Source organism: Anoplopoma fimbria, chromosome 17 (assembly GCF_027596085.1).
Source record: "Anoplopoma fimbria isolate UVic2021 breed Golden Eagle Sablefish chromosome 17, Afim_UVic_2022, whole genome shotgun sequence".
In the NCBI taxonomy this organism is placed as follows: domain Eukaryota; kingdom Metazoa; phylum Chordata; class Actinopteri; order Perciformes; family Anoplopomatidae; genus Anoplopoma; species Anoplopoma fimbria.
This window is the reverse complement of record NC_072465.1, coordinates 4,722,536-4,950,501: the sequence shown is the minus strand read 5'-3', so window position 1 is coordinate 4,950,501 and position 227,966 is coordinate 4,722,536. Positions and strand designations below refer to the sequence as shown.

General features: G+C 42.4%; 3 protein-coding genes across 4 annotated transcripts in view; 2 read left to right on the top strand and 1 right to left on the bottom strand.

Moving 5' to 3' along the window:
• The window catches only part of slc25a26 (solute carrier family 25 member 26), a 57,743-nt gene extending 34,748 nt beyond the window's left edge, over positions 1 to 22,995 (bottom strand). For both annotated transcript variants that reach the window (XM_054616160.1, XM_054616161.1), the window contains exons 1-5: positions 22,827 to 22,995; positions 20,844 to 21,000; positions 19,383 to 19,501; positions 12,855 to 12,959; positions 12,490 to 12,537 (exon numbers count right to left, since the gene is read on the bottom strand). In XM_054616160.1, the coding sequence (XP_054472135.1) occupies positions 12,490 to 12,537; positions 12,855 to 12,959; positions 19,383 to 19,501; positions 20,844 to 21,000; positions 22,827 to 22,859 (462 nt within the window). In that variant the 5' untranslated portion in view covers positions 22,860 to 22,995. The remainder of the gene's footprint in view (positions 1 to 12,489; positions 12,538 to 12,854; positions 12,960 to 19,382; positions 19,502 to 20,843; positions 21,001 to 22,826) is intronic.
• Positions 22,996 to 56,373: 33,378 nt separating this feature from the next.
• Positions 56,374 to 187,488, top strand: LOC129105255 (membrane-associated guanylate kinase, WW and PDZ domain-containing protein 1-like). The gene is given in 27 exon segments (XM_054616164.1): positions 56,374 to 57,110; positions 119,335 to 119,451; positions 141,706 to 141,825; positions 145,145 to 145,387; positions 147,716 to 147,941; positions 148,808 to 148,890; positions 149,802 to 149,837; positions 153,102 to 153,159; positions 154,175 to 154,308; positions 155,291 to 155,410; positions 157,572 to 157,757; positions 157,848 to 158,507; positions 167,309 to 167,340; positions 167,828 to 167,872; positions 169,726 to 169,972; positions 173,633 to 173,724; positions 174,361 to 174,553; positions 175,652 to 175,741; positions 175,744 to 175,814; positions 175,817 to 175,873; positions 175,930 to 176,023; positions 177,926 to 178,129; positions 181,137 to 181,230; positions 181,408 to 181,495; positions 182,384 to 182,527; positions 184,802 to 184,940; positions 186,629 to 187,488. Coding segments are annotated over 27 exon segments (4,038 nt in total). The 5' UTR covers positions 56,374 to 56,812; the 3' UTR covers positions 186,796 to 187,488.
• Positions 187,489 to 187,653: 165 nt separating this feature from the next.
• LOC129105251 (serine/arginine repetitive matrix protein 5-like) lies at positions 187,654 to 188,773 on the top strand. Its single transcript, XM_054616159.1, has one exon. It carries the CDS (start codon positions 187,781 to 187,783, stop codon positions 188,675 to 188,677), a length of 897 nt encoding a protein of 298 aa, XP_054472134.1. The 5' UTR covers positions 187,654 to 187,780; the 3' UTR covers positions 188,678 to 188,773.
• The last annotated feature ends 39,193 nt before the right edge of the window (positions 188,774 to 227,966 follow it).

Sequence of the window (227,966 nt, the reverse complement as noted above, 5' to 3'; positions counted from 1 at the left end):
ATAGTGCTATTCTAATGAATTATGACAGATATGTAATAAGGATGCATGTTGCAATACCCTGAGCTCTGAGTCAATGGTTAGTGGGGGCAGCAATTATTTCCCAAAAACTCCAGATGGACTGTTTTTGAGTACCAGTTCGTTATTATTGTATAAATAAAATATATTATTATTAATATATATATATATATAAAATAATTTTAATATTGACATATATCAATGTAAGGCATATTAAAAAAAGACCTAACATATAATATAAACTCTAAAATACCACTAAAGCAAAGATTATACAAACAATTGTGTTATAATTGCATTGTAATTTTAAGTGGAGTCGTATTTGTTATCTCTCCTTTACTGTTTTTACTTAATTCAATTACTGTTTATATGTTTGTTTGTACCTTCCATTTATATGTTTGTCATGGAAAATGGAAATTTTATTTCGATCAATAAAGTTTTGTCCCCACCCGCCCAGAATTTGGACAAACAATATTTTGATATTAGCTTAACGTCGTTGAGTCAATAAATGATAATATTGGACTATCATCCAGCTGTATTACCAACAAACAACAGATATGTGAATTACCTGTGAATTAGGCTGCTTTAACCTTTGGAATTTTCCAACTTTAACCACATATGGGCTGTTAATTATTTCCCAATCATGGGCATCTCTATGTTATGTTTCTAAACACTGGACACAAGTCGTGCGTGCACATATGAGCTAATGTCACACCTAGTTACAGTGACGGAACACGTTACACCCGGCAGTGACGCTGCAAAAACCTTAGCTAAACATAGGAGTACAGGGGGGAATTTGTATGTGTACAGTCCAGTAAGAGGGACACAGAGAGAGAGAGAGAGAGTGTGTGTGTGTGTGTGTGTGTGTGTGTGTGTGTGTGTGTGTGTGTGTGTGTGTGTGTGTGTGTGTGTGTGTGTGTGTGTGTGTGTGTGTGTGTGTGTGTGTGTGTGTGTGGCACCTAAGTACACCTGGGACAGAGGGGTTCAGGGCCTTTTAAATAAATAAACAAACACATAAATAAAGTCAATCGATAGAGGGAGCCTGATCCGGCACTCCGGGCCTGTGTTTGGCCTCTCACTTCATAAGAGAGGCCTGAGGGAGAGAGAGGGTGAGAAGGGAGGGGGAAAAGGGGGTAAACTGAGAGTGCCAGAGAGAGAGAGAGAGAGAGAGAGAGAGAGTTAGATTACTTCTCTCTTGGTGGTTGTATAGTGCTGGTTAGTGGAAGTCAAGGCCTGCTCTCCCTATAACAGAAAGCAGGCCCACACACACACACACACACACACACACACACACACACACACACACACACACACACACACACACACACACACACACACACACACACACACACACACACACACACACACACACACACACACACACACACACACACACCTGTCTTTAAACTCCCCTGAGGCACACTTCACACAAATCAGATGGCTATCTAAACCTAAACCTACAACACACACAAAGCATAACTCCCCCTGTGCTCGGTGCAGTTCCTCAAAACCCAAATTTGTCACAGATTAGAGAGTGTTGGCCATGCTGTTGTGAGTATCCCACAGCACAAGCACACGTGTGTCCCTTTAAGGCCCTATACTGTGTAACTATGGAGGAGTGTTCTGCCTCAAGCGACTAGCAATCACTCATCCCAACCTTTGCAGCTCCCCGGCGCTGTAAAAACGAGAACGGCAGTGAGTGCACTTGCTGAAGAATTCCATCTGACAGTTTTGAATGCCAAGGGCAGCGCGGAGAGAGTGTGTGTGTGTGTGTGTGTGTATGTTTGAACAAGCCAAACTATGGAGAGGTCTGAGCAGCGGCACATCTCTCCCGTGAGCAAATCAAATTGCACCTGGCCCACCCCGGTTCCCATAAGCTGCCGTGGCAGCCCGGCGAATGTCGGCACAGGGCGCTAATATTCCCGACAAATCAAGACTTGTTCTGAGGAGGGGGTGGAGGAAAAAGAGGGAGGAGAGGTGGTGTTGGTGGGGAAACAGTGGGCTGGCAAAGATTCAAGAGAGCAATTCCATCGACATGACAGAAATGCTTCCCAGAAACTCTTTATGTTTATGTTGTGCGAGTGATTCTTTTTCTTCCTCCCACCTGTGTGCAGCTTGTTGCTGCAAAATGGATGCCTGACACAGCAGAACAGGCAAAGCCAAGACAGGGAAAGAAGCACAAGCGTCCTCATCAAACAGACACCTGATGCTTCTTTTTCTCCACAGCCTTTAATGAGAGGATGTGAAGTAAAGTATGCTAGTAATGCAACACTGATGTGAAGCAGGGACATTCTCATGGGATGTAAAATGTTAAATGCTAAACATGATTAGTGGGAATTAATACAAAAAACTTCCTTACGGTTTGTGGTTAACCATATTGGAAAGATTCTGTGTTTAATATATAATTTATCGGTCATTAAAAAAAAAATGCTATTTACCCAATGAAACACTTCATTGGGTTAAAAACGTGGCAGTTTGGATCCATCACAGCCACTGACCGATGACATCAGTGGCAGAGTGCACACTACCAATGAATGGTGGTGTGGTGTGACACAGGACGCCCTAAGGGTCGGCCAATTAGCTGCTGACAGGAAGAGATGGATGGCTGCCTGAGGATCTGGCTGAGGCTTAGGAGTGAGACGTGGGAGAAAGGACTGAGAGAAAATGTGCTGGTGCTGAGCATGGGAGAGGTTGAAGGGTGCAGCGTTAGCTTAGCTACACAGCTGGTTGAGAAGGGTAGAGGCTACTGAGCAGCATATGTTTTTAATCTTAAATTGAACAAGGCTAGAGTTTAAAGGGAAACACATTTTTGAAAATAATAATTAACAATATAGTTTAATAACATTTAACATATACCGTGATAAGATCATACTATTACAGCTCCAATATGTACCATAAGGTACATCTTGAAAAAAAAATATTTTGTTTAAGCTGCTCCCCAAAATGGGTGTGGCATCGTCTTTTCAATTGTGCGTACAAATCCATCCATTTAGACAGATTTTAGAGAACGCATTAAGGACAATACTAGCCAACAGCATTTAATGAGGTTCATTTTTCGAAAATGAATTATCAGATTGAGTTGTGAAAGCTGCTTCAGACCGACTTCTGATTGTGTACAAGGCTGACACGCCCTTTAAGACAAACTGAAAGGAACGACTGGAGAAACACGGTTATTTATATGAACGAAAAACCTTTCAAAATAATTGAAAATTTAAAGTGACAGATCCAGCAGCTACAGGCAGCTCTGATCAACATACCCAATCTATTCTGGTGTAGATAACTTTGCCACAGGCTTTTTACAAGATAAAGAACGTAAGAGAAGACCAGTATGAACCGAAACAAAAAGCACTTGACTTTTTAGTGAGTGATAGTGTAACCAATCATGTTTGTATACAGCCAACAATGTAAACAGAATATTATTCCTTGAGCGTGTATAGTAGCTGCTAACATGTGAGCATAGATGGGCTGCTAATGTCAGTTGGTCTAGCCCTACCCACTCACACAAAAATGTCAATATAGTACAGTTGTCCTGTATTTTCCCAGTACATGCAAAATTGTGCTTGTTTTGTCAGGCAAAACATTTGCATGCTTATAGTGGTTTACTGGAAATGGGCACTCTCGTGCCAGTGCAGCCTTTGCAATGAATACTGGGACTTTTATGAACGGTTAAAAGCAGCCATAACTCGGCCAAAAACAGAAAGCATTGTATATATTTTTCCAGCGGTATATTTGAAAGTATTTGTGTCCATAAATACAGTTAACATTAACACTGTTTAATAGTCCTTGGTAATGACGTGAGACTTTTCCTTTAAAGGAAAGAGCGTAAAATAGAGTGAAGCAGGCAGGAAGGTCCAGAATAACGCTGCTCGCTTTGATATCTCCAGCATGGCACACAAACATGCCCGTATGAAAACATATGGCAGAGATGAAGATCCACACACACACACTCACTATGCTTTCTGGGAGCAATGCCCACAGCAATAAAACACAGACCAGAGTCCTTCAAGGCCAACCAATCGCTGCCTGTAGCCAACTGAAATGTTTCTCACTGACAGAAACAGCTCTTATCAGCTGGGGATCAGATAAGAACAGCAGCAGCACAGCTGGAAATAACGGATTCTCCATACTGAGAGAAGTGCATACTGGCAGTGACGCAGTCACTTTGAAAACACACACACAGATAGAAGAGAAAGCCAAACAAAACCATGCTTGGACCTGATCAATCTGTCGCAGGCCTCGACAAAAGGCTGCACAACACAATACTGAGCTGCACTATTATTGATGAATATAAAAAAACTAGCCCTTTATGGGTAAGACATCTAAAATGCCCTATGTTATCCAGCTTGTCATCGAGTCAATGATGTTTTTCATTAGGAAGTAACACAGCCCTTGCACCAATATTCAATCTTTAGGCTCCTTAAATAAAAAATAAAAAATGAGGTGCTACGCTAGCGTGAAATTCAGATCGAATGGTTATGTCATTCATTTCCACTTCATTATTTCACACTGCCTTCTTGTTTGCGGTTTTATGGCTTGTCTCCTTGACATCATTTTTAGTTGACACAATAGATGCGTTAGCCAACATACAGTTATTATTGGTTGATATAACTACTCCTTTCTTTGTTTCTTAAGCCAATGTAGCTCTCGATTGAAGTAAAATTCATCCTCTGGGGACCTTTAATATCTGAAGCAAAGCGTTATTTACCTCAAAATCAAACCTGTCAACCTCATGGTGATGCTAGATGGAAAGTCAGAAGATAGCCAAAGCCAGTTGAGTTCATCCTATGGGGAACATGAATGTCTGTGCATATTTTATGCCGGTCGATAGTTGTTGAAATATTTCCATCTGGACCAAAGTGGTGGGCCGACTGATTGTTACCAGTCCTCGAGGCCAGCCACTAGATGTGCTTGAGAGAAGAAGTTAACTTAACTATGGTTTTTACAAGAAGAATTGGTTGCAGACCATCTTGTTGTCGGCACCACACAAAAAAATGTGAATTCTTTCATTAATCTGGCATGGTTTGAATTACTATTGTGGTATATCAAGCACGAACATTAAACCATGTAATCCTCTTGGCTCACATAAACAGCAGTTCCAGCCTGGACTGCCGTAAATGTAGATGAGTGTTGAATTATGAATTGGTTTGAACTCCTAACCTCTGTCGGGGTCTAGTGAGGCGAATGCTCGTGGTGCGAGGGACACTTTATATTTCCTTTTTTCCATTAGACGTTAAGCAGTGACATCACAGCACAACCCTTGACATTCGGGAGGTTTGTTCCAGATGCGTTTGGGTCGTAAGCGCTGCCGCTAGCACGATGATGGTTGTGACTGAGGGAATAGGGGGCAGGCGTGGCGGGGGGGTGGGGGTGTGGGGGTGTGGGGGGGGTGCTGCTTCTGGAGAGCCTCATGTGACTGTCTGGGGAAAAGGGGGCACTTTTGCAACAAAAAAACTTGCAAACGACAAAACAATCCTGCAAATCATATTGTGATTTAAAAAGGCAAATCATTGTCTGTAATGTATTAACATTTACATTCCAAAAGTCAATTGAATTCACAAGGGGTCACATTTTGGTCGTGCATCCTGCTACAGCCCTGCTGACACCGACTGCTACCACCATTATTATTACTAGTCACATTACTATTACTATTACCTGTACCATTAAGCATTTTAGCTTTACTTCCACCCTGAAGCCCTTTTTGCTTTCTCGCTCTGCAGGTTTCCATGAATCGTTGTGGTACCTGGACCGTAGTCGTGCCTCCTGCTGTGAGCCGACTGACACACTTCCATTATTATTATTAATCACATTACTATCCCTATTTTCATAATTATAATTCTACTGTAATAATTGCTGCTGTTATTATAAGTAGTCTTATTATATGAATCATTTATGTCATATACATTGAATGTGTTGTATCTCTGTTATGCTGTTCATTCTGTACACATGACATCTATTGCATTCTGTCCATCCTGGGAGAAGGATCCCTCCTCTGTCGTTCTCCCAGAGGTTTCTTCCTTTTTTCTCCCTGTTAAAGGGGTTTTTTTAGGGGAGTTTTTCCTGTGCCGATGTGAGGGAAGGACAGAGGATGTCGCATGTGCACAGATTGTAAAGCCCTCTGAGGCAAATTTGTAATTTGTGATTCTGGGCTATACAAAATAAACTGAATTGAATTGAATTGAATTGAATTTTTAAATTGAATTCAATGATGAGACTGCCTGTTTTTGGAAAAGGGGGGGAGAAAGGGAGAGGGAGAAGGATGTGCACTGTTGCTTCTCATGAAAGAGAAGTGGTGTTGTAATTACTGAGTGCTTCCCCATGTCTCGCTATTGCACTGCACTGATTTATCCTCCTTCCACTCCCTTAACTCTCACTATCTACTGTCACTACAGCATGAAGTGAAAATAAGACGTTACTGGTATTTAGAGTGGATCTGATTGAAAGTGTAACTCATTTGGAAGGCTTCTTACAGTCAGGCCGTCTGACTGAGATGGGATTACAGTGTTTAGGCAGTTAGGGTATTATGTCACTTTAATGCCTGTGAAACGAAAGTGGAACAGGTGTCCAATTCAAACAAAAATCTACATTGCAAGAATTGCCGTCAGGGGAATAATGCTTCACATTCAATCTTGTGTACTGGCACCAGATTCCAACGTACAGGAGCATTGACACATATTTCCTTCCATATGACATCCAAACCGCTGCAGTCCCTTTTCCCTCGCCGCTCCAGACCTATTACCGCGCCTCCCCTACATACTCTCCCACCCCTCACCCCCCCACACACTCAGTCCCTTGCCAGGCCGTCGGGGCTGTGTGTTATTAGAAACACATGTGCAGCACCAAAAGGTTTTCTGCTCGGATTGAGACAAACATGCGTTAAGTTGTGGGAAGCAAACATAGCCCCGAGACACCAGAGATAAAGACTAACATGGCCACCGTGGTCACAGCACTCACACAGTCATTAAAAAAAATATATAGCTGTCAAAAAACAAATGTCTTTTTTTCCTGAAATAAATGCCTGGAAGTAGGCATTAGGTGATAACTCTCCACACAGAAATGCACTAGGTTTCTCTGCATTACAAACTGCAGTCACAATGATGGATTTTTTAGTTGAATGAAGAGCTGAATTGGGACAAATGTACTTAAAGTAAGTGTGTGATCCGTGGCTCTCAGTGGCACAGACTTCCAATGCATCATCCTCAAGTAGAACCACAGAAAGCCCTGCACTGTCTCCCCAGCCAAATATGTGCTGAGTAGCAAGCCTGACAGCATTGCAGCTAACTCCTCGAATTCATGAATAAACCAGGTGTTGACCAGAGGAAGGTTCCTGAGGATTAGTTAGATTTGCAGCAAATAAGCCACCATGCCAATGTTCACCCCAGGGTGACTGGACTACACAGATGTATGATGACGCATGGAAGAAAGCGAAGATATACAATTGTATTCACACAACTATGCTAATGTAAATGACAGGTGCAGCCAGTGACTGTTAACAGAAGCCTATCCATCCGTCATCCAGCGTGGCGGTGGGAGTAAACCATCACTCCCTGGTGCGGCGTGCGTGGTAAAGTGATCATCAAGTGACGAAGAGGAATCGTTCTCTGCGGCTTGAGAGGGCCATCACTCTTCTAACAAGGGTCGGCTCGACCTGCAAACAACTGGAGCGGGGGCAGTGTTCAAGACTGATATTTCCATAGCTCAAGCAGGTAGACAGATAGTGATCCATCAGAGCAGTGAGTACTGCTAAAACTCACAATGTGAATAGACACATCAGGTGGAGGCCCCTCTATTATAGCAGTGCCTTTGAGTTCCTGTGAAGGAATTCTAAACAGTTCTACCAAAGTTTTTAAGTTGACGAGTATGTATGTATATGCAGTCTGCTAATTCAATGCCAGTATGGGTGTCCTTCACTAGAGAGAACACCAAGGTGGCCTACCCTCTTCAGTTGTTTCTCCTTATCACAGAAGCAGTCAAACAACCATCTATGGGTCAAGTCGTGTCAAGGGTCAGATCCATTGAGGTCAACAGGTTTTCTCAGGACTCTTGAGCTACTCATTGATCACAGTGTAAACAGATAAGGCAGCACCAGTAGCTGGCATTCCTTAAAACATTCACCTCTGTTTTTTTAAAACCAATAGAGCCAAACTCCATTTCATTGGCAGCTATTCTAATACAAATCTTATCCTATAACTGAGTAATTGCACACAGCAATAAATTGAAAATGGCCTTTCAAATCGTTCCAAAATGAAACAAGAAAGCACAGTCATCTTCCTGGTAGGCATTATATTTTATTTTCAACTGATTATTTAATATTTTCCTTGGTTTGGTTCCTCTTTTTTAACTGTGTGATCTTGTGACATTTTCCATTTCATTTAATCCAGCTCTGTTAAGCCTTTTAAAGTGTTGACACCATTTAGAAGAGTTGGTTTGCTGTCTGGCTCTAAGAGACTAATGGCAGCTGCTCTAACGAGGTCCAACACTAAACACAAAGCAGGAGGAAGCCTCCGCTCCTTCACACCTGTCCCACAAATCCTGCCTTTACATATGTAAAGGAAAATAAACATGTTTTGGTTCCTCTGCCCTGTCTCTCTTGCCTCTGTCTGCTCTGCCTCTCCCGTGCTTCGGTCTTTCTCATATGAGGGTTTATAAACACGAGCGTCTGTGGATCAGTGCGCACACAGACAGGATATGAGAGTGATTCCCCTCACCTCTCCCTTTTGAACCTGCGTCACAGACAGTGAAGAGTGGCTCCTTTCCAAAAGAAGGGCCATGCAGGGGTCAGCTCTATGCTGCATGACTGTGGATACGGTTTCAATCTCAGCATCCCAGCAGAGGAAGCAAACAATTTCCACTTTGCTGCTCTGTACGGACTCATCATAACTCAATCATAACTCAATGTACACAACGCAACAACTGAGTTCTCAACACGTGTTCTTAGGAAGGTTCCTGTGCTTTAGAGAGATTTGCAGCAGGAGCCATCTAGCAAATGTCCACTCCAGGGGGACTGGATGTGTGAGGGGGATGTAAAATAGGTGCGTGGGCCAACATGGATGTATGATGAGGCAAACAAGAAAGTGCAGAAACAATTGCATTTACACAACTACACAAATGTGAATGACAGGTGCAGCCAGTCATCCAGCATGGGAGTGGGAGTAAACCTTCACTCCCTGGTGTGACATGTGTGGTAAAGAGATAGAGAAGAGTGATGTCCTTAAGAAAGACATCACTCTCTTCTAACAAGGGTCGGCTCGGCCTGCAAACTGCTGCTCAACTGCTCAAACGGGATACTCGGTAGTGATATTTGCAGGTTCTCTTGGTGTTCCATGATATTACACAACTAGATCTTTGGATTTTGGACTCATGGTCTGGTAATAGAAGCAGTTTGCATCCGTCAACTTGGGCTATGAGAAGTTTTAATGGCCTTTTTCAACCAAGAAAAACAATCCATAGATCAATTAAGAGTTATAAATCTGACAAGAAGCACTTAAGCTGGTCTGGAGGATTGTAGCGGCCAAAGGCCTTACTTTGACACTTTATGTTGGTCTTTTTATTTCTCACCCCGCTGCAGCTCAAAGTCAGCCTCCGAAGTGCTTTGAGACTGATAGTTACAAACCTTAAAAACATTTGTAAAACAGGACATAACTGCCGAAATCCCAAAGTTGGAGTCATGTAATTTGGCCTGTTGGTAGCAGTTAAAATCCAATTCAGCAAGTCTTTCTTACAGCTAAACCCCCTGATGGAGGAAGCAGAGGAGGGATCAGCCGGGGATTGAAGAGGAGAAGGATAGAGAGGAAGCATAGATGTGGTGGGGAGGAACCTGGATGGAGAGGTGTTTCATAAGCCCTACCGCCAGATCTTATACCTCGGGTTGCCAGGTCCCAACTGTTGGGGTGGAGGAACGTTACGGCTGATTCAGAGGCTGGCTAAGGAAAAATATACATAACACCGGTAAAAGGAAGACCAGGGACACATTTTTCATTAACAAACTCTCATTTAGCAAGCTAAATGAGAGTTTATTACCTTCCTTGTCTGAGTGCCTAACCACTTAAATATGTGAAAATGGATTTAAATTAAGTGGCTTTCAGAGTGAGTAGGTGAAAGGACATAAGTATGAGAGATACATGTAGCGTAGCCGTATGCTGCGCTCAATCAGACCATGTTCCAGGCTCTTAAGTCGACTGTGTCAGACACTATCAGCTCCACTTACACCTATCCCACCACAACCCTAAATTACTATCTAATAACCCATCTCAGGCTCATTACTCAAACTCAAATCGGACCAGTTTAGATCAAATCCGAGATCACCTCACAGCGCTTTAGATCAGAAAAATACAGGGCTCGCCATTAAAAAAAAAAAAAAAAAAAGGCCATCATTTTCAGTGCAGTGACTGCTGCACATAAATGCCATAAAGCTGGATTGGTGTGATGGGGGAGCCGAACGACAGGGAGAAAAAAAGAAGGTGGGGGTACATGGGGAGATGGGGTTGGAGTGAAATGAGAGAAAGTCAGACGCAAACATCTAAGACAGTGATAATCTTAGCATGCCATCTAGTGGTGGAAGGTGGTACTATTCAACAGGAGAAGCTTGGGGTGTCTGTTGGAGAAATAGTGGATACTGTCAAAACAGGCAGGCATCTCCTGATGATTAAATATAAATAGTATCTGGTTTAATTATATTTTCATTAAATTAATACAATTTAACAATTGATGAATAGATGAACATCATAAATCTGGGACTTAAAAGAAGTGTACTCTACTTGAAATACTGAACAAAGTCTTGCTGATGTTCATTAATAAGCCAGCACTTTGTGAAAATTGAATAAAGTCATTTTTCACAGCACAATTGTATTCACCACAATCTGAATCGAACTGATTTCATGCTCTATTCAGCTGGAACCCAAAAGGTGCCGATTCAGCGGACAACTTGACAGTTTATTTTAAGGAGAGGGTAGAACACAGTAGAGATTAATGTGGTGCAAAAGTAAAAAAAAGAATTAAATGTCTATTAGTCAAAAGTTCAGATATGGTGTCTCAATAAAACTTTGGGCATTGTTGGGAGTGTGTTGTGTAAAATCCACCATAACAGTTTGAAAGTTGTTCTTGATGATCTGGGTTCGTGGGTTTGTTGCTACAATGTGAACCGGATCACCAAATCAGTCACACCTCCACCCAACCTTCCCAAACCCAGACCAGCTCCTCCCCCCAACCGCCCCCGGCCGTGTTCGATCCTCACACATCCTGCACTAATGTGATATCATGCCCATCAGAAATGCCTTCTGAACCCTAATGAATATATAGCACAGAGAGGACCCCAATTAGTGGGCCAGTGAGGGAGGGGCGGAGAAACAACGCCGTACCACATAAACAAACTTATCTTGACAGGGTCGCTTGTCCGACGGAGGGAGATAGGGCGGATAGTGAACGAGGCCGAGAGAAAATGAATTACCTTCCTGACACACGTCAAAGCCAATCACTGCGGAGCATCCCTTGCCGTTCCCGTGCCCGCAAAAATCCCTGCCGCCACCGGTGCGTTTCATCTGCCAGTGTTAGTATGCACACAGGCCGTGCGCCAGCCTCCAAATGTATTCATTTATTCAGAGCCCCTCGGAGAAATCACAGTGTCTTGTTGTCCTTTTTTCCCCCCCGGCTGTCCAGATGGAATTTGCGTGAATAACATCAGTTTAGTGAGGCAGAAAATAAGTACAGGCTAGCACAGCGGAGGGGACTAGATTACACCCTCACCCGCCTCCCCCAAAAAAAGGGGGATGGAAAGACAAGTGTCACCTTCATATACTTCTTTCTCCATCTCTGCCCACCTTTCTCATTTTCTTTTCCACTTCTATTGAAACTTATCAGGCGGGGCGAGGCGAGTGAGAGATCTAAACAGCTTTTTGCAACAATTATTTTGTGTTATCATGCACTGCAGGTGCAATTAAACAGAAGATCATGAATCAAAGAACTGGAGCGGCTTTTTCATTTACAAAAAGGGTGAGCGGCCATCAGGGGTGAAGCCCAATGCTCATTTATCCATGTTTTGTTTTGCATTGCAACTAATTGCATTAATTAATCAGATGTACTTCTAATAGGAGGCTGGGCCACTTGCATAAGTAATTGAATGGGATGGAAAAAAAAAAACCAGTTGAATCAATATTTCCAACCTCAATAAAGCTCGGGAGAAATTAAAACGTCTTCAGTCAGAGGAGTGGAAAGCCTCAATATTTGTTCAGCCTATCAAAAAGAATTCACTTCACGGCCTTCAAGGAGTCTGGTAATTGTCTTTAGAATAAACTCTTAAAATGGATGTAGAAGCTGTAGGATGTCCTTCGCAATTGACTAAAACTAAACTTTACCAAGACTACCATAACAAGTATGTGATCCTATTGGTTGAGAGCACTATCACTTGTGGTGGGAACTCAGACAAACTGAGATAAAAGGAATGAATAGGTAAGAGAGAAAAAAAACCATTTGAAGTAATCCTACCTCTCTGAGAACCGTACTCCCGTATCCTCTGTACAAGCCTCGGACACCCTGATCAGAGATAACAGAACAGAACACACTTTTATTACAATCACAGACAAACACTCTGACTCAATAAATAAATGTTTTCCTTAGAGAAATTATGAAGATTTACTTTATTTATTTTACATGGTGCCAAGAACAATATTTCACAAGAACGACCGTACGAAAAGATTTTCAAATAAATCAGTGAAATGACATTATGGTTAAAAAAAATCCACCAATCATTACTGATAGCAGTGATATCCAAAACTAGAAAAAAAAAAAAAGATTAAAGTTGTAATAAACCAGGTTTATCATCTAACAAAGTTCCTCTGAGTGCTGTGTACCTCTTCTTTGAGTGTAGTCAGCAGCATGCGGTAGGTGGTGGATGAGGGTGAAGCCTGGGTCCTCTGTTTGACCACCTCTGTGGGCACCCGGATCAGACACGCCACCTACAGGACGTAGAGAGGATGGGTAATCAGTGTAACCTTACGTACAGTCTCAATCTACATTACTGTATTTCCTTTCTAAAGGGCGTTTGATGTCCATATGTGCTTATTTGCAGGTAGGTGTGTCAGCTGAGTGTTCTCCTTACCCCCCCACTCACCACTGCCCCAGGTGCCCTGTTGCTGAACACGTTACCAGCCTGTGTATTTCTATACGTGGCAGGCGGCCATGGTGTGGTACGGCCTGAGGAGAGCAATTACATCGAGCTGGCAGGCTAACGAGTGCTTCATTGAGCGTCCAATCGGGATAATTAACAAACAGGTACACACGCAGACATGACACCTGAGCAACAGGTAAAAAAGGTCAGCAGGCCGACTGTGTATCTGCGTCCAAACAACATCAAACACACTGATAGATCCAGGCTGACACACATGCACACCTCGGTAACCACACTCCCAGCTACAAGTTCCAAACCCATCCGCCATATGTCAACAAAAATATGGACTGCCAACAGCTAGTGAAGATAGACATGAATATTTATGCTTCATAACTCCCAGTCGCCCTAAAGGCAGGCAGGCAGGCAGGCAGGAAGGCGGGCAGGCGGGCACAGCTGCCCACCTGGTGACTTGATTTCCCATTTATCCTGCATCGGAGCGGAAATACCGGCTAACGGCAAAGCAATCTACTAGAGCGATTGGTGAGCCGCCCCCTTGCTGTGACTCCCCTCGGTCATACAGATGCCAGTCTGCCGGTGCCACCCTCGCCACAGCGGCGTGATGTGTGGAGCGGAGCAAAGAGAAAGAGTGATGTAGGCACTGCAATAAAAGATAAAAATGCTCCCCTCTCCTGTTTTTGTCTCCTTCTCCATTCAGCTATCCATACTGATTTAGCGTTCAGAAGTTTTAGATGCGGTGGGGCCCTGGAGGTAAAGGCTCTATTGCTCGGAAGGCTACCCCCCCCGACAGCTGTTAGAGGGCTCACGTCTGTCAGCCACTCGTCTCCTCTGCCAGACGCCAAGGACACCTTATGAGCAAGAACGTGAAGATATGTGTAGCACAAAAAGGAGAAGGGATACGTTAGCAGCCCTGGAAGTCAAGTGAAATCACAGACTGAGCTCTAGAAGACTTTACAGACATACAGGCACACCTCTAGCTCTGTATCTCTAAAAATCCTGTTGACTATTGTTCATCATTTGCTCCATTCCCCAACTTTGTCTTGACCTTCAAAGTATCACTTCTGCTGCAGGCAAATGTCAGTTCTTCCTATTTTCAATGCACAATGAGCACATAAACCTCATTTTCTGTACATAAGAGCGAAAACAAAAGACTTGAATGAGTGCCCCTGAAGAATTCAAGCCAATTCTTATTGGTATTCCAGGTGAGCAGGAACGTAGTCTAGCTGCATCCTCACCGTGGTGCAACAGTACCACCAAGTGGCCAAACATCCACCCGCCTCACCCCACTGCGATAACTAAGCCAGCTGCATCCATCTCACAGATCTCATTTGCCCTCCCTTTGGTCAACTTACCATTTATAATACATTGTACATCATGTTTTCCCCAAACCAATTCTCCAAAGGACCAGAATAAGGCAGCTAAATGGAAAGAAAGTGGCTATGACAAGTAATTACTGACGTAATTGGATGGGGGGCCTGGAGATGAGATGGCGTTTCCTCTCCTGTCACTGCAGAGAGGAAAGGCGGAATGAGCCAAAGATTATACCAAATAAATTAGGGATATTGTTTATTTGGGAGTAATTTGCGCGCCTAGAGGTGGGGAGAATGATGTTGAGTGGATAGAAGATAAAGAGTGCCGCCTCTGAGGCCATTTTAGAGCTCTGGAAACGGCAGAGAATGGGGGAAATCGGAGCGGTGCATGATAAAATATGACTGGGGCTTCAAAAGGATAATAAATATATATCCTGTGTTGAGATGTAGAGGTAGTTTGTCATCACATTTTGAAAGAAAGAGTAAAAGAAGAAAGAAAGAAAGATTCAGGTACATTAGGTTTCCCTCAATACAAGTCAAGGATTGTTACCTCATCTTTAGGTGGAGGGCTGTAGGTGGAGGGCTGTCAGGATGACAGACGCCTGTTTCTTCACCTACTTGGCTTGCCCTTCATTGTCGATGCTTTCATCTGCTAGTAAACTTATTATAAACCCACCGGCAGTCTTTTAAATTCCTGCAACCATTCATCTTTATTTACAAGCTGTTGGATTCGTCAAGCAGCGTTAATTAGGGGGCTGACTGCCTGTGATTGGAGCCTTTCCGTTTCCCTTGGCCTGCTGTTGTTAATCCAAATGACGGAGCGTGTTTTCAATTTCCAACACTGGCCGCCAGACAACAAGGTAAGAAGCAGGTGTTCGATCGTGGGCAAACCACAGTAAGGAATGGGAAATTAGCAGAGATTCCAGTGAATCAATGGGCAGATTGAGTCATTACATCCCTCCGTCCTTTGCTACATCCCTATTTTACCACTCATGACAGTGGTCAGGCAATCAGGAAAATGATTACTATTAAGAGACAGCAGGTAAGAAAAGCAAAACAGGCAGCAACAACTGTTATGTGCCCTAAATATTTGGCATTCACCATCAAAACAGAGGAAATGCAGCAGTCACACATAGAAACAGCTTAGAAAATGTCCCTAAATTTAGCTTCACTTTAACAATGCTCATATTGATATTACGTTGCTTTAAAACACTGTTAAATCAGTTGTTACACTATTCTTTGGTGGAAAAAAAGAGTGCCTTCCCACCCAATGTCATATCAAATACAATAAAGTAAAGCCTGTGTAAAATCTTCATCTCTGCCCTTGAAAAGACAGCACTTTATAAACCATCACATGAACCCGTAATTCCCGTGACTTTTCTGGATTTTTGATCCCACGCCCAGTCCTAGAAACACATCATAGTACCAAGAAAGACTGAAATACAGGTTGACAAAGGAAGGAAGGACGAGATGTGAGGGAAAAAAAGGTCATGAGGAAAAAGGGAAGAGATGAGGACACTGAGTGTCTCCAACTCTGAAACAACAGCCAATAAATCACGGAGCGTGGCGCTGCTCGGAGGCGATGCATGGATTATTTCTCAGTGCCAAGTTAAGTGGCTGCCAGTTTCTACCCCCGAAACTCCTCCCTCCTGCTCCCTCCTTCTCGCTGTCCCCCCCCCCATCTTGTCATGTCACACTGTATTTTCCAGTACATCCTCCTACAGATGTGTGCTGGTGGTGGGGGTGGTGATGTTGGTGGTGGGGGGGTTTATAGATGCGAAAAAAACCTGCCGCCTGGCCTTGACAAATGAGCTTTCAGGGCAGACGTCGAGCGAATGGGAATGAAGATAAATCTGATCTAATGGCTGGATAACAGCCTGCTAGAGCCTGACAGACGCCATCAGCTTACACATTCTTTATGGGAGCGTCCCAACGCCGCACTCACACAAACACCGGGATGTTTCTGGCACGGGTGGGGGGGAAATTTCTCTCATTGTCTTGACCCTCTCATGTTCTTTCTCTCTGCGACTTATGAGTGTCCTCCTCTCTGTCCTCCCTGTCTCTGTCTGTCCTGTTAAGTACGCTCATAAAACATGGTAGGACATTTGAAGACCACCATCAAACAGCTGCAGTAAATTCCTGCTTAAAATCTGTATTGTTAAAAGTATATATTTCCACCACATGCGATCCTGACTCTAATGAAGGAACTTATTTAGGTCTCGAACTTTAAACTTTCTGAAAACATTATGATTCCTGTAAACTATAATTCTCACCTATGGAGCTTATCCGCATGAGGCTTGTTCTTACTGTATATGCTCAACCATTCCTCCTTCCCCTGGGTGGACATCTGTTAAACGGAATACTTTATTTTAATGACAAATATTACTTCGATTTAAGTGTGTATAAGTGTTTTCTTTTCTTTCTTTCGATGCCCCTCTCCTACTTATTGCAGTATAAATGCTGAGCTACAGCTCCCTCTGGAATGATCATAACAGACTTTAACTGAAGTCCACATCTAGTGAGTTGGTGCCAAGTTGAGCACATCATAGATGGATGGAGGCTTGGGGATAGGATTAGCAAAGAAATGTGCACCATAAAGCTCCTGTTGTGATTGTTGCTGAGTGGAAACACTTGGTTTAACACAACTAAATGGACCCATGTGGAAAAGGATCTTGGGCTGATGAAGAGGTGGAACGGGCAGACAAGGACCAAAGAACAAGTTGCATCTTCCTCTTTAAATTCCTGTGTGTCAAAGCCTGCCCCCACCTAGCTGCTCCCAGCAAGAGAGAGACACGCAGGTGGAAGAGCAACAGAGAAACACGATGAATACAAGAGACCCTGTCTCACACTCGCAGAACAGAACATTTAATGCAGAGCGGAAGATGAAATATGATGCCAATGAAAATCTGTTTTGAGTTTTGCATTCATGTTGACAATGCCGTTTGTGTTTAACAATTAAAGATAGGATTAAGGGAAGAGAAACCCTGTGTGTCTTTATGCCCGTGTGGTTTAAATAAAACCAACTAAGAGAACTTAAACTTCCAAATGAAGCTCTCATATAATTACATTCTGCACTTAAATATAACAAAACACAACCTTTACAGTCACAAAGTAGATGATAAAGAGGCAGTAGGTGAGATGGCAGTCTTCTCTCAGATTATTAGAAGGACTCAAAGGAATAATGGTGGCTTAAACCTAGAGGACACACAGGTACTTTACAGAGGGAGTCACATCTCCCCTCAACATCAACAGCGTGGAGTGGCCAGTTTTAAAATGCCCTTTACAGAACTGGAATCATGTAAATTATGTGAGATTCACGATCTACCATAAAGAAACCTACAGAACTAATAAACATAAAAAAAAAAGAAATGACGCCAAAATAACATTGTATGTAAAAAACAAACATACAATAGAGGAAAACAAAGGACTGAGACAAAATTGGAAACTATCAATTGTTATTTTTTCAAGAATCATTTGTCTCACAATGGCTCATAATAATGGCTCCCACAATGTTTTCAAGAATCCATGGGGAGCTTTCAAATTGTTTGTTCTGTCCGAAGTAAAAAAAAGGTTTTACATTCATAATCATATATTACAGAGAAATGCAGAACACCCTGTTATGATTACTTTTCTTTTAATCGACTAATTAATGTTCTTGTTTTCAGAACTAGACATAACAAGTATATCGTTGCCAACCCGGTCAAACCTCAGTCAGGCATATGATAGAACCTCAGTGCAATAACTGTTCATACAAAAAAATATCATTAGCAATGACTGAGGAGGCAATTGCATCATAGTGCGGGTGTTTAGGGCCTTGCGTACCACTCAGGGCAGCGCTGGGTTAGGCCTTTCATGGCTAAGCCTGAAGATTACTCTCTTTGAACAAGACGTATCCAGTTGCCAGAATGCAGATGGATACCGCCCCCCTGCTCTGCTCTGCCCCGCTCCGAGGATTTGGGCCTTTGATGTGCTCAAATCCAGAACAGCAGGGAAGGGGTTAAAGGAAGCCGCAACCTCAGCCTCACCTTTCGCACTCATCTGGACTGGGCCGTAGACAAAAAGTGTAAAAAGCTACACTCCTACAGTATCTGCATGAACTGCCACGTTGATTGGGACAACCAGAGGATGAAAACAACTCTTATTGAATTTGTGAAGATATAAGAGTTACACGTGTCCTCTTCTGAACACTGTGAAACACTAAGACACCGATAAACTCGAGCACAGTGAACACCCTCCCATGTGGAATAATCCCATTTCATAAACATGCAAAACTTGGGCTAAATCACATCCATCCAAAAGCCATGAATACTAAAAACCTAGTATTTTGAAGAAAGCCATGATGGTATAGCAGGGGGGCATTCCTCTTTCCATATCCCCCCCCCCACCCCCGCCAATGGGAGTACGCGTGGCCCCCATAGGGCTCGGATTCTGTGGTTCACTGCGAGTGATTGGGACGGGATGGACTGAGGAAATTGCGCTGCTCCTTGTTGGTTTTCAAGCCTGAATTCCCCAGACTAAATTGGCAGAGTCTGCGCTGGGAAAGTAGATGAGTAAATAGGCAGTAATGAGATCTTATTTACCCAGCTAGTGGGAGAAATACTGGGACAGTCCTGAGGCAGCCCCCTTAAGGCAGCCTGCTGGACCCAGGGCCTACAGCCAAAACCGCATACTCCCTCCCCCCCGCCCTCCTTCTGCCCCCTTTAACAGTGGCCTGTGAAATTTGAAAGGCAATAACGTTAACAGACATGCCTGTGGTGGGAAAGCTACAAAGAGGGACAGCAAGTGCGCAGAGCAGCTGGCCTTCTAAGACTTGGACAAATAAGAATGATTTAGGCCTACACAAATAAACATGACTTCAAAGTGTTCTGGGAGACTGAAAGAGGAGTAAAAACACAAATGAAAGTAGGCAAAAAGTTGGGAGAATGAGGGTCAGGAAGACTTACTATTTCTCCCAGGGAGGCGGCCAGCATGTGAGTGACAGGTGCCACGTGTGGTGCAGCTAGCGTTCCGCTGCCACCGAGCAGGGACTTTGTGCACTCGTAGGTGACAAAGAAAGCAGCGGCTGAAATCAAGCAGAACCACAGCCATTTAAGGCCCATTAGTCAACCAGCATACAGCAATTAATATCCCTCACTACCACTGACAGGGGAGAAACCGCGGTGTGAACGTGTGTGTGTGTGTGTGTGTGTGTGTGTGTGTGTGTGTGTGTGTGTGTGTGTGTGTGTGTGTGTGTGTGTGTGTGTGTGTGTGTGTGTGTGCGCATGTTCAATTCGGGTAAAAGCTAAGTAAGTTAAGTGTGTGTGATACGGATAGAGTTCAGTTCTTTCTTACTGTCATTAGTCTCATAAATTAATCCTGCAAAAGTGTTGAATTCATTTTCAAACTGCAGCAGACAGATTGGATTATATTAAAAAACAACATATGATTTGAACATCTCATCTTTATCCTTCTGTCTCTTATATGCACATGAAAAGAGCTTAGGTTTAGTCAATCTGATTTATTGAATAGTCAAAAGATGTGGAAGTGTTTGATTGAACGGTCTATTTATTAAATACCAGAGCTTCTATTTGCATCCTGTAGTAAATCCAATTCAAAGGTCTACTTGGAAATGTACTTGAAAAGATTGACTTAGTGTTTTTGCAATAGGATTGATTGATAAAGTTGGTTTATGGAAGCAATGCTGTTTAGAAACTGAGGCTTGAGTGTTGGATATGTTGAAGCTTCAGATGATCTGCTCCCCACCATAGTGCTGTTTAAGATTTTGGTTTTGAGCAGTCTAGTCACGAAGCAATCTTGGTTAGGCAGCTACATTAAACTATTTAAAGAAGAGCCTCAGTGCATCAATCATTTTAAGGTTCCACCATATTAATCTGACTCTAATAAATTATATCGTCAAAGAAGTCAGTCTTAAAATCCAGGTCCTCGTTATTCTTGTCATCGTATATATTACCATAAGTACATTTCCTCAAAAGCCAAAAGAGCCAGTGAGGATGATCTCATCAAAAAATGAATAAAGAACAGGACTTTGCCACCGCTTGAAATTGTTTCATGAGACTAAAAGCTGAATGGCTGCCTGAAACTATAATACAATACAAAGCAAATACATTCAACTACTTTGAAGGTGAATTAGTACAATTTTTCATGAAACAAACCAACAAACCCCTATAAAGTGGCGCTCTTGCTCATTTTCACTTTAAAGTCACTTTAAGCAACGACCCAAAAGATATGAACGTGTACCAGCTAAAAGAGGCTCTAAATACCAAACACAAACAGACACAGTGCAAAGTTAGGTCTCCACACACAGAAGACAATCGTGGGTGTTTGGTAAGAACATAACTTACAAACAATAATGAACGGTGGATCTACATATCATCTATATCCAGCTATCACAATGAGCGTCATACCGTTGGGGAAGGAGCCGACAGCAGCAGATGGGACTCCAGCGTAGATGCCCCTGAAGCCCCCTGCCTTGTAGAAGCCCTGCTGACTCTGCAGTCTTGTCTTAATGGTGTCCAGGGGGAAGAGGGTCAGATCCACACTCATCCCCGCACAGCCGCCTGCCTGGAGAGACAATTACTCTGTGAGACATAATGCAGCATTACGCACTCTATAACACCAGTGGTGGAACAAATATTCAGATCTTCTACTTAAACTTGCATGAAATTTAATTTTTCTGGGCCATTTGGGAATAACTCAACAGGCTGGAAACATACCACTGACATATTGTCATCTCATAAAATTGATATGGCAAACGTGTTAGTCGTCACCTTTTTACACATTTTTAAGACGCAAGGGCACAAGGTGGAGGAATAATTTGGAGCCACGTGTTTGGTCTCCTCACATATAAATGTGTTTTGGTCTACACCAACTTCTGAGGGACATATCTGCCACTTTAGCCTCTAAATGCTACACTACATTCACCAGCTATTTGCCAAGTTGGTCTGTCTGCTGTTTGGTGCTGGACAGGTGGTGTACAGCAGGTTCATCTGAGCTTTTTCCCTAAAAACAGCTCTCTGCTGCAGCTGTAAGCGATGCTGATGAGAGCAGTCAGGATGAACCACAACAGTATAAGTGCAGGCCTTGAAGCCAAAACAATAAAGTGCTTTAAGAACACTAACAGAAGCAGTACCACAATGAAGAAATACAAGTAATTTCAGTTAAATGCACTTAAGTATCAAAAGTTGGCTTTCATTGTGTTACAGCATGGAAATACAATCACTTATGTTTTTATGTATATCACCATTTCAATGTTGCAGCGAGTCAAGGTGCAGCTAATTTTACCCAATTCATATATTGATTGGTTGGTTTAATATAACAATTCATCATAGTGTATGGAATGATAATATGTTTTGTATTTCAAATCAATTTTAACAGTGGAGTAAACAGGTGGAGTAAAAACAATAATATTTCATTTTGAAATGTAGTAAAGTACAGGTATAAAGTAATGATGACAGAGGATGGCTTCATTAAATAATAAGAGGTCACTTCACAGAAAAATAGCCATAAAATAGCCTAATAAATGAGCGATAAATACAATAAAAGAAACATATATTTTCCAACACTCATGTCTGTCTTTTTGCCTTTACTAGCCTCCCACCTCATTTAATAACTTGTAACACACATGTAGCATTATGCGTAATTCAAATTTCATACTGAGGATATCCTTTGCCCTTCCTTATGTCACATTACAGTAAATATTCAATGAAGTCACAAATCTCCAGTTACTTTGACGTTTTGCTACACTGATAACATTTCGGTTATTCTCTCTTCATGAGCCAGAAAATCAAACACTGTTGAGAGAAACAAATGAAAGTCTTGATTTGTCCATTAAAAAGGGACAGGTGTGATTTGGTAAGGTTGCCCCGCCCCCTCGGACCCGGAAACAAACAGCGTTTACTCCACACAGAGGGGATGCTCATGCACTACTTTATACCATAAATAACCTTACACAGAGCAGGTTCAACCTACAATTTGTCTAGTTTATTTGTGATAGTGCTTACAAGGACTTAGTTATGTATGGTCCCGTAATGTCTGACTAATGTAACTTATTATTTGTATTTTTTAGAGCTTGTGAATTTGCTTAAGGAGACCCGGCGTCCGTTGGGATTAAATAATGACATAGTTTAAACCTGTGTGGCTGCAGTAGGTTACACAGGTCCCTTTGGTTAAGCCTTGTTTCTGGCTTGTCTGTTACTTATACATTGCAGAAAGATGAATTATTTAGTGTCTTAAATACAGAACACGAACATAACATATCCACGACTCAAGCTCGTGTGTTAAGTCGGTCTTGAACTGCCAGCAACCGACACAATATGTAATTAAATTCACTTTCAAGGTTGGTTTATAGAAATATTAACACGAACATTTGTACAAAATGGCCAACTTACCACCAGTGACGCGACAAACTCTCGTCTCTCCATGTTCCGCTCTCAAAATCTTCCCTTTTCAACTGTAAAGCACGTAGATTTGCAGCTGTTTAGCATGTTGGGACAGTTGACTGTTATCACAACATGCCTGTCAAGGACGCTGCCATCTTGGCTGAATTACTTCCGCATGACGTCATGACGCATACGAATCACATGACATCGAAACCTATCAAGCGCAACATTTCTGTCACTTCGTTAAATCAGGTTATATTCTATGCTTTACTGCCTTAAATGATACCGAGACTTCAGATATTAAAGTGCCGGCATCTTGAGGTTAGTTTTTAATTAATGTAATATATAAAAAAATATGCTCATTCTGCACTGGTCATATAGTGGTTGTGAGTTAAAGACATATCCAACCACAGTTTATTTGTTATTTAATGTATGCTACCCTAAAAATGGACCTTAAAACAAATAATTATACAAAAATAATTTGTCCAAAGGGGTTGATGAAGTAAACTGTAAACTATAGTTGGCCTATTATGCTTTGGCTGCAGCATGCTCAGAGATAAACATAGAGAAATATTTTATTTTATAATATTTAGGCTTACATTTTTATTTTTATTTTAACACAAATATGATATTACTGATTCATGTCATGACACAGTGCATTGTCAGTAATATGAAAAAAGAAGTATAAAACTCCAAAAATTTGCTTATGTGACCTACCTTAACACACACAGTTGCCATCCCATAACTGTGAGCCCTTATATTACTGCGTCTCACCTCTCCCTCGTGATCCCGTTGAGTGAGTGTGCTCAGGTGAGTGTGTTCTTTTCCAGTGACACGCCGACTGGGTTATTTATGGGCCGCTGTCAGCAAGGCAGCAGCCTCCTATTAGGGGAGAGCAGGCGAGGGGCCACCACCTCTTTATTCAGCCCGGACCCGATGATGTCTGGGCTGAGTGCGCCCAGTTTGAAGCTCGGTTCCCGTCATCCATCTTGTTGAAGCAAGTCTCTCAGGGATCCCATTGGATGCGAGCCCCAGCTGGATCTGGACCAGGCTGCTGCCTCTGCTGACTTGATCTGTATCAGGCCCGAGGATGTCAGTAGCATCACTTACACACTGCATCTCATGCTTTTATTGTCTTGATGCAGCACTTCATAAGATAGTCTGCAGAGTATATTCCACTGAATGTAAGGATATATTTGTTGCTGTGGTCTGGTTAGGGCATGTTATTTAGTCATGTGTTACTCCACAGAACATATGCAATTGTTATCGTGTCGCTGTCATTGTGCTGGTGCTTTTACATTACAGCCCAACCCTTAAGCAAGACTTTGTCCCTCAGTTTAGTCAATACAGCGCATTAATTCTATGCCATACCTGAAATTGATTTTTCTTCCTATTTCGGTTGTTGTCGAGAAGTTTGCAGCATCCAGAGTCCTGTCTGTTCCATCATGTAAAGCGATTTATCACCCTGTCACGGCACGTCCTTGGTTATTGGGATTTTTGTCATTCGTGCTCCAAATGCTCTATTCCTGTAAGTCTCAATGGACTTGTTCCCAAACCTTAAGGTGGCATTAAAAATGTACAAATCACAGAACTTTCTTAACAAGGCTGGACCGCCTAGCATCAGCTATTGAATGAGTGTGTTACCGATGAAAGATTTTTGTGGAATTATAAGAAAGTAGGTAGGTAAACACCTTGCTTCTGAACCATTTATTAATTTCTTCAGAAAATATTTTACCTTTAAACTCTTACAAGATGCTGAACCTAAAGTGTTCCTGAGCTACTTCAACAAGCTACATGTCCGGAATGAAGCATCCAGTTTGAGGCCAAGACTAAAATAAATGGTCTGCACCAACACAGTCTGGGACTTTTTGATGAAAGCCCTGCGAGCCGTGGGTGAAGTTATCCATAGAAGTTAATGCAAAAGCTGGCTGGGTGAGAGTCGCAGTGTTCAGTTACCCCTGTTTAAGGTCAATGAGAAGCACCCGGAGTCTGGGCAGATTTGCAGGGAGCACCATTGATCTTGACCCACTCAGAGTATGATCTCAGAGATAAAAGGGAGGAGACGAGAGGGGAACTTATTCACTGTCAGCCACAAGTCAGCAAAGGGCAATTCTAGCCCGCGGGCTGTCTTTGAAAAACTGAAGGGCAAAAGCGCGGCGGATTAAGCGACGATGTGGGGAGGGAGAGAAATGTAAGCAGCCATACGGGTTATTGTAATAACACAGAAGCCAGCATCTATTGGCTTCACTCTCCTTCAGAGCCGCGTGTGTTCGATGACAGCCAGAATGAACTCAGAGGCAAAAGGTTATGTGAATTGCACAGGTGAGAGAGTGTTCAGAGTTCCACCTGAAGTTTTTAGACACCTTTTCTGCTGGTGTGTGTACGTACACTATGTGTGTGTTGTATCAGACAGAGCAGATTGCATACATTTGAATTCTTTAAATGAATTTTCATTATCTTTATTTTAAAGGCGTAGTTGCTTCTTCGGACAGCATTATGGACCAACAGTTGTCTTAACATTTTTTTCTCTTGTGAGTAACTTGAGAAAGCACCATCTGTAATGGTCATTATTTGTGATCTGAAAGGGAACACACATATTGCGTCTGACACGGTGATGTTATTCATGAGACAGGGTGGTCGAGCAGCGCGGTAAACTTCAGCCGAAAACATAACTCCTGCTCATTAGGCCGGCCTAACATTTGCATCATTAGGACACCGCAACAGCAGGGGTAGGAGGAAATGCGACTAAGCACCTTTCATACAACTCTTTGGTGGGGTTTTTTTCCCTCTCAGGATGATAGGCTACATGAGTCTGTGACAGGGAAGCAAGGGAGGGTGGGAGTGATGCTCCAAATGCGGAGAAGAGGGAGGTGACAGGAGAGGAGGAAAGAGGAGGGTGCGATAAAGGGAGTAAAGGAGAAGAGAAAGGTTAGAGAGAAAGAGGAGAATAAAAGAACATTCATTATAAATTCACTGAATCGACAAGCTGTCAGGCTGCGCTGCCTTCCATGTAGCGTATAAAGCCTCTGCTGCACTATTGACTCCTACGTCACCACCAAACCTTCTCTCCCCTCTTCTCACCTTTGGTTGCATCCATATCGCCTGTTTCTGCTCCATGCTATCTGCTCTCTGGAACAAAGCCTTGTCATCATCCCCATCTCCCCCCTTCTCCTTTTCTCCCCCCTCTGCCCTCTCATCCCTGCTGGGCCACCGGTGAAATATGAGCTGCCTGTAGCATATTGATCCCATGCCTAGCTCCTGCCTAAAGATAGATAGATCACAGACAAGGCAAAGCACTCCTGATGCCTCCTCCTCTGCAGCAGCAGTGCCAATGGCTTCACTGGTTGATATCGATCGCAGTGATCAATTTCACCACGGTGCACGCTGATGGATTCTGTGCCCCCGTTGTCGTCGTCTCAATAAGAGCAGGCAAGCTGAGCGAAAGGGCTGTCACATAAGATGAACTGCGGTGGCATTCGATTGGTCAGGACGTGTGTAATCACCCCTGTGTTATAGCTGTCCAGAGGCCACAATATAGGCATCAACTGTCAGGACCTCTTTCCCATGCTGGAGGTTAACCTTTAAATGTTGATTTAATTTAGATACATTCTAACAGTTATTTTTGCATTTGCTTGCATTTGCTTATATTACCTAGGTTGAATTTAGCCTCATCAAACCATTTTATTTTACTGCTTTCTTGTCACAAAGTATTTGTCACAATTACATAGAAGTTTAACACATTGTTTAATTGACCATATTAGTTATGGTTTGAGATCTTTCTGCCTGCCTTAGTTTTTTGTTTGCTTAAAACTTCTAACCTTGTGTGTATTTCATTGAGAATTCAGTTTTTAGCCACGCTAGCAACATGGTTATGCATGGCTACATACATGCTAACATGCTTAAATTAGAGGGTGAACACCTGCTTAGCAGGCTTAAACCTGCTAACCTGCTGTTAGCATGCAAATGTTTAGCACAAAGTTGTGCCTAAATTACCCATAGCATGGCTAACAGAGCGCCCCTATTTCAGTTGACTTGTTCATGCCTGAATAAATGCAATTATAAAAATCTATATTGCAATTCATTTAAATGTAAGTGTATTAATTTGTAGCAGATTGTTGTAGAGGTCTTAATGCACAACATGTGTTTTTTATTGATGTGTATCAATATTATAGATACTCTTCATTTAAAATATGTCTCAAAGCAAGTGTGATCCGAGACAGAAACAATCGAACAGGTCAAATCCTCTCTGAAGAAATGCGCTGACTGGTGTAAAAGCAGGAAGAATGAACAACCAGTCTCCTCACAGAAAGAAACGTACAAAACATTATCTCAAAGGAGATATGGTATCCATTCATCACAACTAGTGTGGCTGACTTCCTCCCTCCACTGGTATCAACTGACTGGCCTTTTCGCTGCTTTGGTTCCTAGTCACAGATGGCACTTGCATTTGTCATGGCCTAAGTGCTGAGGAGGAGAAGGTGAGAGCACCCAAACAACAATACTTCACAAAGAGCTGCAAAATGAATCATGGGAGCTGTGTTTGCAGCATCCTGTACCCTTTGATAAATCACTTCTCACTTCTTTATAATTTACCACGCACCTTTTATTTTTTGCATTTTTTATTAAAAACAAACTTTTATACCTTATTAATTACACACATTCAAAAGGTGAGGGTCTGAAGGGGAAGAATAGGAGAGGTTCTCATACATGACTGATAAATCAACATAATTTAAAAGGACAAAAATCTAAATTTCCTTTGACTTTGTATAGCATGTACAACATTTTAGTGCGAAGCGAGTCACACGCCTCGTTCGTTGACTCCACTAAGGCCCTTCTCTCTTCGTGTCTTCAGTGACAGATATCCCTGCCAAGCCTGATTGCCGTCTTGTGGCTGATGCCTCAGCGCTGCTTTAACGCTCCACAAAGTCCTGTGAAACAGCATGCATGACTTTGTCTCTTTGAAGGCTCTCTGTCTCTCATACAAACAATTGGCACACACTGTCTTTCCTGTTTTTGTCTAGTATGACTGTGTTTTGCTCTTTAAATGAATGAAACTTTTAATAAAAATAAACTCAGTTCGGGTTACTACTCCACCATTCGGCCAGTTTTGGAGTGTGTCATCCACTGCTTGGAACAGTCCTTAATGCGTCCCACTGAAAGGTTTCAGAAAGAGACTATGCACAGTTTGTGCTCTTTGTGAGACGTGAGGAGGTTAAACATAAATGCAAATGCCAAACATGACTCATCACCCTTGGAGTCTTTTCTCTTGTAAAACAGGTGCATCAAGCTTTAACGGGTCTTTTACTGCCACTCAGGGCCGGAGGGCAGAAATCATCCTTTGCAGGTACAGTTGGTGAGAACCGAAGATACAGTGCTTTTTTTTTTTCCTCTCCCATTGGCCATATTGGAGTGAAATGGCCACGTACATTGCAAAACAACATAAACCTTTTTCCAAAAACTTCCCAAAAGCTTTTTTCCTACAAAAGCATAATTCAGTTTATATAACTATTTATCTACTGCTCTCCCTGTTCCATTACCATGTTAACACTCCTCAATAAGAGCTTGGTCAGCAGATGCAGATATAGGATTATAAAATAGAATTAGGTTATATCTTCTTTCTTGCCTCTCAACTAACTCACCTTGAATCAAAACTCTACAGTCTTGATGATCCTCCTATATTTTTTCTTTTAACCACACAGTGCTAAAGTTTCACCCCTGGTGCTGTAGTGTAAATTGTACTACCACACCTCAGACTGAACAGCTCACTCACCACCTGTCATGTGGGTCTGAGAGCTCACAGCTGTTGTGTGTTCTGCCAATAGCCCGCTCTGTGCTAAAGGGCTCTGCAGCACCGGGACCAGATGTGAACAAGTGGATTTCATCTTCACTGGCAGTCATTCCCCCCAGGCAGCTGCAGATGGATCAATAACACCAGTCGTCCCCCCCCCCCACACACACACACACACACACACACACACACTGTCACAGACAGAATGAGTCTTGGAGTGGCTTTCGTGGCAAACGCGTGTACAGATCCATTCGGTTTGTATGGATCGATTCAGGACATGCACATCAAATGGGACAGGAGGACGGGGCTAGTGTGTGTGTGTGTGTATGTATGTGTGTGTGTGTGTGTGTATATGTGTGTGTCCATGGGGGCATCTCTATCACCTCCGCTGTAGGTCAATGAAGACGGAGGAGCTGCATTACAGTGAAATATGCACAAACATGCTTGGCAATCCAGTCCTATCTGATCCGTCTGTGGAGCCTAATAGAAATATGGATCTGTTCCTGCATGCTCTCTGTCACACTGACATTTGATTCATCCCTTCATGAGCTGATACACTGGCCCCAATCTGGCATCCGTGTGACACACTGACACTCTGATGCTTTCAGTCACAGGAGAGCTCTGGACAAATTGTTACCGTGAATGTGAGAAAAAAAAATTCATGCTGTTGGAAAAACTAATAAAGGAGACCTATTACCTGAGCACAACAGGGGAGAGGACACTGTGGACATTAGTATGGCCATCATCTCTACACATTCACCTCCAGGTTGCATTGGAGAACATTGTGAGGGTCGGGAAATTAGAGTGTCATCCAAACTGTGATAGTGATCAACTCCACATCCACGATTATGATTCCGCAACATAAATGTTACATCAGATTGTCCTCTGCTTGCAAAATGCTGACCTTTCAAACGGCAAAGATTGAACACAGAGGAGAGAAGCTAACCTTTAGATTTGAATAACATCTGGACAGTTTGAGCTGCTTTACTGCGGTGTCAGAGTGCCACCTAGTGGCCAAATGATACACTGACACTGTAGTTTGTGTGGCACGTTAGCACTTATTTTATTCTCTCATGAACACATTGCAGCTCAAATGTTGGAAATGAAAATGTATAATGAAATCAAGGCGAACATGATTGCACACAAAAAATTCACACATGATAGGAAAATGTGTCTACTTTGATGGACACAATATTATGTGGCTTCATTAACCCTGCATTCATAATTCATATTTTTCAGTCTAATTTATCAGTTGTCAAGCATTGCATATTGTTCCTTTCCATCTTCAACACTCAGGAACGCTCCCAGGAAGAAGGTCTTCTGGGACCAATGTACTTGATTGTGTGAGAATAACCCATTAACATGCTAATTTGGCAATTCATCCTTGCCATAATTGCCTCCATCAATATAAACTGAGAGCGTGCAGCCTTCATTTGTAGGACGTAGTTTTTGACTTTTTAAATGGCTGGTATATTTTGATTTATAGTGGGTGGTAAAAGGTAGTGGCTTGCAAAATAGGACAATGTAAGTGACTGTCTTTGTTCTTTGGGAAGGAGTGGGAATCTAGAGTTGCCTTCATTGGTGATGGCTGGTTGTCAAATGACCTGGCTTCTTACATTAACTGCAAAGCAACGGGGCATTAAATCATCTTTGACCCCATCCTGGAGTTAACTGGCAACCCACTGGGGATGTCAGTGACCCACAGAGAGGTCTGGCTGTCCTCTGCCTCCTTGTTTTCCTGTTTACGTGACCTCCCCCCCCCGTGCTAGCTCATGAGAATCAGTGATCAGGGCGGCTTTCCTATAAACTTTGACCAGCTTCAATATACTGTATGTATCACTTCTTTTAAATTGGTCCATCAACATGCATGCAGTACCTGAACAGAATAGGCCTTATAAGATAACAACCTATTTTTGATTACTGCTTCCTGTCTCTGAGTTGAGTCAAATAAAACAGCCACTTTATTGAGATTTAACTTAGCCATTCATTTTATACAACTATTATTATCAAAGCTTCATGCTTTTGCTGAAGCATTTGGCGACTTTTCGTGTTCTTATGCAATCTTGGCCAACTTTACTTGAAGTTTTTCTAGCTAAATGAAGTCATTTTGCTAGATTTTTCTTTGAGGGTGGAAAGACACAGGATGATGGATAAAAGAAAGCAGGAAGCCTCCACCAGACATCCACAGTTTCTCAACCGTTTTGCGTGGCAATCTACTTATTTTCCTTCTTAAAAGCAACAGCAAGTAACTGATTCCATTTTGATTTTCTGAGATCACTTTTTCAAAACCTCTTGTCAAAACTCCTTGATATAATTTATTGTCAATAAACTTCGAAATACAACAACGTGCTACAGAAGAAACAAAAGATAACCACCACCCGAACAAAATGATCAAAATCACTCTCCCTGACGACAAGCTATAGAATCAATGAAACCTGTAGGATGTCAAGCATTGGTACCTTCAATAACATGGAGGCAGTGGCGGGTTGGAAATCCTCAGTATGCAGAGCAAAGGGAGGTTGAGGAAGGAGCTCCCTGGGGGCTCCAGAGCTGCTCAGGAGCTTATCAGAGCCGAAATCCTGGAATTGAACCCTGCTGTCCAAAGAGGCAGTCCACTCAATAAGAGCAAAATGAAGATGCATGTGTCTGAGCCTCCACCCAGCTGCATATGGCTATAAGATGTCAACACTTGAGGGGGAAAAAATTCAATTTATAATTTCAATTCATTATCTGGAGTTATTTATGGAAAATAAATATATTTTTTGCACTACAGCGAGTGATTTAGTAAGTGTGTGTGTGTGTGTGTGTGTGTGTGTGTGTGTGTGTGTGTGTGTGTGTGTGTGTGTGTGTGTGTGTGCGTGTGTGTCTGTGTGTGCGTGTGTGTGTACTACTCACACTCTTGTATGTATTACAAGTTCAGAGAACATGCTTCCATCATTTTAAGATCATTAGTTAACATGCAACATGTTAAATGATAGATCTGATGAGTAATTAAATACGATGATAAAGGGGAAGCCTCAAACGTGTTTTCTGTTCAAGCTCATTTAAGTATTTGATTGCTCCTATCAACTCCTTTCCTCAACCATTACCAGCAATACATTTCAGGAAGCCATATCCAATTTCTGCTGACAAACCAATCCACTGAAAATATACTGACCTGATCTTTGCATACTAATTGATCTCATAAATCAGTAACACTGACGAGTGGTGCGTAGGGGCTATTTTGCATGTAACCATCAACCAGAGAGAGATCATGCTGACTGTCTCATTGTGAGGAGACTCTTTCTTCTATTTGTCAGTATCATTGTACATTATGCATTCATGTAAGACACTCACATGTCTGTATAATACAGTGATTACAGTAAACGGGATACATCTGTGTGTTAGTGTCTTCTCCATTGCACTTTTTAAATTGTTTGCAGGTGGGTAATCCAAACAGTTGTCATAGATTTGAATATTTCAATATTCTGAAATCATGTGATGTCATGTCAGTGGACCGCACATAGCATTCTGCTATCTAATTTCACAATAAAAACAAGGAAAAGAGAGAAGTCCAAAAGGAAAATACAGATTTATGTATCAGAACTTTGTTCTTTCTTCTTTCTTCTCCCATTAATCATCACATGACCCCTCAGGTTTATCTTGTGACCCTTTGGAGAGGTCTGACCTGGTTGGGAAGCACTGGACTAAACAACCCAACTGTATATATAGTAGTTAAAACTATCTCCATCACTGGCATTTACAGTAGAATTCAGAGTACACATTGATGCATCAGTTCATAATTTGCTGATAACACTTACATGTTTACTTAACATGGATTTAAAATGCAGGACATTAACTTGTAATGGAGTATAATTAATCTTTTGTGTTGGTACTTTCTCTGAAGTAAATTATCTTCTCACTACTGTACCTTACCAACCTGACAAACGTACAGATGATGGATTGACCAGATGTGACTATTTTTGTTTATTATTGATTCCCACAGAGTGAAACCATGGCGTTAGGTCCAGACGCAGCTTGTTGAATCGTGCATGTAATTACATGACACTAGTATTATTAACTCTACTGAACAAGGCAAGGGCCCATTACCTCGTTCTCAAGCATCACAAATTAGCGTTAATAGCTTGGACAGTAAACATGGCTAATTACACTTCGCCAGTATCTCCAACGTTTTCTTTTCCCACTGAGGTAATGTGTCTTTCCATTGTAATTGGTCTCTACAACGTCTCTCATATTAAGGAAACTGCTGCCATCTAATTTTCCCAGTGGTAATGTTCCCAGCCGCCTGCAGGCCTGCTTGAAATGACTCCTGTGATGTGTTCAATGATTACTGAATGTGCTGGGTGCTCTGTGGTTGGATGTGAGCAATCAACACAAAGGGCTATAAATATATCAGAAATTGCTGGTGGCAGTGTAGTTATGCTTGATAGTAATAACCAATGCTTGCGGTCATGTCATTTGGTAAAACCCTAATGGATATTTCTCAATAGAAAAAAACCAAAACGTTTTTTGAATTTTCATGAGCCATTTTGCAATACTTTAAAATACCAGCAGATGGGGCACATGTCATTCTGTTCCAATGTGAAAACTTCTCCACTTTCAAGCTTGTTCTGAGTATAACTTGATCTTCTACCATGTAGTAAATCTCCATGTCGGTCACTGTGAGTGGGTAGAAGGAAGATCTAGTTTCTGGTTGAGAAGAGGAGCCAATCCCTGATCTGAACACACACATTCATTCATTATCCGCAAGAATTGCGATTCAAGCTGTCATTGGGCGAAGGCAGGGTACACCCTGGACAGGTCGCCAGACTATCGCAGGGCTGATATATATGTATAGACAGACAACCATTCGCGATCACATTCACACCTACGGACAATTTAGAGTCTTCAATTAACCTAAGCTAAGCTTTGGACTGTGGGAGGAAGCCGGAGAACCCGGAGAGAACCCATGCTGACACGGGGAGAACATGCAAACCCTGGCCTGTCTTGCTGTGAGGCAACAGTGCTAGCCATCACACCACCATGCAGCCTGAGTAACGAATCAGAGCTGAGGATTTACAGCACTTTGCCAGACTCAAATGTTGACATGAGGAGAATAGATGATGTTATAATAGTTGAACTATGGGGGCCTAAACAACTCAGCAAGGATGACATGAAAAGTTTCAGAAGAGAAAGGTATAAAAGAGTGGGAGAGCTGGCCAGCAGCAAAGCAATAAAAGGTGAGGTGAAATCACATTTCTTAACAGCTGCTCCAGGAGCAGAAATAGTGAGAAAGTTGGCCAACGATTGTGAAGGATGAGTAGCGTTTTTTTATGCCGTGCCTGTAGCTAATGGAGTCAGATAATGGCTGGTCTCTGCTTTTCATCCCAGCTCCACGTTTTTTAATTATATCAAACACTGATAAATGAGTCTTGACTTTTAAATGAGCTTCTCAAAGGGTTGGAGGTGGAGAGATCTTTATCCGCATTGATAATAAAGTTGGCCAGAGTCTGCATTTCATCAGGGAGTCTGTATAAGACTGGGATGGATTTGCTCACAAACATAACATGTGCTTTCTGACTCTTTTAAAAAGCATACATGACAAAAAACACATACAGTATCATTGCAGGGTCATTTTCCTGCAGTATTAGTGGGTTTCAAACAACAAATTTCATGTTGTAAATGTTTTCCATTCATCAAAATGTATCTATGAACCTACGCACGGCAGTTTCGTTGATGACACTTTTCCTCGGGGGCCCCTGAATATCACCTCATAACACCGCAGGCATTTAATCCGTCTCTCTTTCTCTGTTCACCTCCCATCTATGCCATGGGTCTAATCCTCTGTGACTAATAGGCTGGATATGAGGATTATTTTATTTTTTTACCTGCCCAGAGACACAGAAAAAGAGAGACAGTGAGGGAGAGATGAATAGATATGTGGAAAGCTTCGTCACCATACTGCTCCCGAGCTTTAGAGTCAGTTTGAGAGTTCACACGCTGAAATACAGTCTGAAAAGCCATGATGCTTCCATGTTGCACCCACATAAATGTTGGGACTGACTCACGGTATAGTCACACTTTGCTCTTGCATATAAACTAATGAATTCTGTGAGATTTTCAGCTTATGAAGAGATTAATAAGATCTCCGATCTCTGATCCACTTTCCTCAGAGGCTCTCTGCTCAGTGGAAAGTATCTCAACTTTTTAAGCTGTATTCCACGTCTCCATTCTTTTGATAATAAGAAAGTCATGCAGTTTGATGTGCTAAATGAAATATGTTCCAAATAACCCCTGGTTTGATGAAAATGACTGGACTAAGCATTGCAGCTCTTTGTAGCCTCCTATTAACTGTGGTCTAAATCGTAAAATAAACTACAGGCATTAACAAGAAGCAAACTGAGCTAACTGATTTATTCCAAAACATTTATTTGTTTTGCAACACTAGTCTGCAGCCAAGAAGCTCTGTTAGGCCTTAACATTACTCAGACAGGCTACAGCTGCTGAATGCTAATGTCAGAATAGTCAGAGTCTCAATGCTAACATGCTGATATTAAAACCCTTTGACATGTTCACCATCTCAGTTTAGCAGGTTAGCATTCATTTAAAACATTTAATAATCAGTTTAAACAGTATAGAAGTCTATGAGAAAATTACCCTAATTGTCATGTAAACATGGGTTTATGGTCTCAATCACTAGTTTTAATACTTCTTCAATACAGCATGATGTTCATTTAGTAAATTATGGAATAGATCATAAAGCATGGTATGTTTTAATGCGTTGCAAACTTGTCATTGACAGGCCTACCAGAGCGTTGTCTGGTCTGGTTAGTTGTCCATGTTTTCATCCTAAAGGTTTAACCCTTTCATAGTGTGTTTTCAGTTTATGAAAGTTAATTGCAACATTTTGGCCACCTTGATATGTTTTATTCAAAGTTTGATTGTACTATGTCCCACTCTCTTGGGTCACTTCTGGTTGCAAAAAAACTAGATGTAGATGGCCAAAATGCCAAATTTGTCACAGTTCTTCCTCCATACTGTCAGTAGTTCCATACTCCCTGTCACTCTGTCTCACTCACCTAATTGGCTCACTCTGTTCACCTGCCTGTCACTCTCTCTCAGTTCACTCCGGCCACTCCCAGTTCCACTTCCAGCTCTCAGCCCAGCCCCCTCTCTCTCACCACACTCTCCCTCACTCATCTAATCAGCCTCATGCAGTGCACCTGTCTGCCACACCCACCTCATCAGCACCATCCCTCTCACCTGCTCACTCTGCTGCACCTACACCCTGCAGTATAAATGCCCCACTCATTCACACACTTGCTGCATTTATGTCAGACCTTCCAGCAATTTCCTGTGGACTGATTTCCCGTTGCCGACCCTGCCTGTCTGGACTTCCCTGCCTTGCCTGTGCCCCGGTCAACGACTCAGCCTTCTGTCCCCAACCACCGGATTCCCCTACTTTGCCTTTGCCTCGGTTAGCCACCTTAGCCTTCTGTCCCCGACCACGAGTTTAGCCTCTGCTTCCTCTGGTTTCCGTCTGCCTGATCCCCTGCCTGTTTCCCAATGTGAGTCTGACCCTGCCTGCCTGTCTGTCTGCTGTGTGCTCAGCTTTAAATAAAGCTCCAGAACTTTATCTGTCTCCTGGTCGTACTGCTTTTGGGTCCACACCACATCCGTGACAAAATTCAAGGCTTTAAAACCGTAGTCAACATACCAATGGAGGATGTCATGGTGACTTTGTCCAATTCTTGAAAACAGTCTTTGATTAACACTAAGCTGGATTTGTTTTTTTCAAGTAAGTAAAGCAGGTAAAGGACAAATAGAAATTTCGACCAGATGATTGGGCTGATTCCTCACGGAGGAAAGCACCTCATTGCAGAGGTCATCCATTTTTGCATGCTCCAAGAACTAATTTGAATATTCAAAGGCAAAGTGCGTTGGCAAAAACTTTCTCATGCTCTCTTGCCGTATGGTTCACTCCTTTGATTTCAAGGGCTTTGGCTCGTTAAGATTGCATTTGCGGATAATAGGAGTGAAAAAAGAATGAGCCAGTAAAAGCTAATCTTATTAAACAACTTCTATAGTAAATGTATGCAATGATCCTCCCTCGTTCACATTGTAATCCTATCAAAAGGCTGCGAACAAAGAGGAGAAAGTCGTCCTCTTTCACCAATCTGTCAAGCTGCATTGTCCCATGCAGAACCACTAATGTATTTCCACTTGAGAGAGTGCTGTTGGGGTTTGGAATAACTTGTCTTCAAAATAAGGCAGCAAAATAGCTATTGGATTGGAAAGTTATTCAACTGGAGAGGTGATTTCTTCGGGATATTAACATATAATTACTCTCTCACACTGTGCTTTGTGTGGCAGGATCTCATTTTGCACTGACTTAACAACCTGGAATGCAATGCAGCGGCTATAAGCAAATCCATTCCTAAGTTTGTGTGTGAAAATTCTAGTAACTTAAAGGGGATATATATCATGAAAAGCTCTTTTTTTTCAGTGCTAAAAATATTAATTAAAAACTAATCTCTACGGAAGTCTGTGTGGTGCAAGACGTTTGAATTTAACGCTGTGTAAATCACCACTTAACATTCGTGTTGTAGTACTAACTAGGTTAAGTTTGAACCTGGAAAAAGCTGGGTCAACCAGCTGTATAGCTTCAAATGAAAACTCAGAACACTGGTGGCCATGACCTGTTTCTTTATGTTGACATACTGTATATTTTTTTTCTTTTATTCATTTTGATAAACCAGAACAACATCTACTAAATAACACAACATTCTCGGTAAGAAGAGAAATTTAACAAAGAAAACATTGAGAATAGTAGGATTAAGTACAAGGAGAATAATGTAATATGTATATACAATATTTACACATACTGTATACCCATATAGCAATATATATACATACACATAAATAATGCAAACCAAAATAATCCACCAAAAGTAATTAAACATAATTCATTATTTAAATGTAATTCAGTCATCGTCCCAATTCTCTCTTTCTATTAACCATGTTACTAGCTGTTGGACAAATAACACGTTTCCTAGGAGTGACAGTGGTAGCCCCAATCCTTGTCTGATCTCAGTCAGGTTGTTCATAAAATGTATGAAAGGTGTCTACATCTTGTAAAAATCCTCAATGTTTCCACTCACATTTTTTACCTGACCATATATACAGCTTGATACACTGGATCACCCTTTTGAATTCATTTTTTTTTTTCAACGTCACAGAGGAATTGCTTTCCACTGTGCACATCCACAGAGACGCCTCACGTTAAACTCAGTCCTCGGGGATCTCATTTACTCTGCTTCTCTTGAGTTTTCACTAAGTCTTGGGAATATAAATTGCACTTGCTTCTAATGTCTGCTATCCAGTATACGTGGAACAATTCATTTTAATCAACAGAGTGCACGGAACACATAACATTCTGTTTAATTCTTCAACCGGTCACAGCTGGATGCAAAGCCTTTCTTGGTTAGAGGTGGGCAGGTGTATTTTTAATGGGGGCCGCTACACATAAGAGCAGGTGCACGCATTTACAGAGGAACATAAAATGATTAATTGACTCGACAGAGCTCATACACGCCAGCCTTCCACACACATCCATTACACGTTGTTTGTCTTTCGTTGCCTCCTCCCTTCCTTGTTCACTCAAGGGTGGAGTTCCTGGGATTGCGTGTTGGTTTGTGTGTGTCTGCCGGAGGGATTAATATTAGTAATGGCGACAAAGAGCATTTATTCACTCAATATGTTTAGCAGCCACTTTATTACTGATGGGTGCGGGACGGGGCCCAAAGAGGAAGAAACAGAAGCAGTAAATCAGAGAAGAGGAACTATGGGGGGGGTGTGAGTACTGACCACTCATTTGTAGAAAGAGAGAGAGAGAGATGGGACAGAGGCTGCCAAGAGGTTATTAGATAAACCACCTAATCTCCTTCCCGAGCTCCAGTGGCACTGTGTAAGCCTCAGGGCCGAGAGGTGTTAAAGGTAGTTTATGGGCATGTTTATGGAGATCAATATGTGGAAGATGCAGTGGTGGGGGACTGAGTGCAAAGGCATCAGTAAGATTGTTGTTTTTTGAGGAGGTGGGTTGCGGCCTGGGATATGCTGGGGAGGTGGGGTTTTTTATATATCAATTTCATGATCGGTCCCAACCGTTCAACTCTATGTCAGCATTGGGCTCGCAAGTTCAGAGCTGATTTAGAGCAAATCTCAACCCGTAAATTGTAGATTTTTATAAATTTTGGTAAGAAATGTCAATGTCATTACCAGCATTGATGTGTTTCATCACAGTGCAGTCATATCATTCAGTTAATTGTGTGTTCCTCTTTTTTAAAACTTGTAATTATATGATCATTTCCTTTATCTAACACATGGATGTTATTAATAGTGATTAATAATACTTAAAGCTGCAATAGCTGTCTTTGTTCTTTTTTTTTGGCTACATAGAGGAACAAGCTGTAAACACAACGTTGCCTTATAATCACCTAATGAAGTTGTGATAGCAAATTTGTTCCAAACAATTACGTATTTGATCCACTGTTTATATAAAAATATAAATATAAAATAATATATATTATTGCATATTTTAAAGAAATGTTTACCAGCCACAACAGAGAGGCTGAAACTGTTTTCACCTTGTGATCTTCAACAGAGGCAGTTTTGAGTACTTTGCCAGATGTTTATATGACTGTGGACAGATTTTGTGACGCAACTGCAACCAGGCAAGTTGCAGTCATACAACTTTGTGTTCGAAGATGGACTTGGTCCGAATACCGGTGTGGTATCATTTGTGTCACTTTGTTCAAAGGAATGTGACTACACACACATATGACAACCTCATATCTCGCATACAATGCACAATAGTGGTGAGATATACATGCTATTTCATATAAAGCACTTTTCTTGCTCCCTATGATAACAGACCAAACATAGATGACCTCAGGTCATGTCAAAAATATTCTCAGCACAACTCCAAATTTACTTTAGCAGCATAAAATCTTCCCTCTGGGTCAAAGAGCTGTGGCTTTTGCTGGCCTCATTATTTTTGCGCTGACAAAATAGCAAGATTCACACAGGGAGAAAAACCACAGAAGAAGAGATGATGAGTTACCAGTTACTCTCTCAAAGATGCCCGTAGTGTGAACAAGACAGACACAATAGATGATGTGCTTTAATTGAGTTACTCACTTTCTCCTAACTGGACTTCTTCCCCCTTACCCCTACTGTGCCCCCACAATAACTGTCTCGCTCTAACACACATACATTAAAAAAATCAACACATAAATACAGCAAGTTCACTCCCCTTCCCTGAAAAGTGAGCATTGCCAAAATTTCTGAATCTATTGAAACTCAAAGGATTGATGCTATCAAAGTTTGGATTTCCCTTTAAAAACTATAATTGTCTACATCGTCTTCTGGGTTAGTGTGCCACTGGGGCTGACAAGGCTCCACTCTACATAGATTTCTTCCCAAAGGATCCAAAGACTGATAATGAGAGTGCCATTCCTCCAGGAAAAGACACAGTCATGACAACTTGCCTCACAGCAATTATACGGTCTCTCACATTGTAATGGTGATGAACCTTGACCTAAGCAACACACATAAACCCACACAGACACACACGTTCCAGTCTGTGCTGCATTTATTTTCAAGCAAGTACACTCCAAATTCTCCTTGCGCTCATGAAAAATGGCACACCAATTTTCTCCTTTTATATGAATCCAGCTACCACAATCACAAACACACACAAACACACACATACAAATACACACACACAAACACACTGTTTATGCCTGAGTCAGTGCAGCAGCACTGCCACATTGGATCAGAATGAAAAGCCAATGATGACCTGCAGCTTTGGAGCCCATGGCAGAGAGAGGGAGGCGGCTTCAAGCTGAGGGACAGTAAACACAGCGCAGCACCGTGACGGAGCAGAGGATCCCACTCAGCACAGAGAACAACCCAACCAACAGAGCTGCTCCCACGTAACTGACTGCTCACTGAGTTGGATCACTTTGTTTCCAGAGTTACACAAGAAGCATCGCGAGGAGGTTGTGTGTTTGGTTAGTGTGCAAGCGTTGCTTTTATGGATGCGCGTGTCCTCTGGCACACGAGTGTGCATGTACATGTCTCGGGTTAGAATTTCAGAGCCTTATCAACTTTAATGCTTTTGGAAATAGAAAAACATAAAATATTCAAACACAGCTGTGTCAAAGTGGACATGAATGGATTTGCAGCCCTTTTTTGGTGTTGTTTAACTGTGCCATGAAAGTAGAAGGAGATGAAGATAGACTAAATTTAGTTTTTTACACACACAGGCACACACATACATGGGCCTGAAATACAAACCCATAGACATGCATTATTGTTGTGGAGAGAAGTGGGATGGATAGGGAATCCAATCAATTGGGGTCTCGGTGCCAATTGATCAAGAGCTGATCCACCAACATGATAATGAGAGGATGTTCTATGCAACCACCTTGGATGAAATGATTTGTGAGATAAGACACCACTCCATTTACATAACAGGTGAACCTCTGTAAGGTCTATCGCAGCACAGCTTTTAAGATCTTGATATTTTATCAATTGTTCATGCCATGTAGGCTTGAAAGAGGCTTTAAAACATGATAAAAAGTATTAAAATGTCTGTAGAAACTTCTTCAACCACTCCAAAAGCATAATCCACCGCTCAGCTCCTTGCTCAAAGTATGGTTAAGTGCACTGTTTCCATCTCAAACGTCACACATGACCTTTCTCTATATATTTTTTGTGCCTATATACATTTTCCACAGGGATACCATGAATGCCTGGCTAGATGACATGGTTTAAAGTCAACACATATGAGGGCCCCCTTTTGTTGGAAGCTCTGTTTTGAATTATTGTTCACTTCCTGACTGCTCACTTCCCTACAATTGAATGTTCTCCCAAGGCTAGCCCCCTGCCTCTCCACATGAAACCTTATACAGCCTTGACATACATAACTGGAGCATAGTAACAACACGGCACTCCTGGGTCCCGCGGCACTCGCCCTATCGGCCCACAGCCGCTCTCTCAGAGGGACAATTCGCCCAATCTCCCCCTGCATCTACTGGACTTCTGCCAAGGCTTCATTCAACAAGGGAATGGAAGGAGAAGTAAACTGTTACTAGTGTTGAAGGCCCAGATTGAAAACATTACCTCTCTATAGATATGTTAGCAAAATGAAGGACATGTACTGATTGAAATCAGAACAGAGGAGCAAAGGTTGAAGACTGTTAAACAAAATAAAACAGAAAACTACTAATAGGAGGGTGAATATTGGACTTATTGACCTCCATGTTTCACGCATTAAGAGATATGACAGACACAAAATATATATTTTGCTAGTAGTGTTTAAGGCTAACTAAGCTAGCACAACATGTTCTAGAAAGGTGCATTCAGTAGAATGTAGGTCTCTGCCAGGTGTGTCTGCAACCACAACCAAACTTAAAGCATTTATCTAGGCTGCAAGTAAATGTTTTGGACAATACCCATGTCCCAGTAAAAAAGGTCAAAATAACTGTCTCTTGTCGTTGGGCAGCGGCGATGTAGTCCAGTTAGCTTACAGCCAAACACACCGTCCAAAACAATAAAAGAGGGCAATCTGCTTTCCCCATAGACATACATTCTACTAGAGTAGCGACTGGGAGTTAGCGATGCACTCAGCTGTGTCACCACTTGCGGCTCTTAGCTGTCAGTAGGAGGTCAATAACAGTGTAAAAAGCCAATAAGAGCCGTTCTGAGGGTTATGAGTCAACGCAACCTCGAAAAGTATTTTGAGCCTGCAGCCTCAACTGGTCACCAAAAATATTATGTAGTTTGCTGCAGCAGAATGCCAGATAAGCCATGGATAGACACAAAGGTGCACACTCACTCACAACCATTCCTGATTCTTCTGGCGGAGGTAACAACCTTCTAAAAGACAACATAACGGTTAAGGTTTTTTACTATTGAGCTTAATACGATTAAAAGTAAATACGATTTTAGAGTTGACTTATCATTAACTTAGTGTATGCAATGCTGACGTAGCCACAATTTATTTTTGAACTGCTTTAGGTGACAATAACCACCTTCACTAAATCACAAACTAGCCTCACAAGTAACAGTTTGTGTTGAATTAGCTCCTGTCTACTGCAGTCTCAAGAAAAGCTCCATGCTTCACAAAGTTACAGTATGATCTTACAATGCTCTTGATCTGACTGTATTACATTGTAAGATGTGCATGTTATTTAGTCCAGCTCGTCGTGTATGGATTTTTTTTTTTTACTGTTGGGTCATGTTCTAGGTCACTCAAATATGATACAAATTGCTAAAACTATCTAGCATTGTGTTGTGACTTAGATCAAAACATTGCCACACATGTCCCAGACACTTACTGTATTATATTAAGAGAAAGCAGTACATAGCTTCATAATCATCAACAGCAATAACAATAAACACACTGTGCTCTAGACAGTGAACACATGACAACAACTGTTTTCTTTTTTTCACCTTGACTCCACCGTCCTCTTATCAGGGTTGGGTTCAAGCACAAAGTGGCCCTCTGTTCTGTACTGCAGAGGATAGTTAGAGGGCCATACACTGCTGCAGGCAGGTCAGCTGGCTGTGAGTGTAGCCAAGGTCCAGTCGGTCTGTTGATGCATTTGTTCATCTGTCCAGCTCTGTATTAACAATGTGTATTTTTGTTTGCAAATCTGTTGGTATAGCATCTCGCCCGTTTCTGTGTTGCTCTTTTGTTGTCGGTCTCCCTCTTGGATATTAAAGGGACAGAATTTTTAAAGATAAGTGTGTGTGATTGTATGTCATTTTGTATGTGAGTGTGTGTTGGCGTGTGTGGCACAGTATCTGATTATACCGCTGGTGCATTTGTCTTTTCATTAACTATCCAATATAAGAGATACGTTTTATTTTATTGCCTTCCATAAATGACTGAAATAAACTAAGTTAGTGTTTGCTTAAAAGTGCATGAGTGCATACAAGCCAAATACTTGAAAGGTCCAGTGTGTTGAGTCACTTTGACACGTGCGCTGCAACCGTGAACTTATCTAGATATAACCCGGAGGAGCAGTATGTGAGAACGCAAATGTCCAAATCGGTTGGACGGACATTAAACTGACTTTACCCTGCCAGCTACAAGGACTGGTTGATCCCATGTGTGGAAAGAGCCGGTCATTGCTGCAGAATTCACATCGAGCAACTGGCATGAAACTGTTCTAAGCCAAAGAAAACACAATAATTCTTTACAGGCGATCCTACACTAATTTAAAAAAAAGTGATATTATTATAATCTGTTTCTGCCAATAAATCTCCCTAAATCCTACACATTGCTTCTTTAAATTTCATATTAACAAGTCTTGTGGGGACAATTCATCAGCAATTTATATGTGCAATCTATCCCACAGTATACACATAAAACTCCAAAAATGGATTTTGTTCAGAACTGACCCAGAATGTGTCAGTTTCACTTCTCAAATTGTGATCAACCCCTCCAACATGGAGCACACTTGATCCATCAGAAACCCTGTGACTTTTACAGTGCACCGAACAGATGTAGCTGGACTGTATCAGTTTCCACTGCTGCGGAACAAAGCTCTTTGTTGGGTGTTTGATGGAGCGGGTCCATTCTGCTTGAGTTAGTGTGAGGGGAACCACCTGCACTTAGACAGAAGGGCTTATATGCTTCATCCACTAGTGTTTAACACACACTCAGGCAAACCTGCTTTGTACCCTGGCTGAGATCATGCCAGTTTAGGAATCCTTATAACCCAGAACAAATTAGTTCTTTTGAGACCTTGTCCTTGCAGCCAATCAGTCTCCTTAGATTAAAAACTAAAGGGGCCTATCTGCTGACATAGTAGTCACCAAAATGTTTTCCCCACTAGAAATACAAGCAAAGATCACTATGAAAGTTCTGATTCCAGGTCTCCGGATCCAGCTGCAGGAAATTACAATAACAGCATTCTGTATGAAGAACTTATAGGGACCATTCTGTTAAGTGTGCTTTGGATCCCATCCAGATTCCACTGGTTTCCTTGTTAGGTCTGCAGGGACGCTGCAGCAAAAAGCTTTGTGTGTGTGTGTGTGCTCGTGTGTCTTTTTAAATATGGCCCACAGGAGATGGAAAGGATATAGGGCAGCCATAACGGGAGATTTACCTTTAATAAATCCTCATAAGGAGGATGTTGGGTACATCTTGCAAGAAAACTGATAGCAATGTAGCACAAATCAGCAGAGCAGTTACTGTACATGTTTATCAGTTCCCATGATTCCCACCGTCTTCAAACAGAGCAGTGGTGGGGAATGTAGTCACGCCCAGTCTGGTGAGGAATTCGCCAAGGCCACTACCTCCCGCCCCTCTCCCCCCATTGTGTACTCTGGTCTTCCGTCATGCCGAGCAACCCAGCCAGGTCAAGCAAACAAAGGCGCACCTGGACACAATGGCCGCCTTGTTTGCCGCTGTGTGACAGCAGAACAGGTATTTCAAGGCTGACACTGAGAACAGGCTGCTGGAGAGCTGCTTTGAAGTCATTGACACGGTGATTTTATTCCACAGTCTGTCAGTACTGTCAGCCCATGTGAGAACTGTAAACACATTTGCAAGTTCTACCAAACAAGCTATTGATTCTCGTTGGCATGTTCGACAAATGCACTGACATCTTTCAGGAAGCAAAATCAAGCAAAAAAAGCATTGTTTTTCTGACCTCTGACCTTTTGTTTCAGTCTGTTCCTGGCTGTTGACCACATCCACAGGTGCAGATGGTTGTAGTGGAAAATGTGCCTCTGCTGAACCTTTAAATACGCTTAACAGGAATTTTATAGATTACCAAAAACATTTTGATAACAATTTTTCTACAAAGTTAGTTGGCAAATATACTTAAGATAGCTATGATCTTAAAAAAAACTAAATGTGAATGCACAGCAAGACGCATTAAAGATAAATGCAACTGCTTAAACTAACTCCTCATATTGTTTGAGATGCATTCCAGCAGATGTTGAAAAGGTGTAAATGCATCCGTTTCTCGTGTAACTAATTGCCATTCACGGTCTGACTGTCTGTCCTTGTGACAACTGCAACTAATGTTACACTAAAATTGGACTGAAAATGTCATTTCAATTCTACACATGAGATCAACTGCAAGGTGCAACCAGCTGCTTTAGCGTTTCCTGATCCCTGATCAGTTCACCACACCAACACAGTCATGATGAAGCACATTAGCTGATGTTTTGGGTATCAGACACTAAATAATACATACAACTTTATCTTTGAATATTGCTTATTTAATCAAAAATCAAAAATGTTTCTAAGAAGAATTTACGCAGGTGGGACAAGATATAAAGTTAACTGTTTGTTTACCCAAACAGTGGATTTAAATCCAGATTAGAATAGCCAAAATGTCATGCAAAATTTGATTTTTAATGCACAAATAATTTGTTCAGCTAACCCATCTATATATCTGTCCACTTGATTTCTTGGTGTGAGAAAAAAGTACATTTTGGACACATAATCGTGCCGTTTTTGTGCAATTTTCTTTTTTTTTTTGTCACTTTGGTATAATCAGACTTTTCCTTATTTATCTGAAGGACTTCAACTGAACCTCAACCTTGTTGCCGAAGAAAACATCTATTAAAACCATTTTGATTCTAATAACAGTTTATTCAAAAACCCATGCATTTTATTGGATGATGTTACACAGGCCCTTTGAAAATATTGCCTCTTGCAATGCAATTATTTCCAACTGATTTCATGGATGCTCTGTGCGGTCTTCTTCAGCTGCAATACAAACATACTGCGATGTAGAGCAGATGGCAAAAGAGGCAGGGAAACGGTGCGAGGGTAAAGAGGTGGAGAGCAGAGGGAGTTCCATCTCATGCGTCCTTGACGAGCATCTTCAAGTTATCACAACTGAAATCAGGAGGAAACGCAAAGCAGTTTCTCAAGGCGAGAGTGTGAGTTGGGCGGCTCATATGGTCCTAACATGGACCATCCATCTGTGAACACAGCACACCGTCCCATTCACAATCCATTAATTTAGTCTTTTTTATTAATTAATGCCTCTTGTGGTGTTTTTATGGTGCTTAACAGACTCTAAGAAGAGACAGAAAACTTTATTTTAAATGACAGTAGTATATGGTTGTGGTTGCTCCTCACCAATTCCCCTTTAAAACACAGAAGAACGTGGAACATGTCATGTAGAGTACATCCTCAGCTTGTACAGCTGGGCTCTAACCCTAAAATGTCCACTTGACTTGCTTCTGTTTTATTCCAGGCAGTGTGGTTGCAGAGCTGACGTGGGAGTCTGTAGAAGAGCACTAAGAAAAAGCCCTGCTCTGTTCAGACATTGTGTTGTGTTGCTTTGAATTATTCAGTTTTGCTTTAGCGTGGCACACGTGACCTAAACCGGTCATACCCAGCTAATCATGATGAATCATCATCATCTCTGCTTCTATTTGCTCTTTCCTTTTTACTTCCTTTCTGGGGTCTTCTCGACTAAAATGTTCAAAACCAACGATTCAGAGATGAAAGCTTTATAACTGTAGTGTATAGCAGTAGGAGGTGAAGGGTTTGTATGATGTGTGTGAAAGCACAGTTTGGTCTTAATGCAGCAATTTAAGGTGCAACTGTGATCTGAAATGTTTTGATTTGTGTTATCAATGTTTAAACAAAGTTAAGAATCAATAATTTATTCTTGGTACTTGAAATTAGTTTTCAGGGTCAGAATGATATTTGTATTTTGCTTTGAACCTGTCATAACAATTTTTTTATAGTCACATGGTCACAGACGAAATAAGCCCTGAGCACTGACATAATATAACCTTTTAAGTCCAAAAGCAAACAGTTTACCCATCAGACAACAGACATGGAGCAGCATTAATTTAGGAATCTTGTTTCTGGCATCATAGCAAATATAAATCCAATATTCTCACTCATTTTAGCTCTGTTTTTGGTCTCCACCAACTCCTGAGAAAAATACATGTTTTTTAAGCTACTAAATGCTACACTACGTTTACTAGCTAGCTGCAAACTTTGTCTGACTGTCATTTTATGCAGAGCAGACAGCGTACAGTGTGTTTTTAGGGAGGGAAAAAGCAGGCAATCATGAGGAGCCACAGGTGGGTTTTATTAAACCAGAAATGTATAGAAAGCAATTCATTTAAAAGAAGCTCTAAAATGAACCATAAATACAACGAAATAATCGACCAGAACAAAAATCTAATCAAAATCTGCAGTCCTAATCTCCCCCATAATGTCACGGCATATTGTATAGTCCGATTGTCCACCCCTTATATTAACATGAGGCTTTGAATGAAGACTGGGACAAGGTCTAGGGCTATGTGGTATGGCACATGCACAGTGTAACTGGAGCTGCAATGTTGGCGCTAGAAATAATGTGATGGCGTCCGATCAGGTGCTCTTTGGTTGCGCCTGTCCTGAAATTACTTTTTGCTTATGCTTGTTAGCCAGCTAGTGAGCCTTTTTAGCAAATGCAGATCAGTTTTTAATGCGCATGTGTTGTATCTCAATGATATGACTCGTTACATTTTCTTTTTAAATTATCCTTGTATTTAACAGCTCTGCTTTTGGCGGAGCACAGCCAAGCAGCAGCTATTATTCCAGCAGCAGCAAACAGCATCATAAGATAACTTTAGCTCTGACAAAGTGTTGAATGTGCAAAAGTTAACTAAATGTGTGTGTTAAACAGAAACTAATGTACTGGCTTAAATACTTAATAAACTATCAGTATCATATATGAAATAAAAGCTTGTCAGAAGTTTCATCATTCATCGGTTTGATGTTGTGTTTCTGCAAAGTACATGAGGTCAAAAGGTCAACAAACTAAAATGTTGCGGGCCAGAAAACGAAAACAAAGGCGCTGAAAGTTGATAAAGAGATTAGAAGAGGAATGCTATTATTCAGTGGCTTTCTCATTACAAATGAGTAATTATTGTTTTCATAACAGCTTCTTTAAATATGTATATTTCTGGCTTCCATTTCCAGAAAGATCTCCATATTCTTAGAAGCTTCCCATTTAGAGAAGATAACTGCTGTGGCTATTGCATTTCAAAGTAACTCCATGCTGCTATGCTTATAAATGCAACTGCATGCAACATCAATGTTGAAAAAATGTAATGTCCATAATGACATTTTAGTGTAAGAAGAGTGTGAAATAAAGCAGTATGTGGCTTGCTAAGGAGTAGGTATGTGCATGCCTCTATGTGGATACAAGAAAAACCAGGGCAACCAGCAAAACTTCTCACTTGTTATGTAAACAAATGTCTACCCGTCTTCATCTAAAAACAGTCGATCCCCTCCCTAAGGCTCTGGAAATGCAGATAAAAACGATACTTAGCTGTGCTCTGCTGTGCCAGTCCAAAAAAGGAGATGATCCTCTCTGGGCTCCCGCTGACAGGAGGAGCTTTAGAGGGCAGTTCGGAGCGCTCCTGACACGGTGACCCATATGTCACACGTCTGAAGGCATCATCAAAATGTCGAGGGATGTGTCGAGTGCAGCGGGGTGACAGTGAGCGTGGATTCTTGTATTAAGAGCGTTGTAGATGATACTCATTTGTTGATATATTTCTCATGACCTGAGTGATGGGCAGAGGCGTGTTTGTCATAGAAACAGAGCAAACATACTTCCCTATTGTATTAGGATAAGATTCAGAATGGATCCCAAATGTGAGTTAGTGAATGTCTCTGTCTACAAGTAAATGTAAAGATGACATGTCCCTTTATATCTTTGTGAATCTATAAAGATTAAGAAAGCAGGCTGTTCTGTACTACTTCAACGTTATGGGGGAGCCAAACATTCACAGCCAAATATATACATCTGATGCTTTACTGCTTGGGACCAAAGCCAGCCTTAAGAATGTGCTGACCTGAATTTAGGCAGTTAAATATGCTGAATAATGTGTATAATTCACTCAATGTCCCACCCCTGTCCTGGTTCCAAAAAGCTCGAGCCACTGCTGCTCTATCCTGCTGCAGATTAAAAAATCTGAAAAAAACTGTATTTAAAAGGTTAAAAAGATGTTTTAGTACAGTAGAGTTTACAGTAGAATAGGGTCCTAACTTTACTAACATTAATCAGTTATGAGCTCCCCCCCTCATTGGCTGTGATGTGACAGTTCTCCGCAACCCAGTCACATAATCTGATGGCCTTTTTGTGCTGAGCCATTCATCCTTAATCTTCCAGGGCAACACTGAGCTTTGCAGTGCTGCTTTAGTTAAAAGAAGGATTTCACTCTTTTCCCTCTCTCTCTCTCTCTCTCTCTCTCTCTCTCTCTCTCTCTCTCTCTCTCTCTCTCTCTCTCTCTCTCTCTCCTACGCTTTGTAGATATTATGATGAATGAGGCATTATCAGGGCACAGAGGTAAAGTAGATTAAAGTGACATCTAAAGCAGAAAAATGACCCTCCTCAATTACAGAGGCTGCGCTAAGTGATGAGCACAGATAAATCAGGGGTCAGCGAACATGACTCGCGCAAAAATTATTTTGCTATACAATGCCGGGGCCACTCGGGGAGTTATGCTATGATGCACCTCGGATATAAAAAGTTCATATGGTTTTAATTACCTATGAATGATGCACGATTGCCTTTCAGATGTGCAAAACAGTGCATCAATACGCTGTCACGCCACAGCTGATATGAGGTCATGTGTGGCCTGCAGGTTGCATGTAGGATTACCCACATGCATATGCACAACACTGTTGGGTTTTTATCCAACACATTTTGTGGCTCTTGATGTAGAGGATGGTGCAACGACGGTTCACAGAAGTCTGATGTCATTCATCAAAGCATGAGCTGGGATAGACGTACCCTGAAAAAACTTTACAGACTGCTGGTTTGGCGGCTACTTTGCCCCTTTAGAGATCTAGGAATTAAAAAGAAATATAGAGTTTGGTGAATTATTTATACTGAGTTCCCTGCATGTCATTTGATAATAAAAAAATGCCTGCAAAGATAGAAAAAAAAACATAAAGATTGAGATGTGAAGTGTCAGAGGGAAAGCTGTGGAAGTTTCCAAACAGAAGGAAGCTTTGAGCCGTGGCTTGTGGGAGAAGGAGAGAGGTTCCTTCCAGAATGGATGTGTTCAAAGGTCAGGTGTCAGGCCACATCATATTATACAGTACTCTCTGTTTTTATGTCTATGAAGCCACAGATCATTTATAACATCATGTCCTCTCTTTCTTTCTCAGTCCATCCTTCTCACTTTCTTATTTTCTTTCTTAATTTCAACTGAAATCCAATCCCCAAATTATTTAGAAGCGATACCGCCGTTAATGCGCCTATAAGGTTTTTTGTCAACTAACATTCAACAAACAAAATAATTTCTGAACATTTCATATTCATGTTGGATTTATCAGAAATGCACTGTTTAGTATTAACAAGATTAAGAGTCTACCGTCATGCTGGCGGCTCTGTGAACCTGCATTCTGGCACAGGGACGATTTGATCTAAATGCTAACATCAACATGATAACATGCTCACAATGACAATGCTGATGTTTAGCAGGTATAATGTTTACCATGCTCACCATCTTCTTTTAGTGTGATAAAGACATTAGCTAGTTAGCACTACATCTGAGGCTCATGGGAATGTCATTAGTTTAGTAGGAATTTGGTCATAATCTAAAGTATTGGACAAATTAAAATCTGACCTGAATCTGGTGATTGCCGAAAAGTCAGGGTATCACCAAAGTTAGTACACATCCTGTGGGAACTAAGAATTTCTGTAGCACATGTTGTGCCAATCCATCCAGTGGTTGTTCTTCCAAATGTAAGTCTTCATATTTTATTCACACCAAAGCACTATGCAATTTTGGTTTTTTATAAAATTCAAAGTCTATCCTTTACCAGCTCATTCAGAATTTGTTGATATGAAAGAAATCCCACTTAGAAATAGTATAGTCCAACAGTGCCAAATATATATATATATATATATATATATATATATATATATATATTCGGATGAGCTTTCTTCTTTTTTTTTAAACTACTTGGCAAAAAACATTCCCATCATTGACACAGGAATTGACAAAAATATCATATAACAGTGTGTCAGTCTCCTATAATATTTATACAATAATAATTTTCCTTGATAATTACATTTAAATACTTTATACACTCATTTAGCTTCTTTAATGTGAGAATTTTCTGTTACATTTTTGGCTTATGCACTTTAACCTAATTCATGCAAAAATAAAATATAAAATCATCCGAGCTCATTTGTCTGAGTGATGAGATGACCTCATTAACCAAGTGTGTCCGGATGTGTTCTGAAAGTCTTCCACAAGTTTGCAATCATTACAGGCACTAACAATGAAAATACATCACTCAAGCAAGGCTCTTAACTACTTTTGGAAACACAGCAGATGTGAATATTGGGACAGACCCTAATGCTTACATCAAATTACAAAACTCAGTGTCAGAGGTGATGGATGGGTCATCCACTGTGTACATCATAAAAGCTACTAATGGTGGAGAACTGCCAGAGTGTAGCACCAAAGTCAACTGAGTGCAGCCGCCAGATTTGAGCGCTACGTTAATACTGTTGGCCATTAGGTTCACTGTGTCATTACTTGTCAGCGGTGCCACCGGGCGCATCAGGCAGAGTGAATGGAAATGGTGACCAATAATAGTTTATGATAAACAAACCATTCTCATCCAGGTCTTACTCATTACATTATAATGGTGTCGTAACACAGCGGCACAATGGCAATAAATAATAATGGAAAAACGCTGCTTTAATGAGAGAGCTCTCCCTGACAAGGTCCTGCTTTTCAATGCAACTCCTAAAGATCAACATTTTCATGCATAACAAACGCTTTGAGTTTAATGTGTAGAGCCTGTAGTGCAGTATAGTATAACATGTATGACACTGGTTGTGTAAAATATAATGCATGGTTGTAAAAACACAGCATATTGATTGTAATGTCAACATGAACTACATGTATTCATGGTTTTGTGTACCTGACCAGAGCGGACCGGATCCTGTACTGTGTGCAATGTGGTTTGATTCATGTGGATGAAACCCAACATGCAGCTGAGTCCGTGGATATATTTACTGTTTGGATGCACATGCAGAGATTTGCATTTATTAATGTGTGCATGAGAGTGAAAGACAGAACATGACAGTGAAATACAGCGAGGCAGCAATCGCTAGCAAGACAACCTTGACAGATTGATGGATGGGTGGAAAGGGAATAGGAAATGTTGGGCCCGTGGCTGTGTGTCTGCCTGTGTCGATCTGATTTGGGTGACACTGTGTGACAGGAAGCTGGCAGAGCTGGAACCCCCGCCACCCCCGTCACACTCACACGCATACACACACATACGGGAGGTCACGATAGAAGTGACTGGCACGGAATTCACTATTAAACACACACATAAACATCAAACCCAGTTTCCAAGTCTAAAACTTCTTCTACACTTTACTTTGAATTAGCCCTCAAACCCAAGAATAGAATTCAGACTGGCACAACGGTCCTATTAACTCTTACATGGAGAATAGAGCTTATATTGTGTACATTTAACCGGAGACAACAGCTGGAACCGGGCAATTAGCCTCTGACTGGTGAGGACCTCAAATATTCTTTATCAGTGATCACAGGCCAAAAGAAGAATCGACCCCCTAATAGTTTTCAGAAATTTGAAAATAAAGAGTCTCTCTGTGAGACTGTACCATAATTATGAATCACTGTCCTCTTCTTGGCAAACCCGCCCTGTGTATCTGGTTGAGTCAGAGACAGTTGGTTAAGGTTAGGTATTGATCTGGAGTAGATAAGGTCAGGATAGTCTATTGGTCAGGGCATAGGACCCGAACATATCAGGATATGGCATGGCATGGACGCGCGGCCAATCCTAGCGCTTGAATGCTGCACAGCGGGAGTCTTGCCAAGAAGGGCAGTGGGATTCTTAATAATGCGGTGCTTTGAGCTTAACTTCAGTATGCTAACATGCTCACAATGCTAACAAATTGATGTTTAACAGTGCAGGACTACTGTTTACCATGTTCACCATCTTAGTTTAGTGTGTTAGCATGCTAAAATTTTCTAATTAGCACAGCTGAAGCTGATGGGAATGTCTTTAGTTTTGCATGAATTTGGTCATAAAACATAAGGTATTGAATGATTCATTTTGGCCTTAGGATGGCGCTGAGGAAGAGTCAGAAGTTCACTTGACTATTTATAATTGATCCTTTGGGGACATGTCACCAGATTTCATGGCAATCCATCTAACAGTTTGACGAAACCACAAATGTCAACATGGTGGCACTAAAGGGATGTCAGAGAATCCCTAATGCAAGTATGTCATCTGGAAACCATGAATATGTTCAAAAAATAATGTTATTGAGTTGATGTTTAGATATTTCACTGAATATGTGAAAACTGTGACCTGCCAGTGGCGCTAGAGGAAAAGGATCACCGAAGTTGATGGATTCATTCTCTGGGGAACACATATATGTGTACACAAATGTAATAGCAGTCCATCCAACTGTTGGTAAGACATATTCTCTCCGGTCTAAAGCAACAAGCATGACACTAACCATCCATTAAGTTGTTCTTGCCTTTTATCAGAAGGTTCAAACAACTCAAGGATAACTCCCACAGGCACAGAAGCTCCTTTGTATCTTGTACTATCTAATAGCTTACCTCTGGTTAATGTATTTTTTATGGGATAGTTAGAAATGCAGTGTTAGCGCTGTTTAGTTTAATGGTGCTCCGTAGATGAATATGAAGATGTTCATAATTTATGACTCTTGAGAGTTATATTGTGTTTTAAGTACTTTTCTATATTAATGTTTATTGTCCATCAATTGGCTACAAAGAGAATTTCCCATTTAGGGAACTGCAATGAACTGAACACAATACTAAACATGCATTTCATGTATGAGCAGCTGATAAGGGATGAGGATTGTTGTACGTTTTCATCTTAAAAGTGCACTTACTATTTCCTGTCCCATCCAGGCCAATGGGTTTTACTCCCAAGAGACAAAGAGTACTTTCACTGTTATTTTTAGGTTGGCAAAAGCTCATCTGCTGTTCCCTAGGTGAGAGGACTGGCCCATCTGATCCCATCAAGCAATGTATTCATCCCTGTCTGACTTAGTCCACTGTCTATCTAGCTGATTGTCCATCAATTTCATTGTTTTACCGTCTTTCTTTCGTTGTTTCTTGGATTACAAACATGCTTTACAGGTATGGCCTTTTTTTATTTCTTATTATTCCTTCATCACTTGAAGAGTAGAGAAAGCAAGAATAGGTGGTATTTGCAATGATGATACTTTTTGATGAGACTGATAATGTTGCCATCAAGTCTTTCACAAATTAGATATGAAATTGTGTCGCTGGAGAAAAGAAACAAAGTCCAAATCCGCCTGCAGCTTGTTCGATTCACAATATGAGTATGACATAAGAGATGATTATGTAGACATTTCTGTTTCAGAAATACACACACAAAAGCACTTAGGAATGTCTTACCAGAGTGGAGGTGCAAGTGAAAACATGGCAAACCTCCAGTCTAGCCTGAATTGCAGGAATCCTGTCAGGCAGGATCGCAGGTATCAACCTTGGCAGACTAAACATTTAAAATTAGCATTTCAGTCAAAACCATCCCCTCAAGTCTGACAAACTCCTTTTTCTTTGATTACCAACTTAAATAATCACAATTCCTTGACAAAACTCTCCACATAGTTACATGTCTGACAAAGACATCCAATACAATATTTTTTTCATGAGTAGGTTTAAATTATATCTATATTTAAATTGAATAGTTTGAATTGATTGAAATAAACACAAAAATGGCATCAGTCTCTAATTGAGGGCAGCCAAAATACTCTTTCATGTAAAAGGTACAGCCAAGAGAGCCACTTCTGCCCTGAGCTTCACGCATGCGCTTGATATTGTTGCCTTCGTGGGCTCTTTGTAGACTCCGATTTCCGAGGTACAAACTGAAAAATGTCAGTGTCCCAACTCAATTATATGCTGATACCGTAAATGAAGCACTAAATATTGTATTGATATAAATGTTGCAGTAATTTAGTGGTTTCACTACAAAAAATAGACGCAGTGTAATGCTTTCTCATATGGGATACTGGGCGACAACGAATTAGGCTATTTAAAACATGCATTGACAGACCATCAATGAAGCTTTAACTTCAAATTACGTCTCATATAGTGATTGAAATATATGTTTCCAAGGGATTAATTAGTTACTTATTGTTTTCTGAACCGTTCTATTTGATAAAAGGATATGTTTTCATTTTAAAGTCACATATAGGCTGTAATTCCTTTTTAAATGTACAATGTAAATGTATCTGCTTTAAAACACGGTCAATAAGTAGACTGTATAGTTGGCTATATATATCATACACTATTCGAGTCTCAGACTGGATTTATAAATGGTAAATAAGTTTTGTAATATAATTTTAATAATTCTAAAAATAAAAACCTCATTAATTTAAAATGCATCGATTTAAAAGAAGAATAAACACGACTGATAAATGTAGGCTAAATATTTTCGAAATATATGGTATTATTGAAAATGTACACCTCTATTTTACTTCTATTATAATAATAATATTTCCATATATTCACATAAAGTCATTATCACAGTGTTTTGGGCTCGGTCGTGTGAATTTAACTGTAACTTCCCGACAGCACCTGAATGCAGCACGAACAGCAACACATTCCCAGCGCCACAGAAGAGCACAGACTGGGAATGAGAGTCAGCTAAGTGCACAAGAGCGTCGTCCCTGGTTGAACGAACCCGAAGACGCTGTCAACCACCGATAAAGTAGCTGTGAACTGGAGAAAAAGAAAGGAAACACCATTTAAAGTGAGTTCATAAGAACCGAGAGGATTTAATTAAAGTGGACACAAGACGCGAGTGGAGCCGTGGCACATGTGAAATTACACCGATAAAGCTGGATTAAACTGCAGGGATGTTCAGGGAATGATGGAAACAACATCTACACAGTCAGGAATGACCCCAGAGCCGACGGGAATGGCTTGATTTCCTCACCCCGGGAGAGCGGTGGGACAATACTGTCAAAGGCACCCATGTTTCTGTGGAAGAGAAAGAAAGTTTGCTGCGCTTCACCCGGATACAAGTCTACTTTGTGAGAGGTGTTCCTGCTGTGACTATTCCTCACCCCAGTGGCAGAGCCCGCCAGTTTTGGCTTTTTGGCTCTTCACAATGTCCAAACCCGTGCTAAAGAAAACCCACTGGACCTCCAGAGTGAACGAGTGCTCCGTCTCCAAAGACTCCCGCGGGGACTTGAACGTACCACTGCGCGGCGGAGCGGAGAACGGAGAGTTCGCCCACATCGGGCAGGTTAACGAGGGTGTCGTGCTTTACACTATTGGGAAAATAAATGAAGGAGAACTGCTGCTGGAGGTGGAGAACCTCTCGATTTCGGGATTACCCTTGTACGACGTACAGACAGTGATAAAGAACTGCAAAGGTCCCGTCAGGTTGAAAACTGTCAGACAAGGTAAGGACTCCGGCCAAATCTCTCCCCTTTAATGTTGCACAGTTTTCTGAAAATGACTGGGTTTGATTTTTTTTTTTTTTTTCAAGCCTTTTATTGAAACAAAAGGAAGCACTCATCAATTCGGCTCACCTGAGAGATTCAATTAAGCTTTAAACTTTATCAAAATAGAAAAAAAAAAAAGTTGACTTTGCTTCCTTGAGGGATTCTGTGGGTAATCTCTGAGTTAGACATATGTTTAAATACATTCTACCAGGCGAAATATTGGTTTATCCAACTCTCGAATGGGTGAGAAAACTTCTAAATATCGCGACATTGTACACCTGTCGATGGGCGAGTCCCTTTAAGTTGACAGATTTGTGAATGGGGTTTGGCGCGTACTTTTGTTCCATACTACTAGTACTAATAATAATAATAATACATTCTATTTATAGAGCGCTTTTCAGAGTACTCAAAGACGCTTTACAGACATTTAAAAACAGCATTTAAAAAAAAAATACTAGAACAATACAATACTAGAGAAACAGCCACTTGTCTGGTCCAGAGAGAGAGAGAGAGAGAGAGAGAGAGAGAGAGAGAGAGAGAGAGAGAGAGAGAGAGAGAGAGAGAGAGAGAGAGAGAGAGAGAGAGAGAGAGAGAAAGTTCTCAAATGCTGTTTATTCATCTTCCCTTTTGTTCGGTCTCTTTACCAACCCTTTGAAATGGCTCACGTGTGGAGAAACACAGCTTTTTAGCTTATTAGACATCTTTGAACAATATATTCAGCACCTGAAATAATCATAGCCATACAGGTGTCACTCATCTCTTTGAATATAATTAAATGGGCTAAACTTTGACCTTTTAAGGGGTCTGTATAATTACCAGGATATTATTTACAATGGCATAAGCGAGGAGGGTCAATTTACCATAAACTTTTTGTAAAATGCAATTTACTAAACAAGCAGATATTGAGCAAAGTCAGAGTTGGTCTTGTTTGGCCTGATCTGTTTAGGCTACGGTATCTGTGGAGTACTCAAACAGGCTAGACCGGCAACACTTCTCTAGCACCTTACAAGAATGGGAACATCAGTCACCTATAGTAAGAGAAAAATGCGAACATAAGGCCAGTGTGGCTGGTCTGACTAGTTCATGGTCAGCTTGACTCAGCAGGGCCGGGCAGTTTGACGCTGAGGCACTGTGACAGGCTCCCAGCGTGGTAAAGCAGACTGCTGAAGGGACGCTCCGGGGCCACACCAACTTCCTGTAGAGACAAAAGACAAAAGAGCAGCACCTCTTCAAGGACAATTTCACATGTTTAGAACCTGTGAATTCAGCTGGCAGCAATATTGTCTGGGCCTGCTCAGAGGTGGCACACTGATATATTTATTATTTTTTTTAAAGGCACTATATGAAAGTCAACATGAAAGGACTATCGTATTCATTTTAGGACTGTATTTCTGGACTAGAGAGCCAGGCAGCCTCTACCTGCATATTATATTTTGTGCCACCACGCTGTATTTGCCATCACTCCGGCACACAACATCTTAACAAGGTTCCTGCACACAGGTGTTTTCACTTATTGACTTAATTAAACCTCCACTGAAGATGAGCAGAGCGATGCAGGTTATTATGTGAGGTCAGAGAAAAAGCCCAGGTGTTGCTAATAACGTTAACGACGCCTCTGTTTTATTCAAGTGTCCCAGTGAGGCGTGACAGTGAGCCATCAGCGTTCACTTTATTGTTTAAAACTGTGCTTTCACTACTGTGACGGCTTTAAATGACTTGTGGAATAAGGTTTTTATACAAATGATAAAGGTGCATCCTGTCAATGCCATGACTAGTGTGACAAAAGTAACAGGACAGGTAGGGAGTTGTCAATCACTCTCTGACTGTAAACACACACACACACACACACACACACACACACACACACACACACACACACACAGTCTCGAGAAAAGGTCTATTCATGCAAAATAAAAACACCTGTGTGGTTGAATCAGAGGGGTGTAGGGACTTTAATCAGGTTTGAAAGTGCTTGAACAGTAATTGATTAAACAGATCTAAAGTGATATTTTAAACACTTAATGTTGGCTACTTTGAATTTTTACAGATGTTTAGTTTCTTGATTGTTCACATTGTGGTAGCTTTCCTTCTACCATCCAGTAACTGTAGAGGTAGGACGTTCTGATATAACTCTTGCTGCAGGAGAAAAACAGCAATAAACAAAACAAAGGGCCAAGTGGTAGACATCTTTTTCAAAAGTTTGCTTGTAGTTGAGTTTTTGAGTAATTTCTTAAAATTTTCTTGTTGTGGAGCATGTAGAGGAAAACTGTCAGGTCATTTTATTAAACACTTATGTAAAAACCTTAGAGGGAATCACCGGTGTGAACTCAGAGTGTTGATTATGGAATCCTCCCTGCGCTTAATGTTTTAAAATTCTTGTAACATCAGCCAGTGTTGATTATGGACCAATCAGAATCCCCCCTTTTTCCCCAGGACCCATCTGGGGGATGTCGTGTGTCACCGCCGTACAAAGTCACATGATCAGAATCCATTTCAAGTTTTTTAATAATTCACGCTGTCTGGGAATTTCCCTCCCTAATCAGCCCTAATTGGGAAAATATGCTCGGCAACAGGGGCCATCTGTAAAATCAAAGTGACCTAATTTTACCCGGAGCGTGTGCCATTTTCTCACTCTAATCAAGTGGGATGTGTGGAGAGGTGCTGCTGCAGTGTCTTGGCTCACTTCACAAAGTGGTTGCTGCCGTCGACTGCCAACTGGTTAAAGACTTGTTGAAAAGAGTTAGGTCGGGACCTTCAGTGCTCTTATTCAGACCTGTGAGAGCACACACACACACACACACACACACACACACACACACACACACACACACACACACACACACACACATACACACATACACACATACACACATACAAGGGCACTTCAGGTCTGAGCAGATAAGAAAGCTCCAACCGGTTGTGCTGCAGAGATTGTATTGTTTGCTTTGGGTATCAGTGGGGAAAAAAGTGCAGGACACACACACATACACACACATATTCACAGCAAAACACACACCCTGTGCACTGCCGCCGAGTCCGAGCCATGAGAAGCCCACCTCACTGTGTATCGATAGGGCAGAAGCTGTGGGAAAATAACCAGATTATGTAATTATGGACTATTACGTACAAACATAGACATTCACTCTCACTCCTTTTTAATCCAGCAGCTACTTGCGATGCCTCTAATGCAGTCCAACAATACTGGCAGTCTGTTGTGTTTGCAAACAGAAATTATCGCAATGATAAAACCTGCCAATCAGATAAACCCCCGAACCACTTAATTGATAATCCCTTTAAGAAGATGACCTAGCGTGCTCCACATATGCAAAACGATTACTGTGTAACACTATGGCTAACACACACACACACACACACACACACACACACACACACACACACACACACACACACACACACACACACACACACACACACACACACACACACACACACACACACGCAGTGGTGCACAGCCACCTGCTTGTACAAACGCACAATCACAACAGCGGTTTCAGATTGATAGCAGATTAGTGTCATGCTCTCTCTGGCGTTAGTACACATGTTGGGTGTGTTGATAATCTTGGGAAGTTTCTATGATGATCTGCGTATGCATGTGTGTGTGTTCTTGCACTGCATTTTTCATGTGTACAGAGATGATGGCAGCCATTACTGTCTGGGGTTAAGATTATAATTGTTACTACATTTAAGGTTAAAGGCGTGTGATGTTAATGTCCTGCTAGGGGATTGTAGCCAATGGAGGTCTTTACAAGGACTGTAAAACCAGTGTGTCTGAACGTGTGTGTTTCCGGACATGAAAAATGGCCCCGGCGGCCCAGAGTTCATGGGGTTTCCCCCAGGCAGGAGGTTTACTGTGTGCGGGTCGCTCCGGTGAACAGGATTTGCTGCATGTGACCACACTATAACACTACATGAATCATTTTCTCGTAGAACAACCGCTGCTCTAGTAGATCAATCAGAGATTGAGGAACTACAGCTTCACACGACTGTATTTCTACCTAAGCCGCATTATATCACGGAGCTGGTGTGATGAACGAGGTCTGGCTAGCCATAAATTTCCGGAGGTAGAAAAATATTCTCCCTTTCATAATGGCGTTGCAAGCTGCTAACCGGGGCTGCTCAAATTTACAACAGTGTTACTACATTAACTCTGAGGTGTGTGTGTGTGTGTCTGTGTGTGTGTGTGAGAGAGAGATTTTCTGGCAGGCATTGCATATGGAAGTGTTTATTTCCTTTCTCTCAGCAGGATGTCGGACACCCCTCCTCGCTCCAACCGTTCCTCCACCTTTTGTATTCTCTGACAGCGGTGGAACGGCTTCACTTCCTCCCTCATAGCAGGCTTTAGGAGAGATCTCTGGCTTCAATTTCAGGGTGTGTGTGTGTGTTTATATCTATGCAAGTGTGTGTGTGTGTGTGTGTTTGAGAGCAAAAGAGAGAGGGAGCGATAGAAGTCACATGTACAGTGTAAGCATCTTGCCTACTTTGTGCTGAATTTAGTGTTCATGTGTGTCGGTGCCCAGCTTAAGCTCTGCATTTAGATTCAGCGGAGGGACACTCAGTGAGCAACTTAATAGACCGTGAAACGCCGTCTCACTAATGCAGCACTTTTTGTAACGCCACTAAAGAGGTACACACATGCACGTGTGTTTTTTTTTTTGTATGCTGAATAATAGTCTTTCTTTTTGGTAATTAGCTCAAGTGTAGGTTGCTGTATTGAGTGTGAATGGGAATCGGTCACACTTGGCGCTTGCAGTTACACACTCTGTCAGAGGAAGAGAAAGGCCAACTCATTTACGATAGAGAGTTTAGGAGGAGGAGGGGGGGTGCGAAGCAGTTCCCTTTCCTTTGAAGACTGCTCTTATCCAGTGTCCTCAAATTGTGTACATGCACAGCAGTGGAGTGTGTATTTCTGAGGAATGCGTCAAGATTTAGTCACGGTTGACAAAAGTTTCCTTTAAAGACCGTCCCGAATACCGAGGAACATCAGGACCAAAGAGAAACAGTTTGTTAGAGCTTTAAACAGGAGTCGACTACGTGACATTACGGATTGCTGTTTTTCTTGAGCGACCTTTACTGTGGTCTACACTGGAAATCAAAGCCTCTGTCGTGAAACCATGAAAGGCTGAGCTCCTTCTGAGTTGTCAGAACACACAGGGAAATGAAAGCTCGGAGCTTAATATCAGGCTGCGTTGGTTTCAGTACCTAAGGTAACTGTTAACCTAGCCGATGTGTAGGATGAGTTGACAAATCTGCTCAAAAGGCCTTCACTTATTTCCACACTGTCAATCCTACTGCTTGGTTAGCATAATCCCCCATCTGACAGAGAGGATGCTCAGTGTTAGCCTCCCACCTCAGAGCAGGTGGACGTCTTAATCAACGTTTTTCTTTTATGAGGCATTAAGCATTAAGATGCTGTAAAAAAAATAAAAAAAATAAATGCATGTCGGTTGCTTAAAAAGTAACTTTACATTTAATTAATCTTGAATTAGGAAAGGTCACTTTGTGGAGCCACCAACATGGTCCTGGTTTTTTTTTTTTTTTTTTTTTTTACCAATTTTTACATAGAAAATCCAGTATTTTTTAGTTTAAATCCCCCTGAAAGTCTGTTTTTAAAATCCAACCAACCCCTGAACACCAGGCCCCGAATTACAAACCATTGCTTTAATGGTAAGGTGGTAATTTACAGTGTTGTCCCTTCCACTCATTCACATCCTCTGCTCTGTGATTGTGACTCTACATTGCCTATATTGAAGCCTTGCTAAGCCAACAGAGCCAGCGTCTCGGTGTGTCTGTGTGTGAACACATGTTTTGGTCTTTGTGAAGTGGTTGTGTTCAAGCTCAAACTAGGTTTTAAGTTGCTGTTTAGACTTTAAAGCACCAACACCTTGTCAGGTTTAAGTCCTGCTCTTCAACCAGCTATTCAAAACCAGAGCCACCTTTTTGAACACTAAATGCAAAGTCAGAAGCTGAGTGTTGAAATATTAAACCAAGACCCAAAACCACTTCACAAGTAGCTGCCGCTTTGTTCGCACGCGCTCTCTCTGCCAGCCTTCACTTTGCATACAATCTTTGCAATGTTTGAGCATAGGCAGTTCTGTTCTGTTTCCTGTATCAAGTCAGGAACGGGGATCATCACGTGAGATGTGGTAATGCCTGCAGCAGGCGGACTAGGACGCAACGGGACGGGATTGGTTGTGGGCAGCAGTAATATGATCGAGACCAGCAGCAAGTGGATGTGCCTGAGAAAAATACTGTTAGTCTCTTGAAAAGTTGAAAGTTGTATGCATTTTAGAAGTTTTAATTCAGCATGGACTTTAGTTTTGCAAAAAAGAAACAAAGTTAAGTGCTTGTGCATTTTTATTCATCCTGTAATATCACGTTGCAGCATATTTGACTTATTGAGACACAAGATAGTAAAAAGACACCTGGGATCCCACGTAGAGTTAATTTGTTGTCGTTAAAGCTAACCATCCGCTTGTTATCATTCTAGCTGTGGTTTGCACCCAGAAAATCTATAATTTACCTCTCATGCTCCCTGAGATATAAAGGCCTTTTCTTCCCCGCCTGCTTCCCTTCTTCTCTTTACTTTTAATTATGTTCTGGTTGAGGCCTTGGGGTCTGTTTAAACAAATCCCATTAATGTAAAGTCTTTGGGAAGCTTACCCATGCACACGCAGACAAAACAAGGGAGTATCTACAGGTTTAGGGAACAATCTAGTCCTGATTAAGAGGGATTTAGACACAAGTCTGTTTGTCCACAGCGGTGAGCACACACACACACACACACACACACACACACACACACACACACACACACACACACACACACACACACACACACACGCACACGCACACACAGGCCCCAAACTCTCGGGGTCTCTCTGCAGTGGCTCACAACAATGCCTGGTTGAACCACGCTGCCTTATTCCTCCTCCTCGTCTTTCCTGGCTCTATTCATGTTGCCTGCTCCCTTTATCTCTCCCCTCTCAAGCCCTCATCTATTCTCTCCACAAGCATTGTCGGGTGAGGATGGGAATTGTGACGGCTCTTATTAAGGGGCAGCCCATTCTGACTGAGTCCCCCCCCCCACCACCACCCCACCCTGTCCCTTTTTTCCAGCGTAAGGCCCTAATGAAAAGAATCGTTCCAACAGGTCACTTCACAGCAGTTATGGATGACAGTGTGTGGCAAAGCTTTGAAGACAGCCTTATGTGGGTGGCAGTCACTGTGAAGGGAGAGAGTGCTGCAGTATGGGGGAAACAATTAGCAGATAATTATTTCAAGGAAGGAATAAATATTAGTAACATGTGTTAAGGTTTGTGGCGAGGAAATGACCACCGACGTGTGGGTGAAGTATCTCGTGATGAACCAACGGCAGCGTTGTTTTTGCCCAGAAGCAGTTTTTAGTAATAGAAGCACATGTGAGTCAGTGAGGCACTATTCCTCTTGCACAATTTGGGAAAGACACTTATTTGTTTTCTAGGAGAGAGTTAAATGAAAAAATTATTAAAAATATTGATTCTGATCTCAGGCCTGTATGATAAATATGCAGCTGGGGCAAGCAGCCTGTTAGCTTAGCTTAGCATAAAGACTGGAAACGGGGGGGAAAACAACCAGCCTGGCTCTGTCCAAAGTTAACAAAATATGTCTATCGTACTAGTACAGGTAAAGCTCACTATTACACATAGTACATCTCATTCTGTATGAAAACATAGAAACGTCAATTTGCCATTTTATGCCGACTATTTGAGCGGTTGCCAGGCAACCAGTGGTAGCTACTGCTTCCAGCCAAGAATTAGTCCGGCGAATAATCTAAATCGTAAATTGCTTTCACACTTTTGTTGTACAAAAATGTACGATTGCGTTCTCCAAACTATTCCTTCAATCTCCCCGATAAAGCAACATTGAATTGTTATAAATTTAGGAACCTGCTGTGCTGTCACTAGAAATGACCTGGTAATTTGCAATGTTCATGTAAGTGATCTTCCTTTACAGTTTGCACATAGATGGCAAGTGCACTGTCAAAAAGTGGCCTGCAGTTCTTCTTCCATGTGTGGCGGTGACCAGCGCTGAGGAATCCTTGATTGAGAAAGCATGCGTCGTCCGCGGTTAGACTGAAGACTGGTAATCCCTTCTGATGACAGGGGAGATATGGCTGTGTCATGTAGCAGCTAATGGCCCAGTGACACCGTGTTTTACAGCTATGGCAACGTATCTGGTATCCCTGTGTGGACCTGCGTGGCCTCTACGAGATGACTGTGCATCTGCTGCGCCTGTGTGTCCCCTTTAAAGCTGGGACCTCACCACATGACTCCATCACCACAGATCCCTGCACCGCTCACTTTAAACGCTGTTGTTTCCGGTTGTTTCATGCCTCTTCAACTTAGCGGTGCTCACACTAAACGATTAAATGCATGCTGGGGACCACACACACAAGACATGGTGTGGGAGGAGGATAGCTCTGTGCATTACTAAATGTTCCTGCTGCATATTTAGCATTGTCAAGGGTATATTAATATATAGCCCAGATATAGGGTAATATCAGTTTTTCTATTACACAGGGTTTGAATTAAATTTCATGACAATCTTTTTGCTGTCTGTTATTGTTGCTAACAGTTCTCTGAATTATTTAGGGTTAGATGAAAGCAGAGTTGGTGCGGATGATGGCATTTTTGTCTCTGAAACCTTTTAACAGGCCTCCATCTGGGTAAAGCTAATCAATTTATCCGGCAAAACACTTGCCCAAAAAAATCAAATGTGATTGAATTCTTCTCATCCTTTAGTCACATGATCTCTGGTCGGGGCACACAGCAAAATATAACGCTCTTGAAAGTCGAAATGAGACAAATGATCTGCAAATGTTTTCTGAATAAGTGGTTGCAAAGTAAGTAACCTTTTTAAGAGCACAGTTCAGCTGTGTGACGCGTGGATTGTCTTAGTAGCATCAAAGCACCACCATGGCAGCACAAAGTGACGCTGTCCCTCTGTGTGTGTGTGTGTGTGTGTGTGTGTGTGTGTGTGTGTGTGTGTGTGTGTGTGTGTGTGTGTGTGTGTGTGTGTGTGTGTGTGTGTGTGTGTGTGTGTGTGTGTGTGTGTGTGTGTGTGTGTGTGTGTGTGTGTGTGTGTTAGTGCTCCTGATAGCGAAGCGTAAAAAGGTCAGTATGCATATGAGCGCTTAAAAGGTCACCACACGTACAGGACTGTATAAAAAAACAAACTACGATACAGACACTTTGTCCTCATTCTTCACAGCAGTTCATGCACTTTACTGTACGAGCTTCATCAAACCAGTACAGTGAGGGAAATGTGACAGCTTGCTGATAGAATCTTAATTAGACAGGCAGAGACTAATTAGCAAAGACAGGGAAAGGATTGAGTCTTAATTAAGAGGTCACTGGCGTCCACCTTCTCTCTTCACCGTTGGCACCAGTGTGGAGTCTGTTGAAGCGCGGTCTGTTTATGGAACAACTCCACCACCATCACCACCACCACCACCCTCTGTATGTCACTGCCAGCAGCTAACCCGCTCTGTTCTCCTCACGCGTATGCACAACGCAGCCTGAACACAAACACAAACACAAATTGAACACAAGACAAAAACGTAACGTTAACACTGCTACCTGGTTCTTCTTCTTTTCATTTTTTATTATTAAAATGAATTTGCACAGCAGTTTCTGTCTGTCAGTCAGTCAGTCTGGCAGTAGTCAGTCAGTCTGGCAGCAGTAGAGCCTTTGCCCTGCTTTTTTCTTTTCTTAATCAAAGCTGGTAAACGTGCCTGGCGATAGATCTTGGAAGTTAAGGCCAGCGTTACAGCCGTTTACTCTACTCTATATGTAAATGTTCACACATTGACTACACATTTCCACATGATTATGATAATCCTCCTCCCTTAAGAAGAAGATATTGTACATCTTCACCTCGACTCTCTTATTCTGACGTCCCCCCTCATCAGTTAATTTGACGTTGAGTTTAATCCACGTTACATTTGAACTTCCTCCAGCAGCAGCTGCTGTAAAGAAGATCCAGTTCAGTGTTGGATGAAAGCTGAATTTACAAGAAAGAAGTCCATCTGCTTTTATAATTCAAGAACTCCTTCTACTGTATGTGACATACCAGCCAAACGTATATCCGATTAAACATTTTACAGTCTGCTGACAGCAGAGAGGTTGATGGGGCCCTTCCCTGTGTTATCTTGTCCGGACTGTATTGTACTCAATGACTCAATTCTAATCTGTTTGTTAAAGGCTTCACTACAATACAATTATAATGCTGCTGCAGTTTCCCCTCTAAAATGTATTTGTTGAGAGCAGTATTTTGCCAGTCTACTTTCTTTCCGTCTCTAATCTCATACAGACTTGTTGACACACCATGAAATACTGGAATCACTGACTTAAATTGCTTCCCTGCCCTGCAGTGCACAAATGTTATGAGACAGAAAGGCTGGGGCTTTATTCACAAGTTTTAATATTTTAAGCCGAAACACCCATTTGTCACATAAATGTTGTAAACAAATTCCCAAGCCAACCACTCTGGACTTTGTAGTTGTAATTAAAGTCAAAAACAGCCGCCTCACAAAAAATTGACACTGGAGTGTGTGTGTGTGTGTGTGTGTGTGTGTGTGTGTGTGTGTGTGTGTGTGTGTGTGTGTGTGTGTGTGTGTGTGTGTGTGTGTGTGTGTGTGTGTGTGTGTGTGTGTGTGTGTGTGTGTGTGTGTGTGTTTTGGTAACCATGTCGGCAGCCTGATCTGTCTCCCACTCCACAGTGTTAAAGTCTTGCATTGTTCATGGTAAAGGCACACTGGTGTGGACCTGTGGACGTCTTTGTCATCGCTAATAGTGGCCACCGTGACGAGCCTAATCTGATATGTATGGAAATAGTGCCATACAGCAGGATGTTCAGTTTATCCAGTGACTGATGGAGGCTTGGTGACGCTGAGGTTTACCACACAGAGCACACTGTTGATGCTATTTGCAAGGCTCTCATGTGGGCATCATGTGATTTTTTTTTTTTTTTTTTTTTTTTTTTTTTTTTTAGCTGTGTGTTGGGTCAACTGTGCAGAGTTGTGTGAGCTGGGTCTGAATTCCATTTGTCACTTGGTAATGCCACACTACTATCACTGCAGCTTTAGATTCTCTTTCTTCACACACACACACACACACACACACACACACACACACACACACACACACACACACACACACACACACACACACACACACACACCAAATCCATAATCCACGCCCTTTGGATAAATATGTAAGCTTATTGCATGCAGATATTCCTCTCTTAAGTTTGCACACACACACACACACACACACACACACACACACACACACACACACACACACACACACACACACACACACACTCACACTCACACACACACTCACACTCATGCACACAGCACTGTTCCCTTGCACTCTGTACTGTTCAGGAATGCTCTGTTTACATAGCTGGAGCTGGCCAAGATTAGTATTTTGGTGTCTCAGGTGTCTGCTGTGTGTCACTGCCAGTTATTTTATAGGCCCTGGTATGGCTCATACTCATTTGTACCGCAAATGCTGCTGCACCTTACTTGAAACTCTCCTTCGGAGGACACAATGGCCCAGAGACTCTGGGGAAGTTTAATTGAAAATCAGAATTAATGTCATTTATTTCTTTAGGAACCTTATGGGAAAGTTGTTTGCTGATTCTGGAAAAACAATTGTAGAATGTTTCACCTTGTTTGCTATTAGCTTGTCTGAAATGTTGCCACTGTGATGAATGCATATTCTTAACACATGCACTCTGACTCTTTTCAGCCCGATACTAACTTACCCGACATCATTTATCAGCGATACAGATAAGATTGAGCTAGTTTATTCAACTGTGACCGCAGAAAGCCTACAAAATCAGACCGTGTGCTGCGAATGAGGGCCACACAGATGGTCGAACAGAATGCAGCGTTCTACTAGAGTTGTTCCGATACCAATACCGGTATCAGACAAGCCTCTGATATAGACTAAAATGCTGGATTGGGCGTCGGAGCGTATGCAAATCTATATACATCAATCTGATCTCACGTTATCATGTTTTACAAAGGGTTTAAAAATAACTATAATATATCATTATGTGTTTTTAACGCACTGGTATCGGATCGACATTTCTTGTAATGCTGAAGTACTCCACAAAGCTGTTCAACACATAGAGAATCACCCATTTTCTTAAAAAACTCATTTGCGCAAATAGGCAGAAGATTGCTGTCGAAAACAGACGTCCCGTCATGACCTCGAGCTCTACACGGCTCCGGAGCTCATAAATTAGACAAGAAATCTAATTTCCCTGTGGGGCTGTTAGGATCCGAGTGCTCACAGACACATTGTTTCTTTTCAGGGGGCGCTTGATTTCTATTCTTCCTGATGTAAATGGGCTGATAAAGGGACAGTTGGAACTGGATCGTGGCCTAGTTGCTTGCTGAGTCACAGTGGACGAGTAGTACTCTCTTTCTTTTTTTTATTTATTTAACAAGCCTGTTATGTGCAGTTTTCTCATCACAGCTGGAGCTACTGTTGTTGCGAGGGGGGAGTTAAGTGTTGAGTTGTGTTGGTCTCAAAACTTTTTAAAAGGGCCACAGAAAGCAGCGCACACTTTTAAACAATGTTATCACAGAAAGCAGCTGGAGAAGCCGCAGTGGGAATGACTGTGATAAGAGGAGTCATTTCAGCATTGTCATGTGTTACTGAGCTCGGCTGTTGAAAGGGCTTTTCCTTTTTTTTTTTGTTGTTGTTCAGCTTTTTCTTTAGATCCATTTTCACCATCTCTGACTCTCCATTGCTCCCACTATAATTCCTGTGTGGCACTTCCTCTCCCCATTGAGCCGCCTTTGTCCACCCAGCTCTTTGTTCTGCTTGATATGGAGAGAGAGGTACTCTGGACGTTTCCTGCATTGTAAGATAAAGTTTGGGACACGGTTGGAACGCTGTTGTGAAGGTTGTGTAATGAAACATTTGTAAGGGATGTGCATCCTATCAGTGTTCAAATACAAATCAGGCAGTCAAATGCGTATTGATAAAACACGGCAACTGGTGACTCAGCCAAAAACAGGGTCATTTATGTGAAACCCGACTCCTGCCAAGCGCTTGTTTGTCTGAAGATAATAAAACGACGCCAGTCATAGGTTTGTTTGCATTATTATTCATGTTCTACTTCCCCTCCTCTACTATTAAAACACGATGAGTCCCACTGGTCAATAGCTGCCTCATCTCCTCAGAACATTTAAAGGCACAGTTATCTTAGAGTACTGAATGTATAATTCTCCCTGCATTGCCACCGTGTAAAATAGAACTTTATTAATATTACCCTGAAATGTATCTTGCATCAAGCAAACTCTGCTTTATAGCCCAACGGATACCGATATTGCTATTTGTGAGTTTAAAAAAATCTGATGATGATGTTTTGGCAGACAGTGATTTTTATTTTTTTTTTTAAACGTTAACACATAAGAAAACAATCTTGTTATAATCACTTAGACTTTTGTTTTGTGACACTGTTTCTAATTTACAGATATATCTGCAATATGCTCATATCAGCCGTTACATCAGCTTGGGCTATTATATTATTATAGCTTTGCTCTGTTTCAGGTACATTGGAAAAAACAACAACCTTGAAAACAAGTACAGCACAACTTCACAAACCACCAGATGTCTGACATACGATGGTACATTGCCATTTGTGCGGCGGGAGAGACGTCAGGCATGAACCTCAATTTGTGTCAAAATTCGTTCTTGTTCTCGGCGTCATAACTCAGTCAGATCTGAACACACAGACATGATAATCATAGTTGTTTTTTATTTTATTTATATTTTTTATTTTATTTATTTTTTACAATCAACTTGAAGTGATGAAGGCACTTGCAAATGGCAAGGTAGTACAAAATGTAAACCATAATTTGGTGTTTCATTTTTAACACCCTCCTTAAACTACAGAACTTGCCTGTGAATCATAACGTTTTAACGTTTTTCTCATTATTAAAGTATTCCAGTGGTGTTTGAATGTACATCCATTTCTCCATTTCATCCAATTCTGAAACATTTTAAAAAGTATAGGCAAAAAAAAAAATCAGGGCTCAAGCTCTAGTCAACACCTAACTAACCCCATGGCAGGATGATATTTACGAATGACACTCCCCTATATCCATTTAAATACACATAAGTGCCCTGTACGTTAAGACTCTGAACTCTCACATTTTCCATTTTGTCTTCCAAAGGACCATATGGTAACCTTCAGTATGAAGACCCCACCCATGCTGCCAGTGAGTCTGTTTATTAGCTCCATGCAGCCCCAGCCAGTTCATTGTGCTTTTGCTAGGAATGGTAGGAATCCTATAGAGCCGGTCGGGGCTGTTTTTAATCACGTCTCCGGTTTGCTGTCAGCGAGCAGCTGACAGTGGAACATTTAGGAAAAATGAATGACTGGTTTGGGTTCCGGTGTGTGTTCGTTGCTACGGTCGTAGCACCACACACATGCACTCCGTAACCTGCAACAGCTTTTCTTAATTGGCAGGTGTGGACTTAAAGTGACGCATGTGCTTGTTTATCAATAGGGAAGCAATTTGTGAGCAATTTCATGAATCAGTTTTCGGGCATGTTAACGATCAGTAACTGCAGTCATATCATCTCTTATGATGTGTGTGTGTGTGTGTGTGCTTTTTAAGTGTGTTATAACACCTGTTGATCCAGTCGGACAGGTTGGGGTGAAACTACAGCATATCTCCTCTCCACCTGTCAGCAGGTGCGCTGGGCGGCGCTCGGTGTCAGAGCTCATCATGAGGGCGGGATGGAGATGAGAGATCAGAGGCTGCTGTGCGTGTGTGTCCCGGAAATGTGGCCGCATACGTCCCTGTTTTATTACCACACCCATGTTTCCCCACTGGTAAAATGCAAATTCCCCCAGAGCCAGTGAAACCTCTCTGGAGTCAATATTTGTATTTGTGTGTCTTACCCAGTTTCATCTGTCCGAACTCTGTATTCTCTGTTAAAGAGATGGATTATGTCTCTGCTGTTTGGACTGTTTGTCTTAACTCCGGTTAAATACCACACTTGAGCGCTCTCTCTACCCTTAACTCTCATCTCCTCTGTTCATCTGGAGAGTGTAAACGTGATGTCTGAGGTGATTGGTGTCAGGTGACCTTTTGGTTGTCCTAAATCCCAAGGCGCCGGTCATCTCCAGGGGCTTTGCTGATTACTAAATACTAAATAAAATCCTCACTGACACAAACACTCTCTCACACACACACACACACACACACACACACACACACACACACACACACACACACACACACACACACACACACACACACACACACACACACACACACACACACACACACAGACTTAGAAAGCGGTAGATAAACAGTGGTGGGGCGAGAGGAGTAGCTTTTGGTCTCATGATGTTGCAGCCAGATAACTTTGTTTAGCTGTCTGAGTATGGACAGACCACATTCCTGATGTTTATCTGCACAGACGAGGAGGCACAACAGCATTGTTGTTGTTCACATCTGGTTGGAGTTGAGCTGGACACTTGGGTTATTTTTGTAAAAGATGGATATGAAATATAGAATTATTGAAATAGATTTAGATGTAGTTTAGAGATATACTGGAGGTTTAATCCACATAGCTGTTTCGTCAAAGCTAATTGTGTAACAGAGATCATCCATCCCAATTTAAATGCAAACAGAACTGCAATTTATTCTCTAGGTCATTTTTTCATTTTTATAATACCTTAATCTCTTAAATCTGGCCAAGTGAGTTATTGACGGCACTTTGGGCTCTAAGGAAATCGTATGCGTGTCTTTTTTTTACCATTTTCTGATGTTTTCTGGACATATTATTAATTATAACGAACTGATGATAAAAATGATTGTTAGTTGAAGTCCTGAATTCAAAATGAGGTTCATAGTAGTAGTATACAACCTTTTTACGACTTAATTTATATATCCATCCAGTCCTCTCAGTTGTGAATAGAAACACGTAGTTTTCACCAGAAAGCCCTGGAGGTGGATTCATCAGAGCCCTCACAGATAAGCTATAGGCTGGCTGCTCCTCAGTCCCAGCTTCTACTAATCTACGGCGTGCAGCAGAGAGAAGGCCAAGGGATTAGCACGGCAAACGGTCTGATGATGGCTTGCTTTAGTCATTATACATGTGGGAATATTTTTAAGTTCTAGCATTAAAGAGTAATTATTGCTGAAGCTACTAATGTACCTAAATCTACAAATGTAGGAAATACAAGCTGCATTTCATGTAAACTGTATGTGCATGATGTAAGCAGCAGCGACATATGGGAGAGCAGCATTAATGTTTCAGGAAAATAGTTGCTGGGAAGGTAGTTACATTTGAATGCAGTTTCAAACAAATGATGTCAGAGCTTTGCTCCACATTGTAAAAAGAGAGCAGAGGAAAAATGCGTTTGCTTTGTTCTTCAGACTCTTTACCACAGGCCGTGTGTGTGTGTGTGTGTGTGTGTGTGTGTGTGTGTGTGTGTGTGTGTGTGTGTGTGTGTGTGTGTGTGTGTGTGTGTGTGTGTGTGTGTGTGTGTGTGTGTGTGTGTGTGTGTGTGTGTGTGTGTGTGTGTGTGTGTGTGTGTGTGGTCTAAATACAGCTCTTTACTGTTGCCCAAATCATTGTGCGCCAAAAGGCACAAACAAGGTCATAAAAGTGACTTTGTGTCGTCGCTCTAAACATAGACCGCCTCTATATTTTGATACTGTTTTCCACAGGCGATTGTGACTTTGTTGGATGTGAGTCAGCTTGTTTGCTCATGGGATGTCGACCCGAGGCAGTGTTCTTGTCGTTAACACGTGACTTTGGCTACATGTTATTGTTCTCGATTGTTATTTTAATTCCACTGATTTTTACTAAACTATTGTAAAAATATTTTTTAAGCAGTCATGGTTTATAGAGTTGGTGACCTCTGCAAGATAAAAATGTAACCAACTTGTATTGAGGAGGTTCAGTGGCGTGCGCCTAAATGTGGCCCCATCCAAACTGTGATCCTGGCTTAACCCCGACTCACTCTTTTTTGGCACACACACACACACACACACACACACACACACACACACACACACACACACACACACACACACACACACACACACACACACACACACACACACACACACACACACACACACATCAACATCAACCCAACCACACATTTCCCCATCTGCCCTGACACTCAGATGAATTAGAGCAGACACAGGAAGAGAGGCTGGATCTGTGCTTTTTCTTTTTTTTGTGTGTGTGTGCATTTGTGTGTGTGTGTGTACCTGCTCATCTGGTCCGTTTCTCTGGCTTGTTTCTGCCCTGCTAAGCGCCAGCTGTACAGAGGGAGGTATTTCAGTCTACCTGACGGGGAAAGAGCGCTCAGCACCACAGCCTCGGCCCACCACAGAGCCATCACTCAGTACGTAGCGGAATGAATGACAGCCAGAGGACAATGTGGGTCTGATTGAGGCGTAGGATGTTCATGTCATCAGTGACTATCTTGTATACCTGAAGTTCTTTGCGTAAAACGAGAGACTTTTTACTGACATGTATGTCGAGCTTTAACAGATGGTGAAATGTATCACGGACGTATAGCAGTTGATGATCTGTTCACCTGGCTAAGTTGTATTTCTCCAGCTGTTCCAGCTGCAAAGTGACAACATCTGTTACCCTCATTATGACACGTAGATTGTAAACAGTATTATATTAGGAGCTCATGAACAATAGGATTCTAAGTGAGTTATTGTCTGTGCTTTCATGCTTGGCTTCAATTGAACGGACCAACCCAACTCCACTGACGCTGCAATGTCATGTCTGAGATCACGCGCTCAAGTAGCCTCTCTGTATGTGGTCAAATTTATTTCATATGCAAGTACATTATATACAAGTATTATATACAATAAAATACCAAGTGTAGGTTAGGAGGTTCTCTGCCTTGAGTGGTGGGAACCACAGAGAACATTGAGGGATTACCTCATTTTGCTCTCATTAACATTTTAGCTCACACCCAGCTCAACTTAATTTCCCTCTCTTTCGTTTTCTCTCCCTGGGGGATGTCTCTTTCTCCTTTACTGATTAAACAGAAGAAAACGTTGTGGGTTATAAAATCTGGGTGTGTACAGTTTCCTCCCGCGGCCGCTGTCGGCTTGACGCGGCCTTACATAGCCCAAGGAGCCCCTGAGGAGCATGGGTAAAAAACTGGCGGGGGCCTTCTGCACCAACCGAGCCCCTTCCCTTTCCTTCCCTCCCCTGAGACTCATTCCAGCGTTCAAACTGAAATCAATCCTCTTCCCTGTCGCCCTCCTCCTCCTCCCCCTCCTCCTCCTCCTCCTCCTCCTCCTCCTCCTCCTCCTCCTCCTCTCATCTCCCTCATTCTCTCTCTCTGTTCAGTCACCTCCTCCCGTCCTCCATCCTTTTCCCCAAGCCCATATTACCAGGAATCCAATTACATCACATGAGAGTAGGCCCGGTCTCATGCTACTGCTTCAATCCTGTCCATCTTTACCTCCTCTCTCTCATTTATTCTTCATACTTCTTCTCCCAGTTGAAAAGGAAAACCCACCCCCACCCCCCGGGCATTCGGCCCCCTAAGGCGTGTCACTTTGTCTTGGGTCAGTGTCACCTCGTGGCCCCTCCTCTCTCTGGGCTCTGGGTGCCTGGCTTTCTTTGCGTTCCCACACCACAACAGTGGCTGTGTTGACACTGCTCGAGTGCTGCGCTCACGTTTTTCTGACACACAGCAGGTGAACCATGAATGAGAACAAGGTCAAAGCAAGGCCACGGATGGGTTGATGATGGTAGTGGTGGTATTGGGGGAGGAGGTTGAGCCAGTTGACAGTATTGTGTCATTGTTGACTTGATTTAAGTGGAATATCTTTACTATTTAACATCATCAGAAATGATGATTTGCATGTTTTTCGACTATGGGAAGAAAATTATGTATATTTGAAAACAAACAGTGGAAATACTCACAGTGTTAAGGAAATTCATGGACACATAAATGGCACTATCGCTTTCTTGAACTAAGAAACAACACACTAAAATTGTTGTTTTGTGGATTTTTATCTGACAGCAGTAATGTAGAGCTGGACAGGGTGGTTTATATTCCATGTTTATGAGTGTGTGTGTGTGTGTGCGTGTGCGTGTGTCAGACATAGCTGGCTGAATCATTAAGCTGTCTGGATCCTCCAACAGAAGGCAACAGATATTACCTCCATATTTCATGTCAGGAGGAATGGACGGGCCCCGCTAGTCCCACCGCCTAATCAGACCAAAGTGGACCATGCCAATAATCAGCGGCCACAAATCACTCTCATTTCCTGTTTGGTGGCGAGGTGTGTTGTTGTTTTTGCATTCTGTTTCCTCACAAATTCCACCATGCCTTTCAATCTGCAGCATGCTTTGTAGGTGGTGGCAATATGCTCATAATGGATAGGAGGAGTGCCGGTGGGTGAGAGATTATGTTGACACATGTGCTGCTCATGTAATTCCATCCATTCAGGTGTGCATACATCATAGGAAAACTCGTGACAACTTGTTTTGTACTTGCAGTACTTGCTCTATTTCATGTATTTTCTTCCCGTCCTGAGCTAATATGCAAGATTTTACCTGGAGCTGTTTGTTGGAAACAGCTATTTGGTTCATACACTGGGGATAATGAGATGGAATCCAAATTCTGTCCAAGCACTCTGCCACAACAGTTACATACTGAGGCTATATCTGGGAAGGTAATTGCTAAGAAATGGCTACGAGTGGGTTCAGTGGATTACAAAAAAAACTTGATTATCATTAAACCTGATTATCATCTTAAAATGACAAGTTTGGGTTTCACTGCCTCAGAGTTCAAGAGCGGTGGGCTAGTTTTATTCCATATTTATTACTAAATATGGCGGACACACAAGGAGAAATCCATTGAAGATTTGTTCACCAACAACAGCCTGAGTAGACTAGAAGGCAAAGCCGCTTTGATAGATTGATTTGCTTTTTTCAATCACAATATATAAAAATATTGACAGGTATAAATAAATAATGTATACATTGCCTCACCAGGAGGCATCGTATATTTGTCGAAAGGATACAACACAATAAAGCCCAAGAACTCATTTTCATTGTGGAGCTCCTAGGCATGTTCTGCTTTTAAAAGAGTAATCCACTATCTTAAAACCAAAATAAAGTTTCAAAACCTGGTCCCTACATTACCCACAATGCCAGCTGACAGCCAACAGTTCAGTCTGAAATCCGCTAGCCTCTGGCAGAGATGAGGATCGGGCTACAGTCCACCCCGCCAGATTTTTTGTTGTATTCTTCATATCAAGTGTCATCACTTAATTCCATTTACCTCAGCTCCCTGTTATACATACACAGTAATACTCCCCACCATCTGTAAACACACTTTGATGTGTGAAATTAGTGGAGTTCCTGTTTAGGAAGTATGACTCTTGCATCACCACAACGTAAAAAGAAAACTCCCGCTGCACAACAAGCTCATGCACTTTGCCTCTTTAACTAAAGTATACGTGGATGTGGCTCATTTTAAATAAACTTGGTAAAACAACAAAGTGAAACTTAATCACAAAGCAGATTATGGGATGCTGGTTGAGGATATACTGTACAGCACAAGAGAGTGTGTGTGTGTGGTGGGATTTTTGCTTTAATCCTTTTGTTGTGTGTGTGTGTGTGTGTGTGTGTGTGTGTGTGTGTGTGTGTGTGTGTGTGTGTGTGTGTGTGTGTGTGTGTGTGTGTGTGTGTGTGTGTGTGTGTGTGTGTGTGTGTGTGTGTGTGTGTGTGTGTGTGTGTGTGTGTGTGTGATGGATATGCTGAATGCTCGATTGTGTCAGATGCGGGTGCTCGTCTGTAATAATGACTGCCTCCTACTGCTCTGAGAGGAGTGTAAACACACTCCAACAAACCCTCATCCATCTCTCTCTCTCTCTCTCTCTCTCTCTCTCTCTCCCCAACAAAGTAGTTAAACATAAAAATAGTTGTTCAGTTGTTTTATACTTGATCACGCTGAATTTAATAGACGATTCATGAAATGCATTATTTTTTGCAACCTGGGCGAGGAGGATCTTCTAGATGGAACTGTTGCTTTTCTAAGAGAAGAAGAGCACTGAACTATTCATTTGGAGCCTAACAGTGTTGCAGGCTTCCTTTATGCCCTGCAATTTCTAGCAACTTGTCCTGAAGCTCTGCTGTCAACTCTTCTGTCCCCGACTCTTCATCACACTGAGATCAAGCAGTAAAGAGAAATCAGGCAGGCAGCAAAACGAACACTCCCCTGCTTCATATTTCAACTTTTCAGTTCTGCCTGTGAACTGTGAGCCCGGTGACTGGCACACAGCCCTTCATAAAGCTCCCCAGCCCCTCCGGCAGCATGCTAATGTAAACGCCGTGCTCTGCTGCCCCTGTTTTAATCACATCCATATGCCTCGCATTCCTCCCCCCCCCGGGACCCGAACCCCGGTTCTGCCTACAGTCAGCCAGTAATACGACAGCCACTCTGTTAGCGAGCTTGTTGGGGCCGCTCGGCCTGAAACGCCTCATATCAGCAGACCGCCCTGTAAATATTATATTTCAGTGGAGTTCATATCACACCTGAGGAGGCAGGAGACTAACGGTTGTAAAAAAAAAAAAAGAAGAAGCAAGCTAGTGGTCGGACTGTCAGAGCTGGCTTTGGAAAGCTGCAGGAAAAGTGGATAAATAATGCACTCTGCTTTTTCATAATGCGAACGTGGTACCCTTGAGCAAGACATTTAACGCCGTAATATCTCCAAACAGTTGGAGTTTTTTGGTGTTAATATCCTTTCTGACTTTTCTACTAACCTGTTCAAGAACGATTATAGAAGATATTTTGCCAAACATTTAGTTTTTATGGTTTTGTCTTCCATGTGCATCATCATAGTTTAGCGTGCTAGCATGCCGCTAATACAAAAGTAGGGGAGGATGACAATGTCATTATTTTCGCTTGTATTTGGTTGTAAACAAAGGTATCGTACACATTTTGATCTTTTGGCGCCACTTGAGGAAAAGCCAGGGGATCACCAAAGTGCTTAAGATTCAGCCTCTGGGGAATATGAATGTCAAAATGTGTGCCAAGTGATCTTGTTTAATGTAGAGATATTCCTTTAGACAGGTTCAAAATGTTGACTCAAGTCAGTAAAATTTATCCCGTGGTGATCATTCCTACAATAGTTTTTTTTTTGATTATCTAGTCTGGACCAAAATGGTTATTAACCTGTTTATAATTATTTAGAAAAACAGCACATTAGACGCTCAATGAGGGAATATTCAGTATTTGCCACAGAGACGGAACGTGACCAGTAATGTTGTGACTGGATATAATTATTCTTCCTTAGTAAAGTTACCTTTCATGATTTGAAAACACTTTGTGGCTGAGTACTGTTGCCTTGGAAGAGCCTCATTGTCTGTCCGTCCCTCTTCTCTGAAAGCATTGCTGAGTAATAGTGCATGCACTTGGCTGATGTATATTTAGAGGATTGCGAGCTCTTTAATGTGGCTCCTTGATGGTTTGTGTATTGCACTGTGTTGTTATATGTGTGACTGATATGCTGAGTAATTGCTGCTCCGTCAGGCTCACTTCTTAATTAGGGAGGGAGGTTATCTGAGGACACAACGCAACACACCACTGCGGCAGGCAGATGGTGACTCTGTGTGTGTTTGTCTCATCTGACATTACCTGTTTTTTATACCTAATCTCTCCCCACTTTTTTTTTTTATTTTTTTTTATCTACCCTAGTTTTTTCCTATTGGTCTTCTCCTTTCGTCCGTTTACTTGAGCTCAATCGCTCTTGTCCATCTGACGTTTTACACTTTTTCCCTGCTTTGTCTTCTGAGGCTGTGATGGATGTCTTTACTCCGCTAATAGCTTTGCATTCATTACCTCGGCTGGCTGATTTGACAAACGAATGATTTTTTTTTTCACCGTCCGTCAATAAAATAGTCGACAACCTCTGGGTCTGAAAAGAAAAGTCAATGCAGAGTGGCATTCTTTCTAATAGCCAGCAGGGGGCGACTCCTCTGGTTGCAAAAAAAGAAATCTGATTGTATAGAAGTCTATGAAAAAAATTACTCTACTTCTCGTTTGATTTAAAACATGAGTTAATGATATTAATTGCTAGTTTCAAGTCTTCTTCAATACATATTTAGTAAATTACGGTCCCACTTAGAGTCAAATAGACGGTAAAGCAGGTTGTGCTTTCCGCCATGACTACCTTTTTATTGTCAGGCAGCTAACACGGCGTTGTCGGGTCTGGAATGAGTTTTTATATAACATCTTTAATAGGTGATGTCACATTGACTTTTTCTACTTCTTATTTATAGTATCTTCAATAAACCATGTAACCTAAATAAGGAACTAGATATGGGGTAGTCATGGCCGTAATGTACTTGTGTGTTTTGTATTTCATGTCTGACCACTGGGGAAAAGAACAAGAAACGGTTTTATTAACTTTAATGTAAAAGGCGCCAGTTAGGTCCAGATTGGCAAATCGCAACGTAGGGGAAGAAGAATAAAACACAAGAGTGTGTGTGTGTGTGTGTGTGTTGTGTGTGTGTGTGTGTGTGTGTGTGTGTGTGTGTGTGTGTGTGTGTGTGTGTGTGTGTGTGTGTGTGTGTGTGTGTGTGTGTGTGTGTGTGTGTGTGTGTGTGTGTGTGTGTGTGTGTGTGTGTGTGTGTGTATGCAGAGAGACACACTGACTGAATGCTACGTATGAAGTTGGACCTGCTCAGTTGGATTGTGGGTGGTCTAATGTCATCATTCACTCACGCTTCTGCCTTCATGCGGCACGACCACGCTTCAGTTTCACCGCTCACATGTTCAATTCCCGATCTGCTTATTCTTTGATCTTTCATCACATCTACTGTTAGGGCACTTTGGGAGCATTTCAAGGCCCCCCCTTTTTTTTTTTCTTCTCTTCCACTCCTCCAAAAAAAACCAAATAGCTGTACAAACAACAGATGTGCGCTCTGATCCCAAGCCACCACTTCCATCTTTCAAGGAATGGTATGTTCCCAACCCTTTGACACAACTTAACAAAGAAGAGATCCTGAAATAACACCCCTGTTCTTTTGTTCAGCTGTGAACTATCGGCTCTCCTTCATGTGTCAGGGTGTTGAGGGAAACTTCCCATCCCAAATCACCCCTCCTGATTATGGTGGTTTGACTCTTTTTAAAGGCAGCAGTAATAGGATCATGTTCACGGCCCTCCCCACTGTAGCACTGTGACAAATAAGCATGCATGTTCATGTGTGCGGGATGCCTGTATAATAACTCCCGGGCACCAGCAAGTGTCCCATACAGGTTCAGTGACTGTAGAGTTGCTGAGGAGGCAGGCTGATATTCCCACAGCAAACAGAAACAATCCATCTTTCTTTGGGACAACATCAGGTGAAGGTAAGAACCTTTCCTTTTGGCTCTTTCTTTCCTGGAAAAAGAAAAAATGCCTCTTAGCTGAATAAGAACTCTGGGGAAGTTGTATTTGTCATCCCCGAACAATCCCAGTTTTAATAGCCGGCCTCAGGTTTCACTTGCTGCTTGTGATGCTTCCCATTGTGCGGGGGCAAGCACTACTCTGCAAAGAGCAATCTATCCACTCTGCGATTATTACACAATCCAAGGCGAGGAGGGAACGTTTCAGAAATACAGGCCTCGCTGTAATATATTCTTTATGAGGGCTTTATTGCTGAAGTTAATGCAATTGTTGAGGTGGGCTATGGAGGTGCTGAAAGGTAGAGAAACGCTTGCTACGCCCGCCAATACTCGTTGTGAGTGATGATTTTTCTAACGTTAATGTTTTAAGCTGGTTCTGCTCAGCAAGCGTGTTGCACTGTGTGTGTATGTGAGTAATGTAGAAAATGTAGACGTACAGGAAAAGTGTGTTCAGAAAAAGAAATCTTTCGTGTCCCAGAGTGCAGTTTTTGGTCTTGCGTTCCCTCCAAGCCCCCGGGACAAACATCTGCCTTTGAAGCATATTTGACATAGTGGCCAAACTGTGGAATTACAACCTACTGATCTGTCATGTGATGCCATGGGGGAATTTATTCCTGTAGACGGACATTGGGAAGGAGACGACTGTAAATCAGCAGATACTTTTTTTTTACGCAAATCAAGTCCCAAGTCAGAACACTTGAATAGCCCTTATTTAAGTCATTAGGACCTAAAAGTACTAAATTGCACTATGAGCCAAATCCTGAGTTATTTCCCTCCTCCATTCATGTGAATGAGCCGTTCCCTTCATACATCTATGGTTCCCTCTTCTTGTCCACTTTCCCAACATTCCACACAAGTTTTTAAGCCTTTTTTCTTCTCCTCAGTTTTCAAAGTAAACGATGTAAAAGTCAGAAGTGCTGGTCGGAGAAATACCATTTTTATAAGCAACTCAGTGGTTTGCCACCCGCTGTTTCTCATTCCTGTAGGTCTGCTTTGAGAAGAAAACTGAAAGTCCCAATACAGTGTTTTGTTGTGCTCTTTCACTCAGACTACTTTACCCATAACACCAGTTGCTTTGTCTTGTTAGATAATGTTGCTACTTGCTCCTCATAATAGAAAACAGTAGACATTTTTCTTGTTTGCACCGGACCAACAGCACTCTTGGCGCATTAAATGATCTCCCTTTTGTTTTATCAGTTATGCAAATTTCCTCTCTAAATTTGGATGGCAGAATATTAAACGTAGTTCAAAGGCTAGTCATAATTTGCCGGTTTTATCTGCTGACGGTCTTGCTTTTTTGCTGTCATGGTGCTAATGTCTCCAAGATAACTAAACAGTTTAAAGTTAAATTGTAACACTTAGGAAGTTGAGAAGTTAGAACACACTTCTTGCTGGGTATGTGGCCGGCTGCTTTGTCCCAGTGTAGCTGCAGCAGCATGCAGCCATGTGCTGCTTCAGCCTCTCTGTTATCCCTGGACCAGTGGAAGAGACGAGGATGGAAAAATGACTGTGAGAAAGAGCCGGCAGACGTGCCGCTGTAATGTTTTCTGTCAATTCCAATTCACGATATGAAAGATCTTATTCTCCAGACCAGTAATCTGAACTGCAGTGAAAAGGACCATAAACACTTTAGTCTCCATTTTTTTTTTATTATCACCGCCTTTTGAAGTCTCCTTTACTCTGCTACGCTTCCACGCATTCTTTTTGACGACTGTGTGATTTTCAGTGCAGTGGTTTATTGTTCCAGCTGTCCCCTAGCTGCAGTCCTGGCAGCAGCTCAGGGCATTTAGTCATGCTGAGGTCAGGACTGGGTTACCACCACCATGTGCAAACCTCCGAGGTGTGTGTCCCGCTGCAAGATGATACAGTAATTGATCCCACTGCTCTCTGCTTTATGGAGACGTGATTACTCCAGAAGCTCATGAGGGGAGTGATGTAATGCAAAGAGAAACGTGGTCATTAAGGAGGTTGATTGTGTGATGGCAGAAGCAATACGGAAAAGCTTGAGTTACCATTAACTTGATGTTAATGCTTCCCCCTGAGGCTCATTTCAGAGGCAGTGAATTTGATGTATACATGCATTGATGGATGTGAGTGTGAGTCCCTGGTGCTACAATGCACCACAGATGGGTCAACTACCCCTATACCCTTGCGATGGTGCCACAAGGCCGGAGACCCGCCCCTTCAGCGGAGTCCCTGCAGAGCTGTGGTTGCTATGAAACGCATATCGGAGAGGCGGGGCTTGGTCTAGGATGGATGTTACGGAACTTGGAGGTGGCTCCATGTGTAATTGATGACACGGGGAGCTCAGCAGCCGGGGGGGGGCGCACCGCATGCTGTCCACACACACACACACACACACACACACACACACACACACACACACACACACACACACACACACACACACACACACACACACACACACACACACACACACACACACACACACACACACACAGGGAACTCTATAGGAACGGATGTTGCAGCACAAACAAACACAAATCAATAGAGAGGCTTTCCCCTTTCACCAGCGTAGTAAACAAGCTTGTCTCTCTCTGTACAAGTGTGCATATATTCAGTGACCAGACAAACTGTGGAAATGATTTTGTTGACTGAACTCCACGGACAAGTGCTGTATTACGTGGTGGCGTTGTGATGGATTGCCTTGTATGTGAAGGTGTTCCCATGCGTGTAAATGTGGCGGAAACGCAAACCAATACAAGGCCATCACAAACCAGGGTTGAGTAAAAAAAACAAAACTGTGACAAAGGTTACATTGCACAGCCTTTACATTAGATTACACTACATAATAGGTCAGTGACTTTTATATGTTTGTTCCCATGCTTGATATTTATACTGCAGCTAAATAGAAACAGCAGCAGAATGAAAACTCCATCTCCCCCCCACAAAATGTAATTAGAGGAGTTGAGAACAGAAATGTCATGGCGCTGGCCGGTCCCCATGTTTAACGACTAATTAAAGGGCCTCATTAGGAGGGCCGGGGGCCGGGGCCGATATCTGCGGGGCAGAGACGCTCCGGCCCCAGTCGGCTCTGCACTCCTTTGAGGAATGCGAGGGATTTGCGTGGAGGCAAATGAGCTTGTCAGCAGCTGGCGCCGAGAACTCTGTGGTCAGCAGCAGGTTAACTTAGAGACACACAAACAAACTGCAGAAAGAGTTCATGTCTTACAGGTTTGTGTCGACCAACACTCAACCCCAGGGCGCAATCTTGAAACGGGGGATCAGCAATCTCGACTTTGCATTTTTCTCCTTTTTAAAGCCATTGTTTGTTGTGTTTTACCCAAACATGACAAACTGTCCTTTTCACTTGTATTTTTATTTTTGATCATGTGACTATCCAGATGATTCTGCCCCCCCCCCCCCCCTTAGAGCGTTTAGATTTCCTCCAGATTACCATACGGGTAAGCAGCTTCTCCCATCGTTAAGGGACAGTTAGTGTAATGAATTGTTTATAGCGCGTTATCCGCTCACATAGCTCAGCCAACACATATGCAATCTGATTGCGTCGATATTTGAGGAGTTTGGATATTTACTTGGAAAAACTGCAATTTTATGAAATAATTTCATCTGCGTTGCCTTTAAAAACTATGAAACTGTTTAAACGGTTTTACTTTTCATGTTGTTTGCTATATTTGTACCGTGGCAGAAGAAAACAATATTTCATTCTAAGTAACAAGGGCCGTGTTCATTAGGTTACAAAAGCAATACCTGTATCAGATTTAGAGCTTTAACCGCGGCCACGGAGCACAAGCTGAATTGTGTTGCGGTGTGCTTTGTGTTGCCCTGACGCTTTGAGATGTGATTAGTTAGTTGCAAGCCGTCCTCACCAATGAGAAATTGCATTTTTGTGTGCTTCCCTCCTTCCTTTCTTTGCCACTCAAATGCAGCCGCTCACATTTGTGATTTATGCAAATAAGCAATAACACGTCTTCTCTTATCTCGTCATCTAAAAATGATGTTAGTGGGCAGAGTGCTGCACAGAGCCAACAGGCATATAGACAACAGCTTTATCACTATGTTATATTTTTAATATAGAGGGATTGCACTTATATTGTTTTCTTCTGAGATGTATAGAACACATCCGGAGTGAGACGTCAGAGTGACAAATGTTGCTCAAGCAGCACCTGAGTTAGCGCTCACCCTCTATTGATTTTCCAACTTTTGACTTCACAAATCTATCTGTGAGACTGTTTGCAGTTGATGCCTCCCGGCATGGCTGCCTGAAATCGAAGCTAACTCTATTTACTGCCCAGCTCTCAAACCTTGACAGTAACCTGACACGATGATTTCTCTCCCTCATCTTTCAACCAGTTCTGTTTTTATGTCCGCAGAGTGTGTGTACTCAAAAAGTCAGCCCGACCGCATGTCGTCCAGCGGAGTCGGGCCGGTCAAGACGATGAGATGTAGTGGAGGAAAGCGAGAAGCAAGTGCATTTTATTTTTCAACATTGATGGAAGTAAATGCTGAACAGCAAACGGAACAGTGACTGACCCGGAAGTCAAAATGCATCTAAGTTAATGTTTCCCAGATGCAGCTCCGTCTCCTTCACCATTTTGCGCCAGATATTAGTCACTAACAAGAGGGATTTGCATCGCAGCTCTGCAGAGGCAGGCAGCTTGTTGCGCGAGAGGCTCGTGGGCTCCAGGCTGACTTTGAAGCTAATTCAATAGCGTGTTCTCCTCTGCTCTGTGACATAATAAGATTGGAACACAGATATTTGGTCCTTTTTGATTAAAGTGTCCAATCAAATGGAGGTTACAAGGAGACAGATTACTCCGGCACCGACTGTAATGGAGAGCTTTATCGCCGACTTTGTCATTATTGTTTCCTTAATTGCAAACGATGCCGGCGTTCGCCTCGGCGGACCTCTTCCAGCATCCCAAATAATAGGGTGTGATAGCGCCGTTAGTGAGTTGGGAATACTAATTAAATTGCCTGGGGTTCCCATTTTTTCCACATTTTTCGAAGTTCAGTAATTCAGTTAATAACTTAACAGCCAGTAGAACTGTGTTTGCATCATAAAAAAGCCTTGTTTAGAGTTTGATAGGACCAGACATGAACTGTACAGACGGTTTTGTCGGAGCTTGTAAAAAGAAACACTTATTTTTTCAATCAACACTTGAAATGATGAAGGCACTTGCAGATGACAAGGTAATACAACATGTAAACCTACTTTGATGTTTCATTTTTACCTCTTTACTTAAGATTTCAATCAACTTTATTTTTTACAAAATGTACCTAAACACTGGCAACAAGGAAGATCTTGGGTAGATAATAATGAGAAAAACTATGAAACAAAATTTAAATCATAGCCCCTAAACTAAGAGGAAATCTGGTTTGAATTGACATCAAATGCTAATTCTTAGTTTGTTTACAAGATATTTATCTATAGAGGGAACCATAAAGTGCATCTTTGGATGAAAGGGAAAAACAACACTGAAGGGAAATGCTTTTGACTCTTTCAGCCCATAAACAGTTACTGATTGGTTTGGGATACACTCAAACAAATTGCTCCCATTTTTAAACCATTGACTGGACTGAAAACGATTAAAACTAAACAAAATAAAATCATACAACTTAAACAATATTAAACATAAACAAAACATTTACAATTATCTCTGCGTATTGGGGATCTAACATTTCAATGGATCGGACCAACACAGAAGTAGACGTCTCCGCACATATCGGTCCATCTGCTCCTTCACTGCCAGGCAGTGGGAGTTTAGAGAGAAGGCAAATGATGTTTGTATTGGCTCAACCACAGCTCCAAGGGCCAACGTCAGCTTTTTATTGGTCAAGAATCAATGAGGCTGCATAAGGAGACGTATAGCATCTAGCTCAGCATGCAGTTCTACTGTCGCCACCTTTTAAGATGCTAGGATTTACATTATTTCACGGTTGTAAATCTCAGAGGAAAAAAAAAGAAACATGCATCCATTTTTCTGGATACAAACGCAATGCAGCGACTGTTTTTTTAATTCCATGTCCTCTGATATGTGAAAGCCCCACTTCAATGGATGGGACATCTAGGTCTCAAGCCGACAAGGTTCCAAAACAATGTTGTGGTTCTTTAAGTTTCTCTTGATTTACATTCTAAAGGTGTTCAGTCTCTCTCACTCTTTGTAATCAAAGCTCCTGAGGCGGCAATAAATGACCCGCTGGCCGACTCTATGAGAGAGCAGCTATGAGAATAATTTAGTACTCCATTTATTCATGTTCAACATATTCCTTCCTCTTGTCTTTTCTTAGGGCTTCCTCCTCCACCCATATTGTCTTTGCTGTCTCTTTTTCCTGATCTCTTGTGAAGCCTCCAGTTTAAATACCACAAGGTGCAGTTCACTTACATGCATTCTTGTACAGTGAACATTGTGATTTCTCTACATTCCAACCCCTAGTGCATCTGACATATCTTTTCATAATGCCCTATTCCCACCATCAAACCCCCACAGCATGACATCTTAACCTCGCTCCTTATACATCTCTATTAGTCATCGATTTTTTTTTCACATCTGTTGGCTCCAGCCTCGTTTACGTTCTCTGATGACCTTTTTACCTCAGCGAAGCCCCGCAGCTACATTGTTAGCAAAGATCCGTTAGCCAAGTATGAAGCTGATGGCCTAATGTGGTCGGCACTGAGTGATGACTCACATTAAAACCTGTAGAGTGACTTTTTTTCTTTGGAATGGAGCATTGATGAACCGAACCACGCAGAACCCCAGCTTTTTTTATTTCCCCCTGCTGTAATTTAAAGGAGTACCTCAGTTTTTCATGCCGAGGACCGCTTACTAAAAATGATGCACTTCATTTAATTTGGTTTAAATGTATACTTTTCTTAACTTCTTGTCAGTTGTGGATGAAAATGTGATTTGAATTATTGAGGAAGCATTATACAAAAAAAAAAAACACTGCTTTGGTCCTTTTTTAAAGTGGATCTTCCGCCAAATGACACCTGGTCAATGGAGAACATTTATTTTCTGCGTGTTTTTCATTAGGGAATCGCCTTTGTGTCTCTTATGTCTCTGTGTAACGATTCAGTCTTCACCCAGATAATGAAAGCTTTTGTATTTACTGATTAAAACTTGGTAGGTCTTTCCTGGGAAATATACTTTTAGAGTTCAGGAAGCAATGCAATGAAATAAAAACAATTTTGTATTAAGTTTGGTACCGACAAGACTAAACAGCCCAAGAAAAAAGAAAAACCTACTCAACCCCCCGTCATCAGAAACTCTAAGAAAAAAGAAGTGACTGAAGTTTAATAGAAAGTGACTTCTTGGAAGTGCAGTGCAGAAACATTAAAGCTTTGACAGTCACTGATGTTGCCAAATAACAAAGAGGATCTGAAGCATTACATTATTAAAGTCTGATTTTTAAAAGGGCATTGAGATCATTTTAACCATTGCCTTTTCTTCATGTCATGGGGTTGGAGGTTTTGAGAGGAGGGGAAGGCAGAGATTATAACGTAGCTCCGTTGGTATGCATTGTTATGAGCTTCTACTGTACACATTCAAATCATGACCACATGCTCCGACCTTCCTGATGTGAAGTGAAAACCCTCTTTAACTCCTGACTTTTCCGTGTCTAATTGTTGAGACTATTCATTCCATCGCCGGCGTTTGCTTTCATGTTTAACCATGACGCTTCATTACAGCCATTAACCACTGTAAGTGAGCTTGTAGTTTTTCAGAGTGATGGATCAGAGTACAGTACTGTATATTAACTACGGTTCCTTTTTGCCAAAGTACTCGCATGTTTCTCTGCATGTGTTCCGAATATAAACGTCAACGGGTGATTCGTCTTTTCAACGAAAACCCGGAGATGTGAACAAATTAGGTAATTTTGGAGCTGCACTTAAAACGCAGTTGTGACTGTTTTTATGTGTCAGAGCGGTGAAGCCTTCTGGTTGGATCAGTCAAGTAGAATGTAATCAAAGCTAACAAACTGTCAGTAATGTCTGCTTATTGTGAGCAGGGGTTCAGCCAGGAAACAGTCCTGCACCAGAACAGGGCTGCATTGGTGGGGACATGTTGTTTAAGGGAAGTGGTGAGACAATGAAATACTAGTTCACTTGCCCGCCAAGCTATCTCCATTCAAAGGAATGAGAGGGCTGGACTCTTCTGCAGCAATCAAACTCTGCTGCGGTTGACTGGCTCCTGAGAAAAAAAACTTTGTGTAGAAATGAATCTGTTTTTCCTATTAACATGCAAAATAAACCGCAGCAGGTCAGGGAGACAATCTGACCTTCTATCAGTTTGTATTTTGCTATTTGGTTTCATTCTCAGTAATACGTATCCTTCTACCTTGATCCTTGACAGCCTATTGCAGGGTTCACATTACTGAACACAGTTTTTCTCAGATTCTTAAATGTTCTCAGGCCCGGGTCGAAAGGTTGTTTAATTGATTTGGCTGCCGTGCTGAAAACGTTAAGTAAACTGCAGTATGGTGGACCTTTTACTGCCATGCTCCTCTTTCTTTCTTTCTTTCTTTCTTTCTTTCTTTCTTTCTTTCTTTCTTTCTTTCTTTCTTTCTTTCTTTCTGGAGGTTGTACTGGATGGGAGGTTGTACTGGCATGGCACCGTGGCTAATTAATCACTCACCAAGATTCCTGCACACTCCCACAAACCACTCTGTGTCCAACCCCAACTTGTTGATTCATTTATCTCTACCTCTGAGTTACTGAGCTGCTGCTGCTGCTGCTGCGGACTATTAAATTCTGGAACTCCAAGTAGCTGCCAGTTCAAGAAATCATTTACGTCATTACAGACACGTTACAAGGTCATAGCTCAGTGATCATCAAATGGCCAAATTGGTTTTTAATGACCTTTTAAGTCACTGTTTGAGCAATAAAACATGAATTTTTAGGTATATGTGAGGAGCCAACTTTAACCGTTAATTTGACTGTAAAGGGACCAGCTTTGATGCTGAGTAAGTTCTTAAAAACTCAGTAATTCCCCTTCTCATCCAGCCTTTGCGAGTGGAACAAAGTCAAACCAAATATCCCTCCTCCTAATGTTTTAGTTTGAACTATTCCTCACATGATCAGCCAGGAAACACTCCCCCATATTCCTTGAAAAGTTTTCGGTCTTTATGGCGCTTAAGGGAAATGTTCCAAAGAAATTCCTCCAAACAGCTGAATGGATTTTTTATTATTATCATATTGCTTGTCCCACTTTGGCGTGTCCAATATTTTTTATTTGTCACCCCTTCATGTGAAATCTTCATTTGTGAAGTCTTCTTGCAAACCCTCATCACATGTTGCATTCTGCTCTTTAATTTGAATAACCTTGTCCCAAAGACTGGAGAGAAATCCCCATAAATCATTTTTACTGTACTTACCGTATAATAGATTTATTTTTATTTCGTATTATTAGTATTTATTATCCTGTTAATCACCTCACCCTCCAGATTGGGCATATTTTTAGACCACAGACAGCAGAACCAGTAAGAAATATTAAAGCTTATTTGGAAGATGAAAGGACAGTTGTTGCACCCATGTTGCTAACGCTGCTAAGCTATGCAACATGATAGCTTCTGATGACTGTCTGACCATTGTCAGCTGGGGTTTGTGGGTGGGGGGGTTAAGTCGGACATTCATTCAGTTTGTTTGGAGAGCTGTTTCTAGTTCAGCAGCCTCCCGTAAAGACTCCCCTTCAGGGTGAGTGAGAACGGTGACGAGGAGGGGTTGAGTGTTATGAGTGGTGGGTTTTTTTTTTGGGGGGGGGGGGGGGGGTGCTGCAGTTGACTAATTGTTGGTGCACGACTCTAACTCGCTCGCTCCGTCTCCGTCATTCTGCGTCAACTTGCCTCACAGTGCTTCTCTCCTCAGTCGTCTGGAATGGACACTTTGTCATGCACGCATGCACAAATGAGAGCTGCAGAAGGAGTGATCACACACACACACACACACACACACACACACACACACACACACACACACACACACACACACACACACACACACACACACACACACACAAACTCTTTCACCTCCCGGGGGAGTCAAACCCAAATCATTAAGTTTATCTGCTCCCTCTCGGTGTTTGCTTTTCCTGCGTTTATGTCATCAGGCGTGATTTCCCCTCAGAATCCCCTGCAGTCTTCCACCGTTAAGTGCTGCGATTGACTTCAGCTCTAGTTAGCTGTAATGGGGCATTGCATGCTGGGAACTTATGGAGGCCTATGTGTGTGTCCTGTGGCCTTGTATGGCTCACTAAAAATAAATGGTGTGAACTTTTGTGATGGTTAGGAAGGTTGATTCTCTTACAGGCACCCATAGAAAACAATGGATGTTTTATGCCCTGGATTTGAAATGTGCTGGATTTGCAGTTTTTTGGGGGGAAAATATTGGGGGAAAATATTATGGAATAGTTTAGAAAATGAATTGGTTAAAATGTGTGGGAATATTGCTGGTATGTGACCATTGCAAAGAAAACCGAACGGTCTGTAGTTGGAGTTTCATACTTTGTAACCATCTGCTTCCTTTAAAGTTATTGATCTGCTTTTGATTAGTCACATTATGCACATAGTGTACATTTACATGTTTAGACAGATGAGAAACATTTTCTGTTCATAAAACAAGTTTAGGGGATTGTCCTGCCTTGGTGGAGTTAAGCACCCAATGATTATGTCATTACCGAGTAATCTACACAGTCATTTTCTTCATTAATCATTTTAACTTAACATTCATGCTGTTTCTTAAGTGCTTTCTGGTGCTCACTGATGTTCTTGGTGCTTCAGTGGAACCTCAATTGTCATCACACTGAAGGTGGTAAAAACATCACCTACCCTCCTCCCAACACACGAGTGAGAAACACCAAATGGTTCCATCAAATTGCCCCGCAGCCTTCTGTGTAACGGCTGCATCGATAGCATTTAGCAGAAGTTAAGCTTAGAAGCTAATGGCTTGTCTGTTTTCTCAATTGCTAGTGCTGTATATATTTGTATTCAGTGTATTAATATTTATAGCTTTGAAAGATACATTTTCTAATTGCCACGAATAATCTTCACTAAATACCTACAAATCCAATAGTCAAATAGAGCAGCAGGGTGCATATATATATATATATATATATATATATATATATATATATATATATATATATATATATATATTATAACAGTCACTTACTGAACCTTTGATGAGGGTTGACTACAATAATTCTCACAATAAAACATCAGCAAATAGAACAGACCATCGCTGGAAATTGAGTTCCGAGTATAAATTAGGAAAAAGAGATGAATTTATTTATTTTTTAAAGAAAAAAAGAGAAAGAGATTCAAGGAATAAAGGTTCTCCAACCTAATATCATGTTGGTGCGTTTGTTTGAATTATTTATTTAATACTCATCAATTCTTTCATGCACCTCCCCTATTGGCCCTGCATTCTCCTAACTGAAGCCATATATGTTACGCTTTGCGTGTTACACTCGTCTTCGTTCGTCATGGGAGGGCCGATGGACCGAGCTGGTGACGTTCTCCTGTTCTTTCCTCACCGTGCTCTCTGCTTCACCTCCCGTCACTCACACAGCCATCTCCTCTCCACAAGTGCTCTGGTGGATTTAGGGGGTTAGCCACACCTCACTGCGTTCACCCCCTTTCAATGAGCTGTCGCTGATTAAAGCTCATTTGCATATAAATGGACAACTAATTCTCTCCTTCTTAATTGTGCTTGATTGAAAGATTTCTGCACAAAAGAAAAAACTGCTTTGGAAAAGTTTTAAGGCACCGCTCCACGTTTGACAAATTAAAAGTCTTTTGTTTTCAATACAAACTTTTTAAAAAGGGGATGGTTTTTGAGCGTGCGTCTACATCTGATAGAGCATATAATGTGATTGCAGTAATAGAGGGCGTCCAGGCAGGCCATCCTAGTTGTTTTTCTCTCCCAGAGTGCACGGCAAAGATCTCATTTGGGGACAGATGGATCTCCCTTTTTCTCTCTCTAGACAGTTTCCACTCTGGTCCTCTTATCTCTGCCCTGTCCATTAAAGGCACCGATAGGGGGCAAAGGGTCAATGGAGGCTGGTAAAGGAGAAGAAACTCAAGTCTTTGGCAAACATATGAAACTCTCCTCTCCTCTCCTCCCTCGACCCCTACCCCCCCTTCCGTTTCCCCTGACATTCTCCCTCTCCTCCCCTCCTCTCTGACTCATATCCTTTCTGCATTCCTTCTCCTCTTTCCTCCTCTTGTTCCTCACCCAATATCCTCAAGGTCTTTATCCAAACTATTTTTGTTTCATTTCTTGTAAACAGCGGTGGAAGTACTATCCCTCCATGTTGCTCAAGTGGCTGCTTATCACCGTTTTGCCATATGGTCATTTGAGTAAATTCCCCCCAAAATTTAAGTGGTGAACTAATTTATACCTTGTATTAGCTATTTATGGGTACACACAATTGTCACATGACACAACACCACAGCACTGTTTATTTGTGCAGTTCTAGTGCTTCTTATGACATTGCTAATGTACATAACATAACTTGCCCAAGTTAAGCTGCACTTCTTTTATACATAACACAACTTTTCAAAATAGTAGTGTGTAAGCCTATTTTCAAGTAGCTGGCCATCACTGCTCCTAGATTGCACCAGCTGTAAATTCATAATCCCAACCTAAATTTGTGTGTAAAGCCTTTAGTATCTAAAGTTTTTAGTATCTACCAGGTAAAGTTACTAAATGATGAACATAAGAGAACATCAAAAGGCACGGGTTGTTTTCATCAGTGGTGTCAGTAGTATGGGTTTGCATGGAGGCGAGAACGGTGTGTGAATGTCGTAAAGGGCAGGAAATAAACGAAAGGGAACTAAGCAGAGATTAACACCGGCGGATAACCAACAGGGTGGCTGCAGGGAGAGAGAGACAGAGAGAGTATGAGGAGCACACACTAGGGCTGAGAAGTCTTTTTTACTTAGGAAGGTTCCTGACTGAGTGAAATGACCTTCAAGTATCTAATTGGCCGCCATGATGAGAGCTTTTCCAAATCTTTATTTGCTAAGGAAAGGTCTTTCAATGCTTCTTTTCTTATCTCCTTTAGCATAGGGTACACAGGACCATCCTTTATTTAGGAAAAGGAGATGCCGTCCCACAATTCCTTGCGGCAGCACCTCAGCAGGCCTTTGTCCGCTGATTACGTGGGCTGGTGTAAGTGCAGTCGGATTCTGTGAGCACTGCGGGTGTCCTTTATGAATCCTCTCCATTAATCCGTTCCCTGACCTTATGCTGTTTTCCATTGAGGTCAAGGAATATTGGTTAGGAAACGACATAGGACATCATTTCTAGATCTTGCAGGCTGGGAACGCCAGGTGTTACCCAAAGGTGTCGCCACACTATTATAAAGTAAGGAATGTCAAGGAACGTGCTAGTAAAGTCTTTAGTAATGTGTATATTAGTTGCTAGGAAACACCTGTTGTGCCATCCAATCAGAAACAAAAGAAGTGTCAGGTCAATATATCCCATAACCTCTTTTACCCTTCATTTTAAACATGTAATCTTAGGGAGCTAACTCTACATTCAACAGTTGGTTCAGTTACGAAACAGTCATTAGTTAGTGTCAAATTTTACAACTAATTTCTACACGAAAAAACGTTTCTAATTTAGTGATGAGTAAATCTTTGAAAACACTTAAGGTATAACCAACAGCTACTGCAATCGCCTCCTGATGTCCTCAAGTTCTCTGCTACACAAGAAGTACTACCCTGAGCCTTCCACTTAGCACTTATTGTATTCGTATTAGTTTATTTCTGCACTATACTTTTGCTCTGGTTTATGCTTTTAGATGCTTGTTTAAGAAAGGAGATGCACTTATGACTTCTGGTGACTAGTAGTTCTCTTGAATACCTATGTTGAATACACTTCCTGTAAGTCGCTTTGGATAAAAGCGTCTGCTAAATGACTGTAATGTAATGTAATGTAATGTACATCACCGTGTTATCACAGAGAGGGATGGAGGCAGAAACCACGGGACGACAGAGTTTCACAAAAGGCTGACCGTTCACTCTGCCCCCGTCCTGTCAGCTAGCAGCTGGAGCTGACACTGGTACTAACAACAGAGCATCGCTCTCTCCCTCTGACACACACACACACACACACACACACACACACACACACACACACACACACACACACACACACACACACACACACACACACACACACACACACACACACACACACACTTTAAACACAGCTCGAATCCTACAACTTCTCATTACCACATCTTTAGCTGCATCAGCAAGACAGAAAAACTGAGGCAGAAACTGAATCTGTGTGTGTGTGTTTGAGAGAGAGAACGGGAGGAGTTTTTCCTAGTTGTAGCTCCTTGTGAGTGGAGGGCCGTGTTACTGAGCCTGACCTGTGTAGGTTTTTAATCAAAATGTGTCCATATAAACACGCAGTCCACATTCACTCACTGGCTGAGGCTTGTTTTATTGAACATTTCTGTGACTTCATCAGTACTCTCCGTGTTGTCTGAGGGGGAGCTCTTCACTTGAGTTGATTTGAATGCAGCATTTTGACTGACTGACTAAGAGCTGAACTCTGAGCCTCTTGTTGTCCCTCATCTCTCCCTCATCCCTCTCTCTGTCCATCTGATTAATCCTCTAAATGAGCCCCTCAGTGTCACCCGTCCCTCCCCCCTTACTCTCGCCTCACGTCTACTCCATCTTTCTCGCTCTTCCATCTCTTCCCCTCCTCGTTTCGTCTCGCTCTCATTACAAGTCGGCATCATTATCTGGGCTTTACCTGCACACGCAGATGCTGGAGGATTTAGTTTCCCTGCGGCACGGAGATGGCTTTCCCCCTCCAAAAACAATGATTAATGAGGCCCAATTTCTGAGTAGGCAGAAATGGCAAGCACGCCCCAGTTTTGAAAAAATATTAATTGCATCAACAAGCATTCAACTCACAAACACTCATTACCTCCTCTCATCAACAAGACTCCTAGCTTTACCAGATGTTTCTCCTCTCTTTTGTCTTTTTTTTTTATTCACTCCTTCTCGTTAGATATGATCAGTGGGAGGTATCAGCTGTCTGCTTTTTTGGTAGATTTATGTTGACAGATTGAGAATGCTGCTAAAAAACAACCCCACCAAAAAAAGCCAACATGCTGCTTCTATACTCTTTGTAACAACTCTCATTCTGTGTAGCCCACAGTTATGTTTCATAACCGGGCCATGCCCACCCATGTTCTATGGATGAGGCAACCCTTTTCTTTGTTCCTGCTTACCTCTGTAGAATTGTCTGTAGACTTTCCACCTTAAGTGTTGCTCCACCTTAATTGACACAGAGCTGATTTAAGTTAAGGGGGCGGCATAAATAAACTGGTAAACAGCATTGCCAGTGTTTACTGCCGCCATGGATACTTATAGACACCTCGCTCACCCAGCTGTCGAAACAACTTTATGCCATTACATTACATTACATTACATTACAGTCATTTAGCAGACGCTTTTATCCAAAGCGACTTACAATCAGTAGTATATTACATATCATTCACCCATTCACACACTGATGACAGGCTACCATCAAGGTGCCACCATCAGACTCTAACTAACATTCATGCAACATCCAGTCCACACCGATGGCAAGCCTTCAGGAGCAACTTGGGGTTAAGTGTCTTGCCCAAGGACACATCGACTGTCGAAGCCGGGTATCGAACCACCGATCCTCTGATTGGAGAACTACCTTGCTCTCCACTACCCCACAGCCGCCACATGCCCTGTTTGCCGTAAACAGTTAAAGTTGCACTAATCACTATATATTTTTATGAACAATAGGTCAAATGGCTTTTTGAAATGTGAAAGAGGTCGCGAAAGAGAGACTTAAGTTTGCAGTTCTCCTCAGCTCTTCTGAGATTTTTAGTGTCTTTTAACAATTTGTTTTATGTGTTTTATGTTGAGGCCCACATCTTAACTGTTTTGATTTAGTCTCACAGCTTTCATCGAAATAATTACAATCATGTAATTACCTTGACTTGACATCTTCACCTCAGTGAGGCTCAGAATAACCGTTTTATTTCTGACTTTGATTGCGTTCAAATCAAATTCAAGAGGAGAGATGTTTAAGAGGGGCTGCTTTTTTTAATAGACTGTGTTGCAGCTGGCATGTGCACTCTGTGTAGCCTAACATTTATATGCCATTTATCTTTTTCCACCCTTTTTGTTCCTCCAAGGGTGTGTTGCTGTGTTTTTATTAGAGCTGGTGAGTCCTGGTGTCTTTCTTTAGCTTTTACGAGTTGGGAGTATTGCTGTGTTACACCTCTCCATTTGCCCAGCCAGCCTCTAAGATAAACATGTCTGTGAGCCTCAGCAGCTTCAGCTCTGTTTAATGTTAGCTTTGGGTCTGGCTCTCCCACATTTCTTGAGTTAACGCTAAGGCTTCTCTGACTGTGCCCGGGACTTAGCACGAGCGCTAACATCAACAGCACGAGCCCTCACCACCTAATTAAAATAAAGTCAATTTCCACCACGACCCACATTTTCATCTGCGGCTCCTCAGGCTTGCCAGGACCTGCGGCGACGGCGCGTCGTGATGGTGTTTAGTGCGGAACCCGTTCACTATCGGTCTTGGGTTACCTAGCATAGATTCTCTGACACTGAGAGGATTTGTAATGAGATCCTAATCGCCTATTCCCACTTTAAATTCTCACTGTGCCGGACCACAACACAGTGAAAGCTTTAGCCGTGCCCATGAGCGTCACCTCAGTTTATGTCTTTCTGTTTAACCTCGGATTACTTCAGCAAATCTGCTGAATCGGCCTTTTCTGCGGACTTCACAAGAGCTTGTGGAGATGCAAGCAGTCTTAGTCGATGTGTCGTTTGTGAAAGTGATTATTAGATGCCAAGTGTCTGAGTCAGCACATCAGTCATTTGGGTTGTCTGTTTCGGGCAAAATGCATGTAGAGGATCAATACACCGCATAACTGAGCTGAGTTTTATCTTGGTCTCAGGTTCAATTTGTCAATATCTGAATTTGCTCTCGTGCAGTTTTTTTCCCCCGATGAAGCTTTTATATTTATACATGAAGAAGTTAGAATAGATGGGAACCACTGTGGATGTTACATTTTTAGCTACTCTAGCAGCACAGCTCTATTGAAGGCAGTGTTGGTCAGTGGGTTGAGAGAGTTGGACTGTGGATTGCTATGAAATTTTGTACAGACGACCATGTTGCCCACCCAGAGGATGAACCTTAATGACTTAAGTGCCACCATGAGGTTGGACAATGTTTTTAGATGATGTTCAACAACTTTGAGTTGAATGGCTTTGAAATTGGGCACAGACATTGATGTCTTCTTTAAGATCAAGCGCCATCATTAGGTCAGACTTTTAATTTGTCCAATGCTTTGCTTTAAGACCAAATACCTGCAAAAACAAATAACACTCCCATCATTCCCAGTTGTAATTTGTTTTGTAATTAGCCATTTTTAAGATTGCTGAAATCCTAACCTAGGTTGTAAACAAAGGTTACTATTACATATGTTAAGCATCTGCATATGAACATTTCCATTAGCATTTAGCTCAAAGCGCCTTTAAAGCTAGCATGTCAACAGACTCCTGGCATTGTTACAGAATACATGTGACACAGAAAGGCTTCATGTAGAATAGATGTTGTCTTCATGTGAACAGAGCTCATTACTGCAGAGTTTCTAACATTTGTTTCCTTTCCCTCTCCTTCTTTCTCTCTCTTCCATGGTCCTGGTTTTTCTGATGTTTGCTTGACGATGATGATGATGACTCTTCCTCCATTACTCCATCAGGTAAGATAAATACCGCCTTCGCTGTGTTTTTGGTACACATGTAATATGATAATGAATGTGCAACCCCTGTCCCCCTCCACATCATACAGATTGTTGTTTTTACAGCAAAGCACACTTCCTGTGGCCCACCTGCCCTGACATAATTAAATATGTGGAATTTCCATCATTCCGTAAACTTTAGACAAAAGAGCAGAGGACGTCATGAAGATGATGAATGAGGCAGATATTTCCGCACTGCTGTCTGTTCGGTGGGGGTTTAGAATAATATTTAAACAGTGGGTGACTGTATCTGTCTGCATACCAGACGCTTAGTGATGGTTATAGTGGTGATAAAGTCAGGTGGATGGGTGGAGAGTCTTCTGTTGAAACCACATATAAAATCACAGAGGCTTAAGTCAGAGGGGATTTTTTTCCCAATTTAAAAATGACGACATCTTTTTTCCCCTCACCCATTTCAACGGCCCGCAATCCCTTGAGCCCTTACCGCAACCCAGCTGGCTGTGTCACCGTTACTGACGTTTAGAACATTTTCCTTCCCATTTCCTCTTGATCTTCTAAAAAATCCAGAGCCATGGTGAGGATCCAGCCTTCACATAGCTCTCAAAAGGAGCGTAGATAAAGCTAACGTGAAACGGCAGCACGATAAAGCTCACAGGGGGAGGTCTTCTCAAGGAAAAGATGCAATTTTCATCTATTTTTAACTCCAGGATATGCCACTTGTGGACACAGTTCTATTACTTTTGGTGCATACATTATTTTGGCATGGAAGACCACAGTGAGCCACCTGTCATCTATACTCAGAGGGGCTAGGAGAGCAGGCAAAAAGACGCATACAATCTGTTCAGCACTTCAATTGAAGGCGTTTACATTGACTTTCTTGTAAAGTACAGATCTCGGTGGCGGTCTCGTCTGAGGATTGAACCACAGAACTGGTTGGTCATGTGTCACCTGTTGGTTGACACATGACCAACAGGTGACAGCAGGGTTAAATGCTGTAGTCTACTTACCTTACAATTACTGTCAGCAGCTCTGGTTGTGTTGAGAAGATGAACAATGAATAGTGTTCCCAACAGTATTGGAAACAGAAAGAAGTGAGCCTTCATTCAGTGTGAATTAATTTGAATTAAACAGCCAAGTGAAGCCTGAGAACCATGTGACAGTATGATTGACATCTACAGTCTATAAACTATGTTGTTTCTTTGTGTGTGTGTGTGTGTGTGTGTGTGTGTGTGTGTGTGTGTGTGTGTGTGTGTGTGTGTGTGTGTGTGTGTGTGTGTGTGTGTGTGTGTGTGTGTTTCTGCACTGGTTGGCAGAATGATTGTAGGCTCATTAAATAAAAAAATGCTATTAAATGAAAACGTGCACATTCCACAGACGTGATATTGCTGCATTTTTATTTTAATGTGACCCAAGATGTCTCTCATATCAATAAAAGTTACAATGCTGGGAGGGATGCAAAAATGTAATTATGGTCACCCTGCTACTTATCAGATTGTCAATGTCTGGTTTGGAAGCTGTCAGATACACACTGAAATTAAGTCGGCAATTTCCAACCCTGGTGGAAAACTGTTTTAACGAATGGTTTTGAAAAAAATAAAAAATGTACTGGTATGCTTTTGACAAATAGTATTGTCCTAAAATGTCAAATCTCTAAGACAAATATCTAAATACTTGAATTTTGTTTCTTTAAAAAGAAAGGATGAATTGTGTTTTTGAAAGCAAAGCTCTCAAATGAAATACATTTTTTCTTTAAGATGTTTATTCCCGGGCTGGATAATTGTATATTTTATTAAATAATATTGTTAAAGAGTATATCTGTTTTTATTACTTGTTAATATCACAGTTACTGTAAGAGATTAGACTTTTCTAAAAATGTATTGTGAAGTTCCTTCTCATGACTCGAGACAACTTAAGTGAATCCAGGTAACGAGTTCCTTATTTGATAAAGCATAAATAGTCTCATAGTTAATAGACGATGTGGCAGTTTGCTTAACAGAGAGGTGAGTTTGAGTCGTTGCCCCACCGTCTCAGCCCCTCCTGGGAGGAAACTCCCCTCCTGGCCCGGTCCCATGGGTGTGTTGTAATCCTCACAAGCCAACACAGAGAGCCTGCCGTACACCCTATGTGCTCTCTATTGATTTGTGTTTGTTTGTGCTGCAACATCCGTTCCTATAGATGTGTGTGTGTGTGTGTGTGTGTGTGTGTGTGTGTGTGTGTGTGTGTGTGTGTGTGTGTGTGTGTGTGTGTGTGTGTGTGTGTGTGTGTGTGTGTGTGTGTGTGTGTGTGTGTGTGTGTGTGTGTGTGTGTGTGTGTGTGTGTGTGTGTGTGTGTGTGGGGCGTTTCTGTCCACTCGGCACATTCCCCTCCCAGGTGGCGGGGGCACATCTGTGGCACACTCCCGGCCCTGGCCGTTTCTCCTCCCTTTCCCCTTCCTCTGTTTTTTTGCTCGTCCCTCCATTCTTTTTGGTCATGCCTTGTTTTTTTCCCGCCTCTCTGTCCTCACCATCCTCCCTCTCTCCTCTCTCCTCTAATGCCATCATCCTCTCAGTCTTTCCAAGTCTTCCTCTTGCTATATTAATCTTCACAACAATTCTTTGTAGAAATCAAGGCTTACTTATCTGGAATTTACTCCCATTATTCCGACCTTTTCTTTTCTCTCTCCCTCTGGCCTCTCTTCCTCACCTGTCATTCCCCACCTGCCTCCATCTAACTCCAGCTGAGCTCTCCTGCCTTTGAAACATCCACCAACAGAGCTCTTCTACTCCTTGCAAGATAAAAAGAAAAACTCTAACTCAGGCTGGTGCTCATGAAATTTGCAGTTGAGACCTTGAACTCCATTCCTTCTTGCATTCGCTGTTCACCAAATGACCAAATTTCTCTTCTTCTTACGGATGAATGTCTGATTAAAAAAGTTTAGTTCTGCGTCCTCGCATCTGCTCTTGACACAGAAGTGGCTACGGGGTTGGCATGTAAAGATTCGAAACACTTGGCAATAATTCCCCTTCATATTTAAATGACATGCGGACGTACTGTGAGGATGATAAGCCTTTAATGAGGCTCCTAAACATTGAGGTAGTAGATCATTTGTCTGCATTAAAAACTGTTTCTGTGAGGCTCACTGCGCCTTGACTCAGCGAACAGAAATTGCAGTGTGATGTGACTCAGGAACTGTGGAAAAGGTTGGTAGCGGAGGAAACAAATGGAGACAGACTTCAGACTTGACCTCCATTATCGCTTGCAACTGCAACACACACACGCACGCACACACAAAATGTAATAGACTGTCTGTATCGTAGAGTGGTTCAATAGTCTGTCTTGATGGAGGAGTGGTTACGTTGTCATGGATTCGGCAGGATTTATTCACTGTGTGTTTATCTCTTTGTTCTGTTGAGTATTAGTTGTCACAGTGAAAGATGAAGCTCTTAGCTTTCTTTTCTGTGTCTGTGTCTGTGTCTGTGTGTGTCTGTGTCTGTGTCTGTGTGTGGGGTGGTCCATAACGGAAGTCACAGCACCTGGTGCCCAAGATGCATGAAGCTCACAACTAATACTGTGTATCCACAGGCAGATATGATAATGAGGATATGCAAGGATGTATTCTGTTCAATTTCGCCTCATTTTTTATTTCCAACATGTCACCCTTGTCTTGCTTTAGAGAGCCACATGTACGACAGATCTGAAGTATGCATGAGGTGCCCACACTCTCAATGCACACTTTTAAATACTAGTTTATGTGTGTTTTTTACATACTCATCCTTTATGCGTCTGGCTCCCGTTTTCTTTAACCGTAATTTTGTGACTTTGGACGCATTTGCATGGCTACACTTAGGCACATGATCGTTTACGATGTGAGCTGCTGACAGTGATTACTGGCTGCCTGTTCCCAGCCAGCTGATCCTGTCTGTCTGTCTGTCTGTCTGTCTGGAGAATAGGACTGCCCAGCTCCACTCTCTGCCTCATCCTCTTCTTTGGCTGAAATTCTGCCATGGCTCAGTGGCACACTGCTCTGTGATGCTCTCTGCTCTTACCAGGATGAGTAAAAATATGTCATTCCACACAAGCATATGTTAAGTCGGTCTATGTTTTTGTGGGGAAATGAACAGGAGATGGTTTCCTAACTCTTGGTTCAACTTTAAAAGGCAATAAATGAATTGGAACATAAACATAATGGATTGACCCTGGAAGATCTATCCCTCATAGTGACAGATGAAAGGCATACAAAAGAAACACACCCTGACCAATATTTAAATGAAATGAATCCATTACATCTCATTAGATATACCTTTTTGTTCATATAATGTACCTAAAAAAACAACTTTCATTTTCTATGCATCGTTCTGCCAAAATTAAAATAAACAGAGAGATAAAGCAAATGGAATCCACACTGGCAAACACCTTTTTTTTTTTTTTATTGTATTCATTGGGTGTGAATAACTCCGCCATATTTGTTATGACATTCAGTGTAAAATGAACTTACACTTCCATATGCAAAGTGGCAGATGGTGTGCTTAAAACTTATGGCATGTCAGTAGTTTCATGTTAACGATTGTTTAGGCTAAGCTAATGTAACATTTACCTTACAGATATGGGGAGTGGTATAAATGAAGCCTACTTTCCCAAAATATTGAACTATTTCTTTAAATGAAAATGTACATATATTTCACCTTTGAACTTGAGTTATGTCATGATTTTGTATTGACCGTCATTGATCACATAAAACAGGCAGTTTATTGTTTCCTGATCTTCTCTTAAGAAGCACTGCTTCACATGCAGTGACACTGTTTGATGGCAGAGAGGGAGGCGAGACTGTCCGTCAGCGAGGCGTCCACACAGTTTGGTAGTAGACCTCTGTGGTGGATTCAGGCTGCCAACTGACGGTCTAGTCCTCGGACCTGGGCCCCGCTCCAGCCTGAGCCTCCGACGTAATACTCCGGTGACGGTGTGTTGGAGAAAGCGGCGTGCTGAGCAACCCAGTCACACACAAACACACACGGACACACACAATTATCGCCCTCTAACTCCCACACAAAGCTCTTGCCATGGTTCACTGGCCTTCATCCTGCTCATCGTGCTAGGACACCACAGATAGCTCATCTCTGAATATGCGTGTGCTTCTGTTCACAGGCTGTGAACACACACACACACACACACACACACACACACACACACACACACACACGCACACGCACACACAGCACATGGCTGGCACAATGCACGCATGCAGCCTCACATGACCATATGCACTCGCAAGGCATGGATGCAAAGACAGCAGTACAATGTGGAGTAATTGTTACATGAAATCCTCTCCATGTAGACACACAAGCTGTTTCCACGCTCATCAAGTGTGTGTGTGTGTGTGTGTGAAGAGGTGTGTGTGGGTCACTGAGTGCATGCAGCTTATTTACAGGCCAAACCCATCTCATAGTGTTTAGGTGTGGTGGGTATTATCTTAGATGATACAGAGTAGCTCTTAATATTTGTATTTATTTATGTATCTATACTTTTGCAATGGGGAGTTGTTAATTTGAGTTTAAGTAAATGTCTCGTTTGCACTTATCTGCCCCTGCTGGTTGTAAGATAGTGGTACAACTATGAACCACTCACTAATAGACTTGTGTGTGTGTGTGTGTGTGTGTGTGTGTGTGTGTGTGTGTGTGTGTGCGTGTGTGTGTGTGTGCCTCCATGTCTGGCCTGGAGTCAGCTGTTAAGGGATGCAGTGCTGGATGAGTGCTGCCTGATGCTGACCCAGAAACGACTGTAGACGTAACCAGCAGTGACTGCTGCCCCATTAGCCCACAACCCTCAAAACACACAGTGTGTGTGTGTGTGTGTGTGTGTGTGTGTGTGTGTGTGTGTGTGTGTGTGTGTGTGTGTGTGTGTGTGTGTGTGTGTGTGTGTGTGTGTGTGTGTGTGTGTGTGTGTGTGTGTGTGTGTGTGTGTGTGTGTGTACACTTTTCTGGTAGTTTCTTCTCTGTATCAGGAGAGTAAAACCTGGTATTTAAACGTTGCTGCACATGAAAGTAAATTAAGAGTATCGCAAAGTGTTGTCTGAAGTCGGAAATGATGCGTGCGTTTGTCTTGTGTTTTCTTTTTGCGACGTCAGACATGATGAACAGACTTTCCTCCACTTTTGTTTATGCTTGTTCCTAGTGTTGGTGTGCATATATGTGTGTGCGCCTCCCATCCTGTGTCTAAAATTAGATCAGTGAGCAGATGTGGTGTGTTTGAGTGTCCCTTTTGTATGCATGTGTTGCCTAATGTATTCATCCGCGTTAGCACAGCTGTATGTCTGTAGTTGTGCGTTCGCACACAACATCTTGAGCGGGTCTTGAGTCAGCAGTGTAACGGGGTGACGGGGGCAGGAAAGTGGGTCAGTCATGCCCTCTCCCGGCACGATGGAGACGGACGGATGGAAAGATGGATTGAAGAAACTGACAGCAGCTCAAGGGAAATAAGTGTTTTGAGGATGCAAGGGTACAAAGATTACATAAGAAAGGAAGTGAAAAGGAAAACAGGATGAGATAGAGAGAGAAAAAGAGAAGACCCTGGGATAAAAATGAGAGGACAGCAAAAAATGGTGAAAGATTCTGAAAAATAAAGTAGTCAGCTCAAGGCTGAGATCAGTGGTGAGCCAGACCATCATTTTGATAATGTAACCTCTAGCTGAATTGATTAGTCTTGAAAAACCTTGTTAGATGATGCCTATACATACTTAATAAACTCATAACAACATATATTAAGTATATCAAACTTGAATATGTTCATATATAGCAGTTTAAAACATTAATAACAGTGATAATGTCTGTAATGCTGATGTAGTCAATACATTTTTTTAGTTGATAAACAGAAAATTATTCACCAACAATTTAGTTAATTGATGCCAAACAGTCAATAGATTCAGCTTCTCATATGTGAGGATTTATTGCTTTTTTTACTTTATGTCATTTTGAAATGGAATATTTTGGGGATTTGGCTTGTTGGTCAGACAAAACAGGATATTTGAAGAAATTACATTGGACACTGGGAAATTGCGACGGGCCTTAATCCCTCTTTTCTGACATTTTATAGAATAAATTATCAATTGGTTAATTAAAAAAAAACTAAAAACAATCTTGTGAAACCCAATGCTGGAAAGTTTATTTTCCTCTGTAAAAGCCAGTAGCATACATTGATGCATGATCTGTGCTCAGATCAGCTCAAAAGCTGAATTGATGAATCTGTGAAGGCAGCTTTGCTAATCAGCTTTATAATACAGGATCACACACACACACACACACACACACACACACACACACACACACACACACACACACACACACACACACACACACACACACACACACACACACACACACACACACTACAGGACAACTACAGGACAACTACAGGTCTCACACTCGGGCATCAGCTAACACTCCAGTAATCAGTCTAATCATACACGCACATCTACGGTTTACATGCTGTCCCTCACACTTAATGAGTGACACATGCCCCCTGGTGGCAGAGTTAATGATCTTGCCATTGTTAATCATGTAAACTAACCGACTAATCCCCACGTGGCCAATTAGAAGCCAGCAAATCTGTGATGAAGACACGGAGTCCCAACAGCTGGATGTGAAGGAGCAGACAGACAGGAGGAACGTGCCTCACTCCTGGTCCGTCTCAAACAGGGAAACACTCACATGAAGCCTCCCACGTCATCTTTCTCTGATTCGTCCTCTCCTCCCTTTCATTCATTCTTCATTACCGTCTATTTTCCCGTCTGTTCCGCTTTTGTTTAACCTCTTTTGGTCTCTATTCATACCCCCCCCCCCCTTTTAACACGCTGCCTCCTCCGTCTCCTCTGTCCTTTTTAGTTTCTGCGTCTTTCCTCCTGTTGTTTATGTTTTTCCAGCCTCCCTCACAGCGCTCCGTCCCCAGCGGTCGGTCTGTCAGTACAGCGTTCACCCACTGTGGGGCCGGGGTGACTTAGCACACTGCCTCTGATTACACCTCAGCAGGGTGCCCATTTATCTTGCTGTGAAATGGAATAAGGGTGGAGAGGGGCCAGAAGATATTATAATAATACATCTCTCAGCAGTGAAAAGGCCTAATGAACTAGGACATTTTCAGCTTAGTCATACGTTTTTAGAGTCATTCATTTGTTGCTGCGTTGGCAATTTGCTGATGGTCTTTCCTTGATTCTTTTTTATTTTAGTGTGATATCTTTTCTCTGGATTGCATTCATTTCGATGTATATTTTTAGTATCTACTATGATATTTTTCCCTGAGTGTCGTTAGTTGCATTTTAATGAAAGAAAACATTTTTAAAATTAGGACATGGCATTTAAATTGATTTATCATGGCAGATTTTAGGTTTAACAACTTACCACATGTATATCACTGCACGTCTTCTAATTACATTACATTACATTACAGTCATTTAGCAGACGCTTTTATCCAAAGCGACTTACAGTCAGTAGTATATTACATATCATTCACCCATTCACACACTGATGACAGGCTACCATGCAAGGTGCCACCATCAGACTCTAACTAACATTCATGCAACATCCAGTCCACACCGATGGCAAGCCTTCGGGAGCAACTTGGGGTTAAGTGTCTTGCCCAAGGACACATCGACTGCCGAAGCCGGGTATCGAACCACCGACCCTCTGATTAGAAAACTACCTTGCTCTCCACTACGCCACAGCCGCCCCTAATGATGTCATGGCGGGTTATCTTGTGTGGTGGGTGGGCTTGCAGTTTGACAGAAGGGGGCGTTCACTTGGCTTGGAGGGTCTATTGAAAAAGTAATTGAGTGGAATTATTGGAAATGTAGTCTCCAAGAATTATTGGAGCCTCTTGCTATCACTGTTGGTCAAAATAAGATATTAATGAGTAATTGGTCCGGATAAACACATGTCAAGGAAAACAACATGCCCTCTTCTTTGCTTTCTTAACTTATTGTTAATGGTATTTAAATTATTCTGTACTTGAATCAATAGATCAAGTAGGGAATGACTCTATTTTCCAAATGGTTTTGATGCTTTGATCAAATTCATAGAGGAACACTGCCTTGCTGCCTGTATTGAGGGTAGACTTCCAATGCCTAATCTTTTTGCTGACACATGCCTCTTTGGTTGTGTTTGAAGAGCACTTCGCTAAATGACAGCTGAAGTGTGTGAAGGTTTAATCTCGCGGTGTCCCAGGATCCCCTTATCAGTGTCTAGATGTCTATCCTGTGCACACACACACACACACTGAGGCCGTCGCTGTCACATTTCTCACTGACTCTGAGATTATTAGTTTTTCATATCAACCTTCTCTCACTCCCTCAAAATTGATTCTTTCCCAGTTTTACCGTTCTTGTCATCCTCAACTGTTGTTGATCCTGTTCACATTCTAATCTTTTTTTTATTCTCCCACCCCAAAGTCCCCCGTCTTTTTATAAAAGTGCTGATCTGGCCTCTTAACCGGAGGGACCTGTATTAAGTCTTTGACTCGCACTGTTGTTTTATTTAGGTCTCGGCCTTGTCTCTGTCTCAGACAAAGAGGACTCTGGATTTTATTGCAAGACCAGTCAAGACCATAAAACTCCCAAACATGAAATTCATTTCTGCTATGCCTTTTGATTATTTTATCAAGACATTTCTCATGGTACACTTTCACATACATATACATATACAATATATATGGCAATAAAAGAGGTGAATGTAGATGAATCTTCATTTGCTTTCTGGGGATTTTATGTGAATGTAATTTGAAGAGTGCCTATGGTTTGCATGTTCCACATTTTATAAGCAAAAATGCATATTTTTCCACTCACCTGTAGTGCTGTTTATCAATCTAGACTGTTTTGGTGTGAGTTGCCTAACGTTTTGGAGATACCAACTGTAGAGATGTCTGCATTATTTTCAATATAATAAGACTATATCCGACTGATGTATGATATCAGTAGATTATCTTGAGTTACCAGGCCATGATTTACAAAACTATGCAGCTCACACCAAAATGATCTTGATTGATAAATAGCACTACAGGTAAGAGGAAAACATTTTATTTATGTTTTGGGGGCAAACTGTCCCTTTTTTAAATATGTCATGCAATGTGGGTCTCGCACTGGTCTGGTCTTGGTCAAGACTCAGTCTCCATACACAAAATGGTCTTGGTTTCAGTCTCAGTGGTCTTTATTGCAACACTGTTAATTACCTGCAAAATACTGGTTTCTCATCTGCTCTTGCACCAGTCAGTCAATATTTACATTGTAAGCTGGGCTAAACTTTGCCTTAGAGAAAGTTTGCCCCAAGGAGATGTCTAATGGGTAGTGTTCATCATGGTTCGCTTAGTTTTTTCCTGTTTTGTAAAGATGTTGTAGCTGGATGTAAAGGACCAGATAGTGGTTAGTCTGTCTTTGATATGTTTGGACTTTAAATATGTATAAAAAAGTGCTGATACTCATCTTCTGCAATACTGGATTACAGTAAACAGAAAACCACCCTGTGTGTTAGTGGATGACGGATCATCTCACTCATCACAATCTTTCCTTGAGGCAGCTATAATGGTCGAGGCTCATCCTCCATGTAGGTATCATCACAGGAATATTAATAGTAAAGAGAACTTCTAGTATTCCGTCAGCAGCCACAAATCATAATGCAGGTGCTGTGTTGTTGTTGTTGTTGTTTATAGCGCCAGAGTCCTTGCTTAGCAGATGCTGATGTTTGCCAAATTAGAAAGCTGCTTGTGTTGTGTGAATAATGGACTTTACAAACAGCCGCACACACAGACAGATACATGTGAGGCATCAAATCTACCACACATACACACACACACATATGGTCAGACAGGGAAATTGACGCCTCTGCTGCAGCCCTTTTGCTGCTGTACGTGCTGAAATGAATCCTCTGAGGATTTCTTTTCCCCGCGTGGAGGACTACGATCAATGAAAGCAATCTGGAACATAGTAAACAGGCAAGCAGCTCCAGGACACACAACCATATAGACAGGATTGACAGAGCGCCAGTGATTTAAACCCTGATCGTCTTGGATGTGATGCTCTTCTATCTCGTCTCGACAAGGAGCAGATGTCAGAGGATAAAAATGAGTTTTTGTTGTTCCACATCTGTACTGACAAAGACTCCACTTGATCCTGTGACTCGTGTGTCTCCACAGCCTTGACTCCATAGTGGGCCATAGAGATTATGCCGTTTGGTCATGTGCCTAGTTCAAGATTCACACATAGCAGCAGCTCAGGGGGATTTCAAAAAGCATGCTATCGAACAGCTAAGACATTGAATTATTCGCTCATTTCTTCTCTCCGTGGGTAGATTGTGATTTCTGAAACAATTTCTGTTACATTCTGACAAAACCACTCTAATTCAGGTCCTGTTTATCCTGTCCTGTTTTGAGAGAAATGACATCCCTGGTTGCAACAGATTTTCCTCTGAGGAAATAGTGATTTTTGGCTCATGCCATTGAAGCCATATCTCGATACATTATTTTAGTATATGGGTGCTTTTCCTCCTCATATTAGAGCTTCACCGCCTCATAAAAGCATTTATTCACAGGGTGCTGGTAGAAAACGCTTTCATTCACATGTGCAATTGCGAGAATGTGAGCGCGGTAGTGTCTGAATTGCAGTTGCTATATGTTACATCACATGATGGTTGGAACATTATTGGTGTGTGTGTGTGTGTGTGTGTGTGTGTGTGTGTGTGTGTGTGTGTGTGTGTGTGTGTGTGTGTGTGTGTGTGTGTGTGTGTGTGTGTGTGTGTGTGTGTGTGTGTGTGTGTGTGTGTGTGTGTGTGTGTGTGAGAGGGCACTAAAAAAAATCCTCCCTCACATGCAACAACATCACATAAACCAGGATGCTGGAGAAAACCATCAACCCAAGCACAGATCTCAGAACAGAAGCATCGATATCCAGACCTATTTTTATGTTTCAACTTAATATGAACCACCAATATGTAGTTCCACATGGTTGTTTTTTTGTGGTGTTACAGTCTTCTAAAAACAGTGCATCACGTTACACTGAGCATTCCATCTATACTGAAAACTCTTGATACATAAGTGAGTATAGCAGTGGTGCTCATTATCTATTTCTGTTGGGAGGATCTCTCCTTTGTTTTTGTAATATCCTCTTTGTCCAGATGGGGGCAGCAGACCATGACTGGCTGCGACCGTCTCCACCTCCACTACAGCCTAGACCTACTCATCTGGCAGCTGTTGCTATGGATACAGAGCCCGGCCATTGCCGTGTGATGCAAGCCACATTTAATAGAGGAACATAGGGGGTAGTGTTGAGCTCAGAGACAGGGATGTTCACACTCAGAGACAGGGATGTTCACACACACACACACACACACACACACACACACACACACACACACACACACACACACACACACACACACACACACACACACACACACACACACACACACACACACACACCTGTGTGCTGAGTGGATATGAAAGATTGGTCTCCACATCTCTGCAGTATGATTTTGGGACTGAGACTCCTTATCCAATGAGCTACTGATTATTGTGTTTTTTGGTCCACTGCTTTACGTGAGAGCTTGAAATGAAAAGTATTGTTACCGTCTTCATTTTCACTATAATCATTTTCACCACGCTGCAGTGTGTTAGTCATTATATGTAAACTTTGCTAGTGTGTAGAGATCTACCTATGCTGGTTTAGTCACCAGTCATGACCCGGAAATACACCTAATAAGCTGGATAGAGGATGAAAAGCCTAATCACTGGTCAGGGGTCAGATCGAGCTCTCCCTGACTTCTCTACATGACCCTAATCATTATGACATATGGTTAAGCTCTGATCAGTGGTGATGGAAATGTTAACTGTAGATAGCTGCTGCTGGTTGAATCAATTAAATGGTGATTAGGCCTGATTATCTGATTAACTAGAGCCACGGACGGACTGTTCACTTAGGAGTTGATTACTTAAGACATGCCTTTGGACAGCCTGTGTACGTCGAGCTAAATGTACCTTGTACAGTAGTAGGTCAGGTTTAAATGACACAAATCCATTTGACTTTAAAGCCTACTTCTTTACTATGTCCCAGTTTGGAGAATCTAAATTTAGCAATAAACAGCCCACTGAAAAAGAAAAGACTTTATTCTAATCATAGCCTCGGCCTGGCAACATGTCCCTTGATGTTAAAAAAGACAATTGAAGAGAGAGAGGGAAAAAAACAAAAACGTTTGCTACCTTGTATGCCAGACTGTTTGTGTATTCTACATCGATACAACACTCAGTGCCCAGCCAAACATGGTGGTGCTGCCAAATCTGACTTGGCTAAGTGTAAAACAGGCTGGCACCCTGGCATATGAGCGTCTTTTCTGCTTTGTCACTGTGCTTTGTGTTAAGAGGGTGACTGTGTCTACCATTGCCCAGTCTGCTGATTTGAAGTACGCACATTTCTTGGAACTCTGCATAAAGACCTTTTCAAATAGGGCTATTTATTTCAGGCCAGGCCATGCATTGTAAGCATTACCAACGGTACATGTAATTACAATCTAGTGCACATACCGTTCTCCTGTGTTAGCTACACCGCTAAATGCACAGGCTTCCCCCCCCCCCTGTCTGACAGGTTCAGGGATCACCAGAGTTGTTACCATTCATCCTGAGGCGATCTACAAAATCCATCCAAGTAATTGGGGAGACATTTCACTGTACACCACAAATGTCATTACACTTTTGGTCCCTCATGCTGGAGGGGAAGACGGATCAGGAGAAACATAAATGTGTGACCTGCTGATGGTGCAGGAGAAAATGTTACGGAACTATTAAAGCCACCAGACAATACTGGATAGTGAGATGCCTCACTAAACCAAAAAATATAAAAGAGGAAAGGTCAGTGGATCACCAAAGCTGATGGGTGTCATCCTCTGGGGACCATGGACATTTGTACCACATTTCATGGCAATCTATTCATTTTTGTTTTAAAATAAATATTTCAGTCTGGTGAACAGACGGATGGACCGATTAGTCCCCTGAGCCACGGCGTTAACATGGCTAAAAGTGGAAATAGAACTCTAAATTGAATTGACACCTCTGTCCTGTGCGCACAAAAAAAAGTTATTATAATTATAAATGCTGTACTAATATTTTGCATAGAAGTTTCAGACAGGGATAAAAGGCAGAATTTTTTCTCATGTGCATGTTCCTTTGGACCTACACATATAGCATGTAAAACTCCCATTACTCGACTTCTTCCAGTGAAGTTAATGAAGTGTAAGTGTTCTGGATATTTGAGTCCAGTTTAAATCGCCAACCTCAGCTATTTATCTACAGTACACTCAGAAAAAGATTGATTTCAGTAACCGCACATACAAAGAGATCTATGTATTAGAGTAGCTGTAGGTTTTGAATATCAGCCAAGTCACCGGGGCCGTCCTACTATGTAATGACACCGCACATCTGGAGCGTGAAGGGCCCCTACAGCTCCGTGACTCCGTGCCATTTCCAAATCAGCAGAAAACGGTCAAACCTTTTCCTTTCCCACTACGGGCGAGAGGATAGAGTTTCAGGGAAGTTTGGGTTTTTCCATGCTGTGAATACAGATGTCGGCTGCTAGCGGAGGGTCTGGCTGGTGCCATGTCTGGCCCTGCATGTCTGAGCAGGGGCCTCGGCTGGCTGATCTGAGCTGAGGGGTGCAGGGCTGGGCTCAATGGGAGATGCCTGGAAAGCAGTGGAGCCTTTCTCATTTTCAGCCGAGTCTAAAACTCTTTTGATGTGTTGTGTGGCTTATACTGATGGACTCTTTCTGTGTGACACACTCTGCCTCACTCTCTCTCTCTCTCTCTCTCTCTCTCTCTCTCTCTCTCTCTCTCTCCCATAAACCCTTTCTCCCCCCATTTCCATTCTGCCACGGATTGCGTGTCTCCTTCTCAACATCTTGCTTCTTTTTAAAGGGGCTTATGGAAAATCTATAACAGGTGGGCTGTGTTTGAAGGATATGTCTTTTCTAATTACATGTTTGCAGAGGGGTTTGGGTGGGTGGTTGTTGGGCCAAAAGTTCCCCAAACCCAGCCGTGCTTGCTTGTGTGCCTGCTGTTTGTCGCCTATAACTCGAGTTGAATTCACATAATCAATGAATTAAGCAATGCACTTCACAAACGGTCAGGCACCCGGAGTTGGTCATCAGTTTGGTGTCAAAAAAGTACTATGTGATATTTAAATAGGGTGTAAATGAGGTCATGATTAGAGCTTGGAAACTAAACAACCCAATCAATCTAAACTACAAAAGGATGTTCGAGGTGTTTTAACAACTAACAGGTCTCTATGTTTTTTAGGGTGGTCTAATCAAGTCAGTCAACGTCTACGTTTTTGGGTCAGTGCAGTGACATTTGTTTTTATCAGGGCCAGCCTGCTCTGCCCCATGGCAAAAATATTATATCACAATTTCTTTCAGGCAGGATCATGATCCATGATGATATCACAATGTTTATTCATGTTGGTTTTTAGACTATTTACAAGTTACTGAACAGTACATTACAACCAAAGTCTGTTCTCAAATGTTCACTTTAAGGTTTCTTGAATATTTATCAGTAGCTTTTTCTAAATATTTAACAGTTACTTTTCCAAATCATCATGAACCACTCTTCACATCGGCCTAAATTAGATCCACTGCAAGGCACCTATTTAAAAAAATAAAATAAAAGTACGTCACTTTTAAAGCGGGTTCCCCTGTTGATTCCGTTTTTTCCTTCTTCCAAAAAGGTGAAGAACACCAGAAGCAAATGCCAGGAGCTGAGTTTTCTGTAAAACAAAATTATGACTCGTGTGTTAACTGTATGTCAAATTGATTGGAGCACAAAAGGCCAGATTACCTCCTGAGACCATATAAGTGGTTGCTGACAAAAAAAAGTAGCAATTAAAACCCTATTTTATGAGTCCAGCTCACTCCTAATCAAACACACCGGGTCTACATTACATCACTTCCAACAGACTACATTGACAACATCAATGAGATGTGCTTTAACCAAATACTTTCTGGACTAGCCAAGCTAAACATCCAGTATGTTGTTCACTACTGAGCCTGTTTGTAACCACTACCCTCAACGTTACCTCCGTTTCACCTCTCTCTCTCTTTCGCTCCATGTGTGGACAGCCTAAACCCAGCAGTCGGTGAAACAAAGCTTTCAAACGACCAATAACAGACCGCTAAATGGTGACAATCTCTTGGGATGGCTACCTAAAGTAGAGATAGCGACTATTGCATTCTGGGATATTTGAATAGAGCAGTTGTGCTTATAGCTACACCACTTAATGCAGATGATACCATTGAGCCATAGCACTGCAACTGACGGATCTCTGTAAAGGCAGATCATGGAGACATTTGTAATCGTTCACAATCTCATATTGTTAAATGGAACCCCCCTACTGTGTCCTATACACAATACCAAAACATAGCGAGGCACCAAAGTAGCAGTTAATAGGCTTATGGTGTTAACATACTCGCCATTGGTTTGAAGGGGCTGACTAGCTGCCTTAAGGGCTTAAATGGAGGTGAGTGATGATCTTATTGACCTTCTCGCACATGAGATGGGTGACAGGTTGCTGGTGAAGCATCCACAGGATAGTGATATAATAGACAACACAGTCAACTCTATTTGTACTGCAGTTGAACCAATGTGGACCAAATTTGGAGCCAACCAAAAGACTGAACTTTAGCAGTTAAAGGAGAGCGGTTTTACAGTAGTCTGCTGTTATTTTAAGTAGTGGACAGGAAAGAGAAAAGAGAAAAGGAAATGTGGTGGAGAGGCATTTGACCTCAGACCAGAAACAACATATTATGTTTGGTGGGCTGCCTCTTGCATACTTTGGTCCCAGCTAACACCTCAGTGCAAGCCAATGAAAAGCTAGTGTGCAGTTATCTTACACTCCTTGTGAGGTCATTGAGGACACTGATCAAGGTAGTGTGCATTTTTTTTAAAATGGGGTAAAAAAAAATCACAATATGAGTGCAGGCCAGAGGAAAGAGGGGTTGGCTGCTAGTGACCTAAAGATCCACAAAATATTACCCTGGCCCAAAGACTTCCTTCATTCATCATCTACTATTATATACCATACATCCATACCAGATGCTGATCAGTAAACATCCAGATATTCCGTGTCAGCACTCCGTGACTGCAATGTAGTCAAAAACAGCGGGGGGGACAGATAGCGCTATCCCCTGAATCGACACGTCCCTAAGTGATTACCTTCCCCTCATTCATCAATGCAGCGGCTCCTTCACGGCCCCCTCATTCACACTGCTCTGCCTTTGAAGGATTTACGCTCATTTTCATTAAAACAATGTTGTTTTCTTCAAGATAGGCGAGCATAAAGAGAGGGTGAGAGGAGGACAGAATCTACAGAACTGGATTAAAGCTTATGTAATAGCTCCTTGAGGTGCTGTTGTTTGCACGGCAGTAATCGAGCCACCGCACAGGAGGCCTCACTTAGCTTTCTTAACTCATTACTCACATAAAGTCCACTGTTCAAAATTAACTTTTTATATTGTTCCCTTTTCCTTTTACTGAATGAGGTACTAAGAACTTTGTACCCACCAAAGAATTGGCTTTTATACAAAGCACTCAGCCACTCAGTCAGTTTCGTTCCTTTATTAAATTTAGTCAGCATCCCCTTAGCTCGCTCTATTGTGAATGACGAAAAATACCCAAACTATGTAGCTCACTCATCGAAATCAAATAGCTTATCATTGTCTGCCCATGTACCATTTGTCATAATACTACTCGCCCATAAGCAAGCCAAAGTTTGATTAACAAAAAGTACAAAAACCTCAAAATTAAGCCCGTAAATGTATACAGACCCAAAACACATGGAAGCAATTGGTCTTTGTCTCAGTCGACTAAGATTTCTATGGATATTGATTAATTTAGAAATAGAATAGGTTTTTTTTTTATGCTGAATGACTTGTTTCCAAGAAACTTCTGAGCACATCTGTGGTGCACATTTAAAGTGGTGCTTTTGTATGATGGAGGAACTTAGTTTTACATATCTGAAGTTTAAATCAACTTATCCATAAGGCGACAACATTTGTGACTGATAGTCAACAGTGTGTATTTTTGTGACAAGGTAACACAGCTTGTTGTCCATTGCCTTCCAGTAAGTGGTAGAGCACATAGGGTGTACGTCAGGCTCTCTGTGTTGGCTTGTGAGGATTACAACACACCCATGGGACCGGGCCAGGAGGGGAGTTTCCTCCCAGGAGGGGCTGAGACGGTGGGGCAATGACTCAAACTCACCTCTCAGACTGTTAAGCAAACTGCCACATCGTCTATTAACTATGAGACTATTTATGCTTTATCAAATAAGGAACTCGTTACCTGGATTCACTTAAGTTGTCTCGAGTCATGAGAAGGAACTTCACAATACATTTTTAGAAAAGTCTAATCTCTTACAGTAACTGTGATATTAACAAGTAATAAAAACAGATATACTCTTTAACAATATTATTTAATAAAATATACAATTATCCAGCCCGGGAATAAACATCTTAAAGAAAAAATGTATTTCATTTGAGAGCTTTGCTTTCAAAAACACAATTCATCCTTTCTTTTTAAAGAAACAAAATTCAAGTATTTAGATATTTGTCTTAGAGATTTGACATTTTAGGACAATACTATTTGTCAAAAGCATACCAGTAAATGTTTTTGTTTTTTTCAAAACCATTCGTTAAAACAGTTTTCCACCAGGGTTGGAAATTGCCGACTTAATTTCAGTGTGTATCTGACAGCTTCCAAACCAGACATTGACAATCTGATAAGTAGCAGGGTGACCATAATTACATTTTTGCATCCCTCCCAGCATTGTAACTTTTATTGATATGAGAGACATCTTGGGTCACATTAAAATAAAAATGCAGCAATATCACGTCTGTGGAATGTGCACGTTTTCATTTAATAGCATTTTTTATTTAATGAGCCTACAATCATTCTGCCAACCAGTGCAGAATACTCTTCTGTACTATGCTAACAATCTCAATCATTTCATTAAACACACACACACACACACACACACACACACACACACACACACACACACACACACACACACACACACACACACACACACACACACACAGACAGTTTCCATGGAAACAGGATCCAGGGCCTTCTATGACTGGTTGTTTGCCCAAGACAACTAAAAATGGTCTCAGCAGCCATGCAAAGATGGGAGATAAATCATTATGATAATAAATAAGGGGACACGCACTAATATGGAACGTGATAAGATGTTTGTTGTGGCCTTGAGCAGTACTGTTATTGAATTTAGATCACGGCATTGTCATATTCATCAGGTAAATTCTCTCATTTTTTCTATTTGTGTGACATCATACATCTTCTCTTTTTGTTGTCATACTGTTTGTGCTGCGTTTGCACACATGCAGCACCGCCTGTATCGTGGTCACTCACTGTAACGGACACGGACACACACTCGAACCGAACGCACACACAAATGGTCACTTTCCAGCCGCGCTGCCCTTCAGTAGCCTAATGTGTGTCTGAGGTCCAGATGGCGTAGCGGTAGGAGGGCTGATTCACAGTGCTAGCCGTAGAGCCAGCAGTCTTAGGTTTTTTTGGCTAGCCCCGGCTGGTTTGGAGAGGGAGAGCCTGCAGCCAGCTACCCCTCTGAGTGACAATGGCAAGTGTACAATTCACAGCTTTGTACTCAGCACCTAGCTCTGCTCTAGTTGCAGGATAAACGTCAGTATTTTTGTGTGTGTGTGTGTGTGTGTGTGAGCCAGACTGTGTGGCCGTTTGACACTTCACTGGGAATTACAACAGCGCCATTTTGACTCTTGTGATGTTCTCATGTCTGCCGGCCTTTATTTGTTGTTGTTGTTGTTGTTGTTGTTGTTGTTGTTTTGATGCAGTTACCACAAGCTTCCGTGTTTGTGTTTTCCGCAATGACAGGAAGTAAGCTGAACAAGGACCTGAAGCATTACCTGAGCCAGCGCTTCCAGAAATCCTCGGCTGACCACGAACTGCAGCAGACCATCCGAGACAACCTCTACCGCCACGCCGTGCCTTGTGAGTCCACGACTGTTCTAACCTTAACTCTGTCATTCCTTACCTTCATGTCTTTTCATTCGCTGCTCTACTGTCGTCTCCATTTCCTGGCATTTATGTGAGCCTTTTCTTTTCACTTCCTGATGATACGTCGGCTTTGCACACTATTGTTTTACGTGAGATCCCACAGAACATTATTGTGGCTCCAAAGAGTGTCTCTTTTCTTTTTAACTTCTTCATAAAAAAAACAAACCATTAGGTGAGGTCAGATTGAGATACTGTCCCAGCTCGCAGGCATGCTCAGTTTTAGATTGTGACTATAGCTGCCTCACACAGACACTTAGGATGGTTATCTCATTAACCCTGATTATTTCAGCCTAATCCGAGCACAGTTCCACTTGCCTTTTGACCGATATCGGCTGCGCAGGCTGATTCCTTCATACCCTCCTTGGAACCGAACTCATTTTTATCGTTTTTTTATCACACATCATCCCTCTTCATCCCACAATGGACCTCTCGGCCTGCCTCCCAAGCTGATAACGAGCAGTGAGTTGATACAAAGTCGGCCGCCCCCCATCCATTCTAGTCAGCACGGTGTTTGCTTCTTAAATATTGTCTGATCAGGCAGAGGAAAAGTTTCTTGACTCCATAGTGTAAAAGCTAGTAGTATCTTATGTCCACTTGATCAGTGGCACCGGTAATTATAGTTGGTGTGACTTCATCCAAGTCCCTCACCGTAAAATCACCAACCACTATCTCCTCTGCCAGAGCTGGTTTTCTGATCCAGGAATGGAGGCTTGTGTCTTTGAGTCTTTTTCCTCCTCACTGTCGATATAACACAGATCTAAAGGCACATTTGTGTTTTTGATGCTGCATATTTCTGCTGTATCCGCTGCCGCTCAAAAGCAGAAGTAGATATTTGAAGTGCTTTATTCTTCCCTGCTATGAAAAACAACCCTTGAAGATGCTGCTGGTGCGAAGGATGAAGCATTAGCACCATAATAGCAGAGGGATACACGCCATAACTCTGTAGCTCCCTCTAGACTGATGAACCATGCTGCATGATGCCAATCTTGTGTTATCCCCGATTTGCATATACAACCGAAATCAACTGCGTGAACCAATCAGAGCCGGGCTCATTATTGTCATGATGCCGGAGTCGGAAATCCCTGCTGGCTTTGGACCCAGCATGCCTCACTGATGAAGATGGAGATACAAGGGAATAGAGACTGAACAAGCAGATAAGAGGTGTAACAGAAGAGATGACTGGGCTGTATGCCATTTCTATGTTCATTTATTTCTTACTTTCCTTTTCCTTTACACTTCATTATTTAAGGAATTCAAGTATTTGCATCTGTGGTGCAGTAGTGGCATATCTTTTACTAGTACCTGAGTGCACTTAAGACGTACGTTTTTAGTTTATTTTTTGTAGTAAAAAAACCCCAAAGAACTTTCAACAATTTTCATGTTTGGAATTACTTTTCACCCTATCCATCCTCATATATTTTCAATGTTAATTTCAGACTTGAAAGGAAGCCCCTCTCATTTCCCTTAATGGTCTTCATCGGTTGGCTTTTCAATTAGTTTATTCATGGCTCTCTCACGCAAATTACTATCTGTGTTCAGGAGGCTTGTTTAAGGGACTTTATCTGTATTACCTCCACTGCCATATGTCAGCCAGACACTGGTGGAGGGTGGGGGTTTGGACATAATGGCCATTTTAATCACTGAGTGGTCTATGGCCCACTAGTAAAAAATCCTGGTGTTGTTAGCGGTAAACAAAGCATGATGGTGTTCCCCAGGCCATATGTTTTATGGGACTGTTACGTTTTTGTAGTCGTGCACTCGTAGAGGAATGTGAGACTCTCACTGGAATATTGAATTTACAAATAATTTCCCGCTGCTTTATTTTATTTTATTTCTGTTATGGGAGGACATGTTATACTACACTCAGTCTATGAATAATTACTCCCTCATGCCCTTAACACTCACAGAATAATACACTACCAATACAGGCTTTGTATAGGCAAGCATTTGTTTATTTTTGTATTGTTAATGCATAAGTGAGACGGCTTTGCCGTGACTGTGTTGGCCCGTGATTGTGAGAGGTCAGCGTGTGTCCATGTTGACGTATGTCCAAAGGTTGTTTGAAGCACATGTGCATGTGTAGGTGTGATAAATGCACAGCAAGCAGGTGGAGAAACAGATGGAGAAGAGTGTGGATGTTGGGGCTTTTCCTGGCATCATGGTAACGCCGCTCAACCAACCCTTTCTGCACGCTCATGTAACCCCTTATGCTTCACAATGTTGTGAACAGAGGAATGTCCGTATTTCATCAACCGTTTGTGGGCTGCCAATTTTTTTTAATCTTAGTTATTTAAAAAAATGGCGGGCGAATGCAGGACTTCCTATGATTTGGTAGTGACGGTTCTCTCTGACCAATCAGTGGCCTGCGGTGGTTTTAAACCCCACCTTCTAGTATCAGTTCAGCCTCGACCAAGCTAATACCAAACAAAGTACCAGGTTCTATCAACAACCAGGCAGTGGAAATTCACCATAGGAATCATAAAGGAATCGATAAAAAGATGATCCCTCACTGGCTTCCCACCGTTGGGAACTGGCAGTTGTGTAGGTCTGACTGCCATGGCATATATACACTGAAGCAGAGATTAAATACAGTTCACTGTGGTGGTGGGTGAGTGATTACTCTGTGCCACCCATGCATGCCACCATTCCAATACCTCAGTAAACCAAACACATAAACTAGTGGGGCAATCTTTGAGTTTTGAGAATAACACGCAATTAAGTGAAAAAGGTTGCTAACTCAAACTCGAAAAAGACAGTTGAAGAAATAACTTGATAAACTGCTTCGGAGAATCAGTCTTTTTAGGGCAGTGAAGCCCACCAGACCCGTACCTCCAGGTAGTTCTCTCCAGATGTACAAGTTTTATGAAATTGGTTGTAAACATACCCTGGTCACCTCATTCCGGTATCCCAAATTCCAGTTGTTCCCATAGCCCTGTTAACATATGAAGCACAGCCCTCTCACCCTCCCCCATCTGCTGAGGCGTCCGTCAGCTTCCCTTGTGGTCAGCCCATCCGCGCTTTCAGCATTCCCAATCTCCCATTATCCCCACCAACCCTCCATCCCCTATCCCTCTCTCGTTCCTGACAACCCCCCCCCCCAAACTCATGACAACGCTGCCTCTCGCTGCCACTGCAAGTCCCTCTCTCCCTCTGTATCGCTCTTTCTCTCTCATTTTTCCTGCCAGTTGATCGGAGCAGTGGCAAGAGGAAGAAGAAGAGGAAGAGACTTGTACCTGATATTAAAGCTCAGCATTCTGTGTCTACGAGTCCCTTGAAAAAGGGAGCTCTGGTCTACCCTGCATCTAGGCAAGTAGCAGTATTGTCTGCTGTGGTTGTTGTGGTGCTGATGGTGTTGCTGTTATTTTTGCTTCTCAAATGAGCGAGGAGGTCTGCGGAGTGGTCGTGTTCACGTGCGCGTGTGATGGATTGCGGGGGCTAGCAGCACAGACGATTTGACGACCCGTATATAGGCTAAGAGGACGGCTCGAAGGGGGGCTGAAGCCGCGGGGATGCAGATGGGGGTGGGGTAGAGTGGAGTTTGGGTGTGGGAGGGGGCAAGAAGGGGGATGGGTGGAGTGGATAGAGAGAGAGGGAGTGGAGAGATGCAAAAACACTCTCACACTCTCAAATCAACGCTGGCTCTAGTTAGCTAACATAAACATATGCACACATGTATGGTTTGTGATTGTATGGGGCTTTCTGTGTGCCATCTGATCTGGGCATGTTTCTGCCCGTGTGTGTGTTTGTCTCTACAGTTTATACAAAGGCAGTATTTCTGGTACTGGTCTGGTTGCATCAACAGATGCAGTCACATTGTGTCACCTGAACAAAAGAAACGCTGTCACTCCTTGTGCCATTCCTAAACAGCAGAAGGTGGTGAATCAAGATGGGGGAGTGAAAGACAAAGGAAGATTTAGAAGGGAACTTCAGACTCTTTTTGGTTTGTTGACTTTTATCAGGCCGGAAGGGGATATGTATGTAAATACTGTGTGTGTGTCCGCTGTTTGACGTGCATTACACAAGGTAAGATGTTGTTTTTGTCAGGGCTAGGTAAGGACATTGGCATGTGTTTTCCAGTGACATATCCTTCCTGTTATACCAGTTCTCAGTTGAATTACATCATGGCAAAAAACGGTTTGCTTTGCCTGGAATTGAACTTCACCCTAGAGCTGATGTGATGGCCACAGTTGGATAAACGTTTGTATTAAAACGGTTCACCTAGACTTGTTAATAAATCCATGGACTGACTCTCTACTTCACAAGTAAGGAGGCACCCCTAGCTCTTTTTAGGCTACTGATACATACTGGCATCATGGGCTTGCTGTCCTTCATAAATACTCAGGCATGTATTATAACCTGGTTGCTATTAACTGGTAGAAACAAATTACATGTCTAAATTTTGTTTAAATTAAAGGAATAGTTTGACATTTTGAAAAATACGCTTATTCACTTCACAGGAGTTAGATGAGAAGATTGACACCTGTCCCATATCTGTCTGTTAGATATGAAGTGAGGGCCAGGAGTTTAGAGAATAAGTGTATTTCAAAAATTGTTTAATGCATGTTTCATATGCTATGTTTACTATATATATTGTGATATAGCTTGATAATTCCCCTCCCCTATAGATGTCTTTGAAATGTTTAAATCCTGTTCACATACATGACAATTGGGAGGGACTAGACTGGGTCAACGCCCTACCAGTATCGGTTTGATCCCGTTTGGACTACAGGGGATCCCAGCATGCTGCAGGTTGATCAGAGGGAGGTTGTGACGGAGACAATAGCAGCTGAATTGATGCTGGTGGGGAAGTTTTTTCTGTGTGGCAAACAGCATGAGGAGAAGTCAAAGGAATGCTGTCAAACAGAGAGTGAATGATGGGTGGAGTCCCCCAGAGTCATTCCTATTGTATGCACACACATGTCCACATTAACCCGTTTTCACCCGTTTTCAAATGAAAACGGGGTTTTAAGATCTCCGTCCACACATGCGTTTCAGCATCGTTTTCGAAATTATGTGCGTCCAGACTTGCTCCCCTGAAAACGAATATCACGTGACTATTCACGTACACTGGGCATGCGCATGCCGGTGTAAACAGGAAGTACATTGGTTGCTTGGTTACAGATAATACGATTACACTACTCTTGATACTCGTCGTGCTTGATACTTAAGAACTTCCTCTAAAATCTTCCTCCATGAACTCAAACAGACACATTTCGTGGAAGTTTTTAGAAGTTTTATTTTTCAAGCTTAGTTACAACACTGCAGGTCTAACTCTATCTCTCCCACACAGACAGCACATGTACTTTACATGAACAGTCATTAAACGAAGTTTACTAGATTACTAGATCAGAAGTCCTTTCTGTAGGGCTGATAAGGCCGCGGGACACGCCGCTCGCTAATCGCTCCAATAACAGCTGATTCCAGCTGAAGACAGACCCTAACCCCCTCCGGGTGCCATGGGTCACCTGTGCTCCCCTGGGTCCTAAGTCCCTACATGTTTGAACGTCTATGTACAAACATTTGTAACAAATACCACATTCTCCATGTTGAATTAACCTGATAGTCGATCGGTATCAAGGCTGTTGTTGTTGTTCTCTTCCGGAAAAGGGTCACGTGGTAAGGGGGTGACGAATCAGGGAATGACACGTCATAACTGCTAAGAACCAATCAAATAGCTAACGCCGGTGCCTACATCATCGTTTTCGGACTTCTTCGTTTTCAGTCATCCACACTATCATGAAAACGCAGTGTTTTCAAACTTCTCCGTCCTCGGGAGCGATTTCAAACTTATTCGTTTTCGGTGCCCTAAAACGCTGTGTAGTGTGGACGCTCGGTGCAAACGCAGAAAAAGATATGCGGATTCATTTGAAAACGGGTTAGTGTGGACGTGGCCTCAATCACTGACACCGTTGCACACAAACGCATGACAGAAGGCATGGAGGTAGTTTGACAAAATGATGCCTTTGCCTCAGTACAGGCAGTATAGGATGTATTTGTAAATTCGAATGCTTATTTTACCGTCTTCTTAATTTATAGAAATGGCAGCTCTTACTAGCCTGTTTATAAGAGTTTGCAGATAATGATGCCTTTCAGTCTCACAATCACACAACTAACTGTGTGTAATGTCATTAACCAATTTATGGCATAATGTTAACAATAAACAATTCGGCATTATTAGGTAAGTACTGACAAAACTAACAATTATTAATGAGTTGTATTACTAATATTATGTCTCCCATTCGTATAATTCAGGGTAGACAAAATATTAGAAACGCCTCTCTGTATAAAGCGATACAGTTGAACAGCACAAACTACAGCCTCCAAAATGGTCATAAAGTTGAATCATCTCCTCTCTATAACAATTTAAAGTCAGACTCAACATCATAACATTCATTCATGTATTTCATTCATTGTTTATTGCTGGTATGTTGTGTTGGACTGCATTGGCTCAACTAGAGCAACTACCAACTGTGTGTTTGGATGCTGATATACAAACCCTGACATAGAAGGTATTAAGATCACATCACTCAACCGGATGTCACTGCAAAGACTGACAAGAGCTGTGTCCCCAATCCTAACTATATTGTGTGCTATAAACCATATACTTTTAGTATACAGTGACAAATGTGTCATACTGGTTCTACTGCTAGAAAATAACAAAATAAGTGCTTTGTGAGTTATAATAGGAAAGAAAAAGCTACATTTTGTCCAAAGATTTAACTGTTATTTTGGGGTTTTCTGATACGTTTCTGGCACATCACATGACCTTTGGCCTTCCTGCGTTTTGCATTTTCTCACTGCTGTTCCCAACCCCCTCCTCTGACCATAGAGCATAACAAAAGAATCCCACACATGCTTTCTTTCTTTAACTTTTGCATTCAAATGTGTACCAGTTGGTCAGTGTTGATCTTTTTCTTTTACGTTGAATCCTGTATGAATCCTAAACGCTCCTTCTTTTGGAATTCTTCCATACAATAGTATAGACTATAGGTTATTGTGACTCGCGGTACTCTCCCGTGTTTACCCTTTATCTGCCATGGTTGTAACACCTGTAATAATTGCCGGTGTGGTATGAATTGTGAATATCTGCATACGATTCAAGCCTTATTCAAATCCATGCCCTCCTGCCCAGTTCTTATCACAGATATTTCAACTCTGCCTATTCCTCAGTTGCCCCGAGTATTCTCCCCTTGACTCCTGTCCTCTTCACATTCTGGTCAAGGATGAGTTCTCTGGAACTTGTTGAACACCCAAAGCATGTGTATGAGTTTGTGTGTTGAAGGACATCAGTGTCTGGGGAAGGGCTAGAAGAAACAGAGGTGTGGGGAGGGAGGGGAAAAAAAGAGAATAAACTGATGGAATCTGTGAAAACAAGAAAGAATGGGGTGAACAGCCGAAAGAAGGGGAGGGAGCAAGAGAGCGAGAGAGAGAGAGAAGAGGGAGGTGGGCGGGTGCATGTGGGTGCCTGCGAGACGGGAGACAGCGGGGCTCAGTCAGTGAGAGAGCGAGACAGAAGCCTAACGTTGGTGTGTGTGCCCGTGTGTGTGTGTGTGTGTGTGGGTATGAGACAGAGCGCATTATAAGCCTATGTGCGGATGCTGCTTAGCTTAGCTCCCATTAGCTTAGCATCACAAAGCCAAAGCTGGACAGAGGACAGACGCACGGGAGGAGGAGGAAGAAGGGGAGGGAGGAAAAGGAGAAGGAAATGTAAATCTGCACCGGCATTCCTTCCTCTCATCCGCACCTGATTGGATCTTTTTTTATTTCTTATTTTTTTTGTGTTGCTCCCTCTGTCTCCTCTCGACGTGGTGCTGTTCTGAGGACTGTAAAGGGGAAGGAAGAAGAAGCCCCTCACGGGCTACCAAACTGAGGTATTTAGTTCTGTGTTTCATTCGGATAGGGGACGCTGGGGGCTGCTGTGATTTAATGGTTGGGGGTGGGGATGGAGAGAGATGGAGAGGCAGGCGGGTTGAGGATGGCTGTGCATCAGGCGGAAGGCATCAGGAGCAGAGCGGAGGGAGAGACGGAGGCACATTGCTGGCAGTAATGGAGGCTGATGTGTTGTGGTCAAACGGAAGGTGTGTGTGTGTGTGTGTGTGTGTGTGTGTGTGTGTGTGTGTGTGTGTGTGTGTGTGTGTGTGTGTGTGTGTGTGTGTGTGTGTGTGTGTGTGTGTGTGTGTGTGTGTGTGTGTGTGTGGTGTGTGTGTGTCTCAGGTTTGCGTGTGTGTGTGTGTGTGTGCAAAGTGTCACTTCCCGTGTTCGTATGTACAGTATGTGTGTTTTTGAGGTGCAAGCACTCCAGCTCTGCGATGTCTGTGTTAAGGCTATGTGCATCTGTTGACATGCTCCATCATATCGGAAGCCATTACCTCCAGCAGCAAACTGCTGCCTGTCTGTTTGTCTGTCTGGAGCTCCCAGGATGATAAGATTAGCTTCTACCTTCTCCTTCATCCTCCCTCTTTCTTTCTCTCCCTGTCGATCCATCTCGTGTCTGGATGACCCCCCCCCCCCCCTTCATGTCCATCCCTCCCTCTCCGCCCCTTCTAAATGTATCGTTTTTAAAGCCTCTCTCTTCCATTTCCATGTTGCTGTAGGTAGCAGCTTGCCCATGGTGCTTCCTGAGTGGAATAAAAAGACAAAGGCCGTGTGTGTGTGTGTGTGTGTGTGTGTGTGTGTGTGTGTGTGTGTGTGTGTGTGTGTGTGTGTGTGTGTGTGTGTGTGTGTGTGTGTGTGTGTGTGTGTGTGTGTGTGTGTGTGTGTGTGTGTGTGTGTGTGTGTGTGTGTGTGTGTGTGTGTGTGTGGGCATTTTCAGGCAGTTTCTGGCTGATTTAGCTTCACACTGCACTACTGCCCTTCAGGTTTTTTTTTGTTTCTTATTCTAATCTCCCTCTTTATATTCCCTTCCCCGGTCCCTCAGACCCCTGTATGGGAATCATTTAGAGCTGAAAGCATTGCTTATGAAGGGAAAGAAAAGATTGAAGCACGTCACAAGGTCCAGAGAAAGGCCTGTTTTGATCTCATGTGTGTGTGTGTGTGTGTGTGTGTGTGTGTGTGTGTGTGTGTGTGTGTGTGTGTGTGTGTGTGTGTGTGTGTGTGTGTGTGTGTGTGTGTGTGTGTGTGTGAGAATGGTCTCTTCGTCGCGAGCCTCTCTCAGCCAGCCGGTGCAGTGAAAACACCCTCCCCCCGACACAAAACACTCCATCCCAAATGAGAGGCATCCGTTCCAATTATTTAAAAAAACATCTCTGAAGTGGTCCCCTTGAATGTTAAATTCCCTGCCACCACCACATGGGGAGATTTTGGGGGGTTTGAAGAATCAGGTAGGATGGTTTTGGTGTCCATAAGGCTGGACGACAGACTGTAATCTGTCCTCCTCCACACAAAACCAAAACGACAAAAAAAAAAAAGAGAGAATAACACTGCTGGCATGTAGCTGGAAATTTGCAGGCTGGAAAATGCTGGTATCTGCGGCCTGTTCTTTTGGTTGGATTAACCCTTCACTGGGACAGATGGCTCCATCCCCCTGCCGTGCTGACAAACCCCAGTCAGCTAGTCACCCCTCCTGCATTTGTGTGTGTGTGTGTGTGTGTGTCTGTGTGTGCATGTGTTTCACCAAAACAGAAAAAGAGGCACTGGCATACAAGCTGTGGCAAAGATGGTGGATGGATCTGTTTTGGTTTGGGAATATGACGGCAGTCTGCTAGCCCTGTGTGTGTGTGTGTGTGTGTGTGTGTGTGTGTGTGTGTGTGTGTGTGTGTGTGTGTGTGTGTGTGTGTGTGTGTGTGTGTGTGTGTGTGTGTGTGTGTGTGTGTGTGTGTGTGCATACAGTCTTGTTGGTCTTGAAAATCATCCATGAAGACATGACTCAGTATCTTCTTGGATAATGTGGACTAGCTGGCTAGTTTGACATCAGGGCGTGTTTATTGTGGAGATTTAGAGAAATGCTTCTGTTATAACTTCTGCACGACAGTTGGATCAATGCATTTTGCCAGATTTTCAAGGCAGGGCCATAACCCACGTTGTGTCTCCATTATCATCATAATACCACCAGTTATATACAATATATTTTATGACTTATTTCAGAAAGGCAGCATAACCCAACATAACCAGCCAAATACAGTCAGTTTGTAAAACCATGTATGTCAGATCACGCCCCCAAAAATTAGATGCGACTGTATGGTATACACATGCCTTCTGTGTGTTGCGTCCATTGACGTCCTCCTGCGTTAACCCTGACTGTCATAAGCCCCCCCCCCAAAAAAAAGTGAGAAACTGTGGTACATTGTGGTTTCACACAGTTCTATCGTGTACTTTCTTTGCATTATAATAATTACACGGCATGCATGCAATGAATTTGACTTGGACATGAAATGACTAGAGTCTTTGAAAGACATACAGCCGGCTAATTCAATCCCCTACCAGGCCTTCCTTTAATGTAACACAGTCATCGTATTTCATTTCAAAGAAGCATGATTCAGTGCGCAGGGCAATTTTCGTTTTCACTTAATATAGGCAGGACTAAGAGGAAAGCATTTGCTGGCTATATGTTGAGGCACCCGTCTTTATTAGAGAGGGAGCCAGAGCTGTTAGCGTGCATATCACACAGGCCCGCTGCTTCACCCCGTCGCTCCACTTTCTCACGTGAGACGTGCTCGGACTGCAGACGGTGGAGAAATGAGGGACGCACACATCGTGCAGAGTTACACTCAAGCAGAGTGAGCCAGACTGTAAACTGCTCCTGACTTTTACTGATTATTGATATTACTGGTTATTGGTTTGTTTGAATCCACATTACAAACCTTTTCATGTTTAAGTTGATTGATTGGTTAAAGCGGGTGAATCAAAGACTCTGCACAGGAGTGTGGAGTTATGGAGGAGTGACCTTACCTGCCCTCTTTAACCTGAGACTCCTCTCTGTTTGAGGCTAGCAGCTACTGTACATTAGCAGACTCTAGCTTAACACACTCGCATTGTAAGCAGTTCGGTTGCATTGTGGGTAATGTAGGCTTCGTTCTTTGACAAGGAAGATGAACGCGTGGACTAGATGAGAGGATATTTCTGGTTGTGCTGCATTGATTTTGAGCATAAATCCATAGATCATAGGTTTAAAAATGGCATTTAATTGTTTATATTGGTGATCAGTGTTGGTTAGGGCACAATAGATGTATTCATATTCCCAGTAGTCTACCGTATATTCTGTGTGCATTAGCCACCACCCTAAAATATTTAGCCACATCTGGATTTTGGTATTGCTGGTCATTTGAATGAGTGAGGCAGCCAATAGCAGTGAAGCAGCAGCTTTTGGGTGTATCTCTGGTTTACATGACATCATCGACATCAGTTGGAGGTTTGGGCTTTTTTGGCAGGACTCAGTCGGTCGGCTTGAGAAAAACCCCACAGTTGTCTTCCAGTCAAACCCAAGCAGGAAACATTTTTGCCCGGCCACACAGGCAGTCCACACATCTGCCAAACGTAGTGGAGCACAAGAAAACAAAAAAGAGGAGATCAGAGGCCGGGCAGAGGAGTGTGGTACTAACTTTCTTAATATTCTTTGTTTGAACAACGGAGTAGATGATTAGTGGCTTAAAGATTTAAAGAGAGAGTTTTTTTTTCTGGTACAAACCAAACTAAAGCCGAAGAGAGATTGAAGCGTGGGGGTGAAGAGGCAGTCGATGCAGTGAGCACCACGAGTTGCCTTTGCTATTCACTGGGTCATGCTCATGAAAATTTTAATCAAGCTTTCCAGATAACAGCTTCTTCTCTAACCTAGCACATACATTTAACTCTGTGTTTGTCAATGATTCATGTGTCTTGTGGAAAACCTAAAAAAAAAAAGAAAAAATCCCCAATACACCGTCAGGGTTTGAGTGCTGCCATTGTTTCCACGTTGGTTACAAACTACTTAAAATGCACTCTTTCAAATAACTCCTGTCCTGAATGACCTAAGTAGATCAGCACACAAGCCGAATAAGAATAGCTGGGCCTATTATTAGAACATTTATGATAATGAATCATTACCAAACACATTTATGATGGCCTACTTTTCACTCATAGCACTGATCACTTCACCATGGTGAAAATGTTGAAACAAATCATATGTTCCCCTTTGTTTTGTTTATGTGTTATTTTCAATCCTGCATTTCGATTTTGCCCAAGTAATGAACCCATAATGCTCTGATTTATAGATGTTTTCCACCTTCCCGAGCATGTTGTTTCTCTGAACCCTCTGACTTTTGAAGACAATTTGTATCTAGGTCATACTGAAGTCTGTGTATCTGTTGGTGGAGTGTGGGCATACTCTAAAGGCCTGCCTCAGATGGAAAGATGGATTGTGATGGAAAAGACTGTCTGGATTATTTGGTGTTCAGTCCAGAGTCAAATTATTTTGTCTTTAGAGTCTCACTTTGTTTGAAATGATCAGACTCGCACGCAAACGTCATAATTATCTCCGTCTCCTGAATGTCACAGTGTTTGGGGTAGGTGTGTTTTCTTAAGAGCCTGACTAGCCTGTTTGGTTAAGTCACCATCCCTCCTTATGTTAAGTAATTCCTGGTTCAACTGGCTGAACTACCTAATCTTTAGTGGTTTATAATGATGAAAAAAGTTAGTGTAGTTTTCTATCAATTACGATAGATAATGGAAATTTTGAGTACAAAAAAAAGCAGCAGGGTGCACAGTATTGCAAAATATAGCCATACAGTGTGACATCCAGGGTATGCGTGCATTAACCCAATTGGTCTTGCTTTTTCTAACGGGTGATGCTGTTATGTCATCATCAGCAGTGACACACCGACATGTGTGAGGCGGTCAGTGTGATTGGTGCAGAGTGTGAACATTGGTCACTGCCAGTTTCAGGCAAAGAGATTTTGTCGTCTAGTGTCCTTTACATCCAATTTTGAATCCTTTGTGTGGTTGTCGATAACAAAATCCTCTTTTTTAACTCAACCCCATCCGTCTGTCTGCTTTTCTTTGCTTGTGGATATTGACAAAATGTTGTTTTGGGTGGAGCAATCTTTCAGTAAAACTCCCCATTTAAAGTCTTTGGAGCCCCGGGGTCAGAACAAGGTCCTCCTCCTAGTTTGTCCAAGAAAAACTGAAAGTTGAGCGACTCTTTTTTTGTGTTTTTAACCACATAATGCTGCACTACTGTTACTGTGTGTATGTCACAGAGGGTCTGTTTTGTCACCTCAAAGCAAGAATTCACCAAGGAAGACATGCAATTTCAGCTGCTTTTTACGAGATGTCTTTTAATCTGGTGTTTTTTTTCTCCAAGGCAAGCGGTTTATGAATATGGATGTTTTGCTGCTACAGCTTGCTGTCGAGGAACTAGTTTTCACTCTCTGAGCAGTGACATTTGAGGATACTAGGACACATTCACCTGGATTTCTAATTTCTTTGGTAGAACCAGCAAAAAGTCATGTTCAGTCTTTTTTCTCTAAAGCTTTGTGGATGTTTTGGCGCCCGCAAGAAGCCAAGGAAACCTGGTACGAACATGAAAGAAGTATTTAAGTCTGGTTCCCTTGCATCTTTTAAGCTTCAAAAAGCGGTGCATTTTAAGCTAGATGAAGACACACTTAGAAGAAATGCCAAACTACACCACCAAACTGGATCCAAAGAAGATGTCAAGCATGATAACTCCCCGGCTCCCGGCTATAAACCCAAAGTCGTCCAAGGAGTCAAGCCCAACATTGTCCTTGTGGAAGGAATTAAATGTAGGTCACAGCTAAAATGCAAGGCCAGGCCTGGGGGATATGCGGGGCCCAGGGTGCTCTATTGCTCTGGGGGAATGCAAGCAAAGGAAATAAAACCGATTTTTCACACATGGTTATTTTTAGAAGCTAGGTTGTGCCTTTGTGCATGCATGCACAGCCTCCTCTGACGTTGTTCATGTGTTTTGATGCGATGTGGGTTAAAAAAAGACGAATGATTTTATTACCATGTGTTGTCGTATAAACTCTGAACTTAGCACATTTCCTCTCCCCTGCTAGCATTTCCGTCTTTCTGAAAAATCTAGCACGTTCGTGATAATCTACCCCTCTGTCTTTCATTGTATTGTGGAATATTGTGATTCATAATCGAATAATATAGCCATTTTGGTCTTTCTTGTAACGCCATTGTACTGTCAAATCTAATCTTAGCGTCGTCGTCTTCCCTCACAAATGTCAAAAACCTCAGTCTGAGTCTGTCATGCCACTAGAAGGGCAGATGCTCCCTTAAAATAGTCTGACATCAATTAAATATAGATGAGATGCTTGGGTTTGTCTAACAGGGAGTGCTATTTGTGCTTGAAGAAGGAAGGAGTGAAGATCTTTCTTATATTAAGTGCATTTAAGCAATCCATTTTGTTTTCCAGTATTTAAATCATGAAGCCTATTTCAGGATTTGCATGTGGGTGGATTGTTCAGTGCAAGACATACAAACACTTTTATCTTTAATATAATTTATTCTCATAAAAGTAGCGTAAGAGGCTCACTATTGTTCAACACTAGATAGAGAGATGACCCATGCAGCCAATGTAGAGTGTAAAAAGGAAATGAATGTCTGTGCTTTCATGTTAAGTAGATGGAGGCTTTATAGGAGAAGATTTTTAGTTATAGCTATAGATTTGTTATTATTAGTCATCTTGACAACTGACTGGAATAACTAGCTATTTGCTGTTGATGTTTGCCTGTGGTATCAATATGGCAACACAACCACAAATACAAACTATGACGCTATTTCCCTCATTGTTGTCTTTGAACCAAGATAAGAACACCTCAGTTGAGTCAATTCAGTTGAGATGACAGGAAAGTGTCAAAAAGGAGACTTTGAGAGTTTGATATTGATCCCTGTAAACTTCTACAGAAACGCTATATATGTAATTCTGATCTACCTATGATCTAAATAATGTTTACATGTGCCTGAGTACATTTTATACCACTAAGTGTCAGAAAAACCAGCCAACTCGCAGAATCAAAGGCCCAAAATTTGGATTGGGCGATATTGAAATTACCTGTCTGATGATATTACTTTAAGAAAAACAATATACAAACTTATCGTCAAAAGAAAAAGCTACAGATAGAGACAGACATAAATATACATATCTATGGACTGGACACACATATGTTGTAATACACATAAGTGGCCACATTAAGCACTGTCTTACGCCAGCATGCTGAGATCAATAAATCAAATCAATCAATGGTTGGTAACTGCATTCGTACAGTCTGACCACAGTTGACTGTCAAGTTTATATTTTGTTGCATCTGCTAAAAACCCGATGATTGAGTGTTGGTTGCTCTCGGTGATGGGAGTTTTGGTCCAGCTGCCTATTGTGAATGGAGTCAGTTGCACACATGTATTCTGTTGGGTGGGGATTTGTGGTGTTTCCATCTTAAGTCCCGACTTATTCATTGCATAGCTGTTGTATGACTTCAGGTTCTGTGGCTCTCTTTATTTGTTTGGTTTAAAACTAAAGCATGCTAAAGAGGCATATTTGCATAATTTTTGGTTACGTGAGTTAGGACTAAATGGATAATGAGTACGGCTGTACTTTATGGTTCAAAGCTTCATTCATAATGCTGACATTCAAATTATTATGATTAATACATTTTTAACGCTACACCAATGTCTTGAAGCTTGGAGAAAACAAGAGGAAAAAGGGAGACTGAATTTGACTGAAAAATATTTGCGCTAAATTCAGTCTCTTTAAATTCAGGCATTGCATGAATTTAATTTTCTATCCGTTGTAGTGGACATGTGAGATCTGTTTGCCAAGTGGTTATGGCTTAAGTTTTAGCAAACAGTTAGCCATGTATACATCCTGAAGACACAGAGCAACATTAGCATCCTAATGTAAACTTAGTTCTAGCTCAGCTATGAATGGAAGTCACATATTCACTCCACGTTTCACACTCTACCTGCTCCACCTTGTTTCCTTGGAAGTCTGAGTCTAGCAAATGAAGAGCCATCAAAAGGCGACATTACAGTCTAAATACTGATAGAATAAACACAACAATAAGTTTTGACGTTTTCATTGATATTATCACTGAATTAAATTTTGAATGTGTGCAAATATAAGGGCTCCCACACATTTTCATGGACAAACTTTCTTAGACTTTTCAAGGACCCATAATAAAATATCCATGACCATTCATAAACAGAACTGCATAGTATACTTAAATCCAAATGTAATTATTGTATGAAAATTAAATGGCAATCTTTTTCAATCAGGGAAAACTGAACCCAGGATCATGATAAACAATGCCAAACCATATGTACGTAGCCTACATACTACATATCTTTCATGGCTCTCTAATGACAATACAATTTTCCACGACCGTAGGAACCCAGAAATATGCATTGATATCGGCCATAGAAGGTAATATTATGCTTTGGACTCATGTTGAGTAAAAATGAGTCAACGTGGCAATGAAATCTTTTCACAACCAGTTCTCCAAATCTAATAGGGAGGAAGTAAGCTATACAAAGCTTCTCTAACAATCACTGGTTACTTTTGCAGTTCAACAAAAGGATATTCAAGGTTAAAGTCAGGATCCAACGAAATTGCATCGACACCAAATTGCTGATTTTGCTCTTTGTCAGGCTTTAGATTGTCATCCCCATTGATACTGGCTGGAATATAAGAGTTGCAAAGATGAAATACACAACCAGTCTGCTTCTGCTATTAGAAAAGAACCCTTTCACAATGAAACAGGGGTTTTCCTACCAGATGCTAGAGAAATGGATTCATTGTGGGAAGGATTTCAGGTGTCCTTGATAATACAGAAAAGCTTTGAGGATGCAGAGAAGCCTGAACTATGCGTTCTGTTTTCCTCGTTATGTGCTGGTGTAACTTAAGGTCTGAGGGGTTGCAGGCCCCATACCAGATATTGGGGTAGTGACTCAGTACATTTAATAATGTTCCCTCTGTGGATTATAGAGAATAATAGGGTAGGTAGACTTGCCTGTTTAAGTTTCTGAAAGAAGTGGAGTCATTAATATTTGTAGCAAAGCAGGATGGGATTTATGGGTTTTTATGGTATTCCGACTCTTCCTACAACCGGTAACCCGTGCAGTTTTGTCAGAATGGGCCTTGTTGAAGAAGGCCACTGTCACCTGGATTGTTCAATCACCCTAACAAGCAAGCTATTATCTTTGCACCTGCCCACTAGCTACCCCTACCACCACTGCTGATAAGGCCAGTCCAAGCTTGAATAGCAATGGGATCGGCACTCATCCCTGCGCTCATTTTTAAATAGCCAGGCAATTCAACTGCTTTATTTTTATTTGCTCGACCATGATGTTTTCAAAAAAAAAAAAAAAAAAAAAAGCAGCTCACAAAACTGTACGCTGATCTCCCTTTATTTTGTTGCCAATGAGAGGATTCAGCGAGTGTCCTTCTGAATATGATGTCGCGGTAGTTTCATGTGGCGGAGCTATGCCAATTAGTTTAGAATCCTTCCTGAACTGATGGGGTACTATCTGCAGTAGTAAACAAATAGAGAAAACAAAATGCGTGCAAAAAATGACTCGAGTCGAGCACCGCCGTACCATGCTGTGGAAACACGGCATTAGCTGGGAAAGCTGGAGCAATAAGGAGCAGTTGGAGGGATCTAATGAGCTGGACGGACTGAATTTGATGTGGTCCATGACTACTGTAGTTGCTCCAAGCAGTTTATTATGACTATTGTGAGAGGCACAGGGCAGTAATTGTCTGGAATCTAATCCTGTTGGCTTCTTTACCACAAGAATGATGGTAGCAGCTTTGACACATTCAGGAATGGACATCTGAGGGGAAACCACATATTAAAGATGTCCCTGAAGCGTATACTTGTACCATTTTGCAAATTTTGCCCTGCAAGCATTGAGACATGCGAGGAGATGATTGTTTTCATGCTAACTTTTCTAAGTAGCCTGCTGCAACACACGCACAACAATGCTTGTGTTGTTTTGCCATAATGCTGTGGTCAGTCTGAACGTGCCCTTACTCTCACTGACTCACTGGAGACTCTTTCAAACCTATTTCCCACTGGCCAAGTGTCTATTTTGGTCACATTAATGCTTGAATATCTAAAGGTCAGGCCAAACAATGAGGAATATTAAGAGAAAAGAGAAAAAAGAAATGGCTGAAACACCTGTTTCATGATGATATGACATAAACAACACCAGGATGGGGAGATAGGAGATAGGGATCCACAATTGATATAAAGATAGGAGGGGTTACGGTTATGGTGATGAAGCTGTGTGTGTGTGTGTGTGGGTGTGTGGGTGGGTGGGTGGGGGTGGGGGTTTCACGGGGAGATGGGTGCATAAAGCTCCATTAAGTGATTACCCTCTACCCACAGCTCCCTTTTAGCCCCAGACCATGCCATTTGGTGTCCATGCACCTCCTCCCCATTGTCAATGTGTGTGAGTGTGAATGTATGTGCACATGTGCATGTGTACGTGTTGGCTGGCCCAGGGGGTGGGACAGCTGCTGAGTATAGCAGGAGGTGTTTCCTTCCCAATCCCTTTTGCACCATTACAAGCCATTCACATACACTGGCACCACATCAGCCTTCTGTGGCTGCTGGTTTCTGAGTCAACCCTCTGCTGAATTGCCAGAGGGAAGACGTGGCTCAGCATTGTGCCCTCATCTGTGTGAAGGGACACGCAAGAGGATAGCGAAGAGAGAGGAGGACACAACCAATCATGCTTTGTTGGTTATGTAGAGCTCCACATGTTTAAACATGAATTACAACAAAAATCTTACTGCACCCAAAACGCAGCCTTCATCGATGGAAATCTAGCAGGCCCACGCCCAGCTTCACACTCATGTAGTGAACCCTCACACAGTAAGAATACAGATTTGACATATAGCACTGGTGTTCAAATGCAGATCATTTTTCTGGTGTTTTGAACCCAACAGTATGTAGCAAGTGCTCTAAATTGTAGTCTGCTGCTTCACTGCTGTTTTAAATTCAAAATTAGTTAAAATTTGGAACCGCACTGACAGCATACATGAGATTTGAATTGGATTGAGTGGACACAATAACATGAACACCTGCACAATATATTGTAATCTAATATAACATGCAGCCTTCCAACAAACACTCCCTGTGTGAAAGTGCATAATGTTCTGCGCTTGTTGAGGTTTTGCTGTTTTTGGTCTAATACTGGTTTCATGAAGGGATGTATTGGAAACACTGTGTAAAAGACAAAGAAGTTGCAGCTTTAATTTTGGTCTGTCCTCAGAGTTTATGTTTGACATGCATAGCATTAAAAAGATAACATGTAATTAATGTATATGCTTCAGCTTCTTTTTGTAATCGGTGACACATACAATCAACCTGCTTGTAGGTGTATGCTCCACTGGAGAACATTGAACATTCCTTCTTTCAACACTTGAAAGAAGGAATGTGTTTTACAGAATGTAGCTGTACGTTTGTAGTAAGGATATACAGTTGTGTCAAAGTAAAAGAAAGAAGTGGTTTGAGGTTGAATAGTCAAGGTAAAAAATGACGTCGCTGCTTGATCACTATTAACTATGATGCACAGCCTCTTAACCAACCCATGTAAACAGTTTAATAAGAATACCAACTTATTTCGACTGAGGTCATTGTCAGGATCATTGCAGACCATGTGTCATTCCAAGTTCTTTTTCTTTGCCACTAATTTATTCTCTGGTAGTATCGCTCTGTTCCTTCCAGCCTTCTCCCACTTTTTTTTTTTCTTTTGCGTATGCATCATTTATGCTTTCTCATACGGACCAGTCCATTGAGTCATAACTCCGTTGTACTTCATATTTCTGTCATGGAATTAAAAAGGGAGATGTGAAGCGAGAGGAGGACTGCGTCATCACTGGAGGACAAACTAGCCCTCGTAGCTTCCCCACATCTCTCTCTCTCTATCCTATCCTTCCTGGGTTGTCCCTAGCAACAGCAGAGACCCAGTCGCATTGAAGACACTGAAATTACTTTTACTTATCTTTGTTGTTTTTTTAAAGAACATACAGACCCGGAGCATTTATTGTTATGCATTATACAGTTACAGTTACAGGCTACACTACAATTTGTTGTTGTTTTTTTCGGAGTGGCAATGCGTGTGTGTGTTCCGATGCAGCAGCAGTGGTTCTGAGCCCCCTGCGCTACAGTACGACTGCCAATATCTCAACACTTGTGTTTCCTTGATCATTTTCTTGAATGCTAATGATTAGGGTTTTTTTGTTTTTTTTTCAACGCCCACCCAGCCATCTCAGCTGGTGAAGATGTTGAAGCCGTTAAGCCATGAGCCAGCCAGCACTAGACAAACACCCTCACAGCAAATCTTCAAGGCTGCATTGAGTGTGCCAGTAGCTGGATTATGCTAACTCTTAGCTTTGGTAGTCTCACTCCTTCTCTTGCTTCCTCTGCATTTTAGTTGTCTTCTGGCTCTTCCAGTCCCAAATCTAGGCAGGAGGCTCTTTTCACGACTATGAGTCCCAACCTGTCTTTCCTTCTCACTCTATTTCACTGCTTGTTCAATGGAGCTTTTGTGGGGGGGGTAGGTTGGGAATTGAATGAATTGGGCCTATAGCGATGAGAGTGTCTCACCCCTGGGTCTCAGCCAAGGCTCTGCTTTTCCATCCTCTTTTGAAACACTGGTCACAATTCCACTTCCTATTTGGTTTTCTAAGAGCAGCGGTGTCTAAATGGAGTCCAATCAATGGCCACTTTTGTTGGGGAAGTGAGCTGACAGTCGGCACGGGCTCCGCTGAGGACTCTCCAAGGTTGACGTTCTGTAAAAGACTCAGCAAACTGACTTATGTGTTTGATAGACTTCAGATGGGATTTGTTTGACTTCAGATCAATTTTCCTCTTGCTGCACGAGTGTCTGGCCACAAATGGTGGAGTTTGGAAGATTGTGGGCGCCAAAGTATTATTGCTAGTGATGAACAGGAAGCACTCTTTGTGTGTGCCCATACAGTAGCCTATAACATAGATAACATACAAGAATAGAGTGATTGTGATAGCTTTGATCAAACTGATCATGCCAAGATTATTTCATGTTAGAGACATGGTGTCTCCAGATAACACACAAGCCTTTTTAACATGTAGTGTATGCTTGCGTGAGTGTAATCTACATGTATGCTTGTTTGAGTACGGATCTGCACATCTGTGATTTATCACCCGTGTCACTGAACGTGGCCGCTGTGGGAGCCTCTCCCCTTATCCCCACACATCTATTTTTACTAGCTTATTGCTTACCAACCCACCAGAGACAGAGTGATTGGGAGACAAGACCGGATAGATCGAGAGAGGGGAAAGCAAGGGAAAAGCCCTCGGTTGTCGCTAGCAGATGTCTGTCAGAAGAAGATGAGAAAGATTATTTGCCATGAGCGCTGTCTGGATGCTTACATTAATTCCATTTTTCAGCACGGACAGAATCATTTTCTTTTTGTAGTAGGACACAATAAATGCAGTAGAGAGTGAGACACCTAGCAAGAAATGTGCACTAATGAGGCAAAGATGGCATGATTGAACAGAGCAAGGAAATCTGAATGATTAAAACAAAAGAAAGACCGCCTGACTTTCACCGTCAGTTGAATACGCAGTGTTGTCATCTCACTCTTATATTGGCTGTAAAGCTGTTTACCATCGACGCCACACTGGCCAACTGTCAGGAGTCATTAAAGACGAGTGCTAGAATCTTACAGGCCACGTGGCAAACCACACACATACATATTCACACACACACACACACACACACACACACACACACACACACACATACACCCATTTCCCTCCCACATATGGCAGGATCCCACTAAGGTGCCACTAGGATCCCTCCCACTCTACCCCAGTGTGAAGGAAGATCACAACAAACAATGGAGACAGTTGTCATGTTATATGCAATTTTTTATCTACCAGTATTACAATTGCTCATGTTATGTTGCATTGTAACTCTCCAAGACACTGTAAACCCTCTGTCTCATTTACCTTAACTCCAGGAACTTTAGAAAGTGTAGTAAGAATAAATGGCTGCCAAACCAGTTTTTAGGTGCTAACGTCTTAAAAAAAACGACTTTTCTGTTAATACGAGAATTGGAGTGAATACCAAGATAAAAGCAATGCTTCCAGCGAATTATCACACACCAGCTGCCACTAAAATCTTCAGCTGTATTCCTTGTTATTCTTTCTAGTCTGCTAACTCCCCCCCCCCTCCCTCTCTCTCTGATTCGCTGTCCAGGTACAACCCGTGCCCCACGTGACGGAGAAGTTCCTGGCGTGGACTACAACTTCCTCTCAGTGGAGGACTTTCTAGAGTTGGAGAAGAGTGGGACCCTGTTGGAGATAGGAACGTATGACGGTAAATCAGAAAATCACACATTTGGTCTGATGTATTGCATGTAATGGTATGTAACGGTTTCAAGGTTTCAGACTCCAAGAACATCAGCAGTACACATTAGTGGCTTTTTTAAACAAGGCTTGCTGGCACAGTGAGACATACTTCCATTCAAACATTTAGGTGATGCGTTCTCGGACATGACTTTCACTCTTCCTCTCTCCGTGTGTCAATAAGTAAACGAGTCTAAATAGTCCAATGGCATCGATCCTGACTTTGGACAGATGTGCCAGCTTGTGCGGCAGAAATAACCAGCCAGTGCTTAAACTCGCCCACCCATGGTACAACCGTCAGCGAGCAGGCATGTTGTGTCCCTGTCCAGGCCAATCAGCCTGCTGCTGGACAGGTGCACCTGCTGGCCCAGCAGGAGGGAGCCCTGTCTCCTCTCTGCCTCCAACCGGCGATCGAAACATGTCCGCCCCTGCGACAGTCAAGTTTAGATGTCAGGTCCACTTAAGTCAAAGAGCACATTCTTCACTCTAGATTCTGCCTTTATTGACAATCAACAATCGCATCAATATAAATCTGTTGCAGAACGACAGATAAACAGAGTCTCCTACGTAAATCAAAGTGCATTGCAGCAGTAAAGACGTGTTGTATTTTTAGAAGATTTTTCTCAAATGTAAAAATTCTAACAGCCTTGCTCGTTTGGTATGCGCCGCTATCGCTGTCACTCCGTCCAACACGAATGTAGGTCAGACAGCCCTCAGCAACACGTTTACCTCCTTTCTCTGGGGGATGTTGAAAGCAGCTCTCGGACACACTGGAAAGCTCTGGCTAAAGTAAAAGTAGACGAGAAAAAGTTGGTTTGAAAGTTGAAAAGGTTGCTGTCAAAATCTTGATATGCTTTGTCTTTCATGTTATAAACATCACAAAGGTATATTCATGAAACATTTATGTAGTGGGTGTTTGATTTAAAGAGGTACTGGGGCCAATGTTAGTGTTAGGTTGATTTATTTTGGGTTTTCAGGCTGGACACACTGACACAGACACACATAAGGCTTTTAGGTCAGATGAAGGGTCTTTCAGTCGTAATAAGTGATTGACAGTTGCCTTGTGACATCAATGTAATCACATCACACCCTACCTATTATCAACTGTGAAGATAGTTCTCCTTTCTAGCTGATAAACTAAAATTGAAACCAAAAGTGTTGATGGAAATAGTCGTCATGTGTGGGTTATCTAGTCTTAGAAGGTTTCAATAATCCTTTCCCAGTGCACCGATCACCCTCCCTACTAGCCAGTAACTTTTGAGTTTATATACAGTGTATAAACTGTATTCATAGTGTTTTCCTGATGCCTCTGTAAACAAACTCTGAAAATTAGTCATTCAAATCAAGGCAAAATGATGATTCTGTATTAAACAAGTTGCCACATTGAAAATTAATTTGTTTAGATGCTACAGTGTATCACTCAGCAGGATGAACTGCAGCATCTAAAGGAATGCTTTTTCCATTCTCCACTCATTGGAGTGGCGGCCATCCAAAAAGAGCGAAGCTAAGAAAAGTCCATTTTGTCAGGAAGTGAGAAAGTTTTGAAAGACTGTCACGACAACAAAGCCAATAAATTCAGCGATCATGACTCATGGCACAAAGTATGTGTCACATGTAGCGCACAACACTCTGATAAACCAACGTCACTACTGACACACTGGAAGGACCGTAAACAAGAACACTACTGTGTATCGCCTCCATTCAGTCAGATAATGTTTAATTAAGTGTCTGCTGTGTCCACTTTGCTTGCTCACTGTTCCATAACAATGGATTTCCCTCTGACGCCAAGCCAGGAGAAGCAAACAAAGCCAATGGACTTCTGACTGGCAACTTGCTTTCTCAACTCCGCTGATGACCGTATGGAGGGAATCAGAAGCTTTCAGATATCTGCCTGTCACTTACAGGCCTCGACATGCTTTAAACAAGCTAGACTCACAATTCAAATAGCTTATTTTCTGCTGCATTCAAATGCAGCATTGGCTTATACTTCGTTGATGTATATAGTCAGTAAAAACATGGGTTATATTCAATTAGTACTCAATTTAATACACTTTGTGACATGACACTATGTTTGGTGAACACAAAATGTTGTAGGACAATATGAGACTGAAAAATTACAAACATTATTATGAAAAATGACAAAATGATCAATCAAACTGTTTAAAGCAACTTTCAGTTTAAGTTTGTGTGTGGAATAAACTGTAGTGGTGTATAAACTACAGACGAGCAAAAACATCCCCCCTCCTGAATGTCTCCTCTACCATGACTCACTATGGGTTTTTATAGTTATCAGTCTTCAACAGTAACATTATCTTCTGTATTGGTCCAGAAATACAATAATAATATGTTTGTTGGCACTTTAAATGTTTAGACTATTAAAAATGATTAATTATTAAAAATCTATTTTGAGAAAAGCTAATAAACCTTTTTCATGGCAGAGATGGCAGTGGTTGTTAATTATTATTGTTATCAATTACCCATGTGCTTTTACTACTATGACCTGCCAAGATGTCTGCTGTGAAGAAAAGTTTATTTTCTGTTTAAGTTGTAGTTTGCCAATTAATATTTTGACTGTAACTTCGCCACCTGGACGGGAAGATTTATTTTTTCATTGCCTTTTATATTTTGGATGCTAATACCGCTCTGTCGCATTAAGATGTTGGCTTTATATTCTGGTTTTCGGATGGTACAGTCTCCTTAAGTATGCCTGGTCTAACTTTGGATGAAAATGACTCAGCTTGTCAAAAAAATAAATAAATCAGCTCTGCGTGTTTTATCCTCTCCCCTTTGAAACTGTCAGTCTAGCTGAAATGTTGTACTGGCACTGGAGGACAACTGCTTCACTAAATGTCTTCAGACAATTTTATGAACTATTTGGAAGAAAATACCACTGTACTTGTGTATCCAAATGCAAAACATTTCTTGATATCTACTCTGAACTAACTTGAGTTCTAATAGTGGGAAAATTATGTTTTATTGTTTGAGAAACACCATTTTAGTAAAACATTCATTAGTTTTTGTTAAGTTAAAACAAAGTAGTCTGAACTTTATTTGGGTCAAACAAGAAAGACATTTAGCTTTGCTTCAGAGATTCACGTTCTCCCACAGACAAACCCAGTCTCTCTATTTGCATACAAAGACTTTAACTAAAGCCCCTCCAACACACACATACACACAATCAAACACACACAAACACACACAACCCTTTGACCCCTCCAACTAAAATACCCTTCTTTTCTCTGCCTTTTTTTAATCCCCCTCCATCCCTGCCTCCTCCTTTCGTTGCCTAGGAAACTATTATGGGACGCCCAAGCCACCGGAGCAGCCCCCCGGTGGGAAAGTAATTAGCAGTAGCGGTAACGGCGGTGATGCCCCACTGCCAGACGGGCTCAGCGGTAGCCTGCCGGGCTCGCAGCACTCCACTCCCCGACGCTCCAAATCCTACAATGACATGCACAATGCTGGACTAGGGCCTGGAGAGCAGCAGCAGGAGGACGACGAGGACCTCCCTGACATGAACAGTAGCTTTACAGGTATGTGCAGCGGGGAGGAAATAACTTTGATGATGTCATCAAGGTGAATTATTTCTGCTTGGATTTGGGGACCACACATCTATAACAGAGAGCTTGTATTTACAACCTTCAAAGTTAAAAAAGGCATGGGCGTTTACAAGTCAGGTAGGGTCTAATAATATACATTATCCAGTTGCATTATTGGAATTGTAGGATACAGTGTTTTGGGGTTTTGCTTCATGATAAGGACTCACGTAAGGATATCTCGCCCTGTTTATGCTTCAGATCCCCTAATTTTGTACAGGTGCAATACTAAATAGTTGGAATAACCCTTTATGTAAATACCATTGGGGTTTTTGTATAGTTGGTAGGACAAAACGTGGAATTTGAAGACATCACATAAGACTGTTAAGGCTGACCAAACAACTGATTTAATCAGAACATTTTTGATAGGTGAATTGGTAATGAAAGCAACCCACCACACCCAAAACTATGAACGACAGACCAGGCAATGGTGAAACGCAAAGGGAATTTTAACACAAGTACAGATTTTTTTAAGTCTGTACTTCATCGGGGCTACTAAACAGCCTGCACTTTCCTTTTTCTCTGGATGTTTAGTTGAGCCCAGATGTGCATTTTTTTCTGTTAGGCAGCTTCACTTTGAGAGTATGCAGGTGAAATTCCATAACAAGTCACTTGTCATGTCACTCAACTCACATTTAAAACATTTTTTGAAGCCAGGTGTAAACCACACTCCATCTCCAATGGATTCAGGCAAAAGTTTTCATTTATTTGGATAAAAAATACCAGGCCGGTTACTGTCAAGTGACACGCTGCAAGCCACTTATTGTTGGTTTATTGTCATCTTCTTTTACTAGCTGTAGTTGTATGTTTTTCAAAACTAACACCATGACTCACATGCTCCTTCAGCTGCTGTTGACACCTTTAAAACAAACAGACCCGAAGTCAGTGAGTACACAGGCAGTTGCTTGCAGAGCCGTCTTCAGCAGCAGCCTGAAAACACGCTGTCTTCTGTTTATTTTGGAGTATAACACTGGAATGTGATCCTGCTTTCTGCAGCCTCGGTTTGAAAGGAGAGAAAAACAGAATATTCAGTTGTGATGGATGAAGTGGGAGGGAATGCAAGTGTAGACTGGGTAGCAGGAAATTAAATAGAAAAGAGGGAGTGGCCGGGGAAAAAAAGCAAAGTGGGCAAGTCTGAAAAGGATTGGACAGAGAAAGAAAGAGAGGCAAGGGAGGACTGTATTTTGTGAAGGAGGATAAGCTCATAAAAATGAAGAAGTAGGAGAAGGAGCACAAAGGAGGTAGAGAGAGCACTTTGGTGTGGTGAGAGGCAGCAGAATACAAGAGCTTCTTTGATTGGTAAGTAAAGGGTCTCTGGGTTTGACTACCTATGCCTGTATCTATGCGTCAAAAAATGTAAAATAGTGCCATCTGGCTGCAAGCAGCAGAGGGTGGATGACTGAGCAACCTCCATTTTTGAAACTATTATTAATGATCACATTAGTACTTAGTAGGTCATTTTTGTTTGTGAATTGGAGGGAGATTTTATTAGATTAATTCTAAATGTTTGGAAGCACAATGCTGATATCAGTGCTGTTTTTTTAAAGGGGCTCTGCTTGCTGCTTGTTTTGAGACATGATTTACACCCATTTTTATATCTCCTGTTATGTGTTAGTAGGTCAGTAGGCATTGTCTAGAGTTTGACTCAGCCCTAAAGCTGTTACTGCCATGTGTTTTTAAGAAGGTGGGACCAAAAGTTGTTTATTCGACGCCTGTGATTGCGCAAGCTATGGAGGTGCCAGTCAAGTGTGAGTGTGAAAATGAGGTAACAGGAAATTAGGTGCTAGCACTTCGGAAGCCACGGTTGTAGGTGTGAACTGCCCACTCTGCAGTCTTTTACTGTCTCTGTGAGTGTAACACAGTGATTTTAGTTAAAAAACCATGTGAATGCTTTGGAATGTCCTTGGACCGCGACTAGATAGTGGTAAGATGAAGCTTTCTAAAAACTCTTGAACCACTTCCATCTTGAAAGGAATTTTGACTGCACAGGTAAATTAGATTTTTCATTGGAATCATTTTAGAGATACAAAGGCAGCAAAATTGTTATGTTAACAAATGTTGAAACCTTTGCTGAATCTCCTGAGAAATGAACTCATCTCGGCCATGTAGGTATTAAAGCAGCGGAAGCAATCATTTCTCCCCAAAACATTTTCAGTTGACATTTTTTTTTTTTGGTCTGCTACTTTTTGAACGTGGAATTGATTCAGCATCCTTTTAACCAAAATGTTCTTAACACCAAGTCACGTTTGCCTTAAAATCCTCCAGGAGATTCCAGTGAAATAGACGATATTCCTCACTCAGTGCGCCCCTACGTCCCCCGCAAGAGTGACCCGCCCTACGTTGGGAGAACCCCCTCGCCATCGGCCACCACGGAGAGCACTCAGCAGTCAAACTCTAACCTGAGCCATCCTCCCCCGGAGGATCCTCTGGGACCTCTGCCTGACAACTGGGAGATGGCCTACACCGAAAACGGAGAGGTCTACTTTATAGAGTAAGTGAACTCTGGACACAACATTTCCAAGTTCCATTCTGTATTCTGACATCAAGTATAGAAACAAGGAACATTCTCTCAGGCTTTCATACAGTTACTTACTCAGTTTGTAGTTGCAGATCCATGTTTCTGCTTAATGTGATGTATGTGGTTGTGGACATGAATTGAAAGCTTGAAAGTGTGGACTTACATCACAAACAATATAATGGTGCATAAACAAGACCAAAGTTAATTTCTTCAGCATATGATTCACATGCAGCCACTATATTAGGCATATAGGTAGACTTTAATAAGAAAATGGGAAATTAAGTCGGCACAGGAGAACTTTGGGAAGAAAAAATGATCACAGGTACATTTTATAGCGCTTCCTTTTTGCTATTTTTTTTTTTTTTTTACTCTTTAAACCTAGATTCTAAAACCTCTAAATACAGAGTAAAAAGAGGTAAGTCTGTAATAAGTACTGTGACCTTGTCAGATTCTGTTGTCATCCATGAATTTTCTTAAAGCAAAGTTCAAGTTCGCGGATGTGTTGAAGACTCTAATTCTCTGCAGTCTGTTTTTTAAGTAAGGGGTGGAAGAGAGTTCTTTGTGATTTATTTGGGCCGTTATTTGTGCAAATTTTTTATGAAGGCTGTAATTTTCAGTCCTGTTGACTTATAATTATCATCATTAACGGATCAGAACAACCCCTCAGTTCATTATAAGCCAGCAAATCTTTTGTAAAAATATGCACTGTGATCTTTAAATCCTGTCACCATCTTAGAGACCCTTCTTGCTACATACCAGATGTGAGGATATGAGGACTTTTTCCCATTATTTCTATCACATCAGGGTCATTTTATTTGTTTGTATTTTTTTCTGTTTAGCCACAATACAAAGACCACCTCCTGGATAGACCCTCGGTGCATGGACAAGCCTCAGAAACCCCTGGAAGAATGTGAAGATGATGGTACGTTCATGAGCATGACCACCTATAAGATTCTGTGTGTTTTATGTAAAATCCTCTACGTTTGCGTTACACTCCTTTCAAATACAAACCCATTGTAGGACACAGACTATTGAACTTACGAATTCTTCTATTTTTTGGTTTGTAAAGTGTAGAAATACAGGTTTCTCCCTTACTGTCTCATTATTTTAAAAGAACTATCAGAAACAAACATCTGTTCAGGAAGTAAATTAATGATAACTAATGTTAGATCCTTTTCATATGTGTCCAATTAACTAACCCTGTATTCAGATTGTAGTTTCAAGCCTGGGTTAGAAAACACCTTTGTTCACTTCCTATTTCTCCATTTGTTGTCATGAAAATCACAGATGTTTTAACAAGAGTTCAGTGGTTCCCTCAGCAGCCTTTGGGTGTCAGTGTTGGGTCACGGAAAATGGCGAGGAGTCATTGGGTGGCACTGCTCTACTACGCTCCTTCTGTCAGCTGTCTGTCAGAGCAAGATGCCCCACAGCTTCGTGGAATTATCGGCACCATTCGCATCATGTAGCTCAAATGAGCAGCGCCCTCCCTGACCTCCACTGAGGCAGCGTGCATGCTCATAGATGTTTAACAAAAACACAGAAAGAAAACCATTAATACAGTTTCTCATCAGGTCATGGGATTTTCCCTTTTGTAAGGTGCATTACTACTCACAATATGACAGGATAACAGCTAGCTTGTTTTTTGGGGGGGATTACAATTCTACACCAACTCTGCTGGATTAAGCCACACACAGAGATCCAGTCGTTTGGGGAAAACATGCCTCGTGATTTTTGTCTCATGAGGCTGCAGCTCTGAATTCGATTAACTCTCCCCCCTTCTCTTTCCATTTCACACCGATCCTGTGCTGCTGTGCTGTCGATCCTGCTGAGTAGAAGGGGTACACACAGAGGAGCTGGACAATGACCTAGGTAGGACCTTCTCTCATCTTTTTACACTCTTACTACATCACTCTCAGTGTCACACATCTGATTCATTGTTGCAATTCAAAACACAACAACAGTTAATAGTGCACATTTACATAATGACATGAAAACACCCCCACCAGTGGCTCATACAGAGTCATTTGCTGTTGGTAAGAGACGACTATGACAATGACTCTAATTATCTAGAAAATGACACATTATGCCAGGCTGACAGAGATTTGACCTTTACTCAGTGTATGCTTAGCATGTGGCTTGGATTTTTAATAAACACACACTGGGCGTGATCAGAAAGCCGGCCTCCAACACAACTGTGAACTTGCCCCCATGCCACCTTCAAACCAGACATACTTGCACGTCATTTCATACATAAGAGACGAGTGCAGATCCAAGGAAGAATCTTACAATGATGATTTGCTAATGGTTTCTGTCTGAGCCTGACCGCAGCAGGCCTTTTTATTTATTTTTTTTACACGCTGCCCATCAGCACACTAACTAGCCTATCAGACACAGCAGCGCGGCCACTTGTGCAGGATAAATGGTGTCTGGAGACCGTGCCCTCCACGTTCTGCACGGATAATGAATGATGTCATTCCATTAGAGGAGATATCTGTTAAATGATTGTAGTGCATTGAAATACAAGGACAAAAAAGGATAAATACGCCCATTTCACTTCATTCTCTTGTGTATTTGTAGAATTTGAAATAGCGCCAAATGTGATTGCTAATGACAAGTGAAAGAATGAAACTTCTTCTTTGAGCTTGATTTGTAACTAGTTTCAGTTTTTGTAAAATGGGATTGGAAAGGTTTTCATCAGCCCCGGGGCCTTATAAAGGAGCCCTAAATAAGTATCGTAATTGAGTATATTTTTTCATCATCTGCTAAAGCTGCATTAATCAATATTTTTTATATTAACATTTAGACAGATGACTAAATGTCATGTGAAAGGGTCACCCCGCAGAGAAATATCACACCGTTTTTCATCTTCTTTTTAGCTCTCATTTTCCTGCAGCAGCAGGGGCTGTTTTCAGCAAACATCAAACAGCGATACAAACAGGGCAAAGACGGAACATCATGTTAAAAGAAAAGTCATAAGTCTTGTTAGCAGCTCCCTTTGGTAATTGTGTTAAACAGCTGCCATGTTAAAGCCAGCAGTTCAGACGAGTCCACAAAACAGCCCTCGAATAGATGAACATGTTCAATAATTATTGATCCCCACAATCCAATACAGGTGGGCAGAGGAGAGCTATTAACTTCAGCTCTTGAGGAGAAGCAGACTCAAGCCTTTTATGAACGCACACACACACACACACACACACACACACACACACACACACACACACACACACACACACACACACACACACACACACACACACACACACACACACACACACACACACACACACTCAAAGTGCAGCTGTAGTACATGCTTACTCAAGAGAAATCAATTGCAGCACAGTATCAAGAGAATGAGATGCACATAGTTAAACATGTTATTCATTATGCTTGATTCCCCATTTAATTCATAATATATTCCTGAAGTCGGGTCGAGGGGAAGTCACATGGACACAGTGTGAGCAGAAAACACGGCCTGATGAGGGACAGATTTCTTTCTCTTTGTCTTTGTCATTTGCGATTACACTCACTGAAATGTATACATTACTGTTAAGAAGGTTGCAGCACCAAATGTCCTCTCTCTGCTCTGTCGCTCTCTCTCACACACGCACACGCACACACGCGCACACACACTCGCACACAGTCACAGGTGCTCCTCCAGGAGCGGAACCAGCGCAGTGTGAAATCAAGTGGGTGATTAAAATTTTGCGGGAGGCGACGCAGGACCGCATTGCATTTAACGTTCCGGTTCAGAAATCTGAATGATAATTCTCCATGCCCGCCGTGTGGGTTCACCCTGTTCAACAGCACTGACGCTGTAACCTTGCATTCCTTTCTTTGTGTTAGCTGCTTTTAGCAGGTGTTGAAAATATGGAATAGTAGTAACTCAATTTGCTGCAAGCATCAAATTGACGACTATAAATGCAGATTTGTCTGTGGTCGTTCTAAATCCGTTTTGCTTACTACCTGGTCTAACAGACTGTAATCTGTAGTGGTGTGTGTCATGTGCATACATTTTAAACATTCACATCTGGCTTTTTTTCCCCTTCTTTTTTTCCCGCATCTGCTGCTGACTACACTCCAACCAAGGGCCCTCCTCATTAGAGAGCAGAGGGAGGCTCTTCAAGTTTTATGATTGTAATTACCATCTACTCGCACACAGGGCAAGGCTTAATTGGCCGAGGGTAATGATATGTAAAACTGATACATCACATGAGAGGATTATTGGACAATCTGTGTTTGTAGCCAATTAGAAGACTCTGACATTATCTGTGTGGAGGCGAGCCAATAATCAATGCCTCTGTAATCAGATGGCATCACTTTCTCTGGCAAACACTGTAGAAATACAACAAGATGGCACCAATCGGGTAATTAAAGGCTGTTGAAGTGGGCCAGGTCATATTTGAAATCTTTACTTTACTTTCTCCAAAAGACTTTAAAAGTGTCTGCCACTGTGAGAGAGCATCTGCTTTCAAGGGCACATCTGTCAAGGTGCAGTCTTAGTCCACAAAGGGAACACAAACTTTTAGGAGACCACAGCCACACATCCATTGTGTTTAGCCAAGGACAGGTATTTTTTCCACTAATATAGGCATCCGATTAATAAGAAAAATGCTTCTCTGCACGTTGTTTATCATTCGTAAGAGAAAAAGATAGGTAATATGTCATTATGCGAAAAAGAAAGAAAAAAAAAAAAAGACTCAATTAGTTTCAAATCAAGCAGTTCACCCACCTCACTTTTACCAGTCTTTCCTTCCTTGTTTTCTTCTTCCCCTCCTCTCTCTGACCTCACCACATCTCTTTTTCTCTCACCTCCTTTCCTCTCTCCATCCCTCCATTCATCTCTGCCCAAGGGGGTCTTGCTCTGTTCTTATCTGATGTGTGGAAATGTCAGCACTGTAAGGGGACAAGGATGAATGGGGGGGAGAGGGAAGCCTGACTGCCTGTGAAGCTGTTGAGTCGCTCTTGCCCTGGAGACTGACTGACAGGCGGTCACAATGTAGAGGCGAAAAAGGTCTCTACTGGCCTCTGCCTCTAATGGCTCGATACATGGCCCCCGGCAACTTTACAGCTTTGAGTTTTCATCGTTTCCTCTGTCTCACTCATCATTTTTCTTGTTTTTTTCTCTTTTAGAACTTCCACCAGGATGGGAGAAAATAGACGATCCAGTGTATGGGGTCTACTATGTTGAGTAAGTGACGTACAGTATGTAAAGGCATCCGACACACTTTGTAAATGCTGACGCTGCACATGCACGAAGAAGAAGAAATGGCCTTCTTGCATTTTTCTTCTCACACTTAAAAAAGACATGATTTAACACGTTTTTTATTCCGACCAAAGAATCTCTTGACCTTACTGTAAATAGGAGCAGCTCTAATGTATGTACAGTTCTGCTGTAAGACTTCTGAGCTAGATTTTGCTGCAGCTATTTTGGTCTTTTGTGTACTGCAAAAATGTAGGCCATTTTGTTTGTGTCGCCATCATTTGGGAAAACGTGTGTGTGTGTGTGTGTGTGTGTGTGTGTGTGTGTGTGTGTGTGTGTGTGTGTGTGTGTGTGTGTGTGTGTGTGTGTGTGTGTGTGTGTGTGTGTGTGTGTGTGTGTGTGTGTGTGTGTGTGTCTTGTGTAAAGCCCTAGGGCCTCAGCATTAATACGAAAATGTTTCAAACGTTTTTGATGTTGTTCAAAGCAGCACCGTGGGGGCCCAAAACTGTGGCGTTTCAATGTTTTCCCCCCTCTTTTTCTCTGCAATGTTTATTTTTTTCTAATATACATTATTCACCATGTCATAATTTATCAGTACAATGTGGTGCTTTCAGGTGTAATTTCTCAGTACTGGTGGGTATTTGGTAAATAACGGTGTGTGGTGTGGAAGATTTGTAGATTCTGTGAATTAAGCCATCATCAAAAATGTAATAATTTGTGGGCCTGAAGTATGGATGGATGCATGTGTATTGCTCCACTGTGTATTAATCAAAGCTTATCGCCATGTGTCCCCTCCCTCTCTTGACCCGATCTCTCTCCTCTATTACCTTATCCTCTCCACTGTGTCTGTTTTCCCTCCCTGCTGCGCTGCACCTTCCCGCTGATATTTACTCCTCCTCCTACATCCTGTTCTCTATTCTTTATTTTTCTGCCTCCTATTATTCATTCCTCCCGTCCCTCATTTCTCATTCCTCAACCTCCATCCACTCGTCCGTCCAAAAAGTCACATCAACAGGAAGACCCAGTATGAGAATCCGGTGTTGGAGGCTAAGAGGCGCAGGCAGCTGGAACAGCAGCAGCCTCAGCAGCCTCAGCCCCAAAGCCAGCAGCCACCCGAAGGTGAGCGCTACATCCGAGGTTCGTTCACAAGCCCCCACCAAGGGCGTCATTTCCTTTCTTTCTATTCATGTGTTTGACTGAGGTAGCTGCATATGTCTTTATATGTGTGTACGTGTGCGAGATTGTGTCTTTACAGCAACTACTGCTACAGTGTTTCTTGATGTCGCCTGCTACTGCCTTATGATTTGCTAAGTGCCCTTCCATAAAGGCATACCTATTATTTGCGGCTGTACCACGCAGCCTGTTTGAAGTTAATTTCAGTTTTTCCGTGTTTTCGGACACTTCTTTGTGGTAATAACTTGAAAGCTTAATTTCGCTTGGGTGAAGAAAGGTAAGTTTGTCTTCGACTGAAAAATGATCCGCTTGCTAAAGAGAGCCTCTTTTCTTAATTATCTCCTATCGCCTTCTGCTCGGTCAGCAGAAATCATTGGATTCCACTCGATTCCACTCAATACTATCAAGCGTGGGGTTTTTCCCAATTTCTTTCACTTCTGCATTGATTCTATCACACTGTTTAGAATATGAATGAGGGTTGTAGTCTGATTGGTGCCGTGTTGCCGTCACAAGGTGATTTATTTAAAGACGCGGGCCATTATGACTAAATGGGTCCCTTTATTCGCACACCTCTTTATTCAATAGGGAGATGTGAAAAGCTTCATGAAGTTTGAGTGAGCTGTTTAAAGCTTGAGATAACATGTTATCTGAAACTGTATTGTATAGATTTTACGTGATATCTTGGTAGTCAGAGTTATTAAACCAAGTTCATTCACTTGTTGCTCTGAATATCACAAGCAAATGTTTCATTTGCACTGAGAGTTTCAGAACCAATCCTGCACACGTCCCTCTAGTGTCATAGCAAGCAAAATGGCTTTTTCCACAAACACACAACACAGTAGGCTGCGTTTTCCCGGAGCCCTTAGCCCCAGTTTCTTCCACAAGTAGGGCATCTGTGCCCCTGTCTGGACCCCGTCTAGAGAACATGTGCCTCTTGCCGTTACAGAATGGATCGAGGATTCGGCGTTGGCAGGGGCCCCACTGGCCAACTATGCTGCCAACCACCAGGAGACCTACAGGGACCCTCAGAAAGGACCTCCGATGCCCAACGCGATGGGACAGAAACGTAAGTTCCCCTTTAAATCAAACTACAGTGTGAAACTTCATAAAAACAGGACTGCTTATTACTTTTCTGTTTCCAGGCAGTGTCACCCAGATCAACTTATTATGAGTTAAACTAAATTCAGAAACTGCAGTGTAGTTTGTTTTCGCCCCTTCAGGCCTTGTTTGTGTTTTCATGAAGGTGGAGCAATTATGTAATGACTGCTCTTTCATCATATAGTCTTAATATTAATTCCACTCATACGGTATGTACATTAGACTACATTTTTCCAAGAGAACACTGCAAGGAACGGTTTTAATTTATATACATTTTTCGCTTCTGTCTTCACTGTGGCCACATGTTGATTTACAATGAACCCCTTGTTATGTTGCTCCATTTTTCTGCATGAAATAATGGCCTGATTTCACCCACCATTTAGCGAAACAAACACCTACAGACATAGTGTCTAGCCGCTACTGTGTGTTGCCAGCTCCTTTTATACCAGCCTCCCACCAGCAGCTTGTCTAATTAGCACAGCCATGGCAGAGAATTAACTGCCTCACCCCGTCTCTCCCTCTGACTCTCCCTTGCTGCTCTGTGGGACGTCTTTGCCTTTTTTCCCTCATCAATCTCTTTATGTTATAGCTCACATCCCCAACCTGCTCCCTCTCTCTGCTTTGGTGCCATTGTTGTTTCCGTCTGTCTTTCTGTCTTTTGATCCCACCCTCCGTCTATCTTTCCGCTGTGCTGTCCATGGCCTTGACATTCCTCCAGAGAAAGGCGACATTGGAAATCTCTATCCAAACCCGCTTTTCATATTTCTCCTGCTTCCTCGTTTGCTCTTTCATCTCCGGATCCCTTGTGGATAAAGCCGCCATCTATGTTCACAGTTTTGTTACATCTCTCCTGTTTTGAAAAAATGCTTTTCATGGAGCTCCTTGGTAGCCGAGTGGTTACCTGCATGCCATATAACCCAAAAACAACCTTGTTGCATGTCATACATCATATTTCCCCGCTGTCAAATAAATGCAAAAATGCCACATAAAAAAAACCATCTTCAAACTAGGCATTGCACACACAGACACACACTGCAAAAACAAAAAACACAGTGACAGTAACTGACTCCAAGGGTAATGCATTTTTCATTGAATGCATAAACGATAGCACTAGAATACCATAATGTGGTGCTGCTGGTCACTGAGCACACATTCCTCTGTGATCCCTTTTCTGTAATGCACAAGCTTTCATTCTTTCCTTCACCTTTACCAACATATCCTTATTAATTCTTGTCAAGCCTGTGAAGTCATCTTCTGTAGCATGCTGCTTACATGTCTATTAATAAACGCTTAGAGCTCAACCTGTCCCTGTATTCAGATGTTGTTCCCCGTTCCTCACATTCTCGACACCGAAGGCAGCGGATGAATTCCTCACTTAAGCTTTTGATTTCGACTGATTCCATCTCATCTCTTTCTTCATTGTGTCCTTAATGCCAGATAATGAGGTAGAGAAAGGAGGACTGAGTAATTGGGTTTTAGATTGTTCTCATGACTTAAGACTGTGAAATGTGTATCGTGGATATCGCTGTGTTAATTAAACCCTCACAACCAGTGTTGAATGATAAGAGATGTCTCGTTGGCAAGAGCTGTTCACTGAGGCAGAACCCTCTCTCATATCAGGTGACCTTCATTCGTTAAGGAAAAAAATTAATAATATATATATATATATATATATATATATATATATAGTAATAGTGTGTCGGAAAGTATTTTTTTCACTCTTTTTTACAACTAACACTTCTAACACTGGTGATAACCCAATTTTCTACCACATGCCATCTCACTTGTCTTTTCAATATCATTTTAAACTTCTAAAATCTATTTGATTCATTATATGTCATCGGACCAGAACACACCTACCGGGTTATCACCCAACCTTAGTCAATAGCCATTACGCTCATTTTATGTGGTTGCACTGATCACTAAGAGTAAAGGTTAGTTGTGTGTTTAGATTAATGATACATGTTGATGTTTTTTATGTTTTTATGCCTGTGAGCCAAAGCCTTTCCACCAGAAATCACCAGACAGAGAACGGTTTTAGTGAATCCAAAGCTGCTTCATTCAGTTTGGGTTGTTACATTGGTGTATCAGAGAGATATAAATGAAATCGTCTGTGTTTGTGTGTTCAGGAGGGAAGCCTTTCTTTACCCGCAACCGATCCGAGCTGAAGGGGACTTTCATCAACACCAAGCTGAAAAAGAGTCGTCGGGGGTTCGGTTTCACGGTTGTGGGAGGCGATGAGCCAGACGAGTTCCTGCAAATCAAGAGCTTGGTCCTGGATGGACCGGCCGCACTTGATGGCAAAATGGAGACAGGTTGGTGTACCCAATATGGTGTATAAATAAGGAAGCAAATGAATTCCAGACAAACGGAAACAAAACTTCTCCCTCTTCTCCACCTTTAAGGTGATGTGATCGTGAGCGTCAACGACATATGTGTGCTAGGCTACACCCATGCCCAAGTCGTGAAGATCTTCCAGTCCATCCCAATTGGCTCAATGGTCAACTTGGAGCTGTGCCGCGGCTACCCGCTGCCCTTTGACCCCGATGACCCCAACACTAGCCTGGTTACCTCGGTGGCCATCATCGACAACAAAGACCCGATCATCGTCAACGGCCAGGAAGCCTCCCACAGCTACGACTCGCCGTCCAGCCACGGCAGTCAGAACAACAACATCGGCTCGACCAACGGAGGGGCACCCCTCAACGGCCTCCCCCGATCCCACAGCCCCTCGGCGGAGGCGGCCTCCGACACCTCCTCCCAGCACGGCTACTCCAGCGACGTGGTCACCCTGGCCTCATCCATCGCGACACAACCGGAGCTCATCACTGTACACATGGAGAAAGGAGACAAGGGCTTCGGGTTCACCATCGCCGACAGCCCCGGAGGCGGAGGGCAGAGGGTGAAGCAGATCGTGGACTACCCGCGCTGCCGCGGCCTCAAGGAGGGGGACATCATCGTGGAGGTGAACAAGAGGAACGTGCAGAGCATGTCGCACAACCAGGTGGTCGACCTGCTCAGCAAATGTCCCAAAGGCAGCGAGGTCACCATGCTGGTGCAGAGAGGTGAGAGGAGGCTGATCCCTCCATATGCTCTTATTGTCTCAGTGAATTTGTAATGCTATTGAAACTGATGAGAGCAGACGGAGATGAGGAAGACGGAGTGAACAGGTGTCGAGTTATACGGCGGTTTCTGATTTATGTGCCCATATGTTGAAGTATTGCGAAACCAAACAAACCCTTCCCATGAATCTGCTCAATGCTGATGACAAAAAAAAAAAGATTTAAGCTGTCCCAGCTCACAGAGAGCTCTTTTATAGACCCTATTTATTTAATCATGTAAATAGAGGTTGGAATCAGAGGAGAGATGGGGTTATTATGATATGGAAAAAGGAAAGGAGCCGCAGAGAGAGTTGAAATAACATTTGGGCATGTGGCTGAAAGGGAAGTGAGGGAAGACAGAGTGAGGTGTTTACACTAAATAGCATTGACAGTCAGAGCACCGTCGCTGTCTTAAAATGTAAAGGAGGCAGTGTTCTCAGGAAAGTTAAAAGGGGAGATGAAAGAGGTATGATAAGAAGGGAGAGCATCACGGGAGAAGATTTAGTTTAGTTGGTGTTTCCGGTCAGAGTCCGAATATTCTCCCTCTTTTTTTTTTCACTCCGTCTCATACTCAGTTTCTCTCTCGGCCCAGGTTCTTATTCACTCCCCTCTGTGTCTGTCTGCTGTGTCTTGTTGGTTGACAAACATGTCTAGTTTATTTTAGGCTTTTAGTGTAGTCCCCTGTTAAAATGAGTCACTTTTAAGATGGATTGTGCTGGCATGCCTTTTATCCACCCACCTGGCTATCTGGCTTGGCAAATGAGCTGTTAACATACATTTCCAGTAGTTAGTTGTCTTTGCTGCAAAAACAGTGCAGCTCCACATGAATGCCTCTATTCAGCGTGTACCATCCCGGTTTTCTGGGGGTTTCTGATTGAAAATCACTGTCACACAGGAAAACTAAATGGAAACAAAGCAACTGCGAATGGAAGATAAAAGTGGAATGATTGAATTTTGGTATTTTTCCTAGAATCCCCATCAGACTCTCAGACCTCTAGAGCTCTAAACGCAATGTGTGGTACGAGTAATTGGACTGTTTTCTCTGTCAGACTGTCCATAGCTTGCTTTCAGGGTTATTAATTCAAGTAACTAAAAGGTTTGTGTGTGTGGGTACGTGCACATCCACGCACTCACACAGTTTATCTCCTTGGCAGGGTTAAGTGCTCAGAACTGTCGAGGGAAAACGGTCAGATGAATGGCCGCCAAGTGGCATCGTCGTCCCGCGCTGAGTCCCCGTCTCTTTCTCCGTCTTTCTCTCGCAATATGTAACCGTCTCAATATGTATCTCTGTCTCTTTCTCCATACTGACACACACCCAAACACACACAGACCAAACCGTTCCAATCCCCGTCACTGGCTTTTGCTAATGAGTAGTATTTCTTCATCGCTTTACTGTACACAAGCCCATAATGTGATACAGCCTCAACTTGGGCAGGAGCTTAATGGGCTGGCAATAAGACAGAGGGCAGTTTTTAGAATGGCTTGTGTAGACGCAGTGACTAGCTTTGATAGCCGCAGACAGACGGATATGACGGCAATAGAAGGAATGGCACTGAGCTAAAAGGTATGGATGAGGATAATGTATACGGGGGCATTTGAACTGAAGCAGCATCACTGAATGCCTTTAATGGTTGGTCTAATCCCATTTATGGTTTTGGAACAGCAGAGAAACAAACAAACACAGGAAATCATTTTGATGAAAGCCAATTGAATGTACAGTGTCTTCTAGCAGGACCGGCCCTTCTGGTGCTTCATGCAGATTAATAATAGAACAAAAGGCTGCTCACTGCACTTCTCCCATTTGCACATTTAAGTACCAAGTGCTGGCTACTGTATGTTGTGATGTTGGACCTAATGGCTCCAACATCACAACACAGGCGCTAATTATTGAGCCAAATTACAAATTGGACTACGATGGTATGTTGACTTTTTGTTTTTATTTGTCTCGCCCAAGGACATCATATCAAACCTGTGTCAGTAGCACTATACCTATCGAAAGCTGCCAAGTCCTCAAACCTTCTATTTTATCCTTGGTCAGATTCATACTCGCTTTTTGATCAGACACGGTAGATATTTATACGTTTGCTTTTTTAAACTGTTAACTCCTGTACACCTCCTTGTGTTTTCACAACATTTGTTTGGCATCTTTTGTTAAACGAACAAAAAGGCTTTTGTAGAAAAGTAGGAGAGCTCTTTCACATTTCATTAGTATTGAATATTTTTAAATAATCCCTGTGTCAGATCTCTAGCATCTGGACATTGGTGTAAATAGTGTGCCTCAGTGAGAATTTAATTTGTGGTAGGTATGAAGAACCAAAATCATATTTGATCTAGGGTTGCAACTAATGATTATTTTTATTATTGACAAACCTATTCTTTCTTTGATCCATCAATTCATTTTTTTTCTATAGAATGTCAGAAAAACAAGAAAAGTCAGAAAAGATGTCTTCAAATGTATCCAACTACCAGTTCCTAATGATATAAAACAGCAGCTTATCACATGTACAACATCCTGAAAGCCTCGACCAGAGAATGATTGGTATTTCTGCCTGACAGTGCTCCACCCACACTGCATCTTTCCCATCATACATGTCTGACATACTGTACAAACACACTGCTGCACCCTTAGAGCATAAACCAAGGTTCCAGATACGGTGCCTTAATCACTCTCCCGCTCTTCCTCTCCTCACTGGTTTTTTTTCTCTCGCTCCACCAGCAGTAACGACACGCACTGGCCTCTAATTGGGGTCCTGATGTCAGCTTTGCTTATCAAACACCCACATCTTTTTCTCTCTTGTGCTCTCTTTTATCTCTTGCTCTCTTCTTCCATCCATCAAGGGTCTCTTCTTTCATGACCATGTCCATGTACATACACACACACACACACACACACACACACGCGCTTTATGGTGTCGGTCTCGAACGCGAACAGTCATTCATCCAATTATGCATTCCAGGCAGAACGAGCCTGGTAGAGTCTTAATTGGTGGCGGTCCCACCCCTCCTCCAACCCCATTTTCTGTTTCCATTCCTCCACAGTCAGTATGTATATTCACACCGGCTCGCCCACGTGAAGATGGGAGCCAATCCCTGAGGACCGGTTCACCAGACATACACACTCATTAAGGCTGCCCTGCGCAACAGCGGGCCCTCCTCAACACGTCTCCCCCTGTCTTTCTCACCATGTACGAGCATGTGAGCAAGTCAGCTGGTGTGAAAAAATGTGAGCATGTGTTTTTATGCCTCACCAGCAACAGAGTGCTGAACGTTTGGAGAAAAGAACATGCGATTCAGCAATGTGAATCTCATTTGCGGGTTCCAGCGTTCAATTTTTTTTGTCTGCGAAAACGATCTTTTTCTTTTTACCCTTTTTTGCTCCAGTTACGTCTATCAGTTATAAAGAGGAAGAACCGCCCACAGAATGTCAGGTTAAGACTTGACAGTGTTTCATACGTTATGCACACAAGACGCAGAGGTTCTGTGATTTATTACTTCAATCAGGTCTGTGTTTGGTGATACAGTGTTCTTTCATTTGTCTAATTACACCGCTCTCATTTTCCCCCGCCAGTCTTCTCCTGCCCTCACTGATGAGCTGACATAATTCATTTTGGCCCCCGATGTCCTGCCCTAGCACAGACGCTAATTTCCTCTCCCGTGTTCCCTTTAAAAAAAAAAAAAAGGTTTAAATCCTAACAGGGTCTATAGGGACGCATACACATCGGGTGTGCAGCCTTTTCTTAGTGAAAACCTGGGTTTGGGTGTCGAATCTTTAAAACGCAGCCTCTCAATGGCCCAGCAGCTCACGTCATTAGTCAGCTGTAAAAAAATAAATAAAAATGTCCAGTCGTGCTGCTTTTTCTTTTTTCTTTTTTTTTTTTTTTTTTCACCTGTTTGTAAGGCCTGGCAGGTACTGCAATGAATGCAAAGGTAGACTGTGTTTGGTTGCAGCAACTGCTTGTAGCCGTGTACAGGAAATGGAAGGAGAGGCAGCGGCAGACTGAGAAGAGAACGGTGGATGTCAGAGGATCAGAGAGATGATGAAAGAGCGGCAACGAAACCCCCATGATCCTGTGCTCCCTCTCTCTCTCGCTCCCCAACCCCACCTCCCACCCCACACACACACACACACACACATACACACACAAACACTTCATGACTCATCAATCAACAGTGACACCATAGTCCCTGCTGGGCACTCTCAGAATGAGAGATGAACCTTTTCTCTCCTCCCACGTAACCAGCGGACTTCAAATGGCAGGTTGATAGACTAACACAGGCAAGAGGTATTCAACTATTTTCACAAATGTCAGTGTATTTGACAGCCACTTTTCTTATCTCCTTTGAATAAATAAGAATCTTAATACCCAAGCAAATGTCAGAGGCTTCAGGTTATCTGCCCGGCTACTCGGGGAAACTCTTCAGAGCGTTGATAGTTTTAAAGCACAGAGGGGTGTATTTACTCTAGTTTGCGTTTGTTTGCCTTTCCTCTCATTGCCTTTAAGTGCACTTTGAAAGTGATTTATTATACCCTTGAAGACAGACAGTGGGTTGAAATGTGTCTTCTTTGTTTTTGTCTGGACCTGGGGTTTTAAGAGGGTAAAAACACCAAGTGGATCGTCGCCACATTATATTGCTTTTATTGGATTAATATTGGGCATTTGAGCAGCTTGAAAATGTCAAAAGCATTCCACAGACTACAGACCCTTGAGGACACAGCAGATAGGCTCGCATTACGTGAACTTGCATAACCCCACAGTTACCGGCATGAGGCCCGTATAATGTGGACCGTCTTGTACACACCCATTAGAAAGAGATAAACGTTGATGATAGGTCCCTGCACAGACCAAAGCAGGAAATCAATTCCCTGTATGGGCAGGCAAGTTTCGTATTTTTTGCTCACTTCGCATTAAAAATTCTGCTGACTGCATGTTCCGGTGGCACCATAACGAACAGCATTGCAGCCCTCAAAGGCAATGATGGGGGAGAGGCCTTCCCGCCAGGTGCCCACGATTCACCTCCGCTAATTTTTGGCTTGCCCGAGGCTCTTAGCCTGTGAATCACTGCTTGTTGCACAGGGAAAAGGAGGTGAGCCTCACTGATCTCCCATGTCTGCACACCTCCACATCTCCACAATCTCCACCATTGCACCATCCTTTGTTACTATGACAACTACTAAGATACTCTGCTCTTGGGGGTTTCCTCCGGATGGATGTGTGCTTTTCTTAGGTATCTTTATTCAATATAATAAAGCACCATGACTTTCTTAGCAAGAACATTATGTTCCATATGTTTTTAGTTTTTTTCACTTTTTCCATGCATGCTCTCTCTGGTCATCTTTGCCATCTATTTAGTCACAGTGGTACGCTCCTCTGTCACATTTAATTTCACTGTTTACACACACACACACACACACACACACAGCTAAATAAAGCTGTACTCTGCAGGGCTGTCACATCCTGGCTGCTGATGTACACAGCTGATGTGAGCGTCTCACTCCTTGGAGACCGTCTGTCAGTTCCCCCTCGGTCACCAGGCACTGTCGCCACGGTGACAGATGGACCTGCCTGTTGGAAGCCATCTCTACTAGCTGAGATTTACCAACATGCGCGCACACACACACACACACACACACACACACACACACACACACACACACACACACACACACACACACACACACACACAAGCACTATAGACAGACAAGGTAATCTGCTTAGTAATGTCTTCCGTTTAGTGACTGCTGTGCTGCCAGGTTTTTGCAACACCTCCTATCTGTTGAACTGTACATCCGTACAGTACCTGAACCTGATCGCAATGAATCCAAAACAGAGCTCCTTTATGAGCATTTTTTTGTGCTGAATTCATCTTTCTAGCACAGAAACCTTTAACTCTGTGTGTCAGTGCTTTATGGCTGCGATTTCTTTCCACCACACCTTATTTCCAGTGTTGGCAAAAGACTCCGCTGTGCATTGTCGTCATGAATCCAAACTGTTGGAAGCTGTGTGGCTAAATCATAAGAGTTTTCCTCAGCCAGTGATAGAAAATGACTGATACTCTGTCAAGTGCAATAAAAATATTACTGCAGTCCTCGAATATACTGGATACTTTATAATTGTAGCTTCAGTGGAATTCACAATAATTAGTTGGTGTACCATTAATCATAAAAAAAAACACATATACAAATTTAGTGCCCCGTAGGTTGAGCAGTCTTTCATTATTCACTGTTAAGAATGCAGTGAATAATGCCACCAGTTTTAAGATTTAGCAAGCAGAATCAAATCAGCTGGGGGGCCTCCACAGTGGCCCTGATCCATTATTTGAAATCTGGAGGTGCTGAGGACTTAGTCGGTGCTCTCTCTCCCTCAGGCTGTCAGAGTGCAGGCCATCCAAGGTTGCCCACCTGTCCAAAACCGCTATTTCCTCCCTCTTGTATGTAATTTGTCCTGGCCACTGGCCCAAAAACACCCACAATACCTTTTGATGTAGGAGCTTCAAATACATTGGAGTGATTCACGTACATACACACACACAACCTGCTGACATGTGCCCAATTTTGCTTGCTTTGTCAAATGGCGCCAAGGCCTCACAGTTTAGTCGGGCCCTATATCTTTAAATAGATATCTCATTTATTGATTTGCTTGATTCCGAGATTACATTTCGAAAGCGCATTGCAATTTTAAGACCTGACTCGACCTTGTGTCCGAGTCTGTTTCTTGCATTCCACGGGTGTGTCCGTTTTAGTGTATCAGTGCGTCTGATCGAAGAGCTCAGAGAAGGGAGCGTGCTGAGAAGCGTTGACGGACAGCAGCAGCAGATCAGTTTACGGAGGATGGATGAAGGATAACCAAACGCCGGCCCCGGCACTTTGACTGACAGCGTGCTTAGCCCAGAGACGAACACCTCGGGATTGACAGTGTGCATCTGCGTCCGCGTCTGATTTAGAGCTACTGAATGAATGATTCCTATTGATTGAAAGAAGGGGGTGTGGAAAATGGGGGGTAAGAGAGAGATGAGAGGAGGAAGAATGGGCGATGGAGAGGAAGACGAGATGCAAAAAAACAAAGCTGCAGACGCAACACAGTTGGAGCTGTCAGTTTTGAATGAACCCAGATGTCTGAGAGATAAAGAAGACAAGAGCGCGTGCTTGTGTGTGTGTTTGTGTCTACGATCGTATCCTGTTTCCCAGAAGGATCGACGCGTAAAAGTGGCCCATTTTTCCCAGATCAGACACACATCATGCTTTACATGCGTTACACACCCCTATTGTATATCAGAGGTGTGTGTGGTTCCGTACTCCACTCGTCGAATATTACAGAGGTAAATACACACCACAAGTTGGTTTTTTTTTAAGCGCTCTCTCTTTGTTTCATGCATCTCTTCTCCCGCTCTCATTTCCATAACTTCACACAACTGTTTATTCCATGCAGAGTGGAGGGAGGGGGTGATCAGAGGGAGGGGGGAGAGGGATAGTGATGTGCTTAAGGAGCAAATTTCCCCCCGGCTAGATCTCTCTCTGTGTGCTGCTTCTCTCAGGTAATGATATTTTTTTCTGCGTTTGGTATTTCTGGTCACTGCTCACCCAAGCTGAAACCCGTCAGTCATACCTTAACACACACACACACACACACACACACACACACACACACACACACACACACACACACACACATTTGTGTCGGGATTTGTGTGTGTGTGTGTGTGTGTGTGTGTGTGTGTGTGTGTGTGTGTGTGTGTGTGTGTGTGTGTGTGTGTGTGTGTGTGTGTGTGTGTGTGTGTGTGTGTGTGTGTGTGTGTGTGTGTGTGTGCAGCTGCATTGATGTTTACCAGCATGTGGGGGTGGGAGGGAGACTGAGATGTAGGAGAGAGAGAGAGAGAGAGGGTGATGCTGATGCTGCTGCTGAGGGAAGAAAAGGGAGGGAGGACAGTGTGCAGTGAGGTGTGTGTGTGAGAGAAAGAGAAAGAGTGTGTGAGAGAGAGAGAGAGAGAGAGAGAGAGAAGGGGGGGGAAGGAAAAGGCAGCAGGGTAGGGAGAGCCGTGGAGGACGCTGCCGCCTCTAGATGCTGGAGCCTTCGACAGCGGAGCGCGGCGCTCAGCGGACACAGGAAGATGGTCTCAGTAAGAGGGGAACTGACGGTTGCCTATAATTTAATGTTCAGTATCTTGGACTCCTTCTCCATGGGTAATGCTACGGGCCGGGACCTCCAGAGCACAGCTCCGCTCTCTCTCTCTCTCTCTTTTTTTTTCTTTCTCTGGCTTAGTTGCTCTCCAGGATTCTGTCCTTTCTCCTTTTTTCCCCCTCTCAACTATCACTTTCTTCCCTCAAATACACGCTCACTCACTCACTCACTCACGTGCGTCGGATAGCTGGGGGTTATTAGACCTTTGGGGGGGGCTTCACTCCTCCGCTGCGCCAGACAAGCCGAGCGCTGGCCGCGGCAGTGATGCGGATAGATCGCGCTGCCTTCCCTCCCCTCCCCTCCCTTTACGCAAAAGCGAGCCGCGGATCGGCGAGCGAGGGATCCGAGCAGGGAGAGAGAGAGAGAGAGAGAGGGAAGGAGGGGGGGGAGGGAGGAAGGAGACGAGGGCTAAATGAGCACTGTTGTGACACTGTTTTGGAGTCTGCGTTACCTGTTTGTTTTTTTGTTTTTTTCCTTTTTTTTTTGTTGCATTTTTTTCTGAACATGGATGATATAATAAAGCTGCATCGGTAACATTCTCCCTTTTTTCCCCTCCCCCCCCCTCCCCATTTCTGCCCGGCTTCACAGGGGTGGCACCTGCAAAGAAGAGCCCAAAACTGGTAAGTAGTTGTTTATTTTTATTCGCCCTATACGCTTCTCCTCTCACATCCCTCTTCCACTCTTCTGTCCTCCATCTACATGGTGTATCTGTCAGAAGGATTGCACTCTCACCACCGCCTCCCCTCTCCCGCCTCGTCTCTTACTATCTCCCCTGTAAGGTGTAACTTGTGCTGCTGATGTTTGGAGACATGAGATGCTGTGCTTTGCGGGGGTGGATGCCTGTAGCTTGGCATCCCCCTCTCCTCTCTCCTCTCTCCTCTCTCCTCTCTCCTCTCCTCTCTGGGCTGGGACGAGGGGCTTTGATGCACAGCGTGAGCAGGGTTCCTAACGCACTGATGATCGCCTCGCATTGGGTGCTAAGCTTGCACTGTGGGACAGTTGAACGCAGGATCACAGCTGAGAGTCGGCTCCATCCTGCGATATCTGATACTGCATTAACAGAGGGATGTTATTGACCGTGTTTTGTCCATATTTTCTTGTTTGCAGGATGATTATGAGCGGGCTCCTCCATACGGAGATTACGCTAGGAGGGTATGTGATGTCATTCAGCTGGGGTGAAAGTTTTTGGGTTTGAATGAGGTGTGGTGGTATTGGTGCTGGGTATTAAAAGCGTTAGATGATGACGGTGATGTCATAGCATTCTTAAAGCAGATGTTAGAGGTGATAGGTGGAGGGTGATAGCGGTGCTAGTGCATGATGTTTGCTGTTTGTGTGCAACGAAACACTCTAAAGATGACTGCTAATGCTGTGAAGTGTGGCTAAACAGCACGGAGCCCAGTCCGAGGAAGCAGCAAGGGTTTGTTGTGATTACCCCAGCTCCCTCCGCCCCCCATCCACTCACCCACCCTCCCCCTTCCCATCTTCTGTCTCCTTAATAAGTTATTGGAGCAGCAGAAACCAGCGTATTAGACCGGTCCCAGGGCACAGAGGGAGAACACAATGACTGCAGAAGGTCAAATCCAATAGACCCATCAAGACCGAGAGATGTGTTTTCATTTCATAGGGGAATAGGATTTGGACTTTGTGTCTATCAAACTGAGAGAGAAATACACATAAAAGAAATGCTGCTCCACTGGCTAATGGAGGCACCATTTTGTTTGATGAAATAAAAATGACCCAAAAAAAAGAAAAAATCACTTTGCAGATCAGGGGAAATAATCAGTCCTGAGGTCTGACTTCAGCACCAAACAGGGCCTGCATTTGTGACTAATTATGTGAATCCATTGATTTTTACATCTCCACACAACCCAGCGAGGTTACACTCATAACACTCGTAGAGTAAAAGCATTCCGGCTGGATTCACCGCTCTGACTTAATATTTGCTTAAGCGTGGAGCCTCTTTTATGTCTAACAAGGGTGATGAATATAAACATGAATTGCAGAGGTGTAGGAGGCTGATTCAGGGAGTAATGAGTCTGAATTTATTGAAGACATGGCTGCACTTTGAAGGCCAAACGCTTTGATATTTGAGAACAGATGAGCCGCTCGCCTCCGCCCCTTCCTTAGTGTATTTTTGTCCACCGCATCCAAAGAAACTGGGAGGTCACATGATGTGAAGCGACTGAACTGCTGTCATTTTCTCTTATTGTCTTTAAATATCTTCCTTCCTCTCTCACGCTCTTGTCTGTAACCCTTTCCCTTCACTGGTTTCTCTTTTGAAAATCTGTGGCGTAATGGCAAAGAAGGGACTGTAAAGAAAGATCCTGTGACAAGCGGCATGGAAAGGATTTTTATTTGTACTTGCAGCGTACTTGTACTTGAGCTCAGGATTGTATGCGCTTTAGCCTGCTCAAGCCCCGCTCCATTCAAATCCTCCAGCAGTTGCTTAAGTGCCCGTGTTATTTGGGGGGGGGGCAGTGGCAATTTATGAGGAGTTTTACATTTCTGGCTTCACCAGTAAAGTCCTCCCTCCATTTCAAACCCCAGGAGTGCTCTGTTCACTGTGAATATCTCTCCATATGCAGCAGGAGAGGCAGTTCCTTGTTAATACATTCCACTCTGTTAAACAAAAGGAATAGGCAATGTACCCTTGTAAGTTGAACTACATTTGTTTCTCCCACAGCTGAATGACTTAATCATGAGAAACCATTGAGCTCTTTTTTTCTCCCTTTTGTATGCTAAAATAATTGTCTGAATAAAACAAGTCGATTATTCCTCGTGTTGAATCCGGTAGCAACACAATAATGGTATCTGTATTATAATCTAAAACCCACAGATTCTTCTTCCACCAACCACAACTTCTTGTCATTCCATTGCTGATGATGTAATAACTTGTTGTTGTCTCTACTAGGCTGTCAGCCCTCAGTTCAGCCTCCATGTTCACAGGTGCACTGACACAGCTGACTTTCAATGATAAAATGGTATTGATCTGCTTCCTCCAACAGCAATTGTCGAGAAAGGACAGTCAGAACAGCTCCCAGCACAGCGTTTCCAGCCACCGGAGCGCCCACACAGACTCGCCCTTGCACCCGTCCCTGGGGCCGCCTCTCAGTGAGAGCATCGCTCCCCCGCCCCCCTCCCAGCCCCTGCCGGGCCTGCCACCCCAGGACTCCCCAGCAGACGGCACCATCCAAAGAAAACCGGACCCCTTTAAGATCTGGGCCCAGTCCAGGAGCATGTATGAAAGTAGGCGTAAGTATATATTTTTGGTGGCGGTTGGAGGAGGGCTGCATGGGGCTGTTGGCTCGGTGGAGAACCCTGGTGTCTTTAAATGGTACTGCACTGTTTGGAGCAAGATTTGGGATAAGAGATAAGCATTGTGCATGTAAGTAACTGGTTTACATTCACACACATTAACATAAACTCACATAGAACTAAGGATGGAAATAGCATCGCAGAATATACAATTATTAATTAATGAAAAACAGTAGTTCAGCATTAGTGGAAATAGGCTAATTTGCTGTCTTGAGAATTCACTCACATATCTGTGCGCTAAATGTAAAGCTAGAGTCAGCAGGCTATTAGCTCAGCTAAGCTCACACAGAAAGCAGAGGGAAACAGCCAACTTGGCTTTTTTCCAAGTAGTTTTTACATTTCTTTTTGTGTGTGGAACAAACGTTCCAAACAAAAAAAGAAAGTTGCTTTAAAGCTGGTAGGCAGATTTGTTTTACGTTGGACAGAGCCACGATAGCTGTGTCCCCTTACTTCCAGTCTGTGTGCTAAGTCAAGTTAATAGCCTGCTGGTTCTATCTTTAAAGGGAAATTTGCCATCTTTTATGGGAATTTCCAGTCAGTGTTGATGGTAAATGTAGTCCATTGAAGCAATAAATTCCTCAGTGCGTGCTGTATTGACCGAGAAAGCTGAGCTCTCCTGCTATCGTCCCTGTCGGCCATATCCTCTTGCTCTGCTAACACAGCCGCAGTCTCTCTGAGATGCATTTCTTTGGCTGTATACTCTGGAAATTAATTAAGGCTGGATATCCGAGTCAGCTAAAACACTTTAAAATGCATACGTGAAATGACAACAGACTTTGCAGCTGCAGACTCATCTTTCTTTATCAATATAGCACTCACTGAGGAATATATTGCTTCAATCGACTACATTCACCATCAACACTGATTTGACTTCCACATGAAATTAGTCAAATTTTCCCTTTTATATTTAACATTCAAACATGAGAGTGATTTCCATCTTCTTATCTAACTCACAACAGGGAGAAAGTTAATAAATGTATCTCCCAAAATGTTGAGTTATTCCTCTTGAAGCAGTTCTTCAAAGCCACAAAGTTAGCATTGATTTCCGAGCCGCATCAGAAGCCTTCGTCTCCCACATGTTCTTTGTCCAGTCGTTTAAAAGCTACTTCTGTAGGTGCCACTATGGTCCTATTGACACACTTTTACACTACACTTACCTTAAGAGACACACAGGCGTATAATTAGCAGCAATAGTGGAGTGGATGTCGTTGGATTGCAATCCCCCCCCCTCCTCTTTGTCTAGTCTTGCCAAAGCGAAGGGATAGCTCCAATTAAAAAGAATAACCCTCAAATCCACTGTCGGGTTTAAAAAAGAAAAACAGGAGAGGGAAAAGAAAAACCATTAGTCTGAAAAAGGCTGCGAACATCTAATCACTTCCTCAGGCACCACTTGTCATGGATTTTCATTATTTAGATGCCTATGATGAAGAAGAAGAATGTGAGGGGGGGGGCTGAGCGTGGGCTGGTAGTGCAGATGCCTGTTGGGCAAGCTGCCGGGAAAGGCTAAGAGGACTGTGGTGTTTGATTTTAAAAGGAAATAAAGAATCGTGATGGAGAGCAGAAGAAACCAATACTAAGGGGGAGATTATGTCTACAAACCCGCCCTAAGGTGATGGAGTCTCAATGGGGTTTTTTTCTAAATTACCTGAGCCTGAGTTTGCCCAGAGTAAACGGGAGGACCGCAAAGGGAGCACAAAGGGTGACGAAGAGGGCGACAGAAACACAGAAATGGGAAGTGAAAGAGAAAAAAGGTCAAGCTTTGCGAGATCAAGGGATTCTGAGGGTTTAGAAAGTAAATGAGAAGCACAGAGAGAATGACAGCTGACCTGTCCCAGCAGGTGTAAATCCTCCACCCCCCTCACTCTGCATTGAGCTCTCATCCTAAAAATCCTGCTGTGTGAAACCCCCATAGGGCTCAGGCCTCGGCCACGGCAGAGACATTTCTCCACGCAGAATCTAGCTGTAATGAAAAGTTCTGCTGAGATCAAGGTCTTTAAACTCACCATGTGGTGAACGATTTCCATTTGCAGAAAAAAACTCGCACAGACCCGTTCTGCGCAATGTGGGCCACAGAGGATAGAGAACTCTCTCATGCTCTATTGGCCTTCATTATGATTATTGTCTGGTTTTAACATCCCAGTTGAATTACCTCAGCCACGCTTGTTAATTGCAGTCCTCGGCACAGGTCCGTCCATCTTTGTCGAATATTGATCGATTCACGCCCAGTTGGCTCACTGCAGGGATTACTTATGGATCCATTCATTGACAGGAGCAGGGTTCATCTGGGCAGTTGACCCTACGGTGTGCAGGTGCAGATTGCGACAGTTCTCCTCTGACTCTTCCTCTCCCCGTTCCTCCACGGTCACATTGTGATAGATTGTAAGAGATGGCTGTGTTCCGCCGGGAATTTAACTGTTGACTGAAGGAACAGATTGGGAGCAGGCTGCTTATGCCTTCTGCCACCCCGCCGTCTCTCAGTGGCTTCAGTGGCCTTGGCAGCAGTGGCCTGTGTCGGAGCGAAAAGGAAATCTCCCAGGGAGTTTTACTCAGAGGTGCATGTTTGTCAGCCAGTACAACACAGCTGCGACCGTACAATTGCATACACATACATGAATACGTATGCACACGCTTAGGGCAAAGAAGCTCATATGTACACCGAGATAAGGCCTCATGCATGCACACTCTCTCCCATCTCTCCCCCTGGCTCCCAGCAGCCCCCCTGAGGCTGCCCCCACCTCCACTGCTACATGAACCATGAGCTGTCATTCTCTGCAGTGAAATGCTTCTTTTATAGCTGAGTTTTCTAGTGACTGGCACACACACACACACACACACACACACACACACACACACACACACACACACACACACACACACACACACACACACACACACACACACACAGACAGACTTGTTCTCTTGTGGACTGTGAACTTGCCATACTCTGCTCAATAATAAATAGCATATTCCAGCAAGTATTAGGACCTCCGTCTGGTGGGAAGTGCTCCCCGACACATGAAAAAAGAAAATGGACTTGCATGTCACACATCACTTCATAAAAGAAACAGTGTAGTCCAATGGAATAGTAATGTCCAGACTGTGGTAACGTCACTGAGCTCAAACGAAATAAAAACGATGCTATTTCAGACTTCAGAGTGAAACTTCAGCCCGATCATTTCTAATTATGGGGCATATGAAAGCGGGTGCTCTGAATTGTTCTGGCAGTCTGTCTGGCTCCTGATTATTTAAGCTTTATACCTGTGCTCTTTACCCAAAAATAGATCCTTTTCTCATCCTTTTGACGGATCAGTTGTTTGTTCTTTTCCCAAATCCTCCAGACAGACTGTTTGTGCAAAAGTGCTATCTCGGTGACAAAGCTTAGAACAGTTGGGAGGATGAATATTTGCATGTTGACATAAGCAGACGGGTGGTTTGAGTCACTGAGAACAATGGGTGCTTCTATTACGGCCATACCCTTGGCTGCAGTTTATACTAAACGGCTAACTGTATGCTGGGACTGAACTCTTCTTGTGCAGTAATGGTGAAGGCGGTTTGTGTTAATGCAGATATGTTAATGGTGATCTGTTGATTTTACAGTTCCAGACTTCCAAGAGCAGGACATTTTCCTGTGGAGGAAGGACACAGGGTTCGGCTTCAGGATCCTCGGAGGCAACGAGCTAGGAGAGCCGGTGAGTCTCTCTCAATGCATGAACTACAGCTGACAGGATTCAGAAACATGAATGATGAAAGGGAGGCTTTATTCACAGCACTAGTCCGAGCAGCATCTATAGGGTTTAACACCACCTCTGTATGTGTGGGGGTTTTTTTTTTTATTTATCTGCCTCCTCCGTGGAGTTCTGAGCTTCTTATCAACTTCCTATCAATGATTTCTACAACACAGCTTCCGTGAAAAGAAAACCACCCACCACACACACCACTTCAAAGGCAAAGTTGTTTTGTTCTTGTTATCTGCACTGCACTCCTGCACTGCGTTTTCATGAAGGAAAAGTAAATAATGATTTACTTTGGAGCCGGCTGACTACTGTTGCAGGTTGGGAAGGAGAGAGAAGATGTAATAGTGTGGTTTAAAGTGTAGCAGACCTGTACTACACACCAACATTATGCCTGCTGAAAAAGAGTTAATTCTAATTTAATGTATGAACCTAAAGTATATCTTAAATACAAAATCTTGTCTCTGTTAAAGCATTGTTTGAACTTCTTTCATGTTATTAAAACATATATTGCACAGTCTTTGCTTAGATTCCCACCATATAGATTTTGTGCGCATTGTCTCACATTTCCAATCCATCTACTCTGTGTTTCAGATCTACATCGGCCACATAGTGAAGTACGGCGCGGCGGACGAGGACGGGCGCCTGCGGTCCGGCGATGAGCTGATATGCGTGGACGGCACGGCGGTGGTGGGCAAGTCGCACCAACTGGTGGTGCAACTGATGCAGCAGGCTGCCAAGCAGGGCCACGTCAACCTCACCGTGCGACGCAAAACCAACTACGCCGGTAAGAAGGGGGAGGGATCACGGCAGGGGCCCGGCCTGATAGAGAGCTGCTGACAGCTCTATATCTATACATAGAGATATAGATCAATAGATCAGACAGATCACCCAATCACAGTGTTCCCTCATGGGTAACTTTCAGTAATTGTGTAATTCATGTTATATCAGCAGTATATTTTATCATTTAATAATTCGGTATTGCCGACACAATCATATATCCTCACGAAAAAGCACTCTGTACTTTACATCGCCAAGGGCCCCATTTACTTTTATCCCGTTCCCACCAGGGGCCCAGGGCCCTATTCGCCATGTGCAGCTATTGCCCTCCTCTGTAATAGTCTGGGTGTGGAACACTTGGAAGCGCTCGGCCGCTACCACGAGCAAACGCCAACCCCCTCCCTCCCCCCGCCTATCACTGTCATTCCACTGCTGTGCTCGGCTCCACCCCGCTCCTGAGCAGGCGATAAAGCATGGCCCATAAATATGATGGAGAGGGTGGTCAACCTTCGGCCCCGATGACAGCGGACAGACATTAGCGCATTGCTGCTCCCCGTCTGCCTCACAGCGACGAGAATATGAGGTGCTTTTTTTTCCGCGAGCAGCTGGGCAGGAAATGAAATGTGGAATGAAATGTCCAGATACTACAGCCGGGCCGCGTCTTCAGTTCATCTTTTGTTCAAAACAGATCAGAGGAGCGATTGTCGGCAGGGCTCTTTTTCCCTTAAGATGTCCTTTATCATATCAGCAAAAACTAGCCGTCTGTGTTTATGTACAATCTTTTTTCAGATTGTACAGATGATGTCACATTTTGCTGTGTTGTTATATCTCGCATTATTATGCACCGGTCTCTTTCTCTGCTTTTTCTGTCCTATTATCTCCTGAGTTTCTTATGTAACACCGTCTGGCCGCCTTCATTCTTTTCTCCATCTTCTTGTGTCATCTCCTGAATCAGTCTTGTCTCACCTCCCCGTCCACAATTTGTTCCCTTTTTTATTCCTTCCATAAACCTTTCTCCTCTCTCGTTCTCCACATCATTTCCTCTCACACCCCTTCACTGCATAATCTGCATCTCTCTCACCTTATCCTCCTCTGTCGTGTCTAGTTAAAGCAGAGGGAGATGTTCCTCCATCGCCGGCGTCCTCCCACCACAGCAGCAACCAGGCGCCCAGCCTGACGGAGGAGATGGGGAAGCGCACCCCCAGGGCAGCCAGAACTCCCTCAACACCGTGAGCTCCGGCAGCGGCTCCACCTCCGGCATCGGCAGCGGGGAGGGGGCGGAGGGGCGGGTGGCAGCGGGAACGCCGTGGTCGCCTCGGCAGTCGCCGCCACCACCTCCTCCCAGCCCCCAACATCATCTCCAACGCCCCCTCCGCCCTGCAGCCCTATGACGTGGAGATCCGCCGCGGCGAGAACGAGGGGTTCGGTTTTGTCATCGTCTCTTCGGTGTCGCGGCCCGAAGCTGGCACCACCTTCGGTAAGAGATGTCACACTTTTTCTCTTTGGAGCGTCACAAACACAGTAGTTGATTGTACATGCAAATATTTCAGAAATCAGTACCACTTAGTAAAACATGAAACACACTCCTCTTTACTTGGGCCTTTTATCTATCTTCTTTATGGGCTGCCTTTGTATCATCCATAAAAACCACTGAACACTAAACCGCCTGACAAACCAGCAGCAGTTCTGGCTATTTACAGTCCCACCAGATCAATACCAACTCTCCTCAAAGAATCGGTTCTTCTTTTTCATTTTTCGTCTGAGCCTGTCAAGCCAAGACACTGAAACCCTTTCTGCGCCTGCTGCTGCTGCTGCTACACTCACACAAGGCTTTTTTATAATTGATCACAAGCGAAGTGGGACTTACATAAGGCATTTGTATTATTCAGCTGAACTTAAATGAGTTCTGCCGAGCAGGTCGCCACTAAAAGCCTAATGACAAGTTAATGAGAATGAGTGCTGCATGAAGGATAGATAAGGGAAACAATCGGTGTGAATGATATTAATTCATCACAGCGTAGATAAGAGAGATGCACTGACTCAAAACCACATTGTCTACATTTTTTTAGGTCATTTAGCACCACTTAGCTTATACAGGATTCATTGTATTGTTAACAAACTCGGATGTTACCGTATTTACTGTTTGATCTCACACATTACAACATGTGAAGCTGTTCAAATTGACTCTACTTTGCTTTTTACAAACTAGTAGTCTCTTTTCTATGCAGTGCACTCTTTGCCCTGCCATGGCTGTCTGCCTACACCACTATGGCATTCCACTTCTCTCTGTGCTCTTATCTCTGTCAGTGTGGGTGGACTGAGAAGGCATGAAAATGCTCAACTTTTCCAGGTTGGCTTACAAAGTGGCAAAGCTCCCTTTTTTTCCGCAGGCCAGAGTGGAAACGCATGAGCCTGCAGATAAGCTTTATTTGACTTGACCTGTTGTTTAAAACCTAATGGAAACCAATTGGCTACATGAAACCAGTCCACGCACACATGGTATTTGGAGAAGCACTTTTGAAGTTGTTCAGAAATGCTGCAGCACCTCTCTCCCATCATCTGCTTTCCGTTCAATAGTTTGCAGCTACATGCAGCGAAAAAGACAGGTAAAAGGTCAGGGTTGGACAGGTTTGTAGTGGAGTAAAAGAGAGGAAAGCGGCTGAAGGGAGGGATGAATTAAAATGAAGAAGAAGATTGGTGGAAGGAGGGAGTGAGTGCTCGCTCCTTTTCTCTGCAGTGACTGATGTCAGACTGCAGACAGAGAGAGAGAGTAAGGAAGAGAAACAGAGAGACCTCAGGCTAGTTGGTGAGATGTCAGCGCTGATGTATGTTCGTCGTCTCCAACTTTTTTGCGAGTGCAGGTGTTTGGGATGCAGACGACACAACACAGTTCTTTCATTATAACCTTACCGCTGCAAGGAAAACTCATGCAAATACAATAATGACATTTGGTGCTGAAGCAGCGCTACGTATTATGAGACAGAGAGGTTGGAGGAGGACAAAACCTTTGGAAAAATAGATCTTTTTTTGTGATTCATTTGAAAAAACTAATTCTCAGGAGATACTACAGTATGACAGATGCTCTTATTTCTTTGCAGAGCACACATTTGCCCCTCTTTGCCAACGCTTGCATTTTCCGCTGTCGTTTCTCTGTTCAGCTTCTCTGTGACTGCGGCTTGGCTGGCTGATGGCTGTCTATGAATTAACCCTTGACCTTCTGATCCTCTTCTGATCCTCTCTTTCTACTCCTTTTCCCCCCTTTCCCATTCCTTTCCCTTCTCTCTCCAAACGCAATCCAACAACACCCCAAACACACACGCACGCACACACATACCTACGCACTGAATCGCGCATCACAACGTGTCAATGGTGACCATAGCTGGCAATGCATGTGTGGCCATGCCCCACAAAATAGGGCGCATCATCGAGGGCAGCCCGGCGGACCGCTGCGGGAAGCTGAAGGTCGGCGACCGCATCCTGGCTGTGAACGGGTGCTCCATCACCAACAAGTCCCACTCTGACATCGTCAACCTCATCAAGGAGGCCGGGAACACCGTCACGCTACGCATCATACCCGGAGACGGTGAGTAGAGAGTGACAGTTAAGGATTTAGTATAGATAGTTTGATATAATAACCAGTAACCAGCGTGTGTGTTTGTGTGTGTGTCATCATGGCAAAACATGGTCCTGGAGACACCGATTATAGCGGGAACTACTGCAGAAGTTTTTAATACTTTGTCAGTTGTTAATATTTCCTCACAACTGAGCGAGATGTAGTCATTTAAAAGGCTCTATTGCCTTGATAAACTGTTGCGATAATGGGTATCCTGCCAACTCACAGTCCTAAAAGGGGACCTTCAGAGTCCTTGCAACAGCGTGGGATATTTTTAACCAGCACATTCTGACAATACCCCATTCAGTCTGTTGCCTTCAGCAAAAATATTCATATTTAGAAGATCTTGTTGTTGAAGGTTGTCCAAGCAGGAGTGCAGATTTTTGCAAGTGGCTTTGCTCAGTGGCAGTCAAATAATACAGGACAAGTCATCACTTCTCTGAGTGGTTATTATGTATACCTGAAGTGTTATATATAAAGCTTGCAGTTTTTTCACTTGCTTTCAAAGGGAATGCAACACCCCAGTGGTGTTGACAGAACTGCTACTTTTAAAATGACGTGTGTGTGTGTGTGTGTGTGTGTGTGTGTGTGTGTGTGTGTGTGTGTGTGTGTGTGTGTGTGTGTGTGTGTGTGTGTGTGTGTGTGTGTGTGTGTGTGTGTGTGTGTGTGTGTGTGTGTGTGTGTGTGTGTGAGAGAGATAGAGAGAGAGAGCGCAGAATTTCCTCTGTATATGTTTGATCTGTATGACTCTAAGGAAAAAGTTTGTGCACACTTTATGTTGTGCTGTTCAGCTGAGAGCTCTCTCTGCTTCGTGCTGACGGATCACTCTGGCATGCTTCACAAATGCTGTTTAATTAAGTGTATGTGTGTGTGTGTGTGTGTGTGTGCGAGGAAGGCGATACTCCCTGTCAACGCACTCACTGGTAGAAATTGGAGCTTTTTTGTCCGCCGCTCGTTGCTTTCCGGCTCACTTCTTATGGATGAAGAGAGGTTTTTTTGGGGGGTTTTCGTGGAGCGCTTGATGAGAACAGTAAGCCAAAATTGCTCTGCCAAGAAGACGCAGGGAGCGAGCGAGAAAAGGCGTCGGAGAGAAATAACTGGATATGCCTTATCGAAAAAGTTCTGGTTTGTGTTTATGTGCATGTGTCAAACAAACAGATGCTGTCTGACACGGAGACAGAGACGGGGGAAGATTGTGGATCGTGTTTCTAAGTTGTGTGCCTTTGTTCACTCATGACTGAGTGCGCCTATTTTTTGTGTGGATCAATCCCGTCTAAACTTTCTGACATGAATAAATACCATCGCTAGAGGTCGTTCCAAGGTGAAGTCAGGTTCGGCTCCTTTCCACTGAGCTTACCTCTCCACTGTGGGGGAACACAGATGGAGTTTTGTTGCGACTGACGCTCACAACTGCAGTGACAAAGAAAACAGGAACTCTTCCTGCTGTTGCACAGTAATGCATGCACAAACAGCTAATGCTTTCATCAAAGCTCATGTCTCTGCAGCATAGAGCATTGCTTCGTATTGTGTACTAGAAGGGAGACAGGCCTGAGGTGATATGATGTGCCTGTTTTTTCTTTTTCTTTTTTTCTTTTAGCAATCTCATTGTGATTGTACCTGCTCTTATTTGTAACTCTTGTCCATTCAGGGCAGGAGGGCACATTGCCAGGGCCATAGACCAATTACAGAAACAGCTGAGTGCTTTTTCTTTGCGGCGTAAATGATTCTAAGCGAGCAAGGAGAAAAGAGGCAGTGGGCCGCTTGCGGAACGGAAAGACAGGGAGTAAACGGAGCTTATTCGATTAATTTCCAGGCAGACAACAGTGGGAGGAGAGATGAATGGAGAGAGGCAGCAGAATGGAAGGAGTGCAAATGAGCAGATGGAGGGGCGAATAAGGTTTACAGGGACAAATTTCAGGCGGTGAAAGTGAAAAATGAGCAACAGAAAACGTGTGAGATTGTTAGTGAGTTTGCTGTTGATTTATAGAAGTCACCTGTTTAAATTTTATTAAGTCTTAAAGTCATAAATCATTAAGGGCGTGGCGGCTTTGAGAGACAGGTGGGTGCCGTATCAGGTCTCTGGTAGCCCGCCTCAGCTCCACCGAAGATCCACCTCAGTTTGACAGTTCCTCAGTTGGAGCCACCCACTCTGAAAAACCTATGTGTGAAGTCATGGAGACTACGTGCATGTTTTTATACAGGCTACGGTACTCCAAGATCTAAAAGGTCCGAAATGACGCTAGCCCCACCCACGATGCAGCTTGACTGGTTGACTTTGAACCTTTTGGGCAACGGGCATATCGAACAGTTAAGCCAACAGGCTCTAAGGGGACTGGTGGAGGTGGAGGAGATGAAAAGATTAGAGGGGAACTGACCGTGAGAAGAATAGTTATTAGGAGACTTAGAAGAGAGTGGAGAGCTGTAATCAAATAAAGGCTGCTTGTAAATAGCCAAGAAAGATTTGGTTGATGGGAGAAGATTGGTTTCTTTATGCAGCAAGAGTGATGTAATGACAGTGGGCTTTGGTCATTAGAGCCCAGCGTGATGCAGGGATTGAACCAGTCTTAAGATAAAAGACTGAATAAACAGGAGCTTTAATCTTCCAAGAGGCTGCATGTTTCCTGTTTGAAAACTCAGACACAGGAGGAGTTTCAGTCCTCAGTTAGATGAACACCTTTTGGAAAATAAATGCAATTTTACAAGCACAAAGCTTGGAGGCTGGTAGAGTTGGTGGTGGTCTCCATAGGTCAGCAAATGTTTGTAGCTGACAGCTGCTGAATTATTATTTTTATATTGAAATTATGGCGTATATAAGGCGCTGTATGGAGAAAAAGCAAATGTCAGTAAGATATCCTCATTGAAGCAGGCAGGTTTTTGTATGTACCCACGAGGAGGAAAGGTTTTTGGGCCAAAAATAAAAATGTCTTACACTTGTTGACGTGAAAAGCACTAACTGATCATCTCTCGTCCTCTTCAGAGTCATCAAACGCGTCTTTGTTGACCAATGCAGAGAAGATCGCCACTATAACCACCACTCACACAGCTCAGCAACAGGCTGCACCTGAGGCCAGGTAAGGGGCACGCTGGGAAATTGAGTGTTTTGAGCAAGCAAGTAAAGTTATTGTAAAAAAAAAAAAGTCAGTAGAAAGTGTCAATAATATGCAGATTAAATGAATTAGTAACTGCCTGAAACACATTTAATCCCCGATTTCTATTTGGTACTGACTGCTTTATCTTTTCTGCCTCAGGAACAACACCAAACCAAAACAGGAATCGTATGAATTCAAAGCACCCCCGGGCCCTCCTCCTCAACCCCCGACACAAGTCTCAGCTCAGGTAAGGAAGGACGCTCCAGCCAAACTTCATCCAGACATCCGTGCATTTCATGTCTCCATCAAACACCCGGTGATCTGCGCTCCATTCCGACAACTCCCCACCCACATTTGTCTTTTCATACATCCATTCATCTGTTTCTAGCACACATTCCTCCTCCCGTCCCTTCATGCATCAACCGATATATATACTGTAGCCACCCACCTTCCCAAGGACAATCAGAGTGCATTGTTATTTATTTATATTTCCTTTTTCGTCTACCTGCCGGCGTTATCAGACTTTCTGCATTAAGGAAAGCCTGTTTGCTTTCAAAGTAACCCCTCAGTCCACCGTGTTCGCTGCTGAATTAATCTGGCGGTGTGGAGATGGCTCGCTCAGATAGCATTAATCCTGCAGCAGAGGAGATTAGGAGAGCGTGAAGACGAGGAGCTGCTGTGGCTGTCTGCCTGTCCTTGTGGTGCCCGGCCCCTCGCTCTCTCTCTCCCTCCCTCCTATTATATCTGTGCCCTCTCTCTTTGTCCACCCAGAGCCCAAAGCATCAATAATTCAGCATCCTTACACCACCTGAACATATGCATGTACACACAAACACACATACACGCACCGCCTGGCACACCTTTTAGATATGTGTGACTTTCCTGAAGGTGGCATTTGTCCCATGCTCTCGAAATAGGACCCCACTTCAAAGGACACTCACACACACACACTTCAAATCTGAATCACAAACCTTGATGCTAATGTTTCTTTCTCCCTCCCTCTCTTTCCGTGTGTGTGTGTGTGTGTGTGTGTGTGTGTGTGTGTGTGTGTGTGTGTGTGTGTGTGTGTGTGTGTGTGTGTGTGTGTGTGTGTGTGTGTGCGTGTGTGTGTGTGTGTGTGGTCTGTCTCCATCAGGATGCTGAGTTCTACTCAGTGGACCTGGAGCGAGACAACAAAGGCTTTGGCTTCAGCCTGCGGGGAGGCAGAGAATACAACATGGACCTGTACGTGCTGAGGCTAGCTGAGGACGGAGCAGCTGTCCGCAACGGAAAGATGAGGGTACGGACAATGTGATCAGCAGTCACACACCAAAACATCATCTAATGTTTCCAAATTTAAAGGCCTTGTTAGGTCTCATAGAAGATGCCACAGACTGTGCTAAGTGGCACATTTAGTTTATTTGTCATAGGAAGACTCTGAAACAGTTGTTTAAAGTCCCCTGTGCCTCTCGAGGAGTTTTCAAATTTTTGAGAAAAATAACCCTGATGATTATATTGGCTCAGGGTTGATGAAGACAAATGAATGACAGAAAAGTCTGCTTGACAAACCAGAGCGTTGCCATTTGAAAGTCTAATGAAAGAAGCTGTTGAGTTCAGTCGTGGGAGTTGAACAGGTTTGATATTAAGCATTTTTCTCGAGCTTGACCCAGTCAGGATATCTCAACTTCCGCCGCATTGATTTTTCTTTTTGAATATGTCTCTTGCAGGTGCAATACAAATAGACTACTCAATATTGTGTTGAATTCTGAAATATTTTACATTTTTCCATGTCGTCTTGTGTCCTTTGAAAATGAGACCTTCTTCCTTTGGTTAAAGGTTATATGCAGTATAAAATGTATACTTTAAGTGGAAAACAATAGTAACTTTATAGCAATATTAAGCTGCATTCTTTGATCAACCCAAAAAATGCCCTGGGTACCATTGTCCATTTGGACTGTTTTGGCTTATTATGGCACATAAATGGACAGTTCCCTCAACGGTTTTGTTTGATTTTACTTTATTTTTGCAGCCTCAATGTCCAGTTATGTAGTTTTTCTCTAGAGCTGAACAATTTGGGAAACACATATCTAAATTATGTTATTTAGACTGATATTGCATTTGCAATAGGATTTGCAATATTATATTAGTATTAGTATTTTTTTCCTTATTCTCATTTTCATTGATAAACATGGTGTAATAGTTGATGGGTTACAGTATCAAACATTTTCTCACGTTTGTAGAATTCATAGAGAGACATTTGAATGTCTCCAAAAACGTCCTTCTGTCCAGCTTTGTAACAGTGCATTTTTTCAGATAATCCAGTGGGTTTTTAAAAGGTTTATTTAACTCAAGAAGTCTGAGAATTTTCTCACCACATAAAGGAACATTTAATCCTTCGGTTTGTCTGGAAAAAAATCACCAAAGCTGGGGATATGGGGTTTGGACAGTTCTGCACATTTTTTTTCTGCCTCATAGACTTTACAGCCACCAAAATAATATTATCCATCAAAATAATTGCTGGTGCATAATGTACCCCCCAATTACTGCCAGCTACGCTTCACTGAGTAGAAACACACGGCCCCCTCCAGGCTTCAGCACACAACAGGTTCATTGTGTGACTGCAATATCAAAACACAAGGCAAACGTTGCCAGAGTCATGGAGCTTACCTGCATACAGAATATGTGAATTTGAATTGATTCATGTTTCTCTATTAGCTCATGAAGTGGCATTCGTACATGCTAGAGAAGCTGTCATGAAAATGCAATATTTAACCTTCACTTTAATTAACTGCGTAGGTCAGCAGCCCTTCCCCTGGGCTGCTTGATTGAATACACAATGAGGTGTTAATTGATTAAATTGATGTGTTTGCATGTGATATAGGACACATGTAGAGAGCCTGTTGACATATACTGTTTGCATGATAGCTACAAGGGAGTTTTTGATACATGTTAATATGCCACACTGAGGAAGTGTGTGGGTGTGCATGTATTAGCACATTACATACATTTGTGCTTGTGCACCTTATTAGCAGAGATATTATTAGAAGCAGCTCTGCGAGGGGGGAGAGAGGTGTCAGAGAGAGATCCATATTCTGCCAGAGGGGAATTCCCTCGGCACAGGCAGCACTGTCAGATAACTTGAGGCGTGGAGGCAAAGAACCGGGAAGCAAAAAAGTGTTTCTTCTGGCTCCTGTTTCCCTCCCTCTCTCCCCCTCTCTCCCCCTCGTTCTCCTCTCTCAACGTCACAGTTGCTGCTTTTTCGATGCAGTTTGCCCTCTCTGGAAACTGTTGATTTAGAAAACATTTTTTGGATTCAATATGTAACTTCTCCTCATTCTGTCCTCCCTTTCCTTCCCTTCTGTCTCTTTGAACCTTCCTGCCTGTCATCCCCCCCCACACTGTCACTTGTTGTTTTGTTTTTTCTGCCTTGCTCGTCTCTCCTTCACCCCTCTGATTTACTTCCTCTCCCATCCATCCTTACCCTTCACTTTGTTGCTACCCCCTGCCTCCCACCTTTCGCTTCCTCCCCCTCTCTTCCTTCCCTTCCCGGTTCCCTCTTCCTTTTTCTCCGCAGGTCGGCGATGAAATCCTGGAGATCAACGGCGAGAGCACCAAGGGCATGAAGCACGCGCGAGCCATCGAGCTCATCAAGAGCGGAGGCCGCCGCGCCCATCTGGTGCTCAAGAGGGGTGACGGCTCTGTGCCTGAATATGGTGGGTCAATCTACGAAAACATTCCCTTCTCCCCCATCTTCACGCCCTGAGCGAGGGGACACCCAGCGGACGGTGGTGGGTTTCGAAAGGGGAAAGAACTATATTACCCTCCCAGGACCCTTCACCCATCCCTGGGACCAAACCCACCAGGGAGGGGGAAAGGGGGTTTGTTGGTCTTGGGTCTCTTTCTGGTGGAGGTCACTGCTGGGCTTTGGGATTTTTTTTTTTTTGGGGTGGGGGGTGGGGGAACAGGGGTTGAGGTTGCTCCTCTGGATGCTGTTGCCCCCCCCACCCCTCCTTCCTGCTGTCACCTGCTCTCAGTTACCATGTCATCCCGCTGTCACTTTTCACCTTCTGGCCACTGAGCAAAAGCACTCTGCTGGGACTTTACAGAAAGGTGGTGGGTCTGATTTCAGTGGTGCATGAAAGCAGAAAGGTTTGAATGAACACAGTGAGTGAAAAATCAGTGTTTCTTGTGAGTTAAGAGGTATTGATCCTTTGCATCCCATGATACAATGGGACATCTCGCAGCTTTGGTAAGGACGTGACACAAACGTATTTATGATATTTATTGAAGGTGAATGTAAGCTACTGAACTCTTAAGGGTTTTAAGTGAGAACTGTATTGAAAAGAAAAAGGCAATCTGATGCTTTTTTGTATTGTTGCTATTTTAAAGAAGGAAAAATCTCACAATACTGTGCTTGACATTACTCACTAATCCATGGATTTTTTTTTTTGCACCCACACTGTTAATGTCATTGAAAAGCTGTGATGATAGGAACGCCACCCATCTCCATAAAAAAAAAAACGAAAAAGAGTCGCTCCAGTTATATAGACGTTTTTGTACAGTGATGAAAAGAATAGAGGCATTTTTACAAGTATTTTTGTTCCGTGTACAGAGCCATGATCAAAGCCACATATTAATGGATAAAAGTCTATTGCTGCATGAACTTGTCAAAAGTGTATATTGGATTTTTTTTTTTTCTTCTATTGTCTATTTTCCATAATATTTATGGAACCTTTCTTTTTTTTTTTTTTTTTCTATCGTACTGACCAGTTTTGATTGATAGCCACGAGTCATCTTTAATGTTTTTCTTTTTTGTTACTTTTGTTTTTCAGTGGAGTCTTGAAAAGTTCGTCAATGTCATTTTTTTTGTTGCGCTAAGAATGTGCTGTCTTAACCTGCACCAGTATGACATCATGTGAAATTGTATATTTTTGATCATTGTTTGTACTTTTTAGTTGGCACAACTTTTGACAGTCTTGCCAGTATTTCTTTTGATTTCTGTCTGCTATGTGAAACTGCTTCATACGCTGTTGTTGTGGGTGTCAGTCTCACTGTCTTTATCTTTTTTGGTTCTGGGTTTCTGCTGCTTCTTTGTCCACATGTTTAGGTGTGTGTGTGGGTGGGTTAATGTGTCAGAGTGTGTGTGTGTGTGTGTGTGTGCGCTGGGTTCCAGGACTTTTTCTCTGTAACTGATGTGTTCCACTGAAGGGTTTGGGCAATTTCCTGGACTGTCTCTTTACTCTGAATGACTCAATGATCAAATAAACACATTTTTTTCATTGAAAAAATCAACACAATAATTCTCCTTTTCTTCCTTCAAGTTGGTTCCGAGCGATCTAAACCCTGTGCTCTTCTCTTTTTGTTTCCTCCCGTATTGCTCTGGGCTCTTGTCTTCCTTCAGGGATGGTCGTTCCCCATCTCACTGCATGTATGAGAAATGACAAGATGGGGGAGGCCTCTGTCCTCCAAAATCAGACCACGGTTTGTAACTGTCCTCCCATGTCGTCTGGCTCTCCCTCCCACTTCCTGTCTTTCTTTTCTCTCGGTCTCGCTCTTTCGCCATCCTGATCTCTGTGTGGTGTGGCCTCAACTCACATACGCCCATGCTCTACTCCATACGTACAAATCCATCCACCCAAAATACATTGCCAGTGCTGCCGCTGCCGTAGCCGCTGTTATGGATACTTTATGCAAATGTCAGTTGCATTTAACCTTTGGATGACACGTTCAAGGGTGAAATGCAGCCTGTAAATGTGTTCATGCTATTCACCCTACTTTAAACCATCAAAGAACGTCCTCTTTGTAATTGCTAGGATCCGTTGTAGTTGTATTCCTGCAGTTAAACGTAGACCTGAAGAGATATTTACGAGTAGAAATGGGTAGACTGACACTTAAGTTTAACCATAAATATCCGATAAACAAAGCATTGTGTTTGCTGCATACGTAGATGATTTAGTGAGACTAACGACAAATTTATTTAAGGGTATTACAGGCAAAATTGATGTAGAATTAAGCTGATCTTTAAATTCTTCTTGTTTTAGTAAAATTCCAGCTAAAGTGCAGACACTGCTACTGCAGTACAGCGATCTCGTCTTGAGCATTTTATTTGCTTTAATCATTTACAAAGTGTCTAAGGCATCATGGCAGCGCATGAAAGAGCATGGCTTATCAGTTCAATCAAGCAGCATGATCAACATGCAGCACATTGACAGTGACTGTAACCGGCCTCCGTCCCAGCCGCCCGACCAGCCACGTCCCATTCTGCTTCAGAGAGGTGACCCCAGCTGGACCTGGGAGCAGGTTTGTTATGGGTCACAAGTCTCTTCGAGCACTGTCTGCCTCTCTGTCACTGCCTTTTATTCTCATGTGTACAGTACACTAATGTTTTTTTTGTTTTTTTACCATTGGCTGTTGCTGTGCCATCTAACAACTAGCCATCTTTGCTGGCATTAACATCAGAATGGCTTCCATTGGAAAAATGTTCTCAGCTTCATGTCTGAGTGATTCGGCATGGTTGGTGTGAAAGCAGATAGCTCTCAAGAGTCTGGATTGCATGTTTGATCCCCGTGCCCTCGTCTGTATGTCACATTGTGTTACAGACGGCAGCCCCAACGACAGCGGCGCAGCAGACCCAGCCTCAGGGTTACAAAACGCTGCGGAAGTGAGCACCCTGCCCCCAACCAACGCGCCATCGGAGTCAAGCTACCCACCAGAACCCCAAAAACCATCCCGGAGCAGGAAGGAGCCGACTGGCTCCGGCACCGGCAAGCACCACCATTCCAACCACCGCCACCGCTCCCCCAACAAGAAAACCAGCAAGGGAAAACACAAGGGGAAGAAGTCCACGGAGAAGACCTCGAACAAGCTGTTAAAGAAGAAGGACGACAAGGGACGCGAAGGCCACCGCCACCATTCCAGCGGGAAACACCGTAGCCGCCACCGCTCACCTGCCAAGGTGCACAGCCGGTCGCGCAGTGCAGAGAACACCCTGGATAGCCGTCATGGCGGACACCGACACGGCCGCTCCCCCGACAGACGCCGCGGTCAACACTCCCCCACTCGTCAACACTCCCCCACTCGTCAACGCCAACGCTCTCCTTACCGCTCGCCTCCCCGCCACAGGTCCCCCAACCGCTCTCGGCAACACTCCCCCACCAGACGCCAAGGCCATTCCGCAGACCCCTACCGCCGCTACGCCTCCCCAGAGAGACAGGGCCGCAGCAACGAGAAGCCCAATGGGTACAGGGCCGCAGTGAAGGAGCGGCCCAGGACCCCTGACCTCAGCTTCACTCTCGAGGACAGCGTCCTCCGCGGGCCCCCGGCCCTGGACCGCCTGAACAGGGAGGCCACGCTACCGCTGCTGCCCAGGGACGAGCGCCCGTACGGGGAGGACAGTCTGCTGAGGAGAGCCGCCTCCATGGAGAGAACCTACGGGGGGACAGCCTGCTGAGGGACGTGGCATCCCGCGGCCAGAGAAACGCCTTCAGAGACGCCACCTTGCCCAGAGTGCGAACCCCAGACTCGGATTCGGCCTTCCAGAAGTACAGTTCGCTGCTGAGGGGGCGCTCACCTGAGAGGACGGAGAGGGACGGGCGCTACGCCAGCCGAGATGCTTCTCCCGTGCCGCAGTACCGAGCCCGCAGCCTGGGACGAGACGCTTCTCCCGAGCCGCAGTCCCGAGCCCGCAGCCTGGGACGAGACATCTCCCCGATCAGGGGCTCCATAAGGGACGACTCCGAGGACGAAGAGGACGACGACCAATTTGTCGCGGCCAAGGTGAGGGAGTACTACAGCGCGCTCAAGACCAACAGCAGTCGTTCCTCCGCTCTGCCCGAGCCCAAGAAGACCTACAAGGACAACCCCAAAGACCTGAGCATCTGAATGGACGGCTGCCAGCCAATCAAAACCACCACCCACAAACACCTCAAGTACTCACTCACATTGCCACTTGGTTCTTCAGATATGCACCCAATTATAAACACACACATAAATACACATACACTATACAACACACACACATCAACGCACACACACTTTACGTAACAATGTTAAGTTACTAACAATTCCAAAATTACTTTTGAAACTGTTTTTTTTTTGTTCTTTTTTTATGGTATGTTTTTCCCCCTTTTTTCTTTGTTTTTGGTTAAGCATTCTACATTTACAGTAACTCAGACTTTTCCAGAAAATGTAAAACCATAAAAAACAATGATGTGCCTAACAGTTCCATTAACGAGCAACATTTTTGGGGGATTTGATATGTGACGGGCGTTTTGTGCCGCACTGTCAGATGATGAAATGTATGTACTTTTCCACGAGGATCCCATGGAAGTACCGTGCACCTGGATCATGTAACCGGTGCCCACAATGATGCTGTGCATGTCTTTACCGGTTTCAATGTCTCTCTCTCTCTCTCTCTCTCTCTCTCTCTCTCTCTCTCTCTCTCTCTCTCTCTCTCTCTCTTACTCTCTTTCCTGCCTTTATTCTCTCTCCGTCTCTCTCACTCTCTCTCATGCTCTTCACTTCTCTCTCTCTCTCTCTCTTTCTCTCTTTCCCCCCAGTGCCACTGTTTTTTAGACATTTGACCAGACTATAGCACAAGCCTGCATTTGTTTGTATATTTTTGACAGTTTGCAGTATGTGTACATTCAGAGGTGATCATTTTAAATGAAGGGAAAATTAAAAGTTAAACTATGATGATGATGATGATGATGATGATGATGTTAAAAATAAAATAATATATTCAACGAATGAATAAATTTGTGATTTATTTTGCTTCAAAGCCAATAAAACCATTTTCATTTAAGTCGTTAAAGGCTTCCGACAGGGGGAACATCAAACATGGGAGTGTGAGTGTCATAGCAAGGCAGATATTGGTTGGCATGGGGTAGAAACTGTATCCTAAGAGTCTGTATTACTGAGCTCTCATCATTTGGGCAAACAAAAGAGGCTGACATTGTTATTTCAGGCCTCCCAAAACTGTGTGCGTGTGTGTGGAAATAAAGTCTTTGAAGAAAAGTAAAGCACGGAGCTCCGATCCTTTCACAATATCAAAGCCTGGTTAGACCAGTCTTGAAAAATGTTCCTCCTCTCACTGCTTAACTTTGATTTGTGTCTTTTCTGTGCCCTATTTCTCCTGTTGTCCTCAACACTCCTTCCCCCTCTTCCTGTATCCGCTCTCTTTGCTGGAAGATTTTTTTCATTTGGTAGAGAACAGACAGCAGAGAGGCTGCATCCCTATTTCAGGAAGATGACAGCGGACGATGCTGGGGAGGGCTGTGGGTGTCTTTTTTTTTTTTTTTTTCTTCCAGACGCAACAATGGGGGAGAAAAGAGAAAAACAACAGAGAACTGAGTGTGAACGCCAGCAGGGATTTACTGCTGCAGAGAAATGAGTCTGTGTATGCCAGTGCTTAATGCTGAGACACAGATATAGAGGAAGCACAGTATGTGTTTACAACTGCTCAATTCAGTCCATTTAAATGGTCAAGCTGGCATGTCTGACTACTAATACCTGTTAAGGTCATATTTACCTTCCTTCACTCCTTCAATGCACAAATATCTGCTTTAACATGCAGAGAACTGTGAACAATTCCTGAGCTTTCATCATACAAAGTTTCTTCCAGTTTCTACAACACATGCCAAGGTACTTAATACCATATGTTCAAAAGTATGCATTCAAGATTACCCCATGGACACAATCTGTGCAGCTCATAAGAGGAAATGAGAAGCAGAGATGAAGCATCACGATCAAACGGTAACATAGCAGAGCCTTTTTTTTTTTGGCCCAGTTTCTCTGCGATTCAACAGGGCCTCAATGCATTTCACTCCTTTTGATGCAATGATCTGAAAGTTGTTTTTACACAACTTCATTTATGGATCTGGCTTCACGCCTTCCAGCAGGACACGTGCATTGCAACTCATTTTGATAATTGACTACAAAAGGCATGTTGCACAGAAGGGGTCTTAAATAAATGCATATAATTATATATTTCATACAATTAGGTCAATTATTTAACTGTGCAAGAGTGGGGTCTTATTCAGGACATACTGCCATCCACAAGGAGACCTAAAGGAGATGTTTGTACCCTGCAAACGCGTCTCCTTTTTCTCTGCTCTCTCACAGTGAAGGGGACGCAGCTCTTAAATAATGGATGTAATCCACTTTCCAGCGGCGAAACTCTCTCCTCCCCTCTCTTTAAATCTCTCGCTCCATCTTTATCAGGACATACTCCTCTCCTTCTCATCATCAAATGCAGGAGCAGAGCTCTGTGTTTTATTGCTTGTGCGACCCCAGAAAATGATTAACAGGCATGTCTGGTGACAATCCATCATGTCAGTGCCAGGCAGCAGGAGGAGGCAGAGACGGTAATGAAAAGTCCAATAACAACATGCCTACAGCCCAAGCCTCCGTTCTCCCATCAGCCCGGCTCCAGGTGCTCTCGCTGCGACCTTGGAGGCCCTCTGCTCCCCCGTTGCCATGGAAACACCGACGCAAGGGGTTCTCTCCTCGAACTGACTGGAGCAGGCGAGAGTTGTTGATGTGTAAACAAGGCTGAGGAAGAAAAAGTAAATGAAAAGAAAATAAGAGTGCAGGGTTATTTTTGGTCTGTGTGCTCGGGATTTCGAGAGGCATTCACTCAAGAGTTTCTACATTTTTGAAGTTACTTCTCTCTCATGAAGCTCAGCATCCTGTTTAACAAGCCTGTTGTGGTTCCCTAATGCTGTCATGTTATGGACATCCACGGCGTTGTGATGTAGTAGCTGTTCTTTGTCCTAATACTGTATCTGTCTCATGCTCGGCTGTGCATGGAAATCGGCCTTCTCAGGGATTGAGGTGTTGTGGATGCTCAAAAGGGCATTTCATGCAGTGCGTGTTTTTCTTATCATGGTTAGAACAATAGCACTCCATAGGTTATGGTGGGTGTACATGTAACTCTTGAAGCTATCGTGGTGGATGGTTTTATTAAGTCGGGAAATGGCTGCAGCCTCTTGCAGTTGTCACAATAATCAATCAGCTGCTGGTATCCACAGACACCACGCCTCATAGGATCAGAGTCGGTCCTTGTTTATTAAATCTCGCCTTTACTTCCGTTAGTTGAAGCCATCCAGGTTTTATTTGATGGAGTACTAACTTGATAGACATTTTGGGCAAACCAAAGATCCAAAAATAACTTTTTTATTGTTTTAACAGCTGGTAGCTTTGTGCTTGATTAAAATGACCTCAAATTAAACAAACCAAAGAACTCTCTCCTAATACTCTGGTTTAGAGCACTTATATGCATTTATTTGTGTCTCTTTAAATTTCACATCAGAATACTGGAGGCTATATAAACAGACTTTCTCAAAAAAGCTGTACTCAATAATATTATCAGTCATGCAGTCAGCGTGGCTGTGTGGATGACTGCCAGTCCACCATCTTTGTTCAGACTGAAATATCTCAACTATGGATTGCCATGAATTTGTGTACAGACATTCAGCCTGCTGATTTTGGTGATACTGCCACCATAAGGTGTTTTGACAGCTATTAGATGGATTACTGTCAAATTATGTGTAAATATTTCAGGATCTAGAGGATGAATTCGAATTACTTTATGATCCTCTTGACCGTTCCTTTCCTTTGCCAACAGGTTAGTTCTTGGCAAAAGAAGAGGATGGTTTTATATCCATCAGGTGACCAGAAACACACATTACTCAGTGACTGCGGGATATGCTCGTTTTGCTAACAAGCTCGCCCTATAAGTGATGTGTCATCAGCTAGTTGCCCCTTTTCACAGCGGACATTTTGACCAGTCGCAGTTGGAAAACCAGTGTTCTTACTACTGTCATAACATTAGTGGCTCAATGAACTATGCAGCGCTCGGTGAATTCAGAGGCAAACCACATTCAGGATAAGTCCTTCAGTGACTTTTGACTTGATCCAAAAGTTCCTGCGGTTCCTCCTTAAGTTGAGGGTCTCTGCCCTCACCATGACCACTGCAGCGACTCCTTCAGAGGTATCAAGACACTGAACTTCTGCCTGCCCCATATGTGTCCCTCCTGGCTTCCCTCTTCTGTTGAATTGTGAGCATGCATGCGTGTCTAACGAGTAACGAAGCGAATCCCCACCTGTGCAGCGTGTGATGACAAGATTCAAGTGTTTTTCATTTCATCCACTCTCACAACTAAATCCCTCGTCCTGCTTCATGCACACGGTATTACTGATCAAAGGCAAATTACAGCACACATCATAGTAAGACTAATTATATGTTTTAAGAGTGACTCATCCACTCTTACAAAAAGAGGTGGCACCCTGAAAGCCTCAGACTGACACAATAAAATAGTTATACTGTCATAAGAAATGCATGCGGAAAAGTCGGCTTCCCCTGTTGCACTGTTGAATGATTCATTTTAAACTTTGTGTGAGGCCGTGGGTCATGGGTATTCAAAGAGGAAAAAATACCTTCTGAACAAGGTTTTTAACATTCAGTTTTTCAACAATGTTGAGGCTATTTGTTCAGGCTATAAAATAACTTTTACTCAGACTCACTCTTAAAGAGCGAGTGAAGGATGAACCTTTTACAAGCAGGTGTTTTGGTTCAGTTTGATAGAGGGCACACTGAGCACCCAGCAGAAAATGAACTGAGGATATAGAAATAGTCACTTAGGTCAAGTAGCCCTCTTGTTCTGTGCTCAGGCCACTGCCCCGTCCCATTAGGGTCTGTGATCAAGAGCATCATAATGCAATGTGTGCCATCTGACTGTGTGATCCACACTGTGTGTCTGTGTTGTTGTCAAACCCAGAGAGGAAAATCAGTCATGTGTTCAGCGCGGGTCGACAGGCAAACACGCTTCAAAGATCTGCCTCGCTTTCAGCATAATTCTTTTTTTAGATTTTTGACAATGTTAGGTTAAAAATTGATGCTCTGAGGTTGCTTCAAAGGAGTCGTGGAGGGAGGGGGAAAGTTGGCAACAGACAAAAGTATGTATTGAGATTTTTCTAAGTGGGTGAGGAATCTGGAAAAGACAAGAAGGAGATCTAATCTACTCTTGCTTTACTTCAACAGTTATAGTAAGTATAGTTAGTAATACACTTACATATATGTGCAAATATATAGAATATATACATCCAAATATACATTTCTGAAAGCACAACCTGGTTCATGAATATTTAGACAGGACAAAGGCAATGCAATTGACATCCAAAATGTTAATGTTTCAACTGTAAGAAATGTAATCATGTTTAACCTCTCCCTATATATTTTGATACATTTGCACCATGATATCTCATGCAGGAGTGTTAGTTTGCTGAGATGAATATTATATGAGTAAGAAGTAAATTGTATATGTAGGTAACCATTAACAGATCTGACATGTGGTTGGTTAGTTGGTTAAACTGTGGCATTCCCACTGTCTTTGGCTCACAGGTGTTTGGGAAATGGCTGGTGGATGTAAACAGGGGTGAGCACTGCTGCAGACAGCTGCTGCAGGCTGCTCAGAGATGTTACGAAACATTATGTCAATGGTTTCTATAGATGCTGACCCCGGCAACTGGTTAGCCACTGAGTGATGTGATGTGATGTTGGAGTTTTAAAGAAGCCATCTCCTTGATTTACAGACCTTTCAGAGTTCTTACTGAGTGGGCTGATGCTTCTGTAATTGGTCCCTTGACCGAAAGAGCAACTCTGATTGGCCGAAGAAGTGAAGAGAGGAAAAGCTCTCTACTTTGGACTCAGCTGAAGAGGGGCCCTCAACGTCAACCTGAGTGGATGAGTGCTGCTTCTCTTTTTGCTCGATGAGAAGGCACAAGAGGAGAAGTTTGATTAGTTCAATGACACCGCAAATACACAGTGGACACAGCTGGGATGAGTTGAAAAAAATACCCACAGAACAGTCTAATTTAATTGCGTAATTTCTGCAACTGGGGGTCTCTAAACAATAATAAAGGACATACTTTGATGGCGTGGTGAAGAAGTGTGGGATCATGGGCTTTGTTGTCTTCATGTTAAACAACCTCAATCTATCTGACATGAATATAATAAATTAGGACTCTGCTGGATTACTGTTTTCCAAATTGTAATGCAATTGACCTTTCGTTAATCCCCTTGGTTACTGTTGCTAGGCTTGCCAAGCTGTCACACATGGCTGTCAAATTGGCATTTTCAACAATATCACTAAGATATATTACAATGGAGATAATAGCAGCATTCTGGGAATATAGTTCTGGAATATCAGAGAGAAGTAGATTGAAAGAGCCACAACATGCATTTGAGAGCTCCATTGACAATATCATTTGTTGGCAGAGTATAGTGACTGAAGAGGCCACTAAAATCCATGGCAAAGCTCAGCAGTCCCAATGTCACAGAATGACTACTGACTTATGTGAACACTGGACTGTGTTGCATCTTCTCAGGATCTGTATCTAGAACATTTTGTGTTCTGAATTCTGGGTCTTCTGTTTGTTATGTTCATCATTGTTATACATTCAGATTTAGTGTCTCCTGCTTTTATTTTGCAAGTTCAATCTCCCGTGTGTCATGTCTGTTTTTGCGTCCTTGCCTTTGTCTGTTTTAACACCTTTATTGATTGCCTGCCAAGCCCTGATTAGGTTCACCTGTCTCTCATCAGCCCTGCAGTCACCAGACCACCTTCTCTATTAATCAGACTACATATACCAGCCCAGTTCCTCTGCTTTTTGTCCGTTTGTCCTCATTTGTTTTTAGTTCTGTCTGGTTTGCCTGCATCCTTGCCTGCTGTTTCATGCTTGATTTGTCAGACACATGCCTATGAGCTATTTCTATTAAATCATGGCATAGTTTCTGCTACTTCCTCATCTTTGTCTGCGTTTGAGTCAGTTCCAAACAGGCAAACAAGGACAAACAGGCAAACAATGTTCCTGCACAGCAGGGTAAGTCAATATATTGGGGTTTTTTAAGCTAAGCTAAAGCAGCTTTCATTAACTTATTAAAAAACAAATAAATAGTTTAAGCCAAAAGGCAACAAATAAGACACTTTCCTCTCAACTTTGTGGATATCTGCTGTCGGAACTTGCAGGTTCCAAACTTCCATACACACAGCAGAAAGCTTGACAGGCCTTGTGTGCCTACTTACGGTTGCTAACTAAATATTGCCATTGTTGACAGGGGCTTAGCGGGTCAATTCATGAGAAAAATAAAGCTGTGTGTTGTAAAGAAATGCTTAATTACTCTTACTGAGTATAAGTCTGTGACATTGTAGGATTTACACCTATTCTAGGGCATGTGTAACTATTTAGAGGTATCATCTGTTTTTTGCCCGGCTATTCGAGCCACTAAAGGGAGTAAAGAGGATATGACGGCATTGACGGGCGACCAAATGAAATGCACCTATACCTTGAATACAATTACAGATTTGTCTGGGTTTGATCATTTGGGATAATGTAAGTACAAGTACTCAACAAAATGTGTAACATAGCCTAAATAAGTTTATATAAGACACTACACTAAATAAGGTTATTCTGATAACCTAAAATTGGAGCCCGGTAACTAAACATGAATGACTGGAAATAAGTAAGGTTCACACACACAGGTAAAATAAATGTATTTAAAAGGAGTAACATTGAAATGTCTGGTGACAAGTGAAATGCTCAAACCATGCACATAAATTAGTTTTAGTGACTATGTATTTTAATGAGTCATTATTATGTGTCTATTTGCATCTTACAACAAGGAGACTCTTTATTCTGGCAATCAGGACTCGACTGATTTGCTGAATAATTTACCCTGTTTGAAATCTATTTGAAATATTAGTCATTTTCATCAGTAGTTGCACTGTAATGACTGTGTCTATGAGTAACAGGTTTTTGTCTAAATGTTAACATTTTGTGTCACCAATATTTACAACTCATGGCCAGTCAAATGTTGCTATGGTTTCCATTATGTTACTAAGTGCCTTGAGAATAAAAAATGGTTATTTACTCCACACTTATTAATTATTTCATTTCATTCCTCTGTGAGATTTGTTGCATAATTTAAGGGGCTACAATTTCGACAAATTGAGGAGAGATTAATCAGATGTGTTTCGTGTCACATGAAGTGAGGCAGTATCTGTATAGTATTTTCTAAAAGGTACAGTATCTGCTTCTTCACATGCACTAGAGATGAAATGTCTTCTCTGTGTGCTGCATATATATTCAATTTTCTTTTTTTAAAATCTGTAGTCTGTGTCAACCAACTTTATGGTGCTGTTATATACAATTGCCAGTTTGCCTCTTTAACACAGAAAAGCCATTGTTTAAAAAGCTGTTTCAAGAGATTGGGTGTAGTGTTGGTTGTTGTTGGTAAACTGTTAAAGACCCTTTATCACATCATAAAGGGAGACTCATGACAAATTGTAAAATGCAATTGCATTTATTTTAAATTTTTAAAAAAAAGACTATTTAGCCAAATTTGGCTTCATGAAGTGAATTAAATGCAACAGGTTTATGAGCATCAAAGTAAATGCAACGGTTCTTGCTAGAAACCCATGTTACTGTTGAGAAATCTTTTTATCTATATAATAGATTGAGAGCTTCATCACATGGTGCAGCAACAACCACCTGAAGCTCAACATCAGCAAGACCAAGGAGCTTGTGGTGGACTACCAGAGGAACAGAAGCCCCCCTGTCCCTGTTTTCATTCAGGGAGGGGAAGTGGAGAGGGTTGAGTCCTACAAGTACCTTGGGGTGCAGATTAACAATAAACTGGACTGGACACACAACCTCTACAGGAAAGGACAGAGCAGGCTGTTCTTCCTAAGGAGGCTGAGGTCCTTCAATGTGTGCAATAAACCGCTCAAGGCATTCTACCAGTCTGTGGTAACCAGCGCCCTCTTCTTCGCTGTGGTGTGCTGGGGTGGTGGCATCAGGACTGGAGATGCCAACAAACTTAATAAGCTGGTGAGGAAAGCCAGCTCTGTGGTGGGTCTGGAGCTGGACAGTCTGGAGTCAGTGGGTGAGAGGAGGATGAAGGCCAAACTCGGAGCCATCCTGGACAATCCCTCTCACCCTCTCCATGAGGAACTGTGGCAGCTGGGCAGCTCTTTCAGCCATCGGCTGATTCTGCCAAAGAGCAGGACGGAGCGCTTCAGACGCTCATTTGTGCCCACTGCCATCAGACTGTACAACAACAGCGGAGACCACAGTCTGTCAACATGCTGACCAGCCCCCCCCATGTGGATATACTGTACATTTTTATTTTTATTTTTATTCTTATTTCTGTTCTATCTTTATTTTGTTGTATAGTATGTGTATTTATTGTCTGTGTAGTTGAGCTGCTGCAACACTCGAATTTCCCCCATGGGGATCAATAAAGGAATATAATAATAACAGATGAAAGTACATGTGTTTGTGTCCCACACTGTCATCTTGTGGCCAGTTTAGGACTCGCACTCTCCCACCCCAGCCCCACATCACTGTCTTGTGAAGCTTTGAGACAGTTTGCAGAATCAACAGCCCGCTTCCTGTACCAGAACATATTGTCACCTGGTGAGCTGTAACTCACAGCCTTAAGTCTGATCGATGCTCTAAAATGGGAGCAATCTGCCGTTTTCCCACCACTGTTCTCCATCATAACAGTGACTCTCCTGCCAGGGTGTCAAACATTCAGTATCTGAGGCCAAGGACTCTGTCTGAGACGGATCAATATGTCACCACAGGAATTTGTGTGCATATGTCTGTGTGTTCGTCAGGGTCAGGGTCAGGTGCGGAGACCACAGTCTGTCAACATGCTGACCAGGCCCCCCCCCCCCCCCCCCATGTGGATATACTGTACATATTTTTTTTTATTCTTATTTCTTATTTTTGTTCTATCTTTATTTTGTTGTATAGTATGTGTATTTATTGTCTGTGTAGTTGAGCTGCTGCAACACTCGAATTTCCCCCATGGGGATCAATAAAGGAATCTAATAATAATGATGGTCTGAAGCTTCTTTGTTCATGGTATTGATTTTGTCTAAGAGTGAGCTGATGTCACACAGCATAGCACAGGCTGGGGGTCAGTAATGTTGAGGTATCCCGCCTTAATGCCTACTGTTGTTCGTATGAAACAAGTGAGGAGGTTTACTCAATAAGGTTGAATTCAAGCTGCTTTTAAAAAAGAAATACTGTTTAATCTTTTTTGGTGGCTAGAAAGTGTGCATCCAAATGTGAGAAATGCCTCTTTCTACATTTCAGATTAGTTTTTCTCCCTATATTACAAAGAATATGCTCCACCTTGAAATATTGAATAATCTCTTCACCTTCCAGTGATTTATCTCGTTGCACTGGAGATGAGTTGATAACTCTTATCTGTGGAGTTGAGCACACTAAGTTCTTTTTTTATTTTTTTTCTTCAAAGCTCTGTGTACCTCCAAAACACACCTTCGCCTACTACTAAAGGTTTTGTAAGGCTTGTGAGACTGACCGATGATTTAGTGAGTGATATAAAAAGTCTTCCAGCGAGGACACAGAAAAGATGGGGGGGGCCCCGCGTGGGCCGAGTCGGTGTTTACTACATGACTCACACGCCTCCCTGTACACTGCGAGCCGGTCCCACAAACACGCTCACACACACAAACAACACATGGCTTGCTTTCAAGTTGAGTTACTGCCTGACCACTGCATAATGTGTTTTGCGTGGCCCTTTATGCATCACTACATCAAAGTACGAATTCATCTATAGCATGGTGGACTCAAAGACGGGCTGGACACAGTCAGCAGCAAAGAAACAGCACAGAAATATTCTGGGCAAACACATGTCAAGGGTTTTCTCGTGGCCTCTTTTCTCACGATTACTCTTTTTACAGCAGCTTCTCTGTAATAACCATACTGTAGGACAAAGAGTTGTGTTGAGCCACAGCTTCTATTAGAGAGAACTTTACAACACAATGACTCCACACACAGTCTTAATTCAGTCAAGTGTGTGGCTTTGGCATATATAATTGAGCCGCGACACTATCTTATGTATGCAAACTGAATTGCTTTAGCAAGACAGGGCACACACACACACACACACACACACACACACACACACACGTTGTCGATCTCCACCGTAGGGGGAATAGAAAGGAGATCCACACAGCATGCTAATAAGCCTGCAGTCAGCCAAGAAAAACACAAATCAGATATACATCTGCGTTTTGACCTCGCCACCGGCCCGTAGCAGAAAACAAAGTATAAATAATAAAAGGTACATTTAGATTCCCACAAACACAGCTTTTTGTGTGGCTTGTTTTGTTAGGGTGCCTGAGCTGTAGTGAACTAGCTTGTAAGACACAACACTCAGTACTGGAGTATAGTGGCACCAAACAGTCTTGAGACTCCCTCCTTGCTCTCTGTTGTAGGGCTTCTTCTTTGTTGCAGTAGGACAAAGACTGTTTGGCCTCTTGAACAAAGACAGGCACGCTTTGGGTTGACTGTGGTGGCTGTTAACTTCCTGCTGGTTGCAGTGAACTGGTGTGGAGCAGCTGACCAGAGGAAACTTTGGAGTAGGCATGCAAAGGCAATCATTAGAGAAACCTAGGCTCCATTCCTAGTTAGACTGCTACAGCTGGAAAGGTCTGGTGATGCTTCCAAAATCTGATTCCAAATCAGTTTAAAATGTTTCTTCTGTCGGCCACTTGGGGGCAGTGCAACAAGCTGTGAACACAACACTCACATATTATCACTTCCTACAGCTGATAAGGTGAACACTTTAGCAAACAGTTGCTGCTCTGTGTTGCATCCAGAGAACTCTGAACAACATCAGGATTTTTTTTTTGGTCATATTTTTGTGCAGGAAATAAATGAAAGTACAATATTGATTCACCTTTTAGTTTTGTAATCTACTGCTCTTTAGCTCTTAAATGCACCACTATATTCCCCAGCTAGTTGCTTACTTTTGTGTTTCTGCTGTTTGTTGCTGGGCAGGTAGAGTTCTGTGGGTTTATTAATCACTGAAAGATGCTGAAATGAACAGTAGATTTAAGGGAAACTGCAGAGTTGGTTGATCAGAGCATCATTCATCCTGGGTTTGTCACTATGGTCATTTGATCCATTTCTAATACAAAAATATGGATTTGTGCAGCTTTAATTATTTAAACAGGAATGTATAAATGGTAATCATTCTTAAACAGCTTACCACTAGTGATGGGTGTGACTGAACCATCAAACCTGCCCAGGGTGGTTCATCTGGAGGTGTTTCTGTGGAGTATGACTGATTTGACAAGCATGAAAATTTGGTAAAACATAATACTAAGACTCTACCATTAACAACCACGAGAGATTTTGAAAGAAGACGCATCACTCTTCACCACCACCATCAGCAAAACACATAATGAGGGAATATGTTTTTGAGTAATAGTGTTAATCCCTCCAGTAGAGTTACAGAATCTATACCGAGGAGCATTGAAGCATTGTTTCTTTCAGTATGAAAGATGAGTTAAATGACAAGGTGTAATATAAAAGGGACCACTCATGCTGGTGACTTCACCCCCACAGATGAACAAGCTCTAACAAAGTGATGTGACTAGAAGCACAACTCCAAATGAATGCTGGTGTTGCTCTGTGTCAACTGGGTGTGTAAAAAGGCAATTGTTTGCTACTTACATTATAGGGCGATAGTCAAATGTGTCTTTGTGTGTGATGTTTAGATTGTTGTTGACTTCTGTCCCCTAGTGGCCCAGAATGATCAATGCAGCGTTAAATTAATTTGTAGTAGTAATTTGTAGTAACCTAAAAATCAATGCCGTTTCTCAAAGCCATTCATGTGATGTGTTTTGATTACGCTCCTTTTATAGTATGGATAAAAATAAATCAGTTTTCAGTTTTCATTTCCTAGAAAGAAGCAGGTTTGATTCCTCAAGGGGGAATAGTCTAGAAGGTTTAGATGTAAGACCGTGCAGCTACCTGTCATTCCTCATTAATCTCCCCTTCCTTTCCTGTCTCTCCAGCAACTGAGAACATCTTCAATCACCGTGGTTTGTGAGACCAATGTTGCAAACAACACAACCCATGAGGTTGACAAATGTCCTTGAATACATACTGTTTGTTATTTCATTCTGTGTTTTTGATAACTCCAAGCAACAATTTAAACAGGGAGAAGAGGACAAATACGACCAATAGACAGTTGACCTCTTGGTCCATTCTTTTTCTAAATTTAAAGGAAAAAATTAGGAATTATCATCAGTAATAGACCGTCAGAGGCCCACAGGTCCTATACAAAACTACTTGAGGCCCCAGCCAGGAGACCACAGCGTATGTCCACATTTCCTGCTGTTTATCATTATTATGAGCCTGTTTTATCACGTGAAACTCCTGCAGAACAGTCTCTCTGGTCTACCTATTGCTAATCTTACACAGGAAACCCTTCGGGTGTTCTTGTAGAGTCACAGTAATAAAGCCCACAGCAGAGAGACAGAGACAGAGATGGCAGTGATTTAATATTTCAAGCTCTTCTGGGGAAGTTATTTCCAAAAAGTAAAGTTCTTCTGTAGTGCATCTGAAGATACAGAAGCCCTGATTTATTTCTAAGCGTTAAAGGGATGGACGATAACTGGAAGGGGGGGGGTTTGACAATAAACTATGACGCTTACATTTGGGAAATGTAAAAAACTTACATGAAGAACAAAACAGGAGTGTTTCCTGTCTTTGTTTATTAATGTGTATCTTGGGCCAAAATGATTTGATTTATAGGGTGTTCTTTTGAGTAATAAAACTTGACAAGTGATGACGTACACCTGCGCTAAGGCATGCACATTTGGAGTGTGTGTGTGTGTGTGTGTGTGTGTGTGTGTGTGTGTGTGTGTGTGTGTGTGTGTGTGTGTGTGTGTGTGTGTGTGTGTGTGTGTGTGTGTGTGTGTGTGTGTGTGTGTGTGTGTGTGTGTGTGTTCCTTCCATGAATTCTTTGCTGCTCTGTGTCGCATCCTCTGAGGGTAAGTGTGAGTAAGCACGTTTGTGTCAGGATCTGACGACTTACAGCGATGAATGAAGATTGTGAAAGGGTGTGTGTGTGTGTGTGTGTGTGAGAGCTACTCCAGGGGGTGTGGGGAAGGTGACTCCCCCCACACCCCTTCACCCTGTCCGGGACAATGCAGGGGGGTGTGTGCGCTGGTGACTCACATGACAGAACACGGGCTGTCTCATACCTCTTTTAGCCGGATAGGTTGTGTGAAACGCCTATGAGCTTGGACGTGGACTTCCCCATGAAGGCTCACCAGGAAATGCATCCTAGAAAGACCTTCGGAGCCACAACCGGATTGGGAGGGGGCTAAACGAAGTAGAAGGGGTCATTTATAAGTCCTTACTCCAAAAATAGAGAGCTACTGTGTGTTCTGCTTTCCTCTTTCTTTTTAATTCTTAGTGATAATGGATGCCATCTACATCTTTATCTTGTTATAATCTCGCTGAGCTGGAAGGAGCCTCGGCTGAGACTGTGGGGCAGAGATGACCAACCGCTTCCTGGGCAGCATGACACAGTACGTAGTAAGAGAGGGTCACACAGAAGGGCCGAGGATGTAAACCACGTCAGTTCTGTGGGAAAACGACACTGAGCATGCTCCGTGACCCCCGTTGACCAGCCTCTCCACAGTCTGGTGGGGATTTCTCATGGGACGGACCCCAGAGGACACTCCACTGCTTCGCCTGCTGCGCAGAAAAAAACACAGAAAATCTCAGTCTTTCTTTTGCTTTTTCTCACACAGTATTTTCATGTGAAAGACACAATCCTTCCTCTAAAATAGTATGTTTAACTCACAGATGAAACAGACATTTTGCATGTCTAAGAGCATTTGTGAGTGCATGATGACGTAGATGCTTAAGGTCTAAACACCTTGTGTCTATCCGTCAAACCCTTCGGTCTGCGTGCATCGACCGTACAGAAACAATAAACAATAAACTTGCAATGACACTTCCCGAACTCAGAGTGAATCCTCTAATCTTCACCCATGCGTCTGCATGGATTTTTCCCGCCTATAATTCCCCCTGCTGACGTAGCAGACCTTGCGAATGCTCTCTGGCACTCAAGTGCTGTGACGTCTGCTGAATTCAGGAGTTTATAACTGTGCTCTGGTTATTGCCACTGTTACAGAGTCTGACACAAGAATATCATCAGCGTGACGTGGCTGTATTTACTGTAGCTGGTTGATGTTATCATTGAGGCTACTGTTTTACATGTGGGTCATTTTAATAACAGGGGTTTGAGTCAGACCATCAGTTAGAAGTAGTTCTCTTTACTTTATTATGTTAAAATTCATGTAAAAACCGACATATGTTTTCTATTGAAATTTAAATAACGTTTTTACATTTTGAATATAAAGATAATTGTATATATTTAAAGAATATCCACTCTTAAGAAATACAAATGAAGCAAGTAGCTAAGGAAACATACATTTATGAAACCTCCCAACCTAAAACGTGCTGTACCGTTTCCACACACACACACACACACACACACACACACACACACACACACACACACACACACACACACACACACACACACACACACACACACACACACACACACACACACACACACATCTAGCCTTTGTATATTCTGTTAAGTTACCCCTGCCCCCCTCCCTGGCTGACCCTCTGACCTCTTGTCTGGCAGTGATGATGTCAGACACAGAGGTCACCAGAGGCTATCACAACCGGCTATCAGAGCAGTTTTGGCCTTGAGTGTTTGAACGCTCCCACCAGACTGACAGTGGTCAAATAAGCCACTCCATGCTAAGTCAGCATCCCCCTTCACACACACACACACACACACACACACACACACACACACACACACACACACACACACACACACACACACACACACACACACACACACACACACACACACACACACACACACACACACACAGACCCACGGGATGAAGTCGCTCTTGAGCACTAACAGAGCTCCAGATTCTGGATCTAACCCCACATGTTTGTGTGTGTGGGTTGAAACTGTTGACAACATCACTCGTTATGCTCTACAAGGCCTTTTTTATTTGACCTTTGACCTTAATGATCTGTAATTCAAACTTCTAGATGTAAGTGAGTCCTCTGTAGAGTTAATGATGTTTGCCAGGAGCCCTCAGATGTTATGGTAAACTTGTAGAAAGCTTGTCGGGATGAGTGTTGGGTGGCTTGGGATAGTTCAAGCTTCTTGGGGTCATCAGGTTTTGTTGAGTTGGGTCTTTGAAGTATAGGGTGCATCATTCACTTTGAAACCCTCTCCCTTTGTAACATTATTCTTTTTCCTTCTTTTAAGTATTGTTTCATTTGGGAAAGATGGGAAAGATGTTGAAGAAAAAAATCTTGTTCACAGCTCAGAGAGTACCAGAAGGTTATATCTAGAATTATGTTTGGCATTGAAAGTTATTATTGACTAAAAGTAAGAATAAAATTATTGATATTTGCTTGCATTTAGAAATGAATGAATGGATACATTTTTGTGTCCTAAAATAAAAAGTGACAATCAAAGTAATACCTGAACAATAATGGATATACCATGACAATTTTTGGGGTCAAATCATATGGCATCCTAGATATCTTCCACATACATTGCATGATTGTACTTTGATTACCAAAGGGTTCATCTGAGTGTGAGAGTCTTTCTTGAACTTGGTATTGGTTGTTTAACAGTTTGAGTTGGTTCAGCTGTCACTTAACCTGAGCATGGAACTTCAATCATGTGATAACAGAGAAAGTGGAATGAAAGCTCTAGAAAAGCTAGTAAGTGAATAATTAGTTAAGATTATTTTGTCAAACCAAACGGCTCACGACAGTCCTGGCACAAAAATGATCTATTCACATTATTATAATTCATTATATTATAAACACAATTATCTTGAAATGGTCTTTGATATCCTAACTTCACTTTGCCATTAGTGCACCAATCATCATACAGATTCTTTCAAAAAAGCTGCTTTAAAAACTCAGGATGACTGGTAAAGTACTTTCTCAGTAGTATGAGGGGAGAGAGTTCTTGCCATTAAAAAATAAATATCTTTGCTCTGTAACTTTATTAAATGTCCAGCGGCAGCTCTTACATACCAGTTCATGCCAAGGGCCATAGCAGGGCTATAGACAGGATTCTTGAAATACTGAGGTCATGAGACCAAATTCCTCCAGAGATATTTGTCACAAGCCACTAACCAAAATCTTTCTTCTATCTACCTCTACCTCTATGTCTCACTTGACTAATTCACTTAACAGTTAGAATATATTTATAAATTATATCCACCTACACTAAGGGATGTTGCCAGGGTGCAATTTTGGTGGACGATACTTAATTCTTTTCATTTATATTTAGTTTTCTTCAACAGTTTTTTGGTCAAATCTGGTCTATAAGAGATTAGAATTAACCTTTTAAAAATGCCAAAACCCAATAATATTAAAATGTAAACCCGACTGAATGACACTATATTCTCTCCACATTTCCAGACATGTCCTCAATGGTTACCACATCGTAAAAACCCATTTATGCACAACCTTCAGTGATGAAAAAATATATCTAAACTTTCTTTCCATTTCCATTTCAACACGTCTGACCCCTCAAACCACGTTCAGCTCCAATGTTTCTGTTCCTTTTTCATCTCTTTTTTTCATCTTCTACAAACCTGGCAAGAAAGGTAGGGTAGAGAGACAAGGAAGAAGAGGGTGAAACAGAGACCATCTCATCTTCTCCCTTTTATCCGGCTGTCGGCCTGTTAATTAGATGGGAGAGTGTTTTGATGAAGGCACATTCCCTGGATGTTCAAGCTATCAGTTTGGTACAATGGGGCCAGGAGCACAAGCCGTAGGGGGTGAGTGGGAGGTTGTGTGTGTGTGTGTGTGTGTGTGTGTGTGTGTGTGTGTGTGTGTGTGTGTGTGTGTGTGTGTGTGTGTGTGTGTGTGTGTGTGTGTGTGTGTGTGTGTAGATGCAGGGGGATCTTAAGCCTTGTGAGATTGAATACAGAGACACAGGGAGGAGATGGAGGAGCTAGAGACGTGATCAGAGTGAGAACTCGGTTCGCAGTGAAGATGCGGCAACATTATTATTTTCTCCTTTATAGTTTTCCACTTTCCCTCATTCTTTCTCTCTTGCTGCTCCTCCTCTGCATCTGTGTGGCTTAACATTTATGTGTTATGGTATCTAGGGTTAAAATTGCTGCCTGGCTATACTTCCCTAGTTGACTTTTAAGCACACGTTCGCTCTCATGTCATTTGGCTATCATAAGATACATACATTTGTCTTGGCCCTTATTTTATCTGGCACTTTTCTTTGGAAATAATTGTTTGGAGTGGATAAAAGGCAATATAATCAATATTTAGCACCCCACTCAAAGTAGATTTTGACAGAAAAAGTGTTTAGCAAGTTGGCTAATTGATTTTCCTGCCAACTGCCAGATGAAAAGATTGATACCAGTCTCATATTTGTCTGTTAATTATGAAGCTACAGCCAGGAGACAGTTAGCTTATCTTAGCTTAGCATAAAGACTGAAAGTAGGGGGAAGCCATAGTCTAGCTTACCAGCTCCCCGAACGCTAACTGATATACATATTATTTTTGTTTGCTTGAATCATACAAAAAAGCGATGTGTAGAAACAGCAGGTTGTGGTTATTATGGGGGTAACATATAACTCTATTTTCTGGTCTGGTGCAGTAACCCCCCAGTCTTGTATTTGCCAGGAGCTTGCCAGGCAGCTAGCTAAACTAAGCTAACTAGACTATTTCTTTAAGGCTATTGTTACAAAGAACACTGTTCAGCCTACACATTTTTTTTGATCTAAAGGTAATTTTAAACTAAATTCTCCAATGATATGACTGTAGAAGAAGCATTAAGGAGAATTGCATTTAAAAGCTACTCCTTCCTGCTTGTGAACAGTGTCTCCCTGTTGATCTGTCAGGACCTTTCTTATCAGTAGACATCCCCTTCCTCTTATTCTGTCTCTCATTCTCTCTCTCTCTCTCTCTCTCTCTCTCTCTCTCTCTCTCTCTCTCTCTCTCTCTAGGTGGTCTTGTCTTGTCCCTGCAGTCAACCATAGCCAGTAGCAGGCAGACCCAGTAAATCACCAATTCCCCATTACAGGCCATGTTTCTCGTTTCTCAGCCTCCGGTCTGCCGGGCTTCCTTATCAGCCTACAGAGCTTTTCATCTGCATCTCTGGTCCTCTGCCACGCCACCAGGTTCCCGTTTAGCCTCCCACCCTGGGAGCGAAGCTGTTTAGAGGAATTATCTTTCATCCTTGTGGGTGGACTTTTCAATCTGGGAGGAAACTGTGTCTCAGAGTGTAGGTTAGATGTTGAAGTGTGTATATTGGAATATCTGAAAGATAGACCCTTCTGAATAAAGTTTGTAACCCTGTTTTCTTCATCAGTCATTTTATAGGATTAGCAGATTCCAAATAACCTGACAGAACGGTCCACATCTATGTGACCCAACCTTGTGTGTTTGTGCAAAGGGTTGAGGTTAGTTTTTTTATGTGCTCCCACTCCACACTGGGTTTCAGAAGGAAGTGTTTAGTGGTGGGATCCAGATTTTAGACAAGGCTTAGCTAAGGATCTGAAACCAAGCTTTGAGAAAAGAACTTTAAAAAATCTGTTGTATTTCCTGGCACTGCAGCCCAGTGTCCAACCGATGCTTTGGACTTACCAGCTCTCTCTCTCTGGTGACTGGGACCTGCTGGTGGGGACAAAGGCTTGGCTCTGGCCCTCATCTGCCCCCAGCTGAGGGACACTGCGGGCACTAATTCTCCCCTGTCAACCCCTGCTCATTACACCACTTACTGGTAAAACCTCTGGTGTATACCTCGGCACAAATATGGGAGAATACTTGTGTGGAATGCGAAATAACAACAATGCACTGTGGGAATATTACACAGGGGCTGAGAAAGGAGGAGGCCTGTTCATTAGAAATAAGAGCTTCGTGGTGTTTTCTGCCTGTGTTGAAAACCTGTTTTTTTTATTTTATCTTTTTTTGTAAAGAAAATAGAGTTGTTGTGGTCGGTAGCAAGATTTCACACAACTGTATTAGTACAAGGTGTCACATTGATGCATTACATGTGGTCTGTCATGTTCCTGTTCCTGATAAGCCGTCCTGTATCCGCCCCATTCAGTCATCAACTTGGAGTCAGAACTGTAATAAGGCAAACACTTTCTCCAGCCACAAACTCTTGTCGTGACTCTCCTCAATCATCGCTGTCTGCTCTGTGAGCCCTTATTTCAAAACAGCTCAGTTAGACCTGAGCTGCCAAGTGACGCCCGTCATCAGGTACTTTCAAGCAGATCAGGGAATTAACTGTTATGTGCGATTGTCTATGATATCATATCACAAACAGTCTCACTCTTCTCATACCCCCCACTCCTCTCCTCCACTTTCCTCACTTCCTAACCCAGACTGCTCATTTCACAGACTCAGCAGAACAGTTCCAGTTTGTTTGTGTCTGTGACCCCAAGCTGTGTTCGCAGCACTTGCTTCTGCATGTTTATGGTCTCCCTCTCTCTCTCTCTCTCTTGCTGCAGATGCATACAAAATAGATGTTGTGAGTCTCGGTCTCTGGTTGAGTTTGGAGGCCATAGTTGTGGCTTTACCTCCCTGCTGTGTTTGCAGGACTTTGAAGCTGAGTCTGGGGAATGAAAGATGATCTCTGATCTGTCTCCTCTCCGTTTCCCCTCCTTCCTCCTTTTTCCTTCTGTTCTAACACTCCCCACGAGATGCAGCTGGTCTGCGAGCTCATCCCTCCTCCAGCGGAGCTGTAAATAAACATACTATGTCTTCTCTCCCGCGCAGTTTTACATCTATTTCTCTCCTTCTCCTTCTCTTATCTTCCTCAAGGAACATGTCTTTCTCCCCTTGTTGCTGATTTGTCTGACAAGTTGTCAACAGACCTGGAGAATAAAGTTTCACACACTTTAGAAGTGGATATCACTGAGATGAACTGAGGTAACAGTTCATCATTAATGATCTGAAGTGGGCTTCAGATCATTAATGCAACAAGCTACATACTTGTTGTGATAGGCTGAAATAAGAACTCATGAGATCTTTTATATATCTGTCGAGAATTTCAGAAACCCTCACTTTAAAAAGTTGAGTTTGCAAAGATGGGGGTGAATGACACAGTTGTCTTTGCTAACAAATTGAAGACTGATCCAGTAATGAAACGCCAATGATGAACTTCTTGCTTTGTCATGTTACAGCAAACTCGAGACTTGTGAGTTTCTGTAGTCACATCCATATTCATGATGTTTTGAAAGCAGACTGTATCTGTTTTATTGAAGGTCTACTTGGCTTTCTTGTACAATTTTTCTCATGTGCTGCAGCTTACAAACACGTATGACAGAGCCGGCAGTTTCTCAAATTCCCCTTGAGTTATTATTTATTGGTATAATGATGGGTGGGTGTATGGCCACCATGGTCATGGAAGTCAAATCATTATAATCTTTCATGCAGCCTTGTGAAGGAAACAGGAAATCTCTGTATGACAATAAGCACACGTAATATTCCCAGTTGTCTTAAGTATATGCCTGGAGGCAGACACTTAAGACATGTATGTATGCTTCGTCAACATTCCCCCCCAAAAAAGGTTTTAGTTGTTTAATTTGACCAATGTGCATGTTGATTCCCTTAATTGTTCTGTTTGGTTGGTTAAAAAAAACAAAAGTGGTGGAAAAAAAGCCACAATACCAAAGAAAAGTCAATACTAATAATAAATGTACACCGTTGATTTCTTGCAACAAAAAATAAATACAAAAAAATAAATAAATACAAAGTGTATGCCTAAGTGAGTCGTTGTTTAATGAGGTTTAACGGCAGTTTGTATAAAGGTTAAACGCAGTAGAAATGTTTTCTCTTCCTGGCTCTGAAAGGCCCCCCCATGCCTGACCTTAAACTAAATGTGTGCCATATCTCTAGCTATTTGGTTGTGAAAGATTCTCATCCGATTCTGCTGATGAAAGTGCACAATGCAGCAGTCCCGAGCAAGGCCAGGAAGGAAATATTAGTAACACATCCTTTAAATGAAAAGCCCCACCCCAGGTCGTCATATCGTTACACATAACACGTCTGTTTATTCAATTAAGCCTGGCTAATTTATCAGCGGCAGTCACAGGGCTTCATGTGCTTTTCCACACTCTCTGGCTCACTAATATTCAGGTGTTTGTTCACATGATGAAGTAAGCAAACTTGATTCCCTGAACAAAAGGTGCTGTGATATGAAAGCACGCTTCAAGATTTGCCCATCTGGAGGCTGATCTGTTGACCTAGTCGGGGATGTTCTCGCCGAGTGCTGCAGACAGATAAAATGAATCGGCGGTTTGTGGTTGGTGGACTGCAGCTCTTCTGGCACAGTTTAAATCCCAGTGTCCCTTCTGAACTCACACAGAGCGAGGAACAACTGTGGCCACGCTTCCCCCAACATGAAAAGATAAGCCTAATTAAAACATCTTAATTACTAAACTAGATAAAGCCTTCAATTCAGCACAAACTATTTCACCCATCCAGCAGCTGTTGGCATCAATAATCATCCTCAAAATAAAAAAAGTTGGATTTCTGTGCTTGTTTGATGCTTGGAAAATTCTGCTTCTATTTTGTTGGAAAACAGTAAACATGTCAAAAACAAATTGGTTTTTAAAGGTTTGTGGTTGTGGTTTTGGTAATATTTGCAAACACATGTGCGCACGCATGCTGCTTAGTCCCTGAATCTCTGTATTGATATTGAATGTATTGATATATTTGTGAAGGATGTTGGCCTTTCTGTTATAAAATGTATGTAATTCAATGATTGGCGGAGGATTTGATAATGACAGAATAGCTGCCCATACTCATTTTGAGGTTATAAACACATAAAGCTCCCTGGAATGTCTTGCATATCATAAACAAACTATCTTGGGTTTTGCAAAAATTATGCTCGGCGGTTGAGCCTGAATCATGGACAGTTTGATTGGTCCCAGACGAAGCAAACACGACTTTCAGAATTCCTCCATGCCCCTTCAACACTTGCCTTTCATCTTCCTGTCAATGGGATTAGTTGAGTTTCAACCGACCCAGTTGCTTTGTGTGTAAGACCCATTGAAGATCGTTTAGAGGAGTTAAGGGCAAATAAATGAGGCAGATGCAGAGTTAACATTAGGATGTGGTCTGATCATCCACCTGGCCATGAGGCCATTGACCAGACATATCAAATGGAAGGGAAACAGGAAAACTAGTAGTGTATATCAAACAGAACTAGACTATTTAGTCTATTCCATAACATCTCAAGGACTTATTGATAACACGGATTACTGCTGCAGAAACCACAGCATTATTGGCAACAGAGCTAGAAGTTAAAGTGTGTGTTTTTGTGTTCATGTGCAGAGCATGCAAGCTTGTCTTCATATATTCTTTCAGTGACATTTTTGTCTCTGCTTTATGGTTATGATTATTAGAGTTGAATTTTGGGTAGAGCCTCAGTTCAAAGCAGGTTCTCTGTCCAATCAGAAAGCTTTCTCGTATTAGACTGGGCCAAACCAAAATCCTGTGAGGAGAGCCAAAGCATAATATTGTCATTCAGCATTACCCGTACATTGGCCTTGTTTATTACCAGAAAGATGAGACGAAAGTGATTGTTTAAAGATCGGCTTAAAGCAACAGTTAGACATATTGGGAAAATACGCCTAGCCCACTCCCTTTCTTGCAAGACCTGTTATTTGTTGGTTTATATTTGTTCATTAAATATAGTACTACATCCAACATGTGGCTTGATTAATTATTGATTCATAAAAAAAAGTTTGAGAACAGCATTGTGTGAGGTTGCCAGGCAACTACCAGAAAGGAAGGGGGTGTTCCCAGCCAAGAAAGTAGTCCGTTGTTTGTTACCTTCAGACAGAGTCAGGCCAGATGCAGTGGAGGCCAGCAGTTGTGGCTGAGCAGTTTCTTTAACTTTCCTTTGGTTACCTGCATGCACTACACAAGTTCTCATACTAAATCACAGAAAAAGTTGTTTGTCAGTGTTTTTTTAAGCCTTAATATAACTTAAAAGGGTGAGTTTTAAATGATCCTTGCATTACAGTCATTATTCCCACAACATCAATAGGGAAACAGTGCTGATTTTAAACTAGATCAATTTAAATCTGTTGACTCATTGTGGGAAAAAAACATATTGCAGTTTTGAAAAGCATTCAAACTCCATTTGTAACAACTGAGATGTTAAGTAGTGTTTCTGTAACCTCAAGCTGTTTTTGGAAATGGCTGGTAAACTATATTTCTGTGCTTTCCGTGCTCTTGTGGGTGTTAAGTGGTGACACCCATAATCTGACACAAATCAGAGTTTCTGCTTTCTCTGACACAGCAGCTTTTTTCTCAGACTTTTAACGGCTTGATGTAAAGCCGCAGACTGCTTTATAAAAATGTTGACAAGCATGTGAATACTCCACCATTGGCTGTTACCATGGGTGGCATTATGGTGGTAAGGCCTACTATTAAAGAAAAATGTAGCCTTTACAATGAATAGTGGGTTTTGTAGGAATAGCTGTAATAAAAGTATGATTGATTGTAAGCCATGATTGAAATATTCAAAACCAACCAACTAAAATATGTTTATTCTTGTCTGTTTGTTGATCCTGTCTTAAAAATAATGATGTTTACACTCCTGTACTTGACAGGGTATTTTTTCTTTATTTCCTCCTTTCCACCCACCTGCTTACTACGCTTCCTTCTTGTCTTCTTTTCTTGTCAACTGATCTGATTCATTGTATTTACACATGAACAATAACTCAAACTTTATGCCACATTAACTATACTGCAATCCCAAACAGAGGAATACAAGAAGGCAGTTGCAAATAAACAGTTTCAGACAAACAAGCAGTGCCGTCATAAATCTTCATTCTTAAAACACATCTAAAAATCCACAGTAAATAAGTGACGTCCAGTATATTTGGACAATAAATGTATGTGTTGTATGTCGGTAAAACTTGCGGTTTAATTGCACATTTGGTTTCCTGTAGGGCCTCCCCTGCATGTCAGAGGAGTCAAAGCAGAGGAAATGGAGGGAAACATATTTTACAAAGAGATGATGGCGAGTCTTTTATTTTTTACCTACATGGCTTTGAACTAGAAAAAGAAAAAGACGGTCAACCTAATTGCCAGACGAGAGGGACAAACCCTTCATTATATTCAATGATATTTTTTTGACAAACATGTTTAGTGACATCATGAAGACATAGTCACCAAAGTTAACCAAAGTCTCTCGTTGTGAAGGACTTTCCTCGAGATTAGGCTGTACCAAAATAATCGGATGTTGAACTTAAGTTCTCTCTTTTCACACCACATGTAGTGTGTTCTCATGAGTGTGTATGCATTCATTGGCGTCCACATCTCTCTGCAGTGGCACAGACAGATTTACTCCATTGGGTGCTTTCTGTGTTTCCATAATGTCTTGTTTAAGTGTGACCCACCATATGGCTTAGCTCTTTTACACTTGATGAGCTCATCTCAGGCCCAATCACAGCTTTCCTAGAAACACTGCCATAGGAGCATTTACATGTGGTCTCTCTCTCTCTCTCTCTCTCTCTCTCTCTCTCACACACACTCACACTCCCACATACACACACACACTCACAGACTCACACACACACACACACACACACACACACACACACACACACACACACACACACACACACACACACACACACACACACACACACACACACACACACACTCTCACACTCCAAAACATATTATCTCCCTGAGAATGTCCACACAGCAAATAATATTGTTAAAAGAGATTATCAATTTTGCTCTTTGATGATATAAACTCAAGTCACACTAAATGTATTATCAATGTGAGGTGGTTTAATTTTGGTGTTTTGTGCCCACTAAATATCTTTTGGCTTTTTTTAGAACTTCCTATGAAAGTATCCTTTAATGTTTAAGACGATCAAGGGCATTTGAAACAGACATTTACAATTTTAATTTAAGGGCATCACTGGTGAACTCAAAGATAAAATCCGTATCACCTTCTGTTTGCACCGTTTTGTATAGTTGTCCAACTTTATAGTCTCTGTAGACCAACCAAAGGGTCGTTCATAAACTAAATAGCCTCACTATTAAAACAAGAATATTTCATTTTCTGTTTAAAGTTTGCACACGCTTTCCCTTCTCAGAGAGAAAATGGTCTTGAACCTCCACGAATCTCCCAAGAAACTCCTGACACTCATAAACAAAAGAGTTTGCAAAGCACATCTGGACTTCCTTCAGATTAAACATCCCAAATGTGACCTGAGCTGGAAACGATTTGTTCACCGGCAGTGTCGTCACTAACGCTGAGAGGCAAGAGGGCGGGGATGATGGTGGTGGTGTCGGGGAAATGGGGGGTGGAGGGGGGTGCAGTGGCTGATGATTCCTGTGAAAGGATATGGCAACCATACAGAGTTCCTCTGGTCTTAAGATTTGAGTCTTGTAGTAGTATGATACTTGTGTTTGAAGATGTAATCTCCCGTTTGATACCCGTTCAGCGGGCAGGATGGGAGGGTGCCGGGTCCCTGCTCCCCTGGGCTACCACATCCAACCCATATCAGGGTCAGGCAGACTCTCTTATAAACACTGATTAAAACACTGGAAATGGCTGCCCTGGCTTAAAGCTCATGCTGACAAAAACCAGCAGGATGGAGAGACTTTAAAGAAGACAAGTCTAAAGGGAAATTAAAGTCCATAATGTACATCTGTCACAATTTTAACTGAGGTTTACAGGTATACTTGATCTGAGATAAAACAATTATTCTCTTCCTCTTTACTTTCGTCATTTGATATTAAATGGTTTTTAAATCCGCGAAAGAGAATGAAGAGTCATACATTGTTAACATCATCAAAGCATGCGGTGCAGGACTCTGCTTATCTCAGCATCTAAAACAGATGCCACGGGTTCAGAGGGCCCTGCTGAGTAGATTTCAGCCTGCATGGAAATACTCACTGATCCTTGCGACACACAATAACGCAAGAATGAGATGTGTGGTTTCATCTGGCAGCATTCATTTTCTCCTATTTTCCTGTTTAAGCATAATTATTGACTTTCACATTTGCAGTGTTAGATTGCAAATGTGACAGTGAAATTAGAGGCAGACTTCAAACACATGGCCATTCGATGAATCCATGGTTTTGGTTAAAGCACACAAAGAGCTTTTCCAGAGCAATTCCATCATAAGTGTGGGAGAAAAAAATCTCCGGAAGAGCCCTTCAGTGAACATTTGAAAACTGTAATTAGTACATCATCTGTGGCAACACCAGTCTCACGACACAAACGTGTTGCTCTGTCCTCCCCTTGCCAAACTCGAGCTAAATTTCTGAATAAAGGACAACAAAACATTTATCCATTAAAGCTAATTTTACTGACTCTGTTTTAGCGTGAGGGGAGCACAGCAAGCTGCGTATAAACGTAGCAAAAGATATGCGTTTTAAAATGGAAAAGTAGTAGTATCGACATGGCGGGGATGCTGAACTGGCTCTTACCTGCAGTCCACTTAGTGGCTTTCCTTATCAGATAAAAAACAAAAACTGAAGGGATCATCAGGTTAAAAGCTTTAAACTAATGACATGGAAATGATGTAATCAGATCATCTGTTGCTCATTTGATGGCCAGGTCCACTTGTAGCCACTTAAAGCTCTGTGAGGTGAGGTCTATGGGGTGGAGTTTGCAAACAGTGCGAAGCCTTTTCTTCTCAAAGGCTGCAATATTCTGTGCTGCAGCACTGGATGTGAGCTCATGATTAGTGAAAGTCATGGTTGTCTATTCAGCTGTGAATTGCTACTTTCATAGCATTATTATATGATTGATAAATCTGCACTGTCCTTCATAAGGTCTTTAATTACATTGTCCAGTCAATTGGATTCTATTCTGACAATAATGCAGAACAGCAGTGTGTCCTCCAGCAGCACAAGTCTCTTTCAGACCCCCCTGACTTGGCAAGCAAATCAGAAATAATAAAATGTTGAGCTTTTTTTTGTAGAGCCAACTCAAGAATAAGGGCTGACATATTTATGCTTCTGTCATTTTAACATGACACAATTGTGTGCTGGATTTATTGAAATACTCCCTGATTTCAACAACACCGAAGGAATTTGGCCGTGGCCTCGTGTAATTATTCTGCATTCAGTCATTTGGTGGGATTGAATGGTTTTTGTTGTGGTTTTGGAGTAATTTTCAATTTGAGTACTACAAAATGACAGGGTTTAGAGTTTTGGACAGCAGGTCCAAGTTTCTGTATTGTGGTTTTTTAAATGAATAAATAGTGAGGCAGTTGGATTCAACAGGCAATCGAAAATGATTGTGATTGTTACCTTAAAATGTATAAAAAGCTGTTGGCAAACCAGTCAATTGCTTGAAAAAAAATGTCCTTTCTTTTTGAGCTCATCTGTCAGTTCTTAATGTTCGCTAGCCTCTGTTTAACAGCTGCCCACTCTATGAAAACTGCCAGAGTAAATGTACTTTTTTATGAATGGGCAAGAGAGTATCTGATCATACTTGGTAGCTGAAGCGTAAAGAAATGAGTATGTTAAGTGCTGTACAGTAAGTATAATACGCTTGGGTTTATGTGTAATGTAAATTTAGGACAGGCAATTAAACCAATGCCCCTTCACCTCCATCAATGGGTTTGTTAGAAAGCAGTTCACAGCTGGTCTGAGGGTACATTTTGTACCATTCTGTGTGGAGCTCTTGTTTGACACAATGAACATGAGATCCATGCTCTGAGATGAACATACAGTACTTTGACATTCTCTTTTGATTTTCCTCGATTCATCTCAAGCGAAAACGTTAAGTTCATGGTCATGCTTCAAGAGTAATGGCAGTAAGAGTCATGGTAAGGCATAGACATAAACTGAACAATAAATGTGATGTTGCCTTCGCCTGAGGCTTCGACCAGAGCCAGTCGCACAGCTGGATGAAACTAATGCAATTTTATGTATAGCATGCATTATTGTTTGGAGAGTTAAGCTTTGTATTTTGTGCAAACGGTATGTGCTTTCCACAATTCCAGGTAAAAGCAAATGAAAGATTTCCATATGCAACTTGGAGAGAAATGGCAGAGGAAAGTTACTATTAAATCCTGTTCAATAGGATTTCTGCTGTTTTCCAATTCTCTTTCTCCCCTACTCTCTCTACCTCCCACTTTCAGTCTTTCCTCTCCTGCTTTCATCTACAAACTGAAACTTCCCAGAGCACGCTCACTATCTGAAATGAAGATTAGGAACACCCTTGTTGGCTATTGTCCTGCAGTCCATCAGAATCCCGAGAGTGAGCTACTGAACATTCGATAATCCTGAAGAGGGGACTGTTGTTGAAGTTAAACACTCATCGTATTCCCCCAACACCACCGCCCACCATCCTAATCAAATATGGCTTGGCATCATGTAGATACTAAGGCTGGGTCTTTAGGTAATGTAGATGGAAAGTTTGAAAAAAATAAGCACAGAAGATAAATCTGAGAGTTGAATTTGAACATCCATATGTCTTTCTGAGAAAAAGAAAATAGAGAATGGATTTTCTGAAACATCAAAAAGAGATGCTAATTGCCACGAGTGGAACCCATAAAAAGGTTTTATGGGTCGAAGTAATTCTGTCCACAGCAGGACCACAAAATGAATGAATTCTTTGTTGAGGTCCATACACTATATGAATCCACTTTATTTGTGCCTGTCCTCTTTCCTGAGGCCATATAGAGAGCAGAGCAGTTGCAGATGGCTCGTTTCAGGAAACCACGGGCCCAAAAGGGATCCCTCTCTGCTGTGCATTTAGTATACAAACTACAAAGGCAGACTGCGGGCAGCACACCCTTGTGAAAAGGGGCTAAAATAGTGTCAGCAGGATGTCCGACAGACTGCGGGCAAGCAGAGGAGACTGCAGAACACAAACCGTCATGTGAATCAGAGGGAAACACTACTCGCGTCACCTTCTTCTATAAGGAAAGAGAATTACAGGAAAGAATTATTAATATTTGCTCTTATTGAGAATCATCATTCCAATAACTTTAAGGGGTGAATTTCTTTATAAATCAGCTGTTTAAATCACAATAAGGCTGAAAGTTAGGCATAATTTCTCCGGTTTGAGTGACAGGTAGGTGCTGTCTCATGTCGCTAGCTGCTAGTCATCTGGTCTACTGTGTCATTTTTAGAGTTAGGCTGGAAAGATAGAAGAGAAACCATATTTAACTTACCAAATTAATTGTATGTTACTTGTGGAAGTCTTATGGTCCAAAATGCCTCAACTCTAAGTGGGTAACACATGAAATCGTGTGTAAATTGGTTTGTGTCAGAACCACTGCTCATAAGATCTGTAGGCTCAAGTTCACCACTCGTGTTTTGCCAACAACCCCATCCAGTTGTTGCCGTTTGAGCTAGACTTTGTAAAGGTCCAGCTGTGCAGAAATGTATCTTGCCATTCCTCACTGATTAGGAGCCAGCCCATGTTTGACCACCGGTAGTTGATTGTGGTATGTCTCTTTTTAAAGGGTCAAAACTTTGATTATCATACTGTAGTGATATTTATAAGATGAGGTATGTGCATTACTTGTGAGTACGGTTACTCTTTCACTGACTAATGTCAAAAACACAGCTCTGCTCCTCCTACACAAGCAACAATGCAGCTTTCTTCCTCTCCTAACTCGGTAGAATCACATGCTGTTTTTAACTTTACGCATTGTTTTTGTGTCAAAGTTGGCATTCCTGTAATATTAAAACATTCTTTTCCAGCTATTTCAAGCCCGGACCTCAAAGGATGTGATTAACAATGAGGTGCCACAATGGACAGATGAATTTTTTTTCTATTTTGGCTCACTTGACACTACTTAATACTCCATGCCTCCAAAATACCAGGTGGTTGTTTATGAGGCCGTTCTACTCATAATAGGGTTCCAGGAGGATATTATATATTAATATATTTATCTGATTCTTTTAAAATTTAAAATGTTTAACTTTAATACACATTAAGTTGGATAAGGATGCTCAAAAGCAGAATTAGCTATTATTATTTATGAGTTAAAGGTATAATCACACTATTTCAGAATGTCTGGATTGGATTTAACTCCAGCAGATCGTTGACCCCTTTCACTCAACTACAAAAACAAGAGGTATTAACAGTGCTGTGACTCAGGTTAAATTACCATCCAAACATTTGACCAGAGGTGTGGCACAGAATTAAGTCCCATGGGCAACTCAAATGAGGTGAAAACGAACTCCAAACTAATGTGTGACGATGTGACCTCAGCCGTGGGACGCCTGCGCTTAAACTAGATAGAAACTGAACCTCAGGGTGACCCAAGTGGGAGTAAATGGAAAAAACAGGATAGCAGGAGCAGAGTAGATCGAGTGTGAGCAACTCTGTTGGTTTGCTTGCCTTCCCCCATGTGTGTGCAGGCTGTGTACAGAGATTTGCCATTTTCTTAAAATCGCATGGGCAGCCGAGCGACACAGGATAGCCTGTGTCGCTCGGCTGCCCATGGAATATCTACAACGACCCAGAGGCAGATTAACATTTCTGCAGTCCAACTTTTTATTTATTTAATTGTGATAACAATCTAAACATCTAAACAATCTAAATGTGTGTGTATATATATATATATATACAGTATAGCTGTGTACCAATAACTAATATTTTCAACAGAGCAATCCTTTCAAAAGTAACCAATTTCCTTCATAGACTAGTGCCCTCACTTTAGTATCTGACTGAGGAATGACAGTTTCCTTGAGATGTAATCTAAAGGAATCCCAGCCATCTGACATGGGATATTTCCTGTACCTCTGAAGTTATCCATTCCTAAAAAGAAACGTACACAGCAGAAGAGGCACAGAAAGGCCAAATACCCATGAGTATGTAACACATTCAGTGTTTTTCTTTTCAGTGCAAATCTTCATCAAGCAAACAGGAGCTAAGAAGAGGGGCGAATTAATGCTACAGCAGAATAATAAGTGAATTCGCTGCTGACTTTCAGGTTTTCAGTGTTGGACTTTCTAACAAGCAGGATGTACGTTGCAAAAAATAATTTTAAAGTGCAAGCTGTTACAAGTTTCAAATATATGATTAAAAACATGCGATGCATTGAGTAGGGTGACATATTTCACCAGTTCTCTCCCCAGTCAGACCACATCCCATGAAAGTCAGAGTCATCAATTTATGCACCCACAACAATTCTCACTTACCCACCGTGAGACTAAAAATGATAGCTTAGTCATATAAAAGTCTTATTTGCAGCATCTATCTGGCTGTATTCAATTAAATACAGGTGCTATGGTGGTTTCCTTTGAACATCAGTTGCTGTGACAGTTTATTTTTGTTAGTGCAGCTACAAGGCAAATTAATCATGGAAATACCGGCTGCACAAAGAATATCTACACTGTACTTCACATTCTGTTTGAGAAAAGACTGGAGTGATTATGGAGGTGACTAACACGAGTGTCTGCTTCTCACTTCTTATTCCCATTTATGTATAAACGTTCTGCATCTGAAAGGATCTGTTGCATGACTCCAAATGCTTTCTGCATTTTGTTGAGGATTTTGTTGGGTTTTCCTAATTGTAGAATAGCATACACCATATTGGATTGTTTTAGGTTTTAAAGAAACACTTAACTGCTTATTTCACCAGGATTGTCTTGTTTCCCGACAAACAAAAACTTATTCCATGAAGTAATTTATTCTCAGGATAAAATAAAATTGACATAGAGGAGCTTTAATCTGTCCTTTAGCTGTGTAACTTTACATTTTTCATAATTAGTCAATGCTACAACACAAGCATGAGTCAGGCTTAATTTTTGTTTCTGTTGCATTATTCCTCTATATGTTATGTTGCAGACTTAGAGTTATTCCTGTGTGTGCACATATTTCTGCTGTCAGTCAAAGCCGTCACAGTCATTACTTGGTGCCATTCACCCTGCTGTGTTAAAACCATAATAAGATTATTGATTCATTAAACCAGATTCTTTGTTGAGTGAAAATCCTAAATGGCTTCTGAAAGATTAGATTGGGACAGACAATGAACTCTAACCAGCGAGGCAGACCCTCTGTTTGGCTACAGAGATGGAAATATTCCAGGTGACACTTTTGAAGTCATTTATTTTGCACACCACAACCACAACATTAGTTTAAATGTTCTGTTTCACATCTAAATTGTATCACACCCCTTCTGATGATTCAATTTCTGTCTGCAGCTGAGGACATAGTAATAGTCTAATTTTACTTTAAATAGTTTGCACTTTTCCATTCAAACCACCTTTTATTTTATTGCAGGCCTTTCTTGTGGTAAAGCTTTCCCCCCTCACATCCAGATGGGGTCCTGGTGTAAACTGCTTTGCGCCTCTCAACTATAGTGAGCTCCCTGGCTCCTCTTGGCCCCAGATGACCCATTTACACAGCGGCCCTATTCCACAAGCCTTGACAGCCATTAAATAGAGTCCTTGACCCAGAACACAAAACTATATCTTATAGGACAAAGGGATAGATGGAGCAGAGGAGATACAGTGATGTGTGGGCTGAGGTTGTAAAGACCCCGGCTCCGTAACTAAAACTGTGGTCAATAGACCAGTTCATATAGGAAACAGGAGAAATGATTCCCCAAAAATATCTTTGCTTTTTTTTAAAATATATATCATGTGACGATATATTTGATGTACAAAGAGTCAGCGTCACTTATAGATGCATGGGGAATTCCAGAAACCAAGTCGTTGTGAGAAAGCCCATGTGCTTTGGATTAACATGTGGGTTTTCATATGTGAATAAGCCTATATTACCCTTACCCTTAATAAACATGTCTCTTTGGTACAACATGAAACAGCTGGAGCGAAAGAACTCAAGGGTCCCGCCTGTCGTATTCAATGAGGAATTTTTAAATAATAGTGTGTTTTACATCAGAGGGATAATCTGACTCCCCATACATCCAGCTGTGCTGTGTCCATACACAGAGTCGGGTGGTCAAAGGGTGTCACAACATCTTTTTTTCCTACTTTCTCTTGCAGCTGAGACTGATTAGGTCATCATGCTGTCCTTTCGTTGAGCACAGGGTGCCAATTGAGCCGACGAGGGGACGTGCTGGGGTCAGGGTAAGACTGCAGAGTGATGACATCAGGACGCTGTGAAACAAGATCAACACTACACAGCTATCATCATCACGGTGAGTCAAACTGGGAGAGGTGGATTGAACACCTCAAACCATAGCTATACCCCAACAGTGCCCTCCCCACTCCAAACCCACCCATTGCAGCAACTGCCCTTCACCAAGTGCACTCAAGATAATAATGTCATGAAAGAATACATGCCCTTTCTCAAAGTTTTAGTGGAGGGAGAATGACTCACTTAGCGTAGTCTTCTGTAAACAAAGGAGTTTGTGGAATAACGGAGAGCTTTTTGGAACAGGCCATTGAGTTTGGGTCCCCATAGTGTGTGTGTGTGTGTGTGTGTGTGTGTGTGTGTGTGTGTGTGTGTGTGTGTGTGTGTGTGTGTGTGTGTGTGTGTGTGTGTGTGTGTGTGTGTGTGTGTGTGTGTGTGTGGCATGCATTATGTCACACTGGTATCCAGGCTACGCTACACTAAACCTCTGATGACTTCTTCCTCCTCCTCTCTTCAACCTGGGGTCTGATTAATTTGGTCTCTGGCATGAAGTCTATTGTTGCCATTCCACAGAGAGCCAGAGAATCTGGGAAGAATTCTGATTTTGGAAGGACCCGCTGACAGCTGCTGTACTACTTGGGCAGAGTCCAGGCCCCTATCTTGTGGTCTGTGAAAGCTCCTCCAAAGCCCTAATTGCACTTCAGATGTTGAGCGTTGTTTTCACTCAGCTTTCACCCAACATAAACTTGCCCCGGACCATCCTAAAAGTCCATTTACAGCTTGACTCCTGTTGAAGCTCTCATCACCTGCTGTCTGCTGTCGGCAATTAGAGTGCACGCATGTGATGTTTGAACATGTGTGCACATCTGTATGTGTGTCTCTACGGTTGTACGTGTACGCTTGCAGGTCTGAGAAGTTTCTCTGTGTCTATGAATGTTTACCCAATTACTGCTGGTCCCAAGTGGTCCCGGGCTGAAAGACGTAATAAGTCTGCCGCCACGAAAATCCTTTGCTGCAGGACCCAATTGTTACAATGACGGGTACTATGTGCACACACACACAACAGATAAGGGATATATTATATTAGAACACCGACAGCTTAACTTTTCAACTTGTACTGTTGTGCTGTGAGAACAAATGCTCTTAAGTTATTTTTAGAAATGTATTTCCATTTAGAAATCCCAAACTAAAGTCAAGCGTGCCCTTGATAACACAAAAGATTTTAGAAGATTTACCAAGCCATTATATCTCGCAAGAAAGCCTGAAAAAGGCTGAAAACCTAGAGCCATTGTGTTCACATGCATTGTGAAACTGACATTATTAATGGCTTGCCAAAACACATGGCATAATCGAGTTACAGTATACATAAACTGTCCATTTCTCTGTCTTTTTTATGTATGCTAGTGGCATTGGATCCATGGATGGCACTGTTGACTGTCTGACAACTTTTTAACAGATTCCCATGATATTTTTGAGCAGCCATCCACAGTCACCTCAGGATGAGTGCCTTTTGTTATCATTTATCTGAGATTAAAGTACAACTTCTTGTTTCAATTATGTATAACATGTTTTCCACTTCAAAATATAACATTTTCCTCTCATGGGGTCCACTGTTCATTCTGCTTTGTACACCAACACATCTGGCTTCAAGTGGCTCCTTTATAAACTGCTTGTGCGCTTTCCAATTCACCACACATGGATATTTCTGCCTCGTAATAAAGACAAGTTCACCGGGCCAAGACAGTCTGCCGTAGTGGGGGCTGAGGGACACCCAGAGTAAAACAAGATTTTTAAAGCTCGACAATTAAAGGGTATCTCTTTGAAATCCCAGGCCAGGCTTTGCTACTCCATTCAAGCTTTCCGCTCCCTAACGGCCTATTATCTGATCTAGGGGGGGAAGTGAAGTTTACACTGCTGATAGCTGCTCTGAATGATGCTGCCTGCGCACAACTCAGGAAGGGTGACTCTGTTGACCTCAATGACCGTCCATTGAGAACACTCACACATACACACTCACAGCTGTAGTGACTGCTCCATTGAGAAACATGGTAAAGGGTCAGTTGACTGAAGATGGTGACCACATGCTGGAGTAAAAGGCGGATGAGTCCTCTTTTAACGCAATCCCATTGCCACATGTCGGTACTGGCCTCTTGGAGTCAAATGGCCATTCATTGAGAAACTTGAAATAGTTATTCTTAGTTCGAAATGAAAGGTGTCTTTAACAACTAAACATGGACTACGGCAACACATTAAAGAGTTAACGCTCCACTTAAAGTTGTAGTTGCTGCACATTGAAACACTGCCAAAGGGCAATTTCTCCCAACTGTTTTTACTTACCTATGACCCCTTTGCTTTTAAACTTTTTTTATGGAGAGTTCTGGGAAAGGGGACTAATTATGAATGAAGGTTGTGTTTAAAGGGGTTTGTTAACTACAGCTGCCAATGTTGATGTATTTGTTAAACCCAGAGGAAGAATTTCCAAATAACAAGAAAAACATTGGGAGAAAACCAGCTCCTGTGCACAGGTTAGCATAGGTTGGAGTTCTTATAGTTGATCACATAGTTTACTATTCTGAGGAGGGTGTTGTTCATTATAACAGCTCATCTCAAATGCTAACATTTTTTATAACCTTAAGGTCATATCTAATTAGTTCCATCATACTGGCAAATAAAAGCTAACAGTGTTGCAGGGGGCCAATGGATGTTTAGCTGCTGATGTTGGTTTTGTGATCAGCAAAAGTCATGATATATAACGTCAAAACAAAGTCACTAAGAACACTGCCGACCTTCTGGGGAGTTATAATTTTCTCCATTATGTAGCAACTGAGTTACTAAAATATTTGTATTCAGTGACACAGTGACTTTATGATGTTCATTTATTAGATTAGGTTAATGCTAGCTAACGTTACGTTTTCGTAAACTTCAATGTTGCTAGGCTAATGTTAGCGACTTGCTAATCGTGTCTCCAGTCTGCCTGAAGTTAAGTCAGTACTAAAATTGTTCATTAAGCCCATTTTTATTTACAGTACTTTTCTGTTGGCTTGTATTACATATTTTGCTCTCCCAACATCTCAATGCTGTGGCAGATATAGACAAGATAGAGTCTTTTTAAAAGTGGTTTAGAGATGTGAAATGTCATGTGAGAAGGTAGCTGGCCCCAAAACATGCTTTATGTGAGTATTAGAACTGAGAGGACCTGACTTTAAACATTTAAATCAATATTGTTAAACCTTTACACCAGAAAATATTTTAAGGATGAAAACCAACTCAGGTATCTCAGGAAGTTAAACTTCAAATATAGGAAACAATTTACTGCCACAGTAGGGTAGCGTAGTTGTAACTATTTTAAGGGTTAACTTAAGGTTCTAGTCACTTTTACCGAAACTGTTAATGAGCTGTTCCTTGGAAATCACCAAATAAGTTAGCTGAATTTACACAAAAATATGAATGATTAATTTTAACAATTGACTGAGTTTTACTGTACATTTTCTAATATATTTACAAGATATCAAGTATGATATGAAGCACTACTTTCTTGAAATTGAATGTCATTTTAATTTCAAAGAGTATGACATCAAGAAACAGATGTCGCAATAGTAGGGATCGTATAATCAGGGTAGTTTTACATAACATGTAATAACAGTTGCAATATAACACGAATGGATGGCTGCCTTCCAATTAGGCTTTTCAGGGTCCAGGTGTATGCTCACTGCTAGCGTGCCTTGCTGGGATTCCTTAATTGGAATAGAGCCGTCATTAGCAGTACTAGTTGCACCTGTGCTTTTCCTGTGATATTTCCACTGTGACTTGTATGGTTAATATTATAGTTACTATATGGGCAAATCATATTTTTTAACCATAAACACAGTATCCTTTTTTATGTATATTTTTTTCAAATAACTGATACCATTATGTTGACATTTTTCAGTTGAAAAATAAACTTCTCACTGGTCTCTGGTTGACAAACATTATAATGGTAAAACTGTTCCTAAACTACCTCAAACTTATTTCTTGCCTTTCTGTCCTGTTACTTATTGGATGACATATGCAGTGATACCGATATGTCTGTGATGAGCTTATATGGCTATGTCTATAAAATTTTTTAGCAGAACATGTTCTGTCATATAGATCTGTGTGTATGCGTATGGGGGCTTGCATGAATGGGGCAGGAGGCGGACTGGATGCCACAGTCTTTGATCCTCCACATAACAAAGGCACCTACAAAGGCTTCCATACAGCCTGTAGCATTGTTCTGTTGAGGAGACTATAGCTCATAAAACCATTACCATTATCCCTTACACAATACCCTTTCCAGCACCTACTTAAGACCTCAAATCACTACTGTATATGGCTACGATGCTTGCCAGTTTGCATTTTGTCACTCTGTGATCCCACGAACTTCTAAGTATACAGCCATGCCCAGATTATCTCGCTTGTGGCCCCAGGGCAGGCATTTCCTACATGGGCCCCACCTCACTGTCATGGTCACCGATCGGCTTTGCACACTGTGAAACTGCACACCCCTCTAAAAACCAGATTAACCCAAAACTATTAGAAATATGTGAGTATTTGTATGACTCAATTAAAAAATACCCAATTGGCTCACACCATAAATAGGTACTTCATTAAGTCAGTTAACTTACGCTTTATGGTCCCTGGGGGCCCTGAGAAAGGCTCCTCTATGGGCTGGTGTTAGAATTGTATACCACAGCCCGAAAGGCTTGTGAATAACCCATTCACTGATCATATA

Excerpts from the sequence above, each read along its gene's own strand:
- LOC129105251 (XM_054616159.1), top strand. The coding sequence starts at position 187,781 with ATGTTTGATCCCCGTGCCCTCGTCTGTATGTCACATTGTGTTACAGAC.